At 40.8% G+C, this 243,793-nt stretch overlaps 3 protein-coding genes across 8 annotated transcripts; 2 read left to right on the top strand and 1 right to left on the bottom strand.

Annotated features, from left to right (window-relative positions):
* The first annotated feature begins 1,168 nt into the window (after positions 1-1,168).
* Positions 1,169-13,053, top strand: NTPCR (nucleoside-triphosphatase, cancer-related). Of its 2 annotated transcripts, none has more exons than XM_087775007.1 (5): positions 1,169-1,278; positions 3,834-3,996; positions 5,087-5,183; positions 7,968-8,177; positions 12,918-13,053. In XM_087775007.1, the coding sequence occupies exons 1-5, from the start codon at positions 1,245-1,247 to the stop codon at positions 12,984-12,986; spliced, it is 573 nt and encodes a 190-aa protein (XP_087631133.1). In that variant the 5' UTR covers positions 1,169-1,244; the 3' UTR covers positions 12,987-13,053. The 2 variants fall into 2 exon arrangements, with proteins under 2 accessions (XP_087631133.1, XP_087631134.1); XM_087775008.1 differs by lacking the exon at positions 12,918-13,053 and adding an exon at positions 8,548-8,879.
* Positions 13,054-14,872: 1,819 nt separating this feature from the next.
* Positions 14,873-179,889, bottom strand: PCNX2 (pecanex 2). 2 transcript variants are annotated; one of them, XM_087775005.1, is made up of 34 exons: positions 179,626-179,889; positions 173,103-173,308; positions 170,370-170,487; positions 168,050-168,086; positions 165,865-167,154; positions 157,048-157,195; positions 156,734-156,879; positions 155,429-155,522; positions 141,510-141,645; positions 138,191-138,333; positions 136,709-136,862; positions 136,581-136,613; positions 127,971-128,142; positions 122,866-122,976; positions 121,171-121,262; positions 110,308-110,417; positions 107,996-108,092; positions 101,256-101,348; positions 100,594-100,744; positions 94,618-94,759; positions 89,740-89,917; positions 79,056-79,164; positions 74,185-74,314; positions 59,182-59,240; positions 56,550-56,765; positions 44,742-44,995; positions 41,042-41,275; positions 38,779-38,882; positions 31,254-31,398; positions 29,829-30,059; positions 29,211-29,485; positions 27,996-28,180; positions 23,000-23,448; positions 14,873-20,918 (listed from the first exon to the last, which is right to left on the bottom strand). In XM_087775005.1, exons 1-34 carry the CDS (start codon positions 179,887-179,889, stop codon positions 20,745-20,747), a joined length of 6,480 nt encoding a protein of 2,159 aa, XP_087631131.1. In that variant the 3' UTR covers positions 14,873-20,744. The 2 variants fall into 2 exon arrangements, with proteins under 2 accessions (XP_087631131.1, XP_087631132.1); XM_087775006.1 differs by lacking the exon at positions 101,256-101,348 and having other exon boundaries at positions 179,626-179,778.
* Positions 179,890-183,846: 3,957 nt separating this feature from the next.
* On the top strand, positions 183,847-225,404 carry MAP3K21 (mitogen-activated protein kinase kinase kinase 21). Of its 4 annotated transcripts, none has more exons than XM_087777031.1 (11): positions 183,847-184,638; positions 203,082-203,262; positions 208,235-208,383; positions 209,134-209,309; positions 213,938-214,178; positions 216,428-216,550; positions 219,224-219,340; positions 219,876-220,026; positions 221,073-221,167; positions 222,709-223,494; positions 224,571-225,404. In XM_087777031.1, exons 1-11 carry the CDS (start codon positions 183,891-183,893, stop codon positions 224,993-224,995), a joined length of 3,192 nt encoding a protein of 1,063 aa, XP_087633157.1. In that variant the 5' UTR covers positions 183,847-183,890; the 3' UTR covers positions 224,996-225,404. The 4 variants fall into 4 exon arrangements, with proteins under 4 accessions (XP_087633157.1, XP_087633158.1, XP_087633156.1 ...); XM_087777032.1 differs by having other exon boundaries at positions 219,224-219,364; positions 222,742-223,494; XM_087777030.1 differs by having other exon boundaries at positions 219,224-219,364.
* Positions 225,405-243,793: the final 18,389 nt, after the last annotated feature.

The raw sequence follows: 243,793 nt of genomic DNA, 5'->3' as shown, positions 1-243,793 counted from the left end.
AAATGAAAGCCAGACAAAGATGTGATGAACCTGAAGAGAACAATTCTAGCTGAACGATTCTAGGAACCAGGATGTATCCCTTTCATAGCCCAGTATTTCTGGGTAACCATTTTGGTGCTTACAGCCAGGCAGGGATCAATACGCCTTGGCGGCAGGGCATCACCTTACCCAGACTTCTGCCTGTGCACCGCAGCCCTCCACACAAAAATCCTTTTCCCTGCTGTCTTACAGCTCTCCATCGCCCGAGTCCAAACAAACAAGGAGGCCACGTGCATAAGGCGTGCTGGGATGCGGACAGGCGTCCGTCAGTGTCTTTGTTAAACCTGCCAAACCTCTTCATTTGCGACCCAATTCACTCAGATTGACAACAACCCCCTAGTTGCTGTCTGCATCGAGGTATCAGAGAACCTGTTTAATTGACTGGTTTGCTGCATCCGGCAGCACGTTGTTTACTGAAACGGGTAAAAAGCTCTAGGGAGAGCTTTCCTCACACATTCAGAAATTAAATAGGTCAAGCTGACTGGATAAAGAAAATGCTGACCCACATTTAGGAAATTAATTGGTTTTTCCCCTCTCCCCTAACCTTCGCTAATGTCCATCTTCTGGGAAACACCACGGCAGCAGCGCACCCGTGGGCCGTGCCTTCGAGGCCGCCACAGGCCAGGAAGGGCCCGGCCCTCGGCGTCAACCGCCCGAGCCCTGCGGCCGCAGCGGCTCCTGCCCTGGGGGCGGGAAGACCCCGGCCCGCCGGCAGATGCCGCCTGCCCGGGGCAGCTTTGCAGTAATCCCCGCCGGGGGCTGCCACGGCAGAGGCCGGGCTCCCCTCAGCAGCTGCCAGGGCTTGCGCGCCAACCCCCCCCCCCCCCCCCGGCCTGGGCGCCGACGCCGCCCGACGCCCCCTCGGGACGGGCCGATTAAAACGGCGCGTCGGCCGCTGCGATTCAAGGCCACAAGAACCGCCACGTCGGGCACTGCCGGACGGGGCCTCGGGGCGGGCACCTCCCGGGGCGCTGCTATCGGGGGGGCGGCGGCGGCGGCGGCGGCGGCAGAGCCCCGCGCCTCTTTCCCGCGGCTCCCGGCGAGGCGCAGCGCCGCGCTCAGCTCCTCCCCGCGGGCAGAAGGCAGAGGCGGCGCGGGGCCGGGCCGCCGCGGCAGGGGCGGGGCGAGGGGGCGGCGCGGCGTTCCCGCCAGCCGGGCCGCCGACGGGGGGGCGAGAGGGCGGAGCGCGGTTTGCGGCCCTCGCCATGGCCAAGCACGTTTTTCTCACGGGACCCCCAGGTAACGGGGGCAGGAGGAGCCTGGGGAGCGGGGCGAGGGGAGGCGGCGCGGCCGCTGGGGCCGCCCTGGGGCCGGGCCTGGCCTGGTCTGGGCTAGCCTGGCCTGGCCTGGCCCGCCGCCCTGCGCGGGGCGGGCGGGGCTGTGAAGCGCTTAGAGCCAGGGGACCCCAGCACCGGCCCGGGGTGTGAGGGGGCCCCGGGAGCGCCTCCTGCTGCAGCCGGGCCCGGCAGCTGCCTGCGAGGTAACCCCGGCTGCCGCCGCGCGGGCCTGCAGCTGCTCCCCGCCCCGCGTGTCGCCTCTTCAGGTCGGAGCTGCTGCGTTCGTTAATTTGTTCCTCATGAGAGTCCATCTTAGCTCTGCGTCCAGTCCCATCTCGTGTGCGTTTCCAGACGCTCCTGCTTTGTCCCTGGCCCCTGCCCTGCGGTTCAGTGTTGGGGGGGAAATAAAAACTCCCCGACAACTAATCCTGCCTCAGTTAACCTGCAGCCATTAATAATTTCTGAGCGCTCATCTTTTCTGTAACTTAATTGTAGTGATTTAGCGCTTCCAACCTAAGCAGTGTTCATTTATAGGTAATAATTGGTGTCCCAGATGGGCAGGCCTTGACTGAAGCGGTGGAGTAGTTTATCATGGTAGGGGAATCTGATTATTGTGGAAGTAGAGTGGTATAGAATACGAGAGTCGAACTATAAGGTTGATAAAGAAATAAACCAGTTATTATGATTGCAAAGCTTTCTTTTGTGGTCTGGAAGTAAAGCAGTGGGCCTAATTCTCCTTTTTGGGAATGTTTTGCAGATACCTGTCTTGTCTGGAATGAATTTAAAATGCTACTGCTAGGCTGAGATAGCAGTCAGTACCTTCCACCCACTTCATTTTGTCTTTCCATCCTGGATAAAGGCAGCCCGCTGGGAGACGCAGAGGTTAGGCCTGCCTAGGCCTTGTCTCTGTTCATTTAACTGAAATGGAATGGACTGTTTTGATTAGCCAAATGTATAACTTTAAGCTTTCTTAAACTTAGTTTGAATCGTTTTAGCTTTCTTTGGCAATATACTGAATGAAGGTAAGCGAATTAGAGATAGCAAATCTACTTAGCCAAATTAGTAGAAATGCACTTAAAGAGACAAGGCTCTGGAAAGATGGTGGATATTGGTGGTGCCACATTTGTCATTTTATTGTTGTTCAAATGCCAGGAATCCCTTTGGCTTCGATTTTGAAAAGTTTGCTTAGTAGTTTGACTAGGTGCCCTTGAAGCCACAGAATATTTTGCCATTGATATTGACTGTTAAGAAAGTAGTTCCTAAATCTGCTTAAAATCTAAGGGAGGAATTCAGTATGCGCATGTTGAAATAATTTCTCTTGGCATCTTTAGGCACCTTGCATTTGGTCTATTTTCCTTGTCTCCAGGAATTTAAAGGTTTATTCTGCAGGATATTTTCTATCTTCTGATTTTTTTTGACAACAATGGTTAAAAATGGAGCGATAACACTAAATTTTGTGAGAGGCAATAAAGCTGAGTTTAAAAGGAGATTGTCAAGGGATGTACTTGTACAATGGCAAAGGAGAAGAAATAGCTCCTTTGTGGGAACTGAGAGGATGTCTGGAACATGTCCAACGTTCACGTTGTAGAAAGTACATCAGACTGTGCTAGGAGACATCAGGTGGCAAGGGTTTTAAGGATCCATCTTGGAGTAAGAAAATGGATTATAAGACCACAGGATAATTCACATGAGAAGGGACTTCAGGAGGTGTGAAGGAGGATCAGCTCTGAGGCCAGACCAGGTTGCTCAAGGCTTTATCCAGTCAGGTCTTGAAAACCTCAAAGGTTGCGAAGACTGTACAGCCTCTCTGCGCAACCTGTTCCAGGGCTTGATTGTCCTCATGATAAAAAAAGCTTTTCCCTGTATCTAGTCAAAACCTCTCTTGCTTCAATTCCCATAAGAAGCGTGTTTCTGTTGTTGGAAATAGTTTTTGCCATGTAGGACCTGATATCTCGGGGGCACTGAGGGCTTCCAGTTTCTAGGACATCAATAGAAGTAGCGTGTCCTTTGTGCCAGTTAGGCTCCTGGTAATAGCAGTCAATTTTGACCTTATGATCGTAACAGGGGGATGATCTCAGCTCTGTTCTTAAACAGTAGCGAATAGCAGTGGTAGAAAGGGAGATTCATCAGTTGTCTTCCAGCTGGCTTAGGTATCAGTTGTGTAACAGTATGGCTCTCGTGTATTTACCTGCCTTGGGGCAAGCTTTGTGGCCTGCCCGTGCACTATCTAAGCTGACAAGTTTAGTGGTAGCCTGGGATATTTTTACCATTCTGTTGTGACTTCACTGTAGACATACTTCTTAAAGGCTAATAAAACATTACAATGTCAGTACAAGATGAACTTTAAAAGGTGTTTCTGCTCTTTCCTTTTCTACCATTTAAAAAAACCCAACAATTTGCAAAGTTAAAAAGTAATCAGTGTTCCTGCTGAACTGAATCATTACTGTGGTGTTTAAAAATGGGATTTTAGTGGAGAAGATTAATTCTGTGTGCTTTTTGTTTCCTCTTTATTTTTAGGGGTTGGAAAGACTACTTTGATCCAGAAAGTCACTCAAGCTCTAAAATCCTCGGGAATTCCCATTGATGGATTTTACACAGAGGAAGTTAGAGAAGGTGGCAGGAGAACAGGATTTGATGTTGTCACTTTGTCTGGAAAACGAGGACCTTTATCTAGAGTCAGGTACTGAGGTTTTAATAACTGTAAGTGGCTTATTGTTTTATGCTTCAGCTCCAGTCTGTTGGCATGTTAAATGCTCTTCCAGAAGGTGATTTCCAGTACACATGGCTTTCGTGGTCAGGTTCTTTCTTCAGTTCTCGTGTCCTGGCTGATAGCTGTATTGTGTATGTAGACAGTGCCTCTATTGCGCAGTGAAATACTGAAAACGTGCTAGGGAAGGGTGTTATCTCTTACTGCCTATTTTACACCAAATAGAGAGGAAGCACTGCTGAGCCTTTTATTGTGAGGCCAAGTCTCTTTGGGATACAGTAAGTATTGTAGGCAGGGAGGAAGATTTTTTGTTTCCACCAGCTAATTTATGGAGACAGAAGTGGAAAATAAAAGGGAAATTGCATATAACGTTGTTTTAAAGAGCCACTGACTGGCCCACAAAACGCACATGTGAATTTTAAGAAAAAGAGGGTTTCAGAGCCCCACTAAGAGGGGGGCCTCTGAAGTGCAGAGGGGCTCACAGTCTCTCCTGTTTCACTAGACTTAGCTTTTCACGCTTTGTGCAGAACTTAGTCTAGGTGACGTTAGCACCTCATTCATACATAGTTGATCTGACTAAATAATTTGCATATTGCTAATAAAGGAGGTTCACCTAGGATAGTGTGATGCAGCACATGCAAACTTATATTTTTTCCAAGATTGTTTAAGGGTTTTGCAGCCCATACTGAGGTTTGGGCTACTGCTGTGATGCTGTCTGTAGTGTCACATTACCAAATTCAAAGATCTGAACTGCAGGCATGTATTTTGATTTCAGCATAAATATACCTGCTGGCTTTTTAGATCCCATTGTCTTTCTATACACTGTTCATATTTGAGCTTACATAGTTGTGAAGGTAGCTTATGGTGTATTTATTATCTGAAAGTCTGCTATCTGCAATATGACTTAATGGATGGTTTACAGAATTTCTTTCTTGTTCTTATAAGCATTAAGGGGATTTGACTTATTGCGATAACTTCTCGTAAATCCACTTGAAGTGACTGCAGTGAATTCTCACTAAACTCATTACTTAGAAGGAATTGTGTATCTCTTTTTCAAATTCAGCTCTGATTCTTCTACTTCAGGACGTGAATATCGGGTCGGACAGTATGTTGTAGACCTTGTTTCATTTGAGCAGTTGGTTCTACCTATGCTGAGAAATGTGAGTATTCTATGAAAGCTGCTGAAAAATGGACACTTTATGATAATCAGTGTTATTGGAAGGCCCTTCTAGAGCACTAGTTTTTAATATTAATAAATGGCCTATTTCTTGGGTATTGCTGATTCTGATTGACTTCAGGATCAGGAAGCTGGAGGGGCAAATCTGTCTTGTTCTCTTCTGCTTATTGTGGTGTTGGAGAGATTGCAGTCCTCTCTCGCTCTTGATCTGACGTCGTCCTGTGAGCAGGACCTCCTTGGCCTGAGAGACAGCCAACAGGAAGTTTCTTCTTTTGCCACTGTCTTGCATATTGGAAAGCAAACAAAATGTATGCGTGGCTTACCACGCAGAGCTGGGTGGAGTCAGTGGGTCCAAGAAAAAGGCTTTTGCTGCTGCTCTTCTTTACAGTCTTTTTTTCCCTCTTTCTCTGATTCCCATCTTCTTCCAGTAGAAGCATTTGTTTCTTGAATCCAGTGGTTATTTTTGATTACCACTGTATACATACCTGCAGACTGGTAAGTTTTAACTGATAATAGCAGCCTGATAATTTGGGATTTAGCCTGCTGCGCAAGGAGTGCTCTGACTGTGACAAGACTTTCCACACAGTCTTTTTCCTGTCCTTCTCCTAACATTCTGTTACTGTTTTTTCCTTCTCCTTCCTCTCTCTCACTCCAACCTTTCCCCTCTCCAAAATTAAACAAGAACAGATCTGATTTTGGCAATAACATACCACAAACAGTATGCAGCAGCTGCTGAACTGTACTACTAAAAAAATCCTATTGTGATTTTTCTATGCTGTCAAAGCTCAGGGGACCAAGGAATAAGGGACTTCTTAATGAACTTCAAAAGAACAAAAAACCAAAGAGGTGCAAGGAGCAAAAATGAGATTGAAGATCTGATTCTTGTTTTTGTCAAGGAACATTAAAGTCTAAGAGTAGGGAAGCAAAGACATTGGGGGCAAGGCAGCAAGGAAATATGAATAAAATGGGACAATTTTTAATTTCACTGTAACTTGATTTACTATGTTAGCAAATAGAAGGATAGTTGAATAAAAAAGACTTCATTATGCCAGCGCTGTACTTGGAATCCTTTTGCTGCTGCATTAATGTGAAGTCCAGGAAAGATCTTGCTTAGAAGGGTGTTAGCAGTGTTGAATTTTTCTGGTTGTTATATAGCTTTCTGCAAGTATAAGAGAGTGAAGAGAAGAAGAAAAGGGGCCAGCAGGGTCGGACAGTGCATGACCCTGTTCTCTTTGAAAGCGCTGCTAATCGGTTTTGTGGGAATGTGGTCATGCATGTAGGCGGCGCAGAATGGGAGAGGAGGAGAACGAGGAAGATGATAGAACTGAAATAAGAAGAGACGAATGAAGAATGAGGGCTGGAGAGTCACAGGTATGGTCTGGTTTGATCAGAGAGGAGCACAGAGTGGGCATGTGCCCATTCAGTCTGGAGGACAGCTTCAGCTCTTAAGGCTTGGATCTCATTCACTCCAGTGAGAACAGGGGTAGATCCTACAATGGATGATCTCTCTGGTTCTGGAAACTTTACCAGGCAGGACCGAGGATTTTTTTTCAAAGCAAAATGCTCTGTTTGTCAGTGTGTGACCTACTGACTAGTATTGGCTTTTTAGCTCACTCATCTATGAAAGGATTTTGGATAAAACAGCTACTCAGCAGGGACTTCACTTGAAAAGATTTTAGGATGCATGTTATACAGTTTTTCCACTTTCCCAGAAGCAAATACTTTGCCTTCCCAAGGGAAAACATTTAGAATTTTTTTTTTTTTTTTTAGGTTCTGTATAACATGGCTGGTATTGGTATGTATTCATGGATCTACAGTGATGTTTTGACTTGAGTTGGTTTCCTTTTCACTTCTGTAAATAATGGAGTGCAATTCCCAGTTACTTTTACCAAGAGCGGGTAGGCAGTGCACTTCCTTTTCTGTTGAATAGTTCCTCTGCTTTCTGAGTTGCCTTTCCCTCAGTGGGAATCACCCATGTTCTCTCCTAGGTTCTCTGCTGCTCACAGCAGTCTGCAGCACGGTACTGCTTGGCACAGTATTCACTTCATGAAAAAAACAAACAGACCACAAGTGTGGTTAATCATTAGTATGGTGCCTATCCTATGATCCAGGGGGATGGCTAGGACTATAGAATGAGCTGTATCTCGACAAAGAAATGGAAGATGAATGTTCTGATGTGAGAGAGGCTTGGAAACAGCTTGGTTGTTATACAGATAGCTTTGAAGAAAGCTAGGTGTTCTGAGAGAAATGCTAGTTTTGACCCTCCTTTGACCCAGCTACAAGAGGAGAAACTTCCAAATCTAGATTTAATGCAAGTCCTTTTTTTTAATACTTGTGTTGTATGGATATTTATCTATTCTAAATGCATAATTTGATGGGAAGAGTGAAGTTTTGAAAAATTGGTGTCCCTGAGATTGATTGAGAGCTGCTAGTAGGCAAAGTGCAGTTCTTAATTGTCAAATAGCTTGTATGGGACCATTGTGAGAATTCTGCTTTGAAGGATAACTGATATTATGGATAGTTCCTATTGTAGTTGGTATTTATGCTGTACATATATTTTCATCTTTCCAAAAATCTGTGCTGAAATAGAAATGATAGATTTAGAAGTCTGTCAGTTACCAGCAGCAGCTTTGACTCTTCCACTTTCCCCAGTATTACAATTGAATTGATTTCTTTTGGAGATATTTCTTTTACTAGCATAAAATTATTTCTGTTGCTTGTTCTGAGTTCTGTGTTCTTTACAGTCTCTTGATGCACTTTTCCACAGGTGAACCATGGCAGTGGTGCAGAGAAACAAATCTGTGTCATAGATGAGATTGGTAAAATGGAACTCTTCAGCCAAGCTTTTATTCAAGCTGTTCGTCAAACGCTGACTGGCTCAGGGACCGTGGTGCTTGGAACTATTCCAATACCTAAGGGAAAGCCACTGGATCTTGTTGAAGAAATAAGAAGTAGGAAAGATGTTAAAGTGTTCAATGTGAGTAATATTTAATATCCTTAAAGAGCCTTCTGTTCTAGGTTGCTGGTTTGTATTTGGCTCAGTTTAAAGACTAATTGGTACTACCAATTGATAGCTGTGGGTAGCTTGTATGAAATAAGTTTTTTTAGTTTCCATTTTATTCTTAATGGGCAGGTGTTCGCCTTATTAAAAAAAAAAATCACATTTGGCATTTACTGTAGCAGTCTCACACAGCTGGCTTTGCTTGTGAGGAGCTGTAGAAGTAATGATATAGTTGTTTTAAAAGGTTTTCTTGCTGTAGTATTATTGCCATATAAGTATTCATTATTCCTAAGAGTTAAATCTTTTAAAGTACAGTCAGATTTTTCATTTTTTTTTTTTTTTCCAGACTGGCTCGCAGAAATATTACCAGTAATCATATTCAAGAAAAAAAAAAAGGCAGTAGTGGAATTTGCAGAAATGATTTCTAGAAGAAAGACACTTGTAAATGGAGTGTACTTTCTCTGGAGTCAGCGAACCAATTTTGGAATTCATTATGTTGTTTTTACAGACATAATTTTCAGAATGTTAAGGCCTCAAAGTGCCTTTCTGATCAGTTACAGGGAGGTTCTCAAAAACTTATCACAAGAAAACATAGCCTGTTCAGAGGAATACACGGGTGAGGTTTCCTTAACATCTCTAAGTGTCCTGGATGCTTTACAAAAACAAGCTATACGCAGCCCCCACTCCTTTGATTTATTTTTCTGTGTGTACTATTTATAGTAGAGAATAAAGCTATATATCCAAAACTGAACTCTGCATCTCTATAAATTATAAATTCAGTAAGTGGGACTTACACATCCTGGCTTACTAACGGGGTAATATGCTGTAGAGCAGTATACTGTTGCAGCCTGTTCTTTACCAGATGCGCATCACAGTGAGAATGCTTACTTTGTTTTCACCCAAGTGCATGAGGAAGGAAAAAACACTATCAGCAACTTTCTACTGAATGATCGTAATTACTGCAGAGAAAGCAAAGCCTCCATCTTCTTTTTTCCTCTTCAAAGCGAGATTAGTAAAACTGCAGTGCTCAGAAAAGTTCCTCAGCTTTCTTTTAGTTGGTGGTCCCATCATCATCTTTAATTTATGTTTCTTAAATTAAATGCCTGTTTAATTTAGTGCCAAAGCAATACTAGGGGCAAAGATGAGAGAAGATTCCTTTCCTCACATAAGCATTCAACTCCTACCATTCCTTTCAGAGGTGAAACCCCAGGTTTCCCACTGACAAGCTGATGTGCGTTAGTTGTCAGGCTCCTGAACAGGGATGCGAATTTTACGTGACTTGCTTTCCAGTGGTAGGACTGGGGAGGAGGGAATGGAGAATGCCTCACCGAAAGTAACCATCATTCGGTGCTTAGGCTGCAGTCCCGGCAGGGCAATAGTGTGTGTTTGGTCCTCTCAGGGGAGGAAATAGAGCGCTAGAAAACAGCATTTGACTTTTCAAGGAAGCTTTTGAGGCTTCCGCTGTCTCTTTTTAGCAGGTGATGTTCTGAGGCCGTGTGCCACTGAGCCCCGGGTTGTTAGCTGTATCAGTCTGCCAATAGATCTTTCTCTTAGGTACTGACTACAGCCAGCAAAAGTCTTCCTGTATGTCTTCCTTTCAATGGAGCAATGTTTTCTCTAGCTAAAAACAACTTTACTAAAAGAATGAGCCATCCTGTTTATGCTGCTGAGATTAGGGTTCATGCAGGTTTCTTTGTTTAAAGAGATTTCTCTGGTGAGTCCGTTAGCCAAACGCATGGGTGTGAAATGAGTGACAGCCTGCAACAGTTCCCAGGTGGCAGAGACCTGCTATACTAAAGTCTTGTGCAGGAGAGCATCTGTCTCGCTTGCTCCAGTGACACACGCCATGCTCTTTCCCAGCTAGTTAAAACGTGTGCATGAGCAGGAACAGAACCTGCCCGTGGGGAGTCAGAGGTGTTACTAGCTGAAGTAAATACTGGATCACCAGCTATGTTCTTCAAGGGCTGTGGCATGGGGAGAACCTGGAGTGCCCAAATAGCTCATGGTCAGTAATTTCTTACTAACTTTTATGGTGCCTGGAAGTGTGCAGAAGCAGGTGGCTACCTTCCAAAAGAAAGTTCTGCCTGCTTTGTCACTGAATATGGAGTTAGGCTGCATTCACGTAACTCAGGAGGGTTTTCTCATCCTTCTCTTAGTGTCGCAAGGACAGTTCTGACGTTTGATGCTAAGTGCGTAGAGACAGCTGTTTGGGGTTTTACAGTCCCTTCTGTCTTGAAAGCATATTCAGTTGGTGTAAATGGGCCCAGGTGCCCTAAAAGGAGTTGAGGATTTGGTCCCAAATGTTTAATTTATTACGTTTAGAGCACTTAGCCATAGGAGCTCTGTTATTTAACACATTTCTTTCCATTGTTGCCCAATTCCATTTTGCTGAGAACTAAACTTTCCAGTGAAACTACAGAGGCTCTTTTTGCACTGCCCGGGTCTGTGTAGTTTTGCAGACACGGTGTTGTAAACAGGATCAGATTATCCTTAGCAGCTGGCAAGTATTCATTTTCTCCCATTTTCCCATCTATTAATTTTGCTTCCATGAGACCCGTTAGTGAAGTTTGGTTGTGTATGCCTTTTAAGAAAGAAAATAAATAGTTAAATGGATCAGAAGAAGAAAAGATTCCGTTTGAACAGACTGTACAAGAGGGGTTTCCTTGACAGTACTTTAACACGTGGGAGAAGAAAGCTTTTGTCCTCTACTGTTGCCTGCTTGGAGTCTAGGTGGTAGTTTCCTCCAGATTATCTAAATGCTCAGTATAAGCAGCACCTACAGTTATTTTCAACTCCCTGTCTAAAAATGTACCCATCTGTTTGAACATTCAGTAAGATACTGGGAGATTTGTTCTCTCTGGGAAAGCTGCCTGCACAGAATGTCTCCAGATCGTAAGAGGAGACTTGTATCTATCAAGCAGCCTTTGTAAAACAGTTGTGAAAATTTCCCAGCGCTTGGCACTTTTTCTCTGCTGCTCTCACTGGACTTCTGGCATGTAGGTATGGAAAAGGGATAGATAAAATGTAGTATTGTTTTTGTTGGCTGTGAGACAGCGGGAAGAGCTATTAAATGTTCAGAAGGTCCTTTGAAAGTCAGGATATTGGGACACTTGCTGTGAGATTTAGAGTTTGGCTGATCTATGCTCTGTGCCTTGTTTACCGTGGGGTCTCTCAATAGCCTTACTGAAGAGCAATTCCATTCTTTGTTGTCTTGCTCTCTTTGTTATTGTGGGGTTTTCTGTTTATCTTGTAATAGGCTTGGAATGATATACAATAAAATCGGCAACACTTTCAGGCAGATCTTCCCTTTCATTCATTTTTTTTTAATGTTACTTTTTCATCAGTCCCGTGTTGATCTGCTCTCTGGAATTCAAGTGGCGTAGGTGAGACCACCGTCTCTAGGTTTTACAGAGTTGGTTTCCAGCATTTGGATAGGATGTCTGTGACTGTAAATAGCAGTAGGCTCCTAGGGCCAAATTCCTCAGGTAGGACTGTCACCTATTTAAAAATAATAATACTTTCTCCTGTTCAGTATTGACTGTAGTACTGAAAGGGATACAAACCCTTGTGCTCAGATCTTAAATGCAGCTACAGGGGATGCAGTGAAACCTTGCTGGTAGAGAGTTTTATGCCACGCATAGTGTGGTGTCTCTCCCTCCTCGTCAAACAGCATTTCTCAAACTTTGTTAAAAATATGAACGCCCTTACTTCTTTTTGGCTCATCTGTCTTTGTCTGATTTCTTCCTGCCCTCTCTGCAGGGACCTGAACAGCGGGGAAAATTTCTTAGGCTTTCTGAAATGAAGCTTTTGCTGACACTTCACAATTGCTTGTTAACCCTTTCACCACCCCAGCCATTTCCCCAGGTTTTGGTTGAGTTCGTAATGCGTGGCACTGTGGGTCACTGGGCTCTGTACCAGGACCCAGTCTCTCAAGAAGGGGTAATTTACACACACACCCCCCACCAGCTCTGTGCTCTGTCGTTGCTGCACCTGGGAGCTGAGCTGACTAGCAAGTGCTGGCATTTGCTTGGCAGTTTACAGTAACCTGCACGTGCTGCAGTGCAGATGGGCCCAGCAAAAGACAGGACGCTGGACTGTATGGATTTTCACATGTACTGGTCTTAAAGCCCAACATTTCCATGGACTGATCAACCAAAGGCGTACCTCAGTGTGCTACAAAAGCCCCCCAGCTTTGTCAAGTAATCTTACTTCTTTTTCAAGGTGGTTCTATCCTGCAGTGCTAAGGTTTCTCGGAATACAGAGTTGCGCTGCTAAGCCTGTTTTAATTTTTTTTCATTGCAGATGTTTTTGACTAGGTCTGTCATCCTAATAAATACAACTCTTTCAAGTACTGAAGGCATAAGAACTCCACTTCGTAGCAGGAAAATCATATTTGGTAATTGAAAGGGATTTCTAGTAATGACAAAAGTACATGCTGGTTCTTCGAGCGATTCTTGTCAGTTATTCAAGCCCTGAATAATACTGCAAAATACCGTGGGTAATTAAATCAAAAAGATCACTGAATATTCAATTACATATGCAGGTTTGTGGGTTTAGCTTATTGTGTTCTGAGTAGCAGAAGAAGGCAGGTGTTTGACATTCAACATTCCTCCACTGAGAAAGAAATGCATTTGAATTTCTGCTTTGTTTTTGAAGTAAACACTCATATACAGGTTATTCATCAAATTACATCAGTTTTAATTTCTCTTTCTCTAGGTTAGTAAGGAAAACAGAAACAGCATTTTGCAAGACATCTTGGCAGCTGTGGAATCCTGCAGAAAATGAAGACCTTTTCCTGCCTGTAAACACTAAAGCTTTTATTTTAACAAAACATTACAACATTTTGCGGATGTTTTAGAGTCTGTCCTTCCTGCTTTAGCCCCTGGAGGCTTTACTGGAGCCTTCAGGGTAAGCAAGGTAAAGCTGGTAATACTCTAAAATGTGAAAATGAGATAGCAGGATTCTTGTTTATTCAGTTCACAAGCTGATCCATTCAAAAAAATTGAAGAGATGCGTAGTTAACATCCAGTTCTAATCTGTGTATTTGGAAGTTAGGTGGTCTGACTCTGATCCTAGTTACACCATGTAAAAGCAATTAACTGTCAAATCTGTTTGAGATCTTAGTCTTTCAGAGTGTGGTGTGGACTGTTCTGGCTAGAGAGCAACTCTGTACCTGGAGCTTAGCCCTGCTGTAACAGAACAGAACCCTGCCCAAAATGTATGTGTGCTCTGCCTGTAGAAATACCTTTGCTGTCGGTTACCCTGCTTAGGTGTGGCCAAGTGTGTTTCAGCACGGGTGCTGACGATTCATGAGGTAGAAGGAATAAGCAGATGCTCTCCCCCTACCCCCAGACACCCCTCTCTCCAGTTGGGGTATAAGAAGGGTAATCTAGAATTTCCAGGAAATTTCCTGTAGTCCCAAGTGACATTTGCAGAACTCCACTTCAGGAGGACAAATAACCACCTCTACCCTCTCCTAAGTGGCCCAGACAGTAGTTGATAAGAGGGGTGGATTTTGGATTTATTTTCAACTTTCTGATGGCAATCCTGCCTTGCACCCCCTTAAAAAATTATATATATAAATCTTCAAGTCCATGAAGTTCAGTCAAATCTTGACGTGTGTTTTTCATGTAGAGTTTATTAAGTCAGGATCAACTTAATACTGCATTTGTCTATATGGGTTTCCCAATCTGTTCTGTTTATTGATACTTTTTGTTTGGTTGGGTTTTTTTCCTTCTTCAATTCTGTACGTGCTTCATGGTTAATGGTCAAATAAGAAGTGTTTGAGAGTATTAGACAATGCGTTTCCCTATGAGGTGTGCAAATGTGTTCAGGGAAAGTGCTACCACTTAATCAGTTTTCATGTTGTGAAAACAGAATTCCCTCCCAGGTGCATACTTCTTCATTGTACGGTTTATAGTCATGTCTGGCTTTAAAAAGTTGTTAAGCATTCAGTCGCTGCTTAACTTTTTTCTGTTCAGTTCAACAACTGTTAAAATGAGCAAGCTACTTAAAGGCATTTTCAAATATCAGTTTAGTTATTTATTTCTGCAAAACTGACACCCAAAGTTGTAGGGGGCTGGATGGGGACAGGCATTTTTACAGGTGCCCTGGAAACAGCTGGGAGCGTGGAGGGGATGTCTTTTCTTTTCCCTACATTCAGAACAAGGGTCTGGTACAAACATTGCCCCTCCACAGATGGTAGGAGGTACGCACCATGTTGAAGGATGCCGTGGCCTTGTTCCCTGACTGCCCCCTTACGCTACCATTCTGCGCAAATCCGTTTGGATGGCAGCATCGTCTTCATCGTATTTGGGAAAAAGAGAATTCCTCTCAGGGTCCCCCTCCTATGTGAACATACAGCTCCTGGCTGCTTTTTGCAAAATAGGGCTGTGCCCTGAAGGTATCCCTAATCCCTTAATTACTTCAGGCATCTTACACGGACAAGACACCTTGTTAGAGGTGAAGGACTTGGGACCACAGTAAACTTTTTCAGGGCTACGTGCCATAGACTTTCAAACAGAAACTTCTCTGCACTAAAGTGTTGGATATCCTACTGTTCCAATGTTAAGTCTCTTCAGCTGTAAAATATGCTGCAAAAGAATAGTTCTTTCAATGATTAAATAATTTCCCAAAGTCTAGCAAGGTTTTAGTGGGACTTTTAAAGCTAAATAAAACGGAGATATTTGACACTTCTCTGTGGAGGCTGGGGAGGGGATTTCCTTCAGGAGTGATGGCAGAGTTCAGTTTTCCAAATTGCAGTTCAGCCAGTATTGTTGGGAGTTCATCACTTAAAGTGGTATTTGTTCCTCATAAAAGTAGATATATTGCCCTGCATGTAGTGCCACGGTGCCTACTGTAGTCCCATCGCTTAACAGACGAGAAAAAAGAAAAAAGAATCGTAACAAGTTTGGGGAACTTGGGGCCAGTGCACTTTTAAGCCATTGTCTCATAGTGCAAGGAAGACCTTTTGTAGTGAGGGTGGTCAGTCACTGGAAAAACTTCCAAAATGGAGGTGGATTTTTCCTTCACTGGAGCTGTGAGTGAAGCAACAGCCCTTTTAAATCAAAGAGTATTTTTGCTAATGACATTCGTGGCTCTTGCTTTCTGCTACTTGTCTCAGGATTGGTGAGAGTCTTTAATTTGTTCTTCTTTTTTTAAGCCCATCTTCTCTGTGAGCTAGAGGGCTTTTCAAGAAAAATAAAGAGAAATTTTGTGGTCTGTGTTCAGCAGGAGATCCTAGATGACCTTAACAGTCACGTCTGGCCTTTAAATCTGAGACAGTCCTGAAGAAATGATTCACCTGTTTCAAATATACATCGAGTGAGTAAGAAAGTAATATTTCCAACGGAATTAAGGTTTTATGACACTCTGTGTTTACTTTAGAGGTAAAAATTTATTGTCTGGTCTTGCACTAGTAAAATATTTGGAAGGCCTTGAGAGCACTGTAACAACAAACGGAGCATTCACAATTCCCCTGATGGGCCGATTTTACTAATAGCACACATTTGGTGAAAATAGGCTCTGATGTACCAGCAAGATTCCAGATGACAACATTAGTGCACCTGCAGGTTTTAATTGGTGCAAAAAAGGGGAGAATATGAGGTACCAATTACTCTCTCGAAGCCCCAGAATCAAGGACGTTTTTGGCAAGGAGGCTTGTAATTCCAACATAAAATTGCACACAGCGTGGAATAAACAGGGCCTGCATTATTTATCATGCATTAGACAATTTTTGACTTGTGAAACTCTGAGAAGGCTGAACGACAGAGGTGAATCTTTTAACACTTGACCTACTGCAAAGTTAATTATAAGGAATACGTCTGTGTTGCAGATTTAAGGATGTGCAAGCACTAGTGAAACATTGTAATTAAATACCAGCTCCCAATCCAGGGAGTAATCTAAATATGGCAATAATTGAGTAGTTAAAAAATACGGATTGATGAGAAGTTGATTATTACATGCTGGAGAATTTCACTGGTAATTCTAATCTTCTAAAATGAGCTGCGCAAAGTTCAGCTAACCTTTAACTTAAATTCCCCAGCAAGAGAAGAGCAGTCAGTTGGTGGGTTGGAGCCAAATGCAGATGACATTTCTTGCTTTATTCTAATAAATAGCTTTTAAAAAAAGCTGAGAGTGGTGTCACACAGACTCCTAAGAACTTAATAGTTTCAGAATGTCATTCATAGATATTGAGAGTATCTGGCCATCTTGTTGAGGGAAAAAGACTCACACTGGTAAGTCCTTTTCGTTAACATTTGTCTTAAATGCAATGAATGCCAAGATTTTCTCTCTGGGGGAAGGAGGTGAGACTTTTCAATGAGAACTCCAGTTCCTCCCATAGAAGAAGTTTGTATGACACTTCAAAATGGAGGGAGCAGCAGGACCTCCAGCATTTGTATTTTTGGATGAACAGAAACGAACTTTGGACGTTGTGCCCATCGCTGTTTCCTACTTGCGCGCCGTGGTGGGAAACAGCCGGGCTGGAGGCCAGGCTGGGGCCTTGCCAGCGTACCTGGTGGGTGTGAGCAGTTCAGCAGCCTGGGGTTGGCTTTGGTCAAATGTTACTAAAAGTCTTTTCACCAGATCTTTGGGCCGTGTTTCACCCTTAGGAGCGTAGCGTCTGGCTTTTACTGTGTGATGTAAGCCAGAGCCTGTTAGTGAAAGGAGTGTAGGAAAACAAAATGGGAAGGGGGGGTAAGTATCCCACATTTAATGCAAGGGCTGAAGTACTGTGCGTGTGCTTGTTTTACCATATGCTCGTTGTCCTCCTGCCTGTAGCCTGCTGTACTGTGTGCGTTCCTCCCTGGTTGTGAGGGCCCTGCTGAGCCAGCGTGGGTAAAACCACTCCCGATGTTTCTTTGGAGCAGTGGTGATGTTATCTGGGGTTAAGCTGGGGGGAGGCAGATAGGGCCTCCATCTCTTCATCCCTTCTGACATGTCTGTGAAAATACTACATGGACCAAATGCTCTTGTGGACCGAGTTCTTGATTTCCTCAAAGGACGCATTCAGCTTGCTAGCGAGACACGAGTGTCACTGCTTTCAGGTTGTAGAAACAAGAAGGTTCTGGGCTGGCTGAATGAGCATCGGGCAGGCCTTCAGCCCCTGCTCAGTAAGCGGCCTCTGCAGCTCTGGAAAAATTCAAGCATAGCACCTGAATCTTCAAAACTGACACCAAATGGAACTGCATATAAGCGGTACTTATGTGTTCGTGGTGGCCATCCTTCCTGCATCACAGTGGTGGTAAGAGATCAGACATGGAACAGCGTAGGCAAACTCTTCAGCCCGAGCAACTTCAGGGCCAAGTTTCAACAGCAGCGTTACGCACTGTGAAACCTACGATCAGTGCCACAGCTGACTTAAAAGCAGTGGAAGTCATCTTTGCTTTTCATTCAGAGCCCAAAACTGCCCAACAGGTGGGGTTCCTGAGGCGTCATAGGTACGTCCAGCTTGCAACTCTGAAGCACCTCGTGTGTGAGGTAAGTATCAAGCTGCTTAGGTCTTTCAGGAATAAAAGTATGGCTTAAAGCCTTTGTGTATCTGTAGGCACTAGTGCTGAGAACAGCGTTCCTATGGACTTGGGTGCCTTTTGGTGCTATGCAGAGCTGTTCTGAGCAGCTCACTGTTGCAACTAGGCCTTGTGTAAAGGTTAGGTACCTTTGTGTGCATCAGAGCCTTAAACGCGTCTTCTGTCATGTAGAGAGTAATCAGGTCTCTCTCTGCCTCATGCAGACACGGGGGGAGGTCTAAGGTGTGTTTAATCAATACAACCTCACACCTAGTTCCAGGTTTTATTTCTAACCATCGTGTCTGATTATTCTGTAGGATCGGCCCATATTTAAAAACACCGCATGTAGCAGTAGTCTCATTAAGAACAGCAGACTAGCTCCAAAACTATGGAGAAATGTAACATGGGAGAGTTTATGGGGTCATCTTCGATTTATTTTGTCTTTGTTACTGTTAATGGTCACTCTTTGGTTTTTTTCAACCCACTATGCTACAGTAACAACTTTAAGGCACAATAAAAACTGAGTAAGAAAGACATGGCTATGGAAAGGAACTAATTTTTGAATCTTAGCGTGACTCCTGCTTGCGCACCGCGCCTCAACAAAGGAGTTAGGATGTGCCTTTTCTGGCTGCGCAGCAGGAGGCTGGGCTTCATGGCACGCTGCTGTCCCCAGGGAGTTACGCTCCAGGGGCTGGTGGCTTGAACTAAGCCAAGAACTGTGAGGCAGCTGCGTTATCTTAGGATGCAGTACCAGAGGCCAGGGGGGTGGTAGAGTCTCTTACAGAAGATGTGGGGCTGTGGGAAGGTGGTGTTGCTGGGCCTTAGTCTGCGCTGAGCAGATAGAGCAGCTTGCTGCTGGAAGGATTTGTGTGGCTGTTTCCCAGTCTGGTTTAGTACGCTTGAGTTGACTACACAGAATAATTCAAGTTGATTGGGACTACTGGAGTTACTTATTTTTGATGGAAATTAATTCAGACGTAAGTTAGAGATGTGAAAATTGGAGGCCTAAGTGAGGCTAACTGAATAGGGGAAAGTTTTTAGTGCTTTCCACGACCGCCTGTTTGCCCTGCCTCCGTGCAAGGCAGGGTTTAGGAAGAGAAAGCGGTGATGCTTTATCTTAGTAGGCTGCCATGCAAAAGCCCCCAAGCCAGAAACGGGGCTGGTGGCTGTCGGTAAGAGCCCTCCACCTACCTGTATAAGCTCCAGCCTTCATTTGTAAGGAAGCACTTCATAAGCGGGGCGGTGGGAGGAGAGGTGCGATCTGCCAGAAATGGTCAGAGGGGAGCAGCCGAGTTCCATTTCCTCTTCCGCATCACACCTGGGTTAGGAGGGCCTAAACCCCTCTGGTGACCCTGCGTCTCAGGGGGCCGTACGGGAAGGCTCTGCTTTTGCCCTTGCGAACACGAGCAGAATTTTGCCTAGGTTGTGCTGAGCTTTATAAATAATCAATTCATCAAGCTCTGAAGTGAAAGAAAAACAATACATGTCTCAATTTCATAAGGCAGAAAGCAAGCAAAACCAATTCAAAATAAAAAAAAGAAAACCCAGAAACTGCTACCACACAAAACATACTTGGATCATTTTATTTTCACTAGGTGTTATTTAGTTCTACTACTTATAGTCTTAAGTGTGGCACAGTAGGAAGCTCAGAACGCAACTGTGTATCGCCTAACAGTAATGAGACTTAGCTACAGCATCTCCTGTTAAATCTTTCTTGTTAATTGGGACAAGACAGCCGGCTGCACATCATCGTGTTGAGAATTAGCAACAATCTATGGTAGTTACAGTAAAGAGGAACAGCAAGACGCTGATAGCTGCAATTTTTTTAATTCAAAAAAAAAAAAGAAAGAAGAATGAGGAGAACACGGCGTGTGTGTTTAGATGCTGCAGTAGAGGAAGGATTTGTTGTAGCCTTTCGGCTTCCGAAGTAGTCATGCATTCCTGTAAATCAGTGTTTCTCAAACTTTGTGAAAGCGCGGCCTCCCTTTTTGCATCATCTGTCTTTATGCAACTATTAAATTGGCAGCAGCCCAGTTTCTCTGGGGGAGGGAAATCGGAACGCTTTGTAATTACTGGCTACAAGTATTTATGGACACTGAGCTGTGTCCAGCAATTAAAGGCATTTAGAGTTCCCCTCCTAATACAAACACTTCCAGACAATAATTACAGCCTGCTTTGCACTTTCCTGTCCTTGAGGAGGATTCGCCTGGGCCCTTCTGCAACTCCCAAGGGGGCTGTTGCCTGGAATTTGAGAAACACTGCTGTAAACCAAACAGGAGCACGAGATAATACCTACGAGCAGGTGTTTATGCAAAGCTGCTTTCTTTGCAAATAAGGTGCACCGTATGCTTTGAAGGCTTTCCATGCACTGGGTACTTTCTTTTCTCGCACTTTTGTTAATCTGTGTAGCGTGGCTCGTTCACAGAATATTTCAATATGGCTGCATGCAGTATATCAATCTGTGATGCTATGTTGCTATTCAGAATCTCAGAAAAATAAAAGAGAGATTTGCTGTTGGAAAAAAAAAATCAGATTTAGCTCTAATGTTACAGTACAAGTTGTACTGTCCTTTTATGTATTCATTGCTTCTGTTCAAAGTTGCCTTTTGCTATATGTTATATATCAAACGCCAATTAGTTTGCATGCAATCAGCTGTTTAGTTATGGCAGGAAAGAGATGTCTTGTGTGCTTTTCACTGAGTTACATTAATATTTCCCACTGTATTCATTCATGATTCCAACCGTTGCAGGGGAAGGAGCGTTAAACAGGTTGTATTCATTGTTCTAGGATTTACAAGAACCTGAGATGAAGTGGCACTGTGTGTTTTTTAGGACATCTTCCAACCCTACCTATGCCAAGGCCTGTAGCTGAAGAACATCTGCCCCGTAGTATTCTTGTGTAGAAGTTAGAAAAATAAACATTTGGAGGTTGGTTGTTACATTTGAAAGAACCGAAACCCACGTGTGGCTCCCTGACCTAACTCTGTCTTTATTTAGTTCTAAGCAGCGCGTGGCCCTTGTGCTGGGAATACTCCTTACTGCTCCTCAGACAGGCTTTGCTGAGAAGCGGTGTCTTCCAGGGCCATATCTTCTTGGCTGGCCCTTCTGCACTCCAGGTTCTGACTCATGAATATGGCATGGGCCGGACCCGCCTCTCGCCGTGGTCTAGATTCTGTAGCATCGGTTGCTTCGCAGGTCTCGGTGAGTTGCTGGGAAGAAAGAAAGAAAAAGGCAACTAGTTTAGGAAATTTCTAAGTAACACTTCAGCTATTTTTGAAGTGACAGGTGAAAAAATTAAAAATTGATTTAGGAATGTCATTCTGTGAAACTGCACGGATTCTTAACATGCATTATTCACGAGGGACTTCTGAAGAGGTACTTGTCACACTTTGTGTAACGCATAAATTTGGAAAGAAAAGCAGACCGGGAGGTAGAGGTTTAGTACCACAGATGTACACGTACAGAGAGCTGTAAAATAATTTGGATTGAAAAGGACTTCTGGAGGTCATCCAGTCCAAACCGCTGCTCCAAGCAGGGCTGACTTCTAAGAAGTTAAATCGGGTTGCTCTGGGGCTTGCTTTATACACCAATTTTTAAATCCAACTTACAAAGAAACCTTTTCATCAAAACTGGAATGCAATTATCAGTCTAAAAATGTTACGTGCAGTGTCACCCCAGTGTAAGGAGTCCATTAATATAAAAGCTTTCCAGAACTGTGCTGTGTTAACGTTTGAATAAAACACTTCCTCCGTACCCCTTTCAATCAAACAGGCACCTGGACTCTCAGCAGTTACCCTGGCCAGGACTCCCTCATCTAAACTTAACCACGTAGTCGTAGGGTATCACCTAGGCTGTCAGTGGCTGGCAGGGAGATAGGAGCGTCCCAGCGGAAGATTTCTTCCTGACAGCTGTAAGGATGACGTGGATTGTCCTCTCCGCTGAACACAGAGGCCACGCCAACAATCTGCCGAGACTTCGTGCCCGAGCTTTAGACGGCTGAAAGTTAGACGAGGTGAATCCTACCATTACTACTCAGTATCGCAGGCTGGCTGAGTTCTTGCAAATTGGGCTGTAAACTCTTGAGAGCTGGAATTATGCCTTGTCAGCTGATATGTTCAGCTGTACATGTAGAGATATTATTAATGCTCGTTAGAGTAATAAAGCAGGATTGGACCCAGATGAGTAACGTTCAGTCAACTTCTGTCGAAGTTCACGGCAAAACTCCAGGGAACTGTACCATACATGGTATTTTTGGGTTGAGAGCAAAATACACACAGGCTAAGGAGCTTTTTTCACCTGCGGTTTGGAGAATTCTTTGAAAATTAGGGAAGTTATACACAGTTCAGAATGATAGTAGCAGAAAAGTGTTTTGGACTTTCCATATCCACAGTCTTCCCCTGTGACCAATCTGGTTTCCATTTTGATAGGCCAAATGCGAAAGTCTGTCTTAATTATGTTGTCCCTCAGCCTCTAGTTGCAGTCGCCCTTTATATCTAGTCCAGCTTCTCACATTACTGCTCTGTAGTGCTGAGGTGAAAGTTTCAAAATTCAGGAAAGCAGCTGATGCCAACCAAAGTTAAATAAATATACTTAAGTAGGCAATAAAACAATAACACTACTATGTGCATTCAGTTTTCCAGGCAAGACGGGAACAGAACTGGGAGCCTACTGGGAAGAGGGCTGGAAGTTCTTTGTGTGTACTGTTTTGCCATTAGAAAATGCTGAATCACAGGGCACGCAGGTTTCCTTTGGGAAATATTGCCTACAGCCTTCCTCTGACTAACCCTTTCAGCAACGAGGTTTTCAGGTCCCGGATTGAATTTCTGGTCAGAGAGAGGGACAGAACAAGTGCCCTGTTCAGTGGGAACCGTTCCTCTTTGTACAAATAAGTAAGGCCTGCGTACGCAAGCAAGGAAGGAGCTATTTAGTTTGCTTATGATGGTACTCATTACCTGGGCCGCAGAAAATGAAGACTGAAGTCCTCGGTCTGAGTGAAAGGAAGAGGGACTTTGCCCCAGTGTGCAATTCCAGGTGCGTGTTTAACAGCCAACCTGTCGCTTACTTACAAATACACCACTCTCATGTACACACTAATATTAAACAGTCTCGTTTTCATTTGCTGCAGCAAAATACAAAACAAATACCAACATCGTGACATTGTTTTGGGAAAGACTATTTTCTGACCAGTGAGAAGGAAGAAACTAAATGGTGGTGAGGGCAGTTCAAGAACCTGATAGGAGAGCAGTATAGTAGCTCACGCTTAGTACTGCTGTTTTGGCTTCAGCCTTACCCGAGTCGCTTGACTGGCTGCTCTAGCAGATGGACCCATGGCGATATTCATGCTGCTGGATGACTGGGTGTCACTGGTGTTACCTCCGTCTGCAGCTGAGAGCCCAGAAATCACCAACGCACTTGAAAAACTTCTCTTGCCGAACAGCAGGCTGAGAGTTGAGCTGGTGGAAGAGGCCAGACTGGACCTGAGCATCGCTGCAGCTCGGTCCTGCACAGTCAGCTGGCCAGCAACAGGAACAGCGGGGGACTGGGAAAACACAGATGTTGCCGAGTTGTGGAATGACAGCTGACTACTAGAAAGCCTTTGGGCGATTTCGTGGGCAGATGTAGACGTTTGGATGAAAGGCTGGCGGCCTTCTACAATTGGTCCAGAGTGACTTGAAGCAGGGGGCCTTTGGTTTAAAGCAGTGTGTGCCTGGACTGACTGACTCCTGGGTTTTCTCCTGCCTTTAAAAGAAAGATTAATACATTTAAATCAGTGGCATCCTGATGAACTCCATGCTATTGACAGCGTCCCACGTGTACATAGTACTTTTGGCATATTATGACTGGTTTTATCAGCATAAGAATCCCAAGAATAACAGAAATAACAAATTGCTAAACCTATGAACCTTTCTGTGTTTTCCACTACAAGGGTTCTGGCTTTTGGTCAGAATAGCTCCAGTGGCTTTGCACTGAGTCAAAAGAGAGGAAAATGAGCAGACACCCCAAGGAAAGCACTCTGAGCACAAGCTCACACCTATTCTGCCACGCGCATTTTAACCTGCCCGGTGAATGACTGAGCACAGTGTTGCTGTAACTCCACTCCTCTTTGACAGCCACGCTGAAGCAGGGGATGCTGCATATCTACCTTAAATGGCTTGGTATAATTAAATTCAAAAATAAAACCAAAAAACCTGTGAGTTAAAACAGTGGCACATTGAAAAGAATTATTCCTGCATATGGGGAAAGAGAATTTGAGAATTCAACCAAGTGGAAGACTACAGCATTCAAGCCACAAGACAGTTTTTAAGACTAATATTAAACTACATCTGAGCTCCAAGAGTGGCATTTGCAGTATATCACAGACTGAAAAGATGGGAGCACCTCTAGTTAGGGCAGCGTACTGGAGGGCTGAATGAGACCCACGTAAGGCTCTTGCCCCGTTCCGTGAAGCGTCCTGATGCAGCCACTGTTGGATACAGCGAGTAGTTTAGATAAGCTGTTCTGTTGCGCGTAGACAGCTTCTCACTGCCTGTACATTTACACCCCCATTTTTAACAGATCAACACCCAATGTCATTCAAACAAATCACTTTTGTATTTCTTATGCTTGCCTATTTAAATAGGCATAAAATGAAAACTAAGTCAGCTTACTGGCCAGTGAGCCCACCAGATACCTGCTTGCACCCAGGCACTCTGCAAACAGCAGGCAGCGGGCTGGCGTGCGCCACCGGCCCCGAAAGAATTTACTGTTTCTGCAGGCAGGCTCTAACCCAGGCTCGTGCAGCAAATACCCAGTCACGCAAGTGCCTGCTTGGCTTTTCTGCTTTCCAGGAAGCTCCAAACATTAACACAAGCTGGCATTTTGGTTTCCTAGCTATAGCTGTGGGATAGAGAGTTGACGCCAGAAAATCAGTTGAGAGCCATCAATGCAGAAACGAGTTTTGCTGGCAGGCATTTCCAGGTTGTTGGTAATTTTTTTTGCTTTGCTTTTTCCCCAATACCTGAAGGGAAGCAGTGAAACTCCTCCAGATGCTGAAATTTTGCAGGCTTAAAGGAATATAAATCTCACACTGTCTTCTAGAAACATGACTGCTGAATTCATGAGGGTTCCAGTAACGTAGAATTTCCTATCCAAACTATGTACATTATATAGCTGAAACACACTGTTTTACATCCACAGACCTGCTTTCCAGAGGCTGGTATCATTAGCCCCGTTTTTCAGATGCTGAAGCAAAGAGAATTTAGGTAACTTGGCACAGAGTCAGATAGCAGAGCTGGGCCAAATCTAACTGGAGCTCTGTAGCTGATCTAAAACCGAGTTGGCTTGGCAAGCACCAGAGACCTTCGCAGCCCACTTACAATGTGTCTTTAGTTCTACTTTTATACTCCAAACAATAAAAAAATAATTTTCCTAAGATGGCCTGCAAAGCAGCTTTCTCTGTAATGAGAGCCCCAAGATCTCTGCTTGAGAGCAACGGGACAGACGGACGTGGGCCCTATGCGCTGCGTTGCCACCAGTCCTCCGCGCCTCGGATGTGATCCATAGGGAGGGCACGCGCTGCGATGGGGCCGGGCCCGGCTGCCGCACCGGCAGCCGTGCGCACGTCTGGCCTCCGCAGGGATTCAGGTTCTTCAGACTCCGGGGTTTTGTTTAAGTGCTTTGGTTTCTACATCTGATGGTTATTTTAATATGTTAGCCTTTTTGAATAAAAAGAAGGGACTGGAATTAAGAACAGAGGGGCTGTGGTGTGTTAGTTCGTGCAGGGGCTAACGTGGCCAAACATCTGTTTGTGATTTAAACTGCCAAGCTGACCCCTGTCCAAAAGTATTCGGTATTCATCCCAAATGCAGTGGTTAGAGCGTTGGACAGGAGACCACCCGCGTCTACACATAAATAACTCTGTCCTTGAAAACACTTAGGAAACAAAGGCCGTTCTATAAACTGCATCATGAAATAAGGACACCTTGCGGGAGAGCCCCACACGTTTCCAATGCTCCCGATTTTGGTCACACGTTTACATAGGGCTTTCATTGCGTTTTGCGGACTCATTGGCACCAGGTCGCAAAATGAAATACGAAAACATTAAATGCACTTGATTCATAGATGATGAGTCTAGAAGGGATTGCTGTGATCATCCTAGTCTGCTGTGCCATATAGCCCGGGCCACAGAACTTCCTGGAATTAATGCCTGTATGGTATTACTGAGTACTATGATTATTTTTAAGAAATGCATCCAATATCTCCAGTCATGGAGAAGCCGTCTTAACCCGTAGTCACTTGTTTCACTGTTTATTTACTCTCACTGTTAAAAATGTGCACTTGATTTCAAACCTGAATTTGTTTAGCTTTGTTATATCATATGTCTGCTCGAATCAACTGTCTTTGGTCACCTTTGGTTGCCCAGGTAAGTACTTACAGACTAAGATCAAAGCATCTTTTACAATATAAATTGTTTGAAAGCTCTTAATCTTTTACGACAGGATGTATTTCCCAGATCTTTGATCATTTTTTGGCTCTTCTTTGAACTCCTTCCAAATTAAAAATGTCCTTCTTAAGTCAGGGCTCTAGCACTGTGCGTGGTGGGCCAACGGTGTCCTGAACCGAAGTCAGACTGACAGACGTGCCTTACCCAGGTCACCCTATTCGTTCTGCTTTAACAACAACAGGCATAGCGTAAGTTCTTCCCCAGTCCTCTGGTATTGCCTTACTGTCCCGACACTTACTGAAGATCAAACAGAGCTTGCTTTTTAACCAGCTCTCTTAAAAACCTTCTTGACTGAGAGTCACTTGGATTTGCTCAAGTAAGCACATAGCTTTGACAGCCACTCTTCCGTGTTCTTTGTAGCTGTTGGGATGGAAGGAACTACTTCATGATCAGATCACGGAAACAGATCAGCTGCATTTTCCTCAATGCAAACCAGACATTTCTTCTCTCATTTCTACATTATTGGCAACTCTGTTGTTGTATGGAGGGACGGATTGAGACCACTGTTAGGATTTCTTTTGCTTCTAATACTCTTTAAAAATAAACAGCCACAAACCCGCGTTCATCTTTGTGTCCCCAACGGTGCTAGCCAGAGACCTCTCCTTGTTGCATTTTCTTTCTCTTATCAGCGGTCTCTTGGGACTGAACACTGATTTGCATTTGCTGTTTTCCACTTCCTTGCATTTGTTGTGCATGTCTTCGTTTAACCTCAAAGCCAGGTTGCTTTTCTTAACTAAGTGTGACCTTCTCTCTTGATTGTGGTTTTCTGAGCACCCAATACATTCTTTTAAACAACTCACAATTAACTTTCATTCCTGTATGGCATGCTCAGGATCGTTATTTTACAATTAAGTTTGCCATTCTGATTACTGCAGTGTCAAGTTATGAGTATGCACACGGGGATTCCTCTAACACTAGGCTCAATTAAAAGCAGCAGATATTTTATTCTTACAACATGATTTACATTCAGGGCAAGATTTTCTCCAGTCCCATCCATTACCTTTAACGATAGGTCACAATGATCTAATGGGAAACAAACAAGTGTCATACCCCTCTAGTTCTCTGCTTTAGTTTATACAGTAATATCACAACTTGTTGAAAGGTTAATTGGCTTTGCATTACAAGTCCTGATCCCACAGCAATAGGTCTCACAGCGACCCACTGCCAAACTTCACGCATCTTTCCAATGTGAAGGCCAGTAGCTCTACCTTGTGAATAGGTCTGAGGTACTTCTGAATCCGTAATGTGAGAAGGGCTCAGCTGTTAGTTGACAGAATGATTGGCAACATTTCATTTTCTCCTGGTAACTGCTCTATAGACGTAAGGAGTTACTTCCTATTTGTTTGTTCTCCACATGTACTGATGAACGGCCAAACCAACTTCTCAAAGAAATCGTCATGGTCCTTCCAAGATAATTAAGATTTTTGCATACTTGCACTTCTGCTCTTCCCAGCCAGCAATAAGCACAGGTTCACTGTGGTACAGGCTCCCCGCATCGCACGTGTGGACTCCCTCCCATCTGCATTTCTCATTCTGGCATTGTTAGTGGCACCTCCTCGTCCAAAAGTTACAGATAAAGGAGTTTGACAGTGGAACCTTTGGTGAATCACATTTGTCTTGTACCCTCCCAGTAAATACCCGGAACGATATCAGGAAGCCATCTCCTACAGGTCATTAGGAAAGACAAACCTCTCTCTTTCTAAAATTAGTTTCCCACTGGATATGAGCACGCCCCAAAAGCATCTGCCTATGTGGCCCCCTCAGGAGAAGACTACAGAAAAAGCCAAGTAAACGGTGCAAGTACCTGCACGCTGGTGGACCTCTTGAGATGAAGCTTGCAACTGAGGGGTTCCATCTCTGGTGGGCTGCGAGCTACTGCTCTGGCTTGAATTGCCTGTGGAGTTGCTGCTAGACGAAGACCCCCCTCCACTGTCCACCTCTTCCACGTTACCTCGCTCATGGTGAGCTGCGTGGCAGTCCTTCCGCATTCTGTTGGCAGGAACACACGCACGGTCAGCCATTCGTTATGCAAGAAAATTTGTGCCACCAATGCTAGGTGCCCTCAAAATGTGTAATTGTACTCTCTCATACTGCTGCAGGTCTTGACATTTTATGAGATGGCAAAGATGACGATGTGGTAAGCTTACTTGGAACAAAATTGTATAGGACACAAACCAAATCTTTCCTTGACTGTGTTAAGTGGCTTTGGAGCCCTGCAAGACCTTAGGCCTCTTGATCTACTGTTACAGCTGTCTCTAAAGGTCAAACATTTGCATGAGGTAACCAAGTAGCAAAGAGGAGGAATGGGGTGGAGGGAGCTCAGTGGGAGTGAGCTGCATGGTGGGAAACTAGCCTATTAAGCCACTAGATTTAATCTTGGCATTTTAGCATAGGTCTTAGCATGCAAGCTGGCTCCCACAGTCTCTCCATGGTCCCCTGACTCTCCTCAGCCACAGTGGCGATAGGGCGGGTGGACGGAGTGAGACAAGAGTGAGTTATTGCCGTATGAAAAGTGCATGTAGGAATGAGAGATGGAGGGTGTCAGATACTGATCATGCATACCTAGGGGAAGTCAGGCAGTTTTGATGGGTAGTAAGTACCTTTTTAGATGCATTTTGGTCAAGAACAGTGACCTGGGGATGATCACCTATACTGCTAAAGCTTTGGAGCATAACCCACCATAACCCACCAACACATTTACTCATGTTCTGACATGTCACTGAGTTACAGAAAAGATACCCTTATTTATGAGGCATAAACAGTACAATTCCCTGGAATAAGGGAAAAGTCTGTAGTGCTAAGTGATTTGACAATGAATCTTGAACATGTAGAAAGCTTTGCTTAAAAGCCATGAATGAGTTAATGAATTTGTTTTCTGCTATATCTGTAGCGCTATTTTGTTATATGCTGAGTTATTTGCAATTAAGTTTTTTACTCATAGATAACAGTACGGAATTACTCTCTTTTAACAGAAAATACAGTGGACTCTCTATCTGCGTAGTCAAAATTTAACACCTACCTTAACCATTTGGATCTGAACCACTTCTTAATGTTGTCCAAACTCACAGGTCCCCCCCAAATGTTCCTCAGTTGGCTGTGTGTCCCAAGGTACGAGGTGGTTAAAGGGGAAACGTACATTGGATATCCCAGTGGCTGATCGCATGAAGAATTAATTAAGTTCCGCAAGACCTGTTTATTGTTCTGGATGCTTCCTCTCTCTGGGTTACGATTGCGTAAGAAAATCAGTTCCTGCTGCTGCCCAGCCCAAAGCCCTCTGACGCACTCCTTGTTCACCTACAGGTAGGTTAAAAACGTGGATCATGTGAAAACATTTGCTACTTAAGATGCAGAACTACACGATCGCGGTAGAACGGCAGCAGCTGTGTGTGCAAACACCTCACGTCTTTGCACCAACAGGTTTTATGAACTTTTGCAGCTACTCCCTGGTAAAGCCTGGAATGTTATTTCAGATACACAAACATATGGGTGCAAGATGGAAGTCAACTGAAGAGAGCTCTTTTAGCCTCCAGTCCCTACTCCATAATTCCAATCAACCTCTCCTTTTGGCCACATTACTCAGAAATATTAGTTACCACAGCCCTAAATTACTGCAATATTAGAAAGATGGTATATGTACCTTGATAACCTTGAAGGTCAAGTAGCTTTTGTGGAGCATGATAACTTTATATTCATCTGCTCCTTCATCTACCACGTGTCTCAGGGTTAGCAGCTCCTCTCGGTTGGAGAGTACAGCGCTGCGCCAGGCTGGGTCCCCTTCGTGACAAATCACAACCTTTTCTTCAAAAGATTGGATGGCTTCATACAAAACTGCTGGGTCCTCGTACTCATCTGGGCAGGTGAACTGGTCCTGGTGGTACAAGAAAAAGTATTGAAAAGGTCAGGTGTATCTGTGAAAACACGAAAACTATAACAATAAACAAAATCCTGGTTTTCGAACAGTTGCCAGCTGACCCCAAGTGACTTGCCATTTGATACAGCGTGTCTTTGGGCAGGCAGAACAATTAGTTTAACAGTAATACAGAAAGGTACGATTTTTGTTTTATTGTAACCTGTTCTGACCTCATGTCTCCACTGGACAAAGACACTCGGAGAATGCCAGCTTATCCACTTTCTTTTTATAAAGTGGAAAACCACAGGAGGCAGAGCTTTTGGGTAAGCCAGAGGGAGATCAAATCACCTGGGGCGTTCCACAGTTCTTGTGGAAATCCTTATTTTTATTCATGAAAAACCACCAACAAGAGCACAGACTGGGAATCCATCAGCAGATATCACAATATTGTGTTACTACTTTAGCTGTCACGCAGCAACACGGCCAGCGATAACATTCATAAAATTATTGTGTCAAATTCACAGCAGTTCCACTTCAGTTACATTCAGAGCCATTATAAATACAATGCATGATAAAAGCATACGATACTAAAACGTAACGTGCCAGAGCAAGAACAAAATCAACTCCAAGCTATACAGGGGTTGACCTGAAGAAATTGGAGCAACTTCAATGGAGGTGTGCCAGATTTTTACAAGTGAAAACAGAACGGGGTCAGAAACAGCCCGACATCATCGAACAACCAGCCATGACGCTAACCCCTCAAACCACTCTCCTCTCAGCTGTGTCTTTTAACACACGGAAGCGTTACACGTGTATTGCCATTCACGAAAGGACCGATGAATTAGCAATGAAATTAGTCTAATCAAGGTATTTCTTTTCAATCTAGAAACCATCTTTATAGCACCCTCGCAACTAAAACATGACATGACCTTCAGTTTTGTTTTGATGAAAAATGCAGGGTCAAGCTGTGCAATATGAATGGTTTCAAATGGGCAGCTAGAGGGTACAAAAAAGAAGATCAAGTGAATGCAAAATAAGTAAATGCCAAGCTTTTCCATTTTGGTTAAGGAAGTTTCTCTGAATAAGGCAACAAGTTCTCCATTTCCCTCTCATTTATTTCTTCTTTGGACAGTTTCTAAGGTTTCCTGTGTTTCCCTAAGAAAACAGATGCAGTAGTAAAAGTTAAAAATAAAAATTCAAAAAAGACCTTACCTGATGTAGCTTCAGAGACATTCGGATTGCCGGGGCAACCACCTTATGCAATAAATCCATGTCTGCGAAGACCCACTCATCTTTTGCTGCTATCCGAAAGTCTCCTTTGAACAGTGCGTGGAGCCCATAGAGAAAAGAGTCCAAGCTGCAAGAGAAAGGCAGCAGTCACTCCCAGAAGCCATTCCCATCTCACCAAGCCGGACCCCTGCCAGCGCCGGCCACGTGCTGAGCTGCGCAGTGACCGGTGGCTCTCCAGCGCAGGGTGAGCTCCTGCGGTGGGTATAAAGCCGGGGTCGCATCGCATATTTCTCATGAGAAACCATTCCTCGGGGTAGGTGGTTTTCCTTCTGCTTGCACTGTAAACGATGGGCCACGAAACGAGCGTGGCACCCGGAACAAAGGACGGCCTGAGGATGGGCGGCTGGGTCACGGGGTGCCTCAGGGTGCCGCTTCTCTGCGGCTCTGCCAGAGAGACCAGGTCGAAGCGGGCCAGCTGCTCTGCAATCCCCATGCAGGCAGCAGAAGCTAGCCCCTCGTTTGAAAGTTTATTGATTGGCCCTGTTAGTCTTAGCAGTTCTCCTTGCAAGGTAAAAATAATTAAAAAAAAAAAAATGCTGTAAAAAATGTTTTCAGCAAATCTGAGACTTCTGTCATGAAACTCAAACCCAAATGTGAACATTAAACCAGATGTACTAAGAAGAATACTAAGTTTCAGGAAACCGGGTGAGAGCATGAATCAAACGACAGGCATTTCATACTGAAACAATGAGCCCTAAAGCAAATATGCACCGGGTTTCTTTTTTCTGATATAAGAAACTAGATGTAACCAGTTCTGCCTGACCTTGGATGACCGTTTGCCTCGATCTGAGATTTAAGCAAGAGCTAAAAGGTACAAAATCGAGTAGTTGTTAGAAAATGGTTGCATGAGGGCTTTGTGGAGGGAAACAACCAGCCTTCAGCTCCAGTCCGCGCCCCGACTCACGAGCTTCCCACAACGACACCACGGCCACTTGTATAATGCGTACAGAGCAGGACTGGCGTCCTAATGCTGCTCTGAAGAAGTGATCTCGAAACTGAGGAAGACAGAACCATCTGTTAAAAACAGGCACCTCTTGCAAACCCACAGGACACGGTTTCATCTACCTGCCAAGATGTTACTCACTCTTACGGCACTTGATTTTTTCAGATTGTAAAGGCTCTGAGGAGAAGCTGCATTAAGATGTTAGTGGTTTTCATTACCACCCAGGCTTTCTCCAGAGAACCCATAATCTTTCCACATAATTGAGCTTTCTTAATTATTTTAGGAAATGAAAAAAAAAAAAAAAACTTTAAAATTTTTTCTCTTCTGCGAGAGAGGGAGAAGAGAGACTGGGAGAGTGCTTGGCCTATCCCCAGCTCAGGCACATTCTAACTTTGCCCTTGGTGGGCAGCATGTTTTAGAAATTATAATGGAAAGATATATACGTTGTTACCAGAAAAACAGCTGGAGACCGATTTTCTCCATGACAGCGCCGTGTAATACGAATCAACTAATCAGTGGGACCAAGGCCAGTCAGGGAGGCAGGGCTGCTGTTGCTGCTGGGAACGTGAAGAATACAGGGAAGCTCTTCTGAATTCTTAACTGATTTGCATTTATTAGTACTAAGTAACGTATTAAAACATGCCTATGTGAGACAGGCACTCACACTCAGGTCTTCAAAACATTCCAGCACTGATTTCAGTGGGAGTTCTTATGTGTCTTCAAGGAGCGGGTCCCGATCCCCACTGACTTTCAATCAATCATCTCCATGGTTTAGAAAATGATAATATACCCAAATCCTGCTTAATAGCTAGCAAAGCCCCAGAATAAAGCAGTTAGGGGAAAAAAAAAATGGTGGGTGCAGCCAGTGGGGTGAAATATGTGACTATCATCTCCTTTGGAAAGGCTAGAGATCAGGAAGGGTCCTTTCACTCACCCACCCACTAGACAACATCCAGCATACACAGCTGACGCCTTGCCTGGAAAAAACACTTCTGTGTCTAAATATTCTTCCCAGGATGAAACTGAAAAAACTACCCTGAACTCTGCACCTAACGATGATCTGTAGCATAGTTTTTCCCCACGTAACACCCCCTGTATTTGCTCTGAAAAGTTGTCTGGGATGAAGGGAGGAATAGGCAGGCGAGACAACTGCTTTTTACATCATTGGAGGCTCTCAGAGCCAAAGCTGAACACCAGAGCAGACAAAGAGTTTGCATTCACATCAAAGTGTCTTATAGGCATCAGCACATGCTAAACAGGCTGCTGTGAACAGCAGTATCTGCTGAAAGCAAGGCCAGGGCTAGGACAGCTATGCAAACTGCAGCTGAGCATCAGCAGAGGGAGCGGAGGGAAGCACGTACAGCTCTTGCTGCGCTTATAGTTAGGGAAGACTCATCCATTTCTCATCCCTCTGCATAATAAGTTCTCTAACCAGCATTTTTAAGAACAAATATGACTGCTAGAAGGAGCAAAGCAGTGGTGGCAGTAGTTGTGAGAGGCTGAGAGTCAATTATTTTATATATCGTATTTTCCACCAGAGAGGTCTGGAGGAGACTGCTGTATTCACAAAACCATGGACAGCTTTTATTCTCCTGCCAATTGTAATGAGGCTTTTGGGTACATTCCGCCTATAATGTGACACTATCTCAAGCCATTACTTCTGTAACACACCGCCCTTAATCCACCTAAGATACAGCTGTTGTTATTCTTCCCATTGTTATGCTCTCTCCTGAAGACTCTAATGAGATTATAAGGAAGCTGTAAAGCCAACAGCTTTGATCTCAGGCCTGACTCAAGGTTGCTGCTGCTTTCTTGGCCCAGTTTTAACATACCTCAATTAGTAATTTGCTGTAGTTACAGGCTCTTTCAAAATATTTTAAACACTAGTTAAGGTAAATCCACATGCCAAAGAAACGACATTAATCAAGAAGAGACGTAACTACTATTTCTGGCAACATTTCTAACCCTCTGAGCTAAGAACCCGAAAAGCTGCTGCCACAACTGCGAGCTATTTTAGAACAAGACTAGTAGGTGTGTGGGAACCGTCGGCCCCTCGAATGTGCAGAAAGGAGGGGATTAAGTAGCACCACAAATACCAGAGGGAGGGCACCGGAGCCAAAGCAAATACTCCCTCCTACTTCACTCCTTATGTTGCTCCAACAGCTGAAACTAAAAGCATTTGATGCACGCCTGAAAACAGTACGGATGAAGACTAATGAGCTGGTGAATATATCTGTGTGTATTCTTCACACCAAAACCCATCCTCTGTCTGCAGTTTATAGACCTTTCCCAATGTTAACTGTCGATTTATTTAAGGAATAAAGAAACATGCATGCCTGCGAGCTGGTAATGACCTGAATGTCATAGCGCACCTGAATGAAATATTTTCAGTGGTAGCCCTTCTGAATTTGATATTTTAGATGACAGTGGCTGTGAGCTAAGAGTCAAACTTTTCTCCCCTGCTTCTGCTCGGCTCAGCTCTGGCAGACATGGAGCTGCACCGTCTGCTTGAACTCCCACTAGCAATGCAGCATCTCCGGCAGCGTTGTGGTGCCGTGTCCTGTGCCCTCCACCTCTTTCCCCTCAGATGCCGGCCAGCGCGATGTGGTGCCCAGGAGGGCATGGGCAAGTGGGGCCAGCTGCTTCCCTGGGCTTCAGCGTGAGCAGCGGCTCCTCCAGGCAGAGGCGTTCCATGGGGTGACCCTCCGCCCACACTGAGCGGTAACGCCCAGAGCGAGCTCAGGGGACCTGAGCGTCCAGGCTTGGTAGTGTTGGAACTATCTGATGAGAGACGCTTTATTAAGAGATTTTCATGTTTTTTCCACATTTGAAGTGTATACTAAACATTTATTTAAAAGTAGGTCTAGTGGCTGAATAGGATTTTTTACAATACACACCTAAACATATCACTCATATTTGAATAAATGAATGGTAATGTCATGCCGTTCTTCAAATTGCATTTTGTGCAGGATGCCTCCTAATGACAGTTTAAAAGAGCAAGTGATTTGCATAGCAATGTTCTGCCTTCTTAATGGATGCATTTATTGCGTAATCTAGTGCTAATGTTGGGTTTCTACTGACATTTACATGAGCAGGTACACTGAATAATTATTTACATACATTATATAAGAGCATTTAAAACCTTGGTTTACACAGTGACATTTACTGATTAATAGATTAGACAAAATCATGTGTAAATGAGTGCAAATTGATAGTTTACATACACAATGTAAACTTGAGTCTCAATTCTGTAGTGCACAGCTCAGTGTAACATTACCTTTGCGTTCCTATTTCTGTGCAGCAGTTGGATGACTGTCACTCCTCAAGACACAGCAAGGGCTAGACTTAATCCAGAGACAGTTTCCTACTACCTGCACAGTCACTCCCGAGAACAAAACATGGACCACAGAGCACAGACTCTTGGCTAGTTTGCTCACGTTGGACATACCTGAAACACTTTGTAGAAATAAGCGTGAAGAGGAGAAGACTACAATGCCTATCTGGCCATTACATCTCAAACTCGTCATGAAACCTCTAGCAATGTTGTATACAAGATGCTTCACAGCCAGAATTAATTGAAAGTCCTGAGATGAAGTTCAAGGTCATTTCTCACTGCCTACCAGAGTGATCTAAATAATCTAAATTTTTGTAGTCTGGCTGTGGGATTGCCTGTTCTGACACCATCTCTGCAGAAAACCAAAACCCTCTTCAGCACCAGTATGCTCCAAAAGGTCCCCAAAATATCATGACACCTTTTCAAGGAAAAGGACTGTGAAGCATTACCTAGGGAATGATTTCTCCAGCTTCTGAGGACCTGAAGTACTTCTCCCGCACCTGACTTGAATGCAGACCTCCAACGGCCTGAGAGCTAGGGGCGAGGACCAGCAATAATGCTCTAAATCGCCCCTCGTAAGAGCTGCTGTATCTCCACCAGAGAGCGAGGGGAGGGAGACCTGCCTTCAGTGCCTCAAGTTAATTGATCCTTGGGAAGATCTCCTTCTGGCCTCAGCAGCGTTGCACGTGTTGGACAAAGTCTCCTTCCCCCTGGCATGCCATATAGTTGTATTCCTATCGGAGTCTCGCTGAGTTAACTGCTTCTTTGTGTTTAAATAAGTTGTGAAGATCTGTGTGAAGCAACTGCCCTCTGTGCTGAAGTGAATGTCTTTGGGGGACTTGTGTTGATAAGTGTCTTGATGTCAGGGGGCAGCATACCCACCTTGCTCCTCAGTTAATAATTTCTACTAAATTGTTTTTGTCAATTAAAATAAATACATAAATTCTTTAAGACAAGAATAAACATATCTCACCAAGCTAAAGTCATGTTTTGTAGCTGTAGCAATTTATAACTTGAATTGTGCTCCTCGGATTCCTTTTTTTCCCCAAAAAATCTTTCTGACAGTTGAAATGTATTAAAGGTAATTTAACCAGGTGGGTAAGTGACACAGTTTTTCACAGTGAAACTTTTCTAGGGAAAGCTTTCGTGAAGTAGCACTGAAAAAGATACTGACAGAAGCTTCCACTTAATCCCTTTTATGTCACAAAATACATTTAAAACAATACAATGATTCAATACTGCCCCGGAGCACTTTCTTAATAAAAAGAAAATCAGGACTTAAAGATACAGGATTATACAGAACGGATTCAGAAAAACAGCGATAGAGCTCTGCAGTGCATATGACTGCTGCATTTTTTGCCCTTCTACAAACCTTTTCTCCCCAAGAGAAGTATTTTTGAGCATGGAGCATCCACTCACCAAAGGAGAGAAACTGGTAATTTTCCAGGTTTTAAAAAGACATGGTATAGCCGACTCCTGCAACTATTATTCAAATCTTTACAGAAAACTTCGCAAATAATTATTCTCAACATTCACACTTTTCACGTTGAGCTTTGGAAAGTCTCTGACAATATTATCTCTTTCCATTAGCTACTGACCATGTAAGCCAATAAAAATAGGTGACATTGTTATTGTATCTGTACTAGTGCCAAAACATTGTAATGAACATTTTAAGATCCTGTGGAAAGTACATGCAACGTGATGACAGTTTTAGGAAGCTTTTGTGATATTTTTAGATGCATTCCTAATATTGCTGTGACATATCTATTGCAGCCCCAGATCAAATTCACTTTAATCTTTTCTAAAAAAAAAAAAAAAAAAAAAAATCACAAATGCACATCAACTTTGCTATCATGTCCCCAAACTCTAAAATTTGGATCATCAAAAAAATAGGGCAATTTTAGAAATACCGATGACTTACTAAACATCGCACTAATTTGAGTGCATAGAAATGAAGGGAGAGGAAACTCAACGCAGAAGACAACTGCTACAGGAAGGGAATGCGCAAAGACTAGTAGAAAAGAGATGACGAAAGCCACTTTAGAAAGCAGAAAGCGGCAGCACACCAAGAAATCAGGCGTGTGGGCCATGAACATGTTGTGTGACTGACTGGAAGATGAAGACATAAAAACAGACGTTACAAACAACAGATCACAAAGCTAGAATGAATATTTAAAGGACTGTTTTATCTTATAACAGAAAATGCATTCAAAATCACACATGCTGTCTTCGTTTGCTTGTTAGTAAGACAAATCCTCTCTAAGGACCATGTTGATAGAGGGCTAGCTAGCTGTATTCACACTTTTGTGCCAATACAGCAAGGTCACTTAGAGACTGTGTATTTACTAATCTTCTCTACTATTACTAAACTCTTGTGAACACAGGGAGTTCAAATACCTCTAATAAAAACCTAAAATTAGGAGAGAAGTTAGACTTTGATAAAGTAAAGATTATTTCATTAATAAAATGCTATATCTATAAAATTAATTACTCAGGCTAAACACTTAGCACAGCATAAATGGTACTTTATAAAACCTAAACAACTCAGAACTCCTAGTGAAAATGGAAGAATCCCTAAGGACAATGTAAGGTGACGAGCATATCCAGAAACAAACTTAACCAAGCACATTTTAATTAGCCAGACTTGCTAGAAAGAAGTGTTTTGAATGAATGAATGGATGAGCAAGGTAGACTGAGAACAGACAAAGCTGCGGTCTCAACAGATGCGAGGTTCTCCCTTCCTCCATCACCAGAATGAAGTGGCACAAGGAACATGGAATACAGCCCTGAGGAATAGAGGACCCTTACGGATTTATTATTATTTAGCTAACTAGATGTCAGAGTACTTTGCAGTTTCTTCCCCTTCTGAAGGAAGCCAGCATTACAGTAGCCAGGCCAGGCATGAGTGAACACAAGCAATAATCATCGGTACCTATTCTTTCAATGCAAAATTCTGCTTTGCGCCCTGTGAAATAAAGACTGATATTAGTTATTAAGCAAACTACCAAAGTAAAAGATGTCCAGGAATGGCAGAAAACAAATTATTTTATGGAGGAAAGAGACTTTGCCTTGATCTAATCTTCTGCTGAGATTCCACATTAAGTGAAAAAAGACAAATAGATTTAAAACAAACAGCTTTAAAATGAGGAAAAAGGATTCCTAAAAATTACCTGATGGCCATATTGTGAGCTGCAGTTCCCAAAGCTCTTCGACCCAGTATACACAAGGCAAAGGAAAGTGTCACTAGAGGAGAATCCTCATCGCTGTCCAGGTGCTACAAGGTTTTAAGAACAGCGTGTTATTCCAGATGCAAGTACCATCTCTAAAAGCACTGCAATACTACAGATCATGACATTCATAAAATTTGTTTGTAGCTGGACCTACACACAAAAACATTCTTTGCAATTAAAGGAAGATCATTGCCATCAAAGGCTTTCTGCAAAGTGCAAACTGATTTTGCCCACTGGCTAGAAACACAACATTTCAATCTTGGGTGGCAAGATTGCAAGGGAGGGGAGCTTGGGGGGGGGGGGCTTGGGGGGTTTCTTGTTTGTTTGTCTGTTTTTTCCAGATCTGACATTCTAAATCAGAGCAGATTCCTTATTGCTGAGAGACACTGCAACTGGAAGCAGCCAAACCCCTTTTCATGGGACACGGTGCATATGAAATTCCCCCACAGATTCCAGAACAATCTATTTGGAAAAAATTGGGAGTACACACTTTTAGTGAATAACAATATATACCCAAATTATATACTATTGCTTGTTAAAATGTGAGGTCAGTGTCATCAAAGTCAAAACATTACATTGACATCTACTAGCTCAGGACAGTTTCTTTACTGAAATTTTTGCAAAGAAAACCTTGCTATCAAGGAGGAAAAATCGAAACAACCCCTCATGAATGTGAATCTTTAGGAGGATACAGACTATTATTTCTGTCCATGCAATGGGTGATTTCTTACAGCTTGCTTTGACTCTAATACTGAAGCCAATTATAATGGAGAATGTAGCTCCTTCTATAAAATACACTGATTTTCAGGGGTATGTGTACAGTAAAACTTCCTTTACATCTTACCTCCTACATGAATTTTACCTCTATATAGTTAGTGAATTAGAAAAACAGAGATAAAAGAAAAAGATGTAAAAATATATATAAAGGGGTGTGTGTGCACACTAGTGCAGGCACTCCTTTGCTCTTTTAAGTCTAACTCTGTTAAGTTTCAAGTCTATTGGGCATCCCTAAATCTATTATTCTGTTGGAAAGTCTCAGCTACATAACAAGTGAAAAAGCATCATTTAACAGTGGCTTTCCCTGCACCATGCAATTCTTTGTATGTCCAAACCTGGGAGCTGAGACATGGAGATGGGAAAGAAAAGAGATGAAATATTCCCAGCAGAGGAGATGGTGGGGAAGGCTCAGAGGACAATTCAATGAAAACAGTATCAATGCAATGATACGCAGAGGAACTGGTGGAATGGTACTCAGGGTTAGAGACATGAGAAGGAACCGAAGTGGAGAAGAATCATTAAGATCCAGCGATGTTATGCCAGCTAAGGTCAGTGGTAGCAAATGGGATGTGCACTCAGTGATCCTGAATGAAACATGCACAAATAACAGTGTGTGGTGGCCAGGAAAGACACACTTCTCATTTTTTGCCATTATCAGCAATAATCAGAAAATTAGATCAAGAGAATATGCTTGTTTGAAATTGTATTCTCCCTCTGGGCTATCTGGAGCATTCCATGAAAATACAGTAGTGCATTTCTGACAATCAGCAATCTTAGTGGCTCAAAGCATGTGAATGCACAGCTGTAAACCTGCCCTTGACTTTCTAGAGCTGCGAGGTAATTTCACGCGGTTTTGTGACATGCTTCACATTTGAATTATGAGCTCTCAGAAGTGACCTATCCCAGCAGTGAGTTTGTTATGCACTTCCCTACCATTTGAAGATTGTACCCAAACGTAGGCAAACGTTTGGAAAGTGTACCCAAACATTGCAAATATTTGGAAAGGGTACACAAACACTGGCAACACTGAAGGAATGATGACATTCCCTGAACAGAGCCTGCTCCAGCATTACTTCTGCGAACACTTATTATATCCATGCTTTTTAGAGATGATGAAATTAATGGTGTCAGAAGTGTGCACAATAAGGAATTGGTTCTGTATTCAAAGACTAACTCTCCTTAAAACTCAGTTTTTGCACAATGGTAGTCCCCAAAATATGTTTTTTTCCATTCCACAAAACATGTATTTTCCTTTGATGTTAAATCTGGCAGCTTAAATGAAATAAATTTCATTGTATTAATCCTGAGCAAGCTGAAGAGTAACGATGCATCATTTAACTCCTATCCCAAGAATTAAAACTACTACTGCAAAAAAACCCCAACCAACCAACCAATAAAAACCACCAAAAAATCAATGCAAGCTTACCTCCACTCTTTTTCTGGCGCAGAACTGAATCCAGTCCAGATAAACGCTGCAGAAACTAGCTCTTGTTATTCCTTGGAGACATGGAACATAATCTTCGTCTATGTTAATGTTAAACATTGCAAGGTCACGTTCAATATAATGCCACTTTGCGTAAGGCTGCAGTATCTTTTGGATGGATTCGTCTTTTATCCAGTCAAGGATTTTGGGAGAACTTGCTGTAAAGTATATTATACTCTGTGGATAAAATGTGCAAACGTTAGTCACTCTGTCTCTGATTCAAGGAGATACATTTTACACAGAAGAGAATAAATTAAACAGGACCACACTAACTACCCATAACTGTACATATTTTTCCGATTTTTTACTGCTTGGCATCATTGCTTCACAAAACTGTTCAAGTTAGAAAGATGATAAAATTGATATCTAAACAGCAGACAACAGAAAAAGAAGTCACATTTTTAATACCTTCTGCCTTATAGGAAAATTAATACAAGCAATAGACTATGATAAGAATACAGAGTTCCAGCATTCAAACATGTTAATTATGGAATATTAGTGGGGTTCTAGAGCCCATCCGTTGATACCGAGAAGGTGGTATCAATAAAAGTTCTGGCATATTTTGAAAAAATAGTAGTAGACGGTCACATGCTCAAAATAGGACTCTCTTTCCTTCATGGACTTTTTGTTTTCTAGGGGACAAAGCTTTCCTAATTCTTTAACAAACAGTTCCACCACGACTCAACTACAAAGGTGAGATCTGACAGATGTGTACAACACAAGTCTGAAAACGCCTGTTTTAATTGATGTTTTCTCTCTGCATTTAGTGGCATCACTATTTTTGTTATTTGTTGATGAGGCCAGTAAAGAATAATGGATTATTTCTTATATGTCAGCCTAAGAAGCTGATAACTGCTGTAACTGAGTTTGCTTTTAAAGCAGTGAAGGAGGAGCAGCATTCAGCAGGACCTCTTTTACCAAATGCAGAAATATTAGAAAGCAGCAAGACTTGTATCTCATATCTGTGCGTGGGTTTCTAAATGCAAGTTCTAACTGCTATCTCTGAAGCCATTAAAATAATAATAAATAAAATAAAATAAAATAAAATTAAAAATCTATCCAAACCAAATTTAAAGCATATTTTCAAAAGAATATGAAACTTAAGGAGAGGTTCCAGTGCTGCAAAGGAAAGTGGCATCAGCTGGGAAGTCCCATTATAATGTTTTATAACTTTTGTTTTAATAAAATATATTAATTTAGAGTTGAATTCCAAAGAAAACGAGGGGCAAGTGAACATGACTGAAGATGATGCAGTTCTACTTTACCCAAGCAATGGAAATATCATTAAGCAAATAAATGTATAAAATGAAAATATGATGGATTAAAAAGGACAGAAGCACCACCAGCCCTTTTAAAAATCCCAGATGCCCTTCACGGTTTATCTTTCAAATTGCACAAAAATACACAAGCAAGAGGAAAATTAAGCTCCAGAGGAAAAAGACAAGTCAGACAGATACAGACTAAGGATGGACCCTTAATTTCTTGGCATGTGGAGAACGATACACTCTTTAAAAAAGATTCATGCAGAAACAATAGAGCTGAAAACACAGCACTCGGCGAATGCAGACTTCTTGAATAGTAAAAGATGTCTAAACAAGAATGTATTGAGAAGAGATGGAGGAGGCACAAGGGAAAAATATCACAGTAGTTGGGCAGGAAATGATTTCAAAATATATGCAGAAGGGCTACAGGAGCTGACCCACTTTATTTGCGGAGAATAAAAATCCTTTTATAGGAAGAAATACGGGCCTTTCTAGGCTGTCAATGAAACTGCAAGTGAAATAAATACATTAGGAATAAGACGCTTAGTGCAACTCATTGTTTAAAAGACGAATGTGGTAATTATTCTTGAAGGATAGGAGAACTGAAACAAAGCATACATTTTCTTTGTTGATCTTCAAAATACAGTTTGCTGTTTTTATTATTCTCACCTGTGTTTCCGAAGAAGCAGATTCAGCTGGGGAAAAATCAGACTTGCAATCAGACATAGAAACAGCAAACACTTCTGCCACCTAATTAAATTCTGCTCTTACTAGCTCTTCCTAGGTATGTTTTGTGCACAAGTACATCCTCAGCTATATGGCAATTCAGAAATAATATGGCAAATATTTACAATATTGTAAGCTACAACGAATAAACTAGAAGCACTCCAAATGCTCAGTGCAATGGAAGTGCAGTTGCTGCTGAAACTCCAGCCTAAGTGTTTTCTGAGTTTGTGATTTATGTGACCTGAATTCTGCATTAACTAGAGTTCTTCTTACAATGACTTTCCTACGCCATTAAAATGAAAGTGACAGGGCTTTAGAATGGTCACAGTGAAATTGCGCAGGGTCTTTACAGCTCAAGATTCCCCCGTAAGAAAGAGCTGGGCAAGGAATGAATTCTCACCTCTGTTTCTGATATTGTTTATCTGGAGGTAAGTACTAAATAAACAGGATGATAGCTGATCTGATACATAATATAATCTTCTCACCTTCTGAGGCTGTACTAAGGATTTTACCAAATCTTATAAGAGCTCCTGTTTCCGGAAGAAACTCATAACTTGAAGAACAGGAGAAGAAAATCTCTATACAGCTTTCTTTTGGGAAGTGTCATTCTAAAGAAGGGATCTCCTGAGCATGCTCTCCCTTTGCTGAAGGGAGCCCCAGCCCAGGCTAATATCGAAGCTGCCAACAGGTTATTATTATCTTCTGTTCATCCTTCCCTAAGAAGGGAAGTAGATTAAAGGACTGACACCTTTCTAAGAATGAAGATCTGTACATGCAGTGTTATAGTACTGGCTCAAATAAATCCAACCACAAGAGATTCAATTTTCACCCCTCCAAAGCCATAGGTGGTGGACGTAACAAAAGCAAGTAGGAAAGAGACATCAGGGATGGTTGGGAGCTCTAGTGAGTGCTTTGCGGCAGTACCAATGGCACAGGAGGCAGCATTTCGTTCTTGTTGCTTTAGTAGAAAACAATAAAGCTCAGCGATTTCTTCATTTGCTAGACTGGAAAGGCTTTGGCAGAGGATGAAGATGTCTTGCTAGACTATAAGGTTCAATTATTGTAACAAATTAATATCTGCGTGGTCACTGTGATCTTAATAGTGCAAATATAGATGTGATACAAATGAATTGCTGCTTAATCTAATGGAATAAAACAACTTCAAATGTGTTGTAGTATATATGTAAAACAGCAGGTAAGAAGGGGGTTTGCACTACTAAAAAAGTATATTTGAGAAAGAGCTCTTCAGAGATTTCCCAAGAACTTTATGCTTGTTGATCGTTTGGTTTTTTTTTTGCCAGAAAAAACAGTGGAAAGGCCAAGTCAAGAAGAAACAACAAACTGTCAGTGAAGTTTTGCTTTGTAAGAATGCTTCCTCTGACTTTATCGCTAGAGGATGTTAACTCACCTTCTTGATTTCTGCTTAAGCATGCCAGCAATCTTCTGTACTAACTCTAAGTGGTCAGAATCAAATGTAGCAAAGGGAGATATGAATTAATTATCCCTATCTAACATTAAGTCAGTCTGACTGCCGGGAGTGCAAATGAATAAATATAAAGCCAAAAATTTCAAATGCTATTTCTAATACACAGCCAGCATTCATTCTTTATGACAAACCTGCCCAGGAATATAGTCCACTTTACCGAAGAGTTTACCTTTATATAGTATCTGATAAGTATTCTCCGCAGATCGAACACTTGCAGCATTGTTGCAGCGTTGTTATCAATGATGCTATATCCTTCCAGGATGTACTGGGTTCGTGTTATTTCCCACGTCAGCCATCGGAGGTTAAAGGCTGCATTACACGATAACAAATGAGGCAAGTGCCCGGGCTTACAACAGCAGCAGCCTTCATCGTCTTCATCTCCTTCTGTTATAGCCTCCACTTCTCTCTGCTGGCAATATGTCCCTTGGCAGTGAGAAAAAGAGAGTATGCTGCCAGTTATTGGGGGAGGAGGAAACAAAGGACTTCTTCCAAGCTGACAAAGTATGACTGAAGGCTCTACTCGCTTAGCAAAGATCTAATAGAGCGAGCTTCGGCAACAAATTAGATGTGCCAATTGATCCGTGCGCAGTAGCAAATAAAGAGCTGCACGTTATTTATTTACTATCGCCTATAAAAGCCAAAAGGGCCCAATCCAACGTTCTAGGTATTTGGTTCTGAGCTGAGCTAAACCACAGACCACAGCTTCTGCCTTAATAAAAACTCACCAGGAAGCGACACTAATGAGTCTCGTTCCATCAGGCACATTAAGCAAATTGATCCAAGTCTCAGTCTACTTCTTCAAATTACATACAGGATGCAAACAAAGATTTCACAGTGTGTCAGAGCACTTATAAAATCCAGGTTTCAGCAAACTATCTTGGAAAGCAGGTTCCAAAAATAACATCCAATGGGTTGTTCTCTCTCCCACCGGAGTAAAAGCTACTCCGGATCAAACATCTCTAATGAATAACACTAGAGGCATGAGAACAGAACAGCTTTCTAATTAGCTTTAGATCAAAATAGAGTAAATCTTCCTGAAAAAGAGATGTTACCTCAAAAAGAAGTCGTGAGGCAGATGCAGAAACAGTAATATATCTGCTCTGCAAACTCGGCATTTCTGGCCTGGCCTGTGCACACTAGAAGGTCAAGCTGAGCCCTTCGGGATTTGGCATCTATGAGAATGTGGTTTCTACACCGTGTAGGGCACTACAAATCAAAACCAAGGTGGACACTCAGGTGCTCCTCCCACTGTTCTCAAAATATATGAGTTATATGTTCTTGATGCATGGATCTTTTTAAAATTTACTCTCTGTGGGCTGTTGCTGAACCTACTCTCCACCAAATTTGTACATAAACCGCCTGTCAAGGCCACCTCCTATGAAGCAAGTTACACATATGTCTCGCATGGGCCGTCCGCCAACGGTTCAGTATCGCCCCACGAGAGAGCTGGCTCCGTCAGCTCCCAAACGGAATCGATAGGAGAGGAAGGTGCTAGACACTGTGCTGCAGTTCAGCAGCTAGGAACCCTCCCCGCCAGGACCAACAGGCCTGTTCCATTGTGTCACTGTAAACGGGAGAAGTTGTTGCCTATGTTCATCATCTGAACGTTGGACGGGGAAAGAATACAGCGTCAGCTCCAATCCCCCCCAGTTTGCCAGCAGCCCGAAAGAGAGCCTGGAGCAAGGCAGCATCCCAAAGGCTTTTCTGTGGAGCGTCATGACAGTCGCTGTGCCCTCGACTAACTATCCCGGTCCCATCACAACTGTCTGGTCAACAAACTGAGGACCTTTAGTTTGTACCGATAGAAATAGCACCCAGCTTATTCCTTTCTCCACACCAAGAAAAGCCTTTCAAAATGTAACAAAATATGTTGAAGTGTTGGTTATCACCTTCTCTTTTTTTGCCCGTACACCTTCTAAAATGTATCCAGCAAGCAAACACATACAAGAAAAAAGATTAATAGAAAGATCTGAAGGAAACGTGACAAAAAATGGGATTGTAGCCCTAAGGGACAGGGGGAAAAAAGATCCAGTATATTCCAGTGTTCTCCGTTCAGTTTTCTGTAAGTGAAAACTTACACTGTGTATCCAGTGTTGTTCACACACTGGTATGTATTCCTCCTTGAACTTCAGGGATATACAATATGACAAATTATTAAATGTCTTGAAGTAACCCAAATATAAACATCTTTCAAGACTGCCACACGGTACAAAACATGTACGTGTATCAAGCTGACATTTCCAGTTGGACTGGACATGAACTGGACTGCTTCTGCTTCATATTTCACAGATTTCGACAGGAATTAACACTTATTGCTCAACAGCAAAAAAGCAGCAACTGCTCTGGGTCAGCGGATGCTTTTCTGAAGTCAAGTCAAAAGACATCATACTCAAACTGAAGTAGGGAAAGGCATATTCCTTTGTATGGAGCTTGGAAAGAGTAAAATAACTACTCCATGCTGGTGCGGTTACTATTGCCGACACATTTATTTTTGAAAGCTTAAGGGTCTGTCAGTATTAAACTGAATTTAAGAAAAGATACCTCTTCATCCCAGGTGCTAAATTAAGTATTGCCAAATGTTTATAAGCAATGAAAAACACAAGCCTAATACACAACTGCCACTGATCCCCTTACAACTAAGGGAATTAAAGATGGATTTGCTCAGTCTGCGTAACTCTATTCTTAAATAATTTTTTTTCTTTTGGTATGGAAATATCACATTTCGTTCCTATGGAATGCTGGACATTTTTATGTGCTTTCTGTATTATCTCTATTAATAAATACAAAATATTATTACTCGAGACCCTGTAACTACTTAAGCCATATACTTCGTAAAATAGCGGGACTAAAGAGGCTGGCAAGGCAAATAATAGGTGAATTCAAGAGACCCTCAATGTTTGAGGGAAGCTGTCATCGCACGCATAACAAACAGAAGAAGAAGATGCCAGAGCAATTATTTGCATTCTCAGCTAATTTGACAGGTAAAAATATCTGCAAGTCATCTTTGCTAGGTAATTTTAATCAACTAAAGTTAAAATTATACTACAGTGGACGCAATCCACATTGAACTTGAGGAGTGAGAGACATTCTAACTAGTATCATGTTATTACAAAAGCTCTGGAAACCAACCAAAGGAGCTCATGTGGTTATTGTGCAGATTTATTCCCAAGAATGAAATCAGGGCTGTGCGCTGTCAACATCTGGCAAACATGCACTTGCTTAACAAAACCTGTTTGATGGACTCGGGTACTATCACCTTGGGGATTTGGTGTCTTGACTGCTTGCAGAGCCTCTGGAGTATCCCTGTTAAGTTTAAGGGTATAATCTGAGCCACGGCCAGTGCTCTGACAAAGCACCAAATCCCTATTCCTATCATGATGCTGCTGATTAGGATTTCCAAACGACATCTAGTAAAAGGACTCAAGTCTGCACAGACAAAATGCAGGCTTGATGTTCAAGTACATGTTGGTTCCCCCCCAGTCCTTGCAATCAGTTCTAGAAAGACTGTCGGTAATTTTCTCTCATCTTTAATTGAGCCTTACTTTAATCCCTAATGCACTGGCTGGACGTCAATGCCACAGATTTGCATGTTACTGAGAAATTTCATTTTACCAGTACCTACATCAATCCTTTTTGGTTCATTACTCTAGACACTGCAAAGACTAAGACCATGTGCTCAGTTTTATGCATTGAGCCAAAAGGGACAAGTCACAGTAAATGAAGTTAAGTGTTTACGTGCATCTTTTACAGGAGGGCGACCCTAAACTTTTGCGTATATGTTATACACTGATGATTAAAATGACAATTTTTATATTGCTTCTCGAAACATTATGAAGTTCAAGCAACTCAGAATTATTCATAAAACTAAAGAGCAGGGAGCAGAGCGTGCACTTCAGTTCTGCAATGTAATTAAGTGTAGTACCATTAAATATTAAAATACAGGAAAATGTTTTCACTGGTAATTAGTCAGTTTAAAATCAGAGGGAAAACATTTTTTTTTTTTTACATTTCTTTCTGCAGTAGAAAGAAAAGAAGCTCTCCCTCTTCACTCAAGCTCAGTCACTCACTGTGACCCTTGCTAGTACAGATGAGATTTGTAAGACATCTAACACTGGATGGTTGCCAAAAATCCATCAATGCAAAAGCATATGCCAGCTGAACAAAGCAAGGTCAATCCATGTGAGCTCAGGAGAAAACCAGGGTGAGAACTTGGAGCTCTTTCTATTTTCCTGACGCGTCAGGATTGGAGGACTGACTTGTGCTCTGCCAGAGAGATCTGACCTAAATGGAAATAAGAAAATTGAAATTGAAGACTGTAATCTCACTTCAAGAGGATACATAAAATACACCTACATTAATGACCACCCACCCTTCTAGAATTTAAGGCTGAAATCAAAGTGTGCTTTTGAATTTAATTTTGAAAACTCAGTGAGTGAAAAGAAGAGCATTTTTCAGTTCTGAAGGGCCAGAAAGAAAATCCCGTAACACAACTAGATACTTCTAGAAGCAGTTTTAGTTTCCATAAAACATTTCAGTTTAGCAACACATCCAGAATGGGGAATAATTATTGTGGCTGAAGGTAGCAATGGCTTGAGCACTAAGGATTGCTGACATATAATAAGCAACTAGGGTGCAAATGTACGTAGAAAGGGCTCACAGGGCTCATGCACTAACCCCACCCCACAGACGTTAAGAAGATCATAAATCGCCCTCCTGCACTAGGCATTTCAAGCTTTAAACTCCGTGACGCCAACAACCAGTTTTGGACTAGGGGATTTAACTAGGTGTTGAGTCTGAGAGATGGAGCTGGATATGGAGATGGGAGCCATGAAGATGGACTGAAGCCCAGGGTAACTCCTCTTCTAGGCCATGCAGAGGTCTCTTCACCGACAACTCCACAAAAATGCCGGGTTGCTCACCATTTGTTTGGCAAAATCATGCACATGAATATTTTACAAATAAATGCATTACAGTGGAATTATCTGACTCTGCTCCACCAAGCTCTGCTGCAGAAGTATTCACAAATTCTGATGGATTCTCCTTCTCACCCAACACATTTCTCTTCTGCTCAGGATAGCAGCTTCATAAGCAGCAAGTTATCACCCAGAAGAACAAAGAGCATAATTACAGCCACTGAAAGGCCACCCTCTTCTGAAACAAGCATCAGATACAGCTCTAGAAACAGAGAAAAATGAACACTTAGAAAGGAGTGAACTGAGCTCCCAAATGGAAACTCATGAACCCCAGAACTGGACACATTCTGGAAACCAGCAACTGTTTTGGCTCTTTCCTGCTCTTTTCCTTGTGGAACTGGGACTAAGAACAGTAATTTATAGGCTCTGATAGTCTCAAGTTGTTTCAAAGAAAAATCTCAGGACTTAAAAACCAATATCAATTCCTCAAACATCAAAGCTGTTAGTTATAAAACTGTGGTTTGGTTTTCAGCTGCTTCAGGTGCTTGTATGCCTGAAAAATAGTCTGGTTTTCAAACCAGATCAGTTGCTCTAATAACAGGCATCCCCTCTCCTCAGAAACCTTTCCTTTTCTTGGTCCACAGAGACACATTATGGAAGCCCAGGTGGAAGAAAGCATTCTCTAAAGATGGTGGTTGTTAAACTTGCAGCTACCAAATACCACAAAAACCTCTCATGTCACCTCTTCCGGAGTGCAATGCAAGATGCAACATTTTGTTTCTGGCAAAGACATTTTCTCAACAAAAAGGTTGCAGTGCATCTAACAACACGTTCCTTCCTTCCAGAGGTCCTCTCCGGTGCACCCATATATACATATAAAGTTGTGGAAGGAAGGAAGGAAAGGGAAAAAAGACATCAAATATTTATTCTAGTCTGTGTTACAGAAACTATTCTAAGCCTATTTGAAATTCATAGATGGCTTCCACTGTTGGAGCATCATTGTACACCTAGAAAGGCTTGTACATCACAGATTTCCTGCATGCAACATAAAGTATCCTCTTCCCTGTTTCATGCCATTATTCCCAATTAAATGACCAAGATTTAAGAAACCTCTTTGCATCCTTTCTGTTCATGCCTGTAATATTTCGGAGCATTGTGTCTCTCAGCCTTTGTTCTTTCCCACAAACAATGTACTTTTGGTTTTTAACCTTCTCTCCAAAGAGATGCGTGAAAAATGGCTGCTTTTGTCTGAACTCCTTGTAATTTATCGATACCTTTTGATGGTCTGGTGCATACACTGAACATACCTCAAGTGTGGTCTCAGGGAAGACATGAAGGTGGGGACTTTTATTTCCCAACAACAAGAATTGATTTGTAAAAGCAAAAAGGGGAAGTTGCAACCACTCTTTAAATAAAGAATGAGTCTCGCTAGTGCTACAGAGACTTCAGACACAAAAATCAAACACCAATAATTCCTTACACTGGTAATGTACTTGCTACTGTAATAAAACTATACAGCGTACACATACACTGCAGAAATGAGTAACTGTCCTTATTTCTTAGACATCATTACTGTGTCTAAAGCTTATAACCTAAACTGGCTGCATTCATACACCACTTTGCATGGGAAGTAAGCCAGCTAACACAGAGAAAGCCCCACGGGTGATCCCATCCTGCTGTCACAGCTGCCTTCCACTACGCACAATTACATCTCTGTCTGCTCTGTGCTTCTTTCCTTGATCTATCTAATGAAGTTCCAAGTGAAGCATGAATATTGCACGTGCAACATGCAGCAACAAAAAATCACAGCAGAGATTTAGAAGTTAATTACATGATTGAAGAATACCAGGCATGAGTTAGAAAACAGCTCCTCAAGATTTCAGCATCACCACCTGTAATTTCTGCACATGTAACGCCTAACTGGATATTCTCCAGAAGACATTTTGTAGAGGCACAGACTAAAGAGGAAAATATTTAAGTCTTCCTTGTTGTACAGGGAACACGCGGGAGCTAGATATTTTGACATTCTTTCAGCTTGTTCCCTGATTGCGGGTTTTCCCCTGTCTCTTCCTTTCAAATTAAATGATACATTACGTATTTCTTCTGGCAGGCTGCTTTTAGCATACTGCTGTGGTCTAACACAGACAGCAGAGTTAAGTTACTGAAGGGCTTGATTCCCCCACACCAACATGGAGCTACCTGAATGTTTTCACCTAGCCTGAGCTCATTACTACCCTCTCTTTGTTTTCGGAAAAGGAGGAGTTGGGCGTCTCTTCTCAAGGCCTGGCTCCCCCCTGCTTTACACACCGGACGAATGACACGATGCAGGCACATCCCCTTTCTCTCCGTAGAAAGGGAGAGGGAAGAACTGATTCACACAAGGTGCTTAATTTGAACAGGACTGAAGATGGTTGAGAGGAATCCCAGCTTTGCTGACTGTCGTCTTTCAGTCTGCTCAGTCTGTGTCTTCTTACCCTGTCTGCAAGGGTTTGGTTGGTTTTGGTTTGGTTTTTTTTTTTTTTCATTTAAAAGCTGAGCCAAATGCTTCTATTACGTACCGTTAGAAAGGCATCTGGATCAGTCATTTATAATACCAACTTTCAGTTAGGCTGGACTGCAAACTGGGGAGGCAATACCTCCTGCTCCTAGTACACTTAAATTCAGAAGACTCTATGACCCCTTCTTCGACCACTACTGTGGCAGTATTGCCAGCACAGCTTTTCAGCTACCGCAATGAGAAACACCCATAGGAAAATCCAGAGCTCCACAATGCAAATATTGCTTTTGGTATACTCATAAACAGAAAACAGTCACAGACACAGAGAGCACTGTTCTGATTCACTCATTTCCAAAGCAAACACAGACTTCCTATTTAAGGAACAGCAGATTTTTAAGGCCCTCAATTAAAATTACTCATTTGAAATTGAAGTTAAGCAGCCAAAGCTCAGAAATTACAGATTTCAAGTTCCTCCTCTAGCCCTTTTCTTCCTCCTTGTGGGAAACCATTCTGTACAATGAAAGGAATCAGGGTCCTATGTGAAAAACAGTGTATGACCAGACGGCTAAAAATAGGAATGTAAGATGCCCAAAGCAGACAAAATGAGCCTAGTGCTTAACAACTGCCTCTTGACTTTGTAAACCAACCAGGTTCTTCCATGGCAGTTGCATACACTCTTCCCACTTATGCATAAAAAAATCCTGCTGTATTCAGTTGTACCCCACACTCACCAGCTGCAAGATTTGAAATGGGGAAGGATGTGCCGAGTCCGCGCAGGAAATGGCTCCTGGTGCTGCCTGGGGGCAGCCCGGTCTAACTTTCTGCCCCTGCAGGCAGCAATCCCACCCAAAGGAAGGAGCAAAGAAAACCCTCCAAGGAAGAGTTTCAGCTCAGTTCACAGAGCTTCCTTGCGACAGCCCTGGGCCCGACCCCTTATGCAGCTTCTGCCTTCAGGTCAGCCCTTCTGGCTCCTTTTACTCAGACTCAGTGCCCCAGTGTTTGGGCACCCTTGCGTAACCCCTACGGCCCCACCACAGCAGGGCTCCTTGCTGACACAAGGACAAAACCTGTTACAGGCAGGGCATGGTACAGCAGCATAGTTTATCTAAAGCACACCAGACCTCTCAGGTTACCTGGAGACATAAGCAACCCTCTGGTGTCAGCACACCACCTCAGCAAGCCTCCACGGGGCACACAGCAGACTACCTGCCCACACTTCGGAGTCCATGAAGCTTTCGTTATCGTCTGCATCAGGCAGATCCATCTTATCTGGCTTGTGCCTGCTTCCCTTCTGGGCTCCTCTGTTCCTCCTACTCCATCCTTAAGCAGGCTTGTAATTCATGTGGTTTCTCTGGCACCCATTCTGCACGGTCCAGTGGGGTTCAACTCTCACATGGCATGTCAAATGCTACATGTTTGAGCTGTTCTTTCCTCAGGTATGTTCCTTTATTCAATCCTGTGGCTTCTCTGTGCCAGGCCAAACAACGTAATAACAATACTCATGCACTCCTAGTTTCTCTTCCCACAACACCTCCTCTACCCAGAGAAAATATTCTGAAAGCTGGAGAAACCTTCCTTACATACCATGTCTGCGAGGACATAAACTAACGACACATTTTCTCTTATTCTTGGAATAACATCATCCAGTGCGTTCAGGGAGAACAGGGGGGAGTCCATTTCCCTCCCATTTCCATCCTTTTCCTCTCCTTCTGGTACCAGGGAGTCTCTTCCCCCAGTGATACTCTGAGGGTGAGGAGGAATAGGGGACTGGATTTGTACTGAAGATGAGATAATCTAGGTGAGATTCCCATTCCCATTTTCCCACTCCTCCTCCTCCTCCAGTAACTTGTCTGTGCTTTCCCAGTTCACAGTTTGCTGCCGCTCTCTTGGTCCAGGTCTTTTGAACCCTCAGGTAAGGGTGCTGCTTTGCAGGCTGCCGGCCTTCTCCTGAGGAGCGTGAGCGAGACTGGGAAAGGGGATATTCGTGATGAGAACTCAGCTGGCTCTAAATGGCAACCCATGAAACAAATGAGAGGCTCAGCCCCAGCTGAATTTAAAGACCTGTTGCAGCCAGCACATTGGATCTATTCACAAAGAGAACCAGCTCCAATAGTAACACTGAACAGTGTAAGGCAATCTGCATGGAAAGGTCAATTTTCAGACCCATTTAGTTACTCAAACTGTGGTTTTAGGGAATACAGAGATGCCTTGACAGGTGGCACAGTGCAATTTTTGAGCTTTGCTCTCAGATCCAAATGCAAAATGGCACTCGCCTGGTAATGAACCATCCTGGCTCAAAGTCAAAGTCTTCCCAAACCACTTTGCAACAAAACTATCCAGTTGTTTACCATTCAACTTCCAGTTCATTAAGCCTGTCTGCTAAGCCCCTGATCATTTTATCCAGCTAGGACGTGGTTTGAGGATCCTCTCATATTTTTTCATCTCTGTTTCCAAGATTTACTTTTCCTGAACTGCCTGGGGATGGTGATGATGGAGAGGGACTCAGCAGTAGGTGGCAACTGCATAAAGGAAAAAAAAACACTCACAAAACTCATGTAATTTAAGCGTGAAAGTGAGATTTCTTTCTTTTTGTTTCAAATCCTACAGTGAACTATTTTAACACAAAAGGATGATCAGCAAAGATAATTTTCTGAAATTAGAATGCAGGTTAATGGAAATGTACATGGTCCTGCTTACTCAAAATCCCAACAGATCTGAACAAAATGTCAGCATTGTCCAAGATACGTCTCCTCTTTAACATACATAAATCCCTCCTGGAAGTCACTTTTCTTTTCGGATCTGCAGAAACGAATGAACTATTTTTTGACTTCACAGACTTTCCATAAAGAATTATAACTGAGCAACCTAAGAGGAACCAAAAATGACAGGCTGACTAAAACTGTCCTCAAAAAAACCAAAAAAAGCAATTATCTCAGCGATTTACCAGCCTGTGAAACCAGTGGCACTGTAACTAAGAGATTTGAACTGCCACAGTATTTAACTGTTCTTGCAGAACAACATAAATTTGCATTCGTCTGGCCTGAATTTGAAAGAAATAATAGCAAGTTCCAAATCTACCCAAAGAAAGCCTTCCACCTGTGGACTCTATAGGGTACTTAACCTCAGTAACTATCTCTGACACAGCAGCACCACTGCTTACCTTGGGGGCACACAAGGAGAAGATAATACTTGCACAGATGTCTTTGAAATTGAAGAAAGCTACAGAGCCACACATACATCATCATCATCATGAACAACAAGAAATTATACGGCTGATAAATAAATTCTTTCTCGTCCTTTCCACTTGCTTTTTCTTAAAAATTGCCTTTATATTGAATAGGTATCTCCTCAGGTACTACAATACCAAGCTGTTTCAGGTATTTACTGTTTTCTACATAGTCTTTCTTACGATACAGGAGTGTAATCTTCGTCCCCACCATCCAGGAAGGAAAGCGAACATCAAGCATTTACCGCAACCTGTTCAACATCCTACAGGGAGCCTGTCACAGAGTCAAGACTTGAGCCCACGCATGTTATTTCCTAGTCTAATCCTCCCACACCTAAGTGCATTCGAAGAGTCAGTCTGTCTCCTATTTTCTCATACTCAACCTTGTTGAAAAGTCACCTTGATTATACACTCCTCTACATGTTGCCCATTAGATGCTCAGCCCTTGAGCCTGGGAAGCTGTTTGTTCTGGGATTTCAAAACTACGATCACCTGCAATTGCAAAGTGGTATCTTTGAAAGGTCACAAACCCAAGCAACAAACCCAGGCAGCCAACACGTGCAGCGTGAGCAAAATTTAAAAGCTGTTTAAAAGTTCTGTGGGTTTACTTTCATTTTTCTTCCTACTTTAGGGACAACAACAGACAAAAGGACAGGAGTGTGACACTACAAGCAACTGGCCTCACAAAAGCCACACCACCGAGGAGGCAGATGCAATTGCCATTCATTAAAGAGGAGTTTCCTGACAGAGGAATATACTGAAGAGGAAGAAAGCGAGGTCCCTTCTTCAACTGAAGTCAGCACTTCCTAAATAAGAGATACATGAAGGCCTGATCAACTTGCTTCTCCCCTCCTGTTCTACTGTGACGGAGACCATCTCAGCACTGGCATCTTGCATGATCTGACACAGGATATTTTCCATGGGAGGAGTCTTATGATATTTGGGGTTTTTTCAAAGACAAGTTTTGCATTGAACAACTTTAAGAACAACTTTGGTTTTCATGGTTATGGAGGGAAAGGAACAATCCGAAAACATAACTAAGCATAACCTAAAACATCTGTGAACCAAGCAAATAACTCAACGTGCTTTCTTTCTGAAAGTCTTAAGATACTGTAGCACACGACTCCAAATTTCTTAACATCTAGGTTTCAAAACATTGTCATTCAAATAATGATACAAAGAAGTACAGAGCTTTTAGACAGACAGATAAGTATCTATAAAAAGAGAGACAGAGAGAAAGGTCCTTAAACTCTACGTCCTACTATAGAGTTGTGACAGATTAAAAAGCCAGACAGGGTTTGTTGCTGTTTTGTTGTGATTTAAATCATCAGGGATCCTTACCTCGAAATTCCAGCCCTCTGAGCTGAAAGGTGACAAGGCCATTTCCAATTTCGATCAAGTGCACAAAGGCATTTAAATAATCCGATGCCAGAATAAAACAGTCTCCTGTGTTGTAGTTTCCCCAGCGGCCCAGAATCAAATCTCCACAAAGAGACTCCTGCAGAGATCTTGTCAAATGCTCATAAAAAATGGAGTTGAGATTATTGTCATCATTTCCTACAACCAGAGCAGCACACATTTGTAAAGAATAAAATTTATAATACACTAAGCCATTCTGCATAAAATCCCATATTCTTTTTTATTCCTGCATAAAGCTCTTTCCTCTAGCTGGATGGTATCTTCCTGATACTTTATACAACCTACATTTCCTCAGTGATTTTTAGCCCTTCAGAGAAGCAGGCCGAAACTTTTGTTTAATATGAACAATACTGTAAATATAACATCAAATTAGTGATAACACATATTTCAGACTGAATCAAATCACCTCCATGTTTTAGAACAGCAAGACTTTTTTGGCTCCACTGAAAGTCTCTGCAATGCTAAGTTAATGTCTACACATTGTTCTTAATTTTAAGGAACCATAAATCATTATTATTTCAGTACATAAGCTTAAATCTGAATATTATTTCTGAGATTTTTAAAGAATTCAGCCACACAGCTTCCAGTGATTTTATTGGGATTTTTTTCTTTTACTCCTCCAGGATTTTTTCAAGGCTTTGCCCATGAAGTAAGATGATGATACATATTTTAAAAGAGGTGACTTAGTATATTCAGAAAGAATGAAACAAGATTCATTACCCACTAGAATTGCTACCACTTCTTTAAAAATAGTAGCTGTCCAATTACACATTGCTTGGACCAATTGTCCAGATGAAAAACACCCCATCACAGTCTAGAAGTGTTCTCTCATAAAGGTCCACGGCATTTAACTGGATTAAAAGTAGCACTTTATGATGGTGATCCGTGAAAGGGAATGAACCTTTCACAAATGCTAACACAGTGCCGCATAATCCAATGTGGTGTTGTCTTGTGCTTCTGCTCTTCTACATAATATATGCTTGACATAAGAACTGCTTTTCTATAATGCATCAGTGTCTCACCTTCAATACTTTTAAAATGCTGGTGCATGAATAGATACACATGTACAAACCAACATCTTGTAGGTGTATTTGTACACACGAGAGTGTACGCAGATACATATATACAGGTACACATGCATATTTACGTACGTGCACATTTAGGAGCAGATCTAACATGGAGAAAAAAAACAGAGGATGACAGGCTATAGCTTCCCCTACAAATTGCTCCTCAATATGAGAAGAGGAGTGGGCGTGTTTCTATGCTGCTTTTCATCACCATGGCCATTATGCATCCAGCCCTGGTATGTATGTATATGCAGGTGCGTATGCACATACAGACATACTCAGCTATACACCTTCTGGAATATATTCAGTGAAAATCTAAACAAGTCATAAACCGAATCTTTTAAGCACACACACACAAAAGGAACGTTTTGCTTGAGCTATGGGGTTTAAAACATAATTAACTTATTAGCATATATAATAATGCTGAAGGTTATTGCTATCAGATGACAGAACGGCCTTGGGAAACATCTTAACTCCCTGCCTTGAAATGATAAATAATGAAAGAGCACTATATATGCCTCCAACTGCTAGTACCTCTCTCGCCTTCTTGGATACCCTGGATTACACCCATTTCTGCTTGAAGATGTATATTTGTTCATGCTACTGATGTAATGGATAAGGATAAAAAGGGAGGGTGTGTAAAAATATAACAGCAGTAATTACAATGTAAACTTATACCTCCACAATACAAGCCCCTGACACCTCAGTAGCAAAATAAAATCAGCTGCAGAACACTGAAACCGAAGAAACCTGTGTATGAAACCCTGGCCCCTCTCACTAGGACTGGGATTTGGCATGAAACACTGGTACCTGTTTCCCCGGGAAAGGACTGTGTCCCGCCAGGTGCTGAAGAGCATCAGCTGAGGCACCACACGCTTTCCGCGTCCACTGACTTGCCAAGTAACGCTCTTGCTTCCCAGTCTCACAGGAACCACTCGGTGCAGCCCAGGAAGGTGCTTTACATGGCCATGGATCAGAGCTCATTTCATGCACCAATACCCAGAGGAGAAGTCCACCATCTTTCCTACTTCCTCCTTTTACCCCCTCCTGCAAATTTTCCAACTTGCCTTTACCCCCTCTCCAAAAGGTTTCTCTCCAGGGAAGAGGAGATACCTGTCAGCGCAAACTGCTCAGCAGCAGGGGCACTGTTAACCTGCTGCTTTTTTCCAAAACCTTTCCCTGCCCACAACTGACCTTCAAGTCTAGCTCAGGTGTCTGCTGCGTACTCCGCAAAACCAGCAGTGTTACGATTAACCAAGCAATTCGCAGCTCAGCAGCTATCTGATCAGCCACATGTAACTGAAGAGCAAATTTACTTATCAAGTCACACGACCTAAACCAATGCTCTGCTGCATTTAAAATGCTCTGGTTTGTTCACAAAACATTTAAACCCTTTGCATCTCTTCAGCTTCCCAGGAAAAGCCTCGACAGTGTAAATACATCACATTTTGTAAATCAAGCAAAACACCCAAACTCCGAGGCCATACCTGCATCCTTTTCGATCTGAATTGCCAGTCTGGTGTTGGAATGGTCCGACCTTTTGGTGCTGGAAATAAAGACATGTTGTACAGCCAATTCTTTTTTACAAAAATAAGACTCTCCCAAAACCACATTTTAATTTTCTTTTTAACATATCTTCTCATTCTGTGTTTATATCATTATGCAGTTCACACTGTAACCTGTTCATCGGTTTACTCCAAGTAGGCATATACAGTTATTTCACTTCAGTATTGCTATTGATATTGTAGCTTATCAGCACACAAACCAAAAGTGTCCATGGCCCCTCCTCCTTTTCCTCAAACTCTTTCTTCCCCATTTTCCTTCTTGTGGGGCAGAGTCCTTTCAGAATTTGGCATCTACAATAATACACAACACTATGTACTTAAATAATTGAACTGGCTCCAGAAGCATATCAGCCAGGTGCCACCAAAACAATGAATAGAAAGAATATTAAATTAGTCTGTCTTCCCTTCTGAGCCTTAAGGGAAACAGCTGGACTCAAGGGGTTTTCTTTGTGAGAAAATATTTCTGTGGGTGTATAACATCTATGGAAAAACAACAACAAAAAAACCACTTAGTTTCATATTTAGCTAGGCAGCAACGAGAGAGTCCCTTGTCATTCTTATTGCTTGAAAAGGAGTAAATTACAGGGTCTTAATCCATACAGACAGTAACCCTGTCTCACTTATGAATGACACATTCCCTACTCAGTATTTTCATTGTAGCAGTGATATAAATACCACAGGAAAAACAGTCACAAACCAGAACACAACTAAAAGGTAGATTGGATTGAGCTTTTATTCCTACCTGTAACAAAAAACACTAACAAAGCCTGAAAATAAGGAACAAGTAAATCACTGTGGGCAAGCATGTGTCCAACAGAAGGGAGTGGTTGTTGTGGTCACTAGGGATATTCAACACCAGAAGTGCAAAACATCTCCCAAGCATCCATCTCCCAAGCCTCCAGGGTACAAGTGAAAGCCTGGGTAACTGAAATGCTATAGCAAATGTAAATTTCCCTGAAATACTGCTCTGGCAGTGGTGCTTTAGGATTTCAGGACACTTCCTTAAGAATATTGCCTCAAAAGTTTTGCCCTCAATCGCTAACCTTAGCAGAAGGTCTATCAATCAGATATATGAATATTATCACTCCTTGGAAAATGGTGTTAAAGCAGAAAATGGGTAAAGACAAAGCCACTTGCCCCAAACAACAGTCAGCATAAGGTTACATGTGACAGTGGTGAGAATCTCATCTGTTCAACAGCCTGCAAACGCAGGGGAAAAGTGCCAGCGCACCACCTCTCCTGGCACGGGAACCGAGGGAGACACCCAGGCGTGGTCCTCATCGTGTCCTTTGTCAAACTGTGATGAGGGCAGCCTGGCCAGGTGGGACTGCCTGTGGTCTGGCTCATTAGGGTGGAGCACAGACCACAGCGGAGATTTTGAACCAGCTGATGGCTGGCCTGTCAACTTAGCCTGAATTTAGCTACTCGCTACGAGAACTTAGACATGCCCTGACGAAGACTGCAGCAAAGAGGGTAGAAGTTACATGGGAGGCTTTCAAACAGCTTAAATAACACTGCAAAAGGATGGTGTAAGCTCGGGGTAATGTTGTCTTTGCAGTACTCTCTGGGAGTCTGTGTGTCCTCATCGCAGTATTGGCTCCCAGGATTTTGTGTGTCAATATACAAGTTATTTAAAAGGTTGGAAGTTTTTGAGCTGAAGCTATAAGCCCATACTGAAGCCAACTGGGAGAAGGATGCCATTGACATCCCTAATGTTAGAAAGCCTTTTCATGCACCTTCTCCGCCTCCCCCAAAAAGCTGTGGAAAACAGGCTTCCATGTAGTAGACAGAAGAGGAACAGAATTGCTTTATGTCTACTCCCTACCAGCAAATGAGTTTTGCTTTAAAAAGGCATGTTCTTTACTTTGCAAGAAATACAGCTAGAGAGAATATGAGTCTTAATTAGAATTATTTGTGGTTAATATTAGTACATTATCTACATAGATTAACATTTTATTTGATGTATTATTTATCTTCCTGCCTCTGGTTGGCTCAGCTTATTGTAACTGCAATTTTCATTTCCTATGCAACAGAAAATGGCAATGGGGGGGAGGGCCTTCTAAGCAGCTCAAAATATAAAGAATGATTTTGCTTCAAAATGGTTGTCAGAATTCTTCTACCCTGATATACATCCACCTGCAACTGCAACATATGCAAGAGTAAGCATAAAGACAAGGTTATAGAATTCAATCAATTTTCTATTCTCAGCAGAGAAACGCTGCTGATTTCCAAATGCATATGTTTTAAGATTATGAGACTCCTTATTAACTTTCAGTCCCTCTGAAATCAGTGTGGCAGTATGAGGTACAAGTCAACACTATTCTTTACCCCAATTTTTTACCAACCTATAAAGCATTTCTCTTCTTGAGGCATATTGAGACCCATACAAATCAAGCAATACTTCAGAAAATTCTAATCTCTAATAAGTAGGAATATCCTTTTGCCCAGCGTGCAGCTCTAGCTCCATTTCTTCCCCCCCCCACTTTTTTTTTTTTTTTTTTTGAGATAAAGATGCATGAAACAATCAAGGAAAATCACGAGTACTTCAGGGCACTCCGAGAGGGATAATGCAGCCTGACTGGGAAGAAGGGAAGGAAACAGAAGGGCGCTCTCAAACAAAACAAAACCAGGCGCCGTTGCAGCTTTATCCTCCATTCCAAGCACAGTAACGATTGCTTAAGCAGCTAAAACATGGGCCTCAGGACATGAGACAAGAAAGGATTTACCTTTTCAGACACTACCACAAAAACGCAAATCTTTATACAGATATTTTGAAGCATAATTTTAATTTTTTTTAAGACTTACAGTAATATAGGTAGTTTGTAAAGCAAACTTCTGTCCTGAAATTGGTTTAGTTGAATAAATTCAGTCAGGTAATCCATTTTGGACTTTAAAAATCTTCCACAATTATTAGTAACCAAAGCTATGTTTGCACCTTCTTGAAGGCAATGGGAATTTGCATAGCATTAAACTATAATACACTGCACCTAACAATTAAACCGGCGACGCCTTTACTCCCGGGCTTTTTGCTGCCCACTAGGACCTCTCAAAGTGAACTTTTGGGACTAGTGGGTGAATTGGGCTTTCCTCCAGTGGGCTCTTACTTTAAACTTGGTTGTTACCACTCATCCAAGGTGATAATTAGCTCAATAATTGGATTTCTTCCTGAACGGCATTATTCTATGCAAACCCAGTGCAGGTCCTTCCGCACTTGCCCTAGAGAGCAAGCGATTGTGTTTGAACATCTTCAGCTAAGTCTTCAGCAATTTTCAAGCGAACATCCTGCTTAGTTCCTGAAATACCTATCTCGTGCTCTTTTAATCCAGCATTTACACGGGCACTGAGATAATCCACTGGTTTGCACAGCACTGTTCGTGCCATTTTAACTATCGCATCCCTTTGCAAAAGGATGAAGCCACTTCCTATACTTCCCTTGTCCAAAAATACTGCCTCATTTTTCAACCTGGAAAGACTTTCTTCTCCCACTTTACTCTCCCAGTTTCCTTAGAAAGATAGAAAAAAGACTGAGGGGGATTCAGGCAGCCTGGGGAACATACAGTGGATGGTAAGAATTGGGCAAATTGAGGAGGGAAAAAAAAAAAGAAAAAAAAAAGATCATTACTATGCTTATTTCCAGAAGATGAAAATAAAATCGCAGCTGTTCTATCTGCCTTGCTGTTGCTGGGTTTTGCCCCAAAACACAAATTCAAGATTTCCAGGATTCCTACTGTGAAGGAGGAGATCTCTACTTTGAAAGAGAACAAAACAAAGAAAAGCAGCTCCCCTCTGGGGGATGCAAGAGATGCCTTTCTAGGGTAGATCCAAAGTTTTTCTTTGTCTGTGTCCAATGAATTTTAATCCATCTTTCCATGACATCTAACAGGCAAGTCTAACAGAGAGAAACTTTACTATGCTGCAGCCCTATGATTATTCATGGGAGTCGGGGGGGGGTTGGGAAATCAACATTTCCGTGTGAATGTCTTACGCTGCTGGCACTATAAACGGAAGGCTTAGCATTAAAAACACAGTAGTAGTAGTAGTAGTAGTGACAGTGAGGCAGGAGGGAGAATGAGGAGATGGCAGAATAAGCAGGCATCCATGAATATTCGAAGGACACCAGAGGCAAAAATGATGGTACTAATTGGAAGTGTGAGGATGCCCAAGTAGTTTTAAATCAATTTCATCTAAAATGCAGAATGATTTCAGTGCGATTATAACAGCAAAGGCTGACAGCCCCGTCGTGCATAACCATACCCAGGTTTTCTGGGCAGCTGCATGGAAGGCATGCCTTAGGTTTAACTTATGTTAATAAAGATAGATTTCCTAAAAATGAAAACAGCAGCTCCTTCCTGATAACTCACTCTGATTTTTATTTTTTGTGCTTTCTTCCTCTCCTCCTTCCCTGACTGCTCCAGTGTTTCACAATAAAAAGTGGCTTTGATTGCACACTAGGAAACTGGGGGAGGGCTAAGGTACAAAAAGTTCCAGTTGTTAAAGACAGCGCTGCTGGAAGATCCTTTTAAAACATAGGAAGATCTTATTACCAGTAATGCTTCCTGTTCTTAGGGTTTCTTTACTTTCTTAAAAAGGTTTTTATAATTCATTCCGAGAGCTTCTCAGATTTGGGTTTTGGGTTTTTTGTGGTTTGTTTGGTTTGGGATTTTTGTTTGTTTGTTTAAGTAGGTGTAAAAATCAGAATTGCAGTCATTTGCTAAGATACTACTGAGCATGTTTATTTGGCATATTCTGAAGCCTTTCCTGAAGATGAGGTTTCTGTGCTCCTGCAGCAATAGGGACGCAAATGAGAGGTGTGAATTTGAGATCAAAAGCTGAATGCCCAAACATGGATTAAACAGCCCACCCAAGTGCTCTGACATTCAAAGGTTTAGCTGGGGAATTCACCTCTTATTTGTAAGCCAGGTCATTTAAGCATCTATGTGTTTTAAAATATTCACTAATGCTTTACCAAAATGTCATCAATATCCCCACTTTTGTCTTACTTGCCTACTTTGCTACTTAATTTCTTTCCCCTTGCTTGAGTACGCTTTTTCTTTTAAAAGGCATTTAGTCACTATCTTCAGATATTTTATACTAAGCAATACAAGGAGCTTTATAAATGGAAGGATTATGCCAACCACACAGATGTGTTTGTAGTCACTCCTGTGTCAGTGAAAAAGAGCTGGGACCCTGACATTCCTGTAAGGATGGGGCTTAGCACAGGTCCCAGCATCACAGCCATACCTCACAGTCCACAATTCATAGAAGTACTTTTAATTTTAAAGCAAATGTGTTAATTGCACCCAGAAACACGCATCTGAAATACTACAGGTGAGTGTTATTTTTCTGGCTTTCCCATTGTGAGCCAATGCAAACATTATAGGAAAGGTACTCTGCTGTGCCCCGCTCTGGGTAAAGAGCTCTGCAGGACCAATCCACTTGGGCTCTGTGCGGGCTGATGGGCCCACGAGTGAAGTGGCAAAAGCCTAAGAAACTATAAGGACCTGGAGAATAGAAAAGAGGTGATGAGAAATGTCCTGGTGAAGTTTCCACCAGAAAAGAGAGTGAGATCAGACAGCAAAAAAAAAAAAAAATTACCAAAATGTTGGGAGCTGCTTCAGCAAATGAGGCTAAGACGTTTACCTCCTTTACTCCGCACAGAGAGATGCACATTGTTTAAACATCATAAAAGGAGGAAAGGACAGCAAGGCGTTTCAGAACTCATTCTTAGTATTCTTTATTGCTGATAACAAAGTGCTTTTATGCTTTTTCAGTGTGCAATATTAAAATAACATATACTGAAGATATTTTAATCGTCACTTTCAGACTCAAAGTGACTGCTTAAAAATAAAATTAGGAGGTAGAGATGGCAAGAAAGTATGAGGAAATACAAGAATAAGACAAAGACTGGTGAATTATGCCTTAGAAAGAAAGCCTAAATTACAAATACTAGTTTCGTTCACTACAGGGTTTTCCATATCCATATTTCTCACCAAAAGATGAAGGGAGGCAAAACGGAAGCTAACCAAGCCATTCCAGTGCCGTAAACCTGTGAGTGCAGCATCAGTGATACTACACTGAAGAAGAAGAAAAATCTGACTGCTACTGCGCTGTTGTACAAAATCCAGTCTAAAACAGGGATAACTTCTAATACCTCTGTTTTTTTTTCATTGCAAGGACTGTTAAGAGTGTTAATCATTTACAGCAGTTGTTACAGTAGTCTCTACAGTACTCTTCAGACTGAAAAAATCTCCAACACATGGTTGAACTAGATGGTATTTTGAGAGCAAACACTGCTAGTCAAAGAATAAAAAAAAAAAAATCCCTCTAGCATTCATCCAGCATTTACCTAGTCCCAACTAGCACAAAGCTTCAGAGACAATTCTCAGTGGCGACGGTGACATAATTCTGCATTTTGCATTATCTCAGGAAGAAGCGAGAGACATTTTACATTTTGCTTTTATAAGCCCTCAGGTAATTTGGGTCCAGTACATCAGGAGACAACCAGGACTTGAGCAAGCTGTAGCACAAATTATTCCCTGCTGCTCTCTGTACACAACTGATATATCACCTCAGTTAGAACCGTTACAGTTGCTGAACATCTCCTCTGCAATCTCAGCCTTTCCCCTGTCTTCATATTTTGGCAAAAGTTGCCTGAGTAAGCATCATCTTGAATGGAAGGTTTGAGTTTAGTGCTCCAAACCTCAGCTTGCCCCTAAATGTTTGATTCAGTTAAATCTAAAACAGGAGGTGATCTACACTATCCAAGTGAATGGATGAACGCTTGCTGAGAACATCTATTCTTATGCAAATTCGGTCCATCCATTCAAACAGGTTTCCAATACTCAATATGACAAATTTCATTAATTTACTTATCTCATTAGATTTACATGATTTGGAAGCTAAGCATTAGATGGACAGGTTATAAAATTTTTGTGCCACTGTATACCCACACAATCCCTTAAAATATTACATGCTTCCTATTTCTGATCTATGTGTCCATTCTCATCTTTCTCTTCTGTCCTGTTGCTGCCTTCCTTTCCAAATATCTTTAACGTCCTCTTCTGTCATGCTCATGATTTCTCTTCCTCTATAGGTCTGAGTTCCTGCTTATCAATGTCTGTTGCATTACCCTCTCAGATTTTTCACTGCATGCCTTTTGCCTTTTTGCCCATCCCTTTCCCTTTTCATTTATCTTGCTTGTTGTTTTGATCTCTGCTTGTGTTTCTGCCTGGCCTCAGCATGCATTCCCTCTCTGATGCCTCCCTTCTGTCTTTATTCTGTCCTCTTAGAATGATTCAGTGAATTGGAGTTGTGAATGCATCTTTAACTCGGCAGGGAACTACAGAGCACTGAATCAGAATGCACTCCCAATTAATTATCACACATATGGCTCCTATTCAATTAGCCTCAATTTGTTTTATTGACTGCCACGGGCAAAATTTGAGAAGAGGAGATGTTACCAGTTAAAGAGATACTGCCAAACAGTTAAAACACAACTTTGAATTTTGTATAGCTTCCCTTGAGTGTGAAACTCTTGGCAACTCAGAAAACACTTATTTTAATACCAGATCTGTTTGATTAAAGGTGCCTGGTTTTCCTCACCCATCCTTTCCCAGACAGCCTTCATGTTCTCCCAGTTCAGTGTGACTCCACACATGGAGTCAAGCGATGAGGTGAGGGCTGGGTTGGAGAGGAGATGTGCATACCTCCATGCTACAGCAAATGGCCAAAGGGTCACACATGCACACAGGGTCACTTAATCCGGGGGAGATCACAGTTCAAGATACTTAATTTCTAGCAGGGCTTCTTTTAGTCTGGCGCTTTACCTGAAGCAACACCTCCCACACCTGAATGCTGTGGCTTTGTGACTCCTCAAATCCCCACACACCTGCTGAAAGGGATTAAAGACTCCCAAGCCAGGCAAGTGTTGCAGGTACAAGTCCATGGGCAGTACCGGTGGTGTGCAATGTGAAGATGTAGAGCAGATAGGCACTACAGCAGGGAGGAGGCAGGGAATGGCCTTGAGAAGACAGTCAGATGAGTAAGTCTAATGAATAACATGTAACTTCAGAGGGCTCATGAAGAAATAAGGCTGAAGTACGGACAAAGATGTTCCTTGTTCTTCAAACATTTCTGTTTTCTCTGTTCTCTCCCCCAATGCCAGAACCATGGCCACACATGCATCTGGAGAACAGGGCACAACTTCCCAAAGACCAGTTTATACTCATTATTTCAACAGAGGAGCATTTTTTCCCCCCAAAAAATCATCTTTATTGGGAAATCTGCCAGTTATAAGAGTAGTGAAGGAAAAATAGCAGCAATTTGCTAACATTTCAGCTTTTCCATCACTGCCAGCCAGGGAGTAACACTACAGTCACCCCGAATGCTGTACCCAAGGGCACCCAATCCAGGCCTAAGCATCCCTCAGTACCAGTCTAGGCTGGATGCTCAAGGAGCTAAATCCCCTTGAAGTCCCCAGAAGGACTCTCACCAAATTCCACATGCTTTGTGAACAGGACCGGGCAGCCCTTCTGATTTGAAGGCAACACACCAAAAGTTCAGACTAAAACCCATTCATTCATTGGTTCTATTTTTTTCGACTTGTAAGTCCCAGGCACTAATAAGCACCCATTTTGCTTTTATCTACATGCTGATACTTATTTATACTTTTTTTCCTGAGTTCTAAATTAACTTAACACTCAATAAAAGCCTGGAGGAGCCCTGAGGCCAACTCAGTGAAGACTTCTCTTAAGAGAGCCACAGCCATCAAAGGGGCTAGCATTCATAAAACTGAGTAATAGCTGATAACAAAGGAACCAGAACTTCAGTACACTCTAGAGTGAAGTCGTGCAAGTGGAATATAGTGCTTCTTTCTGGTCAGTTCATAAAAAACAGTATAGAAATATAAGCAGCCATAGAGAAACACAAAAATCAGCAAAGAAAGGGAAACAGTTCAGAAGAAACTAAAACAATTGCAATCAACAGTAAAACTGATGGCTGCGATGTGGCTTTCATGCCAGGCGGCTGGAAGTACTCAGGAAAGTTTGAACCCTAAGTAAGGAGAGCAGGCAGTGACAGTAGTCAGAACGTAACATTTCTGAAGTGATACTTGAGGAAATAAGGCGAACGCTAACTCCTGTTGACTAGGGGGAAAAGGGTTCTCCTATGCTTAGGTTATGCTATAATTGTTGACTTCAGAGGTTAATGTACCTTTCTTTAAAGTATTCATTATAAATCAATGTCCAAGGCATTACTGAACTATAAGCAGCTGCTGCAGTTGTTCCTCTGTAAACATAACCACTATGGAGGTCTAAGAACATGTGAAAAATCAAACAACATAGCAAAAAAAGACTAAAAAAAGAGAAACCCAGCCCTAAAAAGGAGAACTTGAAAGGTCTGAACATGCAGCTCCCAAACAAGGCCCATGGACAGTTATGGTTGAAGGATGTTTTGTGTTCAGAGCAGGGGTTTTAGCAGCTGTAACAGATGAGCAGGCTCACAGGGAAACCAGATGCACTAGGGTGTGTTAAAAATAAGCATTTGGAAGTGGAAGGCCTGTTATTTTATGGGAAAAAGGGAGGGAGCAGACGGGTACATTTCACAACTCCTTTTCCCATACACATGCATAATGTGGGGTCAACCCGAATGACGCCTACACTGGGAAAACTCTTCCCATTCCACCTGCAGGCTGTCCACAACAGGCAGGTTAAGTGAGCCGGCAGGAAAAAAGAAAATGCCAGCTGCACTAGATCTGAGGCAGGGCAGGTTTTCCTCACCCTCCGTTCCCAGCTGTATTCACCTTACGGGCGGCTGTTTTCCAGACCACAATGACTGGAACAATAACACAGTGAACAATAACACATCTTTTTAAAAAGATGGAGGAAAGAAAGGCTTGCTTACATATTCTCAAACACAGAGAGGTGTCCTGTAATGCCATCCCGAGATAACTGGCAATTTAATCACAGCCTCTTTAGAGGCACCTAACAAATTCAGTTATACCACATGGTAATTCACTCGAGACCCTTCAGAGCAAATGCAAGCTGTGCCTTACCCAAAAACAGGCACTGAACCAGATGACCAAGAAAGAACAGAAACAAGGAGCAGGAGAGAGATGAGTGGCTTGTAGGCAACAAAATCTCTAGATTCCTGGTGGCAGTTTGCTGTTTGCGGGGACAAGTCACAGCTGCAGCAGAGAACAGGCTGCTCGACGTGATCCAGTGGTCAGACCCACCGGGGAATGAAAGTAAACTTCCTACCCTGTTCTGTCCATTGCCTTATCCAAGATACAAAGCAAGATAAGAGAAAGGGAGGAAGGGGACAGAGTCAGGCTGCAGCGTGACAAAGTATTTAAGAAAAAAAGCAAAGCAGAGGTATGGAACAACAGCGTTTGAACAAACACTTTATGCTTTAAAGTGCCTATACATTAAACAAGATTTACTGCTATTTCCTTTTCTCTCTCTGACATCTACAGCCTAATCATTCCAACAGCTGTGAAAATAAAGACTAAAACAGGACTCTTCGAACTGGGAAGCAGGACCCAGGCTAACGGCAGGACAAAGCCAGTGTTGCATCAAACTTCTTTTTTTTTTTTTTAAAAAAAAAAAAAAAAAGAAGAAAAACAGAAAATTTCTCCTAGTTGGATTCCCACGAGGCAACCAGCTCATGAGCAGCAGGCCAGCTTTCTGATTTTACACCCCTCTCTTTTCAACAACAATGGCAGCAAAAGCTGTAAAAAAGTGGCTGCGTGAGAAGTTGTTCTTTCTTACTCACCCTCCTTATTGCCTTATTTTTTCTTCTTCTTAAAGTCACCCTTCCGTTTCCCCCCTGAAAGATCCCTGACCCCAGTGACGTATTGGTGCACCACACTCTGAACGCAGTGAGTACCAAAGTGCACGCTATAAACAAAGAGCATTTACTGATTGCAGGGAAGAACACCCATGCTCTGCGCACACGCTGCAAGAGCACAAACAAGCACAGTATGACTCCGGAATTTTGAAGAGCTTGCTAGGAATTTCACAGTTTGCCTACTGCCTACTTTTTTTTTTTTTTTTACCCACTTGAGTTCCTCCATCTCCTTGAAAAAACAAACAAGCCATCATCTCAATTCTCCAAGACTTTCAGCTCCAGCTCACATCATCTGGAGTGGCAGATGCCCAGTCAGAAATCTGAGGAATCAAACTCCTCTTTAGCCAGCAGAAAAAATGGGACTAAAAGAAACACTGGAAATGCAAGATGCATATGTGTGCACTCAAAAAACCAGATGAAGACAACCAAAGCAGCACTTCAAAGACAGATGGAGCAGTTGCTCACTACTCAGGCTACTGGCCTAATAGCCCAGCTCTATTAATAAACACGGTACTGTCTACTTGCTGATGTCCAAAGCTTCAACTTTGGATTCACTTCACAGAAAATGAACCGGATGTTTTTTCCCTCATCTAATTTCACACTGTTGGCCCAAATGAGATGCAAAAATAAGTTTTCCTTAAGTGAAACAAAATAAAAATGACTTGCTTGACAGCAGTGCAGTGTGCATATACTGATGAACAGAAATGACACTCTAAGAAAGCAACTTAATTTATGCTTGGAAGAAAAACAAAACCATGATATTTTGATATCTAGACTGCCTGTCAAAATTGTTTTCGATTAGCCCAATTAAGAGGTTAAAGTATAAAAAAAAATAACCATGGAATTAACTACCTCTGTAACTTCATATAAATGTAAATGAATTTTTGCATAGCTAATACAAATATGATAATTTAATGTAGTCATCAATACAGCAAGGAAGTGTTTGAAAATGAGTATGCAAAGCAGCCAAAACAAAAAAAGAAAGCACGCTATATCCCAGGCACAGCAGAGTAAGATGATAAGCAGTACAGCAAGCAGCAAAAACAAAAAGCAGCCACTAACGAGCACTAGATTAATATATAGTAAGGCAAGCAAGCCCCATGGCAAACACCTGCCTGCCGATGGGAAGTGGTGAATGAATTCCTTGGTTTGCTTTGCTTGTGTGCAGAGCTTTTGCTTTACCTATTCAACTGTCCTTATCTCAACCCATGAGTTTTCTCACTTTTACTCTTCCGATTCTCTCCCCCATCCCCCCAGCTGGCTGCGTGGTGCTTAGTTGCCGGCTGGGGTTGAACCATGCAATAAGGCACACTGAAGGTAGTTCTCCCCTGGGCAAAAGTTCCTGTCAACAGGCAATGAGTATGGAAACGGCCAAAAAAATCTGCTAGAGCTTCTGCTTTGTACGAGCGTATCTCAGACTGCCCTGTAGTGAACCTGTGACTTTCCATGAATACCCTGAGCTGAACTTAGCAAAAGTAACTGTCAACGCACTCCAAAAAAGCAATCTGTACACCAGCTTCCCCATCTGTTTGTTCTGTTTTGTCTTCCAGCACCTGGAAACTAAGTACACATCTGGCCACAGGGCACTGCAGCCCAAAGACTGGTCAGTGCAGGAGCCAGAACAACTTTCACTCCAGCTTAGGTTCCCAATCCTATTTAACTCCACAGCTCTGAGAGAAAGCAATCCTGCTGTCCCTTTGAATTCTAAAAAGTTGAAGGGTCAAGATTTAAAGCAGTAAGGCAAGACCTGTCTCACTTCATTCAATTATTTTAAGTATTTTGTAGAAAACGTCCCTATTCTTAGTACAAAATTTCTTCCTTCCCTTGCCTTTTTTTGTCTTTTGACTGTGTCCCTTTAACGACCAAGGAGTTTTTCAGTCCAATGCTCGCTTGCTCTGCTCAGTTCTTCAAGTTAGCAATGAAATACTGAAATACAAGCGAGGTAAAGGAGAATCAGAAGTGCTAGAGACAAAATGAATATAAATTTAGGAGGAGCCATTACATGTGCATATTGTGGGGTGCCACAGGTTCAGGCAAACATTTATTTCACTTTGATGACTATCTGAATCTTCTACAAGGCTGTTTTCTACTTCTGAAAGATTTTTGAGGGGGAAGGTTGTGGTTTTGATGTATTAAGAGAGAAGATCATAAAAGATAAACTAGAATTTCTAACAAACAACAAAGCATGAATTTTTCACAAAGAGCCTAACTTAAGCATCCATGTTGAAGACAAAGTTGTAGTTACTGCTTATTTTGAAAGGAAAAGTAGCGGTGGTTTAAAGTATTAAAAGGGTTAGTTTTTTGCACTCGGGGTTTTACAGTTTATGGGTAAAATAATTAGTTTTGTTTTAAAAAAATCATTAGCACCAACTTCTTTACTTCCCTTAGCGGGAGTCACAGATGGTCAGTATTGATGAAAACAAGACCCCCTTATTTAAGTATCACCCATCAAGCACCATCATTTGACATTTCCTTTGAATACCTTCTGTTGACCTCATCCCAAAAGCCTCTGACAAACCAAAACCAAATGAAAATGGTCCCGCTATCTCCATCTACAACAATCTACAGATACTACACTAACCCTAGCTATATGGAAGTGATGTGCCTACAGCTGAGTTTGATTCTCTAACCCATACTTAGAAAAGAAGCCACATGCCTTCAAAATGGTCTGGTTGAAGTAAAATGCTGCAAATATTCAATTCTCCACTTCCTACCTAATACGGCTCAAAGTTTCTGTCCAAAAATGTAATGCTCTCTGTGGGATTAGTGGTAGCTTCCTGCCTTTCCACGACTCCCCTCAACTTCACTCCTATGGAATAATGAACCTGTTGACCCAGAAAAAGATGTGAGAGAAAAAATTTTGTTAAGATCTGGTCCCAGTGCACAAAACACAGCTACCCCCCCAAAAGGTTTCCACAAATCTCAGAAGCAAATACAAAGCCTCTTTATATGACTTGGCTGTGTTTGACTCATTTCTTTATCGATGAGTACATATTCACTCACTGACACAAGTCAAATTGAAACAAAAATTAAAATCTTCGAACTAATCAGATGCTTTCTTCTAAAAGATAAAATCAATCACTGTAATTTCTAGTTTTCAGTTCTTTTGAGGTGCTCAGATACATCAGTGGCACTGATACAAGAAGTGTGGTAAGTGTATAGCACTTCTCACTGGTCTGGCCAAGTCCTAATTTGGACAATATGATTTTCACTTTGTGCCTCAAACTGCTGTTCTGCAGCTGCAGTAAATTACTCTGAGCATGGTTACATGTTAGTAGGTGGTGAAGAGCTCACACACTGCCCAGATGGCAGGACTCAAAGGAACCCCCCTTAGTCACTGAATCCAGCTCCTAAAGTTGCAGACTGCTCATTCATCCCTTGCAAAAACTACCTCCATCAGGAAAGGTAAGCATTTCCCTGTCTCCAGTACTCTTGCTGGGAGCCCACTAGATCCCAGTTACCAAAAGCTTTCAAATCCTGCTGGGTAGAAGGAGCAGAAGCTCTTTATTCAATCTTTTCGATATTCTGCATTTACGTCCTTGTCAAATGATGAATGGCAGATAAAATCTGACAAACCCAACCAATTCTTAAGTCAAACTCCAAGATCAGATGTAGCAAGTAATAACAATGCACACCCATCATCACTTCACTATGAGAGTTACCTGCCACATCCCAAACGGTAACATTTAATCAGGCTAGTATAAAATATATTAATGCAGCCTGACTTTGAGTGCCAAAGGCTTCACAGTTGCTAACACTAGCTAGCAAGACAAAAAAAGGCTGACAACAGGGAGTTTTACTGATTTTTTTTTTCACAGCTTCGTTCCTGTATGTCTGTACAACAAATGCAACAAGACACCTCGTCTGTAACGTACTGACAATTGTTTAAATACACTTTCAGAAATAACCAAATAACCATGAAATAGTAAAACTCCAGAATCAAGATTCAAAGATTAACCTCCCATGCCCTACAACAATTTAAGGATTATCTTCAGAAAGAAAAATACCTCCAGAAATGCATCTAATGAGAGCAAAACCTTTACAAATAAAAAAATGTAGAAAATTTTTGAATAGTCTTACTTGTAGTTTTTCTCCCAGAACTTGATCGGTCTTGCGTATGATGCGATAAAGATGACACTACCAAGAAATGGACTCAGTGGTGTAGAAAAGACTGAGGTGGCCAGAGTTTGGAAAAAAAGCATAGCAGAGTCTGAAAATTGCAAGTTAAGGTAACACAAATGATTTCTTCATACTTTTAAACCATTGTTGAGGCAGCTCTTTGAACTATTTATTTTTGCTTTTTTCTTGTTATTTATTTTACCAAAGAGGTGGTAAGGAAAGGAAAGGGAGGCAGGTGGTGCCAAATTGCCAATTACCAGCATGTAATCAGTGGCTCTTCAATGCGACACAGTTGTAATGAAGGCGACATGTCTGAACGGAGTACGCTATTAGCGGGGTGACCCTGTCTAATCTCTGCCCGAGGACAGATGCTGAGCGTAGGCAGAGCAGTAAGCACCCTTTTCCAGCTACCTTAGTGTAGTGCAGTGTGCAGTGTAGTGTACCTTCTATAACACAAAGTGCCTTTCCAGAGTCTGACAATCAGAGTTTAAACACAAAAATGCCCCAAAACTCATTTTCTTGGAAATTCTCGGTTCTCTGCACTGGACTCTTGCTCCCAATGTGTCCAGTATTTCATTCTGTGAGTTTCTGCTTATTTTGGAATGACCTAGTACGTGCAGAAACAACTATACCCCTATTAATCCATCCTGCTGGCTTAAAATCATGCTTTCATGTTAATTTTTACTGACAATTTCATATTCCATGCTGACTGAAAGGTAAAAAATGCTCAGCACTTCATACTTTTTGAAATACATATGAAATGAGAAGGTGAGGACAGGGGAATAGGTAATATCGCACAAACACATCACAATGAATGCCTGAATCCATAGCTTACTTTAAATGTAAATTCATATTCCAGATTGCTGGAAAGCAAGTTAGGAGATGGACAAGGATACTGAAAAACATGCAAGTTGAAAAGAACATGATTAAAAACCCAAGAAAATTAAATGTTAGGCTTTAATTCTTCATTAATTCATACCACGTCCATGAAATCTGAAGAAAAAAGTTTCCAAGTTGGTATAAGAGAATAGTTGTCCTTCCTAATACCACTCTTGGGAGGAAGGTGCTAAGTAAAGAAGTCATAGACTAAGGAGCGACTATCAAAGTACAACACTTAAGTGCATCTCAAACTAAAATTCAGGTCAAATCACCCAATAACCACAGCCTTTTAGCTTACCCTCTTGTAGTAATATCCTGTACGTGTGTCCCACAGACTTTGAGACTTCACAAAAAACCATTTTAACACATGTAGCATCATTCGTGGTACAGTATTTCCATAAAAAGGCTAGCTAGCCATGCTTTCAAAGCAATCTGCAAAATCTAAAAACAAATATTTGCCAAAAGATATCTCTCATATTCCTCAAACTTATTAAAAGAGAGTGGTCTGGAACGGTGTCTTTGTGCATTAGTGAGCTTGCAAAATGAGCTGCCCTCAAGAGTCTAAAGTTCAAAAAGCAACAGAGAGGACAGAGCAGGAAGCAAGTGCACCAAAAAAGTTAAACTGTCACATTACACTGTAGTCACAACCAGCACTGGCTGTGAAAGACGAACAAGCATTTACAAGTGTCAGATACGGGAAGGAGGCATGGGAACTGAAGAGACAAAAAGAGAACAAGGAGGACAGATAAGGACAGCAAATCAAGTTTTCTAAGGAGAGCTCTAATGTCATGATTAATTTAAAAATTGCCATCATCATGAGTTAAGACATTTAGGACTCCACTGTGAACTGTTTGTGTGTAAGACATAATCAGTAGCAACAGTTTTATTTTTGCTAAAAGACATAATGCTCTACTACATGTACGTTAGAAGACATTTCCCATTTGACCTGCTAAGACTGATTTTAATAGTGTTTCATATATGTAAGCATGTCATGACTGCAAGTAACAGCACTCAACTCCCTTACATACACAGCTGATGTGTACAGTGGGCAATTATCTGTCATCAGGGTTTTTTTATTTGATGTTACCTGATTTCCTTTTATTAGGTAATTTTTTTTATACCGATGTTTTAATTATGTTTAACTAGAAAATAAAAAAGAAGTGCAAAAAACTTTTATTCTATGTCCCAATCCAGTTTTCCTGTGTACCATCTTTGTTAGGGTATACAGTGTAGAAGCAGAACTTGTTTCTTTGTGAAAAATGGATTTTCCTTTTAATATGGCCGAAGTCAAATTTTGAGAAGAAGAAATCACTAGAAACCCTTCAACATGAAATAAAACATTCTATTTTGAGGATTAATTCTTGTAATTCAAAAATCTGTTTAAATTCCAATCAGTTTCAAAACAAGTAACTGAAAGACTGACATTTTCAGTGTCTTCCATCCCCTTCTTTTAACACAAAACTATGCAGCAAGGCCAGTGCAAATCCTCTGTTTCCCAAAACCCACATTTCTAATTGCAATTTCTGTGGGCGAAAAAATGTTTCGCCACTTCCAAGCACATGATCACTTAGAAGATGGGAGAACTGAGCAACACAGGGCTTCCTTTTCTGCTGTTAGAGCTGTAACCCTGAAACAGCCAAAGCAGAAACTCTCACAAACAGGATAATCTGAACTACAAATCCTTTCCTTCCGAATCTCACCATTGATTTATTACGTAAAATTCTCCCTTGACTACAAACTACGCTGACTTTCTCAGTGCGCTGATAATTTTAAACACATAACCTTTTCTTACTCATTTAAGGACTGGGAAGCGAAGCTGCAGATCTCTCCTAAAGCCAGAAGCCCATTCCCATTCCTCATCTTTCAGGATTAGGAGGGACTTTGAGGGGTCACCTAGACCATCTAGCAGCGACAAAGAAGGATCAGCTAAACCTACATGACTCCTGACAGACGTTCGTCTAAAAGACCTCCAATGGCTCCACAACCTCCACCAGGTAAAACTCCAGGCGCGTTGCCCTTCGTGCTCTGCACGCCAGAATCAAATGCATTAAAGCATGCAGAACTTCTCATATTGCTGAGCTCTATGGCAAAAGCTCACAGAGGCACTTTGAAATTTAAAAATTTATGTCCCGTTTGCAGAAGTGATTTAGGCGATTAAGAACCACAAATAATTAAACTCTGCAAAGAAATGGCAGGCTTAGTGACTCTGCAAACTGCAACATGCATTCATCAGTACTGTTTGCAGGGTGATGGCAACAACAAATAAAAATACCATGCAAAAAGGCAAAGTTATTGTTGATGTGGGAATAGTAACTTGGTCATTTAACCAGTATCTTAATTGCAACATTGCCTTAAAAGACAGATTTGCATCTACAAAGGATATTATACATATAAATAATAGAAAACTAGTATAGATCACGTTAGTAATAACTGTGTAAATAAATTAAATCCTGCTTAATTAACCGCTTGCCATTTTACAAAGCTTAATTGGTACTTTTACCAAGAGTAAAGTTATTACTACACAAAATATTTGTGACCAAAGGGAAACCTGTTGAAATATCATCTCAGTTCTTAAATGTGTTACTAAATAACCTTATATACACTTCTCCTGCAATTCATACCTACAACAGAGATGAAAATAATTTTTTGTTGTGGAATTCTGTATTAATTTGCTACAAACCACTCGAAGTGCTCAGACTACTATTTTTATAATGCTTTCCTTTCACAAATAGACAATCTAAAGCCTTCCCTCCGGGAGTTATTCTGTCTGCAATTCCCTCTGTCCAAGGCTCTCATTTATACTTCCTATCTAGAAACATAAGCATAGTTAGTCAATGCTGCATATGATTCAATATACCACAGCAAAGAGCAGAGGGAAAAAAAATCACTCAAGGGGGGCGGGAAAAACACTGTGGGATGAAAGGGACAAAGACTTAAGTGCATATATCTAATAAACAGTACAAAGTAAACTCTTCAGTAGGTCTGAACTAAAACCACTTTGTCTGCTCTTCTACCACAACTTTGGTTGGGAGGGAAGGAAGAAACGAAACGTTAGTCTCTGAAAATGCTTTAGATGTCAATAAAGTTAAATTTGTTTAGTTAAAGTGGTTTATTTCATTCTTCATCTTTTTCCTGTATTAAATAAAGTTTCTCACTGAATTAGACTTCAAGCTAAAAAAATTTTATTACAAAAATCCAACATACATTTTTTAACCCCACCGACATTTGGGGGGCATTGAACTCTGTCTTACTCTCCACATCCACAAAACCAATGTTCACAGCCCTGGAACAGGCACTGAAACAGACTCTTTTCCAAAGAACTGCTTTGGTGTTGATGAACATGTATTGTTACTCATAAAACAGAGTGGAAATGTTAAAAAGGAGAATTCTTCTCAGCACCACAATGAAAAATGCACATTAAAATGTTAAAATCCAGCTGCTTCTGAAATGAAAAAAAAAAAAAAAATCAGGACAGTTGCACCAGAGATCGGCTCACTGAAATGAATTTGCATCTGAGATACCAACTAGAAGCAACTGAGAAAGTAACTAATATTTTAGAGCTCAGTCAGCCATAAGCCCAGCACTTTACGAAACTAGCTTCTGCATATATAAAAGTCCACCCAAGTTGGAGCTAATATGTTAGTCACAACGTTTCTTTCTGGATGCATCAAAAGTCAGCGTGGAGGACAGTGGACGTACGTGATCTGCAGAATGTGGCTTGGTGGGAAGTGAGCAAGCATAAACAGACCAGTTTGAGTCAGAGTTCAGTTTCCCAGTTTCAGCTCCCATGCAGCCAAGAAAGAGAGAAAACTATTTCTCAGGAGATGCTCCAAACATTGTCACATTTTAAAATAAGTTACCTAGGACTTTCGTGCCTTGTTCAAACACTGTAAATAAATTACATACATGAAGAGGAATTTAAGAATAAAGAAAAACAAATTTATAAAGGATATGAGGTATTGCAAAGAGCTGAGCAAAAACATGGAACGATGATCCCCAGGCAATCTGCCAGGGAGCAATGTATGTCATGATGAACTGCAACTTCTGCAGTAGGTCCCACAGCTGGAAAAAAAAAAAAAAGAAAAAAGAAAAACATGGTGACTTTTTAGGCACTGAGATAGTTTCAATAGTAATATCTGAAAGTGACACTTTTTAGAACCCCGGAATGAATGTGAGAAAAATTATTTTGTATTATTAGCTTTCATGGGCATTAAGGTCTTACTTTAATAAGGCACAAAAGTATATTCTTCATTTGAAATTCAAACTTGCAATGAGGTATGTTTTTAGCCACCGTACTGAGGTAGCTCCCAGATTACCTTTCTTCAAAAGTACGTCTGCTTTAATTAGAAAGTGGGAAAATAGGTTCTGATATTCGCTGCATGTATCACACCACCAGTTAGATGGTTACAGGAGAAGAGACTCCAGGAGAAAGTGGGTATAGTGAACAGAGGAAGCCCAATGTGCGACACGTGTCGCTCTGCACATGGAAATCAGACTTATTTCTCAAGAATGCAACATTTTTCACTTGTTGAATCAATGGGAGGAGCCATCGCTATGTCAGCATATGCTTGGCATTAACCATGAATTGTAGCTGCACTTTCAAGATCAAACCATCCTACCATAAAAACGTTGCATTAATATGACTTTTTATTCTTGTATGGTACAAACTGAAAAACACACTGAATTTACTTTTGCTTCCTGTAAAATATGCTTGGTGCTGTAACTAGCAGTTTCTGATTCAAGAATGATGTGTACTAATTCCCTAGAATACATCTTTTTCTTGCCAGCTCTCTTTGGCATCAGGCCAAAGCAGATCTTATGTCTCGTCTGCATTGGGCCATCAGATTCATATTGCAGAGTAGGTTCCTGACAAAATGTCAGGAAAGCTTTGGCCATCAATAGACATTAGTGCTCAACACACACACAAGTTGACAGTGAAACAGGAGTATACGCAATATTTCATGCTCACATAGCAAATATATGTTGAATTTCCTATAGTAATTTTTTTAATTGAGTTAATGAAAAACAAGACATTGCCAACATCCTGAAAGACATTGAGGCTATATCAATACTTGTATACGAAATGCTTCCAGAGAACGTTCCCAGGCACTGGTATTGTGTATGTTGTTAAATTGTTAGAAAGGTCCCTGGGAAGGTTTTGGTCTGGCCCAGCTAGCACAGTTCCAAGCAATCCACAGGCGTCCTTTCAACTGAAAACCCTCCATGGTCCATTTCCAGGTGGCAGTTCTGTACCTCTACCCTGCGTACAGACCGGGAGAGTTTATTAGCACGGACACAAGCTTCCTCCTGACAGCTGGCCTCCGGGACAGAGCATGGTCATAGGCACTCTTCATTTACTAGTATGTTGACAGTCAGAGAGCATGTACCTTCACCGGCTAACTCATTTCATCTGTCCTTAAGTTGCCACCCCCAAAGTAACACTTGGCCATCTGTATCCACATCAGCAATGCACTTATAAGATGTTTCATTGAGCCTCTCTATGAATTATTGAAAATAATTGCAAATTAATTGGGAGGGTGGTGAGAATGACTGATGGCATTAATGTGTTTTGGTTTTTGTGCTACCAAACGATCGTAGAAGCAGCTGCTGTGTCATGCTAACTCCAGTTATAACTGATAAACCTTCCAGTTGAGATGCAAGCAGTGCTTCACATGCTTTCTGTGCTTTGGCATGACTCAAATTAGGAGCAATATGCAAAATACAGATTATGTTAACTTTGCACAGGCATACTATTTAAAACCAGCAAAGCCCTGATAAAAACAAGCTGTTCTGATCTCTTCAAGGCACAGCCTGGTTACCCCTACTTAGTTTCAGAAATTCAGATCTTGTCAACTTCGTTTTCTCTCAAAAATGCTATATGTGACTTGAAAACTACAACATTAGGTAAAGTAGGCAAGTAAACCTGAACTGAAACTAGAACTGACTTTCATTTATTTGAACCCCGTTTAGCAGGCTGTGGGGTTGCTTTGTTTTGCTTAATTTTTATTTATCTGAAATGTCTGAATGAACAGCTGGGAGAAAAATTGTATCTGCTAAAAGATTTAAGTGAAGGGCTGAAAAAGCTAATGACTCACATCTGAAACCTCAAAAATTCAAAACTGCAGCACAACCCAGCAAAGTTACAGATTGAAATCACAAAGCCATAAATCACCCCAGCTGTGCTCAAAGCTCAGGGTTCATCAAAAGGTTTTCAAATCTGAAATAGAATTCACGTTTTGCATTTGCTCAGAAACCAAATCCAGGAGGAGACCCTTCTGGCTTCTTGTTCCATTACACCATTTTAATCATTCTTTAATATTTACACATCCTTGCAAAACAAGGCCATGGAGCCCAAGTTCCCTGTTGCTTCTAACAAGTCCCACTACTTCTACATTCACCACTGCTTGAACTTGCTGTTATTTCTTTCAACGCTTGCCTCTCGGCTAATGTTTCTACAAGACAGGCAATGGATCTCATTTCCATTTGCAAGAACATGAACATAAGAAGAAGCTCTACCGAACCTCTCAGTTTTTGAGAGCCTTATGACACTGCACCTAAAGGCCTGGAAATGTGTGATTTTCAAGCTACTGCTTTCATTAAGAGTTATCAAGTGCCTCTATTACCTCCTAAATTACCACTTCCAGGGCACATTCTTCAAAACACCTTAAGGGTAACGTGCCATCAGCATTTTACATATCTAACTACACTTGTTCGAGGTGATGTCACCTAGCGACTACAATATAGACATTCAGGAAGGGGAGACTTAGCTTTACATCTTCTCTTTTTTGTTTTGCTAAATATTTTGCTAAATATTGCTCCTTATCAGTTTTACCCAATTTACTACGTACTTTCTCCTGTATCTGGCAGAGGAGCTCCAGGGATTCACAAAGCGCTATTGCTTTTCTCACAGAAAGAAACTGAAGTTGCTAAAAATTGCTTTCATAAATGGGAGGAAGCTGATCCTCAGAAACAGTCATTCTCTTATATCAACTACAACTAACTGCGTTTCAGTCTTCAATAATCATAAGACACTAGCTTAAGAGGAAAACCTTCAACATATTTTTTAAATTGTCAGAAACAATTAGGATTAGAAAGGGTTAGGAAAGACAAAGCCCATCTGGAGTTGAATCTGGCGAGGACGGTGAAAGGCAACAGGACAGACTTCTACAGGTATATCAGCAGCAAAAGACAGACTGGGGAAAACACGGACCCGGACCCACTGATGAATGGGTTAGGGGACCTGGTGACAAAGGACACGGAGAAGGTCAAGGTACTCAATGCCTTCTTTGCTTTCGTCTTTACTGGTAAGACTTCAGGAATTGCAGGCCCCTCAGACCTGTAGGAAAGCACGGAGAAATGAAGACACCCTAAGTAGTGAAAGATTAATTAAGGGTGCATTTAAACAGACTAGACAAAAACACTTCCATGGGACCTGATAGGACACCTCAGCCCTTCTGTGATTCTGTGAAATACGCAATTTATCCTCAGTAAAGTTTTGTTTGAATGAGGGTAATAACTTGCTCCTAAGGGTGTGAGGTATATGTTTTAACAGTGCTAGATACAAAGGGGGAACCTTCCCATCTAAAGTGAAAGTGTAAAAAAAAAAAAAAAAAAAAATCTGTGCTGAGTTTTAACCCTCTCTTCATAACTATTTTCTTAAACATGTATAAAAGATTAATTTTTCATTAAGACTTCTCCATCCCAGTTTAAGATGATTTATAAAAGAATATTTTTATTAAGCCTTCTTAGATCTTCAATGTTTTCTACAGTTCACTAAGTAGAAAATGATATATTATTTAGGGGACAAAGTTCTAATATTCCTAGATATCGTTACTCATGTTAGTCTTGCGCAGTAAACAGTTTTTAAGTCTTTGATAAAGAGTTTAAATTATCAGTATATTCAGTGAATTTAAACCAGCACATTCCCACTACTGTCAAGTGAAAGTGCAGAACATGTATCTTTCTTTCAGATTTATTTTAGGTGGACACACACATTTTATCATCTTAATCATCTTAAGTCCTCTATGAGTTCTGAAGCCTCTACAGACCTCTGGCACATAAGCTAGTATTCTATATATCTATAAACAAAGCAAAGGCAAAGACTTATCTTTTCAGGATTTCTTTTAAATCTCGTTATTCTTACTTAACCAAATTTAAGTAACATTACAAACTAGAAGTTAATGGAAATTACTTAACATACATAAAAAAAGATTTGGGGAGTCTGAAACATCAGTAAAATGTGATCTCCTTTTCTTAGTTTGGTAGATTTCAATAAACTAGGCAGAGATAAACATCTGAATTTAAATGACACTGAATGTGAGATGGAGACTATGCAATGCTTTCAGCTTTTGGCAGCCTTTCTATCTGTTTAGCATCTGTTGGGATTCTGTGTGGGCAGACTCCTTGGCAATACTGGGACTAAATAATGCATAAACATTAACATTTTCTTGCTAAGCTTGAATTTTGCTGTGTTTTAAAGTAAGTATATATACAAATTGGTTTTAAACAAAAATAACTGTCATATACATATGGCTATATGCTCTATGTGCAACACAGAATTGAGAGATTAAAAAAGTTAAATGCAGAAAGCAATTATTTTCTGCTTTGAACAGGTATTTCTTTATATTCCTGTTTAAATCCTAAGAACTTGAGACAGATTTGAACTTAGATTTTTAGATGCTAGGTGGGTATTTAGTTTTTCATGTTAAGCTAATTCTGGTCAATTCATAGCTCCAAGTCTTGGAAATAACTTCTAATACCCACTGGTAATTTCTTTTTTTTTTTTTATATGTCAATAAAAATTAAGATACATTAAGAGGGAAAAGTTGTGAGTATGTATGTGTTTATGGATATGAAATTAAACTTAGGTGGAATAATTTTATTCTAGTTCTTGGCTTTGCAAATCATTGACTGACTTTGTTTTTTTATTTAATGCCATTTAAAACAAACTTCACCTATGAAATCCTACAAAACAAGATTTACTGGAAATATCAAAGCTTTCTAATGCTTATGTCTTAAGTCATTGTGGCATTCTACTGGTGTATTTGAACAGCACTATGTTTGAATCTACAACAAATACTTTCCAGGCTGTCTTTATTTGCATCTGCTTACAGACATTTGAAGCCTTTCTATTGTAGGATTTCAAGATAATTGTCTAACACAACATATATAAGAGGATCAAAATACAATAAGTCCAAGGCTCTGATATCAAACCTCGGAGGAATACGTTCCTGAAACACGGTGTTCAGCACTTAACATCGACAGTGAACAAAACAGGCATGTTTTAAACAGTTTCAGTAACAAGCCTCAGAAGCCTTACATTTGAAGTTCAACGTTAACCATCAGGCAGAAGTAAGTATGATGAGGATTATGACAATAAGACGATGATAAAACCTAACAACCCTGGATCTGCTCATGGCAGAGGCTGCTTCTTCCAACACTGTTAGCTGACAGCAAGAGCCCAGGGAAGGAGCCTGTGGTACTGCAAGAAACCATCTCCCGTATCTCCTGAGGTGGGCAAAAAGGACAAGATCAGAGCTAATCAGTTTAATTTGCAGAGGGGCAGGCAAGCAAAATAAATCAGCTGGGAGCTGCGCTGGTCCAGCCTCTTTAGGGAAGCCTTCATAGGCATTGCTCCTGCCAAGACCGTATCTTCCCAGAAATTTCCTTTACTAAAAGTGGACATAAAAAATGCACAGAGTAAGTTGTGTGCTGAAGCACCAGATACTCAAGATTTCTCCTTCAGTGCCTGCATCAACAGATACAGAACACGTCTCTATCAGTATGAAAGTGCATGATATAGTCCTCAGTGCATAGTGAGCCAGACTGAACCCAGGGAGCGGGTGTACATCTCCCTGCACCCCTGAGTGCCTTTGTCCCATTCTAAAGGAAAAAGACACAAAAGAGAGAAAATGCAATTTGGGAATAGTGTCAGGAATGAAGTCTAACAAAGAGGTCAGTGATGGAAGGCTGAATGAAAAAATCAATTAAACCATTTCTCCAATATTAAAAGGAAACATGAACTGCACAGTGCTCAAGAGAGTTAAGGAGTCTATGGAAAATACCACTGGGATTAACCTGTCAAATATCAGATGTAGCCTTGGGTATTTTACTCAACAGAAAGTGTCTTAACAGGGTTTATACGCTAGATATCAAAAGTTGAGGAAACAGCTGTGAGCCAAGAGGGTGCAGCTGATTAAGACATTGGATTTCAGTATGCACGAATGGCAAGAAATGGATTAAAATATGAATTAATGACTTAGTGCCAGAAGCTTTGAAGTGAAACATCAGATTTAGAGAAGGATGAAAAATCAAAAAGGGACAGGAAAAAGAGTAAGGCTTTTGACTTGTAAGTAGCACCTAAATCAATCAATGGGACATGCCAACCAAGAGTTTTATTGCCACAAAGGCAATAAAAAGATCCAATAGGTTAATTACTTGACTTCAACAAAGCACCAAGAAGGTCAATGCACTTGGCAGCACTTTCTCATAAAATGAAGGAAAATAAGATGACATGCATAATTTCTTTCCCGTCCAAGGGATTGTGGTGTAGATGTTGAAAGTTAAGCCTCATCAGCACAGGTCTGGCAGGTTGTTACAAACTGGCTATCTTAGCTGGAGTTACTTTGACATAAAGATCATCTTTCGTAACTGTGTGACATTGGATACTATGGCAGAAAGAAGTATGCAGAAAAAGAGAAACATTCTTATAAAAAAATAAAAAAAATGCAGATTCCTTATTAGCTGGAAAATGTATTCTGGGAAAGAAGAAAAAAATATCAGAGAGGGAAATTGTATTCTTAAGTGAGCTCAGCAGGGGTAAGAGTACTTAGGCAAATGAATTCAGTGTTAATGAAGGTAAATTTAACAAGCTCTGGTTCTTTGATTATTTTGCCTTATGCATGAAGACAAATTCAGAACCCTCAGAGGACTTGACTATAAGAAAATATAAGGCAATTTCATATTTTAGTATTGCTAATTAGTTCATCCACACACACAAATTAAGAGGCCATTAAACTGCCTGCCAGTAACATACAAGACACTGAAAGAGATAAGAAGTTGTAGTCCTATACATTAGGGGGTTAATAACAATGGGTCTTACCATTCCCATCAGAATCTACATAGTAGATGAGTGCGTAAGCTAGGGGTGGCTCTTTCTTTAGGGCTTAAAAGAAGCTACACAGATTTGGCAAAAATGCATATTCCAAAGCCAGGTATCACTTCTCAGTTGAAAGAGTTGCTGGTAAAAGAACTTTTTTTACCACATTCTGGCATACAGGAATTTCCAACATGCTGCTGGTTGCTCTCGATAGTGAACAGACTGGCAAAAAAAAGAAAAAAACACCAGTTTTTTTTTTTTTTGTGGTAGCCAAGAGTGTACTACAGCCAGAAGCATCCACATTCGCACTAGCAAGTTTTTTTTTTTTCTGTCTTTGCTCCTTCAGCTCAACATCAGCACCACTTGGGGTTCCAAAGCAGTTCAGGGAGACACTATGAGCCCTCTCCACCAGCAAGATTTAGAGGATGCCCATAGCTGAGCGCATTCCCTTTTTTTTTTTTTAATCGCACTGAAGAAAGATGGACTAGATGAGCTATGACATGCACTTAACCACCCACATGCTCTCCCTCTCTTGTATGTCTCACGTAAGTTGGGTTTTGCTCAGTTAAATATTATGTCAGTAGACATCAGAAGGGTGGAAGAAAGGTCCATCTTTTCATCATTCCCAAACAGTTTATTCTTTCCATACCGCTAAACTGCTTAATATTCCCACATTTTTTACCCTGTTACAGAAGAAGTCTTAGAGTTTTTCCTACTGTTAGGAGTCTAGGAAGAAATCTCCTAAATCCTGTTCTATATTTCACCTTTGCTGTGCCTATGAAGAATATATTATTTGCGGGTTTCCATTTTCAACGAACATGAACATTCTTATTAACCTTTGCACTGACACCATCTCCTAAAAAGTCCAGGGAGAACAACTGGCTCATTTGAAAAGTTTACACAGAGTCATGTAGACCAAGAAGACTGTCTTGATGATCCGGTTTGACTTCCTGTAAAGCATTACACCCACAATTTTTGAATGAGCAATCATATAATTTTAAAAGGCCACTCAACTCTGATTTAAAGAATATAGACAACGGGAGTTTTGGACAGAAGAATCCCAGGCTGTAGCCAAGGGGACAAACTGGGCTGGCTACATGGAAAGTCTTAGCATAAGAAAGATGGCTAAGTCCTGTTCCAGTTGAATTGAAAGCTGCAATCATTCTTAAAAATAAGAAAGCCTTTCCTAAATGTTTATCTTGGTCCCTTGCCATGGCAATTTGAAAGACAAAACAGCACACTCCGCATATACCTAATCAACTTTTATCATTGTTTTCACATTCCGCAACTTGTCAAAATGTAAACAGCTAATGATTCTTAAAAATGAATTGAATTAACCGTGTTGCATTAATAAGTCCTACAATGTTAAAAAGACAAAAAAATCCAAGTTGATTAAAAAAATCCTCAGGAATAGAACTGAATAGACTCTCTTGTTCTCTGTGTTACCCCAGTGTGGGTGGCTTGGCTATTTGCAAACAGAGATAAAAACCTGTAAGCAGCTATTTGGACTTCCATGCCTCAACTTGTTCAGGGAGCAATATGCTCATTTGAAGCTTCTGATTTGACTAAATTACATTAAATCAACAGCACAATGGAGAAAATGAGGGAAGCACAATCAGTGAGATATTCAGAAATATTCTACCCGGCATTATTAGCAAAGTTTTATTCAACATAATCTGCTTCAAGAGTCACTAGTGGAGTTGTGAATGTCTGTTGAATTTAGATGCCTTCTTCCCCAGTGCCTGGCAGAAGAAAATAAATGCTTACTACCACAGTGCTTTGAGAGCATGCAAATATTTTTTGTGGGGTAACCATGCTTAAAAATTACCATCACTATGACTAAGGCACAGCACTTCTAGTGTTCCCTAATGCAGATGGTGGTAAGTTGACACTTTCAATACGTAAGCAGAAATTAGCCATGACTAAGTTCTGCAAGGCCAGAGGTGATGGTAATAGAAACTATTTCATTTTTGTTTTTCTTTTTACAAATAGCTGCAAACATAAAAATGACTGAACTACAGATGGACAGAATCTGTGAAGACCCATAAAGCTTTTAGGAACAGAGGTGGATGCAGCTTGCTTAGGGCCTACAACATGGAATAAACACACATCATCCACGGAGTCTTTATCCTCAAGTGACCATATCCTTTACTGAAGTTCCACAATATTGAGCTAATAAAAGCTCAGACCTTAATCAGGGTAAAGAAAACGTATGCCCTTTATGATTCGAAATTAATAGCACTTTAATTGCTATCATCTGCAATGCTATTTTTCAGATTGGCTTTAATGATCATTGTGTAACTGTGCATGTGCTTTTGTAATATAAATAACTCAACCATTTAATTTCAATTTTTTAAAATGGAACAAGGATAAGTCCCCTTGATGAACTAATGACCTGCAAAATTTCAGATATTATCAGATATAAAGAAGATGGCAGATCAATGTTAAAACTACATTTTCAAAACATGTCTGTAGTACAAGCTTTCAGCCTAGTAGAGTAGTAGTTATTTTAGCAAATATCTCTGCTTAATTTGGTATGCATCCTTCATTATCTCATTCGAATTGCTATCACTGGTCTTTCTACTGTAAATAGTAGCTTCAAACTACCCAAGCAACTCCCAAAAAACAACATTGAAAAGCCTTTACGTCTCTCTCTTCCAAAACCATGCAATAATCCACACCAGTATTTTGTGATACACTCAAAAGGTCAACATTTTCAGAAGAATTAATGAATAGTGAGACTTGCAATTCTGGGGTGCTAATTTTCTGATCCTGTAAAGAGGTTTTTGGAGAATGAGTTTTAGGACTAAATAAGCCATTATCCAGACATGGGATGTCCACTGATGCACATCACTGACAATCTTCTCTGGAGATAGAAATGCACCCCTTACTTTAGCGAGCATAGTAATGCAACAAATACTGAAAACTGCCACAATCCCAAATGTTTTTCTAAAGTAAATTCAAGTAGAGCACACTCCAAGAGTTAACAATGAAAAAGAGAGGAAGGAGCTCTGAGGTTAAGGTTAAGGGCAGCACCACAAGGATAACAGACTGAAAACAGGAAAAGAAAAATGTTAAGGCTGACATTAGGAAAACATTTATTATCATGAGGATGATTAGATAATGGAATAATTTCCCAAAGGAAGTTGTTGAGTCAAACACTACAGGCATTCAAAGGAAACCTAGATAAAAACACCAGGCGATTGATCTGGAGGGCAGCCCTGCACTAATGACCCAAGAGGCTCCTTCAAACTCATTGAGGATTCTCCTCTTGAAAACAACAATTCGGAACTTTCTGTAGCAACATGTGCACAAAAAATAAAGGCAAAACATTGCACAAAACCCGATGGCATTTAACTGGAATCTTGTTTTCAGCTTAGAGATTTTTTTCCTCTGTAGTACCAATAATCTGTGTCTATATATGCATTCATTACTTCCAGAAAATCCTACCACATATTGACCAGCACAGTGACACTGAGAAGATAAATAAAGCTATGAAATATATTTTCCAAAGAAATGACAGGAGCTATAAAACTTGCCTTATGAAACACGATGGACATCATGAAGAAATCCAGCAAGAAATTTTCTGAAATGTCTCTGTAGTCAAATCGGAAGAAGATTACAGTAAAGCTCAAAGTAACAAACTGATTAATAGGATTACAGAATGAGGAGCGGAGGAGTTTCATCCCAGCAACTGTTATCAGAATAATATCACAGCTGTAAGAAAGGCAGAGAGAAAAACCTAATCAAGTCAAAGTCATAAAGCATTAAGTTATGAAGCTCTTAAATACAAACAGCTGTACCAGATATATTTTAGATGGCTATGTATATCTAAATATACATATCTTATTGATTTCTGATATTAATCCTATGTTCTTTTAATAATCGCATTTATTGGACCCATGTGCAACTTCATATTTTTCCCTTATCATTATCACACACTTGTAATCTGTAATAAAGAAAGAACTCTGTACAAAAAACAGTAGTATTGACTATTAAAAAACAAGAATCTAGAAAGGATATTTTTATATAGCTCTTAAAATAAAATTTCCGTTTTGGAAATATCCTGGCACTTCCATTAATACATTACTGTATTTGAAAAAAACATCTTGAACCCACTCCAGTTTTTTTATTACTATAAATTTCACTTGATGACAGAGTTTATAATTATTCTCCTAATTTCATTACACACAATGCCAAAATTCTGGATAGAAACGCCCATAGATGTGAAATGTTTGAAGTTCTTATCATTGTTCTTGATCGGAAGGTCGTCTATTCTATACAGTAATTACTTCATCAGATTAAAAGAAACTGTGTGTTGCATCTATGTTTTGTAAAATGCATACAGTCTGTATTTTATTCTCCCTTATTATATTCCAGAGAGTGAAATTAAGCTGAGAGCTCTAAATAGTAAGTAACCACACAGAAAATCAAGAAGTCCAATCTTTGAGAATTAAAGTGCTTGCTGCTGTATCTCCAAAAAGATAATGTTCCTCTTTTAACTCCCCAGAAAACTACACAGTTTTCTGTGTAAGAAAAGAAAATATAATTATATGAGAAGAAAAGATGGAGGTAATGTGTTGGCATCCCTTGAAGTTAAAAAAACACTCCAGTCTGTGGATATATATCTGAACTTAAGAGACTTGAGGTTGTTCGCATTTTGAAGTTTGTTTTGGTTTTGGTTTTTTAAGATACTTTACAGAATTAGAAAGATGGTTTTGCTTGGACAGCAATTTTGATCTCTTGATAACACAGCCTATTCTGGGGGTTAGATCCTAGAAAGGTCACAGACACGTTAATTTTTAGATCACTTGAGTAGATGGGCACTCCCGTGATACGCAACACAGTACTGGGCTCCAGATCATGAACAGTTGCATGGTTCTGTATTTTATCCAACAACCACTAAAAAACACAGGAACAAGGTCATGAGTAGGAACTGGAACACGATTCCCCACCCTATAAGAACTTCCTTACCCCCAAAGCAGGAGGAATCAAGAGCAAACCTCCCATAGCCTCTACTTTCCTGGTAAATGTTGAACAGTTGGACCCTTGTTAAATGAAATGGGCAACACCACCTTCTCCATCAAGGATTTTAAAAAGAAGGAAATCAAAGCAGTATTTTGTGAACTCAATCCTGATCACATACTGGGGATGCTGCAAAAAACAGCTCTCAGCTCAAAACCTTTGGGTTTCTGGGTTCTAGTCAGGATAAGGTAAGAGACAAGTGATTTATTCTGAAAGCTCTGGGCATGTTCAGAAGTATATCTCAAGCCTCCTAATGAACCATCAAGTCAAAATCAGGAGTATTTAGTGATACTAGGTACTCTCAGGGTTTTCTGGCAGTTAAACAAGTATATTTGGGTTGCAGTTTTGCACATTGATGCCCAAGAACCATACTGGATCTATTCCTGAAAAGACAACCCAAACCTAATAGACATGTACAAGTAACTCCCTATTAATTGAGAGCCAGGTGATTTCTCTTAAGTAAATTAACTTAAGCACATTAACTTTTTGGGAGATGCATTGCTTTTTTGATGCTAGTCAAAATAGATTGGGACTTCAATGCATAACGAGCGACTCAAAGCAGGCTGGGTATTTGCAGAATGCATGGAAGGTTCTCCTCCACCCTGCTGCAAACAAGGAGAATACCTGCTGCCGTGACTGACACTTGACAGGCCAGAAAGCTCTAAACAGGTTTTCATCATTCTAGCAAGGCTCATAAGTCTGTGCATTTCCAGGTTGATTTTATTTTATGTGGCATTTATTCATTATTGTGTAACTTCCGTAATGCAGACGCAACTTTATTTGAGTGCAGGTCATTCTAAAGGATCACCAGGACATCACTGTTGGAATGAAATGCCAAGCTGACCTTATTTCTCACCTTGTCAAAGCTGTTCTTTTCAATTTGCCCCAGATTTCTGAATGGAAAGCCTAGCGACTAAGCTAGACAGATTCTGAAGCCACTAGAAGCCATCCCAGTGTGTCCTGTATAAGCCAGTTGGATCTCTCATTCTTCAGAAAGAAGAAAATTCTTGCAACATGGAAGAATTTTCACATGGAAAACTTACAGATCATAAAGCAAAAGGAAGACTTTTTCCTCACTGGATCTGTTAACGTGCGGAAAATTTCACAAAAAAATGACTTTTTATACAACAATGCTCTCAGGGGTAACAGAAAATAATTCGCTCATTATCCCTCTTCTTTAAAGATATTGCCACACAAGATGCTTTTCCTGGGGCCTTAACTCCCAGCAGAGAGAAAGCAAGAAAGAGGGAGAAGGGGGGCTTATTTCTGAAGCCTCTGTGGCAGGTAACACGGGCAGGCTTTTCAGCTTGTCAGCATGGGTCCCATTAATAACCAGCACATCAGGGTCTGGAAAGCTCAAGCTAACTCCTGACTGTGAAGGAGCTATTCTGCCTGCTCAAGAAGCAAACCACTTCAGTCCTTTAAATTACAAAGCAAGATGAAGCTTCTTTAAAAAATACATTCAAATTAAGAAAAGCTCCAAAATCAAATCATGCAAAACATACCACCTCAGACACTTTCAGACACAAAGCAGGAGAGTGACGCCTTCCCTTCTCTAAGATACGATGTGGTCTGATCCTTGGGCAGTAAATAACTAAGGGATGTCCCAACAACATAAAAGGGGTATTTATGTATTAAAGTAGAGAAAGTACAACCCTCAGTAACACGGTATATGGAAGGAGCAAGGAGAATCCAGGATCCCTCACGGGCTTACAGAGTTGAGGAGAAAGAGGTAGGATCTGAGGACGAATGTTTTGCATGTGGTATTTACATGGTAGCTGTAGGGGAAGCATATTAAAGAGGAGTGCCAGAGAAGAAGGGATACTGGGGTTGTTGTGGATAGACCTCCATTACAACAAAAAGGAGAAAAACACGGGTTTTAAATCCAAGGTGATCACACAGACACAAGGGGGATGAGGAAGGAAAGGACTGTCATGGCCAAACAATCAGAGGCAGACAAATGTAATTACGTTCTTTAATCTCAGGATTTCTGGGGGACTGACTCACTACTTCTGAACACTTGAGGGAGGTGATACTTTAAAGTGCAACCTAGCTTGGAGGAATGACTATGTAAAAATAGCACCTTCCTAACCCTACATATTTGCTCCGTGCATGTATTCAGTCACGTCTGCTAACTAGCAACAAATGACATTTTGATTACTTTTTAGTTCTCCCAGCCTTGCAGAACCGAACAGAGGGATGAGTGTGAACTCAGTTTCACCTAAACTCCTGAAGCACCTTGGCCTTAGCATCTCCCAAGTGCCTGGGGGAAAAAAAAGGTCAATGGGGAACTACACAGGCTCTCTGAGTGACTGGTGAGAGTCTCTCTGGAAAAGTAGTTGTCTGGGAGGAATATGCAGAAAATTTGACTAACGCCCTAGTCCTACTTTCAGCCCCTAAAAGCAGGGGCCACATTTTCCTTATAGTTGTGTAGTTCCTAAAGCTGTGCTGCTCTTCAAGAGATAAGAATAATTAAAACAACATGCAATTTTTACATCAAAGTTCTTTTATCTAATATTTAAAGTTAAGAATCTAAATTATTATTAATACTGAGGAACCCCCCCACCTCCAGCAGTTTTTCCTGCTACTGGAACCTTCCTTCCTGAACACAGGCTGTTTCTTTGTTTTTATCATCTGCATCACTGTCATTCTGATAAAAAGACTGCAGAAACTCTGCTCGCTGGGGATGCTGCAGTCACTAAGCCTGCTGAATATCTGCAGTAGGCAAGTCACTGACCAAAATATTTACCGTAAAAGGCTGTCTGCAAGGATCATACTGTGAGACCATGGATCAGCATCACCAGTTCTGCTTAACATCAGAGACATCAGACTTTGGAAAAACTTGTATCCCCACCTTTCTCAAACCACCCTTAATGCAGGACTACCCACCATTCTACACTATTGAATATTTTATTCAGTCTTGCCTTAAAAGACTTGTGTGGTGAAGCTTCTCATAACTCCTTTGGGAGAATACACCGTAGTCTTAAAAATCCTCAGTTAGGAAATGTTTCCCGATATCCAGCCTAGATTTCTCATTTTCATCTGATTAATTCTAGTTACCCCACTGTGTTTATGCCCATCAAACACCTGCAGCCTGGTATAGCATGTCTTGCTTTTAATTGACATTTAGACATGCCATATATATCTATATATAGCTCTTTAATCTTTTAATTTCTCTCTCTCTCACTGGAGTCATGTCTTAGCATGTGCTAAGCTAGTTTTGCTTTTTTCTTTCAGCAAAGCTGATAGTTATTTTATACTGAACTAATAATGCAGGAAAGCAAACTGTGACAAGCAAATAGACTTATTTAAGAAACAAATTTCATTTCTCAATCTTCAGTCTAAAACCAAATATTCTACTAATCACATGCTTTGAGTTATAATCTACTTACTGTGTACCAAGCTTCTTGTATTTACTAATTGAGAAAGCATCAATGGTGAGGGCATTCAGTATTATAGCTGGATACAAAATGTATTTTTCAAAGCACTGAAGCCACACATAGAGCCTTTCAAACCACATCAAATGAGCAGCATCTGAAATAGAAACCCAGATAACAGATCGTTTCATCAAATTATCAGCATTTTTTGCACTGCAATAGCATAGAAGAAATGAGTTAGCTCACATTAATAAATGTAATCAACCAATTTATGAAACAACAGAATTCATAATTCTTTTGCAAAAGAGAAATAATTTTGTTCTCTGAATTTAGAGAGTATCTGTTCTGCCGCTTATAACCGCACTCATAAGAAATGCTCAAAAACTTTAAGAGATGGCACATGCTATTTGGTAGTCTCTACATAATCCAATTATCAGTCACTATATTAAATAGCAGTTTTAGTGATGTAATGACTCCAGAGAGGCCCTCTCCAGCTCTGGTACTGACCTGGTGGATGACCTAGGGAACCTCATTTGAACTCCGTGCCTCTCCCTCCCCATCTTGTAGTGGCAAAACACTGTTCATTAGACTGCAAAGTATTATTGACCTCATTGATAAATGAAATATCCTTTGAAATCTAAAGACTGAAGAATTAACAGGAGCTAGAAACTGTCACAGATGTTTCTCAAAACACTTAAACAGCCATTGTAAAAAGTACCTGCCAGGACCACATCATTCACCAGTAAAGAATATCTTTTTTTTGCAGCAGACTTTTCTAACAACATCACAGTGCTTAATGTGAGTATTAAGAAGAACTGAGTGCTCTGTGCAATTCAACTGCCATGAGAACTTAGGTGAACTGAGTTCAGAAATACTTGCGTACAGACAAAAATAATGTCTTTATTCTGAACTGAGCTCAGCTAGACAAGGTTATTGGAAAACCAGTGAATGCAAAAAGGCAGAACTTGGTATTGACTCAAATAACAATGCCAGCTACTGAATCTCCAATACTCTTCCCTGCAGAAATGAAAATAATTATGTATACACATCCCACACTCCCACACATACCTTTCCAATGACAGGCAAAGACGACATGCCAAATCAATAGATTTGTATGTTCTACAGGCACAGTTGTATATTGTATAGGCTCAAAGAGAAATATCTAAAAGCAATCCTTCCAAATTACCTTTAAGTCATGCTTTGGCAGTATCTTAAACTAAGACAATGCTCTTGCAAAAATCTGCCTTCAGAAAATACAATCAACTTCTGTTTCTTGTTATAACGCAAAAATATTTCCTCCTCTTATTACCTAAAGGCCACCTCCTAGAAGTTCATACACGCAGCGAAATGTCCATTTTGGAACCTAGCTGTTATTCGCCGTTCCTCTCTCCTCCCCCTGAGCTACAAATTGCTCTCAGAGCTCCACTCAAGAACTTCATCCAGCTGCCCAAAGCTGAGCTCTGTTTAAGAACTCAAGCTTGAATAAAGAGATATGCATATCAAGTAGACTAAAAAGAAGGTAGCTGCAGGAGCAGAGAGAAATGCGTGCAGACAATGCAGACAGAACAAAAAGAGCTCATGTTCAGAGGGGGCCCAGGGAAACACGTGGATGATTTGAAAATGGCTTACATGAATCTGTGCAGTATAAAAGCAGTGGTGGGGAGGAAGGAGAAGAAAAAGAGTCTCTAGTGTTTCAGGATTTCTTTCTCACTCAGTACTGCACTACTTTCTACATATCTATTATACCATAAGCTCATACACCTTGACCTCAGCCTTTCTTCCTTCAGTCAGGCAAAACAATGACAATGAATGAATGAGTTATCTCATACGGGCATCATGAGAACTGGTCTGATTGATAATTGCTATTCTGTGGAAGGCCTGAAAGTTTGAACAGCTCATCCAGAGGCTATGAAACAAAGCCAGGAATAAACTTGTGGAATTGTCATTACCAGCTGCTCATCTAATTGCAAGAAATCATTCGTCTCCCCATAGCACTACACTTGTCAAAAATTAGGAAGCTGAATTAAATTCTATACAGTAAAAGCTCCTCACAGACATTTTGTGGTCGCCAACGTGGAGGGAAACATTGTCACGAAGGATGAGGAGAAGGCTGAGGTACTTAATGCCTTCTTTGCCTTGGTCTTTAATAGTCAGACTGGTCATCCTCAGGGTTTTCAGGCCCCTGAGCTGGGAGATGGAGATAGGATGCAGAGTGAAGCCCCAGTTGTCAAAGAGGTGGCAGTCACTGACCTGCTCCTCCACCTGGATGCTCACAAGTCCATGGGGCCAGACAGGATCCACCTGAGGATACTGAGGGAGCTGGCAGAGGAGCTGGCCAAGCCACTCTCCATCATTTATCAGCAGCCCTGGTCAACCGGGGAGGTCCCAGATGACAGGAAATTAGCAAATGTGATGCCCCTCTACAAGAATGGTCAGAAGGAGGATCCGGGGAACTACGGGCCTGTCAGTCTGACCTCGGTGCCGGGAACAGTCATGGAGCAGATCATCTTGAGTGCCATTACGCAGCACATGTGGGACAACCGGGGGATCAGGCTCAGCCAGCACAGGTTTATGAAAGGCAGGTCCTGCTTCACTAACCTGGTCTCCTTCTATGACAAGGTGACCCGCTTAGTGGATGAGGGGAAGGCTGTGGATGTTGTCTACTTGGACTTTAGTAAGGCCTTTGACACTGTCTCCCACAGCATTCTCCTGGAGAAGCTGGCTGCTCACGGCTTGGATAAGCACACTCTGCGCTGCATTAAAAACTGGCTGGACGGCCGAGCCCAGAGAGTGGTGGTGAATGGAGTCAAAGCCAGTTGGCGGCCGGTCACGAGTGGTGTTCCCCAGGGCTCGGTGTTGGGGCCAGTCCTGTTCAACATCTTCATTGATGATCTGGATGAGGGGATCGAGTGCACCCTCAGTAAGTTTGCAGATGACACCAAGTTGGGTGGAAGTGTCGATCTGCTGGAGGGTAGGAAGGCCCTGCAGAGGGATCTGGACAGGCTGGATCGTTGGGCCAGGGCCAACTGTTTGAGGTTCAACAAGGCTAAGTGCCAGGTCCCGCACTTGAGTCACAACAACCCCATGCAACACTACAGGCTCGGGGAGGAGTGGCTGGAGAGCTGCCTGGCAGAAAAGTACTTGGGGGTGTTGGTTGACAGCCGCCTGAACATGAGCCAGCAGTGTGCTCAGGTAGCCCAGAAGACCAACAGCATCCTGGCTTGTATCAGAAATAGCGTAACCAGCAGGACCAGGGAGGCGACAGTGCCCCTGTACTCAGCACTGGCAAGGCTTCAGTTCGAGTACAGTTTTGGGCCCCTCACTACAAGAAGGACATCAAGGTGCTGGAGTGTGTCCAGAGAAGGGCAACAAAGCTGGTGAAGGGTCTAGAGCACAAGTCTTACAAGGAGCAGCTGAGGGAGCTGGGGTTGTTTAGTCTGGAGAAGACAAGGCTGAGGGGAGACCTTATCACTCTCTACAACTACCTGAAAGGAGGCTGTAGCGAGGTGGGGGTCGGTCTCTTCTCCCACGTAACAAGCGATAGAATGAGAGGAAACGGCCTCAAGCTGCGCCAGGGGAAGTTTAGGTTGGATATGAGGAAAAACTTCCTCACCAAAAGGGTAGTCAGGCATTGGAACAGGCTGCCCAGGGAAGTGGTTGAGTCTCCATCCCTGGAGGTATTTAAAAGACGTGTAGACATGGTGCTTGGGGACATGGTTTAGTGGTGGACTTGGCAGCAATAGGTTAACGGTTGGACTCGATGATCTTAAGGGTCTTTTCCAACCTTGACAATTCTATGATTCTATGATTCTATCTTGTTTTGTGTACTTGTCCTTTCATTATCCACAACTGACAACTACAGGATACTGTCCTTTTCCAAGCTTCTCTTGTTATACAAACAGGGAACCTTTAAGTTCAGCTCCTACATTTTTCTCACAGGGTAAAAGAAAGAAGACAGCCTGTCAGACATATCTATCAAAGGGACTACACAACCTTTTCCTCAGCCTGTCTCATCTCAGAACATGATAAAAAGCCTCTGCAGCAGTCTAACAGACTGAAATATATATATATTTTTTTTTTTACTCTTGTTTTCTAACACGCACCACCACATACATTGCAATAATACTTAAGCCCCAAAGTGCGGAAATGGACCACATATAAAATGAGGACTGCAAAAGAAGGAAAAAAAGCCTGTTGCCCGCAGCGGGTAGCATGGGAAATGCAACTGATCTCAAAGCAGAAGGAAACCCATCTGTGGAGATCAGTCTCTACCCTCAACCTTTTCAAAAGCTGAGTCATTGCATTTAGGAAAACAATGTTTCCTGACAAATGAAGACAGACTTAATCAGGACAAGAGAAAGAAATCCTACAGCAGTCTTTTATGATTAAGTGATGTAACAAACAATAAAACTTGGGTATTCATCAGAATTACTGATTGTCAGGGAGAGGAAGCCCTGAACAATGTTTTCAGTTGGGCACGATCCTTAATAAGATTTTTATTTCTACTATACTTTCCTTGGCGTATTGCAGCAAAAGTTAAAAGGCAACCTTCAATCAAGTCTCTTGGGTACTTTTTTTCATACCCAAGTGGAAAAGCGTGGAAAGTAATCGTTTTGAAAGACATGATTTTTTTCAAAAAAAAGATTTAAATCCTTAATGCATGGTTTTGCAGAGAGTGATCTGAACTCTTTTGTTGTCTAGTTGAAGAACAGACTAAAGTCCCTCAGCAGACTGTGTTCTGACAACACTGTCTTCAAACACCTCAGGAACATATATTGAGAATGATTAAGGCACAAGATCCATCAAGAAATGACAAGCAAGCTTTTGGCTGGTAGCAAAGGCAAGATGAGAGCTGGGGGGGGGGGGGGGGGGGGGCAGGGAAGCTGTGCTTCTCAAAGTACACTGTCTGCTTGCAGAAATAACTGTACTAGAACAGAAAATCAGACCTCAACATACTAAAATATTTACTGATACTCACATGTATCAGGGCACTACCCACTGAAGCCAGCGGACAGTAGCAAGAATGAGTCTTCAAGAAAATTTCACGGTTCCTTTCAATTTTAATGTTTCTCTAAAGTGTTATGATGGAAATTAGAACTCTAACTTGCACTACCCATGCTGTTCAAATGATATATAGTTATATGTCAGAAAGTACAAAAAATTCTCCTCAATTTCATCAATCATTTAAGTTTTTAAATTATATAAAATGCCAATGTATTAAGCATGAGCTATAACATACCAAGCAACGCAGCAAGTAACATTACTGTAATGTAAAAGCAAAAGGCAGCTCAGACGATGGGTCATGAAAGGCCACTTTGGGCCAGTAAGATGATTAAGGGACAGGAGCTTTTGACATCGGAGGAGAAGTTGAGAGAGCCAGGATTGCTTAGCCTTGAGAAGAAACGGCTCCAGGGGCATCTTATTAATGCCTGACTGGGGTCATTTTGTGGGTATAAATACCTGATGGGGAGGGTGAAGTTAATGGAGCCAGTTATCAGTAGTGCCCAGTGACAGGACAAAAGGAAATGAGCACAAACTGAAATTCCATTTCAACATAAGAAAAAAAAAAAAACAACCAAAACAACCTTTCTTACTGTAAGGATGATTGAATGCTAGAACAGGTTGTCCAGAAAGGTTGAGGAGTCTCCATGCTTGAAGATATTAAAAGCTGGACACAGCCCTGAGCAACCTGCTCTAGCTGACCCTGCTCTGACCAGGGCATTGGACTAGACAATCTCCAGAGGTGCCTGCCCAGCCTCAGCCCTTCTGTGCAGTGCTCTCAGGAGACAAATTCTACAGGTTCACAGACATGCTGGTGATTCGGGGGGGGAGGGAAATGGAAAAGATGGGCTATGCATGCTATTCAAAAGAGGGAAATGCAAAGCATGATTTATTCTCCCTGCTCTGTTCCTTCTGGATTCTTTTTTTTTTTAAACCAAGACAAGCTGCAAGTCATTGCATCCATTGTTTAGAAAAGATTTTATTACAAACCTCTCACTTCCCGTTGCTGGTGCTCTTTGCTTTTAAGTATGGGGTGGGAGATCCACAGCCAGGGGTGATGCTTGCGAAGCTGAGGAAGTACGTAATGTGTTACAAATCCCACAGTCCAAGCTAAAGCAAACAGGACAATGCTGAGAAATGGCTGGGCCAAAAGAGAAAAATGATACATGGTTATAATTTGCAAACATTTTTATATAAAACTTTTTTAACAGTTTTTAAGAGTTCCTATAACTGTATTTTTGTGCAATTAGTTTTTATTCCTATGTTCAAACTCTCTGACTCCACAGGTGGATATAGATTTTTAAATATGTATTTTGCACACAAAATGAACCAATTTTTTTCCTCCCTAATTGGAGGAAAAAAGGCAAGTGATCAGGCTTACTCATTCTGTCCCCCAGGTTCCACATCATAAAAGAGCTGTGAATATGCAGAGGTTTAAGGAAAGAGATGTCAAATAAGTAACACTAAAAGTAATACAAATATCCACAAACTAACTGCCTTGCACATAAAAAAAATGTTACCATGAAAAGTAAATACATTTTCACTAAGTTCTTTTCTCACAATCTCTATTCTTTCCAGTGAAAGCACCCTGTGGTTTTACATAAAAGAGATAATACCTTGGGGGGGGGGGGGGAAGAAGGACAGATACACACCCTTAATGATAGAAACACAGTACTGGCACTGACAGCAAATGACAGAACAGCAGCCGCTGTGCAGACAATGAGATCCGATTTCAAGATTTCTTTCTGTGAAAATAATTATTTTATACAAAATTAGCAAGCCAATACTATTTTGACCAAAGTAAATGAGTCCATTCTCAATTACTCGCAGTCTGCATTGTGATAAGGCTAATCAGCACTCCCTGATACAAAAGTATTTTCTCCACTCTGCTTTGGGAAATTATTTCTTCACACTTTAGGTCTGTCAAACTAATCACATTTGAATTCATCATGCCTAATTTTAAATTATATTTTTAAATAACATAGTTTTAAGATTGGAGAAATGAAAGTAATACATTTTCATACCGAGTCTGATTCTGTTTAAGGAATATAACTCTTTTATATTATGACTTTTTTATTTTTGGGAATCAAAATTCTGGTTCCATTTGCAAGCATTAAGGTTTCTTCAGATTCACTTTCTCTTGCATTACTGAAATGACTCATGCTTTTCTGTAATGTCTTCAGAGACACGAAGTTAATATATTTATTATGTTCTAAAGTGACACGTCCCATTCTCTGATTTTCTGCATTGGAAGCCAAATTTCAGCATGATTTTATGGATTACAGACAAGGCCTTTTTCTAGTGCCACTGAATGATAATGAAAGGACACGTCTGACTTTACATAAAGATCTGTAACTAGGGTAGGATTAATTTTGTTTCTAAAGATTGGAAAACATCACTGTCTTTCCAGCCTGTTTTTCTTGTGATTAAAATGTCATTCTCAGTAAACAAATAAACAAGATAGCTTGTGAGCTGTGCGATCTTCTGAATTGAACCTCAGAGGCCACCCAAACGTCTTTGTGAGTAAATGAAAATCTTGCCTTAGATTTATGAGAGGGGCATTTAAGTTCAGCGCTCAATACCACTGCTAAGTTATCAAATGAGTAACTGTTTGTAGCTCTTGGTTTAGAAACTGACTTATTCTTCAAATTCAAAGACATCTAGAAACAACATACAAAATGCAACACTTTTGTTAGTATTAGAAGCTCATCCAATTTCCTCGTGCTGCAATATAGGTAGTCTTCATGTATCTCATCAGAGAAAAAGAAAGAAAACTAAAATAATGATGGGATAGCAAACCTATGAAATAAGGGAGATAAAAAGAAAGCAAGCAGAACAAGTGAACAACAGAAGGGTTGCGAATTACAAGGGAAGCTGGTAGCAACAACTATATTTAGGCTGCCTCTCACTCCCTGTTATAAAAGATGCTTCTTAGTAAAAGGTCAGAAGCATCAGCACTTCCACTTACTGCAGCAGGCCTTTGAAATTCAGCAGGACTAAAAAGCCTTCAGGCTCAAAAAGTACTTTTGCTTTGTCCCAGGAAACTCCAATCCGGTTTAGCTGAATTCTCAAGCGATCGCCACTATCCTTCCCTTTCCCAGGCTGCTTAGGAGCACGCACCTCCAAAAGAACAGCCCTCCCTCCCCTCTGAGAGCTGTGCCCTCTCCAGACAGCCCGGTACTCTGCATGGTCTATAGGTGGGAAGGTGTAGGAGCAGAGTTAGGTCTTCCTAACTCTTCACAACCATCTTTTGAAAACATAATACTGCTGGCCTTGTTCCTTGCTTCTTGGCTGTGGCGTGCAACAGGAGAACCACAGCGTGAGGGTCCTCACAGGAAAGGCCTTCTCTTCTCTGAACAAATCTTTAATCCCTGCCTGTCCCCACAGGTCCTCTCCATTCGGTTCAGACCTTCTCTCACTAGCAAGTTGTGTATCCATCTTTAACTCAAATGTTTTTAGTATGCGGACCAGTACTGAAAAACCATGGTCAAAGCCCTAATAAAGATGGATAAGGGAACTATTACCAATGCATGTAATAGAAAGAATTTTTTTTAGCCTTTCCAATTTTTTTTAAAGATGTTGCATACAAAATCTACGTAAAGTAACAGTATTTAGCTTGTAAAATTCAGCATCTGAGAAAGTTAAGCAGTGCCAAATTCATATGGTATTATTTCAGCCCTTTTGTGAACACATATTATGAAAAGTCTTGATCAAGTATCATTTTCTGCACAGCTGAATCCAACTACTCAATAATCTGAAACAAGTTTGTAAGAACAACAAACATACTCCAATCATATTTTCAAGCACTTCTGTACCACCAGAAAGGATTACTATTAAAGTGACTTATTTCTCTCACAATCTGAAGAAGCTGCCATTTTAAGAATGACATCAAATATTAAGAATTTAGCTGTAAAATCAGCAGAGGTGATAATAATGGACATTCTGGGGAGAGGTGGCATCCTAACTTTCCATTCAGTGCCAGCTCACCAAAGAGAATCTTTTTAAAAGGTTACATTCCAAAGAAAACGTATTACACAAGTTATATTGCACAGGACTGGTATTTCCCATCTTTCCCATCTTTGAGTTTGCAAGTGTTCTTTTTAGGGTGCTCTCACTGCTTCTGAAACATTAACAATCCCATACACGAACAGGCCTATGTTTTTAAAGCAAAGATTATTATTCAGGTATTTAAACCCAAATCTGACAATTGCATTCCAACTCTGGCAACATCTAAAGTGTTTAAAGTATCATCTTATATGCCCAGGCTTGCCCTTTTGCCCTTGCACAAAAACGCTTCAAAACGTAAATGTACTGCTCAGCTGCTGACTTTCACAGAGGTCCCCACGGGAGCTCCTTCTTGATGTGGCAGACACTTTCAAACTTCTCACAAAATTCAGGGTTTTTTTCCTTCTAAAACAAGGCTGAGCAGTAGTTGCTTTTGTTTCACATCATGGCATAGTGGTCAGGGCCCCCCAGGAAGGGGCTGACCCTGGGCAGTCATCTCTGACCGAGGGGGATTCCGAGCTACCTTCCAGGAAAAAAACCTTGGGCTTCCACCTACAGGCTGCTGCGGGTGGATCTGCAGCTTCCACCCTTCCTGCTGAAGGCAGCTAGCTCCTGCAAAGCATGCGCCTACCTTGGACGCAACTCTATTCTCTGTCCTGCATTTAGACCCAACTATCTAAAGCAGGATTTTGGATTCCATTCCCAAGGCCAGACACTTATGAATTGAATGTTGAATAGCCCTATAATGTGATGCTTGAGTCCTTCGTTGCAGCTGGTCCAACGTGGAAAAGTTAAGCTCTGATCACAGTTAAAATCTCTGCAGTGAGAGATAATCACTGTTATCGTTTAGGCTGAAAGCAGGTGTTCTTTTTTCTCCATTTTACACTCAAGGAAAAAAAAAAACCCAAACCAACATCACATTTGATGCTTCAGAGATTTTACAAGCAGAATATACCATAGTGGCGCCTTTTTTTTTTTAATTATTATTTTCAATTATGCTTTTGGAGCTTTGTACAAATCCTTTTACTAGCTATCTAAATGTTTGTATTAAAGGCCAGGAAGGAAGCTGAGTTTGAATGTAACACATTAGCACCCTCAGGCCACTGGTTAATCTAGTAATCAGCCATGTGGATGCCTATAGAAATTAATTATAATGGTAGGAAGCTCCATTCTCAAAGTTGAATGGTCAATTATCCATCACAGCTGCTTTATAATTCAGGCTTCCAAAGCTGGCAATTCTTACACAGCTATTCAAGCAAAGGAAAATAGTAAAGGTCATGTAACTAAACATTAGAGATGCTGTATTTATTATTCCTAACATCAATGCAAAGCCACTACAGAATACAACACATTAATTTTCAATATTAACCTTGTTTGCTTTCAGCTCCTTGAGGAAGTGATCTGGTTCCATACACCTCAGGATTTCTGATTAAAATGGGTCTTATTTAAATGGTATGTTCTGTAGACCAGATGTCTGTATATAGACCAGGGCAAGGCTGGCTGTTGTGTTGCATCCTGCCATCTCTTGCCCCTGACAGGGTGTTAGGAATACTCTCCTCGCAGAGGAGCACTCCAAGAGGAAAAAATGAACTACCACCATGAAATCCCGTTCAAATACTGACATATTGTTTCACCCAGTTTCTGAACTGTCTGAATATCCCCTTGCAGAAGTTCTGGAAGCTACTTAAAATTGGCTTTTAATAGTCAGCCGAGTCCTACATCCTAAACATGACTGCTGTTGCTGAAGCAAGTCAGCAGAGACTGTGGCTTGACTGTGCTCCTCAAACTTGAGGCACATGCATTTTCTCCTGCCTCAATTCTTCCCTACTTGCTCTATTAGCACTGCACTGTGAGACAGCAGTGGGAGTCTCCTGGCAAACTGGTTAGTGTTTAATTGAGACAGAGGTACCAGATAACACAGGGGTTAGACAAAGAGCCTGCATTAATCGGAAATTGCCCTCTCTTTCTTCAAGAGATCTCCCAGTGTGGAAGAATTAGCACTGCTAATTGACATTGTAAGCAAACACATTTGCTTACAGTTTTTATACAGATTGAGGGAAGCCCAGACAGAGAAAAAAAATTAAGGCAAAGAACTAGCAAGCTCCAGCAGCACTGAAGGAAAGCAGCCTCCGTCTAAAAGCAGCAGCATGGAGTATCAAATGTACAGAGCAAAAAAGTGCCAATCCCCAAAACCAGGTACATCCTGGAAAGCAAAAGGTGCCAGGAATCCCACTTAATTAAATGCAAAAAAACACTGGCAAAACATGACAGGAATGAGCCATGGTGAAGAGAAGAACTGAAGTCCTATGTCTGGCCAGTCCCACCGCAGTCCTCCCTACGCTTCTGCATCTTCCACCCCAGTGGCTCAGTGGCCCAAGTGCGGTTGAACCACATGGTAACTGTTGGTATAAAATGTCAGATCCCTGTCCACATTGTTGACACAAAAATAGGTCAAGAGTTTGCAACATGACTCTGTTTTGAAAATACAGCCAGGATTTTAGATGAGAATTTGTTCATTCTTTTGGTTTTTGTTTTCAATATATTGAAGCCTTGCTCAAGGTTTCCCTCTGCGCTGTGAAATGAAACCAACTAAGCGGACAGCCACAATAACTGCTTCAGTCTCCATCTGCAGAACAGATGAGATCAGACTCTGTATTGCTCTAAGAAGGGCACTATCAGCAAAAGATACAAGTGGGATATAAATACAGGGAAACGAGAAGCTTTCCATTGCATCTGCCATACAGTGCCCACGTACAAGAATGGACTGACAATGAACTGTGGCAATAACCTACACACCAGAAATACTAGAGAATATAGCAAAACTTTAACATAAATACTTGGGTTTTTACTCTGTTACCAGCTGGACATTCATATTGCAGTGTGACCTTGTTGCAAATAGTTTAGTTTGCAATGAACTGTAGCTCAACACAAGCAACAAGAAATAGGCATATCACTTAATCTTATGTGGGCCTTATTAGAGTAAGCAGTTTAAAATAACATTATACATGGTAGAAAATAACAATCTAAGCAGCAGCTTAGCAAAGAAAAGTAGAAAACATTGGTAGTGTGGGATCAGCTCATGTGTTGAATGTAGGCTGTGTAACACCTTATAAAATGCCCAACAAATATGATACAAGATGTACAGGACAGATGCATCCCTTCGAAGGGACATCTGGAGGCCAGGCCAGGCCAGCTACCTCATTAGCAACCTGTACCACTAGGCGCTATAGACTCTTAGGTCATGTCTAAGGGTCAAAAAAAAGGCAGTCTGTCTTTCAGGCACTCTCTGAACACTCCTTGCTTCTGCAAACATTCAGGAACTTAGGAATAATTGCCTAGATTGCAAATGCTCAGATGCAGGCGTTAGGGATGTGGTCAGGAGGAAGGGCTGTCTGACAGCCGGGAAGCAGGACAGTTCATGACTCTAAGAAATGTCAAACACCCCTTAATACTTTTGGAAACTTGATGACCTTCCCACATTAACTCTTTATAACATCAGCCTCCCCTGGGTAACAGTGAGGTTTTTTTATATAAAAAGACACAAAAAGGAAGATGGGTCACTTTGTATGTTTAAGCTAAAGTGGGAAATAAGCTGACACAAACTTAGAGCTACGTGCCGGACAGTAGGAAATAAACAGCCTGCCAAGCAAAGAAGAGAGGATGAGACGGCAATGCTGGGAACCAGGCATGTACCTCCCTCTCTCATACTAGTCAAGTTTCACATGCTCCTTCCACCTCCAGGTGGCAAGTCTGGTCTGTGCTCCACCTGGCTTGGCTGGGGTGGAGGGCATACAGTCAAGAGTACTTCCTGGCACAAAAAAAGGCATTCCTGAAAACCAGGTCAACTCCTAGCCCTAGAAAAAGAAAGAATCAGGGCTGTTTTAAAGACACTTAATTCTGTGGACCAAATCCTGTCCCCCTCCAACGTAGACAGGGAGTTTGGCAGGACTGCTTACCTTTTTGAATGTTCGTTGAACAATCCAGCCTACCTTGTATGCACCAGGTTGCCAGGCTGTAACTCTATGCACAGAACCTGCATTAGCTCTCTGAGTACCAGGATGAGATGCCTCATTCCCCAAGCTCTAAGAGTGCATTTCCCATCAACTGTATTAAGGAATTAATGTTGCCGAGTCCTTCAAAGGAACCCTTTTAGAAAGCAAAATTGCAATATCCCCCTTCTCCCTTCCAGCCTCACTGGAAAGAAGATCTAGAAGAACTTCTCTCAGTTTCCATCTGTGGATTTAAAGGAACAGGATAGAGATCCTCCCATTTTCTGTGCTTTTATAAGTATATGATGTATATAAATGAGAATATTTAAAAGTTCCTCAGTGGAGAAAATGGATGGGAGAGAGCTTTGAACAGGAAGTAATGAAAGAAAAGGTCTTACCACTGATTCTCTCATCTTTTCTGGGAGTGGATCTGCTGATGAATCTTCAAATTGTTGACGCAGAAAGTGAGGGACATATTTGCATTGAATAAGAGACCTGTTAAAAAAAAAATCCTAGTTAGAATGCTTCTGAACATGTCTTTCAGATATGAATATTCCTGGGGGGCAGAGGAGGAGAAGTGGCCTCAGGTTTCCTTCCTCATGTATGCAGTAGCTATCTTATCTCTGTATAGCTGGAGATTGACACAAACCAGCTCTACCTGTGATCAGGGCAGAACCTCCTTGTCAAAATCTTAAGGCACCTCAGCAGTCCAAACAATGTGACTCAGTCATTTAGAGGAATGTGCAGAGAGGGTACTGTTTCATTCATGCCCTTTATTAATGTTTCAGCTAAGCTGAAACCAATATGGGAAACTGGCCTTTCTAATGTGGGTCTAAACAAAGAGGCTATTTCTGCATAAATTGTATATTAATCTTCAGTTCAAGATTTATGTGCTACCTCCTCCTCCATCTTCACGTTTATGCCACAGGCCATCCCTTAAATACTGTTTCCAATCTCCTTAACTTCCTTTAATTAAGTTCAGAGCCATTTAAAAAAAAATCTTAAACCTCTTTTTTTAAGGATTATACATTTTTATCATGATTGCATAATAAACATTTGATGTTGTTATACACGTATTCTTAATCTTAAGATATTTAACAACCATTTCAGCTGCTGAAGATTTGATTAAGAACATTATAAAATCACTAGCTAAATTTAAAAGTTAAAATGGATTTAATGGTTTAAGATTACTTCCTTAAAACTTTTGTTTTAAGGAAAGACAAGTTTCTGTTTTATTAAAGAAGTTAATGAACTGGTGTGTCCTTCCTGGGGAGTGGGAGAGAAGAATACATTTAAATTACTTCAAAATTGAAAGAGCTCACGCTTCCATGCTGATTTGCAATTTACCTGTGTATATTTTCCTCCAAGGCTAAACAAATCTCCCTAATACAGCACACAGCTTCACTTCTTTCCATACCTGAGTTCCACACTGTAATAGTTGATGAACTACACACTACCTACACAAAGCTTGATCCAGGTCAAACTGACATCAGTGCCAGACACAGTAGACTTTGGATAAAGTTAACGGCAATAGATATAAGCAGTTCTTGTTGCTTTGCCACATCAGAACCTAGTAATGTATAAGTATCAGATTCTCTGAATCTTCTGGATGGTAAAGAAGGAATTTCTCAACTCTTCAGTAAGATTTACTGGGATGCCAATTTTCCACTAGTGCCCTATATTCTTTCTGTCCTCATCAGAATTCTTCTCCTTTTCCCAAGTTTCTCTCCTCAAACATAATCTTGAATGGCCTAAAAAGCCCTCCACTCCCCCTCTGTCTCTCCCGCATTACAGAATTGTGCGTCCAACCACCCTGACTTACCGTACGCCTACTACAATCTTCATACACTAGAGAGCCTCACCTCAAAGCACACACAACACACCTCGTGTGTCAAAGGAGAGAACCTCACAGGCCCTCTGCACTGTTCTAGGATAAGACTGAGCTGTCTGTGAAGCAGAATCCCAGATGGCATGGTGATACCGGCTGCACAAAACCTGTTTGCTTACTTAATCCCATACATAGATGCCCAGCTGCTTGTGGAACACCACAGCCCCCATGACAGCCCTAAAGCACAGTTCCCACACAGGACAACTCATGTCTGCCACCCCTGAGCTATGGATCTACGGGCCTCTCTCACATCACCTCAACCTGCAGATCACAATGTTGGGAACTTCTCCCCTGGATCTCCCTTGTTCTCAGTGGCAGCTCTTAATACACACTACCTTTCCTCAGCTACCTTTAGCAGACTGTACCAGCACAGAAAAGGAAGGAGTTAATCTCAAACAGAAGCACAGCCTACTGACAGTGACCCTCAGCAAGAGCTGGAATTGAGCCATCTTCCCAGCATGTCAAATGCCCTTTCTCCTTGCCACGGTGCTAACCAATGCACATTCTGCAACTCCAGTACCCTGAGAGCCCCCTCAACTAAATCGCTATCCTCCAACACGGCAAGCACATAATTTCCCAGAGGGTGAAATCTGCTTCAGAGAATTTGGATAGTGCTGTTTAAAGAGCACCAGCCTTACTGATAATCTGACTGCAGCACTTCATTTATTTACAGGACTGATACCAAGCAGGCAGACATGGTGAGGAATTTCTACCTCACCACAGTACTTTTGGGAGACAGTCCCTGCGGTTCTGAAACCCAGGCATCACTCTGGTTGCGCGCTGTACGGAGTAATCAATAAATAAGATTTGCAGGCAACTTACATCAGTACAGATGGGTCACTGCTTTGTCTGCTGAGATGATAAGAAAGTGCAACTAGCAAACCACAGAAAGCAGAGAACAGTGCTGGAATGTGTTGCGCATCCCAGGGTTCCTGAACAGGAGGACAGAAAGCAAAGTATTTGCAAGTTAGGAATGCAGAACTTAATTTTCTTATTTTTCTTTTTTTTTTTTTTTCTTTTTTTTTTGAAGTAGGCTAAGCCATACCTGCAGCGTTAAACCCTCAGCATCTAAATTTGTACACCATCTACCAAGGACTGAAAATCCTTTTTCATATCAAAGTCTATTATTGTGAAAAAGACTGAGATTAGAGGCATGTTTTGTGATCGTATTATGTAATTCCTCTATAATCAGCAATTAGCTAGGAAACCACATGAAAGGCAGGTTTTCTGTCCTCTTTAATGAAACACTAGAGGCAAATTCTCATTAAAATGAGATGTGAATGAAATGAACTGCACTGTATTTGTCTAAACTCTAAAGTGATATATAGTTACTTGACCTGTGGCCAGACTGCATACAACAAATGCCAATGTCACCTGAATCAGGCAGTGGGGTACAGTTCTGGCACCTCACTCTGCAATCTTTCTGCTGCTTTGTACGTTACATGCAGGCCCTGCCTGGATGATAACACAGCGGAGAGGGAGAGTGCTCGCCGCTGTACGTGACACCCCCGAGCAGGGAAAGAGGAGACAATTTAAACGCTCGCCAGCACACTGCGGGCATAACCAAGATGAGAAACTGTCTGGGTGACTTAAACAGCTAAAACTGGCTAGAAATAACATGAGAAAGAACATGAAGCTTAAGGAACACTTATCAAGAACAGCTTCATCTGTTGAGTCCTCAGCTACAAATTAGGGATCCTAAGACATACTTGCGAGTCCTGGCTGTAAAAGGACACAAATTTTGGCTGTGAAGGATACAGGAACTCAGTGGATCAAATCCATAGCCATTTCACTTATTAGGCTTGTTCAATACCTCCACACAACTTCCACCTGATCAAGTGAATGTGAAGTTACCAGATCCTGACATTAGAGCACTTTCTGGGTAGGTTTTGAGAGACAATGCTTGTAGGACCTGTGAAACCTTAAGCCTTGTTCGGCTACAACAAGGCATCTTCTGCAGTATGTCTTTTGCTTGAAAAAAAAAAAAATCACAACTTGTACAGGACCAATATTTTCACAGAATAAAGTGGTTTTATTCATCCTATTTTGCCAAGCGATATGCATGATTTCTTAGCAAAGCTGATTCACATTAAGAAAGATTTCATTCCTTTCAGGGGCAATGAATACCTGGGTAAGACAAACTGATTTGCTGTTAAGGGACAAATCACCTGCTGCAACGTGAGGTTTCTCTTAAGAACTGGTATCACAGAAGCAAAATTTTAATTCCAAGAATGACCTTCCCCTCATCATACTACTGAACATCACAAAGATGAAAGAAAGAAGTGTCTAGTTCTGTCAAACAATCCTACTTAAAACAGTCATTACAAACAAGAGAGTGTTACACAGTATTACTGAAAGAATCCAGCACCATTTGTTTGACAAGTTAAACTTTGCCATCCAATTCCACTCCTCATTTCGTTGTTCCCAGTTTTGGGGCCAAATACATTTTGGGTTAACTTTTCCCATGCTTAGTCTCAGGTAAAAAATTCATATTCTTCAAAACACTGAAGAAAACTAACTGGAGTCAAAATGTTCTGAAAATGGCTGCATCACAGCCCATCCGAATATCCATTGCCTTTCCAGGGCAATACAACTGTGTACAGATCCACCCAGCAGTTTCTAGTGCATGACTGCCCCTTCCCCCTGCAACGTATTTCAAAAGCAAATACTACAAAGAGCCCAGCAATATACCTGGGTATTGAAATATATCAGTAGACAGTTTGAGAAACCATTTCACCCTGTTTCTACTGTAAAACTGCACATGGCAGATTCCTCATATTAATGTCTCAGGAACTTTCTACTTCTGTATTTTCCGTATGTTACACAGAGCTTCTGCATTTGGCTGGCCTGTGCTCCAGTTCCAAAGTGTCATTGTCCCCTCAAAGCTCAGCTGTCAGGGAGCCAGGAAGGCAGGCAGGACAGACATCGATATTTGCTATGTGCCTAGAGAGCAGGATTTTCCAGAATAATGCCACACGATGTTGTACAAAAGATGAGAATGAACAAAGGTGTCATTTCTCCAGCATCAGTGTGATATACTCTGCTCCATTTTGTCATTTTCCTCCCCCACTAATGATGCTTGGTAGAGCTTTAAATTAAAAAGATGAAAAAAACAATATAGCTGATAATTGGACAATGATTCTTCTCAGTGGGAAAACAGGAATGACAGGTTTTAGACTTGGAAGCTGGTATTATCTGTCATACTAGACAGGGAGTTTGACTTCCTACTTTACCTCATTTGGTTGAGGTGACAGGTAGTGCTTTCATATATAGTTTTGACTGATGCAGACACTCACGTAGTCATTTTTAAAACAAGTGAAATGGACTTACAGGGTTAAGGATGAAAGTGATGAGTTACAACAGACCCAGTGGTCCAGGGGTGGTGTTCCATTTCAACTACAGAATCCCTAATCCCAAAACAACGCACTAAAAAGGAAGATAAAGGTGTCTTTGAAGTTACAAGCCTTTTACCACTGGTAAAGGTGGGGAGGCAAATGTATTTTTAAAAAAGCAGCAATAGTAGTTTTCTGTCCTACATTATTTATCCTTTTTGTTTCTTTCTTTCTTTAAAAAAAAAAAAAAACAAAACACATGTAGAAAAACCTTATCTTTCAAAGATATGCTAAAATAAATCATACATCCTACTCCAGAGACAAAAAGTGCACTGAACACAGCAGAACCATTGTGGTAAGTAGGAATTCTTGCTACTTTTTTTTTTTTTTTAAACTGAATATTGCTCTTAACTCAAAGACTTTGCAGATTGCTGCAGCATTAGCATCACTGAAGGTGTCTGCATACTGACTGGCTTTTTAAATATGGAGACAAACTCCAGTTGCTCTTCACAAAGAAGAGACATCAACTAGTTTTCCACTCTCATGATTTCATCATTATTCAACCAATTTTTTGAGGGGGGTCTTTCTCCTTACTTCCACTCCTCAGCATCACCATGGATCTATGCTATTGCTCATATCAAACAATATGCAGGACAGCTGTTGACAGTCAACCATTCCACATATGCAATGGTGATTTGAAAGAAATACTATCATCCTGTTTCTGAACATACGAAAACTTTCTGAATGAGACTGCAAAAGGGAATTCCCCCCCCCGCCCCCTTAAGGTATGAGAAAGTGCTAACCACTACTTGTTCTCTACAGGGTTAACTATAAGCTTAACTATATTACGATGAATACTCGTTTTCAGCGAACACTAATGACCAGGAAATGTGAATTATTCATGGACCTCGGGTTACACTGGTTATAGACAAATTCTAGGGAGAAAGGCCCACTAGCCTTATCTTCCCATCATCCACAGAAAACAAAACATTACTTTCCCAGAAGAGCTCCAAAAACCTGACACGTGATAAGCTACCAGAATACAGATATCACTACCCATTCTGCACTTCCAACTGTTATCTGTGACTGTATTTTCATTGCTGAAATTCAAAATCGACAAGGATGGGACTCATGCAGGGGTATGCATGTGTGTGCGCACACCACCTTACACAACAGGGTCCCGGTCTGTGACCAGGATTCCTCTGCTAGAGAGTAAGATGAGCAACAACTTTGGGCAGGGGGCATGGATATTCATGTTTCACATAATGGTGAGTTTATCCTAAGCAAGAAGTGCAGATTTCTGCATTCCTACACAGTGACATAACTCTGTGAGGGTAACCCTGGGCCATATCAGATTCTGCAGACATAATTTAGTTTTTCTGTTATGTCTGGACAATAAGTTCATATTATACACACAGAAAACTAAGAACATAACTATTGAAGTTCTGACTAAAGTGCGAGTCTGACTACGGCTGCAAACATCACTCACCAAAGCACGTGATATCTGACAATTCTCTCCAAAATTAACACTGCTAACAGCTCTTTCTTGAACCTCAGGGGTCTTTAAATTGGAAAGTACATAAAACCGATGAGCCTTGTCTTCAAAACCTCCAACAGGGCTGTAAGTATTTTATGCGGTAGAAACGAAGCCGTCTAATAATCCTGTACTTCTGCTTTTGGTCACTTACACAACCAGGAATTCTGTCTATACACATGGGCCCATTCAGTGCTGTTTAGAAATTTATTTGGGCAGTCTTAGCAGATTGAGGGAGATGTATGCTTGCAATTCTTTCCCATTATAAAACCCTAAAACAAATATTTCAAAATTATTAGTACACAGATGAAGCCTGCATCGTTGAAAACAGGAACCAAGAAGCATTGTTATTCTGATTAATGAGTTTAAAACTCATTAAACAACAAACCAAACTACATCAATGTGAGCTGAGAGTGGTTTAAAACACACACAGGATTTTTACTAACTGTCCATTGAAGTGATAAATAAGTTATCAGAAAATACTTTCTTCAGGTATATGGTAATAGAAGCTATATAACTTTCATTAAAAGAATACTCACTCACACAGAGCTGGAGGAAGCAGCTGTGCCACATATGAAGACATTCACATCAGTTTAATTTTTCTGACCCAAGTCCAAAATCTGAATTTTTTCCAGGCTGATTTAAGATAAACCACAAGTTCTTTAAGCATTTAAAAAAAAAAAAAAAAAAAAAAAAAGCTGGATGACAAATAATTACTCGTTCTGGATAAGTTTCAAATCCAAACCAGTTGATTGGCACAGAAGGCAGAAGAGGACCGACTGATTCCAGAAACCTCTGGGGATATGCTCTTCTGCCCCATAGCAAAACACTGATGTGCTGGAATGCTAAAGACTGATATCAAGATGGCTAAATTCCAGACTGAATATTTGTGGAAAAAGTAAGAGGGCATACCTGACTTTTTTTTTTTTTTTTTTTTTTAAATATCTGTTAAATATTTGGGCACAGACCACAAAACAGATGTAGAAGGAGACAAAAATCAGCACATCAGGCAATTCTAGTCAAGTGAAAAAGACGGCACAGAAGTTCCCGTGTCTCCAATCTGATGGATGTAATATCTGAAAATAAAAACACCTCCTTCAGGAAAAAGAGATAACCCTTTCATATATCAAAGCTAGGGTAGCTATTAGAGCTGCCAGTTTCTGTTCAAGATTACAGGACTGAAGCTGAGATCAGAAATAAAGCCAGGCTGAAGTGAACGCAGATAGTTTTAAACTAAACTCAGTTACCCAATAGCTTCAAAAAAGTAGCAAGCTGAAAAATTGCTGCTATTATATGTAACAATCCAAGGAATGACAAAAAAGAGGTAATCAAACCATGTTTAGAATTTAGAGCTTTTTATTAAACAAAAGCAAATGAAAGTTCATAGAAGACCTGGAAAGAACTGGAATAAGGAGTGATGATATTATTAAACAGAGGCCTGGGAAATAAAGAAAATCTCAAAGCAAGCAGGAGAAACTCAGGTCTTTGCATTTCAGAAGCTAAGACATTTATCTCCTTTCTTGTCTGAAATCAAGCTCACAGTATCGTTGCATGTAAGGCTGGATAAGCAGCTGATGTCATATCACTCATGACAGGGATGTGTCATGGGATAAGATGTACGAAGAGATGAGTTACAGCACCTGAAAGCTGTAGCCAAACCACCTCTGCATCACTGGGATGACATAACTGTAAAACAAAAATCAATCCAGGTGACTTCGCATCACCACCAGAGGGAATGACTTCTGTTCACCAGCTATGTCCGACAGTGACTTGAAAACCTGCTCCACTCAATACGCTCCTTTGACTGACAACAGTGATGAACAGTGTCTTGTTCATCAGTCCTCAAGGCCTCAAACACAAGGATGGAGACCTGGAATTCCAGCTATTTTGTGCTTTGCGGCTTTCTGGAGAAATTATCTGTTATTTTAGACGCAATACTCTGTACTTCCTACTGAGAACTATTTTGGGTTTTCTTTTTTCTTTTTTAATTTGACAGCTTTAAACAAAAAGAAAACCGATCAATCCAGCAGTAGCATCACCAAGGGAGGTTGCGACAAACTGCAGACTCACAGTTCCTTCACACAAAGAGCAAGGGCAAAGCTGTGAGGAGCACCCTGAGGAGGGGAGCCGATGGCTTGGCCACAGCAGACGGGACCCCTTTGCTTCTCAGTCACCTCCAAACAACGTGTCCCTGTCCCTGTCCCTCCTCCAAGTGTCTGAGTCACACAAATCAAACACAGGCCTCCCCATCACGCAATGAATTCACGCCTGGCCTTGTAACAGACTGTCCCTTATTTTCGTTGTGTGGAAAGTGCATGCTTGGTCCCATAACACCCCGTGTCCACCAGGTGAGCCACATGCAGCCACCCCTCAAAGCACATCACATGCTTCTGATCAAGTCCTGTGATGGGACCTGTAAGCAGCCTGCCACGTGATCCAACCTGCACATTCACTGTTAGCACAAGACTAGAGATCTGTCCATCCTCTTTTAGGTGATATGTGCATTTTAGCCATGAGAGAGGAACATTCCCGGTCATGTGATGGCAAAGATGTTGCAAGGTCATTCAGAAAGAGTGGCAGGGCCAGATGAACTCATTGGGCAGGCCGAATTTTGTCTGCAGATAAGACGAACTCTCAATCGAGAATACTGTATAATAATTTTCTTCAGGCATCTTATCTGAACAAAAATCAATGACAATTATTAAGTTAAACTAATGATACGTCTATATTGCAGCTGCTTTTTCATAGAGACTCTCCATTGGTTTTGTACAACATAATTCAACAGCAAAATCAGTCTGGACAAGGCACAGGACTTCCGCGCAGGCCTGTTTGTCTTAATTCTCAGAGCTTATATTCACACGTTGAAAGTTAACTTGAGTACTTACACTGTTTTGCGGACATACCCCAAAACAATTGCTCAATTCTTATTTTTTCATTTTTCTAAAATTGGAGTTTTAGAGCAAAGAATTAATTGCTGTGAATTTGCTATTCTAAAATAATTTCAAAATTTGACTGCAACTAAATCAACTATTGTACGTACACATACAGTTTCTGTTCTAAAAATGAACAAGTAAAACTCACTCAAGAACACAGATCTATTATAAAATGAACATTATTTATTTTAATAAAAAAGAAAATCATGTGGTAAATTAATTATTCTTCTAATGAACTTCTTCAGGAATAATATCTTTGCTTTTGAAATAATTAACGTACACAAAGAAATGAGGCTAGACTATTTCACCCTGCAAGATAATAATTAGAACACAAGAACTACTTAAGGAAGGAGAGGCTCAAGCCTGATACCGCTGGAATGGGTCTTCAGCCTGGGTATTTGATGTGAGCAATTGTTCACCAGTAAAAAGCACACGACCACTTAGAGATCCACTCTCCTCTACAATTTATTTCAGGAAATAGAACCCTGCTAGTTACACCTGCTGAGCTATAAGATGTTCTGCCAATAAACAGAGTTTACATTTAAGGATGCTACATTTCAGCCAAGAAATAAGCTTTGCAACCCAGAAATCCTGTGCCACAGAAAGTCTATCATGTTTCCCTGCCTTCAATCTTTTTGATTGTGATGATTTTTTGACCTCTATAAATACTGAAAATTTCGCTCTGTTGTTTTTGCCAAACTGACTAAAAGTGAAAAGAGTAGAATAAAAATTAAAAAAAAAGAATAGCTGTAAAGTGCAACTGTAAAGACATGCTATTTCTATCTTAAAGAAAACCGTGTACTTATCACTGTCGTGCAAACACCTCAATAAAACAGACTATAGCATTTGCTCAGTTTTGAGTTAAACTCTGCAGCTCCTAGTGCACCAAAAATCCAAACCTTCATTTGATCAGGATCAGAAGTTGTTGCTCACTACGTATCAAAACAGTTCTAGTTTCTCAGAGGGGTATTAGACCACCTTTCACAGTGGTCCCTATTCAGGATCAAGATTCTTCTCTTACATTTAAACCAAATCCCACTCCTCCACCAACCAAAGAGTAAGTCTGACAGAATCATTCTCTTGCAATGTTATAGACAACAGTCCGAAAGGAAAAAAATCTCCGGACCTGACTGAAGAACAAGGAGGGTTAACACAAGTGCTTATTTGATAACTTCTAGAAGGAAAAAAGTATGAAATTTCAAGCACCCCAGTAGACTGAAATTATGAGCTGAAGCAAGTGGAATCATCTTTACATGCTTTAAATTAACCTCCTCAGAAGTGCCTTCAGAAGAACAGTGCCATAAAAATTCAAATTAACTGTAATTTCTGTGTGAACAGAAACGCTGCACTTAATATTGGCAATTTACAACAGATATCTTGTAAATCTTTCACAGCACTCTACAACTTCAGGGTAGCATTAAAAGCATATTTCTAAGCAGTTTGAAGTCTAATCCACGAGGAGATTGCTTATCTACAAAGCCACCTGCATGCTGTAATTTAAAGTATTATGCTGAGAAAGGAGTCTGTAGAATATTTTAAGAGGCTTTTCTGTAATACTGTTTACAAAACTATTTTTTAAAGTATCCATCACACAACTTCCCTACTGTCAACTAGTGAATCGCCCTCTGCTAACCTTAGGGGAAAAAATGATCATTTCCCCAGATATTTGCCTGTTGAACAGTGGTTTAACTCGGTTCCTTCCTTCCATATAGCTCTTTCCGTTTTTCTCATTGTTTCTCCCCGCCACTATAGATTTTTCTCACTCTGTTCATCCTTACAGAGAGTCACCTTCTTCATCCCAGGTGCCAGTTTCCAAATCATTAATACAGCTGGAAAATGGCAGCAGGAGTACTAGCTACTTTAGGAAACTGCATAAGAAGCAGTTAAGCTTTCAAGCATCACACAGCTGGGCCAGGTCAAACCAGTGTAACTGATATACTGGGTGAGCCTGGCAACAGGAGATTCCCTCGGAGTACACCCACATGTTCAAAGACATTTAATTTAAAGTGTCTTAATGCAGCACTGCTCAGCAACTGAGTTGCCATAATTTATTGTGTATGGACTCAAGCCACCCAGGGGCAAGATAAAATGGTGGCTTAACACGTTTTACCTTACTATTGGGAGTGGTTAAAAACACATTCACAACCAGCTCCGATCATCTGCAAGACATCATTAAGGCATTATAATTGATGTTTTTTGATTTAAGGCTCCTACTCAAAATTTTAAGTGGAAAATTGTTAAAAGTCATTATAGAAATGCTTATGTTCCTTAAAGAATTCCCTTAAAGAAACATCTGATCACCCCTCTCATCTGTGTAAATCACCAGCCTGGGTGTTGACACGATATATCCTTGGCTGTTGTGGAACCTCATATTGAGATCTCTGTGTGTGCCGTGCATGTGTAGCACCATAAAGCATCCTCTCACATATGCCCGCAAGATGTCAAGAGCGGCTTGTAAATCACTGTGCATCCTTGTGCACTCCTGCACGGGCACTGACAGCATCTAGCCTGTAATGAAACACTGTCAAAAGACTGTCCCTTAAACGATAAACTTTATCACAAGTCTAAGATGAAATTCTGGTCTTGCTGTGGTCGCCTGGAATTTTACAGAAGAGTTGAAGGCAGCCAAAATTTCATTGCTATTTTTTAAATTAAAACAAAAAAAAATGCAGAGGACATACACATTAACTGCAAAAAAAAAATAAAGGCTTTAGATTGAATATGGCTCAAAATACAGCATCTGCCAAAAAAACCAACATTGGGCATCCCTGGGAAAGGTACCGAGAACAAGGCAGCCAGTCGTTTTGCCAGCACATAGAGCCATGGTACACCCACATCCTGAGCACCATGCACAACTTGCTCTCTACATCTGAAGGCCACAACGGAGTAAGAGAAGGCACAGAGTAGGGCAACTAACTTAGCTACTCCTGAGAGAGCAGCCGCTTTACAAGGAGACACTAGAAAGGCTGGGACTCTTCAGTTTAAAGAGAAGATGGCTGGGCAGGGTATGACTGATGCCTACAAAACTGCAAAGGTAGTGGATACGCTGAACGCGAAACAGTTCTTCCACAAATTGTGCAATACTAGGCATAGGGAAGACTTGGTGAAACGAGCAGCTCAGTTTAAGACCAATGAAGGACAGCACTGCTTTGCACAGAGCACAGTGAACACCTGGAATTTGTTGTGGCACAAAGCTGTGGAGACAGACAGGACCAGCGCATTCAGGAAGGGACTCAGGAAATTCATAGGCAAGAAGTCCACAGATACCAAATGAAATTGGAAGCAAGGACACACTCTCCAACATCCCTAATCCAACCATTGTGGATACTGATGGAATATTAGGGAAAAGAGTGGCAAACAGTCATCTGGCTTGCATTAAATTCCTAAATTGCATTTCCCTGTCGATGCAGACACATTACTGGGTTAGATGGTCCACTGAGCTGCCCAAGCTAGACATTTGAGTTCTTAGGCATACTGTTATGAAGCAACAACAAAATCCTTTCTTTCTTTCTTTCCTTCAGAAATACGGACCTTACTAGGAATTTTGACCAAATTCAGCCTGGCTTATACAGGTCAACAGGAGTTGCAGCTTTTTAAGCCAAGGCTGCTGTTAGTCTTTGTAGGGGAAATTCAGTGGATCATTTCAGACTGATACATGTAAGAGGCAAACAGTCACAGGTATTAGACACACGTTCACTCCAGTATTTCTACTACAGTTTCAATCTATTTCAGTGTAGCTAATAGGCAGAACCTGAAGCATGGCTTGTAAAGCTTATCTTGATAAACAACAATGACAGCGTAGCACCAAACAATGCTTGTCTCCCTAGATTATATAAATTTTGAGCTTGAAATTTTGAATTTTTGCAGTGTTCTTTTTCTGGCTTACCTTCACTGCACTGAAGCAGAAAGCATATAGGACAATCAGAACCACAAAGCTTCGGGAAATGCTGTATAGTGCAGATACGAACCCAGCAGCAGCTGAAATACAGACATTACGTTAATTTCTTCCTAAATGAGAACATGCAATGAAAAGAAAAAAAAATGAAACAGCTCTTGCACTACAAGAGGCATAGAGATTAAAGTCAGATATCACAAAGGTGGTTATTGAGAGAACACCTTCAATGCCCCCAAAAAGCTCACAAAACTGTTTACAGCTAAGACTGAAAGCCTGATTGCACTGTGCTCCATGTGTTTTCCACTGACCCGAGGTCCCACACTACTGCTTTTTGTACGGAACATTGTTTTGCCAAAATATCAGTATCCCTCTTCATGTTGCTACCAAGGAGGAACGAAGTGACCTACAAAATTGGCAATTTTCTAGTCAAACTCCATGTGGAATTTTCCTCCTTCCCTTTACTCCCGAGACACAGGCTCCGATATCATCCAAAAGCACCCTAACTTGCTCAGTCAACCATGATTTGCACCATACTAATATACAGGAACGAACTTAAAGGGAGAGAGAAGGATGCCAGCTGATCCCTTGCTATAACCTCCTTTGAGATCTCCCAGAAACAGGGTAGGCAAAGCTGTGAGACAGAATTGGGAGTTCAGCAGTCTTGACAATAGAGACACAGGGACTGCAAAACTGTGCTCTAATTAGGGTTCAACATACACTGGAATCATCATTATTGATAGGATGAGGACTTTATGCAACACGTTAGTTCCTCCAGGTCTCCTATGGTATTTATGAGACAAAAAGTGAAGAACACCCATATCATCTGTACTAGTTTTAACCACTTGCTAAAGGCTACGTCTACAGTAGCAAGCAGAACGATGCAGTAAGCGTGGGTCTGTGGAATGAGAAGTGCTGAGGATGTCATATCCATGATATACATCTCTGAGATGCCTTACTGCAGACTGTCTCTAGTCTGGTCCCACAGACTGTATGCTCATTAGTGTTCGCAGTGCAATAGGTGCACCCTTACAGTGCACTTTCTTTTAAGCTTCATCCAAATGGAATCCAGTTTGCACACTGACATCATTCCATGATGCAAAACAACATGGCGTAAGCAGGAACAAGAAGGAAGTTTGCTCCTGATCCAAACTAAGATGACAGTGTAGATGCATCCCAATCTTCTCTGTTACTTAAGCTATAATGAAAAACAAAAACCACCACTACCAACAACAAAACAATGCATTGTCTCTCACGGGCCTTGTTTAATCTCTGACTGAAACAACATTAAAAAAAAAAAATAAATCACACATCCAATATCTTGTGAACATGTCTCACTATGGAACGATGCAACCTTTTTTGTTTTTATTTTTTAAATGGAGGTTTAACAGAAAATTTTTTAAAGAAGTTTTTTGTTTTTTATAAATACAGTAAAGATTCACATCAGACATGCCAGGAAAGAGCTATTTGATGTCAACCACATTCTATAGTCTATAACACAACTTGTATACAACTTTTCAAAAGAAAAAAGAAATCTAATCAAGGGGGTCTTATTAGTATTCACCCCACTGTTATATGAATACCATTAGCTGTTGGACCTTTCACATGCAATGTGCTTTAAATAATATACTCTAATCTAAGGTTATAAAGCCCAGAAAGGGATAGCTCAGGCTGCAACTGGCTACTTACCAGAACCGCCAAAAAGCAGCATGTCTGTTTGCTCCAAAAGATATATACAGAAGGTGTTGATTTGAGGGAAAAGACCAAGAAGAGAAATTGCAGGAAAGCAATATAAAAACACTAAAGAAACAAAAAGATGTATGTTAGAACACAGTCATACACCACAATGTATGGAGAACAGAGAAACATGCAGCATACCAGAATAAGAAATTGTTGCAATAAATTCTGAAGATTACTCAAGTTAGCACACCTTAACCTTAGCAGCAACAATTACACTTTCCTTCTTGTGTATTCAAAATAAATTTTGCTATTTTACATGTAAGAAACTAAAGCTCAGAGGTTAACTTTAAGCTTTATTTTGGATAAAACCAGTGGCAGAAAAATAGCATTATGTAGCCTCCTTACTGCTTCTAATATTTTCAAAGTTATACTTGTTCTATTTAGAATACAGAAGTTTTAATTCGCAGACTTCGGAACTTCCTTCTCGGATCTGAGATGGTTCGAGCACAGATACAACAATTCAATGTAAACAAACAAAAATATTTTAATGGCTAAGTATCTTGGCTAGACAGTATCCTGCCTCTGCCAGCAATCAAGAGCAGACAGTTAAAGCAGCACATAAAAATGGGACAAAGTAGTGAAACTTCCCCAGACTATTTCCCCAGCTTCCAGCAGGATGCACCTTGACTTTGCAGTAGTGAAAGAACATTAAGAACAGTAAAGAAACTCGGGGTAAAACCCAGTCTGACATCTTTACATAGTCTCTTTCTAAATAGAAATGCTAATTTAAATGGCTGCCTTACACTCAAGGAAAAGCAGGATTCATAATTGAGGTAATTGTGCTCCTAGTCTTACGTTCTGTTCATTTCCAGCCACTTCTTCCCATCCATTTACTCTTAGCTCCACCCTACAAAATGCTAAGCACAGTTGTCTAGCAAAGCATCTGAACACACATGTGACCCAAGTCTCCAATACTGTCAACTCTCAAAGATACATGCACATGTTTAATCATATTCTTACTGCTTCATTGTACTAGTACCAGAATGTTCTGCATGGTGAAGGAGAGAGATGTGTGTCAGCCGCTATTCCTTGTAAACAAGTATGTATTTGTTAGTTTACATGCTAGGAAGACCGCAGTTTCCTCCTATTCATTCTCATAAAAAAACAAATTAAACAAATCACTAGTACAACTTATTCCCCTTCCCACCCCAGTCAAATTTTAAGAAGGTAACAATAGGATTTGTGTTCTTTGTTGAATGCTAATTTCATATTTTACACCCAGCTCCTCTTACTAATGCATCTCGTGCTAAAATAAAACAATACACCGAGTTTGATCTGACAGCTTTTATCTTCATTGTATTATACAGTACTGCTATCTAATATTGTAAATCTTGCTGAGGAAGTCAAACACAGGACAAAAAAACCGACATATGCAAGCGTTAAACACAGACAGGGCTCACTTAAGTATACTTGCATTCACAATGCGCCCTTCATCATGACTTCCTGCCGCTGGCACAAATTATGTGTACGTAAGAACATGAGGAAACACTGTCTTCTCAATCTTTTACATGCAAATGCCATCATTAATCTCCTCTTCCTTTACTACTCTGCTCTTCTTTTAGATATTCCACCAAGCCATACCAAGCCAAGCAAGGACCACTCGAAGGCAGATAACTGCATGACCCGAAAATGCCCAGCAGGCCATGTGGACTCGTCATGAGATCAACTATCCCAAAAACTCACTGCTGAAACTCACATGAGATCTTGTTCCTGGGGCAAAGGACTTGCAGAACTGCCAGATCTCATCTTAGACTACTGACTTACAGTCCAAACAACTGCCTTTGCTGCAGCAGCCTCATAAAAAGCTGAGTAAGAGCAGGGGAAGGAAGGACGAGCCCAGAGACATTATACTGTCAGTATGCCAAAATACATAGGGGTGAATGTAAACAAGGAGGGAAAAGTTGGTTGACTACAGCAAGGTCCTCAGCTCACCCTCTCTCTATTAATACCTTGAATACTCCTGACAACTTCTTCGGCTAAGGTAGCTTTGTTTATCTCATTCTGCACAAAGGAGTATACCAGAGAGGAAAATAAACAGTTGTCACTTACAAAAGGCTTGAACTTAGGAGCAGTAGTTTCCCTTGTGGGAAGAAGACAATAAAAGTAACTGATTATTCAGTTGGAATTGCATTATGAATTCCAGAGAGAATTTGTTTAAGCATCACACATTTCCATACAGACCAACACCTTTAAGAGCGGGACCACTAAGAGATGCTTATGTGAGCTGCTAGCATTTAACACTGCAGTTTGAAGGTTTCCTCTGAACGAGTAGCTACCAGATAAGTGTAGGAGGGAAACACAAATTTTGACTTTGGAAACTTTGGGTCTTTTGAGAAATGCAGAATGATAACTCAGTGGCAATGTCACTGCAAACATTTTAGAAGTTTAGAAAATTATTGTTTTGAAAATTATATATCTGAGTACTAGTCCATTTGCTGTGTAATAACACATACTTTTTCACAGGGAAAAAAAATATGCGTTATTTCATTGAGAAATAGTCTTTTTGTTCTCCCCCTCCTGAACACAGCAGAGGATAACATTCACAGAGGCTTTCTTCCTGTGACAGAAGGTCAGTCATTGCTGAAAGTAACAGGCAGATGACTTGCTATGACAAAATTTTGCCACTACGTGATACTTACTTCTCTGAGAAGTCTGCCAAATAATTTCACTCACCTGTCTAATGCTTAAACGGTTTCATCACAAAAACTACCATACATTAAGTACGTAACTACTTTTGTCACTGACCACACCTGTAGCACCTAGTGACTGAGGCTGGCTCTGTCTGTGCACTTACTTGCACTACATATGTGAATCTAGCAAAAAGGTCAACTGAAATAAGGAATTCAAGATGAAAACCATAGTTAGAATGAATTAAAACCATGATTCCCCAACTAATATAAATCAATAGCAGAATGACCATCAATTTAAAATAAAACAGCATCAGATCCTAAGTAGATTGCTTGCAAAGAAACGGACCTGTTAAAAGCCACATTTCTTAAGTAACTAGGTTACACACCTAACAAATTTCCCCTGATTTTCTTTTATAACCTTGTGTCAAGACTTACCGTAGTATGCTATGCAGCATCACACTAGGTAGTCCTTTATGATTTCCATCATTTTAGCTTCTTACCATAGTGAACACCTGAAATAGAAAACTTTGCCTTTCCTCGGTATTTGTACTGTATAGTGAAAAATCCCTTGATTTTCCAACATATGAACTCTGAATGCTACAATAAATTACGAGTAAAATATAAATTAAAATGTCACCATATGATGACAAACCAATGAAAAGATACCAAAAATACCTAGCAAATGGGCAAAACCGCAAAACAATACAACACTTCATTGGTATTCAGTGGGGCCAACTTCCCTCCCAAAACAAATACCGCCCAAAACAATCCTATACCTTCCGTGCCTAAGGGAATCTGTACTCAAAGCACAGCAAGATGCTGGAGGATGCCAACTGCCGTGGCGTCGGGAAGTAGCTGCACTTGTGAACACTCACAAGGACTGATGGCAGCCAGAAGCTGGGGCTCCCATAGAAACAAAACAAGGAATTGCCAGAGCATGGCACCGAACATCATTTGAACAAATACACCCACAGGTGTGCCAGCTCCCAGAGCTGGCAAAATAAGAACGGGGGACAAGCAGAGGGAAATGGTTTCTTCTCCCTTTCTCATTAAACAGATGCCGACTCGGGAGATGAGCCTGTATTTCTTCTCTCCCCCACCCCCTCCAGGCTGTTTCAAGAACCTGCTCTACCACCTCTTTTGAGGCCAGCCAAAATTAGCACATTTATAACCACACTTTTTTTCTTATACTGGTTGCTATAGTTTTTCATTTATCTCTATCCCAAGAGTCATTTAAGATTCTTGTTGAATTATTTATCAGCATTTTTACTGTTCACCTTTGACAGGCAGAGAAAATAAGATGTAAGAAGAAACTTTAATGAGACCAAAGGAAAGTAATGAAAGAAACTAATGAAAATAAGTGAGATGCAGGTCTTCATTATTCCCCTGCTTCTATTGAGAAGGATTGGGAGTCAATGAACCCATATAAAGGACCAGAAGGCTTTCATAAAAATAGTATGCTTTTCAGGCAGTAATAGCCTGACTTGAGTATAGCAAAAAGCAAGAACAAGAGTCAAAGGTGAACAAAGACCTCAAAGGTCATACACTCTATATCACAACGTTTTTTCCTCTACTACAGTAGGTTTTCCTGGTTCTAAATTCACAAACCAACAGGTCGTCTTTGGTACACTACAACACAGCTCTTGGGAAGTTTTCACAACTTTTGCAGTAACCTTTAGCTTTTCTACTTCATACCTAACAGTGTTGCACTACTTGACTTGCGTCCAGTTCAGCACTCTTATCTCTGACACAACTACAGCAGCATCACAGCTACAGGCTGCAAGTGTGTAACAGGAAGAAGCGTCCTGACAGAACGGGGTATTTCCAGCTGTGGCCACTCTGAATTAGTGCCAAAAGACCATCAGTCCAGTCCCATTTTGGGGCAATACCTGAATGTCCTCAGCCACCTCAGGACGTGATTCCAGAAGGAAACAGGTTGGAAGAGCTACTGCGGAGTGGTCACTCCACACTAACTCATCACGTGGACAGAGAGATTAAACTAAACCAAGAAAAAGCATGTGCTTCATCAGTGGAAGAATGTCCATCTGAGGGCTTGGCATGGATTAGCTTCCAGGCATTAAATTTAAAACTTGGCTTATTCTGCAGTAACTGCTCCACACAGACAAGCTCTTACAAAGATTAACTGCATTTCACAGATGATGTCTTTTGCTAATAACATCAGTGACTGTTAGAAAAGTCTCTATAGAAAACTATGAGCCTCATTTCATTAAGAACTCCTTTTACACAAAGGAAGGTTGCCAGCTGCCCTCCACCCCCAATCTTAAGTCATTCCAAATGTTTCTATCAGTTTGACTTAGAGTTGTGCCCCCATAACATGCATTTGATTGCCAACATGGGAAAACACAGACCTCCCCAGCTAACACTTAATTCATCTTTACGGTCCTAGGAAAAACACTGACTCACCTATTACATGGTCTCTGGCTGACTGGAGAGATCTAGGCGAAAAGAGCTGCAAGCCATACATTGTATAAACTGGAGGATTTGTGTCTTTAGATCCAGCATCTAGCAGCAAAATAAGGCCACACAATATACAAAAATATACAGGTCTGCTGTAGGTTATGATTTTGTTGTGCCCCTAGAAAAAAAAAAAAAAGGGAAAAAAGTGTTTGAATTTTGTATTCACTCTCCTACTGTGTACACTACATTAAACTGGAGGGAGGGTCAGGAGTCAGACAAAATATTTTAATGACTTATACATACTAATTAATTATAAATACATTGCAAGGTATTTTATCTTCTCCAGAGGAGACTTTCAAAAGGCACAAAAAGCAGTTAAGACTGACTCCAGCAATCATTTATGTTTTTGAAAATCTAACCTTCTGAACCTTTCAAAACACACTAATTGCAGAAGTCGTCATTTTCTGTGGAGAAAAAAAAACCTCAATCTGTCTTTTCAATAGAAGAAGAATTTTTCTCTGTATTACTTTTATTTTAATGAATATCAGCTTCAGGTAGCTTGGCTTTTTTTTTTTTTTTTTTTTTTTACTTTTTGAAGTATAAAATTAATTTTTAATTGCACCCCGGGAAGTAAAAAAAATAGCAGAGCACCTCCTAGGTGCAGTGTGATGCATGGAGATTGATTTTTTTTTTTTTTTGCACCAATACAACTCAATTTTTTTTGTTGATGTGAACCACTTGACAGCAAACTAGTGTCCCTCCCGGAGGGGGTGACACTCATCAGCAATTTCTGGTGTCTCTCTCTCATGCAGCACTTTGAAATGATGATCCAAAGGAATTAATACATAGAAGGATCCTTATCTTACATCTTTCATACGCATCTCTCACAATTGATTCGCACTAATCCTACAAAAGACTGCTGTGGGGCTTTGGGCCAGGGAGAATAATAGACGCTTAAGAAAAGTCTTAATAGTTCTCCTGGTAGCAATCTTAAGGGTAAATAAGACATTTTAAAGGCTGGTGGGTCAAAAGATTCCTTGAGTATGAAAAGCAAGGAGCAAAGTGACAAGGATTCAAGTTTGCCTTGCATAAAACTGCTGTGAAACTGTTCTTATTTGTAAAATGTAATTTAAGTGAGTATAATAAAAGATAATTTCTTTTTTGAGTCTACTTACTGATTTGAAACAGTGGCCATATTTGTTGGCCAAGCTTGCGTGTTAGCGTTGCTATTAACTGCTCTGTACTCTCTTTTGGGATCAATCAGTTAACAAGGTGGCAGATTGCAGGGAACTAGCGGGCTTATATTGCACCTCACATCCATGGAATATGAACCAAGTTAGACTGACAAATACTAGCTGTTTAATCAGAGTTTCAGTTTTACTAATGCCTTTTTAAATAGGACATATGTCCATGAAAAAAATCAAAGGGGAATTAGAAAGATAAAAATCAGACTTTAAAAAAAAAAATCACTTCAAATATTACTTTCAGGCTGTTTTTAAACTTCAGTTCATTTGTCTTAAATACAAGCTGTGCCTTAGGAAAAGAAACAAGTAAATATTGCATCTAAACAATTGCTTAATGATTTATATCCTGATGCGCTCTCCAGACCAAAATCTATTTTATCATGATGTTACATTCTTGTCTTATCTCTTGAATTACAGAACCCAGGTTTTATCTTTGCATGGTAATTATTTGAAGGCAGTTGGGTAAGACTGAGTTGATAACCAGAAGTCCAGAGGTTTAGCTGCACACACCTTTCAGTTCCAAGCAGAACACTGACATACTCAATTAAGCTTACAGTGTATATTTAACTCTTATTTCTGAAGTAGTTCACAGTGCGCTGGGTGAAGAAGTGGCTGAAGGGCAGAGCTCAAAGGGTGGTAGTGAGTGGGGCTACATCTGGCTGGCGACCCGTCACCAGCGGTGTTCCTCAAGGTCCAATTCTAGGGCCAGTTCTGTTCAATGTGTTTATCAATGATCTGGATGCACGAGTTGAACGCACCATTAGCCAGTCTGCTGATGATACCAAACCGGGAGGTGCTGTTGACTCTCTTCAGGGACAGGAGGCCTTGCAGAGGGATCCAGATAGATTGGAGCATTGGGCTATGATTAATGGGATGAAATTTAACAAGTCCAAATGCCGGATTCTGCACTTGGGACAGAGTAGCGCCAGGCACAAGTATAAATTGGGAGAGGAGTGGCTGGAGAACAGCCCTGCAGGAAGGGATCTGGGGGTGCTGGTCGACAGCAGGCTCAACAGGAGTCAGCAGCGCGCCCTGGCAGCCAAGAGGGCAAACCGCATCCTGGGGTGCATCAAACACAGCAAAACCAGCCGGTCAGGAGAGGTGATGGTCCCGCTGTATTCAGCGTTGGTGCGGCCTCACCTGGAGTAAGTCCTGTGTGCAGGTCTGGGCCCCACAAGTTAAGAGGGATGTGAAGGTCCTGGAATGCATCCCGAGGAGGGCAACAAAGCTGGTGAAAGTGTTGGAAGGCCTGGCCTGTGAGGAGCGGCTGAGGACTCTGGGCTTGTCCAGTTTGGAGAGGAGGAGGCTGAGGGGCCACCTCATTGCTCTCTACGGCTTCCTGAGGAGGGGAGGTGGAGAGGGAGGTGCTGAGCTCTTCTCCCTGGTACCCAGTGATGGGATGCATGGGAACTGTTCAAAGCTGCACCAGGGGTGACTTAGACTGCACATGAGGAAGCATTTCTTTACTGAGGTGGTCAAACACTGCCACAGGCTTCCTGGAGAGGTGGTCAATACCCCAAGCCTGTCAGTGTTTAAGAGGTTTTTGGACAATGCCCTTAATGACACACTAACTTTTGGTCAGACCGGAATTGGTCAGGCAGTTGGACTAGATGATCATTGTACATCTCTTCCAACTGAAATAGTCTGTTCTATTCTAAATAAATCACTCGTGCCATGCTAACAACGATAACCCTAGTTAGGATTGAGAAAGCAGCTTTCAAAGGCTGTCTGAACAGCCTGCAAAACGTGAGCAAATACTACCTTCCCTATTTTTCAGGTGGCAGTGGGGAATAAGACAGAATCCTGAACAGGGAATCTTGCCTACTATCGGATCAACAGGAGCAAAGCAATGCAGTAGTGATGCTCTTGGAAGGACACTGCTTGCACAGCTGTTGCACCGCTTGGGATGCTCTCGAGCTGAATGAGCTTCCCAGAGCACAACAGAGACTCCAGTCCCCACACCTGGGGAACAGGCAACACAAGAAAGAGGAACTGCTGCAAGTGTTAGTGCTGTATTTCACTGTCGTTTACATCCTTTGTGTGAGGGGGATTGGTTTGAGGCCAACAGTGGACACCTTCTAGGAGTGAGAGGATCACTGGGACAGTGCATCACCTCCTGAAAGCCATAGCCGGGGAGGGACATTACATTTCCTCTTTTCAAGGTTTTAGAAAAAGAACAAACAAAACAAAACAAAAAAGGAGTGAAGGCCTCTTGTGCCTGCCACTGACAGGCCAAGCTAGGCAGCCCTTCACCAAAATGGGCATGTGGCAGTGCTACTTATCAATAACATTTTAGATATTCAGGGCTCATTTTGTTCTACTAGACAATCTCATCAAATTTTGACACACAAAACTGATTTCATCTTGGTGAAACTACTCCACTTTGCATTCTCCTTCAGAAGAATTTAAATAATGAAGCAGGATTCCCTTTATATTTTACATCGCATTTGTTGAACAATCATTTTTTTAATCCACTGATAAAAATTTGAGTGAAAACTCTTCCTTTCCTTAAGTCTGCCAAAAAATGTCACTGAGTTTTTCAGGTCCATGTTTCTCATTAATATGTTTCAGAAACATATTCCCATCCTACAAACACAGCACTGGTGCATTTCGTATTTTGATAAAAATATTAAGATTTTCAACAAAGCTAGAATAATTTCACAAAAACTTCCATTTAGTAAAATAGCACTTTTGACTGCAAAGCATTTTGATGGGGACATTTCAGAAAGATCTAATGATTTTTTTGTTTGTGGGTACACACATGTAAGAGGAAAAAGACAGAAGGCTTTTATATAAAAAGAAAAGTGCGTGTGCTCAGTTCTACAGAAAAGCTTACAGGGACAAATTAAAAATACTTTTTAAGTGTCTTATGGGATTTATGAAACTGCCTATGGTAGCTACCCAACTGAGTCAGCTATCTGCTTTGGCAGGTAATGGGACCGAGACAATGAAGTTATGCAAGCAATTCTGTAAATCTTATTAAGAGCATGACTGCAATCTTTCAAAGCTCAAATGCCTTTGTAAACCTGAGCTAGATCCTGAGCTATACAGGTGTCTTATGAGGGACTTACAGACAAGCTCTCATGATCCTTCTATATAGCCATTTACTACAGACACGGCCTTTATTGCCCCATCTGCTGCTGCCTCTAGTCAATATCAAGAAACTCTGCAGTCAAAGCCACTTGTCTAAAACCTTGAAATGCACAGAACAAGGATCTCTGGGATCTCTGAATTTAATACCCTGCAGTCACTGGCACCTCCCTTATATTGCCTGACCAACCTAGTGGCCTTCTATGATGGAGTGACTACATCAGTGGACGAGGGAAGAGCTACGGATGTCATCCCTCTGGACTTCTGTAAAGGCCTTTGACACAACCCCCCACAACATCCTCGTCTCTAAATTGGAAGGATATGGATTTGATGGGTGGACTGTTCAGTGGATAAGGAATTGGCTGGATGGTCGCATCCAGAGGGTAGCTGTCAATGGCTCAACGTCCAGATGGAGAACAGTGGCGAGTGGTGTCCCTCAGGGGTCCGTACTGGGGCCTGTGCTGTTCAATATCTTCATCAATGACACAGACAGCGGGATCGAGTGCACCCTCAGCAAGTCTGCAGATGACACCAAGCTGAGTGGTGCAGTTGACACGCCTGAGGGACAGGATGCCATCCAGAGGGACCTGGACAGGCTGGAGAGGTGGGCCTGTGTGAACTTCATGAGGTTCAACAAGGACAAGTGTAGGGTCCTACACTTGGGTTGGGGCAATCCCCAGTATCAGTACAGGCTGGGGGATGCAGGGATTGAGAGCAGCCCTGCGGAGAAGGACTTGGGGGTACTGGTGGATGAAAAGCTGGACATGAGCCAGCAATGTGCTCTCACAGCCCAGAAAGCCAACCATATCCTGGGCTGCACCAAAAGAAGCGTGGCCAGCAGGTCGAGGGAGGTGATTCTGCCCCTCTACTCTGCTCTGGTGAGACCCCACCTGCAGTACTGCCTCCAGCTCTGGGGTCCTCAGCACAGGAAAGACATGGACCTGTTGGAGGGAGTTCAGAGGAGGGCCACAAAAATGATCAGAGAGGTGGAACACCTCTCCTATGGAGAAGGGCTGAGAGAGCTGGGGTTGTTCAGCCTGGAGAAGAGAAGGCTGTAGGGAGACCTTATTGCGCCCTTTCTATACTTAAAGGGGGCTTATAAGAAAGATGGGGACAGACTTTTTAGCAGGGCCAATAGCGATAGGACAAGAGGCAATGGTTTTAAACTAAAAGAGGGTAGATTCAGACTGGATAAGGAAGAAATTTTTTACGAGGGTAGTGGAGCACTGGAATGGGTTACCCAGAGAGGCGGTAGATGCCCCATCCTTGAGAACGTTCAAGCACAGGCTGGATGGGGCTCTGAGCAACCTGCTGTAGTTGTAGATGTCCCTACCAATTGCAGGGAGGATGGACTAGATGACCTTTAAAGGCCCCTTCCATCCCAAAGCATTCTACGATTCTATGATTCTATATTCTGCTGTTAATAAACTGATACAAGTCACACTTTGGGATGGACTTTATTTTCGTCTCCCCACCGCTCCAGTGAGGAGGCTGTTGCCAAATTTCACCATCCCAGAACCACATACCCCTGTGTAAACAGCAACTAAAGGCCACCAGCTGCCAACAGACCAGAACCAGAAAGGCTAAACCACAAGGTGACAGGAAAATTAGGCTCTCATCTTGTAGCAGGCAACAGTACTAAACCTGCAGCTACGATAAACGCCAGTAGCCAGCATTAGCTGTAGAACCTGGGAAGTTCCAACTTAAAACACCAAAGCTGATCAAAACAGAACTATTATCACAATTCAATAAAATGAGTATAAATGACTAAAATTCAAAACATGAGCTGAGTTACATCGGTTCTCTATATACTGAAACTCATCCCTTACCACAATGACAGTATACAGACAATACATAGTGTTCAACTCAGAGACCCTAGCCATCACAGCACGGTATGGGGCAAGAAATAATCTTATCTCCAATAAAATTGTACCAGACTACCAGACTTTACAGGGTTTAGTCAGCAAGTTCCTCCTCAACACCAGGAAGTGAATACGCAGGCACTCGGAAGGATTTCAGAACAAAAGATTTATGCATCCCTAGGCACTGTGTTTTCTGAATTCACTGGATGGTATTGTAAAGCAGAGTCTTTCAAAATGGTATAGGTTAGAGATGACAAAGTCTCATCAAACAGTAACAAAGTCTGCATGTGAGAGATAGGGAAGAAGTCTGGAACCTCCTTGGCAGGCATGGATAACATAAGGCATTAGCAGCTACTCATGGATCCAAGAACAGAAATCAATTCAGTGTGCAAATCTGTGGCTTGAGATGGTTTGTTTCACACTGAAAAATCTCATCTGCATTTTCATTCATGGACATGCTACTGATCATTCTTTAATCCCTCTTCTGTTCTGCATCCTTACATTAACATCAAGAGATGTTATTCTCTTTAATTTTAATGTAGTCACATGAATTATGAAACAGTACATGGAGTATCTTTTCTTGCCTTCTTGTCTTATTTTTCGTGGTGCTTCCTAGCTCAAGCAAGTCTTTACAAATACCTATTGTGTTAAAAAGATATAATGTAGAAATAGCTAATCTTCTAGTTTAACTTTATCTATAATGCCTCCCACCTTTAAAACCCTCTGTGAAAAAACTCTCTAAATTCTACTTCCATTGGAGTTCGTATGGTGCACCAGAAAGTTTGCAAGAAAATGTCCCTGATAAACAAAGTTTAAGAAAGCATATGGAAGATGGGAATAGGCCTGTTGCTACTTTGCTACACTACTGCATGACACACAGAATACCACACGGTGAGTAATACCTGTAACAGTATTGTGGGAGTCTGAAACGCAAACCTGGATTCTGCACAAAAAATGTTCTGTTTAAACTCCATTAGCTACTTTGTCTTTAATACTCTAAAAAAATATGGGCTAGATAGGTTTATAATGAAGGTTTGATTATTTGATTAAATTGTTTGCCACACACTGAAACAAATGTACACATTACTAATGTCTGAATAAGTGCAAACTATTTGATTACAGTTCACATTATTATGTCTAGACACATACTAGTTGAACTGACAAATAATGTTATTTTAGTCCCCAAAACCCCAACTTTTTACTGAGGTACAAATATTTCTTTAATGTATTGAAAATATTACCCTACAATGTGTAAGCTGCTGTTTATTAGCCTTCCCTACTTTTTATGCAGACAGGTACTGTCCATGAATTTCCTGTGAAAGCATTATAACCAACAATACCATAAGTTCACGCCAGTTATTATGGGGTGGAAAAGAAACTAAGAATCTTCTGAAATCCATCTCAGTGAAATGTCTAGCATACACTTGTAAATAACCTCAATTTCAAGTTCAGCCTGTATTTCTAGCCTCTAAACTGACAAAAATAATTGCTTCCTGACAAAGGGAAATAAACCAGCAGACCTGCAGTTTTCAACATTCTGTTTTTGAACCCTGAGGGAAAAGAAGGGGTCCTCTAAAACATTCAAAGAGCTAAATAAGAAACATGAGCAACTAAGCAGCCAGTGTAAAAGCAAGCAAGGGACCTTGTGACCACTGAAATGTCTTCCAAGATCCACAAATCAAAAACACTGAGGCACTGTGACAGGTGGAGGGGTCAGGTTGCAGTTGTAGGATGATGCTCCTAAACCACTCCTATAATGAGGACAGACTTGGGTAAGGAACTGTTTCCTTGCAAGGTGGTTGTCACTGTCAGAGTTCAGTTTCTCAGATATACTCAAAGTAGCAACCAAAGATCCTTACAGCCTGCGTTTACCCACAGATTTGGCCATTTCTTCAGGAGACAAGCAGAGAAACTGTGACCATATTATAAAAAAGGGAAAACACCTGTGCCATTTGATGAGCTAATAATACTGTTGAGAAATACATCTGCAATACCAGATTAAAAAAAAAAAAAATCAATCCCCAATCTCAAAAAAAAAAAAAATTTAAAGCCCCAACTGACCAATGACTGAGGTGCTAATCTGGAACTTCTGCTGTTTTCAGTCACTGTTTCTAGAAATAAAAAGCTTGTCTGATGCCACAGGATTGAATTTCAGCAAACTAGTCCAGATGTATTTGTTTTTACTGCAGATTTTAGCTTAAAGAAAAAGCACTTTTCTAACAGCAGTGATCAATTCAAATAGCTTAAAATTAATTAAATGTAGTACAAAGTCTCAAAATCACAGACAACATCTTGCTCATTTTCATAAATCACTGAGAACAGCAAACTACTTATACCTGTGCTTCACTGAACAGTCAACTGTTTCACAGTACACACGTGATTATAAAGGAGAAAGACTTGTTACACTTGTTGAGACTTACATGTATTGGTGAAGCAGGATCAGGCTGAACGCTCTAAGAACAAAACAGAAAAGAAGTTTAATTACAGGATTTTGCCTTCGTAGAAGTTTGAAGAGAATTCAGCAACTGGCTATGAACTTGTGTCCTACCTTTAGGAGAGAATACTGGCAGCTGGCCATCACAAGACAGAACAACAGAACCCAAATGTCTTTACAGAAGCCTTGATTCAGAGTCAGGAATCCAAGAAGTGAAACAAGAACTACTAGAAGGACAGCAAATACATTCTCCTTTATATCTTCTGTCCTATGTGAATAAAAGCGTTAAGAGAAGTTCAAATATTTATATATTCATTAGAGCAATGCAGGTCCATTTGCAGCTGGTATGAACTGTCAAGTGCTGGAGCTACCAGAATTTACAGAATCTGAGGTTTTGCTCCCAAAACTACATTTCCACGTTCGACAGTACTTCACCCCGTGCCAAAAACGTTATCCACTGTGATAACTAAAATGTATAGAAAAAAGGCATATGCACTGAAGTCCAGCAACCTCCAATCTCACTTCCCAAACAGAATTGCACAGTGGAGGTGATCTGAATGTAGGCAAGTGTATGTTTATAAAAACCAAACAAAGCCCCAAACACTTAAATAAGGAAAGGCGGCATTCATTTAATGAAAAATATATATCTGACAACAAAGAATTAGATGAAAGGCCAAATTTGCATCTGATGTTTTAGTCGTTTTATCTGTTCTATTAGAACATGGAAGCTGAGATAAAAAACGATGTTAATATTCAGGCTATAACAAAAGAGTTTATCAGCAGATGCTTTCCATGCAATTGAAACACAGAGATAAGACACCACAGATAAGTAAGCATCTGCTCTGGATGTAAGCTCCCTGACTATATAGCCTGATTTTTGCAGTATGTAAAACTGTCATCTGAAATTTCTGTTGTGGAGCCCATATTAACATATATGGCATAGCACCCACCCAAAGGTAGAGATAGGAAAGCCAGCAGCCATTAGGTATGTAAACTAACATGTTTGAAGCTCCTAGTAGTCCTACAGATTACCATGTGAGGTCTAATAGCAATGGGCACTGCCCAAAGAGTCAATGCCAAATGAAACTGAGGGACTAGAAAAAGGAGAGATGCCAAGACAAGAAGTTCGCTCTAAACAAATAAAACTGAACTGGAACAGAGGGACCAGCTGAAAGATCCCCTCCTGACTATTCACTCTATAATATTTTTATTTTTTTTTTTTTAAGATTGGAGTATTTGGCTTACAATACCCTGGGACGCTTCCACTTCTGTATTTTTGCACAAAACACTGATTTTCTCATCAGAAAGCTCAGAACCATTGGATACAACAGCTGAGAGTCAAATTAAAGACAATTCCACAGGCCTGGTGCTCACATAAATCAAAGTCTCCACTTGAAGATGAACAGTAGTGAGAATCACCAAATCTAACTCTGAAGAAAAACATTTTCTTCTACTTAAAGCAAACAAGCATCTATCTACTCAACTAAGACATTAATTCAATGCTGAATTTTTCCTTGTCTAGTCATCTCCATTGCTCTATATATGTGGAGCCACACCCTGAAACACTACATAGAGTTGCATTTTAAAAAAGCTTACCTGTCCAACAATGCCAACAAGGCAAGCCGATCATACCAGATTTTAATCCATTTGCCAGGGAATATAATAAATCTGTAAAACTGCCTGTTCAGTTTCCGCTGCGCTGAAGAACATGAAGAATCCTCAGGGTCCTGGCTGGGTTGCTTTAAAAACAAACAAACCAGAAATACACAAAACACACTTTCACACTGACATATGGCTGCCAGCAAAACAGGTGTTTAAAAGGCCAAATTTACATGAAGTTCCAGATTTTTTTTTTTTTCTAAAAGGGATAGAGGGAGAATTTATTTTCTTCATTTTAAATTAGAAACAAAGATATCACACCAGCTTAATTATTGCAGATGGACAGAAGCTATATCAATTGTGGAGTTCAACAGTGACGATACGCTTTAAACATAAATATTCACTAAAAAATCGTTATTTTTTGGTCCCAATCCACTTCTTGTCTAAAGTTTCTTTTCGAAGATTTTTCCAGGCTAATTACAGCACAACACAAAACCACACATAATAGGACGAATCCTTGTTTTTAACCAAAAAATCAAGTAGGCTTCAAGGCCTAGAGGTATGACTTATAAACTCTCCTTCCAGAACACAGCTTTGTTTACCCTTCCTGAGACACTTCTAATACCACATCAGGTGTGCATCCTCAAGAGCAGCAAGAGGAGAAAAAAAAAAATTGCAAACAAGCACAAACAGCATAAACATCACTAGTTTAAGAGTCTCTAATCTTACCATCACAATCATAAATCCTTCCTTTTGGTTATTGCTTTTGTCAGATTCTAAGGCCTTTTCTTCTTGCCTGGATTTGAACTACAGCATTTCAGCTCTCCTCCAACTCTACACCTGCACTCCTTCACCAACACTTGTGGGGAGGGAGGCTTATCTACAGACCATCAGCCAAAGTCTGCAAAGCTAGACAAGAGAACAAAAAAACCTCGGCGAAGTAGTGATTTCTTTCCAAAGTACACCAATTATTGATTTGGGGGAGAGCAGAATCATCACTTATTTTTCTTTTAAGAAGAATACATCTGAGACTTCTAATCAGTGTAAAGCCTAGTGTTTTTCAACCTCCTTCTACCCTCCCGCCCCCCCCATTGTTAAAGATAATTAATCAACATTAGATAATATATCTATTATGGAACTCTAGGCAACGTTTACATTAGAATTATTTGTGCTAGTTTAACTTTCCTAGTCAGACAAGGGGATTTCTGTGTGAAATAATTGATCCCCTTCTCAAATCAAAAAACTGTTCAAAAAACATATTTTTTTAAGCAACCTATCCACCTGCACAAACAAATTGTTAAATTTTCTCTCAGGTTATTCGAATACTTTCTAATCTTCACTTTCCAGAAAGCAGAATTTTACACATAATTTACATGTGACAACATATTGCTGCGTGTCAGCTGGGAACCGACTCATTGATATTCTCAGTTTGCTGGCAAAAGGGTGGTAAAACAGGCTAGCTTAAGCTTTGAAGAAAGAAATTCAAGTTTATGCATTTTACCTCATGCCTCCAACTGACTAAAAGTGTACAGCCACACAGTGCCAGGTAGCTCAGCCACTATCAGCACAGGACCGTAACTCACTCATGTTTCTGATCATTCAGACATGCCAGGGGATGCCGGGCTGCTCGGCATTCTTTCATTTATTAAAAATGCCAAGTAATTTAAAAGCTGTGAGACTCATTGAAATCCTTTCACCATGCTGATTTTAAAATAAAAGAGTAGTTTAGGTACTCCAAATTTTAATATTTCTATTACCACTTTAAAAAGTCGCTTAATTATGGAGTTGGGGCATTTTAAAAGAAAAAATATATTTTAAAATATTACAGTTGCTAATACTGGCACAGTATTGTTTCTCTTGGGTCCTATTTCCCAACAGAAAGTAATGTGAAACTCAATCAACTGCAATCATTAACTTCACTCATCTAATCTAGATTGCTCACTATAATTAAAAAAAAAAAAAATAAAAATGGTGGCAAAGAGTCCATTAGAAACATCTGAGGATCTGATTGTTCAGTCCTCAGAACAGCTTAACACGTATTTAACTGAGCGCGTAAGTGAACATTTTGGCTCCTGAGGAACTGTAACGTTTGGATGAAGTCCATTACATGAGGCTTGCAGTACTTGGGCTAGAGTCAGATTTTGGAGCTGCATTTGGGAAACTCTCTGACTAGCCTTGAGCAAGTCACTAAGTCTAATTGTGCCTCCTATCAAAAAAGGGCTTATAAAAATTCACTTCATAAATTTATATGGTGTCGGAGACAGCCTGAAACCCTAGCTTCATTGATATCAATGACAAAACTTTTCCTGACTTACATAGACTCAGAATTTCATGTTTAATAAAAAAAAAAAAAAAAAAATCAGAAATCAGGAAGTTCTCAAATTACTGCCTGGCCTTGTTACAAACTTGCTATGGGATCTTGAGTAATACATCTTACTTCTTAATGGTGTAGTTTTCCCAAAAGAGAAAAAAAAGAAGGCATAATTGTTCTTCAATTTACAGGGAGTTTACAAGATCATAAACATCTGGAAAACAGCCGCGCCTTTAGATGGAAGTCTCTGTCCAAATCTGAAATACACAATTCAGGACAATTTCCTGATTTTTAATTTAAAATAGTTCCTTTATACAAGTTGCTTCTAGCTTGAGGTTCCTGTGCAAAATCTATGAAAGATAATTAACTGGCATTTTAAGGTTATCCATAAATATCAAACCAGAATTTGCCACGGAAGGAAAGAGAAGGTTGAAGTTATTATAAAAGGAATTGTAAAAACAGATTACAGCCTTAAGCCATTGGTCACAGACCCAAAACACTGTAAAGTTCAAGCATGTCCACATATTACCATACAAACTGAACTCTTGAGGGCCTTTTTCTTTTACTAGCTGAATTGAGGAGGTGGCTTTGACATTCCACAAAAGACATCCAGAAGTCTGGTTGCCTGATTTGGAAAAGTGAAACCAGACATGAGGTTTTAGGATAGTAATGAATCTGGAATAAACACTTCCTACTATTAAAATCTGGTGGTGTGTCTAAAATCCTAACAGCTGTGTCTTCTTTCTTTCAAATGAACTAAGACTGAAGATAGAAGATCACCTTTTTAGGTGATGGAGTTTTTAAGTACTCCCCTAGGACCCTACTCAGCATCAGTAGAAAGCAGCTGAATTGCATCCATCAACATAAAATACTACTTCTCCCACATGAGCAATACCAGGCAAAGTAGCATAGAAAAATCAACAAAACTGTCTCAGGAACAAGCCTGCAGCATTTGTTTATAAAGCAGTTTATCAAAATGCTAGAAACTGAGATATTACAATGTACCCGTGGGCTTTCTGAAAGGGTCCTTCGTGCCACCATCAGTAGGAGCTGCTGCTGAAGCGCGCTCGCTGCTTGATCTCCAGAAGATGGCTCTTGGCTCTCTGAAGTGGTAGTACTAGAGGAGCTGAACTGTATTTCCCTGTGCACAGAGGGGAGAAAGGAAAGAGACTGTTTTAAGAAGCAGTATTTTCCTAGCGTTTCTGAAACATTACAGGAGGAAGCCTGTAATTGCATTACTGGTTGGCTCACAGGACATGGAGCCTTCCACCTCCAGACCTGAAATCCAGCCCAGGCCCACAAAGCAGTTAACACCCAAATTTAGATACACGTGGTCTACTACATCCACTGCAGAGAAATAGATATTTCTATATCATAATTTTTCTCATCCTGAGATGAGCACCTACAATGAATCACACTTCAGAAGTGCCTTTTTCTGTCCACTGACAATAATTCAGGTCAAGAGCTGCATATCTACAGAGCAAAACTGCAGGGTAGCTACTGCAGAGATCCTGGATCAGCTTTCAAACAAGGTCACTTAGGTACCAAGCTAGTCTGGCCTCACCTGCACTGAATTTCATGAATTTACCCTACTGAGAATTCAGGCTACAAGAGCTTCCTTCTGCCCTAGAAAGATGACAACAATACACGAGCTAATTCACATAAGGCTGTCTCAGATATCCCCCGTACTGAGCATAAGCTCACCCTGGGAGGGCCTTGAGCAAGTTGCTATTCCCCCCCCCGCCCCATGTTTACTGTTTTGTATTGTAAAAACAGCACTTGTACGGTTTACTTGAGGAAATCTGCACTTACAGCAGCAGTACCTGTTGGGTTGCAGAAATGGTGTGCTACCATAACATGACTGACTGGGTCTCAGCAAGAACTATATTGAAATGAAATAATTGTTACTTAGGTAAAAGATCTATTTTGAATACTTCTTGCTTATTCTCCTCCAAATGGGGTTAATACATCAGGTGCCCCGCTCTGAGCTCATTACCCCCCTGCCTCCAGATGCCTGCCTTGGGCTGTTATTACTTTCATATCTGCATGAGGTGAAAGCACCTCGGTGCTCATGCAAGGTAGTCAATACCTATTGTTCCTATTTTCCATAAAGGAAAGACAAGCAGGAAGAAACTAGAGCAATCTGCCGACAGTCAGCCAAGACGCCTGTGGCAGGGCAAAGAATAAAACTCTCATCTTGCATGCCCTATGCTTGTCCCCAAGCCGCCTTATTAATTTTAGTTAACTCAACCTTCCTCGCGCCTTTGGGTGCCAATTCCCAAAGCCTGTCATGTAACCCTTGTTAAGCTCAACAAAAGAGGCTTTAAAATTGTGCCTGTCCTGCACATAACTGGCTGTTAACTTAAGCTGCAGTGGCTAGCACTGTGCCAGGATAAGCTTCAATGTCTGTATTACTTAGAAGCAGTGTTGAAGAGCCTGAAATACGCACACTCTCTCCTTCTCCCCTCCAGGACCTGCTAGCTCTGCCTGGACCAACAGGAACACCAGCAGCCTGGGGATGTCACCAGAGGAGCCATCCTGCCTCTGGTCTCTGAGCCAGGTAGTTTAGTTTTTTCAAAGCCTTGATTGCTATCAGGCTTGGATCCCAGACCTGATATTCACCATCTGCCACTCCAGCAGAGCTATCAGCTGAGTAGAAATGAGAGCACCCCACATTCCTGACCCTAACAGCTTCCCCTGCACTCCCCACTCCTCCTGCTACAGGCAGAAGCAGGATCTGCTCCACAGAGTCAGGACAGCTGTCATGTTCTCTTTGGACAGTACTAGGAAATGAGGACTTGGTCCTCACAACGCACTTGATGTCCTAGCCACGAGGCAGCCCTCTGTAAGAACACATCTCCTTTGTGGGTCTTGTTTAGCACCTTGTCAGCAGTCAATAACAAAAGAGTACAGAAGGGATGGGAACTGATCCAAGATCCTGGATCTCAACCAAAATATCTAGGCAGCAAGAAAGGGGAGGAAGCCTAGAGGCATGCCTCCCAGGAGGAAGATTCCCACAGATATGGACTACAGAGGACAGCCGTGCCTTTGCGTATTTTGAAGTGCCCTACTCAAGGGCGACCTTGTCCAGCTTGAAGGAAAGCAATGGATTTTTTTTTTGTTGTTTGCTCAGGATGAGCTGTCCTGTTCCTTGTCACTGTGGGTGCAACCCTGGGACTCCCTCTTCACAGCAGGAAAAAGGCAAGCACAGCCCAGGTTATGCAGGAACACTACCCTGGAAATTCCTGCCCAAAAGGTGACCCAACAAAACAGCAGAGGAATGGAACAGTGGCTGCTCATGACTTCCTAAATGAAGAGTTAATCTCCAATAACTTTCTGCATCTTTAGCTGTCTTTCTACAAAAGCCAAGTGGAGTCAAAAGTGTTTCTAGATTGGACCATGTCTTTTATCCCATTTTTACCAAGAATGGAAATGGCAGAAGGACGGATAGATAAGCCAAGATATTCCCCTGGTACTCTGCTCTATCAGTTCTCAGAAATCAAAATTCTTTTACTCATAAGACTTCTTCCAAGAATAAACTTAAGAGATCACATCATCTCCCACCAGACGAAGATAACCGAAAAGCCAAGAGAGCCCATAGTCTGTTTTCTGTTTACAGAAAAAATTCACAGCTCCACCTATCAGCAACCGACAGAAGAGTCCGCAAGCAGCTGGGACACTAACTGTGGGAAAAAGTCGGAAACTTCATAGGCCTGAAAAGGCAATTAGGACAGAGAAGTTGGGAAGGCAGAGCTAGCAAAGCAACAATTCCAAAATCAGAAGCAGTCATCTGGCCTTCATCTGCCTCCTATGCCTTTTATTCATCAGCCTCATCTCTCTCCGTCTTCTTATTCTTTCCTCATCTTCTGTTCCCTTCAGGTCCTGTTTGCTGGTTTTTTCCTCCTTATCCCTATTTTCCACTAAACCTCCTTCTGACATTCACTTGCTATCCCCCCGATGCTGAATTGCTTGCACAGCTACTTGGAAGCCGTATGCCTCATCTGATGACATCGTTATCACACTGACAGCAAATGCCAGTAAGAAATGTGATGGTGGTGTTTGTGTTTTTGTAAGCCTATAAACTAGATTCCATAAATTTATTACCACATATAAATAGGAGCAAACACTCTCTAATCATAAAATCATTATAACAGAGCTGATCACAGCAGAACATGGAATCTTGCTCAACAGAAAATCTCTTCTTTGCAGAATCAAATTAATGTTATCAAGATCTACTACAGTAAACTGCACTGCTAATGTAAGCAAAGGTATAATTGAACTAAATTTTGAATAATAAATTATTTACTAAAAATAACTTTGATAAACATACAACCTGTGCAGATCAAATGCAAAAGCAACACAGCACCCTCTACCGATAACTGGTTGTAAAGGCAAGAATTTTTTTCTGGCTCGTAATTCAGTTTTGGAAGACACTAAGTAAACATAAGCTAGTTGAGCAATCATATAACACCGAGAATGTTTTAGTATAACCATACAGCACTGGAAAATTCTTCCTTCTCCCTCTCTGATTAGTCTGTGACAGTTGCCTTATACCACTGACAATTTGGCCCCAGCCATTCAAATGTAACCCAGCCAAAGTCATCCCCTTTGTTAAGGATTAGCTAGCCTTGAGTGTGAACACCCCTCAAGGTAAGCTCATTACACAGGCATGCCACAAAGAATTCCCCGTTAATAAAGTTGTTTTGCAGGTCTTAGCTGAATCTCATTTTAACCTGCATATAGGAGAAAGGACAAGGAACCTTGTAACCAACGTCACAACAATAAAGAACCTTCCTCTTGGTCCTCGTATGCTTAAAACCAGAAAGATCCCACCAGACTGCTTCAGACAGCTGTCTGGGTCACTACAAAGCTTAACAGTATGTAACAAATATCCACGGCGATAACAAATAATACAGCTGAAAGCTATTTGTAATACTCACTAAAACACCACTCAAGTCAAAGCAGCTGTGGCTGTGACATTTGAAGAAGAGCCAGAGTGAAGCTCAGAGTTGGGCATCTCCCCTTCTGCACATCCAACGAGCAATCACTTCTGAGGTATTGGTCTGAGGCGCATTCAAAGGACTTGCCGAACTGAGACCTGAGCGATCCGGTTGTACAAAAGCCAGCTAGTGCCAACGACGTAGCAGGAACTCCAAATGCCCTTACGTTTGTGCCCTTTCCAAACGGTCCGTTTGTGGTACGAATGTAGCTGTCTGAACTGACATTGAAAGCATTGGATCAACAGCAGCCCCTAGCTCACTGATGGCACCTCGTTACTCAATGTCATTGCTGATGTCTTCCTACCACCATCTCAGCAGCTTTGCTCCTTCTCACCTAAAATGGCCTCCCTGCCATTTCATGTCCCAATCACTTTTACACCTCATCACACAGGCCGCCTGCTCCATCTCTACTCATTGCTCATTAGGTCTCCACTACACAAGTGCCAGCACTAATCTCACCAGAGTACTGCACAATTTGGGACTGAGATTAAATCCACTAGTTGTGGATATTGCTTTTTTTAAGCAGCAGATGATTTACAGTTCCCAATTGTACTACCAAATAACAAGACTTAAACTAAAAAGCAACTTAAAATATATAAGAAAATTGCAATATGCAAAAGTGATAGCCGCATTAAGACTGGATAGTTATGTGACAAACCCGATCATAGCAAACATGGAAAAAACATGAAGAAGAGAAGGCAATCTTCACTTTTTTGGTAAGAAATTAATAGTTTCAAAAAGAATACTATCAATTCAGAATGCATGTTTTAACTTTCCTTAGTGGTTACTTCTGAGGGGATCTCAAGCTAAAGATGAAATCTCTCTTAAATCTTGTTCACATTTTGCTACTCATGCAACAGGATTTGGGAGGATTTTTGACATGTTTTAACTATCAATAATAACATCTTTAATGATGACAAGATAACATACCCAAGTTTACAGAACAGGAAAGCTGGATGTACTGATTTACTGACATAACAGACAGAAAAGGATGTAAGATCACTGTTAAAGTTTTGCAATAGACTACAAAATGAGCAGTGGCACACACTGAGTTCATTACGTCAGATCCTACATATGGACAGAAAGGCCTTGTAAAGCACGTTACCAGTAGCGTCGTGGGCAATAGGAAGGCAGGAAGTTATGAACGCCTTCCTACTCAGGTGTAAGAACGGGATCCACTTGGTACATTCTTACTTCTCAGTATTCGGATTTTTTTTTTATTTTGATAGCAAGCATGTAAATTAATAATTTTTAAGCTTATTACATTTCAGACCAAAGATAAATGTACTAACAACTTTAAAAACAAACAGCATGTACTAGCTAATAAACTAGAGGATGCATTTTGAGAAGATGCAGCTTTACTAGAATTAATGCATTAACAGCACCCACGGTTCCATTATCTCCAGAGCCTTTTAAAACATCCCTTTTAGCAGTCCTTATGAAAGGGTGGGGGGAGGGAAGAGAAGCCAGTCCCAAAAGCTAAAGGGCTACCAAAGCTCCTAGCCCTGAGCAGGATTTTGCTGCCATCATGTGGCAGCATGGCCCCTCTAAGCTCCGCGTCTCATTCTGCTGAAAATATTCACCTCCCTGTGCTCTGTGTTCACAGAGTGAAAGAGGGGCTAAAAAACCCTACAAATACAGCAAAAGATTTTAACTGGCCAAGTTAACACAAGGGTTTCCTCCTGTCCCTAGCAAGCCAGCCAGAAAATGCTACTGAGTTTGGGAAGAGTACTTTTCAGAAAAATCAGTGGCTTCATTATAATTCAAACATTATAATTTTCAGCACGCACAGGCACACACCACGCTCATTTATGTGTCCAAGCAGCACTATGCTCAGGTGACCAGCTCATCTGAAATCACCGAATCCCAAAAGGAACTATATAATATTTGTCGCATCCATTTCAAAATGTGCTCCGCTGCAGAACTGCACAACCTGCCAGGCAGCTTTCAGAAATCTTTAGGAGTCAGCAGCCTATTACTAGAGCAGTGGGTGATATTTGTTATTTGGGTCACCTTGCTGAGAAATATAAAGATGTTTTAGTGATACCATATTTTATCATTCTAAAATGGCATTCTGAAACACTAAAAATAAATTTAAAAAAAAAAAAAAATCTACTTATAAGTCTACCTTCTCCTATGAGGAATAAGGTTCAGAGAATTTTCCAGCAGTGAACATGTTACAGCATTAATGGATTTATACAGGAGACATACAGCACCACTAAGGCATTCAGATAGATACTTTCATATAGTATAATGCACTCAAGCAGCTTATTCAGGGATGTAAATGTAAGTCAAGTAAGTTAATGCATTGATTTGAAGTTCTCTCTTTTGCCCAGGGCCAGAAACACTAGCACTCCACAGCTGTACTAGCAGGTAACTTAAATGACTTTCTTAGTACTTGTTAGTCACTATTTTGCTGTAACTATTTCTTTTTAACCTATTGGCCCTGCTGTTCCAGAAAAAAAGAATATTCTCAAAAAAAAAAAAAAATTAAGCAATTTTTTTTTTTCTTAATGCTGTTCTCCATCTGTGCAGCAAAGCATTTTAGACTCAAACTCTAATATAGCTTCTTAGAAGCCTGGTTTTAGTGTCAGGGCCTCATCTAAAAAAGTGAGGAGTTTAGAGGACCAATAGCTCAGATGGAGCATGCAAAGTGAAATATGAATGCATGAATTGTACTGGTATGGATGAACAATGTGTAATAATAAAATGTACATAAATACAATTATATACATACATAAAATTATATTATTTTAATAATTACATACATAAATTTTAAAAAGATACATGAGCAAGAAAGCAGGAGAAGGCTCAAACTAGAATATTTTTTTTTAAAGGTATACAGCAAGTTAGGTGTAGGTATACAATCAATTTTAAGTGAAAGCCCAAGTGTCACTTAGGCAGGAAGGAGAATCTGCAGATAAGACAGAAAGATGTTGTTTTGGGTTTTTTTTTTTTTTCTCAGGGCTGGGCAATCATTCTTTCTGCTCCAGTTCTCAAATATTTCAGCTGCATGCCATACATCCATTTCTGTGGCCTATCTTACATATTTATTTTAAACTCCAGCTTCTATTACACATACGCAGCATAGTAGCCTCCTGATGCAATTTATGGCTACTGCTGACTGTTGCCAGACACATGAAGTGATAAACTGCAGCAAGAGGTCTAGCACTTAAACTTATATATGCATTTGAATAAATCAAATGCTTTTGCATCACGAAATTGAATGGCTGTCAGTAAAAACTTGGATTGTTCTGAAGAGACACCAACTCTCTCTTTAAAATCAATACATGTGTATAATGATACCATCCTGCATAGAATTGGGAGTTTCAATATGGTTTTCTTCTCAGGAGTTTAACGCAGGAGAGAAGGAAAAGGGCTCAAGAATACAAGCAATATTCTTTATAAATTGCATTTGCTAAAAGCCAGAGTATTTCTTGAAAGAAATACAAATGGCCAAATGCTTCCACAGCTTGTGTGGGCACAACTCCAGTTGGCTTTAGAAGACATAATACTTGATTTGAGAGACAGAATTGTCCTATCCTCAAAAAGTAGCCCTCAGCTTTTTTTCTACTTAAGAAAAAAGCCTCCACAAAAAAAACCCAAACATTTTTCCTTGGAGCTGAACATATCTCTGTTTTTCAGTTAATACAGAGAGCATTCTCAGGTTGGTATGTACATATCCACATTGGGATTTTGTGTGTGGACCACCTTCTGTATTTTTTGAAGTGTAATTAACATACGAGCCTGCACACACACCAAAGAAAACTCTGTGTTTTAAATGGAAAAAATTGCAAGAATGCAGAGAAAAGTGCTCAAACACCCATAAATACTATTGGGTATCTAGCATGACCCTATACTGGCATGCTCTTCAGGGATATTTAATGACCTGTTCTCATCTCAGACCTGAATACCCATGAACATATCAGAGATGGACTGCAATATACCTGAGCAAAACAGCAATGGAAAAATGCAAAACATTTTTTGGAAATAAATCCAGCCCTTCTTGACATTAAATTTGGTCATATTAGCTAGCAAAATGCTATACTGAAATAAAAATCATGGTGATAGATCATCAGTAAAACTTATGGAGGAAAACATCCGAGTTTCACAGTGCTATCATGCTGTCATGTCTGTGAACTGCAGTACCATGGAAGTTTTGGATAGTTTATTTCTGATTGGGAATATTTGCAAAAGTATTTGAAGCAGAAAAGCAGAAACAACAAGCAATTGGTATGCATAATCATTAGAGCATTTCACAGATTATCATGTGAATATAGCCAGTTATTTAACAACTTCATACCTAACAGTATTATATTTTGATATTGGATGTTGTGTTCAAGGTTTCTCCAAACACTATTCCTTTCATTAACAAGAACACACTTGGAATAAATTTTTGGTAGGAGCAAAACTACATAGAAACTATCAAAATAGTAAAGTGTGTTGCATTAGAGCCCTCAAGTTGTAAGCTTACTTTTTCTGTCTTTCGCAACATAAGTGAAGGAAGCAGATACAGGCTATACGTTCAGGCAGTATATTATTTTAGTACTTGAAAACTTGAGAAAAGAAACTGCAATAGTTTACATTAATTGAACAGTTTTTCAGAGATGTGAAACCAGGAACGACAACATGCCTATAGAACATCGTCTTATATTCAAATAACTTAGAAAGACACAGCAGTATTTCATACACATGTTGAGGACAGCTACATTACTGAGAGGTATCAAATACTGACACGTTTTTCTTCAGTATGTATGCACACACACGCTGAAGGTGTTCAACCTTCTAAACAAGAGCTCCAGTATGCAAAGACAGCACATTTAGAAAAGTAGTTAAACATTTAAAAATATATTAGCCTTGTACAACAAGTATGCACAGAATATGTGACTGCTGTTAAATTTATATATTGGCATTGATATATACTTTATGGCCCTATTAGCCGCTGTACTGGGGACAGATCATGCAACTTATGAAAAATCATTAATTCTATTATTATAATTACTGTAATTTTAGGGGCTTATGCTTTCAGTGATATTTATGAGCCACTTTACATGTAACGCCTAGATAACATGATAGCTCACATTTATCTTTTTGACTGCTTATCAAAACTGACTGAATTATTTAATTACAAGAGACATTCAAGGTAATTAAAGAAATTCCTGGGAAATGTCTGCTTTCTGTCACAGAGTGGCAGACAGAAAAGGTGTGTCAGAGCGACACCTCCTTATTTGTAAGACATTTATTAACTCCAGCTTGTTCCTCATGACCCCAGAAAACAGCTATACACCCCTGAATGCTTCAATGTATACGTTCTTTCAGCTCATTTATTTAAGGAAGCGTTCTTGTTAATTATTGTGGGTTTTACTTTGTATCACCAATCTAATGGGAAGAATTTTAACTTGAAATTGTAACTGTTCTATACAGGTAAGATGTAAACCTAATGGCCATTGGGTGATAAGTCAAACTAACCATGCAAAAAGGCAGCTCATGCTTACACCAGGCACCCGTTTTACACAAATGTGAACTTTCGCATCCTTATCTGCCTTCTCAGAAACCAAGCAGATACTCAAAACACACAGCACAGAAACATTAAGGATTCTCTGCAAGAGAGACAAAGGCCGGTCAACAACTTTAATGCAATGGGACAGAAGAATGGTTTTCAATTTCTCACTCCAAAACAGATTCAGATGGTCTGTCTTTAACTCATTTCTAATGTAATCCATGAGCTGAGAACACAGTTTACACTTTGTCATGTCAAAGCCTGTCACAAAGCAATTTATGGCTAGAGGTGAAGTTGGCAAGGTAATGGGAGCATCAGTTTTAGAGGCAATTTGCTCAGCAGGGAACCCATCCCACAGGGACTGCTGGCAAGGGGTGTTGCTGGCAAGATAACAGACAAAAGTGGGGTCAAGGTAATTACATGGACAATAACTGGGGAATTGCTTAGCTACCTGCCAATGTTTAAATAACTTACCAAACTCAGTAACAAGAATCACCTGCCAAAGTGAGGGTTAAGATGGAAAGGATTTTTTCTTTTTTTTGGTGATCATTACAATATAAAAACCTCCTTTAAATTTCACTTGGCTAACTTCAGGTTTTAAATATTTTAAAAGCTGGACTGCTGGACCAGTGAGAGACAATTTGGTGAGAGACAAATATGTAGACAGTTTGAAACAATTCTAACTCTCAGTAACCGTTGGCAGAATTAAGGGATAATTTTAGAAATTATTAATAAGAGACTGTTTATGCTACATTTAAGAAGCTCTGAAATTTTCCAGGACACGGACTGCAGGTACAGGTAATATCTTTCATTAGGACAACTACTATAGTTGAAAACGCAGACAATAAAACTAAAAAACAAAAAAAAAAGAAGAAAAATTATAATCAGGTAGAATATATATTAACATTGATAAACTGGAGAATACTCCAAAGATCATCTCACAACACTGCAGAGCCAAAAAGAGGTGATGGACTGCTGATAGACAAAGTGTAATTCCCTCAAACAGTATTGCTTCCAATGTCAAGAAGCCTCTGAAGGAAGAAAGCACAGACTCCTTCAAACTTGGATATTTGTTTTCTTTGGCACATTGTAATCCATTGTTGTCCACCTAACCCTTTACAAGCAAAGGAAGAGCAGGAAGCATGCAAAAGTGAAGAACAAAAAAACCAAAAAAACCCAAAAAAACCCAACAAAAAACCAAACAAAACCACAAACCCAAAACATAATACAGCATCAGTTCTGTGACAGAGCGGTATTGTTAAAATTTTGCATTATTTCTGAGAAATGGATTTCAGAAGCCATGTCAAGAAGAGAAGTCAAACTGCTTACAGACCACACAAATACTACTTTAATTTCAGTTCCTAATAATCTGTTGTGAAATGCCAGACCAGTTAAGACTTCATTACTGGAGCAGATGATCGTAGGACTCAATAGACAGAAATAGCAAGTTATAATTTGAGTTTAAGATCGTTAAACATTAGTTAGTCTGCCTCAAGGCTTTCTTTAACGGCTTCTTTTGAGTAATATTTAAATACCTTCTCCAGTTTTGCAAAACTTAATTAAAAGGTATTTACCTATGGCCGATTCATAAGGCAATTATATTATTCTTGACAAACCAGCCAGAGTTCATACCCTCCCCAGTCAAAATTCCTTCCCTCTTCACCAGCTGCCGTGTTAGTCAGAAGTGCCACAGCTCCTAGCATGCCAGCGCCCCTGATCTGCTGCTTCTCCCAATAACACCCCCAAAGCAAGAGGCCTCTTGCCATCACCTGGACTGGGCCAATTCTCCTCCTCATGGAGGAGCACATCAGGGCACAGTCCATGCACATCCACACAGTTAGTCCACTGGCTCAACTCAGTTTGACGTTTTCCCTTTAGGAGCAGCTTAATCTTAATACTATAAAGCAAGAACGATCGGTGAAAAGTGGTTTAAGAGCTTATACACATCTACTGCAGACCTATCTATTGTTCTCCATGAGCTTTTTCTAGATTCTGAAATCTGGGCTCCCCAAGATCAAAACCCTATCCCTCCTATTCAAGGAGGATGCCACCTCTTACGTCCAGGCATTAATTTTCTCCTGCATCTTTTGACTTCATAAAATCTAATTTGGATGGCTCATTAATAGATTCAGACCCCAAGCCTAAAGCTGTTGTTTCTGCACCATCTCAAGTACTTACGAAGAAGTACTGTCAGAGTCATTGTCTTAGTTAACTTTCTGATGGGCTGGGAGATAAGCCAGGGACATCTCAGAGGTGCTTTCCATGTCTCTTTTCTAATATCCTTTCATAACAGCAGCATCTCCTGTTGGTCTGGACTACCACACAATGCACATCTCCACCAGAGGAGGACCCACCCTCAAGGGAATAATTTCTGTCAAGAGCTCTCCACAGACAGACATACAGAAAAGACTAAGTGAAGCGATCGTTGATTATACCTTGTGCTTTATTTTATTCTATTTGTCTTTTTCTTCAGTAATAAAAAGATCATTAGTTAATAACTGTGATTATTTGGCTTATCTTTAACCATGGGTAAGAAACTAACCTGACATAAGTGATGTGCAAGCCTGCAGGTGGGGGTAGGGGAAAAGGGGAAGGAAAGACGCCTCATTGCTGAACTGTCTTTAAAGCAGATTTGCCCCGCTATTTTCTAAATGCTGTAAGTGTTCCATATTGTCTAAATACAGAATTACTTGATGGTGAACACCTGAAGAAAAAACAAAAACCCTTTCCTTCCCAAGCTACCCTTCAATCTATGCACAGATGGTAGGAACTGCCCATTGAACAAATAGCTCTCGATAATCTCTCTGGCCTAAACATATTACAAACCACCCTTGCAAAAACTAACTTGAGCATGCTTCATGCTTCCTTGTCCTCTTTCCTCATTTTTCAAGTGAACTTCTGCTTTGTACTTTCTTTCATGCTGCTCTGTTCTTGGAAAAGCTCTTGTGTTCTGTCTTCCCATTGACTCCCCATACAGAAGCAGTCCTGGGAACGCACTGGGGACTTTGCCGATTTGTTCTGTTCCCCAGTCTGAACTGTCACTGTACTCCGAGATTTCTGGCAAAGGTGCTGATCTTTAGAAATTAAATGCATGCAAATGGCTACAAAGAATATCTGAACTTGCTCTTAACAACGTTTAGCAGACCCCTTAAAAATAATTCACATCCCTAGAGGTCTGCAAACCACAAACTGAAAAACAGCACTTAACATAGTACAGGAAGACAAGAGGTGTCACATAAACATCCAGCAAAGACAGAATCAGAAAGACTTCTTATATGAGAGGTAAGATTGTTCTTTTTTTTTTTTTTTATAAAAAACAGATTAACTGAAAAACGTCAGGGGACAGGAAGCTATTTCTGAATTTAGGACAGATTCAAGTTCATAGTTACATGATGTGGGAGGAGGGGAGTATTCTGTGCAAGGTGAAACAAAGAGAGTTGCAAGAGATAAATAGCCCCAAAGTAAAATGTTTGATTTTAGGTCAAAACTGAACTCTACCAGGTTGGTTTTTTTTATTTTGCTAAAGACAGACAGAACATTTCTGCTGTAGATGAACTCAAATTATTATTTTTTTTAATCTTCGCCCACTGACTGTTAAAAGCATTATTCTCATTTCTCTCATCATAGCATTCTATCTAAAATGCTAACACTGTTCTTAACATGGTTCCAAGCTTTTCAAAAGTCTCCACTGAAAGCCAAACACTTGAACAACAATATTTACTATTAACAACGACCCTTCTCACCCTCTCACTCAACTTTTCCAAATGCTGTGTAACAGTATGAAAAACATAAAATTATTTAATAAAAATACTTAAGAATACTTAAAATTCTCTTTACAGATATGCAAACAACAGATCACACAGAAGTGGAAACCACAGTAATGAATATGGGATTTATGTGGATCATTCTGAAAAGACCTTCAAAAAAGAAAATTGTTCAGATACCTTTTCAGAGTGGCAAACTATCATTAGAGATTTCATGCAAGGTGAAAGGCTCTGCTGCTAGAATCCCCGGGAAGCAATGTCACTGGCTGATACTGATGCAGCACTAAAAATCTACAAAGGATCCAACAGTCATGGGAAGCGAGCAAGACACAGTTGAGAGAATAGCTGGTAACAGCCCTACTTTGTTTTATTTACAATCTTATTTATAATCGCCACACTTGACTTCGGCTATTCCCAGAAAGTAATGAAAGCACACTGAATAGTTCTCGCTTTCTTTTTCACTTTTCCTTATCAATATTCTTACAAAGCAGTCACTGTTTTAGCACAAAACAAAACCTGCATGCTTTGACACCTCTAGAAGAGGTTAGCACGTTTATTCTCCAGTACTCCTCTTCACATGCATCTTTCACAGCTACAATCAGTTTCATAGCTTCTAGCAATAAAAACTTTTAACGTTTCTAAAAATAAGGGCTTACTTACTGAGCATTTGAAATACAATCACAATTTGACAGCTGATGTCGAAAATTTCCTTCCTTCTGACAGCCAGCCTTTAAATAACAGGATCTAATTTCCCCTTTAGAAAATACAGAGGAAAAAAATCAGTTCGGTGATACGATCATTTGTTCTACACACAAAGTTCATAAAAAATACATTTTAGGTCAGGCACATTTATAAACATAGTTTTCAGTCTGTGCACGAGGCTTATTTTAGACTTCAGAAAGCAAATTAACATTTGAACAACTGAAAACCTGAGACAAATTAAAACACAGAAGTTACAGTGAAAATTGAAAACGTATGTAAAGTAAATGCAAAGGCCATCTACCTATTCTATAGAAGTTCATTGTAAAGTGTGAAATCATCAGATTTTTTTTCTTTCAGTTCACAAAGGTGAGGTCAGGAAGTACAAAGCAAGGAAAAATTCTGCTGAAAGTGTAGCCACTGCTACTCCCTCCTTGCATATGCAGCAAAAAGTGAAGGGTCGCTGCTCATTGAGCCAGAGGTCATGCCATCTGCCTGAGTGGCCGCTGCTGCTCTTAGCCCCACAGCACACCAGGAGCTGCAAGGCTGCAAGCGGGGCCAGGACGAACTGGCAGAAAACCAAAGCATCTTTGGGGTCACGAACCCAGCTGCCATGAGCACTCATTCCACACTGGTTTAAGGGAAACACGGCTATTTGGACAACTGCCTTTCAGAGGTATAGGTCAGTACCTCACAGGGCACTACATGGAGTTCAAACAAACCACCACCGAGTAGGTTACAGCCTCAGCCTCTAGGAATAGCTGCAGAGCAGTGGCATACCAAGCACAGGCATGGGGCAAGACTAGGTCACTTGTTAATTCTCTTGAAAGGGGTAGCAGACCACAACTCCGAACAAGAGCAACCACCACATTATCAGAGGGAGTTCAGTCTGAGCCAGCTGAAGAACAAAGCACTAAAGAGGAGGAACATTTTGCCCAGCCAGGCCAGTGCAAAACTCCTCACCATGCAGAAAGTGCCAGGGGTTCTTCTGCAAAGGCAGAAGTAGTCTTCTGGCCTAGCCAGCATTTTTTGAGGATGATGTTTGGAAGGTAAACTTCATGCACTGTGTAAGCCTCAGCTCTGTGATAGTCGCTGGTGGATTTTGAAAACTCTAGGTATTGGTGATCTGACTTCAAATTACTAAGCCCTTTTCTTTCACGCACACATACAATCAGTAACAGACCAGAGAAATATCCTTCCAGGGCATCTAAAGTTTCTTTGGAAATTTCCTCACACATTGTAATTATTCCAATTACAGAAACTCACCATTTTCATCTATGAACACGTGCATTGCATCCACGGATAGCTCATCTTGCACAGATGCCTCAGGTCCACTTATTACTTGCAAGACAGAACTGTCTTGCTGAGAAGTTACCCGGTAGATTATCTGCCTTTGCCTGTTGCCCTGGTAACTTGACACAAAAATGTTTCAAAACTACTATGAGGAACTTTTTTCTTGTTCTCAATAAAACAAAAAGAAAGAGAGGTTAATTAAAAGTTTATGTCATTTCTACTCAGTGAAACAAAACAGCTTACATCATAACTTTGAAGTACAAAATTGTAAAGTAAACTGGCCTTACAGTGCTGCAAATTTGGCAGACTCTGGTAGCACCGGACTAGTACTAGCACGATCTTGGCTTTGTACATCTGATCTTTCCTGTTTAGGAAGTTGCTCACAGTGCTTTTCTGTTCCCACCGTTTCTTCTTTTCTCTCCGTCATCTGGCTATCTGGAAAACAGGGCAGTGAAGTGGAGCCACTCTCTGCAGATGACTATCAAGAGTTTAACTACTGAACAAGAGCATCTAAAAGAGAAGAGCTAAAACATTGCAGTAATTACTAGTTTTATGGAAAACATTAAAATTACTTAAAACAATACAATCACAGAAATCTGGACGAGGAGGTACTCTGACTCGAGGAGGCTGTGTGAATGGGTTGTTTCAAGAACAGGCTGTGTGAAGCAAAGGACAAACGCAAGAGAATTTCTGCTTTGCTTCTCCTATTGTTTCAGAGGGAAGCAATCTGTCCCTACCCTAGAAGGGTAAGAGGCTGCTTTCCTGGGGGCCGTAATTTGTTCCCAAGCTGTGTATACTGGCAGCGGAAAAGCAGAAGCATTGGCCCATTCCCCTTTTACAAAAGGGAAAGCAGCACCTTCAAAGGAAATAGAGCTCTTGGACAGGAAAGCAGGTAGCTGTCTAATTCCTCTTCCCCACCCGCCACACACCTGATGCCGGACAAAGCAGAAACTGGCTAAACAATTTCACAGTAGATTTTCCTAAGCCTGGAAAATACAGAACTATAGATTTTTAAATAGAGATGATGGACTTGTCCAATTTCTACTACTCTGAATACCAATTTGAATACCAATTATATTTATATTACCTCTCTACACATGTATGTCATTTACTTATATATAATAGTCTCTTTTAGTTGCTAACATTCATGCTGAATAGTGAAACATTTTGCAACCGCTTTGACTGTAAACTAAAAAAAAATTATCTGTTAGGATTTTAAAGTGCAACTAAGTCAGTGATCTCATCACCACCATGTGCAGTCGCACAACTAAATGCTTTTAAATGGAAAAAAAAAAATGTTTTTTGTGGTGCTTGTTGGAGGTGCTTCAGTGAGTTCTGTAGCTTCTTGCACTAAGCAAGGTGTATTGAAATGTACTTACCCAGACTTCTTGCAACACCTGCTGTTTAAACACCTTAGAAATTTAATCATCAAGGAAACACCCACAGAAATTCTCCCCACAAAAAATTCCATTTGTTAAACCATATTTCCTACCAATACAATTACCATCCTAACCCACAAGAGTCACTAGTCAGGAAATAGTGCTGTCATAGCTAAGATAGTGTAAGGATAAAACAGATTCAAGGCTTGTAGAGAGACATAATATCTTTTATTAGGCCAACTGATATAACTGAAAAAAGCAAACAAGCTTTTGGATATGCAGACCTTTCAGATCATCTGTCTTGTTTTCCTCCAACCATATCAGGTGATCCAGTAACACATTACTTGCACAAACAAACCTACCTTCAGGAACATCTCTACACCAGTTTCCATTCACAGGACACACCCCTCTAACACCCTAAAGCCTCAGACACTCACACATAACCACTTTTCACTGCAGACACTTCAGACTTACTTGGGGGGGGGAATCCAGAAGCATAAGAACAACTTTAATTGTACCACCACATCTCATCCCAGCAGATCTCAGCCCTTAATGTGAAGTACAACAAGCAGCACCAAGCCTGAAGAGTCTCACTGGGGCCGCAGACAATCCCCAGCCAGGGTACCAAAAGCGAGAGGGGACGGGCAGTAGAGATAAAGACACCGTGTAACTCCTGCTTGGAACAGCAGCGTTCCTTCAGCGGCCACGAGGAGGAAAAAGAAGAATCTCGCTACAACACCGCCAGTGTTCTGAGTCTCCTGTGCTCGTTCTGTAGCACACGACTACCAAGCATCCTGACTTCTTGTGCAATAAATACAATGAGCGTAAATGTGGTTTAGGGAAATCTGTTGTGCATGAAGACAAATTTCAATACATCTTCCTGACCTACTTTCTTCTATTTAGAGAAAAAAAAAAGAAAAAAGAAGCGTGGAAGGGAATGGACAACACTTTTTTTCCTTTCCTAATTAAAGATTTAAACTCCATTTTAAGCAGAAACTGTGCCTTATTTAACTGTGGCATTACTGAAGCATCCCCTTAATGATGCAACTGTACCTGAGGGAGGTGATGGAGCCACAGACACCTAATCGAAATCACCTTCCTAAAGGCTTGGGCTGTTCAAGCTGTAAGGATAATTGATAGAGATCAGAAACTGTGGTTTTAATAATCTAATTGGTCCCATATTGCCCAAAACTAGCTCTAGGGCTGGAACAATTAAAAAGATTTTTTAATTTGATTATCTAGTGGTTTTAGAAAATGCCTCTCTCTTTTCCATTCCAAACCACAAGCCTCGCAGACTTCTTTTCCCTGCAGTCGTAGAGAGTCATAATAATAAAAACATAAACGTACTGCTTCTTACAGGCTTTATATGCCAATCAGACAACACCATGGGGATGAGTACTTCCAGCACTGGAACGGTGGGCCATGATGGGTTTGTGACTGGTTTTCATGATTATTACTCATTTTCTTCCGAGTGACTTACACCTTCAGTATTTAAATGAAGACAGAGGTGTCAGACTAGGAGTGTTCTGCCAGGGTACGTAATCGACTCTACGTCACCAAACGCTCCTTGCATGGAAATTATGCTGGCGAAGCTCAAGTTACTAGGAAAAACCCTCTCCAAGAGCAAGAGAAGAGTAAAAAGCACAACATGGCAGCGTACCTGCACCTTCCCTGTGGCCTCCTACCAGAGCCATTTACCGGGAGCCACCGTTCCACACATCTCTGGCGTACACATGGCTGGGCTCGCAGAAGCCCCAAGCTCAGACTCAGGCTCTGCAAGTAACTTCATAATTTATCTGGAAATTACATGCCACATGACTCAGATATGTGAGGCGTAACTATCAGGATTCATGGCTAAGGCAGGCTTGGGGAAGGGTGATTCAGAAGAGTCCTGCACAAACCACCAAGTTTTGGTCTGTACACCATTTTCATATTTTGGTTAAGCACAAGATACATCCTTTAGTTATCCTGGTAAAAGCCTTACCAAGATAAACATTTCTTATATGTCCCATATGGGTATAAGATACTTCCTGTAAACATTTTTTATCTGTACTAGAGAGTTGTAACAGCATAGCAACATTACTTAAAAGTATAGCACCCCAACCCTGACAAATGAGCTCCTAATTTAAGTGCAGTTACACTACCAAAATTTCCTTTGCCATGAAACTTTTTCATTTGTGGAACAGATTTCAGGTATCCCAAACCATCTTTGTAGACAAGCCTTTGGTCCACACCACGAGGAGGCTGAAAACAGTTTTACAGTTGAAATGGAGCAGCCTTTGTACATATAGTAATCACAATAACCAACTGTCAGTGTATCTCGACTTTAAAGTTGCCTTATTATTAGGTAATTAGAATGAAATTTTATTGCTCTAACTTTCTCCAACATATTTTTACTATTTTGTGCCCTCTCTCCAGAGTCTCCCAGACATTTTTCCTCGTCTTTTACTTGTATATCCCTATCCCAATCTCCACAACTCACTCCTGAAAGTTAAAATGCCACTGTTATCATAATTTCAAATCCCATCTGGTTTGAAATCTGGTCAAGCAGAATTAAGCTAATTAAGACTGAGTCTCTTCTGTTCATTAATTGCCCTGCTACAGAATCTACTTCCTTCCACAACACTACACTCCAAAACAGAAACTTTCACTTTAAAACGTATTTGTTGCCTGTTCAGCCACAGAGATCATTGACTTCAAATCGCTCTATGCTCTTGTTAGTACCAGCATGAAGCAAAAGCTCTACGAGTTGTGAACTGTCCCATTCGTATCTCTGGAGAATATATCCTAAAGACATTCCCAGCCCTTTCTTCATCGACTGTTTTAGCAGAAACATCTATCTTACGTACTTTATTCTCAACTCAAATTTGCCTATTATGCCACAAATACATTAAAAGAAAAATCTGACATTAAAGTCGGTCACCCATCAAAAAACTGGAGTGCCCAGGGAACCTGACACAGTCCAAGAATTGCTATAAAAGTTCAACATGGGCACTGGAGAAGCACATGGGATTATCCATTAATCAGGATTACCACATTAATCCTGAAGTGACAGGAAAAACTAGCGATACTCACTGTACCTGTTACAGGACAGAGAGACTTAAGCACAGAAGTGACTTGCTCAAAACAATCTCCTAGGCCAGCAGCAGAGCTGGGAATAAAGTCAAGGTTTTTGAGGTCTCAGGTAAGGAGTCTAACCATTATATTTAACAATTATGTCAGAATACAGACCTCCGAAATAACCTCATAGTTTCTTTACAGGTGTCATGCCTTGTCATCAAACATACTATTACCTCTTTGATTTAAATACTGAAATTTTAAAATTTCAACCCGTCAAGCTTTACACATCCAGTATCAGATTTAGAGAACTGAGCTCTGCAACCTCCTCATCCAAAGAGGGGCATCAAATACCACATGGTCCCTCTCTGGCATGGGAGTCAGGGATGGCACACAGCTGCCCCGAGAGAAGAGCTCAGCACCTGGCAGGGCTTTGTGTCCTGGGTGCTACCCGCCTGCCAGCAAACTCCCCTGCCCTCGCCTCCCACCACAGCTGTCATTTGGGCTGGTGACTCAATGCACAGGATCCCTCTTCCCCATGATTATACGGCAGGCGATAGCCCTCTTTCTCACATGCAGGGGGAAAAAAACCAAGGAGTCTAAAAACATCCACAGGAGCATGTTTTAGTTTTTTATAGGAGAAGGGTAATTGCTTGGGATCCAGAAGAACTCACTCGAGGTTGTGGTTTGTGCACTGCCCAGAATGATGAGTACCTTTTCTAAAAAGAGCCTGCAAAACATCTAAATTCAGGCCACGCAGTCCTGGTTTAGGTTCTCCCATGCTGGTCCCCACCACTCCCATGGCAGGCTTTGCTCCCCGGCTGATAACATTGCTTGTCCTAGATTACGAGCCAGCTGTGCCAGAGGGGACATACATGAGTTTTTGCCCTGCGTAAGTCTGATGCACAGCTGCTCTTACTCAGCTCCAGGCATGTCAGAAGGACCCAAAGCAGCCAATAAATCCGGCTTTCTTTATGCTTCTAAAAGACTGAAGAAAATTTGCAGTTGCCCTTCCACAGGCTTTCATTACGTGGGTGGTGCAAGTTTGATTCAAAACTGAAAGGACACTGGCCTGAAAGTCATTTTTAGCAACAGTGTCAGTGGTACTTTCTCACGATCCAGAAGAGATGGGATGGCAACAGAACAGCTCTTAAACAGCTTTTTTATGTCCTGTATTTTAACACATTAAATCTGGCATCCTTGGTAGTGTAAAGCAAGGCTTTGATTTTCTTGTACTGCATTTTACTGAGCTGTCTACTGGCAAAGGCTTACGTGGTCAGGACGGTATCTCTTCTGTTTCCACAGAACTCACAACTTCTTTGAGGGAGCACCCGTAACAAAGACCCATCCATGACGTTCACTCATTTGCAAGACTTCTGATGAGCACATTTCCCCACTTTCTCCAAATTATGCAAAATGTCAGCTGTCTTACACACAGCTCTGAATCTCCAGCTTTCCAGGAATTTGCCAAGTTTCTCACGCTGCCTAATAAACACCTTTGTGGGGTGCATTTCATGCTCATTTGGACCAGGCATCTATTATTAACTTTTGCCAATTAGGCGGTTTGCAAGGTTAAAAGAACAAAAAACAAACACAACCAACCTCCTCCCTCAAAACAACTGGTGCAGAGCTTGACTTGCTCTGTATTCCCCCACACACACACTCTTTTTTTTTTGAACCACCACTTTAATGTGGGAATAATGTTTATTCAGATCTGTTCTAAGATGCTATTTTGTTCAAGCATATTTGTAATTGCAAGGCTGTAAACAAATTAGAGGCTTTCTCATTCCTAAAATCCAGTCTTACTGTGGGGAAGCTGCCAGTACTGACAGTAATGTATTTTAGCAAACAGCACGTTCTGACTGGGCTAGAAAACAAAGCCTACTTGCATTTAAAAATAACTGCCTTTGAACTACCTCTCCCTAGCTTAAAGAGTTCAGATTGAATACCCATTTTCCCACAGCACAGGTCTGAGGCGCAGGAGCCACCTCGCAGCGACAGGAGCCGCAGCCGCCATGCCGGCTCCGGCAGGGCAGCCCTCTTCCCGGCCCCGCTCCTTTCCCCGGGTGACACTTGCTGGGCCCGCGCCGGAAATGAGCAGGGGCCGCTTAATTACACAGGTACGCAGCTCAGCGTCACCGTCTCGCAAACATACGGACTTAAGAAAATAGGAAAGTAGGAAATTCAGTTCAGGTCGCTTTAAGTAACAGCTTGGTTTGAGGGAAGAGCAGAATCCTCCTCTTTCCTCAGGATCGTGGATTCCAATAAGAATCTTGTTTGCCAGATCTAAAGCACAATTACTACACACACGTTAATAACGTTTTGGTTTGTTGGTTTTTGGTTGTTTTTTTTTTTTTTGTCACTGTGGAATCTATGAGGCCGATTTATTCTGATCACCCATTGCTTTCTTTTATGCAGCAATCTTCCCCATTCGTATTATCTGAGGGTACATGTCTGAAAGCCCTTTGCAGATTAGCTGCACTTTTTTTAAAAATTTACCTCTGAAATTTTTCTCTCTTCTCTTTTCCATTTAAGTCACATCACACAGAAGTCAAATTCTTGTGTAAATACTCCTTTTTACGGTCAAGGAGCAGCAAAGATCACAATCCGCTTGCCGCAACCCTCATTTTGCAGCGTGCTGCTGCACACGGAGGCAACCCTGCACCCGATCCCCTGCACCCTGGGGACCTGGCGGGGTTCTCTGGGCTCAGCAGGGGATCAGGAGCAGGATCTTAGGAAACCAGGGAGTATGGACTGGAGCCAGCTGGGCAGGCTGATAAACTCGATAGAGCAGGACAGAAACTGCTCTGCAGAACAAACAGTCTGAGAAGGCAGGAGACATGGGTAAGATAGACCAGAAGAGAGGCAGCAGGCCTAGGAGGAGCAAAATTTGACTAGGGAATGGAAAGGAGGGTAAGTACAAGAGAAGCAAATGCAAGCTATAGGGAGGCAACAGCTTTAGGCGAGCTCGAGACAGTGGAAAAGGCTAGAAAATCAACAGTGCGGATTGCTAGGAAGAGCAGAGGGAAAGATGAGAGAGAAGCAGCATGAAGAGGAAGGCAAACACGGAGGTCGCACAGGAGGGAGGTGGAGTGGCTAAACTGAGAAGGAACGAATGGGGGAAGAGAAGGCACAAATTAGAAATACAAAGTGGAAAGAAAAAAGGACACAAGTGAACGATGGAATGAGATATGGGTCTAATGTAATTGATAGGACAGATAAGAGGAAAGAGAGTTAGGAAAGGCAGAGTGAAAGGTAAAAAGAACCTACAGGTAGATGACACATCAAGAAAATAAAACTATCTACTTAATTTTTTTTAAACAAGATAAAAATATGAATTTCACATTTGTTTTTAAAAAAGCTGACAAACTTTGAAATCAGATGTGCATTTTTCATGTAATGGAAGGTTCTTGTGGGAATGAGCCAGAGGAGCAAAGACGCCCTAGAGTCTGTCTACAGACAGGGATACCATTGCAAAACAGGAGCACCGAGCTGTTCTGCTGAGCGCCATTAAGTTTCTTACCTTCCATGCAAAATAGGTATTGAGATTGCACCCTCTTAGGCTGTCTTAGAACAGCTTATTATAGGATCTGAGGTAAACCAAACATTTTGGAGAAGGGGAAGATATGGGTTGTCTTCTTTCACTTTGGCCCAGATCTTCTAAACCGATTGCACCAATCACTTGGCAAGTACCCCGAGATTGCACCTGCCTTCACTGCACCGTATCGCACATCCTCACGAAACACTCCTGCTAGTTTTGCCTAGAGAGCTGCTAAAGATGCTACAAACAATATTCCTTCCTAACAGAAAGGGGTGACAGAGCTAGGTGACAGCAATGACAGTGCTGATTAAAACCAGATATTTCTACATAAGAGCTATAAATTGGATTGCATATAGGTTTTAAAATTAGCTGACTGAGGGGGTTTTTTGTTTTAAATAAAAGCCCTTTTGATTAAATGGGAACTTGCATGGGAAGATACCATTCCATTTTTCATTAAAATACTGGGGGGCTTTCATTGAAAACAACGACCAAACTTTCCTCCTTAAAACCCAAATAATTTAGTTTTAAGCAACTAAAAATCGAAACTCTTGCCTATTGAGAACAAATACATGATTTTTTCGTTTTTTTAATTATAAACCAATCCACAATGGTGCAGGAAGTTTAGGAATATGTGTGTATGCACACACGTGTTAGCTAAAAGTTGAACCATCACCAGTGACAATTCCAGCTTTCTACATACTTACAGGCACACACAGACAACTCTTCAAGGTACACCTGGTAAGATGGGCAAAGGCAAGTGTAATACTATAGCTATACACGTTTTTGTAAGATATTTTTGGTATTCCAACAATCCAGGCCTGCCACATGCATGCTATTCTAGTACAGAATACTAGATACACACCGGACACCTACTGAGGTTAGCATTAGGTTTTCCAAAGGAAACATCTTTAAGAAAATAAAAATATTGAAAGAACTGCAGCTGACACTATCACACTTTCACTAAATCACCTTGTCCCACCAAGCCCAGCCCCACCCTGGCCCTATTAGCAAAACCAGTTCTCCTCTGGGAATTTGCCCTACTGCAGATCTCAGGCTAAGCTGTCACAAATAATGTAACTAGTCACAACTACTTTATTCCAAAAAGAGTTGTAAACCATGCATCATACCTCCAACAAGCCCATTTTCCTTTGTTGCCTCCATTTTGACAGCGGATTGATTAGATGCCTTCATCTTTGAGGTATTAATGGATTCCAGGAGGGAGACAAACTCTAGAAAGTTAGATTCATTGGGCACCTGTCCTTCTTTAGCTTCTAGATCTGATTTAGAAGTTGGTAAGGTCTTTTCTTTGTCAGATACCTCCATGAAATTCTTACTTAAAAGCACATCTGTCCCGCTGTCTACGCTCAGCACCCGCATGTGCCTCTTTTCGTGACCAGTTCTACAGGACTGCGGGTCCAAGTTCTGCAGGTCTTCCTTAGAAGCTAAATCCATGGTCTGCACATTTTCAGAAGCATTCTCCCGATTTGGATCTGAAGAAGTGATAGTTTCTAAAGGAGTATTTGCTGGGTTGCTGTGTTCCTTCACTGCATCACCCGATTCATAGCCAGAGCATTGGTTGGACGACAGCTCTGCCTTTAAAAATTCTGGAGTTCTTTCGCTTTCACTAACTTCTGGGCAAGCCTTACCTTTACTGTCATCGGACAAGTCAAAAGTGATAACAGGGATCCTGAGCTGTTCATTAGTTTGCTGACTTGGCCAGCCTGCTGTAACTATACCAGGCTCGAGGGCTGAGCTCGTTCTCTCAGTTCCCAGAGCCTTCAGGTGGACAGAGCCCGCTAGGTCACTGAGGGTGGTGTTTGGTGTAGTACTCATTGTGATGACAATTTTAATGGGCTCACATAGCTGGTCTCCAGGAAGAGAGTTGTCCACAACTGCAACAGCGGTCTCACTGTTCAAGCAATCAAGGTCCTCATGGGTATTACCGGCATTGCAAGAACTTTCCATGTGCTCGGGATCTTTGGTTGCAATGGCATCGCACTGTGGGCAGTTACTGGTAAAGCCTGTCTGTGGTGATCCATCTGGCAATTTCTCTCTTTTGTAGCTTTTAGGATTACTCAAATGGTCTGAAACAACTGAATTTTCACTGTCCCATGGCTCTGAAGAAACTCCAGTCCTTAAAATATCACCTTGTGATGAAGAAATATTGGAGAAGTTTTTAGCTACATCTCTGCCCACAAGAATATCTTGGGATCCATGCTGTCCATATGGCTGTCCGTTCCCTCCGTTTTCATTTATTCCATTACCAGAAAATGTTTCCATAGCAGCTGGTTTTGTCGCTATTGCTGATGTGGTGGCACGTGAAGCAGAGGCTGTAGAAACGGGTAATATATCTGCTTTGATACAGGGTGAGGTAGATGAAACTGGCGGTGCAGCCTGGTCTTCTAATACCATAACACCTAATAAAAAACATGGGAGTTAGGTCTCACAAACGTGAACACTGTGCATTACTGAAGTATGAAGCTAGCAAAATGAGATCCATGGCAGAGCAAAGGAAGCACACATGATGCAGCTGATTAAAACAGTTCCTAAGCAAGGATTATTTTTTTTTTTTTTAGCTATGTGTGAAATACTATAAAAGCAAGCTGGAATCCTTCCAGGTCAAGACAGGTGTAGCAGCATGTCTATTTAATTTCATAGTCAAAGTAGCTCAAGAAACAGCTAATATCAAAACTAGAACGTTTCACAGAATTATCCCCACTTAGCAAGAGATGAAAGAAAGAATAAACCAGCGTGGCAGAAGTTTGTTACACCACTGTGTGCAATTCCTAAATGGTCCCATAGGATATGGCAATCAACCTTAATAAAAAGGAGATAAACTGAAATATATTGATACATCTCAAGCACTGGAACTGTAGGCAAAGCAAGGTGTGCTGGAGTACACGCTACCGAGCTAAAGGTCAACAGTCGCAACAGGAGACTACAGTCAGAAGATGTTTAAGGGCTTTAAGATGCAATCTGAGCATAGGCTTCCTTGTTTAAAGCTTTCTAGAGGCACAGAGCTTCCCAAGAATGTGGGGGAAAGGCTGTTTCATCTCACCATGTCAAAATGGGGAGAGCTACTTGCATTCTCACCAAAAGGCTGCATCCCAAACAGCTTGGCTGACAGCTGAGAAAGTTTAGTCTGCTAGAATTCCCTTGAGATTTTGTTCTCTCAAGCTTTTCCATTCAGTTCCTAACATGAGGCACAACAGAACCTGCCACGGGGTACTCTGTGCCTTTTTTTTTTTTTTTTTTTGTGGTAAGCAATGATTAAACAAAGGTTTAAAGGGATTTATAAAGCCTTTAAGGTACCTCTGAGATCTTCAATAGTTTCCCGTGTTGGCAGCTCCTAAAAATAAAAAGAAACACACAAAATTAGCATGGGCATTTATTAAATTCTGTTGGAAAAAACATCTATCAATGCAATAGCTATCTAATCAAAGGTTAATTACAGCATTGGTAAGTTGCTTAACATCACTGAAATTTGGACATGTGCCTTGCACAAAATGCAAGGGGTGGGTGAGGGAGATGATTATAGAACAGTCATGCTCCAAATTGCATCATTGCAATTATGTGTGATGTTTGGGGGGGGGGGGGGGGGGATCTAAGATTTTTTTAAAAAACATTTTGCAGTAACTAATCCAGATTTTTTTTTTTAAATCATTAAGGAATAGAATGTGTTCATCTGTTCCACTTTTCCAGCTATGTGTTTCCAAAGTACTAAAATGAAAAGTTTGGTCTCCAGCACTTGGTAACAATTTCTCAATGGAAAACGAGAGGACAGAGCCATTAAATTGTCATAGAATCATTCAGATTGCAAGGAAGCTTTGGAGGTCATTTAGTCCAAATCCCCTCCACCATACACACACTCAACGCAGGTACAATTAGAGCAGGTTGCTCAGGGCCATCTCCAGCAGAGCTTTGAATATCTCCAAAGATGGAGATTTCACAGCCTCTCTGGGCAACCTCTTCCAGTATTTGACCACCTTCTTGGTAGGGAAAAAAAAGAAACAAACAAACAAAAAAAAAAAAACACAAAACCCCACCCCCCCCCCCCAAAAACCACACAAAATCCCTTTAAATCCAATTGATCTAATTGTAGTTTTCCACGGCTGCAAGTTGCAGCCACTGTCTTTTATCCTGTCACTGGGCACCTCTGAGAAAAGCGTGCTCAATCTTCTCTATGTCTTTCCATAGGAAGCTGAAGACAGCAGTAAGCTCTTCCAGTCTTACAAAAGATTTTAGCCTTACAAAGACTAAAACATCCCATCTGCCTGACCTCATGCATCATGTACGTCATTCCTCAATCCCCTTGGTGGCATCTGCTGGATTCTCATCAGGAGGTCAATGTCTGTGGGGAGCTCAAAACTAAACACAATACTCCAGAGGAATACTTCAACAGTCTAAATTCAACAGCCTAAGTGCATAACTAGAAAAAAAGTTATTGGGAAAAATTAATGTCGCTTTCTTCTGGCTGACAGGCACCAAAAGCAAGAGGAAATAGTTGTTATCTCCTAAAATTTCATGGTGGTATCCTGGCAGCAAGAACAGGAGATTAGGTTTGACAAGACCCAACCTACATATTTGGAAGTGGGAGACTTGGACAAGATCCCAAGAAGAAATGGGTCTGCAGAGTGAACAAATACCAGAATACTGGGGACTAAGACAGAAACAAGGTGAAAAATATTTTACCTCATAAAAAAAAAAAAAAACCACGACTATTAATGTCTGTGAATCATACAGATGCTACAAAAAGGTAAAAACACTCCAGGAAATGAGAAAATATTTCTGATTCAGACCAGGATTTGAATAGTTTGCAGTAAATAGGGACACGGGGTGGGGGTGGAGGGATATGAAGACAGAATGAAGTATCAAATAGCTACTTATTCAGAGATCACTAACCATCCTCTGCACTGACTGAGGCAGGAGTCCTGTAGAAAAAATAGCATGGGATCACATAATTAAAGATTTTATCACAGTATGCATAGGGAGCAGCTTAAGATTACACAGACAGCATTCATTCCGTTTCTTAATTTTTGGATACTTAACTCTTCAACCTTCTCATGGGTGTTTCCTATTTTTTCTTTAATAATAACATCTACATACATCCCCTTCACTACTGATTTAGAAAGCATGGCCAATGGCATGGAATGCACATACATGTGTTTTTAACCTTGTGTAGACATCTCCTACATTTAAATAATGGTTTTCAGGCTTTGTTTAAATATTTAAGAGATGTGTTGGGTTCATTTTATAAGCATAAGTCTAGTTACACAAAACCAAATTATTAACACTCAAGGAGGGGATCCCTTCCGAGGCAATGAGAGGCTGCCCTGATTGCATTAGCCTCTCCCTTCTCAGCCACGAAAACTAGTTGCTCTTGGCAAGATTTACAAAGGCCGTTTGGTAAGAAGTGCAGAATTATGTATACCAGCTTCAGCTTTGCAAACCCAGACCTTTAGGACAAGGCTGACGGACAGCAGTGGTATACCTAGTAGATCCACGGAACAACCCTTCCTCCTCAAGGCAGACCTACGCTTCAAGTGATCAGTACCTGGCAACGCAAAACTCCGTGTGGTAAGCTGCGGACTGCACAAAGTGAAGACACTGTTACAGAAAACTGCATACTAACCATGACTCCAGGTGAGTTCTGCGAGTGCAGGGCCTGTACCCTTGAACTGTCGTGAATTGTTTCGGTAGAGTCATTTTGATTGGTCTCACCAATGACACCGTTGTCCCCGGTGTTATTGCTGAAAAGTAAGCAAACGAAAAACAAAGCAATGCTTCTTACCACAGAGGATCACAGTGAGTTTTGGGAAGAAGCTGAGGAATAACAACAGAATAGGAATAAATAGCACAGCACAATGAAGTGACAGCATGTTTTTCCCCTCCAATGCTAAAAGCACAAGGCTGAAAAATACTGTAACCCCTTTTTGCACCTCCTTCCTCTCCAAGACAACTTGCTAAAAATAAAGAAATAAAAATCCCTCAATACAAAATGATTCTGGTGTCTTAGGAAGTAGAGCATTGCTATGAGAAATACAATGACACCTCTTCAAACTCCCTACGTGTATATAATGTCATTTAGCTTGCCTGACATGCACATGGATTTATTGGCACAAAAGCTGTTTGGGGCTTCTCATTAGACATATAACGGTCAAATGCTACTCCTTTCACAATTTTTGCTTTTTACGTCCTTTGACTGTACCCTCGTGTACATACTGCTTATCTAACTGCCTATTTACAAACCTCCCATTAAACAACTATTTGAAATGCAATACATGATGTGTATTTATATAATCATTAGACCACAAAATAAAGTTGTTTCTCTGGTTTTAGCCAAGGCAGACATATATCCGTTACTAATTTCATACGTTATAGGCAACTTGTTGATCGCTTCCTTTGTGGATGCATTCAACTACCCACTAACTCTTTTTACACATATTTTCTACTAGCTTTTCCATGGATATCAGCAAGTATTTTTGGACAAGGTTTACTAATGAGAACCAACAAACGTTCTCTTTCTTGGGTATAATACAACAAAAATTCAATTGAAAAAAAAAAATCAACACTATGGTGAAATGTCAAAAAGTGTGGGTTTGGGCTTTTTTGTTTGTTTGTGAGGTTGTTTTTTTCCCAAAAAAACTTATTTTTAAAACCCTACAGCTGTATATAAGCTATAAAATTATTTACCTGGGGGGTCTCAGTCACCTTTCCACAATTTTTTTTTGTAGTTAGCTAGCTTCAAAAACTTGTTCAACCAACCTGCCAACTGCCAGGGCCTGTTTAAAAACTTCTGTCATCCATCTAGTCAAAATACTAAGTTCTTTATTTTCCGATCAAGTACTAAACAACAGACCGTTGCACCTAGGACCTCCTAGGAGGAACAGTTATATGATTTAACACACAAGTTTTAAGCGATTCTACTTCTTAGCCAAAATAAAGGCAGGATAATGAAAGTTTGCATTCATTTCACTAGCCAGTGAACAGGAAAACACTGGGGTTCTGTTTAAATTTCAACCAGCCTAGAACAACTGATGAGCCTCTTAAATTACTGTATTAGACATCTGTAAATAGGAAATAGCTTTGCGGGCTGGCAAGAACTAAAGAGGAACAGAGCCTGAAAGGCATCACCTAATCTACAATAAAAACCTTCTATGGTTAGTAACACACAGAAGAGGCATTTCTCAGCAGAGTCTCAATGCAGGCAGACCTTGACACTCTCAGCAATGTCACTGCCAGGAGCGTAGCACAGACATGCATGTGTACAGACACAGAAGAGCAGGAGCATAGAGGTACGCAAACAATTGTGATACCACTTAGCTTGCACAGAGCTAGCAGCAACGACTGCAAATGCACGAAAAAATACCCAAAGTTCTTTTCTACAGAGCTCTCTGTTGAAGTTTGACTGGCAGTTATAATGAACCTACTTGGTTTAAGCTTTGTTTGGACATTTCTATGGATTTCCATCACTATTGGATGTACCTTGTTTCAGCATTTTTCACATCTGTCGTAACGCCTGGGAACACTGGAAGCTGCTTGCCAGCTTCATTTGTTTGTATGACTCAAGCTTGAAAAACAGCAGGAGAGGTCTCCATTTTTTCTGAAAAGTTTACAGTAGAATATTCTACACATACACAAATCTGGAAAAAGTCAGTACTAGTCTTTAGCCCAATACTATTTTTACTTTTAATACCATCTCAACCTGGAAGCAGCCTTATTGACTTTGATTCTTTACTTGCAGCAAAGACATAGTACTTGGCTTCTCAGTAGAGAGGCTGCAAATACCCACCAAATGCCTGAGAAATAAAAGCGGTTCTAGCTTTCCTCATGAACAGGACCACAGAAGCATCATAGACAGCCACAATAAAACATCAGGGGGAAAAGCAACTCACAGATCTAGGTTTGATCTGAGAGGGAAGTTACTATAAGCACACAAAGGCAACAAGAGCTCAGGCTTTCAAAGCCGTGATATTAAAGCATTTTCTTCGCCAACGGGTGCGCACCACTCCCTCTCCTCTTCCCAGCAAGAAGAGGAAAGAGCACGCATTTAAGGCTTCCCCAGAAAACTTCTCCCAGGTTTTCTCCAGGATCTTTTAGCACCTTCAGAGGGGTCTCTTCCTCCTGCCTTCATCCTGCCCAGCTGCTGCCCCACCCTCTGCATCAGGTGTAGCTCTGCCTGCTTCACCACAAGCATGCTGCAGCCGCTGAAAATAAAAGCGCTAAGCAGGTTTTTAAAAGTGCCATTCCTCACACAACTGCAAGGAATCTTCCTACAGTCAACAGCCATTTCTGCTCTGCAGGACCATCGTGCAAACTCATCCGTTTTACAGAACATACCAGCAATGTGCAATAAAAACCATACCTACGATTTGAGGGCTGAACTGTGTTTCCTTTTGGGACCTCTGTATCTTTACATTGCCTTCCATTTTTTCTTGAGATCTTTTGTTGAATTACTTCGCCTTTATCAAACATAAGGTGCAGACGGTAACTGATCACCTTTATTACTGTGAAGAATACTGTCACCAAGCTGCAGTACACAAAAACTGTAACTGCATTTGCTGGAAAAGCCTACAGAAAGAAATAATAAAGACATAATCATAACAGTTTATTTTAAGAAGATGCTACTAAAATTTTTTAAGTAATTTTCAAACTCTTTATTCCTTATTGTCTATTATTCGTACCTCTACTGTTTTGCAACCGCAAGAAGTAGTGCATCTTCATACAGTATATTTGAGTTCTGCTCACAAAAAAGGTCTAAGGATTTGTTAAAATTTCAAACCATTTTACAAGATCTATTCTTCTTTTGATTAGCTGTGGTTATTACTTATTTCTTAACAAAATCAGTAAAATCTCACAATTGACAAACATTGTAAATCCTCTCAAAATACTGCATTCCCAGGATAATGCAGCTGCAGCCTTTCCTAAACTATGAACTTTTAAAAATGCAGACACAAAACGAAACATTAGTTATCTATAAACAGGAAACCCCTTTTGAAAAAATCTGTCATCTTACCCTGCTTCTCAGTTATGACTTAACCGTAAAACATTGTAGTTTGATCTCCTTTTTCTAACACTTCACAACATGTTCCCAAGTCTCTCTGCCGCTGAAGAATTTTAAATAATTAATCAGGACTAGTCAAAACAAATGAATAAAATGCATTTGGAGAGGCAGCCTCTTTGAATTCTTTTTCTGAAGTTCATAATTGTTAATTTGCAGCTGCCTGTGATCTGTTTGCTGATCTGTGATGAGCACCATATTTCTTAGTCATTACAATTAATTACAGTTCAACTATTGTCTGTAAAATTCTTTCACAGCCATGACACACTAAAAACATTTTTATATGTAAATACTTCCTTACAGTAAAGGGCAAATCATAGCAACGGACACTTGCTGTTGTAACCGAAGGGCCAAAGCCTTCATCATTACAGTCAAGGAACGCCCTTATGTATTGTTGTCACGCAGTTGCAGTCTCACAACGAGTTTAATCTCTTCTCGGTTTTTGTTTTTTGAACAGAGCATTACTATATCCCCACACAATTTGTAGCGGGGGGCGGGGGGGGGGGGGGAGGGGAAGATTTTCAACGCTTAGGAATTGCTAAAAGCCTACTGAAGTTAATTCTTAAGAATGGTCTTTACTTCAGGCCTAAATCTATCATTTTAAGTATCAGCATTACAGGTCAAGGAGCATTTGGACATAAAAGATTAGAAATCCTTTCAGATTCATAAATAAACCACACTGACCACACAGGTGAAGAGAAGGGAACGAGGCACACTTACTTCATCTCTAAAACAAGTCACCACATCTACCTTGATGTTGAAACAAGTATGTTGAATCATTTCTGTGTTATTACAAGCAAGCGGGTTGCTATTCTGCTGCTGCTTTTGGCTTAGTGAGACTTCATCCCTTCAAGATGTACATGTGAAAATTTTCAGTCAAATCCTTTTTTATGACCATTCTGAGTCATATACAAAGAATCTATTGCACAAAAGTGAAGAAGCTGTTTAGCATGTAGGTACTACTAATGATCCCTCATAAGAAAGACATTACTTTCTACAAGTTCAGGCATAGTCTCTTAAGAGAGTACTTTGTGGTACTATGCATATACCAAAACTAACCATACCCTTCAGTTATTTTGTGAATCTGAGCCAGAAAGAGGATCAGGTTGCAAGGCCATGCTCTCAGGGTATAAGGTTTGGTGGATAAAGTTGAAGAATTTGTGTTTTATGACTAATGTATTTGCAAAACGCAAGTTAAAAATTGCTTGGTTTCACAAAGAACGATATCCAATTATCTGTAATGATTTGTTTAAAAGAGAGATTTGTTCACTTTCCAAGGAATCTCTTCAACTATACACTAAAAAGCACAGGCCAACCGCTCATTACAAAATACCAGCTCAGAATAAGCCACTAGAAAAGAAGTGCTCTATAGGTGACGTTCATAAAGCTTAATAAATATTATATGAATAATGTCAAGAGGACACCACAAAAATAGACTTCCAGAAGTGCTGCCCATGCACGCAGAGCACGCTACAAGAGAGAATCAAAGGAAGCTCCTAGATTTCTAAGTGGAAAAGAGGGCCAGTTTTAGCAAATGCTGAGCGCCGCACGTCCCCATCCCTGCCTGCGACCAGACCTACCGGAGCTGCGCCCTGAGCCAGCCCGTGGTCTCCCATCTGCCCAAGCTACGCAGCGCTTCCCCCCATGTACGTGCCATGCATGCCCACACTCCCAAGCCTGCCTATATATAATAAGGCCAATGCACCCTTAATATTCCGAATCTTGGGGCAAGCTATGTAGTACAAGCCAGCAGCTTGCTCCCTGCCCACATGAGGGATTAGGAGAAAGATGAAGCAGAGAATGGAAAGCCCTCAATTTTCCAAATCAGGCCTCTTGCATAAGGGCTGTGTCATATGACTGCAGCTGGTGTTCCCAGGTACGGATAGGTGAAAGCTATCAAATCTTCTTGAGCTAAGGAGGAATTAAGTTATAGACCACTGAGGAATTATATGATAGATGAGCTTTTGATGCACTATAATTAGCCTGGTTTCCTATGGAAACAAGGTTTTTATAATCACACCATGTGCCTGTGTATTCATCATCTCTCTCCATCCCCTCTGCTGAATAACTTTTTAATTCTCTGGCTACTTTCAACTAACTGTGAGAGAATACACCCCACTGGGACAAGGTCACAGCAGCACACCTCCTGCGTTAACAAAAGGAACCCACACAGCTCTCTGACCTTTTGAATGCTGCCCCAGTGACAGAAAAAGCTTCAAATGAGTTGACATCTTATTAGAAGCTAGGGAAAAAAAAAAAAAAACAAAAAAACAAAAACAAACCACAAACCAACCACAAATACAAATTCATGAGAAAGCAAGCTTCATGACATCCCACAGGTTTCTGTGGAAGCTGTAGCTCTAGCTTTCTTTGCTTTTGCCCAATTAAAAACCCTACCATAACATACTTTTTGTTTTCCAGTAGCTTCTCTTGTTATACCCCGCACCAAAACAGCGTGGGGCCACAGGCAGAAATGCAGGCTGGCATGTTCTGAATGTGGCCTGACTTACTACTGCAAATGCAACGGAGTTGACCTGCCCATGCAGGGAGGGCCTTTGCTTGGGGCTTCTGCCCGCCCAGAGGTTGCTCCCAGACGAACGGCCAAATTCTTCTTCTTCATGCCTACTAACATTATTCAAGTAGCACAAAGGCAGAGGTGACTGAGGTATATACTTCCTAATATAAAGTTGTGTAACCTTTGAACAAAATACCACACCTTGTAAATTGGACTGAGTGATTAAAGCTGATTAGACCCAGATGTATCCCACCTGATGCCTGAGCACCTGAGGCATCTAAAGCAAGACAGTGCTGCACCTGGGCCTCAGTGTCTTAATGCGCTGCAAAACCCAAATGAGGGAACTACCAAATAAATATGCAGTCAGCCACTACTATCAGGCTTGCAGAGGTATGAGTGGGAGGCATAATATTGGAGCCAAAGATAAATCTTTTTATGTTAATTTAGCTAAATTAGTAACTAAGAGATGTCCATCACACAGTATAAAACATGGGAAAACAGGTAGCAAATAAAATTCCAGGGGTGTACACTCAGGTCTAAGTGTGCATCTTACCACACAATAAATACAGTAAGTACGGCGTAGCTTATCTCTCTTTTGTGAAGGTGTATGTATCCTTACTTTTACAGAGAGAGATGGTGGGGTCAAGTGTGGCCAAATGGGACTGGAAGCAGCTGACACAGTGCAAGTTTTCTTACAGTTTACCTCCGAGTAATTTATGTGCCCACACCCTCATACTGCCACGTTGTACTTCTCCTATCACAGCATGATTTGAAGATCTAATGCGTAAGAAGTAATAACCCTGTAAGTTCAAGGGCTTCCTGTCCAACAAAAGGCAGACAAAACACTCACTGAGCCATTCTGGGGACTCACCGAAACGCGGATGGTGTTCTCTCGTGTCTTGTAAAATAAGCTGTAGTACAAGCATTCCCAAAGTTGCATCTCTGCATCACTGGTGTTTCACTGGGGCTGAACTCAGCCCGGTGGCTTCGTGTAACAATTACCACTATTTTCATGCACAAAACACCTGGGGACCCTGGACTGTTTGGTGGAATAAGATAACTTTAATTCTTAATCTATTATGAGAGTTGACATAGCAAAGTTCGAAGAGATCTCATTATAATTTTGAAAGTTGATTTTAACAGCAATGATGCTCCAAATAATATCCAATGTGTATTTTTAATTGTATGTTTACTACTACAAAGGATAAATGAGAAAGGAAAGGAAGAAACACAGATCTGCACATTTTCAGGGGTGGGGAAGCTAATAACAAAACCATTAGTACCAAAGTAAGCTATGCTGACAAAGCCAGAGAATGAAATCCTCAATCCACACGACAGAAACAACTTGATACTATAAGCTTCCTGATGCTACTGTCAGCATGTCTCTGCTCAGCCAATGTGGAAAAAAAAATCTAAAAACAGCTGGATGAGTTTTGCTGTTTCATTCAAATCAAACTGTTTCAGAGAGACTTTATGACTTTGACAAAAAGTATGATTAAGATTATCCCAAGCAAAAAAAAAAATTTAAAAAGTAGTACTCTGATTTGACTTTTCCATTTCAAGAAATGTCAGTGACTGCTTTAGCTGAATCCAAAACTATTGGTGTCAAGTGTGTAACAAATATCACCCCACACATTACTGAATTTAATAGTATAAATAAAATTCCCAAAAGAAAATCTTTAGTTAAAAAGCAGGTTCAGGTTTCTAAGTGGCAAGAATATATGTCTTGCACAAAGTTTACAAAGCTCAACCACTTAAAAGCAAGAAAACAAATACTTAAGGACATAATTACTATCAAGCAGGCAGCATAATAAACGCATTATTCTTATCAAGGATAAAGAATTCCCGTAGCAATACGTTAGCTCAAGAGCACAAGTCCTGCATTTAACCAGATGATTCATCAGAAGGTCAGCCAGTCTGCAGAAAATGCAAGTCCATCTAGATAGGCAAAGATGAAGCCCAAGAGAGAGAGAGTTAAGTAGGTAAGTTAGGTTTTAAATAATGTCTTTTTTTTTACCTTAGCTCTGACCTACAGTCTTTGTATGCAGTGTTCCTTTGCGCAACTCTGCATGCCTTCTTCCATGCTATTAGTTCAGAAGTTTCCCCACAAGGAAATACATATTCCTTCAGATACATACTTACATCAACTGGAAAAAAGTTAACCTTTACTTTTTTTTTTCTTTTTAATCACATATACCACTTTGACAGTCAATGTAAGACTCTTGCTGGTTTGCACAAGAAATAGACCTTATCAATCAGAAGAAAGCATATTGTTATCTTGGTTTATTAACTCTATGAGCCATGCTTACAGGAATTTACTGCAATCCATGCCACAGAATGCAGTATACCAATTGATTTTTTAAAAATACAAGACTTGCTTTTCACTGGGATTCCAGAGGGATTCGTGAATGCTCTTTGCTCTTGAAAATCAGGCCAATATCTGACACGTAGGGTGAAGAGACCTATTTAGAAATTTTATCCAACAACAACAACAAAAGAAAAATCTACAGAACTTACTTAAGAATTTAGTTGAGTCACTGTGAGAACCAAAGGGATGGAAATTGTTTCCGATGGAACCAGTATTAAGCTACAATCACTGAAGAACACACCAATGGATAGATGCAATGATCCAGCAAACTATACTTTTAAGCTTTTCTCACACAGTAGGAACACTCAAAAATAGAGCAAAAGTTTCAAATTCTCAAGGAAAATAAGTTTAAAGTCTGGCAAACAAATTCTAGTTATTATTTATTCGCAATGTGTAAATTTCAGCACAAAGAGAGCTGCATGTCACGAAAAGCCATGTGACTCACCGGTGACATTCTGCAAGGCATATTAATTACGCGATATTGGGATTTTTCCATTTATTTACCCTTCTCAGCAGGTAAGACTACAGCAGAAGGGTAATTTTTTTTTTTTTTTGGGGGGGGGGCGGGGAAACGTCTCCAAAAGAGATTTTTTTGAACAAACGTCCCCACGGTCACTGGGGATTTGCAGAGCCAGCATCGCACCCCTTCCTCAGCGACCCTACCCGACAGCTCCAGCAGGGCCCCAGCCCAAGGCGCCCGCCGTACTTACCCCCGTAACCTTTAGCGACAGAATCCTCATGCAAAACCCGATATGCCTATTTTTTACACACACACACACACACACACACCCCCACACACCCACACCCACCCCGGCGGTGAGTTCATTCCCCGCTGCGCTCGCCCCCGCGCCGCTACCGCCTCCGGGCTGGTGCCCGCGGCCCCCCCGGCCCCGGCTCGGCCCCGCCGCCCGCCGCCCCCCGCCGCGGCCCGGGCGGGCTCTCACCAGGTGCAGGGCCACGGGCAGCGTCAGTAGGAAGAGCCACAAATAGAGGTGGCAGCTGTTGGTGAAGGCGCCCTGCTCCGGGTCGTGGTACCAGCCCCCGGTCAGCGCCGCCCACACGCCCTGCCCCACCAGCCGCGCCGCCGGCGACACCATGGCCGCCCCCCGCCGCCGCCGCCGCCACCGCCGCCCCTCAGCCGCCCGCCGCCGCCGCCGCCATGCCGGGCGCCCGCGGATTCTCCCATGGTGCCCCGCGACGCCGAGCATCCCGCCCGCCCCACCCCGAGCGCCGCCGCCGCCGCCGCCGGGACGGCGCCGTCACGGGCCGCCCCCCCCTCCCCGGCACAGCGCCCCGCTCGGCCCCGCCGCGGTGCGGGGGCGGCGCGCCCGGCTACCGGTAGCGAGCGGCAGCGCAGGGAGGCGGCCGGGGTGGGCCGGGCCGGGCCGTGGCGGGGGCCAGCTCTGGCGCGGAGGCGTCCGTCACCGCGGCGTCCCGCCCCGGGCGGGCGCGGGGTTGGGTCACAGGTGCAAAAAATGCGCGGCAAAGGGCAGCGGCGGCGTCAGCTCTGCTCCGCGGGCACCCCCCCCGCCGCCTCGCCTTCCCTGCCCGGGCCCGGTTCCGCCCGGCGCGTCAGGAGCCCCTGCGCTTTGAGCTCTGCCCGACTTGAGCGCTGACGTGTGCGTGTGGCTTCGAGCCGTGTTTTGGGCAGGCGGCTGGCGAATGCCATAGAAACGGTTCGGTTTCTTTCGAGAATCAGTTTAGGGTAAAACAATTTCACGGCAGCTGACCTCAAATTAGCAGAGTCAAGAGGTACGAGAGGGGCAGGGGAAGCACAGGTGTGCGAAGCAGGGGGGAACGGAGCTGAAACGGAGGGTTGAGCCAAGCCGGAGCCTCAGCAGGGGAGGCCAAAGGCGGCGAAGGATGGGGCATAAGGATGTGGGGCGTATCCCTATGGGATAACCCTGGAGGAAGGGGCATCAGGCTGGGCCACGACCACCAGAGCCAAACGTACGTACGCAGCACTCCCTCCCTCTCACCCTCGGCCGTCAGAAAATAGCTGCGAACTTCGATTGTGCGTCTCTCATCAGCCCCTTCTAGGGACTTTTCCACATCCACAGACTTTTATGGCAGTCGGTTTTGTGAAGGACGCGTGTACGAAATGGAGGCAGCCAAGCAGCTTGCACGTTACGTCACCAGATTTACCCTGCTTCCATCGTTCCTGACTGTGGCTACGGTTTCATGGGCTAAACAGGCGCCCCGGTGTGCCTCGTCTGGATTTTTTAGACAAAGGTAGGAGACCAAAGATGCTGTCAAACAACCGTATTTGTGAGCAAATGCAGCACATCTCGGCTCGCCTCTTGATGTTGCGGGCGATGCGGCCGCGCCGGGTGCTTGTGCCGGCTTGGCGGGAGGGATGGCACAGCAGTACAAACAAGCGGCTGGGAGCAGGGCAGGAACGGCACCGTTTCCTTCAGCGGCACCGGCACCCTCGGTTGTCTGTGGGTCTGTAGCCACGGGGCTTGAGTACTTTGCCCTCGGTAAGCAGCGAGGTCTCTTGATCTGCTTGAATGAGGCACAGTCCTAGCGGTGTCTCGTGCGCTACTCCTGTAAACACATCTTACACAAACCTCTCCCTTGTTGAGTGGAAATTTTTTTTTTTATCCTCTGCAGATTCTTTTCAAAGATGACAAAGTTTGTTAATACAAATGTAAAGTGCAACAGCCGGCTGTGAATAATATTTTTGATGTGTGATAATTAAAAATGTTAATTTTCAGAAACTACTGAAGTTGTTTTCCACATGCATACCGGCAGATAAGATCACTTACATGCACAGCTCCAAAAAAGAAAGATGAGTAAAGAAAAGTGGAAATGGAAAGCTTCTTCAAAACCGCCTCTCTTCTGTTTGTTGAGACCTCTAACTCATGTAGGTTATTATTTGGAAGCCCCAGGTAATGCAGGCTTCATTGGAGTTGACATAAGATCGGGTCTTGTTAGGGTGACTTGTCCGCCCAGCACTCAAATCTTTCAACTCTTCCTCATCTTTGGATAACGTTGACACCAAATATTTTTTGGTATAATGGTACTTGCAGGAATGAAGGGTTCCTGTAATTTCCAGCTCAGGATGTGTGTTCTGGACACAACGTAGATGCACCGTACTACACCTACAGCTGCAGGAGTGCCAAAGATGAAAAACGCGACCACTTTTCTCTCGAGAGAAGCCAATGACAGACTGACCTGAAAGCTTTGCCTTCTGTATGCCGACCTTCTCAACGGGAACTCCACCAGGTGGTGCCGTCAGAAAAGTTACAGGAGCTTTCCAGTGTTCTCTGCAACGCTCTTGCCGTTATTGGAACTCCTAGGAACAGCAATTACATACCAAGATCCTAGAGTGCTCGGTGCTGCGGGAACACTGAACAACGAATAACCCGAGTGTAGCAATTCCTAGTGGATAATGGTACTTCAGAGAGCAAATTTTGGAATAATCACTCTAAATAAATATTTAACTTTTCATCGTACTGCAGCCAATACCTGGTCTGACCCAAAACATTCCACACTTAATTAGTTCCTGCAGATTCCTTTAGATAACAGATAAAGTTCAAGGTGGAATTTGTGTGGCAGAATGCTTGTATTACAACATAGTTTATGGCTTTTATAATAAAGCAAATATGCAGATAAGGAAAAGGCTTGTAATTATCTCTCTGAATAGCTGCAAGGCATTCTCTTATATTAAAGGAAATGGGAAAAGACTCGATAGACATGCTGGTTCTGCATTCTTTCTTTTTGGTTAGCAGGGTTCCGTAAGTCACTTCCTGCGTAGCTTTATTTTTGCGTGTAATTTTCTTTTGCGTGTACAGCTATTGACACAATTTAGACTGTGGGGAAAATAAGAACTTATGATTTTTGGATACTGTAATTGTAATTTTTTTGAATTACTGTCTGTTGGAGCCTTAGTCCTGCGATATCCAGCTGCAAACTTCGTGCTTCTGTACGGGGATGTACAGTGCTCTGGATGCGGGGCTTTGTGCGAGAAGCTGAGAGGCATTCATCAGGCCAAGTTATTCTACCTGGCAGTGCGGTCTGACACCTTCCCCAAGCCTCTTCTGCCCACCTCAGGGCTTCTGCTGGCAGCAGCCGCGTCCCGAACCGCAGGTGCCGCAGCACGAAGCGATGGCCTCCGAGGACGAGCACGCACCTCCTTCCACTTTGAACCACGCTTCCCACAGCGCCGACGAGAAGAGGGTACGTCCCCGAGGGCCCACACGCTTCCCTCCGACTTCCAACGAAACGACTGCTGTGGTTTAGAACGTGATACGATTTTTCCACCTAAAACCAGGAAAATCTTTGTCCAGAAATAGCATACACGCGGCATTTGCTGTTTCCAGCCAGCCTCCTAAGGGCGGGCTCCCGCGACCGCCCCACGGGGAGCCGGGACCCTCCCCAGCCGTGCGCCGGCAGGGCAGCGGGGGCGGGTGGAAGGGGAAACGCGAACTGGGGAAGCTCGGTTTCCTCAGAAACTGCTGGGGTTTTATTCCGCTGAGGTCCCAAGACCGGACAAGGCAGGCGAGGGGAAGCCGCCGGCGGCGGCACGAACCCCCCGACCTGCTTTGCCGCCCCCCGAGGGACGAAGCAAGCCGGGGCGGGCGCCTGAGGGCGGCCTCCACCGAGGCGCCGCTGCTCGCCCGGGGGCCACGGGCTCCCCCCGACACCGCCCCGGCTCCGCGCGGGGCCGGACCGGGCCGCTCCTGCCCCGACCCCCGGCCGCGACGGCCGGCGGCGGGGCGCGGCCGCTGCCTGCGCCTCAGCCGCCCGCGCGCCGGCCCCTGCCCCGCCCCCCGCGGCGGCCGGAGCCTGCCAGTCTGGGCGCGTGGGAGGGCGGGCGCGCGGGCAGGTAGGCGCCCGCCCCCGCCTCCCGCTCGCGGCCCCACGTGACGGCCGGCGGCCAATCCCCGACGGCAGGGCGCGGCGGCGGGCGGGAGGGAGGGAGGTTGCGGGGTGCCGCCGCTCCCCGCCCCGCCTTCCCCGCCCGCGCTTGCGCCCTACCTGCCGCAGCCCCGCGGCGGCGGCGGCGGCGGCGGCGGCGACCGGGCCGGGCGGGCCCCGCCCCTGCCCCGGCCCCGCCCCTTCCCCCTGCCTGGCGCCCCCGCCCCTCCCCCTCCCGCAGCTCCCGCTCGGCGGCGGCGGCGGCGGCGGCGGCAGGTGAGGATGCGGCCGGGCGGGCGCCTCCGCGTCGGCGGCGCTGGCGGCCGCCGGGGCTGAGGTCGCTGCCATGGCTCTGCCGGGCGCCGGGGCGGCGGCCGCCGGCGGGGGCCCGTGCCCGCTGTGGACGGCGCTGTACGACTATGAGGCGAGCGGCGAGGACGAGCTGAGCCTGCGGCGGGGGGACGTGGTGGAGGTGCTGTCGCAGGACGCGGCCGTGTCCGGCGACGACGGCTGGTGGGCGGGGAAGATCCGCCACCGCCTCGGCATCTTCCCCGCCAACTACGTGACCCGCCAGCCCCGCGGCGGGGCGGCGGCGGCGGCGGCGGGGGCCGGCGGCGGCGGGCGGGGGGACCCCGCGGGGAGCCTGACGGAGATCGACTTCCAGCACCTGGAGCTGCAGGAGATCATCGGCGTGGGGGGCTTCGGGAAGGTGTACCGGGCCACCTGGCGCGGCCGCGAGGTGGCCGTGAAGGCGGCGCGGCAGGACCCCGACGAGGACATCACGGCCACGGCGGAGAGCGTGCGGCAGGAGGCCAAGCTCTTCTCCATGCTGAGGCACCCCAACATCATCGCCCTGCACGGGGTCTGCCTGCGGGAGCCCAACCTCTGCCTCGTCATGGAGTTCGCCCGCGGCGGCTCCCTCAACAGGGCCCTGGCCGCCGCCGCCGCCCCCGGGGCCGGGGCCGCCCGCGGGGGCCGCCGCATCCCCCCGCACATCCTGGTGAACTGGGCGGTGCAGATCGCCCGCGGCATGCTCTACCTGCACGACGAGGCCATCGTCCCCATCCTGCACCGGGACCTCAAGTCGAGCAACAGTGAGTCCCGGCCGGGGCGGGGGGGTGAGGGGTGAGGAGGGGCCTCCGGGCCGCCGCGGCGAGGCGGCAGCGAGGGGGTCGGCGGCCCTCTGCCGCGGCTGGGCTGCGGCGCGGCGCCGGCCCCTCGCCGGAGGCCGCCCGGGAAAAGGGGGGAAACGCCTGAGGCTGCTAGGAAACGGGCGGCCGGGCCCGGCCCGGGAGCCCTGTTTCACCGGGAGGTGGGTGTCGCAACTTGGGCGGCGCGGGCACCCTCTGCCAGCAGCCGGGGCTGGCGGCAGGTTGGCCGCCGGGGCTGCGGGCTGGGTACGGAGTCGTGAACAGGTCGGGAGGAAAGGGTTTGCCTGCCGCGCACGCAGAGCAAAGTCCCGACCTCTCGGACGGGAGCTCGCTTAAAAGCGAGGCGGGATAAAATCCTGTGCTGCACGACCGCCGCTGCAAATCCACGAGGCTTCTTTTACTCTGATGCGTTGCGCAGTCCTCGCTTTTAAAAGTTAGAGTAAACCAAGCGCCTTGTCGAGGAAAGGTTTCATGAGGCTATCGCTTCTGTTTCACCGCCGAACAATCGGACGTGTTTCTGTTTTCCATTGCGTGCATTTAGCATTGCTAAAATTCACCCGCTTAGCGAACGCTGAGACGGAAAAGACAGCAGCTGAAAAACAGTAGAAACTCTTGCGCAGTTGCCAGATTTGCTTTCAGCCGTTGGCACGGACAAAAGCACCTGAAAGAGTGAGGGAGTTGCTCAGTTCATGCTTAATGGATCCTTGGTCCCTCTGTCGATACAGGAGCATCTAAGATTTTGGCAGTTGTGGTGTTGGAAGGCTGGCTTACTGGAATAGAGGTGTTTATAACTGGCTGTTATACTTGTCTGTTGAATTGGTGATCTGAAAGTGGAAACCTATGTGCTTCCATAAATGTCAGAAGCTCTCTCTCTTACCTTTTTGTTCTGAATGGGCCAAATGTGCAGCAATATGTTACTCTTTTTTCTCCGATTAGGAGTCCTGAAGTAGTCCAGTAGAAGTAAAAAAAGCTTCATTCAAGTTTGAAGCACTTTGTTTAAAAGGCCTTTGCAGCGTGTCTTGAAGGTCATCGTGCATGGGTTGTTAAGACAAGGCTCAGTCATGGGACTGCTCCTGAGAATACTTTCACTATTTGTTTGATAAAGAAAGGACCTAGCTCAGCCACATTTGTGGTTCTGCTTGTAGCACAAGATGACAAACTCTTGCAATGTACCTTTAGGGTCATGCCCAACACCTTAATTTCTAGCAAGTTGTCTGTATGCAGCTTGTGCCCTCCTGGTTTGCTGCTCTGTTCGAAGTGAGCTGCTGTATCTGGAGTACTTAGTGGCTTTCCTTAGACAAAGTGGCTTGCTGCCTGCTAGCCTCCTAAGGTGACAGTGTCAAAGTCCGTACCTGAAACGAATTCATAACCCTGTGGTTTAGCGTACCACCTACAGCTGAGTTGGTGACTGCAGTGAACTGATTGCCGTTACCATCTCTGTGTATGTGGATAATGGCAGAGCATTTTAAAAATATGCTTTTGATTAGAACCTCGGCGTATGTGCCTGTTCACTGCTTTCATTACTAACCCGTGTTGCATGTGCACTTTAGCTACTTAGTTTTCTCACCATATTTCTTAATCTTAGTGAAGCTTGAAGACAGTATTGAATATGCTAAATAGAATTATGTCTCTTGATCATCCAACTAAATCATAATGTTGGAGGACCATGGTGCGCTGGTGGTACAATATGCTACAGTAATTAAGTTCAACAACATGAATTTAAAATGACTGCAAATCATGACGGTATCCTGTCTTCTCTTAACTCATCTGTTTATCAAAGATTTCACTTCATTCTTTTACTATGGTCTTTTCCAGTCTTACACAGTGGGAGTGGAAAGCTTCCAGGTTGACTGATTGATAGTAACAGTTCAGCAACGGCTATCGCTGCAGACAGGGATCTGGCAGCACCCATTCCTCAACTGCTCATCGCTGCTTTCCGTGGACTGCTAGCGGTGGTGGTTCAGTGCTCTCCATTCAGCAGCTCTAGGTAGTGTACCAATGTATCAGTTTTGTGCTAGCTTAGTTATTAAGAAGAAATTTTTCTTCCTTGGACAGCCAATTGGAAAAATGACTGCCCTTAACATGGCATGGTAAGGAATGCTTCCCAAACTACTTCCCTAGCAAATAGGCATGAACTAATTTTTCCAGCCAGGGGAAGGGAGCTCCTTCCACCAGTATATGCGATCCAGAAAGGATATATGTCTGGGCTTGTGGTTGGCAGGTGAAAGGCAAAGCAAGAATCTCAAAGGCAAGTGTGTTATTTCTCTCCAAGCAATTTTATGGAGTTGGGATCTATAGGGCAGCATATCTAGTGTGGTTTTGCTGATGCCAAATTTACATGACTGGAGAGAAGGTGCCACAGAGAGAAGAGCCATGAGAGCAGCACCGTTTTATTAGCAGCAGTGACCATCTAGGTTTGTATGCACAAGTTTCCTTGGGCTCCTTTCGGGAGGTGGAAAAAGGTTTCTGTTTCTGCCAAAGCAAGAAAAGGGAAATAAATAGGTATGCAAATCTTGTCTATATTGGGAAGAACAACTAACAAACTTGGTTGTGAGGTCTGGACAAGGAAGGAAGGGGTAACTGTTGAGTTTTGTTGGTAGCAGAGTTTCTTCGATTCTGGAGTCCAGGTAAAATAAACTTGATATTTAAAGGTTATTCAGAAGTAGACAAAACAAAGGTATAAAGAAGGTTCTTAGCTTTAGATATGTGTGATAAAATGAAACATAGTAACCATGGCCTCTAATGTTGGTTTGCAAATTTTGGGTCCTTTGTAAAACCTTGTGCAGGTGACACAGTGAGAAGTTTCTCTGAAAAAAGAAGGTCTATTCGTGGTCTATTTCGAGAATATCTTTCTCATAAGCAGTTCTTATGTTCTTAGGTAGACTTCATAGATTAAAGAGATAATCTAAAATTAAGGGTTAAGAGGTGGACTTCATCTATCTAAAATCTGAAGACAAAATTTGAAAGAAAATTTGACATTTTTCAAACCTTCATGGATAGTCAAGAAATTCTGAATTAAATGATACTTTGACTGAAAAGCAGCTATCTTAAAAATTGTGAAAATACTTGAACATTCTTAACTGTGTCTTCAGGGTACAAACTTAGTCTTGATTAAGCATGCCAGCTGATTATGAAAAAGTTAAGTTTTACTGAAAATAAAAACCACAAGTTCGTCTGCAAGACCGGACACTAATAGTGACGTGTCTTTTCAGCACATCTCAGCTGCTCTGCTGACTCCTTGAAAGGGCAACTTTTTTCTCTAGGGGAATCAAATTGCTTTCTTCTGGGCAAGGACACCCCATTAGTTACAAGACCTGTGGTTGTTTGGGGGCTTGGTGCAGCCTTTCCTGATTCTTTTTTAGTCTTCTGAAGAAAGCTAGTAACATGCTCAGATAGAGTAAGCAAGGTTTTTACTTTCTGAAGTCTGGTGTAGAGAAAGCAGAGGTTCGTGTTTCTGGGATTGATTTCAGACTGTGCAGTACTTCTGCCTTAAAAAATGCACTTTATCTCTAGTGCAGCAGCTTTGTGTACTTGTAGGAAATGTCACAAAGAGTTCAGAATAACTTGCTTACGGCATAGACCCATCCATGAATACAAAGTAAAGCATAAAGTTAATTCTGTGCAGATTACGTGTACTAATACAATACTGATAAAGCACTCTCTACTCATTTGTAGTAGATGGATATGCAAGTAAGGTTCAGTTTGCTATGGCTTTCACCAACTCCTCTGGCATCCCAGGATCCTTTGCCGCCCTCAGATCTCTGAAGTGTATTGAATTTATATAACTTTTTGACATCGTCAAAGACAGCTTGAGTTTCAAAGATTGTTGAATAAGGCCATGGATGTGACAATGCTAATGAGAGCAATACTGGAAATCTGAAGAAATCAAACATACAAGAGAACAGTGACACTGCAATTGGACAATCCACTTTAATGTGACATTCTTCAAACTAGTCTCATGAAAAACAGTCAGAAAATAGAAATAATTTGGTTTTAAAACCTCAAAAGGAAGTGTGATGTGGTTTGACAGAACTGTTGAATCAGTTGCTTTTGATGAGGAAGGTGTCTTGAAGTCTGAGAAAAGCAAGAACAAATTATCTCTGGTTCTTTGCTCTTACAGGTTATTTGCAGCAGAATTGCTCAAGTTATGCTGTTAAACACCTTTACAATAAGATGGATAAGTTTTCAAGAACTTATAAAAACTACTTTCCCTCTCAACTTCTCCACCTAGCAACTTTAGGCTAGCTGTTCAGGGAGAGGAAGAGAAAGAAACCAGAGTTAAGCCTATCTGCCATCTTCTGAACTGATTTTATTTATTCTAAAATCACTGGGGTGCATAATCTGTCTCTTGGCTCTGTTTTGCAGAGGGAGGACTTGCTCACATCACAAGTCGAGCTGTAAGGATTGCTTAGATGTTACTAAAGGCTTGAAAATTCAGTATCTTCTAATGTACAGTTACCAAGAAAATAAAAAAGAAATGATATGACAATTGTCTTTTGTAGTTTTGAGGGAGAAGAGAGAGAGCTTTTCAGCAGATTTGAGCTTCAACCTAACTTTCTTTGTCTGGAAATCAAGTTCCAAGATCTCCTTGAATGGCAGTGAAAGTTAAAAGAGTTGTTTCTGTCAATAGCAATGTGCCACTTACTGCTCAGCTGTTACCTTGTAACAAAACTAAAAAATCTGATTTTCTACCGGTATGTATTCAGCATCTCCCTCTCCTCCTCCTGGCGCTCTCAATTCGTGGAACTTCTGCTCTCCTGTTCCCTTCCCCATCCCCAGTGTCCCCGCTGGGCTAAGCCTGGCTGTCCCAGGCTGCCCCACCTCCAGTGCTGGGTGACTCCTGCCACCTCCTATAGCAGGCTGCGTATAATTGGTGTGAAACCACTTGTATTGCCTGGCTAGCTGCTAAGCTCCTACTGGCCGGCCTCTCGGAGGTCTGGCGAGGAACGAACATGTTTTTTTCTGGCAGAACTAACTGCAGTTCCTCTTCCGTAAGGCAGCTGACTTTCATGAAACCCGTAGGAACCGTATCTCTGAGAACGTGGTATTGCTTTGACTAACGTCAGACAGATAAAATAGTGGGGCTAGAAGTTATTTAGCCATTTAAAATTCTTATGCTGTAGTTTTCCTTGGTGTGTTCATATAGGAAGTCATGGCACTTAAATGCTTTGCACTATTCTTAATTACCTAAATTGCATGAAGCTAGAAACTGTTCCAGGTGCACCAGCTTCCTGTCCCATCTCTAATGAGTGGCAGTAGCCCTGCCTTGTGCTTTGCTGTAAAGATAATGCTGCTGCATTACAACATAAGAACCAGTCATACATCCTGAAGCATCTGGAAATGTATAGCAGGAAGGAGCTCTAGTTTTAATAACCTTGTCCACTTAGTATTCTTAAAAACAAAACCAAAAAACCCCACCAATAATCAAAATCAAACCACCCTAATGCAAACTGTGGTAGGATTGCAGAATTTCATCAATGTTCTATTAAAAGTTAGCATGCCGTTGAATTCTAGTAAGGTTTTCTTTTGAATATAGTTATGTCACTTGAAAATGTTCTACTTTGTTTCATAAAACCTTGCTCCCAGTAATTTGTTTCATTGTTTGATGTGTGCTCAGACTATGTAGATAGGGATTTTATTTTTTTAGAGACCCTGAAGGCTGGTTGGATTCTGTGGGAGCAGCAAATGCTTAGCAGCCTTGAGCTATAGTGTAGCTTTTTCCAGTTCGTCAAAGGAAATGTTTTGTGTTATGCACATTTTATATTCACTTTATATGTTCACTTGCTGGATAAATATGTTGTATATTTTGTGTTCAGAAAGGGATGCTGGAATTCAAGAAAGAACTATTTTGAGCAACTGATTGCTATGATTGTCTCAATCTGCAGTAGAAATAACTAGTGCTAAAATGTTGTAGAGGCTAATTTCCAGTCGAAGGATGTGTTTCAGCATTTAAAACTAATATTCAGGAACTTAATGATTTTAATACAATATCTGTCAAATGAAATTTTGTGAACTACTGCTCTGTAGCACAATATTCGTTTGTACAGTTTGTAAGCTTCCAGAGGAGGAGTAACACCCAGCAGTTATTTTATTTGTAGATGAAGACTTAACTGCAATAGCCATTTATTTGACCTCAATCTACTGTCTTCTAAATTTGCTACTCTTTGATGTTTTTCTGTATCTCAGGTCTGGACATTAATGGGGGAAAAATGCTCATTAATTTAGAACAAATTCCCTCAAAGCTAACAAGGCTCAAGTATATTTACATATAGTCCTTAAAGCTGAAAACAAGATTCTAGGCTGAAACACTAGCTAAATGTAATATAATTAATTTTAAAACCCATGAACTTTTAATACCCCTATTCATAGCTCATTTTTCATACAGACTTTCATTTCAATGTTTCCCCAACTGTGTCCATCTGACAAGTGTAGAGTTGTTCCTTATTTGGTGTTGAGACTCTTTGCATCTTTAACAGGTAGGATTATTAATTCAAGAATAATGTTACTTTGATCTTTTTCTGGCTCTTATTTGGTTCTTCATGTCTTTCTCCTCTCCCTGTCTTTGTTCTCTCTCTCATTGTAAGACACCAAGTGACCTGGCTTACAGGTGTTGGAAATTTGTTTTTTTCTTTTTTCCTGCTCCATGTTGGACTCTTTGTAGCAGGTTTCTGCAAGAGGCTTGTTTGCACTAAGGTTTCTGGTGACCTTTTCATGTCCAACATGGGGAGTCATGTTCTAGTCTGTATGTCGCTTTTGCTGACTGTCTTTTCTGAAAAAGAGTTCTGTTTTGGGGTAGCATTATAAATTGAAGTGTAGGACTTTGGATTAGAGTGTGTGTAGTACTTTTATATTAAAGAAGACTTCAAGCATTACTTGGCTTGATTTTTTTTTTTTTTAAAGTTGGTCCCCTAAGGATATGGTCACATACCTACCTGCCTCTGAAAATTGCACTGAGCGAGCAACCTATTTCCACAGAAGTCAATGGAAAAACAGGCAGCTAAACACCTCCCATTAGCTGTTAAAATACTTGTACAATTTTGTTCATTCCCCTAAACAGTGAGAAATAAGTTTAACTGCTGACCATAACCCTTGTGAAATGAGGTATAAATAAATAAACAGAATGCAAAATGGGGTTGGGATTTGGGCATCGATAACGTTAGCCTAGCATTAGAAAAATTTGAGGTAGAACTGAGTTTTCAGTTACAGATTATTATTTTCCCCCTATTGGGACTGCAAGCACAGTGCATGCCTTTGGACCCTCTTACCAAATATTAAAAGTTCCATTAAAAAGTTATGTTCTGCAACCTCAAAAGAATACAGAAGGAACACATCATTGAACTGTATTTGGATGGTGAATGCTGTTTTGTGGTTTCTTTGACCTTAGAAGAGAATGGCTTTTTGTTTGCAGCCTGTAAGTTTTCTTATCACTAAGTATAAACTTTCGTCTAAACATGCTTCAGTGTTTCAAGTTCTGAAACATGATGGCCTTGTCCAGTGAAAATTTGCAAGGAGTGTTTGCAGCATGGGTGATTTCTGTCCTTGATTTTTTATTTTGGATGATCTTTTAAAATTTAAAGCATTGAAATTCATCCCAATGACCTTCAGTAATAATGCTTCTAAAAACTGCAGTGATTTTTTTATTTTTGAGCTTTGGGTATGTTTTGGTTTGGTTGGGTTTTTTGTTGGTTTGTTTTTTGTTAGAGGCAAAATTATGGCATTGATGTCAACAAACATATAGGTAATATATGTACAGATAAAAATAGATAAAATATATTAAATACCAAATGACTTGGTTGTCTATAGTAGCAGTTACCAAAATAATAACTGGTGTCAAAAATTTACATTCCTGCATTGACAGCTTAAAACCATTTCCACCATTTTTACTTTGTTTGATTGTGTCACTGAGAGCTTACCTCAGATCAGTAACTGAAAGTAAGTGGATGTTTAAATTTTGACACACATACTGCATCTTAAAGTCATGGGTTATATATGGTAGGATGGAAAAGTTACATGTCTGTATAATGTCACCACAGAAGTATTCCTCCTTCTTAGAGCTTCTTGCCAAGTTTAACCATTTTTTGTGGGGGGGTCATAGCTCCAGTTAAATCAGTCCTAGACATGCCAGTGTTGGCTATATAATGATGCTTTGTTCTCTTCATAGTGACTAAAATCTGTGTTTTGGCAGGTGTGCTATTAACTTGGAGCTGATAAGCCGTCCCTCCCTCTCGAAAACGCAGCAGTAACTGCTTCATTGCTGTGGTTCGTTTGGGACAAATTAACCCTTGGAACTGGTTCTATTTTTGTTTGAAATATTTAGGCAGTTTTGTGATTTTCTTTTCCATTAGAATTAGATGACACTGTTCTTCCTGAAACTAATTGTGTTTATTTCCTCATGTGTTATGTAAAAAGGAAAAAATTGCACTTTTTAACTCATTACTGAATATTATGCTAATTATTGAGTCAAAAGAGCAGGTTTTCCCTTCCATTTTCTCCTCCCAAGAGAAGGAGAGCGCTGCCAAGTTCGCAGAGTTCTCATTTCAAAATAAGTGTTTTGCCTTTGCTATTAAAGAAGAGTAGAGTTCTTGGAAATGCACAGTCCTGAGGGGCTTCAGCTACTGAAGAAACTGCAAGGATGGAACGCAGGAATACTTCTACCCCACAGAACATATTAAAAAGTTTGATTTTTTTTTTTCTCCCAAGTTTTGTATTTTAGAAAAAAAGTGGGCTCAAAAATTCAGTTGTGTTTGGTTTTTTGTTTTTTTTTTTTTTTCCTGCTTTGTTTTGGAACAGGTTGTTTGGCAAAAAATGTTTTAAAGCAATAAGACTCTCTCAAATATTCTGTATAAAAGAAACTGACAGCCTAAGTCAGAATTCTTTATGGAGTGTAACATACTAAAATTCCTCATAGAAATTATATTAAAGGAGTTTCATGTTAACTGATGAGGTTCTAAGGGAACTCGGTGTCTAAAGATGACTAAGCATCTACAGCCAGAGTTTGTTTGGATTCATAGCAGTAGGCATCTTCAAAAGGAGGGAGAAAATTTTTTTGTTTTCCATTTATTCAACTGGTTCTTTTCAATAGTAAATTTCATCAAAGATGATTTTATAATGGAAAAAAGTAGCAAAGCTGCGTTCTGTCTTTACCTCTCTGACTAAAACTAGATGTAAAAGGATTAGATCTATTAATTCTGAAATGTTGCTTGACTTCTCACTTACTACAGCAGGTGATGTGTGGCTTCATTTAGCAGCTAGCTGCAGGAGGAGGCTTCCCCACCTGTCTCCAGGCACAGGTTCTTCCCCTCCCACATGTCAGCAGAATCTCCTTGTCTTTGCCTGCACAGTCAGTAGGTTTGGGTTAAATCAGTTGAGGGATCCAGCAGAAAACTACTCTAAGCTGTTTTATTTGCAGGCTTAATTTTCTGCTGGGCTACCTGGCTAGTTGAGTCTCCCAAGACTACCCAGTTGCTAGACTCAGTGTGGGAGGAAAAAGAGCTGTGAGGATGAGGGACTGTAACTGGAGAGGAGATTAAAATAAGTATTTTAGCGACAGCAAGCTGTTATGGTCTTGGTTGTGACATCAACTTACACCCTTATACTTCAGTTCGGTTAGTAAGTCACCTTTAAAGGTAGAATGTGTTTTTAATTTTTTATGTATGTATCTACTTATATTAAACTTTTCTAAACTTTCCTTAATTTTGAAGTGATATTTTTGTGCATTAAATATTCTAATTTCAATACATCAAATGCAACCTGATATACATCACAAAAAATAAAGCAACAAGGAAGTACGTAATTGCCGAATGTACTGTGTTACGATCAGGAAAAGTATGCCAACTGTGTAAATACTTGCATGTATTCAGAAGCCATGTATTCTCCTAATTAGCTTGACATATCAAATTGCATCAAGTCATGTTCTATTTACTTCAAAAAAAAAAAAACCCAACTATATAAATCCAAAACAAATTTGAATGAAATATTCTTGTTTTCTAAACTAAATCTTGAAAAAGTGATTTGACTAATGATAGATAAGTTAACTTGTTAGTTCTGAAGGAAGGTAACCTCTGTGAGCTCTTGCCCCTGGATGCCATTTTTGAGATTAGAAACCTCAACTGCATTGCCCTGGTGAATTCTCTTATGTTCTGTGGCATATATTGATTTACTTTGTTTTGAAGGGAATGGCTAGGTCTTGAATTTGGGGTAAGGGAGGTGATTAATATGTTTTCTGAAAGTTTCTGTTGGAGGAAATTGTACCTGATGCATTATATATTGGCTAAGACTCCTTTTGCAGTTTGAATACAATAGCTTTAGTTTGCCTTGCGTTTTGTTTTTTTTAGGAATAGGAAGAAGTTCTTTAAAAAAAAATTACTATTTCATAATAAAGGTGGTGTTCTTTAACAACGGATACACAGCCACTTTGTTCTGTAGAGTTTGAAACTAGAAGAATATCTTAGTCAGGAATGACCGCTTTACCATCTAACTATTATTACTAGTTGTTCTTAGCATATTTTTCTAATCTACCTGCATTTTGGTCACTGTTTTTATTGCATAGCTGCCTTTTAAAAACTAATAGCAAGCAAAGAAGAAAGAGCTTAAAAGAAAGTAATTGCTGTTTCAAATAAGTATGGAAGTTCCTGGTAGGTGCTGCATAACTTGAATGTTTTGAGTTTTAAAGCTAAGTTTCAGTGTTGGTTGATTGCCATGTAATCCTAAAATTATGGAGGAATTGCTGCAATGAGGTAACTTTTCTCAAATGTAGTATTGAGGTAACTTTTCTCAAATGTAGTATTTTCAGAATTTACTGTTTAAATGATGTTTATTTGAATGTCTAATTATAAACACTTGTTACCTCTGGTAGTTCTTCTTATGGCACAATAGAAATTTCTGTTTTGCGTTACAGAACTATCTGAACAGCAAGTGAAGCACAAACGGCAGGCAGTAAAGTAACTTGCAGCATCTGCATCCTGTGCCAATAACTTGTTAAAACTGCTTCTTTCCTCTCAAGTTTCCATTTGCCCAAAGTTGCTTTAATAATGGTTATTAAAGAAGTGAAGGGGAAGCAAACAATGGTGATGCAAGGCGTGTTGAAGCTGTTGAAATCTCTCATCCCTCTTTCTCGCTCTTCCCTTCGTTTTCTCCAGATAGCCAGGTGACTCCCTATCATCCTCATGCTTTGGTGGTTTTCTTGTGCCACATGTCCTGCTTTGGGATGTGTTTTTCTTATGGGGTTGGTGTGTATTTGTCAATTAGTGTTGTCAAGGACTTTGTGTCAAGTCTTGTCTTGTTTTGGCTTTCCAATTGGGAACACCTTGTGCAGGGTTGTGGTTTTTTTTTTTATATATATGTTGGCTCCTGTGAGGTAGGATTCCCTCTTTTTTTTAATTTATTTTTTTTTTTTTTAGTTTATACATTTAAGAACAAACTCTTGTTGAGTTGTTTTCAATTTACTGTGAAAATTAAGAAATGGTTATATGTCTGCTGTGAAGGGACATAAATGATAGAGGAATACGGTATCCCTATAATAAAAGGTAGAGAAATGCCTCCTGCATAGGTAATCAGTGTTTAAAGGACGAAATTCACTTCCTAATGATGAGCTCTAAACTTAAGCTAGTGAGATAATTGCAATCCTACAGATACTGGCTACAGAGATGAGGATAACGGCTGTTATCCTGAGAACCCATAGGAGAAAAGCAAGGTATTTAAGAAGCAGTGCTCTATAGGCAAACGTATAATTTTTTGTATGTATTGAAGATGTCCTGATCAGTTAATGTTTTCACTGTGGTAGTTAATTTGTGATTTAAATGCTTAATGTTTTCACTGTGATAGTTAATTTGCAGTTTAAAAACTGGGCATGGCTTCTATAACCAGTGTTGAAATTTTAATTTCTAATTACAATCGGAACCAAGCAGCAGCTCCACATAATGGTGGTAGGCCTCTTATTGGCAAGGTGTTGTGTTTCATTAACTGAATATGCAGTGTTTAATAAGTTGGTGTTGGGTTTTGTTTTTTTTTTTTCTGCCGATTAGTTCCTAGGTGAAGATACAAGGTTGCCCTGCTGGTTTTGTTGCATGTTGATTTAGTGAATTAACAGGAACCAGATTCACTTGCAAACAGTTGGAGAGGGAACTGACTGGGTGCGGGGGGAATGGACAACAGTAGCAGCATTGTCTGGACACTCTCTATTTGCAAGTAGACGTATACAGTGTAACATCTTTCTTTTGTTTCTGCTGTTCTCTAAAAATGACTTTATCAGTGGTGGTAAATGTAGTGGACATGCAGGCAGTCTTGCCTGTAATCATACTAACTTTAAATAGCTATGCTATTAAATAGCTTATATTTGCAAAAGCCATGATAGTCAGCTATTTAGCAAACTGTAGATAAGGTAGCAAGAAGCAGTTGGTGGAAAATAACTAACTTGAGAAAATAACGTTGCTTAACATTTTATTTTTAGTAGTAACAAAATACAGAATATAAAGAGGGTATAGTAGAAGGTCTAAAGAGAGTGTAAAGGGGATAGAAGGGATAGAAAGGACTTGAGTACTTGAGGATTTTTATTTTTTTAAGTTTAAGCATTAAAAGATAGTTTGAATTCAGTACGTCTAAACTATTAAAAAGGTGTTCAATTCTTTGACTCGGCTTCTCTCAGAAAAGGCTAGTAACTGAAAATGGTCACCTGAAAGTGCTGGAATGCATTGTGAAATAAAACTGATTTTAACTGCATAAAGTCTTTGGACTTCAAGAAACTTGTTGAATGAAATATTGTATTAACTGAGGACTTCGAGATAGATAAAGATGGAGAAATATAATCTATATGTATTTAGTAACAAAAAGAAAACTAAGACTGTAGGAAATAAGCCTGCATTATAAGAGTAGCATTGAAGAGCTTAGTGCTAGGTGGAGGTTTCCTGGGTATGCTGCCAACTAAAAGGTCTGTCCAGGCTTCCCTCAGGCTTGCTGTAAACACTGTTTCTTAAGCTACCTAAATTTTAAGAAATAAAAAGGGGAGAAGCTGAGGCAAGAATGTGAGCCTTTTATTTAAAACTATGCTTTAAACTGTACAAAATTTAAAAATGCTTGCAATTTAAACAAATACTTTCAGTTCCTCTCTCGACTTTCAGCTTAGTCCTGAAAGCAGTGGGGGTGTAGTTCTGGACCTATCTGAATTTGGTAGAGCAAGCATGCACCCCAGGAATCTGATTTCTCTAAATATGCTCTTTTCTATTATTTCTTGAGCAGTTACAGCCTATCTGTCTGTATCCTCCCTCTCACTTAATTTTTTTTTTTTTTTTTTCCGCCCCAATAAAATTTCAACCCAACTCACAAGAAAAGAGAATGGAGGAGAGAAGGCAGCTCTTATCCAGATCTGGCCAGAGCTGGTCTGCCACTTTATGCATCTCTAACCTGAGCTGCTGCAGTTGATCTCTTACCTTTTGCTCTCAGTAGCTCAAAGCAAGTGTTACTGCCAGAGGGGAGAGTTTGGAGATGGAGTAGTGGAAAGGGAATGGCACAGGAAAAGGAGGAGGGACTGGGCGCATTTGGGTGGGATTTTACTGGGACTTCTGCCTCCTTTTGAAGCCTAAATTCTCTGCCTTTCCTGACTAAGAATAGCTTGTATGGGAACAGTAGTCGTTCAGCAGAGATGCTGCTGGTTCTGTTTTAATTAGAGGAAGACGGACTTGGGAAGTACTGTTGGGCTCAGCAAGTCCAGTTCCCTTGCGGTCTTGGGCAACTGTGTGATAGATTTTAGTTTTTAAAAGTATGCAGAACATCTTATCTGCATACTGTTACACCGTAAAATACTTGCAGTGTGCTGTAAGATTAGTAGAGAAAGACTCCAGCTGTAACTATGATAATGCAGAAAGAAAGCAGGAAAGATAATGGCATTGCTATTTCAGGAACCATTAGGTTTAACAGGAGCGTTTGTTGGATCTTGTGACTTTTTTGAGGAGTAAACTGTGCTTTACACTGCAGAGGAGAGCAAAAAGGAGGGTGGGAGAAAAGAGGCAATGTCTTGAAATCTGGTATGACTGTCCCCACCCTGGCAGCTCCAGATCTAGAACAGAGTTTAATCGCGAGCATGCCGGTAAGGTGGATCAGCCAGGGCACCTAGGAAAATATTTTATCAATAAGAGCACCTGTGCTGTAGGTCTGCATCCTGGTTCTAGATATGGCTAACTTCTGTTCTCATAACTGTTCTCGACATTTGTTTAGCCTAGCAAAAAGGACAAGCTTTTCTGATTTATCTAAATAAAAGACGTTACAGGTTCATAACTATTCTACTTCTATTTTCTGCATCTGCTCCAGTTTAAGTTCCTGTTGTTGAACTCACGTGTGCAGTTTTAGTCATCCAGTATTTCATATGAGGTTTTATGCTTTGTACAATTCTATTGATACTTCCCCGTTTATACTAAAAAAAGCCTTTTTAGTGCCTTTTAGAATTGCACGAGCTAGTTGCGCAACTATGCGTAGCTGCTGTTTTGGTCCTCCTTCTGTTAGCCAGAATAGCCAGCCTTTTTCCTTTGCCTCTGCATTATAGCTGTAGGTTTTATGATCGATCCTTTCCAACTTTGCTTATTTTCTAGTACGATGATCTGGTGGTCTTCAGAATGGGCAGTATCTTCTGACTTTGCTGTCAGTTCTTGAAACACACCTTGTATTTTTTACTCTGATTGCAAATCGGCACATGAAGCAATCATGCTTCCTAATGATGATTCCTTTTTATCCTGATAACTTGCCTCTTAAGATTTTCCTTCATACAACTGCTATACAGAATTCTTTGATTAATCCTTATTCTGTCTGCATAATTAAACTTCCTAAAAGGTACTCATATCTGCTCAAGTCTGCTATCTTATCCCTTTCTAAGAAACCATCTATCGGGACAAAATGGGTTTACTGTGACATGAGCTATTTGTAATGTAATTCTGCTATAAGTTTGCTGCTTTTTCTGTGCCTTGATGCCCCTAATTACTGTCCTTAATTAATTTTCTTCAAAATCCATTCTAAATGACATTTAAGTTAAATTTATGTCTGTAGTTGAGTGAATACAATACAGTTGCTTTGAATATAGTAAATGTTTATTTTTATTCTGTCATAGTGCCATAACTTTACAGATTCATAAAAATGTTTGATGGTAGATTTACACTTTTTGCAACGTTAGTCCTGCTCTCGGTGGGGAGAGTTTGACATCCTAAGGTCTGTTCCAACCTAAATTATTTCGTAATTCTATGAGCTGCTGCTTCAGTGTGAGCTAGGATGAGTAATACTTGGATTTCCATGTTCTTTTTAGTTACATTAGACAACCTGAGCGTGTAAGGTTTTTTTCATCTGTATCGTTAAATAGCAGTATTTTTGTTAGGGATGCTGTTAGAGTCCTCATGTACGCTTGCTGCACTGTCAAAAGTGTCTTTAATTTTTAAGACGTGCAAAATCATATTCACCAATTTCAATAGCACTTTACCACCCAGTATTTGTATTTTTTCATTTTTGTCTCTGATTTAAGGATTTTTTTGGCTTTTATCTTCAACCTATTGATTTATATTTCATGGAATTATTGAAAATAACATGCAATAATATCTCTTTTTTCCCCAGCTGTAAATGGTTCTGGGCATGTGCTGTCTCTTATATTCAAAGCGTACCTGGTATACGGCACCCTAACCTCTGCTGCTATGATGTTAATAAATTTACTTTCCCCTTGATCTCATTGCAGAAAGGACACAAAGTGTTGAAAATGGTGTAACCAGTAGGAAACATGTGCAACCTTAAAATATTTAGTCAAATGTTTATTTGTGGCTGTAGTACATGCAATGTTTGAATAATAGTCCACGATGAAGTTTTATGCTGGTTTGCAGAAAATAGTCTTCTCACATCCACCTTAGTCTCCTTCTCTTAGATTTTGAATCATTCGGAAATAGTCACAGTCTCTGGTTTTGCTTATGTCAAAATAAATGAGGTGGACGTAGGATTTTCCTGCACTTCTGCATTCCTAATCTAATTCAGGTTTTTTTGGTAGGTTTGAATTTATTTTCAAGTGGGCTTTGTACTATTAAATATTTTAGGCTGTGTTTGTCAGAATGATAGCACTAATGTAAGTATGAACTTTACTCTTTGTGGAAAAGAAAAAGTATGAAAAATGTTAAAGTAAAGCAGGTAGGGCTAAACTGGCTCTTACCCAGTGTAATATTGCAAGTGTAATGGGGTCTGAAAAGACAATTTAAAGGATTTGGAAAAGAAACAGGTGGGGGCTGAGTGAACAGGGTAAGCAAAAGACTGTAAAAGTGACTTCTCCCAGGTTAGCAGCCAGGAAGGGCTGGGAAGCTGTGGAGGCGGCAGAAGGATGCTATAGTAAAGGTTGCTAGGCTACTGTGCGGGAAGCACTTACGGAGCACTACTCAGCTATGCCGAGCATTTTTACTACCCAGCTGCTAAGTAATCTGGGTATAGTATGGCTGTTTTCCTGGCTACCGGCCGGAAAGGGAAGTTTGAACTGCTAAGAAACGTTGTCCTTCTGTAGAATGAAACTTGGCCACATGCCAGTTGTTACCTTTTGCAAGACTGACTGTTTTTGGTTTCGGTCACATTGACTGACAAGGAATGTCAGGAATTCTGCTGAACATGTTTGAAATGGAATAGCAAACAATAGGTCTTTGATTGAAGTATAAAAGTATAAAAACTCTCGCATGAATTTAACTTGTTCTAGAGGTGCTGACTGGTGAGCTTTTGGTTTGTCTATACCATCTTGGCCTTCATTTCTTCTACTCTGCGTTAAGCAGCTTACTGAAAATGGAATGTGGGTTCTGTTTTTTTCATCTGTATTTGATGTCATTTTTTAAATATTTATAAGGCTGTAATCTGTACCAGTAAAAATTATTTCTTGCAATTGCAAATGCACGGTTATCGGTTTTCCCTCTCTAAGGGAAGGTAATTCTTCATCTGCTTTTTTATTAATGGGTTCCCTGTACTGTGTTTTGCTGTGCATATAGTTGGAAAACACATGCGTTTGATTCTTATTTGTAATTTAACCTTTGATCTTTTGTCCCAGGAAATCATTTTAAGAGAAAGTTAAAGCTACCAGTTACTACTGCAGACAGTGACACAGGAACTGAATATGGAATTAAAATTCTAGTGTGTTAATAATGATTCCTTTGCACTCGTCGTCTTTCTCCTTGTGAGCTCGAACGCAATAGGCCAGTTCTCTTTTCTTTTAGCACTATTTTGTGAAGGTGTGTTACGACTCTGCCAATACTGTTACGTTACGAATGAGTCAGACGCTGAATACGCGCTGTAGGATGCAACAGCAAGAAAAGATAATTTACTCTTTAACGTCCACGAAGGTGCAGTGGATATAATGTGACATGGATTTGATCCTAGCCCAATGTCCTGTTGCCAGCTGGGGACTCCCCAGGCAAGCTGACTCCCCTGGTATATAGTCTCCCACCTTGCACTGATTTGTGGCCCAGGGATTTCTTGAACTTGAACCCACTTTTTTAATGTAAATGCTCTTTATGGAGTTGTCTTCTGTGAATTCGTGTAGGTGTTTTTTAAATCTATGTAAAATAATACTACTCACATACTATGCCAAGAATTCCAGAGTTCACCTACCCATGTGTTGTGTGAACGACTGCCACGTGTTTGATTCTTATCTGCTAATTTTGCTCAATGATGTCCGTTTCTTCTGTTGAGAAACCATGAACAATTGTTACCTATAGCTTTCTTCATTCCATGGGTGGTGTTATAGGTTCTGTTCTCAGCTGTTTCTTCTCCTGCAGAAAGATTCCTTGCCTACTAACCATTCCTTGTAGCTGTGGATATGCTGTTTTGAGCACCCTGGTTGTGTCCTCTGTGCGTCTTTCAGTTCTGTTATATACTTTTTGAGATGAGTAGGAGCCAGGATTGGGTGCAGTATTAAGGATGGATTTTATGCAGTGACATGATGTGTCCTGCTTTGTTTTCCAAGTCTTTCATAAGAATTCTGAACTTTGTTTTTGTTTTACTACTACTGCTATTTTTGTTACTTCAGAATCTCATTCTGAAGTGAATACCTTTTTCACAGCCTGTCATCATCTGTGGGATGTTAGGATTCCAGGCTTTCTTAAACTTATGTGCTTTACTTTACATCTCTTTACAGTGGATTTCGTGTGCCAGTTTAATATCTACTCACACGGTTCCATAAAGAACTCATGACACTGTAGGTATTTCTCACTTTTATAGCTTAGAATAGCTTAGAATTATTAAAAACCTTTTTCATGTTTATAAAAATTGCAATAATATTTTCACAACATTTAAAGTATACAATTATCTGTGCAGTACAAGTTGTATGTGAAATTAATAACAGGACTGGGTATTTTGAATTGATTCCCATTGCATTAATTTACAAACTCAATCTTTTGCAGTTTTGTTGCTAGAGAAGATGGAACATGATGACATTTGTAATAAAACTCTGAAGATTACAGACTTTGGTCTGGCTAGAGAGTGGCACAGAACAACGAAAATGAGTGCAGCAGGGACTTACGCGTGGATGGCTCCAGAAGTTATCAAGTCCTCCATGTTTTCTAAAGGAAGTGATATTTGGAGGTAAGAAGTTTGTCTGCTGAAGACCATGTTCAGCAGAACCACGCTGAAGTTTTTGAATGCATTTTTATTTGGAGTTTTTTGGTGGTTTTCTAGATTGTCTCAGCATATGGCAAGTATAGCTGTTCTATGAAATACATTCATTTCTCTGCATCTGGTTCATTTGATCTACCTTTAGTTATTCATGACTTACAAATTGGGGGAGGGAAAGGGAAAATAACAGAACAACTTTTTTTTTTTCTTTTTTTTTTTCTTTTTTTAAGAAAGCATGATCTCATTAAGAGAAGCCTTTAAAATATCTATTGGTTAAAATACGTAATTATTTTATCTGGAGTCTTAATATAAACAGCCACATGCTCTTGATACGTTAACATATGATTGATCTTGTATTGGTATATTTACTTTCTATCAGATGTCTGAAAAATCTCATCAATAAATAAAATTAATAAAAATAAGATGCAAACCGTAACTTTGCCAAATGTTAACTTAAATGAGTGATGCTTTTTAGGAATCTAGAATGTCATCATGTGTAAAAGAGAACATCAGATCTTAGCTTTTATATCTATAGAGATTTTGCTTCCAGTAGCTGGAGTGAGGAGAGTGTGTTCACCACAAAATTGTTTTAACTTGCTGTCTAATTTTAAAGGTGGGGAACTCCCTGTGTTAAATTTGTGAATTTCTCATTAAAGGCATTATTGTGGATCATATAAATAACAAGGCTCTTGCTAGTGATGCTATTTTTGAGTGGTGTAGTGTGGGATACATGTATTGTAGAAAGGTAATTTAAACTTTAGTTTTAATTTAATTCTGTTTTGTGAGTAGGGAAAAGCAGTGATTGCACAATAGGCTCTAAAAGCTGCTGTGCCTCACCCTGAAAAGTCTATGTTTCCCTTCTTTTTGAAATGTTTTCTCTCTGAAGGATCCAAGGTAGCTATTTGGGGAAGGAGGGGAGGACTTTAATCTGTTTTCTCATGCCTTCTTATGCATGTTCTGTGTTGTATAATTCTTAAATAGGGTCCTATTTTGCTTTGATGCCTGATATTCTACAGCATGAAGTAATACTTTTGGTATTCTCAGGACGATTCTGTATCTGCACTACTGTTTTGTGATGCCCGTTTGTCTTGTGTCTGGAACTGATTTTCAGCATTTTGTTTACATCAGTCTGAGTTGATGCCCAGTTGAGAAACATCTTTGGCTTCATTCTTTTTTTCCATTCTTTCTTCCTTTTTTCTTTAATTTTTTTTTTCTTTTGTGGGGTGGAGGTTGGGTGTAGGCGTTTCCCTAATCAGCTGTATTCCATGCTTAATTACAGGTCCTGTCCAGTCTTGTTGCTGTGATTTTAGGTATCTGAGGGGGTATGCTTTGGTGCAATTATTTTATATTCTGCTGCAACATTAGTTTACATTTTTGGAACCTACAGTATTTCTCTTCTTCGCCTTCTCTCCTGCACGCCTCTCTTTTAAAAATGTAAGTATTTAGCTCAATGATGGACGTCTAACAGGAGAGGTTTTTAAGTAAAAGGCTGTGTTGTACAGTATAGTTTAGACCTTCTTGGCTTCTAAAGATTTTCCGCTTGCTGCACCTTGATCTATTCTGTTGCTTATCTTTACTCTTTCTTTAAAAGAAAAGCAAATAAAGAATACCCTGGTTATGGGAGTGTTTTTTGTTTTAAAAAGCATTCAGGTTACAATTTAAGTACGGGTCTCTCTAAGACAAGAACGCAGTGTATGTCAGGAAAGTTCTAAACTTCAGTTACACATACTGAGTATTGAGTCTGCAAAAGTCGTCTGCGGACCTGCAGTTGAGGCTGCTCAAGTATGCTTACATTTGTAACTAGTCGTCCAGAATCAGCTAGTGCTCGGAAGCGTTGTGGGAGTATTTTCGTGCAGAGCCTTCCAAGGCTGCATGTTCTTAGGTGTCATCCTAGAGAGCAGAACTGGTACTTTCTAGGCTCTGCATGTATATCCTTTTGCTTCCCAAACCAGAATTATAACTACTGCTTTTATTATTCTTTGGCACATGCTTCCAAATTCCCAAATGAGAATTGCACTCTTTCAGCCCTACCCTTCCATCGATCATCACACATTTCTTAGTGGTAAGTCAGTCTTGGTTTTGTGTGTGGATCCTGAAAGTACGAATATGCCCACAGATTTCCAAGTGCTGGTGGTGTGCTTCAGCAGTGGTCTTTACAGTAACACGTACCTCCATTGTACAGCTCTTGGCAAAGCTAGGAAGCACTTACTCTACAGCAGAATAAGCAGCTGCTTTTGCCTGGCGCATTCGTATAATTTCGAAGTGATTCACGTAGCAATGCTTAGTAACCTCTGCTTTAGAAGGTGGATTGTAGAGTAAAACAAACCTTGAGAACTTTCATTACCTTCGTTTCGATCAGCTTTTAAAATATGTAAAACCATCAAGTTATTGCTGGAATGAGATATAGAAAGGCTTAAATCACATTTGACGGCAGGAGAATAATTTTTAATAATGAAAATACTTAAAAGGATATATTTTTGAAAATGTATTAGTTTTCATGGTTTAAAAATGTATAATTCAAGCATATTATGCCTGTATTTTTGGCCTTTTGCTGAAGATGGAAAAGGAGATGGTATTCACTCTTCTAAAAAAAAAATCTTTCTTAGAAGCTCTGACTGTATATATAGGACAACTGTGCGTGGTCTGGTGAAATTTAATGCACAAAGTAGCTACTTCTGTAGTTAAGAGAGTTAATAAGTAGTTGTTGTCCTAGATAATGATAGATTAGTACCTCCCAAAAACTCCAGCACGGCAGGACTAGAATGTCTTCAGGGTTCCTCCCCACAGTTTCCCCCCCCCCCCCCCAGCGCTGGCTCTTGGTACTTGATATTAAGACTGCTTTTGTTAAGAGATATTTTCAGGCTATTACTTCGTCGATCTGTTTAAAATTTTACAACCACCTTCTCGGCGCTGTTGAAAGCTACTTAGGATTAAAGGCTTGAATTGTAAATATAACTAAAGCTACTAGTGTGACACAACGATGTGTGATTTGATACGAGATTATTTCTTTTTAGTTAAATTTATTGGTCTGCTTAACTTTAGAGTTCATGCTAAAATATTTATAGAATAGTCTGAACAAGGGAATTCCTTGAATTTAGAACAGTACGCTTACTGAGAGAGCATGATGTTATTTTTACATTTTCTCTAAGGACACAGATGAGATGTAGTTCAGCAGAATTCCTCCATCACGCATAAAACGTGTATGTACCGCAGGCAGTGGTGTACTCATAATTGTCAGAAGTACCACTGATTTAAAACAAAATCCAAATTCATTATTTTGTCCTTCTTGGAGTATGCAAGCAAGTGCAGAGGTTAGACTGGAAAAAATCGGGAGGAAATTAAGAAGCCCAAGACTTTTCTTTTTTTATTGTTTTCTATTTTTTAGGAATAGACCATATTGCTCAGCTTTTGATTAACTGTTAACACTATAAATTCATTAGTTTTCTAAGATTTTATGATAGACAAAACTTCTTAGATAAACAGAATGTAGATAAAACACTGCTGATATTTGTGCTGATATTGTGTAGTTTGCTGTTTTATTATTTATTAAAGTGATGTTGTAGGTCTTGTATAATGCTGAATGACTTTTTCTCATTAAGGAGAGGGTGATAGAAAAACTTAACTAGTGTGTGGTGTTCTCCCTGTCACATCTGCTGTAGTTGAGGTGGTATTTGTAGTACTAAGGGGTACATAGCCCTTACCTCCCCAGTGCTGTATGCATTTCTCCTCATGTGAGAGACTTCAATCCAGTCCCGCAAAACTCGCGGGTAGTTTCTTCATACACCTGGAGAGAAAGGATAAGAACAATACTTTGTATTCTGTTTTTTTCCCATTGCCTGCTCACTTTACTATTCAAAAGCAGCAATAGGTTGTCCTTTTGTACCCTTGTTCTACAGATAGTGGCTCCCTGGTAGGAAGAGAAGGGGGGGAAAAAAAACAAACCAAAACAAACCCAGTCATAAAGTCCACTTTAGGCTTATGTTCTAAAAGGAGTAATTCCCGCTTCCACGAAAATGACTGTGAAAGCTATCCATTTCGATGGTGGTGGAGTAGGAGCTCTAGAGCAACAGCAGCGAGCGTGCTGTCCCAGCCCTTTGTAGGGGCTTGGATCATTTGAGCAAGCCATATAGAGCCAAAGAAGGTAAAAGCAACACCCAGCTCTTCTTCTAGAGTGAAGAGCATAGCAGAAATTCTTACGATTAATGTTGCTGCGATAGGAATTCCTATGATTCTTGATTTCTGTACCTGGCGCTGAGAAAAGATCTCTTCATGCCACCACCTTTCACTGGAGGCAATGTGGTTTGGTTTGGTTTGGTTTTTTTTCTAGTATGGAGAAATTAGTTGTGTGTGTGTAATAATTTCTCCATCTTGTTGCATCTTCTGTGAGAAGTGAAAAGTTAACAGGCCTTTATATAGCACACGAGAGATTAGAAATGCAAGCTTCCAAACAAAGCTGGGGCTTTTCTGGTGTTTTTTATTACTATTATGTTTTTTAAAAATTAGCGTGTACATCTGGGTAAATTGTTGTGAGGTGTTTGGAAAGAGGAACGGCCTGAATGCTCTTCTGAGGTTTTCTTTTCTTTTTTTTTTGTTTTGTTTTGGTTGGTTGATTTTTGGTGGGGGGAAGGCTGCTTGTTTTCCTGTTGTTCAGACTTCTGATTGTAAGTGAGATTTACATGCTACTAGCATTTCTAGAAAAGTGACTTCCGTCTACATTTTGAATAGGAGTGTGAGCCAGGCTGAGTCGCATCCAATTTGGTTAATCGCTATTAGCGGAAAGGTGCAAGATGGCTAAAGTAGAGCTGGCTCTTAGACGTTCACCTTTGACACGGGAAATCCTCGTGAATTTCAGTGCATGGTTGGACAGATACTTGTTTGTTCTTGAGTAAACAACGTGTCAGTATTCAGAAAATAACTGTCAAAAAAAAATTACCTTTTGTAGTTATGGAGTGTTGCTGTGGGAACTGCTTACAGGAGAAGTTCCTTACCGTGGCATTGATGGCCTTGCTGTGGCTTACGGAGTTGCTGTCAATAAGCTTACTTTGCCCATTCCATCCACCTGCCCTGAACCATTTGCAAAATTAATGAAAGGTATCTATGTTGTTTCTTCCTATGTATTTAAATAGTTATGTTTTGGGGGTATGTATCCTTCCTGTAATAGTTACGGGGTTGCAAAATACACACCTTGTATGATAATGTGCTGTGTACAAAGTATTTTGTTTTTCTTTACACAGCAATCTGGTGTTACAGACAAGTGAACGTGTTTCTGAGGAAGTCGTACAGTATTACCGTGTACTGCATAAGTTCTTCAGTAGTGACAGAGTACATTTTTTGCTCTGGTTTTACCGATTTCCTTTTACACTCAAATTGCATTACTTTTCATAAACTACAAGATATACTACAGATCAATACAAGATCAAGATTAAAATCCCAAGGGGAAGAACTGCAAATGCCATTTTTCTCATTATTTCTTTCTGAATGTTAAAAATGTTTTGGAAATACTTTTTGGAGAAATAAACATTGCTTGCTAATGGCTATTTACTTGTGTTTGATGAATTACTTTACCTTTTATATGTATCCCTTCTGTGCAGTACTGCTAGTTTTGCTATTTCAGATCCTAAAGATAGAGATAAAAAAAATTGACTATTAATACAAAAATAGTCTGCTGAGTATAGGTAGGTAGATGTCACTTCTGTAAATGGAAGAGGAATTAGGGAAGCCTTGCAGATAAAGGGAACACACTAGAACTTGAAGTACAGTAGCAAGTAACTTGAAATTCATGTAGTTCTTCAAAAAGTTCTGTGTATTACTAAAAACTGATGGGATTTTGATAAATTCTAGAATGCTGGGAGCAGGACCCTCATATCCGACCATCGTTTGCCTTAATTCTTGAACAGCTTACTGCCATTGAAGGGGCAGTTATGACTGAAATGCCTCAAGAGTCTTTCCATTCCATGCAAGACGACTGGAAATTGGAAATTCAGCAGATATTCAATGAATTGAGGACCAAGGAAAAAGTAAGTTGATTTTTCCAATTGCATGGCAGTGAAGGAAGGGTATGTGTGTATGTGCGTTTATGTGATACAGTAGTTTGAACTTTGGATTTGTGGCTTACCAATATAATACAAGAAACCTGATTTAGTAGTGGAGATACATTTGAGAGGATAAACTACTTGGAAAAGAGGATTTACTTGCTTATTAAAACATTATTGATTTAAGTTGTCTGTTCTTGTTGGTGGATGTACTATTCTTGAATTCCATTCATGTGTTTCTGGACAGTATTTTAAGATAACCCTGTAACTGCCTTGCAGCAAACTTACTTCAGAAAAAAGGTTTGAATACTGGTTCTCTCAAATTTCAGACAATGTTGCTTTTCCCCTTTCTTCCTTAATCAAACCAATAAACAGTTCTGTACGCTGAAACTATAGCTAGAGGTGAAATGTTAAGTTTGACAGGAAGCATAATGTTATTGTAGTAAGTGAGGGTTATCATATGAATGGATCACTCAAGAAGTACAAGCAGCTGAAAAAGAAACATATCCACACCTGTGTCCCCAAGGAAAACAGGTTGTAAATCTGCAAATGTGGCAGGTAGGTTCTTTTTAACGTGTGTTTTGGGTTTTTTTTTTCTTGGATATTTGAATGCATTACTTAACAAACAAGCCAGAGTTTGTTTACTCCTTAGCTAGTCTTTATAATCACTGCAAATTTTCAGCTGCTGCTGAACATTCTCCTCAGCTGTGGGAATGAAAAGCTTTTCATCCTGTTGTATGACTGTATCATGTGGCTTCTTTTCCAAAAATGGAATAGTGCTTTTATCTCTCTCCTTTCTGAACAGACTGACAATATTCATCTCTTTCAGTGTTGCAGTTTTGGAAATCTTCTTGCCAGATATTAATAAGATCAATTAGGTCAAACTTGTACTGATGAATCAGCAAATACAGTTTCTCTTGTTTATTATCCAGATTCCTGTCACTAATCTTTTTTCCATATTCTCATATCATGGTATGTTTGTGCTAAATGAGTGCTCACTGTTAATTCTTTGCCCTCTCTTGTAGTTACTTCAACTAGTTTTTAATCACCTGAGGTTTATATTTTCCTTTAGACAACTTGATAAAGATAACAGTTGGAATAGACCAGCTGTGCTCTTGGAGTCCCTGTTAGAAATGCTTCTAGTAGAAGCAGATTCCTTCTTTGCAGGTCTTTCTTGCAATATGATTATTGCCCAGTGTGTATTTGTTGTTATTTTTCATGAAGTGGTAATAGATGAGGAAGGGGAGAGAACTGAGATGCAGTGACTTGTGAAGAAATCTGTATAAAAGACGTAGTCAGTTTGACAAAAGCAAAGACTAAACTCTCATCGTGCAAGTCACTGTCAGTAGCCTTTGTCCCTCACTACTTCTCATCAAGTGTCACAAATGGCTGTTTGTGGACTATTGGCTGGTGATGGGTGTGACATTACAGATCTACTGTAGTATCAGCATAAGTGGTATCAGAATTTATTGATCACCACTAAGATTGCAGTATTGTCAATAATAATCTTACATACTTCCCATCTGCCTTTTCTTCCACTCTCTGCTTTTCCCTCTTCCATTTCAGTTCACAGAACGGGGTGAGTGTTGTCTGTGTAGTCTCTGCCCTGCCTGCAGTGGGCATACAGGTTGCTAGAGCTGGGCTGTGTGCCTCTGTAGGTGTCAGACCTCTTCCTTTCCAGGTGGGTTATAATCCTTCTACAGAGAGTAGAGACTTTCCTTTCTACTTTCTGTGGGGTCACCAGCCACTGCATTTACTTGCCACAACCTGCCATAGGGCATAACTCTCTTTTCTGCCGCCCCCCTCCCAGCAACAGCTCAACCAGCCATTTTCCCTTTTTTGCTCGGGGAGCGATTGTAACAGGCATTCCCATTCAGGTTTTGTTTATTTTTTTATTTTCTGGAGGCATTAGTCCAGTATGAGATTTCCTATTGAAGAAAAAGCTGACTAAATCAAGTTTAGGATTAAATCAGTCAGTACAAAGCTTTGGGAGAAGAATCCTATTTTGGTGTAGAAGTGAGTTAAGCTTAATTAGGGAGCGGAAAAGATAAAAGGAAATTTATTTCTTATATGCCAAAGTAAATGCATCTCCAAAGGCATCTGCCCTAATTAGGTAAAGCTGTTTAAGAATGAAAGCACATAAATTTGACTTAGACAAGGTTTTCATATGTGCAGGCTTATTTAATTTGGCATATTATCAATTTTGCTAAGAAGTACTAGGGAGAAAGTAATATCTATGAAGTATTTATATTATAATAATAATAATAATAATAATAAAACAAACAAAAAAACCCTGCATGGAGTCTCATGCCCTGTAAAAGAGGAACTTCTGTAGCTGGAGGAATTTCCTCAAGGGCTTGCTGTAAGTGAGCAATGGTGACGCCCACTCCAAGAGAAGATCACAATCTTCTTTTGACAAGCATTCTTGAGCAACTTAAATATAGCATTCTTTCCTAGCTTCCTTACAATGAGTGTTTTAATTGTAGAGTGGTGTAAAAACATTGCATAACTAATTGCACTAAGTCTGTTTTTAATTAGTTTATTTGGAAAAGAGTAAATACTTAATCTTTCAGTAAGGAAACACTATTACTTTTTGTAGACTGTCTACCTTTTCAATACGGGCCCTCAATTTTGGCCTGGTTACTGAGCTTTATGGAACCTGGATTTGAGGACAACAAGAGACGGATAATCAAGAGTGTCTCCTAATACATCTTTATTACAGTATTAATACAGTAATAAACATATTTTCTATTTAAACTCTAAAGTACCTTTATTCCAAATTTGAATTCATGCAGCTTCTGCTTCCAACTCTTGTTTTAGGTTGTCCAGTCTTGACTGAATGGGAGGAGGAGGAAAGTGAGAATTTGCAGCAATCTCTAAATTAAGTGATTAAATATCTTAAAAAACAAAACCCAAAACAAAAAAACAAAATCCAAAACCTTACTTGCTGGCATGAAGACAGGCTACTTTGAATTCCTTTTTTGCGAAACTGTCTATGTTAAGCAGAGGCGATTGGGGGAAAAAAAAAAATTGTGTTGAAACAAGCTCACTCAAAATTAGCAAACCATATGAAATTCGTCAATCATTTCAACTAAATTTGAAAGCAATGATAAGCAGTGTATGTATGCTATAGTTGTGAAGAAAAAACAAGTGTCCTTCTGAGGAACAGATACTTCTCACTGAACAAGTTTGCTTTAGCGCTGACCTATCTTTTGACATCTCTAGTCTTTTTGGCAAGAACAGAGAGGGTTTTTTCCCCTCATTTGAAAACAGCAAAGTAGTATAGTTCGGCAACTAATTTATTCAAGACAAAGCAGGAGTTAATAAGAGCAGAAAGTTTATTTTTTTGCTTTCACTGGCATACAACATTGCCGGGTGCTGATAAGCAGAAGTAGGCAGTCTGCTCTGGGGAAAAAGAAAAAAAAAAAAAAAAAAAAGCAAAACCAAAACAAAACCAAAAACCAACGCCCCCCAACACCACAAGTATAAGATTGTATAGTAACAACATGAATTAACTTTAAATAGGAATAAGATTCTTAAATATCCAGCACTTTTAGCATAGTTTAATTTCAAATGCTGGTTTTCTATTTTGAATTGAATTTCAATTTCTATCCAGGTAAAATTTACATAGTGATATGTAAAAATGAAAAAAATTATGTACTGAGAAACATACAGTACCAGTTACGTCGTAGGTTCTCCTTTTCCTGTAGTCTCTTTTATTAGCAGTACTGACTGCAACACTTCTGGCTAAGTCTGTTTCGGGTATAATATGCCCCATACTATGAAGGGAGGTGTACTTAAATTTCAGATATATTTTAAGATTTTGGAAGCGGAAGGTTAAGATAATTTTAAGATTGTAGGTTTACAGCTGTTTAGCCTTGGGGATTCATTCACCCTGAAAAATTAACTAGCTTCCTCACTAAACCTTCTCCAAAATAAAAAAGAATAACAACTATTCTATGGGATTGCTGGCTGGAGAGTCTTTGTGGTGTAATTCAGTGGTTAGTAGCTGTTTGATGTTATACAGATACCTGCTAGATTTTAATTAAGAAACAGCTGTCTTCTGTCTTATGACTTGGTTTATCCTATTACACTAATCCTCATTCAGTGTAATACTGATTGCTTTTCTAGATAGAAAAGCGCTACTTAATACGTGGCTGAAAAACAGGAAAGGTTAGAAAATTTAAGCTAAAGGCATTCATTTGTGTATTCGTCAGGTCATTGACTTTATGTTAGTGCATAGGAGCTGTCGGAGAGCAGCCCTCATGCTATGAAAGAGTCTCTGATGTGAAGTACTTTGAGCACATTTTCTGCTAGGCTGTAAGCTGATAATCTTTGATTGGATGTGTTGTCCCCATTGCCAGTGCTTACCTACTTTAGGTAAAGCGACTCAAGTTAAATGTTAAAAGGAAATCTGTATAATGCTTGATTGCATCCGGATACAGAATCTTGGCTTATGCAGAACGGAGGACTGTCAGAAGGTCGTATGTGCATGTTACGTGTATATAGTGCATCGTGAGAATAGATAAGGAAATACAACCTACGGTGCACTTTATATATCCTTTAATACAACCTTCACATTATGACTTAGTTTCACTTGTGTGAATCTTCAGGAGCTACGATCACGGGAAGAGGAGTTGACAAGAGCAGCCCTTCAGCAAAAATCTCAAGAAGAATTACTTAAGCGTCGTGAGCAACAGTTAGCAGAACGTGAGATCGATGTACTGGAGCGTGAGCTGAATATCATGATATTCCAGCTGAATCAAGAGAAACCCAATGTAAAGAAGAGGAAGGGCAAATTTAAAAGAAGCCGGTTAAAACTTAAAGATGGACACAGAATTAGTTTGCCTTCAGGTTTGCAATTTTTTTAAAGTTCACAATGTATGTTACGATTAAATATGCAAGCTTCAGTTCCATGGTTAATGTTTTCAGTATTGGCTACTATTTTAATTCAGTGCCAGATCCTTCTACCCTAATAGTGCAAAAGGATATAGTAAGAATTGTATGGCTTTTTTCCCCCCCCCCCCCTAATGAAACAACTTTCACATATCTTAATCTTGTGGAGTAGTCCTCACTTCAGCTGGAAGAATCTTTCACCTGATTCAGCTAGAAGTCTATTGTGTCTGGAGGGAAGGGTTACTAGCACGGGAGACAAATTATTTAAGACTGGTTTGAAGTTTAGATTTCTGCTATCGTTCTTTTTGTGCAGATAGAGAAGTACCTTTTTATCACATCCCAGAGCTTTCTAACATGATCAAATATTAGTGCCGTTTGCCCTGAACTTGCAAATACATAGTAGAAAAACAGCACTTCATAAAGGCTGGAGGTACACGTGTGGTAGGTCCAAATGGCATGCTTACTGCAGATGCAAAATACAACACAGCAGTTACAATATTTGGTGCCTTACTTCTTACAAGAAAACACTGTAATAGCAACAGAAGGTATTATTTCAGAATACAAATGTGGTATAATTTGAATGTTAGAGCATTTAATTTACCCATGCACGCATTAAAATGCCCCCTTTGCAAAGGAGGTGTGTTTGTAGTGAGCTGGGTTTTTTTAGTGTCAAGGACTGGTTTAGTGGTGCCTTTGTAATGTTGCCACGAGATGGCACTACGGAAACTCAAGGTTACACCAATGGTTGGAAAGCCTTCAAAAGTGGTAGCAGCATCCTGGTATTGATGGGCTTCCTTTCAGTGGCTTCCAGGTCAAGTCTGTCAGTTCATTACTAATGTAGTAAGAACATAATGCCACGCTAACACAGGTGTGAGCAAATCATAGCTGTCTGGTAGCTGGAAAGAGACAAGGAGGGCAGTAAAATTTAGAGTACTGTTTCAGCACTAGTGAAATAAGCTTATTTTTCCTCCTTTAAAAATAATAATAACAGTAAATAAAATAAATCATGCTACAGCCTCCCAGACAAGCGTGTTAGATTGGTTTATGCTGGATCACAAGCTTAAACTGAATATTTCATAGAATGATTTGGGTTGGAAGGGACCTTAAAGATCATCTGGTTCCAATGCCCCTGCCATGGGCAGGGACACCTTCCACTAGCCCAGGTTGCTCAAAGCCCCAGCCAACCTGGCCTTGAACACTTCCAGGGAGGGGCATCCAGAACTTCTCTGCGGAACCTGTTCCAGTGCTGCACCACCCTCATAGTGAAGAATTTCTTCCTTAGATCTAATCTACATCTACCCTCTTTCAGTTTAAAGCCATTACCCCTTGTCCTATCACTACAGGCCCTCGTAAAAAGTCCCTCTCCAGCTTTCTTGTAGGCCCCCTTCAGGACTGGAAGGCTGCTATAAGGTGTCCCCAGAGCCTTCTCTTCTCCAGGCTTATTTGGTCCTTTGTTTCCAGCTCTGCTCATATTTAACTTGAAACAGTGATAAAATAAATAGTTTTACTCAGAATACCACTTAGCTCTTTGTTGTCAAGAATCATCCAGATGAACTTGTCCTTGAGACAGTTCAATTGTAAGAATAGCATACAGTCTAACTGCATTGATGATGGGGATCAGAGAGGGGCATATTGTCAAATTTTATTTCATAAAATTTTTCCTACTTGCCATTATTTGTTGTTGTTCTTTTTTTTATTACATTGCTACAAATATTTGTAGTTCTATAGTTTGGTGTCTTGTTTTTCTGACATGTTGATAGACGTGACTTCTTTGTTAATGCTGCTTTTAATGTCATGTATGAATTACATGTTAAAAAAAATAAGGCAAATCTGATTGCCATGAATATTGATTGATTTGAGATGAAATATTGAGATTTTTCTTTCCCTCTGTGACAACCAGCAAGATTGAATAACAGCTTGTGATGTGCATGTGTCTCAGTTTGGGTCCGCTTGGACCCACCTGCTTTTTGTTGCAAACCTATCATATAGTGTCTGTGAAGGTGTGAAATCCTGCCTGTTTGACTCAATATCTAAATTGTTACATTAAGAGTCAGAGTTTGTCAGTGGTTTTAATATGAACATCTCTTACACTATCAAGTCTAATTCATTATATAGCTTTAATTGTTTTAAGAAGCACAGCAGTATAATCTCCTGGAGATTTTTTTTTTTGTTTAGAACATTGAAACTGATTTGTTTTGTTCTTATAGATTTCCAGCATAAAATAACAGTGCAGGCATCCCCCAATCTGGATAAGAGGAAGAGTTTAAACAGTAACAGCTCTAGTCCATCAAGTAGCCCCACAATAATTCCTCGTCTTCGAGCTATACAGTGTAAGTCTCCACCATTTCTATTTGTTCATCTGGTCAATAGAGACTGTTCCATATGTTCACTAAAACACTAGTAGTAGTATCAAATTCCAGAGAGATTTCTGTCTGGTTTCCAGGTCCCTTAACTTGTTCTAACATTTGCAACCTGTTCTTTGATGGGAGGGATAATCTTAGTAAAATGCTAACTAATTTTCAGTAATTCAAAATGATTATGAATGCTTTAAATCATATCTTTCCTTAATAACTTCAGGAACTCATTTGTAAACTGACCGGGATAAAACAATGAAGAATCAAAATTTATAATGGCAAAAGGTAAAGCATCATGTTTAGAATCCATGTAAGATGGAAAGCAAGTTTTTATTAGGTATTGGAGTTGATAAGGAAATGAGTTATAGACTATCCAAAAAAAGGTAGGGGGGGGGAAGAAAGATTCAGAGGATAAGGGAGTCATGTGAGATGGAAAGGCCTAAGAATCAGCCAGCAACCCAGCTTGCTTATGTCAGAAGAGAAGCAAGCTTTAAGCAAATACAAAAACAGAAGAAAATAAAGAAGAAAGTCTGCTTTAGGTTTTTTGAAAACAAGAGAAAGAAACAAAAATAAAATTGTGAGTATGCTTGTAGGCGTACGTTATTCCATGTATAATGATGACAAGAAGGGAAGGTGTGTTCATGCTCATCTAGTGGAGGTACCATGAATATGGAAGAAAACTGATCATATTTATATCTGATCATTCCCGCATTTATGTTTGGGAATGACATGTTCAGATAGAAAAAAATTCCTACAGGATTCATTGCTTGCATTTGTACTGTCTGATCTATCATGCAAAGTAGATTGTCTAATTGTCCATATTTAGCGTGGAATGCTACGTGAGATGAAAAAGCCTCAAGTTTCTCTCTCTATATGAAGTCAGTGGAACCTGTTCCAGCTGATGGCTTATGGATGGTGACTATTTTCTGTTGCAAGGGTAGTCACCTCTGAAGGAAATGACTTCAGAATCTGACTTTATCAGATGTAAATAAGGAGGAGGACAAATCAAAATGCATGGGGATTTTTTTTTTTCTGCATACTGTTCTGTAGCTAGTTTAATTTTTATTTTTTTTTCCCCCTCAACCTGACACTTGTTTAAAGTTTGGATAGAAACCAGATCTCTCATCTCCTTTGGAATACCTCTGCCTTCTGAAATACTTTTCATTATTAATGTCTAAAGGAGAAGTGGTGTCTTTTCTGGCAGTGACTTCATTATTTGTTTGAACTCTAACTGATACAGTTCCCTGGGTGAAGACCATTACTAGCCATATGTTGTGGATAAAGGAGAGAGGTGGACAAACCCTGTCTTACTTTTTGTAATGAAAATTTGAAATGGAAGGAAAATTACATAAAGTCTTTTTCAGAAGTTAACTGGCACAGTATCTGTGTTGATAATGGTTTCCCAACCTCAAACCATGTGGTGGCACTTTTTGGTTGGTTATTTTTTTACTGCAGAAAGGTAAGAAAGGTTTTTCTTAGTAAAATGTCATAATTACACATAAAGAAGACTGTCGTCTTTTCTCCTTGCTCTTTATGGAAATGCTTGGAAATGAAGCAAGTGTCAGGTATTGCCATGATTCTGAAAACCTGAGGTTTGCTTTTGGTTTGGTTTGGTTTGGTTTTTTTTTTTAAATACATAGCCTTGTGTAAGCTATAGCAATGCTATTCCTTGCATGTGTGTTAAGTGCCACTGGGGATTTTTCTTTTTTTTTTATTTGAGCAGGCATTTGTATTTGTAGGACTCGAACATACAGGACAACATACAGGCTCTCCTTTTAAAGAAGTACTCTTCTGTTTCTGAGTTTGGATCCCTAGGCTTTACCTAAAAGCTTATCAGATCTCTCAGGAGTATCTAGCTGAAACAGTTCAGCTTCCACACCCATCTGCACCTGTGCAAAATAAATTCTCTTTCCCACAATAATGTTTTATCTTGATTTAACTTCATAGTGTCTTTGTTTCAAGAAGACTTGCTCAAATACAGGTGATTTGAACAGGCATATCTAACCGTTTGGTTACTTGATTGCTTCACTTATCATGAGCAACACTAGCTTCTGAATCTAAAAGTTTTTTAAGTTAGAATAAAAATCTAGTTAATTTTATATCTTGTTATTAAAACAAATTCAGCTGATTTTGAAAGATGTTTTAACGGGAGGAGGAAGACAAGTAAGATACATATTCCCCAGGTCCTGGAATGTGGTTGAAAATGGGAGTGTAAAGAAGGCAAGTAGAGTGCCGTGCTATAGGGGAAGCTGTGCTGGCGAGAAGGTGTGCGGTGAGGCAGGAGGAGAGTGCTGTGCAGTGCAGGACTGGCAGAGGCACAGGCATGTAAATGCCACCTCATTTATCATGCCGTTATAACTGGCTAAGTTGTTTCTCTCTTAGGTCTCTCCATCATAGCTGTAAGCATGCTAAGTTGATAGCAAGTTACTTTTCCAGTTAGTCAGTTATATACAAAAATCTACTTGCCTGGCTCTGGTCCTAGAAAGAGGACCCTCTAAACCCTGCAGTAAAAACCCTCTATCAGAAGATGCTTAGTGCCTTTATAGATCTGGGCTTTATGACCCCAAGATAAAAATATAAGGGAAACAGTTCCATTTCTGAAATCAGCTTGACTAAGATGTCTACTACATTCTCTTAATTTTTCCTCAGTGATTCCCAAAACAGATACACACACAACTAATGGCCGAAGAAACAGTATATATGTGTACCAGCAAGATGTAGATATCACAAGTGAATATGAACTTCCCAGTGGGGTTATGAAAAAAGGCAAGATTTCATTATGTTTCAAAGGTGCTGGTTCTGTTTAATTTAACAGTTGAGACAGTGACAGACTAAGCATTTAATGAAGGTTAGACACTTCAAAAGTATAATTTGTTTTGATATAGTGAGAAAGAAAACGTTAATCGCTGTCACAATTGGAATATTCTGTTTCATTTGATACCAATTGTTCCAAAGCATATGTTTTCTTCATTGGAATTTAAGTGCTCAGTCTAACTCACTTGTCTGAATTACCTGAATATAAGGTTCTCAGTTAAAGGAAGCATGGAAAATGATTGTCTTGCTGCTTTATCTTTAATTTGGGTCTCTCGTCAGCTCATAAATTATTTTTCTTGCTTGCTCATCTTTTTGGATCAGTGCAGTTTGCGTGGTGGTTTTTGTAAAGGAAAAAAAATCTCAGATTTTGTCTGCTCCTCGTTGTGTTACTGTCAAAATGGTTTTGCAGTGGAGAAAATATTCTGTTCTGTCAAAATACTGTGGTTTTAGAAATACTATTGTTTGTGTTTTTAAATCCAATCTCTAGTAACTTCAGATGAAAGCAACAGAACTTGGGGAAGGAGCACAACTTATCACCAAGAAGAGTTTGAAGATGTGAAGAGAAGTTTTAAAAAGAGAGGTTGTACATGGGGACCAAGTTCAGTTCAAACAAAGGATCGTGCAGATTGTAAGGACAAGTATGTCTACTACATTTTGTTTGTTTGATAATACTAAGTGTTCTTGGTCGCTGAATCACTAACATAGGTAGTGAGTGAGAGAAGTTCTGCAGTCTCTAGTTACAGCTAAAACTCAGTCATACCTTTTAATTAATTTAGGAATTACATTAATAATGAGTAGCTCCCCCACATAGACTTGAGGATAAAATGCTTGCTTATCTTAAGGTTTTAGTGGCTCTTATCTAGTACCCTTTATCTCTGTTTTTTGAGACTTGAAACATACTGGGATGCTGAACTACTAATGCATACCAGACATTCATGGCCTGTCTATCTTTCATGCCCTTCCTCAGATTGACTTGAGGAACTGCAAGCATGGCCCCCAGTCGGCACTTCCGGTGTGATTAAGTAAGACTGACTGACTTTGCATACATGAAGCACAATTCACACCAGCAACATCATTTACGCTGTCAAACACAGGGTTCTGAAAATCAGTTGGATGCCTTCACATTCAGATTATGTTTTCTGATTCCTCAAAACTGGAGATTAGCAGTTTTTCTGAAGCAAGAGATCTTTTCCTTGTCTCTTCTAGTATACGTAATTATTTATAGCGCCTTTTTTTTTCTCTTGGTAGAGACATCCACTCATTTACCTGGGGCAGTAGTTGGTTCCACACCATCTATTGAAACTGGCTTTATGATATTTTTGTTTGTTTTAAAGTCACTATGTTTAAAAAAATTCCAATATTCACATTATTTCTTTGACACAGTGAAACTGTTGTCCAGATTTTCACCAACTTTGTAGTCAAGGCCCATTTTTCATCGGCTTTCTTTTTAGGCCTGCAATTTTCATCCTACAAGGAATACCTGGTATAAGGCATGTATCAATTTATAATCATATGACTCTGTGCTATTATATACATTTTTTTATTACCTTTGGAAAGCTTTACTGTTTTCAAGTTATGTAGTACGTTTATAGTTCATAAAGAAAGATGTTTTAGTAATTTTCTGTCAAAGTGTATATAAGCGTGGTATCCTATATATCCTATATAATAACTATTGTTATTTCAGAATAAGACCCCTTTCAGATGGCAGCAACCCTTGGTCAACCCTTTTAATGAAAAATCAGAAGGGTGTTCCCTTAGCGTCGTTATTTGTGGACCAAGGTAAGAGCTGTTTTTGAAAAAGTGGAAGTTGCCATATAATGACATTAAGTCTACCTCCAGTGTTATAAATTGTATTGCTTGAATTCCTCAAGGTTTATGCAGATTATTAGAAGAGTAGTCATGCTACATTTCATTTCCCTGTGCAAAAAACCTGCCTATAAAAAAATGCAACTGTTGACATCTTTACATATCCAGCATTAGCAGCTAAAAAAGATACATGGTATGTGAGCAGTACCACATAGAGATTGTTTTTTCCCCCACATTTTTGAGTTGCAGGCTGATTTGTATATGAGGTCTGCAGTCACCACTTTTTAGCTTCTTTTAAAAGGAAATATCTAAATCAGTAATTGTCTTGCCATTTAAATGATCGTTAATGACTTTTATTGTTAGTGGGCTCTGCATAGTTGTTTAAAAACCTGTAAGCCCTGATGTACTGCCAGATATTAGTTCCTTGTTTTTTAAATCAGACTTATTCTATCTGAGAAAATTAAGTTACCAGTATCAGGGAGAAAAACTGTGATATAACCTGGTGTCCATACCAGTGGCTAGATTTGTGCCAGTTGGAAGAGGAAATGCTCCTTGGAGCAAGAGCTCCTTGGACACCGCTTCCCCCCGCTAGGAAAAAGGCATTTTCATCTTTGTGTATACTGGTAGGGGCATAAATCAAGGCTTCACAAATAGTAAATTTATAGATTTATTAGCTTATTGCTAAACCCCTACATACAGGGAAGATTATACAAGTTTACATATTTGCATTTCAAATATTTTTGTGTTTATTCTGTAGCATTCAGTAGTTTGTAGTAGAATAGCACATGTAAATCAAATTATACCTTCCATTTTATTTGTCATTAGGTGAGAGATGTCTAATTTACTTTTTACTCCAGACCACCATGGCGTAATGAATTAGTTGGAAAAATTTCTAGTAACTCACTGGATTTTGGAGTGCAGCTTAATTGAAAGTGTTGTAAAGAATGTGTTTCAGATCTTATCTGGCAGTTTGTGTAAATTACTTCACTGTAATACATACACAGAAATATTTTCTGTGTTGTTTGAAAAGCACTATCAAAGTGTTGCAAATCCTCAAATATCACAGAAAATGCAAAGACAATATCTGCTCTTCAACTGTGTTGAGTGTGTAAAGGTTGGGAGACACATTATGCCTCTCTTAAAATAAAGGTAGGTCTTTCAGATGTGGAAAACATGATTTGTTTACAGTTAACTTATATATCAGGAAGATTGGTCTACAAGTTGCTTCTAATAGAGTTTGCTTTTGAGTTGCTAAAAAGGTGAAATTGTAGCAAAATGGTACTTCTGCTATTTTAAAGACTATCAAGAGAACATGAAGAGGTTTAGGTTTAAGATGTGTTTCTGAATCTTACAATATGAGTCTCGGAGCTTCTGACTGCATCTAAAAGGGGGCATACAGTATACCTCAAGATTAATACTTGTGCAGGTGAAAGGAAATAACGGTGTACATATGCAGACATGCAATAGCAAAATAGCCGAGTTGCAATCTTAAAGTATACTGTCATGTTTTATAGGTGTCTGTACTGATAAGAAACTTCTCCCTGAAGGTTTGGACAGTAAAAGACCAAAGCCAATTAAGTTGCCGAATCAGGCCTATATTAATCTACCTCTTTGGAAGGATGATCAGGGAGAGAATACAGTAGAACATGAGAGCTTTGAAGAAGGAACTTCTGCTAGTTCTACAAATAGTACTCCTCAAATGACACCTACAAACAGTCTGAGCAGGACACTGCAGAAAAAGAAGACTGATTCAGTGCTGTATGGGTGTGCTGTCCTCCTTGCCTCTGTTGCCCTGGGCTTAGATATCAGAGAGCTGAACAAATCGCAGGGTCCAGATGAACTCTTGCCTAAAGATGAGAAGAAGAAGCGTGATGGAATATTTCAGCGCGCTTCAAAGTTTCGCAGGAGTGCCAGCCCTACCAGACTGCAGTCCAAGAAAGAGGAAACAAGTATTCCATCCCTAAATCCAGCTGCAAATACTGTGAATCTTCTCTCGATGCCCTCCATTTCCACAAAATGCCTACTTCAGTCTGACAGTGAAGATGCGTTTGTAAGCACTGTGCTTGGTGACTGTGGTCCGTGTAGTTCCACTGGTGACTTTTCATCTGAAACTTCTGAAAGTAAGAGAGAACAGAGGATACAGCTGGCTCCTAACATGGTTTCTACACGATTAAGAAATCAGCCTTTTAATCTTCTTCTGAAACAAGAATCTCAAAATGTGCCAAATGATTCCCCAACAAAGTTAAGTGTGTTGGGTCACAGACGAACCTTATCAGATGGGAACAATTTTCAGACCACAGGTGGGTAGTTAAGAACTTAAAACGTAGGGGATTTTTAAGTATAGAAACAGAAAATGTAGGGAAACTAACCATTCATTTATGAGTTGCTAAGATTTTTGTTACACTGTTATGTGTTAGCTGAGCCACCATAACCATATGTGGGTAAGCCTATGTCTGAACCCTGAATAAACTACCTGCGCTTGGAATAGTATCCTCTTAGGAGTGTGGGTATGGAGATTTAAGGGGAAGAGATGGTTCATTTTAAGGCAATATCTATTTTTCTCACATATGGCAAAAATAGGTTTCCCTTGTCTTTTCATGTTGGTAAGAACCTGCTTTTTGTGAAATATACAATATTAGCATTATGGCTGAAATAAACTCAGACCGTGTCAGGTGCATGCATTATGTAGTTGTGGACTTCCTGAGACTGAGAGTGCACTTGTTTAATATAGTTTCACAGTCTGCATAGGTGAGTGACTGAGCATCGTTTTAGTACTGTATGTTTATTAACTTTGAGAAAAAAAAGTTTGGTAAGTTTTGATTTGCTTGCCTGACCTAGAAGTTATGTCACCTGTTCCACGAATCCTTAAGTTAAGCTGTTGGTAAAAATTTAAACTGAAAAAAAGGTCTTTAAATCTGTTTTCCGTGTAAATGGATAAGTTCATGATTAATGAGTTTTTGAAAAGAAGTTCTAAATTTCAATGCTGGTGTTCTATGGTGGCTTAAATGTAATATTCGTCATGGTTCTCTATGCATACATAATTACTCATAGTAACTGGATAGATTTGTGGGGCTTTATTCCAATATTAATATTAATCTAGTTACTGGGTGCTTAATTCTTTATCTCTATATCTCTCTTGTAGCAATGAAAAATAAATTGTTATGGCCTCTAGCAGAGAGTATAGATGCAAAAATGTTATCTGAGCACTGCTGGTCCCCTCTTAGGAGATTCCCCACAAATGTACCATCCTCTTAATTTTTGTGGTGGAAAAAAACCCACTAGTGTTTATGGCAACCCAGTTTTACAAATGGCAAAGAAAGCGAGAAGTCACATGGTTTAAATTGTCTTTTTTTGTTTGGCCTTTCTTTTCTCCTAGCTAACGGATTTGCTTCAACCAATGATGTCTCCACATCTCCAGTTCTATCAGTTACCAGAACTCTGCACTCTCTGTCCGTTCAACAAAGAAGTAGTCACAGTGGTGTTTCAACTGAAAAGCAAAGCGCTGTCAATATTATATCAAGGCCTCGACCTTCTTCTCTAAGAAGTAAAATTGATGCATGGCAAATTATTCCACGTGTTATTAAACCAAACTCTAAAGACTCTGAATATTTAGAGGGCAATGTGGATCCAGATGCTAACTTCTTGCCCGATACAGAGGAAAGAACTAACTGCCACATGCCCTCATTACTTGATATTGATGTGGAAGGTCAAAACAGAGACTGCACTGTGCCTTTATGTAGAATGAAGAGCAAAACTTGTCGGCCATCTATATATGAACTGGAGAGAGAGTTTCTGTCGTGAGTGCCTTTCAGTTTTAAAAATGTTTGCTTTTTAAAGGGGAACAAATATAAAATTCTTGTCCATCTAATGCTTTGTGCTGCTGTTTTCTGATGTACTGTGACAAATAGTACCAAAATTATTAAAATGGGCAGCTAATTAAGAAAGTGTGGTAGGTGCCTTTTTCAAATGTTCCTTGGAATCCCAGCTAGTAACTCTAAAAGCACAATGCTGCAAAATAGCATTCTAGGTGAACTTTATAAGCATGTTTTGAATGACTGAAATAACATGCCCATCTCCCTCTTCAGCGTCACAGAAGTTTTCTTTAGGTTTGAGGGGTTTTGCTAGAAATTCAACTTTTGCACATTTAAAAAATGAACGACATACAGTAAGGTTGTGTTCCATCAAGAAGAGTTTCGCCTGAGAAGTGGTTGTCTGCAGCTTGCCTCTGTGGCCTGTAGAATTTGGGGGGGGGGGGGGGGGCAGGGGGTTTAAGGTGCTGGTGCAGGAGGCTCTGTTCACTCCTCATTAAGTAGCTGGTTACTTTTTGGCATTTGATACTGAAATTGGTTAAGGACCAGCAGCTGAATTTGCAGTCTTTGCCCTTGGTTTTTGTGAGAACTGTGTGCATTAGTTTCTCCAGAAAGTTACACTGCTTGTATAAACACGTAGGTTTCAGCCACCATATTGATTTGAGAGGGTAAACTTTAGCATTGCGATTGGATTAAAGGTATTTGACATACTTTATAATGTGAAGCAACATTCCTTGTAGGGAAGGATACACTGGAACGTAAATATTTGTACTCTTAACCTTTTGAAGACTACAGTGTTTGCACTGAAAACAATATTCTTGGTTTGGGATTTTTTGTTTGTGGTGGAGGGGTTTGCCCCCTTTCTTGTTTTTTAAACTCTGGTGCACCTTATATTGAGGAAAGATGATGGGGTTTAAGGATGATTGGTTTTGGTTTTAAGTGAGCCAACAGTGCGTTTTACTGCACTCAAATTTTAAAACTCTAATAATTTAATATTAAATCTTTCAGTATAATCTCTGCAGCTTTTCTTCCTAATGTTACTAGTGAGTGCCCAGGTATTCATATTTAGGAATTAAAAGGACAAACTTGACTGGTTTTCAGTGATGGAAAGGTTCCAGAAAATTCCAAGTAGTTAATTGTGGGGGGAGGAACATTTAACCTTGATAACACTGGTAGTTTAATTTTTTTTACAGTATCACTAAGTGATTGAATAAAACCAAATGTACAGTATACCTTCCCTGATGAAAACATTTCTAGAATTAAAGGAACATCCCTCGTATTCCAGTATTTGAAGTCCTAATTTTGCATATTATTTGACATCTAAATAGTCTTCATAAATAAAATTAGATGTTAGAATAAAACTGCTGTGTTCCCATCAGAACACTGTTTTGTTGAGACCTTTGTTTTAAATGTTTTCTTCTCCTTTGCTCTGGGATCTGGGAGTTCAGTTGTTGAATAGAATGCACAATTGCTTAAAGCTTCAAAACCAAGGGATTAAAAAGGAAAGTTTCTGTTCTAAGACTGGTATGCAGTACAGTGGCTACTTTGAGGACGACAGATAATTATACATAGAAAATCATGAAGTCTTAATCACACAGAGCAGAACACAGAAAATGCAACTTCTCAGCTCTCAAAGTGAAAATAGAAAAGGATTTCCTTAAAGTATTAGTTTGCCGAAAGTAAAGACATAACCACTAGTTGTCTGTAAAACTAAATGCTTGCGTAGCAGGTTGTTATTACATTTTGTTCAAACCTGTTTCTATTTCAGTATTTTTAGTTCTTTGTCAACATGATTCAAGTTGCATACCATTCTTTGTCTTTTCTTTAAACTTTAATTTTATCAGAACACTTTAATAGATGAAGTCTATTCCAGCTTTAATACAAAATGTTTTCCTAAAATAAAGTCAATTAGGTAATGTACATGGATTGAATTTTAAGTATAGCTTGATAGCAGATTTATCTTCCAGGCTTAATTAGAATTTTGGAGCATTATGTGTATTTCAACTCTTTCTTGATTAATTATTCCTATGTAATACTGAGAGAAAAGGAGTTGATTGTATTACATGTTTCTGAAGAAAGTATCTCTGTTTGGCTTTCTACAGGAAAATCTCAGGTGCTGAAGTATTTTGACTTGTTAAGTTCTGTTCTGTACTTTTAAGGTTCATAAAATTTTAAATGTTTAATTTTGCACCCTATGTTTTGTGATCAATAGTATCAGCATAAAAAGCCCTTTGTGAGCTATGTTGTTTTCACTTCTCAGTGGCTTATCTCTTGTAATTAAACAAAGATTTCTATTCCTGTTCAATGGATAATTTCCCATAAGAGTGGGACTTTTACAATATGACCAGCCCAGTGTGTTGTAACGAATTTAGGAGTTTGTATTCCACCTCTTATTCTGAGTCAGTTTAGGCAAGCCATCTCAAATATTTCTCTTACATGATGCAGTTTTTTTGAAGCTATAGTCCATAGTGCTTTATCATTGTTTTTCTAGTTTAAAATTACAGGCCAGTCTTCACTGAAATTACAAAGAGAAAAAGAAAAAATTATTGCAATCATGGTTTCACAGTCTGTATTTCACTTGTCACCAGAGAAACTTTCTGTAAAGGTATGGTAATCTGGTATACATTAAATGATCTGTCTTGGTTAAAAGTATATTTATTTCAATGTAGGTTAATAGCCTGACCAAATAATAAATTATATTGATTGTTTTAGCACAAAACTGAAGGTGGCTTACACTACAAAGATTAAGATAAACACTTGACATGCTGTTTTACAAAACCTGATGATTTAAATGTTTTTATTTAAAAAATAAATATTTTGTAGCTACTGTATTGCAAAGTGACCTGAATTTTCTTGAAAAGTATATTTTAATGCTTTCTTAACATGTACAAAGGAGTTCTCTGGTGAATAACCAGGAACTATAGACTATGGCCAGCCTGTTCTTGGAACATTAGAATGTAATTGTTACTTCAAGATTAATTATCCAGTACAGTAACATGAATGTTCCTGTAATTTCTTGCAATTGATGTGGGCAGAAACCTATGGTAAGCTTGTTCTTTCTTTCATGTGACCATAATATGTCTTTTGATGCTTTTACAATGTTGGCTGGGTATCGTAGAGGAGGCAGAGCAGTGGACATAAATTCTGCATCTGAATCAGCATCAAGAATACAGGTAAGGAGTAATATATTTCTGTTGTGGGGTTTAAGGGGGAGTTTGTTGGGGTTTTTTGTTTGGGGGAGGGTGGGGTGGTACTTTGTTTTTTTGTTTGGTAGGGGGTTTTTTTAGGCAAATTAAGCCAGTATTTTCCTTGTAATATTTTCTAACGCCTTCTTTTGTGAGCTTCCCTCTTCTCTTCCCCCATCATGCCATGGGCACGCTACCCCATCTTTCAGTAAGGAGAAGAGGAAGCATCCGTTTGCCCAGTGGCAACAGACAAGATACAGCAAAGTGTCTAGCAGTTCAGTGAAACTCAAAGCTGTAAGCCCAATTGTATAAAGCATAGAGCTTTCAGTGAGGCTGGCTAGATAACAAATATTCACGTGGCCTGTGAGCATCAGTATCAAGCCTGGATTATAAGCCAAGCTGCACAGGCAGTGTATTTTATACACAGTGTTATAATGGTAATATTAAGATCTTAATACAATTGTGTGGTAATGGAAAAGATCCCATTCTCACTAGCCATCTCCCTTTTTAATACAACTAGTCAGATCACTGCAGTGTATGCGTTACGAGGAGCTAATGAGACTCTGTTATCTAGTACATTTTTGATGTAAATTGAGGGTGCTTGAGATTGCAGTATTAGGTATTGTAAATTAAGGCCAGAGTCCTTGCAAGTGCGTAATGGATTTCTCCCTGAATGTAAGTGAAAATGAGCAAACCCAATATGAGTTAATCATCTCAATACCGTTAGGAATCCGGTATCTTTGATCATCTAGCTAGTTTGATAAAATAGCTTTTTTAACCAAAAGAAATGCTTTTAGTTCTAATAGGCTGGAGAATAGATCAACTGAGCTACACAAGTAGGATAGATTTACTTTTCTGTTTCACAGAGTCACAGGATCATTTAGGTTGGAAGAGACCTCTGGAGATGAAACAGTCCAACCCCCTCTGCTAGAGCAGGTTGCCCAAGACCATGTCCAGTTGAGTTTTTAGTATCTCCACAGACGGACACTCCGCAGCTTCTCTGGGCAATCTGTTCCAGTGTTTGAGCACCCTCAAAATAGAAACATTTTCTCATGTTCAGATCGAATTTCCTGGTTTTTTAGTTTGTGCCCATTGCCTCTTGTCCTGTCACTGAACACTGCTGAGAAGAGTCTGGCTACCTCTTCATTCCCCCTTATTAGATATTTATAAACAATTCTAAGATCCTTCTGGAGCCTTCCCTTCTCCAGGCTAAACACTCCCAGCTCTCTCAGCCTTTCTACTTATGAAAGATGCTCCAGTCCTTTAATTGTCTTTGTGGCCCTGCACTGGATTTGTTCTAGTAAGTCCATAATTATCTTTTACTGGGGAGCCCAGAACTGGACGCAGCACTCCAGGTGTGGCCTTGCCAGTGCTGAGCAGTGGAGAAGGATAACCTCCCTCAACCTGCTCGCAACGCTCCTAATGCAGAATACCATTGGTCGCCTTTGCTGTAAGGACATATCGCTGGCTTATGTTGAGCTTGTTGTCCGCCAGGATCCTCAGGTCCTTTTCTGCAAAGCTGCTTCCCAGATGGCTGGCCCCCAGTATGTACTGGTGCGTGGCGTTGTTCCTCCCCAAATGCGTTTCCACTTTGTGAGATTCCTCTAAGCCCAATTTTCCAGCCTGTCCAGGTCTCTGGGAATGGCAGCACAACTATCTAGTGCATCAGCCACTCCTCACAGTTTTGTATCATCTGCAAACTTGCTGAGGATACACTCTGTCCCCGCATTCAGGTTGTTAATGGAGATGTTAAGCAGTATCGGCCCTAGCATCAACTCCTGGGGTACTCCACGGGTGACTTGGTGGCATGTAAGCAAGTTGTAGTTAATAGCATCTCATTTTATTCATGTCATGTAAAATATTTTTCCTAAGAGATTTAGGTAATTGCTATTCTTCAATTACTTTCAAAGGCTTTTTTAGTGACCATTCTCACATCTAGGCTGTAGTGAATTGCTTCCAGTAATTGAGATCTGGCATCAGGATGGCCAAGTTCAGTGCTTCTGAATGGAACAGCCTGTATCTATTCAAAATCTTTACAGTTTGCTTTAAAAGCAGTCATCAGTTCAGCCTGGGTGACCAAACTAGTCAAACTTCAGTCAAATGTCAAATTTGGTGTTACTCCTTTGAGTGATCATTAATATGGAGACTCGTGCTCCACAACACTGCTAAAGAGACTTTTAAAAAACATTTGCATTGTATCTGAGAACATTAGCCTTCCCTCCCACACCAAAGTGTGCAGTTACAGCGTCTGACAACTTGAATCTCTTGTGGCTGCCGAAGACATTTCATGAATACTCTGGTCTCGAAAGGGGAGACGAGGGGGCACAACAATGAGCTCCTCCGCAGAAAGCTGCTAACGCTTCTTGAAAGAGAGGTGCCCAACACAGCCATGCCTACTGTAACTGCCGAGTTCTTTGCATGCCAGAGAATTTACATAATCACTATGTTGTCCTTTCTTCCTTCCAAGAGTTCAGATACACCTAGCTAAAATCTTTGATGTAGTAGTAGTCACTATGAATAGTCTAGTCATCTGAGGGCTTGCCAATCGTTATGAAAGCAGGTGGGAGTCTGCATATTTAGGGCCCAGGAGAAAACAGAAAGAATAGGACTATTCATTCCCCTCACTGTTCTGCAAATCACTTGAATAATTCAGAAGTTTCTGAACTCCCTTTTATGGCAGACAGGATTAGGCAATAATATTTTACAAAGCCTTTTTACTCTCTGCTACCTTCCAGACTGAAAGGGATGTTTGTTCCTTGTATTAGATACCACTTATTCTGCCTGATAAATGTTATCAACAGTCGGAGGGGTGCAAGATTTTTTTTTTTCCATGCCTGATGGAGAGAGGTAGTTGTGCGAGGAGGCAGATGGATCAAACATCAGGTGTATCTGCCGGCAGTCAGGTAAGTCGAAGACATATACTAGACATATATTGTCCAGTGATTTAAGCTATTTTGAGTGCATTGTTCCTGAGAGGGGAGTGCTGGATAATCTCTTACAGGCTATTTCCAGGGGCAGGGTATTCACCCAAAGGGGATCCACTTCTGCTCCAGAAGTGGCCTGCGTGTGGCCAGGTGTCTGCTTGACTGTTGTTAGGGAAATGAGTATGCATCTCCTTCAATGCACATGTCACCTGAAATGTTTACAGCAGAAGTGGCAATGGCAATTGTATCACCCACTGTAGTTCTCATCAAAATACTTACTTTTCTCACTGGAGAACCCCTGAAATTATCCACATTGGTGGCTCCGCTCTTGATAGTGGAAATTTTCATCACCAAGGTCCTCATTCCTGTTTGTGATACAGCTACTTGATGGCTGGCTTTGGGGCTAGGACAGAAACACCCTAGTTTACCCACAAGAAATACTTGTTAAACAGATGTTTGTGGGCAAGGGAATAGCCTTGTCTTATTTTTTTTTTATTGTACCTTAGCTAGTTTAGACCCATTGAAATCATATCTTTTAGAAGCTTTTTGAGGCTTGTGGGGTTTCTTTTGTTTGGTTGGTTTTTTTACCATGATTGCTTTTCTCTGGTTAAGCAAATTCTGTTGGTTTAGAAAACCAGACCATTAAGAACAACACCTGTACTGTCATCATCTATAGCTAGAAGATGTAAAGAACAGATACTGTCTATGGTGACATCACACTGGATAACTATGTAAGGCATATTAAGAGTGTCATAGCACGGGATCATCACCTATAATCAGCAAGTTTGGGGAACTCTACAGAATATATTCTTCTCTCAGGCCTGCAGAGCTGCCATGGAGTACTGTTTCTGCAGTTGTACTAAGCATTGCACAGCAATGAGATCAATGAGATACACGTAATGCATATGGAAATCTATCAATATCTGAATGTTGTAATGCAAGCCAATTAGCTTTTCTCCTTGGAAAGAAACTCAAAGGATCAAAACCGCAAAGTATTGGTTCACCATGGTGTAACAGATGACAACAGGTATACAGGAGACCACTTGTGTTATAGTTTAGAGACTCATTATTTATCACCCTTTTCCATTTGCAGTTACAGTATGGTTGAACCTTGATTTCATAGTGTGGACGATGTCAAAAGATGTCCTGCAGATTTCTTCTGATGTTGTTCAGGGTGTGTGCACCAGTGTAGTTGCTACAGAGAGAGGCAGGAAAATGAGTGCTCTCCTTGCCCTCTGCTGTGGTGAATGTAGGCAAAGCATCACTCTTGACTCAGATCTGTTCTTTCTCACAAGTGCAGCTGTGCTTCCTGGCTCTTCTTCACCTGTTTCTCTGAAGCCTGTTTCTGTTTGTTTCTGGAACTGTGCCCAGGGACTTGGTTCAGGACTTCTTGGGATGGATTGATCCCATAGATCAATCAAGTTTCATCTAACAGCTCTGTTTCTGTGGTAGGAGGCACCACCAAGATGTTTGCTCATTTCCTCTTTTTAACAGTGATCCCCTATTGTAAAAACACCTCAGTGTGCAATAGGTCTCCTGTGTTTACAGAAGTGTGGAAGCATCAAGAAGAAAAAAAAATCCCTTCCATGGTTTACTGCTCTTCACCAATTCTCATAACAGCAATTCAGTGGCTGGTGCAATGAAGTGTTGTTTTCCAATATTAGATGTGCTGGTGGGCTCAGAAAGGAGGTTTAGGGTAATTGTTCTGAGGAAAGCTGGAGTATGATTTTAACAGAGATGGCTGTCCTGTTTCCCAGGGGCCTCATTTTGTCAAACCTTCTAGAGTAACCAGTATCATCCCCTTACTGCAGTCCATTCACAGATGTGTTTCTTGACGTGTTGATGCTTGTCTGTTACGGAATAAAAAGCTGATCCTGTAGAATACACCGCAGAAGAATTTTATAATTGTTCATTGCCAAACACTGCTAACTGGGAGTTTTTCCCACTGTTTTGTAAACCCAGTTTTTTATAGTGCTGGCTCAGCTGATGCTCCAAGAGCATGGCTTCTCCATAAGCGAAGTACTTATTGCGATGACAAAGGAACAGATTGTTTCTGTCCTTATTGCCAACAGTCTCTGGGTTTATCATATTCCAACTTATTTTTTTTCTTTACTAGGGTAAACCATACAATTCCTTCAATCTTTCCTCCTGAACAACTTCCTAGAAATCAGATCCCTCTCTGGGCTCTCTATTGCATTCACAATTTGGGAGGGAGGCAAAGCTGTGTCCAAAAGACTCCAGCTGAGACCTTAGTTGCATCATCTGTGACAGTGTCAAAAGCCTTGTCATGGTCAAAATTCATCTGCTGCTTCTGCTGTTGCCAGAAGGCTCGTTATCCTGTCTTAAAAAGAAATTAGGTTAATTTGTCAAGTCTTGTTGAACACATAGTAGCTGTTACTTGTCATATTTGAGGTGCTTTCAAAAGGGTCCTAATTGTCTTTTCAAACATTTGAAGGAAAATTGAAGGTGAACTGGCTAGGTCATAATGTACCACCTCAAAAAAAAAAAAAAATCAAAACAACAGCATCTGTTCTTTCCACAGTCTCTTGCTTTCCTGTGGTTCTTAGAAATGACTGCTTTAATCAGAACAAATTTCATCAAGCCCAGCTAATTAGTAATGGGGTTTTTTTTTCCGCTTCCTAAGCTTTCTCTAGACTGCTTTTTACACACTTAGGTTGAAGTCTTACCTCTACTTGTTGGTCTTAATGGTGCTAGCCACTGCTTAACATCTGACAGTTCTGCAAAAGATTGATGCAAATCAGATAATACGATTTCTTGGCATCAGCTACTGAGGTGATGGCTTTGCCTGCCTGCTGGGAATTGTATCACCACTTTTCTTGTGGGTTTTTGTTTATTAGTTATACTACTGTATTTATAATATAGCTTATTTTGAGGTTTTCCTTCCAATTTCACCTCATTTTGTCTCTGTGTACTCTTGCCATTTTTAAAACTTCTTTTTCTACAGGCTTTTGACTTGTATTTAATATCAATAAAGAATTCACAATTTACCCAAGTCAGTGGTCTTCTATAATTTCATTTCTCTCACACTGCAGTCATTTGAAGCCATGCCCTTGATCCAAAGTTTCTAACTTATTCTTCCCTTATGTTTTTCAGTCTATACTCAAGTACTTCAGGTACTGAAGTCTAGTTTTGTCAGTTTGGGGAAGGGAGATTGAGGAGTGTCCCCTTTTGAAATAAGTTCACAGAGATTTTTTTTTTTAACACCTGTAGTTCTTCCTCTATTTTGGACTACTGAACAAGTGTATGAATCTTTGATAAGTAAAGCAACATTTCAATCTGTTTCCTATTTTTTAATAAGCTTTGTCATCTATGATTTGTATTCTGGTGATGATACTTCCCATAAATTATGCTAATTGACTCATCATCTTGTTCATTGTATTAAGATGTTCAGCTCTTCCTCATCCTTGCTGTGGTTTTACACAACCATCTAAGACTAGTTTCATACACTCTTCTCTCTCCTTGCTTTACTGTGACCATATTTATAAATAAATGTGTGTCTCCTCATTTTTGGGTCCATGTCCAGGTTGCCTTATTATTATTTTCCTGTGTGCCTTTGTCAACAGCCCCATTCAACCCTTATTTAAAATCTTCCTCACTAGGTTAAGAAATCAATGTGCTAGATGGAGTATTTGTCTAATAGTTTGTCTAGGTAGGCTTGTCCCCAGAGGTGTCCGATATCAAAGAGTTAAAAGCACTATATCTAAGTGTTATCAGTTCAGTGACCTCTCCCATGCCACTTTCAACAATAATTAACAGCGCTGTTTCAAGGAAGATCTGAAAAATGTGCCTGTGTAATTGCATTGGATCAATGCAGCCAATTTAGTTCACATTTGGGGTTATAAAATTCAAGTACTTCAGGAGCTCTACAAATTTTTTGAAAGGTCAATTGGACTTCAGCTTCTGAAAACTCTCACTTCATTTGATTCAAGTAAATACTGTCTTTTTACTTTGTGATGTATTTTGTCTTGAAAAGGTAGCATTGAACAGAATCTTCTAAAAGAGCTTTACTTTTCTACATTTTGTCAGTGCAACGAGTTCAGCAGGGAAGTTGTAGCTACAGGCAGTACGAACTGGAGATCAGACCCTGGTTCCAGGATAAGCTTGGCATTTGATCTTGGGCAAGTCACTTAACTTCTTTGTAGCTTACTCTAGCTCTGGTCTGTAAGATGAGCACAATGGTTTCGTCTTTTTTCTGTAAAGCACTTAGAGAGTTGCGATCAAAGGCACCATGTTTCAGTGGTAAACAACAGCTACAGCAGAGTTAAGGCATTAACTTTGCACACAAAGAGGAACTCTAACTCTTAGCCTGGGAACGGAATACACCGCAGCTGTACATACTTTTCTTTCAAAGCCCAGGTTCCTTGCAAGTTAAACTTCAACTTTGGTAAGGAATACTTCCAATAACAATGGGCTGCAATGATTTAACCAGTAATTGCCACATCAGGGAAATTACACAAAGTTTAGTGGTTTGGGTTTTTTTTAAAGATTCTAATGGTTGGTCAAAGCTATTAAAAGTTGGCACTGATTTCCTGTTTCATACAACAAATGCTGTTACATTGTTCTCCCCCACCCTAAATTCATCAGGATACTGGGTATTTTCTTTTGTCTGAATAAAAGGATTCTGTATTTCAACAATTGCTGCTTAATACTACTCTTGTAAAGCTGCATTACCGGATTGCTCCCTGTTTATGAGGGGGGCAGCATATATGCTAAATATTCCCTAAAGAAGAATGATTTTACAGCTTCTTGGCCCAAATGTCAGAATAAGTTCCTCGTGCTCTTCTTCACAGTAGCATTCTCTCTTGGAACTGCTCCACCTTTACCTTGGAGATAGGATTTAATAAATTAATGTGAAACATAAGGACGAGGGAGAAGAGTTACTCCATCAATTAGATTTAGGCATCTGACTCTATACAGAAATAAGCACCTGCTGTGAATTGGAAGAAGAGAGAGCTCTGAATGGGTCTCTGGAGGCTCAGTCAATGGTATGGAAAGCCTTGGCTCATAACTGAGCTACAGAAATTGAATGCCTAAAGCTATAGTGTAAATCTCATCTCCCTAAAGCACAGATTGTGCAGTAGTACATTGCAGAGCTAGTGGGATAAAGTTCAATACTACTGGCATTCACCACCCCAGTATCTGCATGCTTTAAGGGTATGAATATGAGCCATGAGAAGTCAATAAGGTTGAAGGAACGTGTGGTTTAAAGCCTCCAGCTTCAAATTCCAGAGGAAAGCAGTTGATGGAAGAACTGCACGGTAGCACCACGCGATGCCAGGAGTCAGTTCCTTAAACAAGCCAAGAATGCAGTTCTCTGCCTTTAAAGCTAACCACCTAGAAGAGCTGAGGAGGTGTTTTCTACAAAGTCTCTATTGATTAGTAGTCGCCTTTTTGTTATCTTTACTTCTGAGCATGCAGCCTTCAGCGTTACTGTGGCTGTAACCTGCCTGCTGTGTTTGTACACAAATGGTGGGATGTTCACAAGCAACCAGGGACCTATAGGAAATCACAGCCAGTCCCTTTTCTTTCAATGATATATTGCTTTTTAGATTTAGAAGCAGAGCTGGTTGAGACTTTTCAGTAATCCTTTTTTGACAAAAGCAAAGCAAAACGGTCAAAGTCAAAACTTTTTGTCAAAATGTGTTTTTTGATAACCGGTTTTCCCTTGGTTTATCTCTGGGATCCCGAAGATTTCCCATCACTGAGAAATTATAAGCCTCTTTATTAAGCTAGAGATGTTCTAAAGGGACACCTTGGATTTCTTACATTACAAGTTATTTTCCTATTAATGGAATGTTTTGAAATAAAGTTCATCACACAAAAGCTTGAAGTGGATACACGTCAAAAGCTCTGAGTCTTTTCACACAAGACAGAATAATTCCTAAGAGGAATCTTCTACTTCAAGAGAATGTATTTTGGATAAGATGCTAAAAAACGATTTTGTAACCTCTTTTGCTTAAGGGTGGAAACACAGCACTCAAATCCTGGCCAGACTCCAGCATACTTTTAATTCCCTACTGGTCACAAAACCAGATTCTACTCTTTTTACACTGAACTACTGTAGCCAGTTGATAGCTGAGCCATTATATTGCAAGGTACAACTGACAGCATTTCAGCAATACCTGTTGTTCCTCTGTGCCCTCAGCCTTGTACATGTGTCTCAGGATTTTAAGCAATGTTATAAATGCCTTTTGGAAGGTGTCATGGAAGCCTAAGATATTCTGGATTTAATGATGCTCCAGTTGCTCACTCTTCGGTATCCTAGATGTGCTCATTTTGACTGACAAGTATGCTAGTTTTCATAAGACCTCCTATGATCAGCTTTCAGATCTAGTTTGAATCATTGTGTGATGAGTGGATGAGAAATAGTAAATGAAAAGTGATATCTTATAAACTCATGGACTTAAAACCAGCTACTCAAGATGAAGTTTACCCTGTGGCACTTTATGCAGTAGATTTACTTGCTGGGAGACTAAAGAGGAAATCAAGACTAATTTGTGAACCTTGGAGACTGTCCAAATTATCACAACGGCAGTTGCTGGGATGTAGAAATGCTGGGGCTTTGCTGTGAGAAAAAAAAACAAAGCCAAAAAAACCAACAACCAACCCACCCCCCGCCGCCAGTGTAGTTCCTATCTTGTAGACCTGCGGGCAAAGCTGAATAGAAGACGCCTGTATTTCAATGGAGAACAACCACTAAGGGCAGGCAAGTCGCATCTTAGAGAGAGAGTGCAAGTAACTTGCCAACAAATAAAACATTGACTGCAAAGTGCAGATGAGAAAGATTGCCAACCTAAGTGTGCCTTCAAACTCTCTGGGTGGGGAAAATTGGAAGGTGTAACTTGCCCAGCGTCACTGGAACCTCTGTCAGGGCAGGGGCCAAAATCAGCGTCTCAGAAGCCTTGATCGCATTCTTACTCTGCTTATCAGCTCTGCCCTTTTGAATAAGACTAATAGAAAGCAATAGGTCTTTTGAAGAGCTTAAAGCTGTAAGAACTGCATGTGCTCTGCTCCTGCAAAGTTAGTGTGTGCACCTGCTTCCCTTAACTGAGAACTGAAATACCAAAATAAATCCTTTCCCTTCAACAGCTTTTTATGATGGCTATTTAAAATGCTGTCATCTTTTGGTACCCAAGGCAGCAAACAGAGGTAAATGCTGCCTCCTCTTCCCCCTGCCCCATTCTGATAGTGGGTATAGCAACAGCGTTTTCTATTCAAATATAAATATAAAATATAAATACATTTATAAATATATATTTATAAATATAAATATATAATATATTATAAATAATATAAATATATAATATTTATATTGTATATTATAATATATAAATATATAATATATTATAAATATATATTTATAAATATAAAATATAAATACATAAATATAAATATTCAAATATAAATATTCAACACCTGCTTGTCCCTGCTGGGGGGAAAATTGAACTTTAACCCATTCAATTAGCAAACCCAGTTAGACTCCTTATTCCTCCAGTAATCACGGGGATGTGCACAATGCCAAATTCCTCTGCTGCTCACGGTGATGAAGTTGAGAACAGCAATACCAGCTGAGGAAAAGGGTTGTCTTCGCACTTGGAAAAGTAAGGAACATCTTGCAGATTAGCTTCACTGTAGAACATTGAACCTTATGCTCCAGGTAATTAACCATTTGAGCATTTAACTGTAAGGTAAGAATCCTGACAAGAAAGTCATCTATTAAGAATTGCGTACAATGATGTAGCAAAACCAAAAACAGTTAAAGAAAATCAGAATTCCTTTACCCAGCATGATTAATAGGCATGATGATGTGCATGCAGCAATGCAGTAGGATTATTAATTACCCCACCTTTGCAAGTGGGATAATTAAGCAAACTAGGATTGCATTACAAACATAGCAGATCTAATTGACTCAAAATTTTTTTTTTCATTTGTAATTCAAAGCTCACAGGGGTGTCTTCCTGCTCCTGCAGTATGGTGTCATAGGATTACCTGGGGATAAGTATATCTGAGCTTCCTTAATGCTTCCTTCACTGCAATCACAGCTGGCTCAACCAGTGCATTTGTGGTTTGAGGGGAGGATGACTGCGAAAGAGAAATTCTGCAGCATTAGTTCAGGGTTGAAAGCAAAATTTTGTAGATATAGTGTGAGTCAAAAATTATTTTCACGTGCTGAATTATTCAGAAGCTGGCTTGACTGTTAAGTTTCTTGTGCCCACTAGATGTCACCAATGTATGCCGTTACAGTTAAAACAACTTCCATCGTTGCTTAAGAGACTTGGGTTAACTGGAAGATTTGTTAAAATTTGTGATGGTACAGGGATTTATTAATTAATGGGCAGGTGGTGGATGAAACCATGGCAGGCAGAGGGCAGCTGCATGGAATAAAAGGGAATATGTTATGTTTTGAGTAAAGAAGTGACCCTTCTCCTCTCCACGTGCTTTGTAAACTCTTCCATCTCTTCCCTAATTCTTCCCTGGGATATTCACCAATTAACATAATGAAAAGTGTGATTTCCTGCACGCTCCTGATCACTCCGAAGTGGCTGGGGCAGCATATGGGCAGGTTTGAAAAGCGTTCACACCCTTCACTTACTGATTTTTACCATTGCTATATACAGGATAGGGTAATGATGTTAACTAGTTGCAGCAATGACAGGGAGCAAGCTTCTAAGTTTAAGTAGAGAAGCATGCAGTACAGACTGGGTCTCCTAAAGAGCAAAGCTCTAGTCTTGGGCAAGTTCCTTTAGCCTTAGCTGTATCCTCCAGAGATTAAGAATGGCTTGAGGAGATGCTGTGAAATTTAATTATCTCAGTTTTCCAGTTAGTTTCCCTTTGATTTAAAGAGAACCAGGATTACGCTTAAGGGTAGTAAAGGGCTTTTAAATATGGATAGGAATATTTAACCCTGAGTATCTTTATTTGAAGAATGACAAAGAAAGAGGAAAATGGCAGAATTACCCTCTTTCACATAAATTTCTTTTGGTGAAGACTTTCTCTTACTTTTTCTTTAGCAAAGGAGAAAGAGGTCATCTTGCTGAAGACACCGTCTGGAACACAGGAGACATGGGTTTACTTCAACTTCTTTTATATGATTTTGGGAGCAAGGTTCAAGGAGGAGACTTTAAATACAAGTTATAGGAGAAAAGAACTTAGCAAATGTCTGTCTGAGGAAACCAAGTGCTTAGACCACTGCCATTCTCTCAATGCCTTCATCTCCTGGCCTAACTAGTTCAGGTCAGGTCTGTCTCCTAACCTTTGTCTCCTCTTGAAGCAACCACACCTATTCTTTACTTTTCCATTCTACCAACAGAAAATTAATGTTTCTATTGTGTTGCCAAACTCATTCAGCTGTACAGGCTTCTTATCCGTGCTCATTATGCCTTGCAGGTATGCTATATGCTCCTCTCAGGCATATTTTTCCCTCTCTTGGTTGTTGCTGGTTTTCACTCCTTTGAGGGTTTCTGCAAGGCTTTCAGATTTGCTTCATTTTGCGGAGATATTCAAGACAATGTGTTCTTCTTCCATACCCTTATTTTCAGAAGGAGGAAAATGCAGGTACTACTGTTAGACCACGGACCTCGCCTGTCTTACATTTTTCCCTATGCTGAAGTTTGACATGGGTCGACAGAGAAACCCAAGTACTGGCCAGTACAGTAGATCACCTGATTTTTCTTTTGTGTTTTGCATACCACTGTGACCTTCCTGTGTCCTTAGAAGCAGGTCAGGCTGTAGTGCCTGTGGCAGCACTTTTCTCTTGCCCATAAATAGCAAGCCAGCAATTACAGAAAGCCATGGTAATTTGAACTGGTAATATAGGCTTGGTATATAATTCCACAGCCACCCAAGAGAATAAACTTTAATGACTTTCTGCAACTATCTCATCTCTTGTTATCACTTCTGTAAATGCATTCTACATTGTTTCCGTGATTAGTTAATTCTTATCCATGGAAGCTGCATACCTTGTGTCATTTTTCGTATGGTTCTCAAGAGCAGATTGACCAGATGCTCTTAGGAGCACATCTGCCATCAGCAGCTAATGTTGCAGTTTATACAGTGCTGATGAGCCGTACAATAACAGTTGAAAAAGGCCAGTTTTCTCAAGGTGTAATTCTTCTCTATGTATGCTGTATTGTCATTGCCAATTTTTGCCAGAGCTGGTCCCCACTGCATATGCCTCTGTGCAGTAACGCTCTATTTCAGTAAGTATTCTGGGGGCATATGTCACTCACACCCAAAGTTCATCATATTCTTGCACATACACTGTGCCTTATGTTGCCTTTTGAGGTGTGTGTAGAAAACTTGCTCTGTCTTTTAGTGTGAAAGCATAAAAGGATGATACCTTCATTTTAAGCCTTTTAAAGCAGAGAAGTCCCTTCTGGGGCAGACAGTTTAGCTCCTTTTCTCTGTACAAGGACATGGGGATGAGCATGGGCTGCCAAGACCGGTATGAACGTTCCTCCAGAGTTCACTATGCCTGCATGCCTCTGCATTAGTTGTATCCTAATTTCAGTCTTTCTCCTAGCGATACTATTTATATGACCTTCAAGTTATTTCTCAAATTTCAGTTCTGCTCCTTGGGCCCTGTTGAATGCTTTCTGCAGCCTTTCATTCTGATCTGTTCTTGTCCTTTAGGGACGCTGTCAATAGATACTTTGCCCTGTAGTCCTTCAGCAAGCTGTGATACTTTTTTCTAGGGAAAAAAAAAGTACCAGGAACAGATCTTAAACCACAGAGTAGTCTGTAACAGTATTTGCTCCCATATGGCATGCTGAACTCTCCTTCTCTAGGGGAATGTGCCAGAATCATCAGTAAATGTTTTAAAATATTGAGCTTCAATCATAACAATAAGAATGTCCTGCTAGTTGGATGCAATTGTATTTATCAAACATTTCAAGTCCTAAATATTTACTTCAATGACTTACTACTTCTCCCTGCTACAGCTGGTAAATTCAGTTAGTTATTAAATGCAGTTAGTAAACTTTTTAAAAACGTTTGTAGAGTTAATGACAAAGGATATTCATGGTAGCATGAATTACTGGGCAGTGGAGTGCTAAAAATTTAATTTTCCATGCCCAGTCTGCCTGTCCCATTAAAGATATTAATTTTGTGCACATTTTTTGGTTTCTTTATTGTATGCATTCGCTAAATCAAATCCAGAACTAAGCACCCTTTAAAAAAATAAATAAATCTGATATTAACTCCTTGTTTCGCAGATGTAACGCTCTTCCTTTGAGCTGTGATTTTTTTGTTTGTTTGTTTGTTTTCTCAATTCAAAATTAAATCATTCCCATAGTAGGAGTTGGATTCTTCATATCCATTCTCAGTTTTTCTGTTTTTTCCTCTAAATTCTATTTTTTTCAGACCCTGGGTTCATCTGGATGCAATCGGCTTCTTGTGAAAGAGTTAATCTGGGTGTCTCAGCTCTTGCAGATAGGGTCCCCCCCTAGAAGTCTGCCCTGCCACCTGTGCTGCCTCCTGCTATACAGCATCAGTGCATTTGCTGGGTGGGCTTCACTACACACAGTTCCAAACACGTGCAAAATTATCAATTTTCTTCCAGTGTTTTCCAAATGCTGGAGATATTCACACTCCCGTGTTTTCCACGCTTTTTTTTCTTTGTCAATTCCTAGCAGCTGGCTTGGTGAGGTGTCTTCTGAAGTTGTTTGCTCTGTGGTAACTCTGTTTTTCAGTTTCCTTTCTCACAAGTGCTTCTCATTGAGTGTTTTCATTCTCTGCTGAAGGAGCCAACAGCTTGACAACCTTTCCCGTGGAAAAGCCTGTCCCTTTAGCCATCTGGTCTCACCATGAATCCCTGATACACGATTAAGGAACCTGTCACATCTGACTTAATTTAGTCACAAATACATGTCTGTGAAACATTAAAAGGGCTTTTCTGTTACTGAACTTCCAGCAGTTTCCTTTCTTTTGGAAGAAAGTATTTCTCAGACTTGCTTCTGCTGGTGCCATGGTGCCGCTGGCATTGACCCCCTAAGCCGGCTGGTGACGGAGCCTGTTGCGGGGATGAGTCACCCCGTCTCCTCTGTGAATCCCGCTCCTCCTGCAGCTCGGCTGGCGAGCAGTTGCTGCTGCTGACAAGGCAAGTCCACCCTGTCCCCCTCCCCGCAGCCCCCCGTGCCCGCAGCCCCCCGTGCCCGCAGCCCAAGACCGTCAGCTCGCTTTGGGGCTGTAGGTACTGCTGTGGGAAGCAACGTGAGAAATTACACGGGGCCTTTTCGCTCTCGCAGTATGCAGATGCTGTTAACCTTCCCTGACCCGAGACTTGCAAGATTTGTGAACTGGCTCACTGATGAGTGTAAAAACAATTCTTGTATTGTTTAGTTAAAGCCAGTGGTGTACAAAATAGTTATGAGTGCCAGGTGTATGCACCAGAGGAAGATGGTTTATAGGTTACAGAGCTGTACGATGGGGAGAATGAATTCAGCAGCATGCTATTAACTGCATAGCACGAAGACCGTAAAAAGAATAACAGCTTGTCTACAAGGCTTCTTTGCAAGTTACAGCACTTTCTGTGTTGCAATAGAGAAGTTTTTTTAGAAAGCTAATTAAAAATTTATCTGTAATGATATTTTTTTGGAAGGGCTTGGAAATGTTTGAGTGCTAAGATTATTGAAGATGTGCTGGAAGAAGAAAATCATACTA

Source organism: Nipponia nippon, unplaced genomic scaffold (genome assembly GCF_047370975.1).
Source record: "Nipponia nippon isolate SJK-2023a ecotype South Korea unplaced genomic scaffold, ASM4737097v1 scaffold_4, whole genome shotgun sequence".
Classification (NCBI taxonomy): Eukaryota; Metazoa; Chordata; class Aves; order Pelecaniformes; family Threskiornithidae; genus Nipponia; species Nipponia nippon.
Note: the sequence above shows the minus strand (reverse complement) of the source record. Positions and strands in the feature narration are given on the sequence as shown.

What these genes read in the sequence shown, in the direction of transcription:
- PCNX2 (XM_087775005.1), bottom strand. Translation starts at nt 179,889, where the DNA reads ATGCTCGGCGTCGCGGGGCACCATGGGAGAATCCGCGGGCGCCCGGCA. An exon ending in GTTCAGCCCTCAAATCGTAG is followed by an intron (nt 170,488 to 173,102) that starts GTATGGTTTTTA and finishes CTTACTTTTCAG; the next exon opens with CAATAACACCGGGGACAACG. An exon ending in AGAACTCACCTGGAGTCATG is followed by an intron (nt 168,087 to 170,369) that starts GTTAGTATGCAG and finishes TTTTATTTTTAG; the next exon opens with GAGCTGCCAACACGGGAAAC.
- MAP3K21 (XM_087777030.1), top strand. Translation starts at nt 183,891, where the DNA reads ATGGCTCTGCCGGGCGCCGGGGCGGCGGCCGCCGGCGGGGGCCCGTGC. An exon ending in GGACCTCAAGTCGAGCAACA is followed by an intron (nt 184,639 to 203,081) that starts GTGAGTCCCGGC and finishes AATCTTTTGCAG; the next exon opens with TTTTGTTGCTAGAGAAGATG. An exon ending in TCGTCTTCGAGCTATACAGT is followed by an intron (nt 216,551 to 219,223) that starts GTAAGTCTCCAC and finishes ATTTTTCCTCAG; the next exon opens with TGATTCCCAAAACAGATACA.
- NTPCR (XM_087775007.1), top strand. Translation starts at nt 1,245, where the DNA reads ATGGCCAAGCACGTTTTTCTCACGGGACCCCCAG. An exon ending in GGACCTTTATCTAGAGTCAG is followed by an intron (nt 3,997 to 5,086) that starts GTACTGAGGTTT and finishes TTTCAAATTCAG; the next exon opens with CTCTGATTCTTCTACTTCAG. An exon ending in TTCTACCTATGCTGAGAAAT is followed by an intron (nt 5,184 to 7,967) that starts GTGAGTATTCTA and finishes ACTTTTCCACAG; the next exon opens with GTGAACCATGGCAGTGGTGC.